General features: G+C 40.2%; 3 protein-coding genes across 8 annotated transcripts; 1 reads left to right on the top strand and 2 right to left on the bottom strand.

The window, feature by feature from the left end:
- Window positions 1-251: 251 nt before the first annotated feature.
- Window positions 252-26,445, top strand: ENTREP1 (endosomal transmembrane epsin interactor 1). 2 transcript variants are annotated; one of them, XM_054186638.1, is made up of 11 exons: window positions 252-941; window positions 3,211-3,267; window positions 10,662-10,772; window positions 11,624-11,749; window positions 12,511-12,618; window positions 12,740-12,858; window positions 17,356-17,488; window positions 18,774-18,846; window positions 22,229-22,378; window positions 24,135-24,421; window positions 25,479-26,445. In XM_054186638.1, exons 1-11 carry the CDS (start codon window positions 612-614, stop codon window positions 25,677-25,679), a joined length of 1,695 nt encoding a protein of 564 aa, XP_054042613.1. In that variant the 5' UTR covers window positions 252-611; the 3' UTR covers window positions 25,680-26,445. The 2 variants fall into 2 exon arrangements, with proteins under 2 accessions (XP_054042613.1, XP_054042614.1); XM_054186639.1 differs by lacking the exon at window positions 10,662-10,772.
- A 5,357-nt stretch (window positions 26,446-31,802) lies between these two features.
- Window positions 31,803-129,702, bottom strand: APBA1 (amyloid beta precursor protein binding family A member 1). 5 transcript variants are annotated; one of them, XM_054185863.1, is made up of 12 exons: window positions 129,566-129,702; window positions 70,775-71,979; window positions 59,969-60,070; window positions 56,462-56,501; window positions 53,258-53,403; window positions 46,810-46,896; window positions 46,031-46,216; window positions 42,372-42,551; window positions 41,340-41,552; window positions 37,392-37,511; window positions 36,599-36,739; window positions 31,803-35,232 (listed from the first exon to the last, which is right to left on the bottom strand). In XM_054185863.1, exons 2-12 carry the CDS (start codon window positions 71,924-71,926, stop codon window positions 35,161-35,163), a joined length of 2,439 nt encoding a protein of 812 aa, XP_054041838.1. In that variant the 5' UTR covers window positions 71,927-71,979; window positions 129,566-129,702; the 3' UTR covers window positions 31,803-35,160. The 5 variants fall into 5 exon arrangements, with proteins under 5 accessions (XP_054041838.1, XP_054041840.1, XP_054041841.1 ...); XM_054185865.1 differs by lacking the exon at window positions 129,566-129,702 and adding an exon at window positions 119,037-125,193; XM_054185866.1 differs by lacking the exon at window positions 129,566-129,702 and adding an exon at window positions 111,561-119,025.
- Window positions 129,703-150,577: 20,875 nt separating this feature from the next.
- Window positions 150,578-185,156, bottom strand: PTAR1 (protein prenyltransferase alpha subunit repeat containing 1). Its single transcript, XM_054184681.1, has 7 exons — window positions 185,000-185,156; window positions 178,073-178,242; window positions 168,755-168,821; window positions 164,070-164,174; window positions 159,992-160,205; window positions 155,123-155,439; window positions 150,578-154,541 (listed from the first exon to the last, which is right to left on the bottom strand). The coding sequence occupies exons 1-7, from the start codon at window positions 185,083-185,085 to the stop codon at window positions 154,193-154,195; spliced, it is 1,308 nt and encodes a 435-aa protein (XP_054040656.1). The 5' UTR covers window positions 185,086-185,156; the 3' UTR covers window positions 150,578-154,192.
- Between the last annotated feature and the right edge of the window lie 58,474 nt (window positions 185,157-243,630).

Here is a 243,630-nt window from a genome sequence, read left to right as displayed (position 1 = left end):
AGACAACATGGCATCGTGCACACCCACCATAGACAGACAGGCATCGTTCTGTCTGCCAAACCTTCTCCTCCGAGTTGGGAAGGGTGCCAACAATGCGAAATGCAATCCAGTGGCTTCCCCCCACCCTCCTCCCGGGAAGAGTTATTTTAAAACTTACAGCTTACTGCTCGGTGACAGCAGTGACCGGAGGAAAAAAGGGCAAGGGAGGAGGGCTGGGAGGGAGGCACTTTAACAAGGGGGGGTGGGGAAAAACCCGCCGAGACTGGTAAAAAATGGTCCATGCAGCAGCAGCAGCAGGGACACCTATGCCGGGACGGGACGAGGAAGGATGGCTCTGCGGCCGGGAGAGTCCGGGGCGCGGGTCGGGGCTGTGGGATTGATGCCGGTGTCGGGGGTGGCTCCGGGTGGGCAGGTGGTGCCGCGGCGGGGTGGGCGGCCGGCCGCTGGCCCTGCTGGCCAGCTAGAGGCTCCGTGCGGGCCCGCGGGGGCTCCTCTCTCCCCGGCGCCGAGGTGAGGGCGATCGCCACAGGAAGTCGGCGCCGGGGTGGGCTGGCACAGGGGCGGCGGAGAGACCCGCCCCGCCCGGCCCGAGGCCGCAGTCGTCGTGCCCCATGTCCTTGCCGGTGGTGGTGCCGGGTTCCTGCTGCCCCGTCCCGGGGCTTCGCCAAGCGTCGGCGGGCGGCACCGCCGGCACGACGGGCTCGCTGCGCGCCCCCCCTCCCTTCCTGTCGCCCCCCAGCCCCGCTATGCCGCCAGCCGGCCACCCGCAACCCGCCGCCCCGGACCCGGGCACCGCGCTGCCGCCGTCCCGCCCGCTGCTGCCGGTGGCGGTGCTGCAGATCGTGCTGGGCTGCTCGCTGGTGGCCCTGAACTTCGGGGCGCTGTCGCTGAGCAGCGCCCCGCAGATGAAGAACGCCTCTCCCTTGTGGGCCGGCTTCTCGGTAAGTCACTTCAGCCCAAACAAACCCACCCGCTTGCTAGACGCGGTCGGAAACGGGGGTTTCTCAAGTCGTGGGGTATGTAGATGTTGTACATTGCTTTTGTGCCTTGTACACCGTTACTCCAGTGAGAGAGAGAAAATAGCGATGTTCCTGGCGAAAAAAAAAAAAAAGGATGGGTTTATGGGTTTATGATAGGTTTGTAAAGAGTACTGAGAGAAGTTATCCCGTCTCCCATTGTGCCCTGCTTTAAACTTCACCTTTATAAGTACAAACGATGTAATAGTTTATATTGCAGAAGCTAGGCAGCAGTAAGCAGAAGTTACTAATGAGTGGGAGACAGGTAGATCGCGCCCAGTTTGTGGGCCCTTGGGCGATGAGCAAGTGATGTTCTGAGGCTGCTGCTGGTGTGAAAAGCATCGGCCAGTCCCTTGGTTTAAACATTTAAATTGTGTTTCCAGTGTTGTTTAGAACCTGTGGAAATGTGTTTAATGATCTGTGGTTTGGGGATCAAGTACTTCCTGTTCGTGTGTATAATGCAATTCTCATCCCCAAAAGTATAGACAGACTTTACAGCAGGGGGAGGGGAGGAAACCCACAGCATCCAAATATGTAAGTTTGGTATCTCGCTTGTGATCTTTCATCTTTTTCTTTTCTTACCTTAAATTAAATCAAGTTTAAATATATGAAAGCTACGGACTGTCTTTGGACCCTGCACACAGAACCATGCTTACACTTTTAAAATATTTTAAAATTGCACATGTGAAATAGAAGTATTTAGTCTCTTTAATAATGAAGAAGGGAGTTTACTTTTTTAATGCTAGCTCTGAAACAAGAATATACGCAGTTGGAAAAGTTACCAAACATGCCTTTCAGATGTAGCAGCATGAGTGAAAATTTTAGTCCAGAAGCAACCTGGAAAGGTTGCAGCAATTAAAAGCTGGAATTGAGGATGTGTCTGGTTTTTTTTTTCATTTTAGATGTAACATGCTGGTTATAATGCACTGGTTAAGGGCACATCAGGAATATTTTGAGACTGACTTTCTTTTCATATATCTTACAGCTTTAACAAATGTAATGAAATAAGTCTTGTCTTTAAGGCAAAAGAGCAATTCACATCAGTACTGATGTGCTTTGTTATAAAATCATGTGACTATTTTGCACTCACAGAATTCAAAAAATAATTGGTTATGAAACTGCAGAGTTACGTATGTGGTTTTGCAACACCAGTGATGATATTGGTAGGTGTTTTTTTGGCCAAGTCATATAATGCACGTTACGCTAAATCAGATTGATCATGTCAAGTGAATGAAGTTACGGAAGAGATTTATTAAAAATGCTAGTGGGCAACTTCCTGCTTGTTCTAGTCTTCTTGTTTCTTTTTAGGGTAGGAGTTTGTGTGAATTGGCTTAGTCACAAAGTCCCACGAATTAAAAGCATACCGGCTTATTTGCGGGACCTGCTGAAAAACTGATTTGCCGTTCTTTATAGGGTTCTCATCCTTGCAGTGAGAGAGTATTTGGGTATGCTGTTTGCTTCAGTTCTACAGCAATGCCTTCCCCTTCCTTAAGTGTTTTGCCCTATAAGTTAGAGTCATAGGGTTCAGTTCTGTGATTCAGAAAGTTTGGTCTAACAACTACTGCTGCAGAAGAGGATGCTTTTACTTATTCTTCTTTGCTCGTGCTGATGCTGGCATTCTTCTGACTAGACAGCAAGTCAGTTCAGGGAGATCGTTTTAGTGCCCTTCTGTGTTTTTGGTGCCATTCATGCTCTGGGAGTTAGTTCATCAAAATGGTCAGAAGAGGGACAGAGTCAGCACAAGGGGAGAGGCAGGAATGGGTACCCACAGGCACTTAATGAAGTGATGGAGTGGTGACCGAGGGTAGAAAAGAGATAGAGAGTTTTTAGATTTGCTCTGCCATTTTGCAGAAAACAAGTACTCAGTTGACCGAAAGTAATTTTTTAGGCAATTGCTGAGGTTGGAGTTGCTGGCATAACTTCTTGTCCCCATGCATGTTTTCTGGGAGGAAAAAATAAGAAAACAGCAGAGTAAAATTTGGTTGTCTTATTTCACAGGATGCTCTTAGGAGTGAAGAACCTTATCAGCACAGGCTCGTATTCTCTGCTTTAAAGTGGATGTTCGTATCCTTCATAACACTTCTGTAGTGTTCCAAAGTACCTTTCACCAGAGCAGTGATAAATACCATGTAAACAGCATTTTGTGAACAGTTGTTCTCTTCTTGGTGATGCTGTGTTTTTTTTGATGTTGTAGGTAATCTTATCTGGAATCTTAGGCTTGATGGCATGGAAGAGACCAATGGTGATTTTGGTAAGTATGGATTAAAGGTTCTTGGAAGGAAATTATTAGATGATCCTGATTTAATACTCATTGGTAATTAAAAAAAAGAAATCACTTCTTTGTCCTTAAAAATATAGACTGTACTGTTAACTTTTTTTTTTTTTAAATTGTAGAGTCATAATTATTGAAAGAGGAGTCAAAGCCCATGAAAGGGCTGCACAGATGGACTCCCCATAAAGGGCGAGAGTGGACCATGTCTGGAGGAAGTGTTAATGTTATAGCAGAGTGCTTTTTATGTTTGTGTAATTATAAGAAAACACTGTTTTAGTATAAATAACTTAGCACTCTGAGCTGCTTAAGCTTAAACAAGGGAGTTGGTTTTAAAGCTTAGCTCAGTTGTACTCTTTTAGCGTCTGATGGCAATACTTAGGTTAGCTCTCAAACCTGCTATCCTAGAGCAAGGATCCAGTGTTACTGTTTCAAATACAGTTGACATTACATTGCTCTGAGAGAAGTAAATCGATGTGCGGGATATGTAAACTGTTTCTGTTTGTAAGTGAAATCTGAATCTGTGTGGCTCTTAATGTCAGGGTTGGTATTTGAAAAAATGGTTTTGAAGTAGGTTTTGGTTTGGTGGCTTTATTTATTTACTTGGTGGCGGTTTTTTTCCTTTTTTTTTTTTTTTCTTCTTTTTTTGCCTTACTGTCACTTCTGAAGACTTTTTTGAGGCCAAAGCAGTTGTTTTATTTTTATGCAGCGCTTGTTTGGGATACGCATGGTCATCAGAAAGGAGTACCAAGGATCAGATGCATGAGCTGTGGATGAATTGCCGTTCTCAGTGGTGCATTGGTTAGCACAGGCAGAGCAAAGCAAGTTTTTTACCGGTTCTGTGGATAGAAGAAGGAGCTTGGTGTCTGGGGCTTCCAATCTGGAAGGACAACATTTTCATAAAAATAAATGTAAATGCAAATGCCATCTGTCTCAAAATGCCTGCAGCTTGCACAGTGCTCCCTGTTTCTAGATTGCCTGTGTTCGTTGCTGTTTCTACAGCATGTTGTTGCTGTAGTTTCCTTTTGGCTCTTGTATCTCTTTCACCCTTTCATATTGCCCTTTGTATAAACTTTATGGGCTCTTCCCAGTTTTACTCAAATATGAAAGCATTAAACCCTTTCTTGTCCTTTCATTTCTATCAGATGATCTTTAGGACAGCCAAGTGCTGGAGCAGATTGCCCAGGGATGTTGTGCTGCAGATGGGGATGTTTCTGCAAGGAGACTGTTTAAAGCCCTGAGCAGCCTACTGTGATCTTGTAGCTGACCCAGCTTTGAGGAGGAGGATACACTAGAGTCTTCCTGAGCTGCCTTGCAGCCACGGTTATTCTATGATTATGCAATTCTATGAACCTGTATTTTTTTTTTTCTTATTTCTATGGGTATTTTATAGAGGTCTGATTTTTGAAAGCCAGATTAGATCAGACTTGACATTGGGAAACCTTTCTTTACCAAGAGGGTAGTCAAACACTGGAACAGGCTTCTTAGGGAGGTGGTTGATGGCCCATGCCCGTCAGTATTTAAGAGGCATTTAGACAATGCTTTTAATAATATGCTTTAACTTTTTGTCAGGCGGTTGGACTAGATGATCATTGTACATCACTTTCAACTGAAATATTCTGTTCTATGTGCAAAAAAGGAAATTATCATTAAACATTTCGTGAGGCTAAGGAAATTATGCACTGAAGTAGCTACAGTGTATCAAGGACATATTGTTAGTTTGTGTAAGCATATTTATTTTGGGCTAAATTTCTATTATATCTACCCTCTAGTAACTTGAACATTTTCTCTTGGGAGTTATGAGGAGTTGTATGAGTTATAAAAGCAAGTTTCCTAAATATCTAAGCAATGAAACTCCTTATAGAGCCATGGCTTAGAGTTATGACATTCATAACTAAATCTAGAAAATGCATTCATAGCTAAAATGCTGTGACTGCCTTCCAGCTGTGACTGCCTTCCCCTTTTTACTCATATGCAAGGTCCTTTGCACTTATTTCTTGTAAATACACTTCCAATGGATTCCTCTCTCCCGACTTTTGGACTGAATCCCTTTTCCCCTTGCCTGCACAGAGCCACCTCTCTGCTGTGAAGGAAGCAGAGATTGCACAGCTGTCGTGTAGAAACGCCTTCATGCGGCAAGTGAGCTTTGTGGAAAGGATTGGTTGCACATGAAGGTGGCTTTATAAGATTGCTGTTGAACCCAGATATTTAGCATGTTGGGTATTAGAGCTGTGCCAGAAATCTGAGGAGTGATACGAATTACCATTTTTTATGTTGCAGCAACTTAATGTCAGTATTTAGTTGTCTTTATACAGAGGTGTTGGACTGTACACAACAGTTAAAGTGTAAAGTTTGGCATTAAGTGGTCATTATTCTTTCTCATGTATAGTTACATCTCAATCTACAGGTACTCTCTTGTTCGTAAGGAAGGGCCTCTTCTCATCTTTCTTCTTATGCAGAACTGTTTTCAGTCACTCAGTTCAGTTTCATAATTTCTTCAAATTGTACAAATACCCACTGGAATTCTTCATAGGCATCCAAACCCCCCAAAATAGCTTTGTTTTCAGCTCAAATTGGATAATTATGTCTAGATTTTAATTTATCATGGTGTGTACTAAAAGCTCTCGGATGTAGCCATTAGGCTGTAATTAAAAGTAGATGGTTGAGCTCCATAATTTAGCCCTCTTTCCTTCCCAGAGCTGGGTCTTGAACAGAATTGTGGTGGCTGGTGAGTACCACAGAATTTGCCCACGAGGAAGTGGTGGTGGTCCTCAGAGCAGTTCGTGGTGGGGTTTATGCTTAAGAACATGGTTATGCTGTTTCTTGTGACTTCCTGTATTACCTTATTTGTGGTTTTGATTGTGAGTTTGCAGTACTTAAGGAATTTTATAATGCAATTCATGTTTATCTTTGCCCCCTTAAAAAATACTGGTTATTTCTAAAAGAAACCTGTTTGCTGCTCTGATTTAGGATTTTCATCTCTGAAACCAGCTGGAGTACACCCATTTGCCTGCAGCTCCTTTGCATGGCAGCATCTAGCTCCTCCAGTAAAAGGGTGGTGTCTTGCCTCACAAGATGTTTCTCTCTGTCTTGCCCCTTTAGGTGATGATTTCTCACTGCCTGGGTTGGTTTCCTTGTGAACAGCCAGGCTGTCCTATGGCTGACACTTCAATCTGAGGCATTGGTTGTGGGGAAAAACAACCCAACTGTTGTGTTTTGCTGTTTTGCCCATGGTAGCAAGGCTCTGGTGCTGCTGGCGCTCGGAGAAAGCACAGGGCTGGGGTGTTGTGAGAAAGGAGCTGGGGGTGGGATGTGGTATCAAAGGCAGAGAGAGCTGCTGTGTTTTGGTTGCTCATGTTTTTCCCCTGGAGAGGAGAGAGGAAGGGAACCACACTAGTTGTAGCAGACCCTTAGTAGCACTGTCTGTGGGAGAAAACTAGCCTTGAAGAAGGCTGGCTGTGACCTGCTGGTAAATAAAATTGAGAGCCACATCAGTTGTTTTTTGCCACCTGGGCTGTATTATAGCATGGGAAGATACTAAGTAAATAATATGTCCCAAGGACAGGGTACTGCAAGACAAAGTCAAATTATAATCGTTATCTTTTGAGGGATGTTCTTGCAGGGGAGGCTGGGCCTCCAGCAATACGGCTGCTGAGAAGCCTTGGCTCTGAAATCTTCCTTTGCTTTTAGTTGTCTGAGGCTTATCTGATCCGGGTATCAGTTGTCATTTGACTTCAGAAGTCAGCTTGTAACACTGGTGCTCTGAAGCTGATTTTTCTTCCAGAGAAGAAGCTGCTTCCCGTGCATGCCTGCCTGAATGTATTTAATAGGGAACGGGAAACTTTTTTCCCCCCCTGCAAAGTTGTTTGGGTATTGACTGTCAACTGTTCTGGTCTCAGTGTTACTCTCTACTTGTATAGAAGCTAGTTCCTTCCTCCCTGCTTCTAAACTCCTTCCTTTCATAGGGCTTTAAATCTTACTTTTAACTGAAGGAACGTAACTTCTTTCAGGAAGTGTATCAGTTCAGCATTGTTTATTTGATTTTGTATGTATTGAGGGCAGTTCACATCTTCGATAGGCCAAGCTTTCTATACATTAGCCTCTGTCCTTAGTTGTATACCATTTTGGACTAGCCAACTTACTGTGAGTTTGTGTTGCATTCCCAGGTGTTGCCTGGAGCCATACGTGCTTTGCTGAATGCAGAAGCATTCTGCTAGTGAAACATCCTTTCCTTCCCAATCACATACAAATTAGTTGCAATCCTGTAAAGTGTGCTTTTTAGGAGTCTTTCTGCTTGTGTTGTTTTGGTTGTTTTGTTGTTTCTTTTTTTCACCAACTGTAACAGAGACTTCAAGTTAAGCTTATCTCTGCTGGCTGCTTGGGTTCTGCTGCTAAAGAGAAGATTTAGCCGTGATGGCATGAAAAGTGGTGGGAGTGCAAGCGTGCAGGCAGATGCCATCCTTTTATGCTGGGTCATGTGTAACTGCGGCATCTGCAGGCACTGGGGAGCGGTTTGGTACCCACAAATGCATATGGGATCCAGAAATTAACAGGGCAGGAGCAGGCTGGGTGAAAGCAGCTCTGGCTTTCAGCTACATCAAGTGCTTTCTGGTTGCACAGTTAGCTAGTGTGCCAGCTTTTGTGTTCATACATGCTGTCAGCTTCCCTGTAAATGTGGGGCCTTGACCTTGTTGTGCTGAGGACTCCAAAGCTGCACGCAATACTCTAGGCGGGGTATCACCAGAGTGGAGTAGAGGGGCAGAATCACCTCCCTCCACCTGCTGGTCACAATTCTTCTGATGCGGTCCAGGATGTGGTTGGCTTTCTGGGCTGCGGGCACACATTGCTAGCTCATGTTGAGTTTCTCATCCACCAGCATCCCCAAGTCGTTCTCCTCAGGGCTGCTCACAATCCATTCTCTGCCCAACCTGTATTTGTGCTTGGGATTGCCCCGACCTACATGCACTTGGCTTGGTTGAACTTCCTGAGGTGACACGGGCCCTTCTCTCAAGCCTGTCAAAGTCTGTCTGGATGGCATCCCTCTCCTCCACCATGTCAATTATGCCATACAGCTTGGTGTTGTCAGCAGACTTGATGAGGATGCACTCAATCCCACTGTCTGTGTCACTGATAGAGCTGTTGAACAGCACTGCTACCTGTGCTGATCCCTGAGGAATGCCTGGTTGCCTCATGGCCTGGTTGCCTCATTGCCTCAGTGCCTCATGACTGGTTGCCACTTGGACATCAAGCCATTGGCCACAACTCCTTGGGTGCGGCCATCCAGACAATACCTTATCAACCGAGTGGTCCATCCATCAAATCCATGTCTCTCCAATTTAAAGACCATGCTTTGCATAAGTCCAGGTAGATGATGTCAGTTGCTCTCCCCTTATCTACCAATGCTGGTAACCCATCATAGAAGACCACCAAATTTGTCAGGCATGACTTCCCCTTGGTGAAGCCATGCTGGCTGTTACTAATCACTTCCTCAGTTCCCACGTGCCTTAGCAGAGTTTCCAGGAAGATCTGCTCCATGATCTTGCCGGGCACAGAGGTAAGGCTGACCAGCTTGTAGTTCCCTGTGTCTTCCTTTTTTCCCTTTTTGAAAATGGGGGTTGTGTTTCCCCTTTTCCAGTGAGTGGGAACTTCACCAGACTGCCATGACTTTTCAAATATAATGAAAAGTGGCTTAGCAATTTCATCTGCCAGTTCCCTCAGGACCCGAAGATGGATTTCATCAGGTGCCATGGACTTGTGTACCTTTAGGTTCCTTAGATGCTCTCATACTTGATCTTCCCCTACAGTGGGTGGTTCCACATTCTCCCTCATTCTCTGGTTCTCTACATTCTGCTTTTGCCTTCTGCAAGTTGGGTGATGTGGTTAGAGCACTTGCCAGTGAAGACTGAGGCAAAAAAGTCATTGAGTACCTCAGCCTTCTCCATATCCCAAATGACCAGGTCTCCTGTTTCCTTACGGAGAGGGCCCACATTTTCCCTAGTCTTCCTTTTATCACTGACATAGAATTTTTTCTTGTTGCCCTTGATGTCCCTGACCATATTTAACTCTATCAGGTCTTTCGACCACTTTAGATCACTAGCTGCTCAGATAGTTTCTCTGTATTCCTCTCAGCTACCTGTCCTTGCGTACATCCTCTGTAGGCCTCCTTTTTGCTTTTGAGTGTGTCCATGAGCTCCTTATTTATCTGTGTCAGCCTTCTGGCTTTTTTTGCCTTACTTCCTCTTTTTTGGGATGTATTGCTCCTGAGCCTGGGGGAGGTGATCCTTGAATACTAACCAGCTTCCATGGGCCCTCTCCCCTCCAGTGCTTTATCCCATGGAACACTACCAAGCAGATCCCTTAAGAGGCCAAAGCCTGCTCTCCTGAAGTCCAGGGTGGTGAGCTTGCTGCGCACCCCCTTCACTGCCCTAAGGATCTTGAACTCTACACGGTCACTGCAGCCAAGGCTGCCCTTGAGCTTGACATTCCCCACTAGTCCCTCCTTGTTGGTAAGGACAAGATCCAGCATAGCTCCTCTCCTCGTTGGCTCCTCTACCACTTGGAGAAGACAGTTGTCATAGACACATTCCAAGAACTTCCTGAATTGTTTGTGCTCTGCTGTGTTGTCCCTCCAACAGATATCAAGAGTTCTTACATGTGTTTAAAATCCGTATTTCAAGTCTCATGTAAGCACAGATGGCAGATTGTAAGGGCATACATGAAAGTAGGACTTCATTTTATCCACTGCTCTGCTTGTTCTTTTTCCAGTACTCTATTACTCCTGCCACTGCTGGTCTTTCAGATGGTTTATAAAACTGAAGATATTGTCCAATTTATGAATGGGGGTGTTCTGGTTTTAGTAGCCAGGAAGAAATAAAATCATATAACCAAAGTCCCTTTAAGTATCTCTGTCCTCGCTGTCCTCAACAAATATTTTCATTTTTTTGTGCTGCAAAATAGTTTTGGAAACTCCACACAGAATGAATGTCATCTTAAGATGTTTCCTCTTCAGGTTCCGTACTGATCTAAATGTGTTGAGAGGTGAACTTGATGGATATGACATACAGTGGAAGTCAGATGGCTTGCGAATCGTACATTGCACTCCAGAAGAACCTTTAGCTGCCTGTACTTTTCAACAGTTGAATGTATTTTATTAGTGCACAACTAATAAGGAAGGAGAAAAGACAAAGGTGTTCTGAGTAACCATCTACCGGGTTAAGATAAGACACCCAGGGCACTGAAGGCATGGGGAGTTTCGAAAAGAGAAGGACTGCCGTTCACAGCTTCAGTTTGGGAATGGGATTTGCAGTGCCGTAGGTTCCTTGAGTTGGGTTCGTGATCCTGTTCCCATTGCTATTAACTTTGTTTTGCTGTTCCAGGCTAACCTGTTTGTTCTGCTGTCTATCATCTGTGTTCTGCTGAACGTGGCTGGACTTATATTAGGATGCCAAGGCATTCAATTTGTGTCCAGTGTACCCAAATGCGATTTGGTGAGCAGACGTACTGATTTACATGTATTTCTTCACGGCATGCTACGTAAGCTTGCCATGCTGGGATCACAAAATGTGCTAAGGGAGAGATGCAAGTAATGCAGCTGGCGTGGGGGCTGGTATGGGGAGAGAGGGGGAAAGAAAGAAAACTCTTTGTTTCAGGCCTTGATTCAGTTCAAATTGTGAACAGCCTCACTGAAATCCACAACAGTATTTTTGTTGTCTGCATTCCCATACACTTCCTATACCTGTAGAGTGATTTATGTAGGTGGAAGACCTTTGACGCTATGACTCTAGAGAGCGTGGCAGCTAAAAAGGCAATTATCTCTATATACAGAAACATTGAATTTCTACTTGAAAACTAAGATGACAACATTAATTTGAGGATTACAAACAATAGTGGCGTACAGATGTAACTATTACTGATTTGACTGGGAGGAAATTATAGCTGTGAGTTTCACTCTATCTGTAGAGATGCAAAATATACTCATGAATCAAAGAAAATGCGTACACTCCGTAGACAGTGGCTTACACGTTAGTCAAAGAAAGAGTTTCCAGGCTGCTGTGCATTTGAAGGAGCATGGATACTAAAATTGCTTAGTAATCAGTGCAGCTTTTATTACAACTAAGTTTATTTAAATGTCTTGAGCATATCAGTAATACTTCCTTTCAAATAAGAAGTATGCATTATATAGCTTTATAATGCATGAATCACTGGCATACCAACTGTATAAATTTCATTTTATGAGCCTGTATTTCCACTTTGCTTTGTGGTCAGAGGTATAGTTTATTTTGCAGGTAAAAATGTTGCATAAAACAGCTAATAAAAGTGGAGTTTTGTGTTTTTAAAGGTGGATGTGGGTGAAAACAAGATTTGTTTCTGCTGTGAAGAGTTGCATCTCACCAAATGCACAGAAGAGACTGCGCTCAAGCTACACCACATGAAGTCCTGCATTGCTGCACACCTTCTTTTCAAGGTACCCTGCGCACACTGCTTAACGTGGCTGCTTTGATAATGTCCACACTTGTGCGACAATGCCATACTGAGGTGACTGCTGTGTTTACTGTGAAAAATTCGGTTATTTTTCTGGTCTTCCACACTGGTCAGAAGCTCTTTATGGCTCTGTAACAGGTGGGGTTTTTTCTCGTATCTGGGTTTTGACCAGTGCATTGCTGATCCAATATGCAGTTCTTGTCTTTTCTGTGTTTTATGCAACCAAATCCATAGCTGAATTCAGACAAGATTACATGGGTAAATATGGTGTAAATTTTTGCTAATAGTTTGATGCCTTCACTGGTCTTTTGATCTTTTCAGCCTTCCTTGGCTTACAAATTGCTACAATACAACTTCCAAACAACATCATCTTCAAACGTAAAAGTGCTTTAACTTTTCTTTAATGGTGATTATCTCACATCTGGATTTCCCATGGGAAAAGTTAAGAGAAAGGCTATAATTCTTGGCTGAATAAATGGACTATAAATTACATCTGAGTGGTATTAAACCCTTCTGTGTCTCTCTGTCAGGATACACAATAGGGCAAAATAAGCTTTTGCAAATTACTGCAGTCTTGCAGATTATCTCTGCTGAAGACTTCATGGCATATGTTTCTAAGTAATTGTCATGGTCATCCATGTGTTTTCTCTGTTTGTTTTTGTTTCAGATTATATTATTATTATTTTGACATTTACAAATACCTTGACTTAATATTTTAATTTCCATAATCTTCATGTTCTTCAGAAAATTCTCTTTGCTCTTTGTGCCCTGAATGCTCTCACCACCACAGTTTGCTTGATAGCGGCTGCCCTGCATTACTTACAGATTTTTGCAACAAGAAGATCCTGCACAGTAAGTGAGGGCAAGGCATTGCCCGCTATAAACACTGGTACCAACAGTATTGCTAGTTTGTACACAGTTCAGCAATTTTTTGTATCTCGGAAGGTTTTTAACAGAAGTTTCATTTGATTAGGATGAATCTCAGATTGAAGACCAAGGTCATGTTTTGGATCCTGATGATTTTGTCCCACCTGCGCCACCTCCCTCCTACTTTGCAACTCTTGATTCTTATAATCCAGAGACAAGTTGCAGGTAAACCTCTACATGCTTTTCCTTTCTTTTAGCGTTTTTGAAACACTGCGTAATGTTTTTTTCTTTTTTTTAAGATAATTTTCCTTGTTATTAACTGGAAAAGGTTCGTGACTTTAGTGGGGGGGAAAGAAAAAACTTGTTGATTTAGGAGGCAGCGTAAACACAGTGTCGGTGAAGGGTATAATTCTGTGGTTTTCACTTTAGATTCTGTAGGAACTGTTTCTGGGTAAGAGAAATACTGCAATTTGACACGGCTGAAACCTTTTACGGTGGTGTCAGAAGCAGGTTGGGACAGCGATGGAAATCCAGGTGCAACCTCTTGCCAAGGCTTGTGCGAGAGACCCCTGAATGGCAGCCTGGGGCCCTGCGGATCTTCCTGCCAGGGTGACTCCCCTTCTCCCTCTTCGGCAATTAGTGCTGACTGAAGGGCATGTTTTGATTATACTGCTAGGCTGCATACCGTTGTCTCAGTACTTGCACCTGGTATTATTGCTGGGCTTCCCTGCAGTGTCAGCTGAGGGATGGAGGATAAGGGGACCATGGGAGGATGGGTTCGCATATCAGAAAGAGAAGGATGATAGTCAGAAGCCGCTGCAATCTCTTCCCCCTCCACCCCTCCTTTTCTTTTTTTTATTAATTACTACAAAGATGAAGGGAAGAAGGATTTGGAGGAGGATAAAATAATAGCTGTATGAATTTTTTTGTAAGAGAAAACGTGCAGAAAATGTTTATGTTGCAGAAGGCTGCCTTTGGTGTAATTAGTCTTATGAAACACTAAAATGTAAATTTGGTGGGGTTTTTTTTGTGTTGAGGAAGAATAGGGCTAAACATCACGTAGCTTGTCCGTTAAATACAAACTTTGTTATTTTGTGTACTGCTATTTCGTAGTGTCTATATTTCTTGCAATTCAGTGGTGACTTCTGGGCTTTGCTATCCTTCATTCTACAAGTGGTTATAAACTCTTCACAGTAACTTGCAGGTTAGGTTTTTTATTAGTTTATAACTCAGGTGGGGCTGCATTATTCTGCTATGACCACACCATGTTTATACTTAAAATACCATGATGCTCAAGCAGGCTGTATTACTTTGCTCTTGTTCAAAACTCCTGCTTTTGCAGCGTACAGAACTGGTTAGTTTATTTCACTGTTTCATCAGGAATAGCAGGCATGATGGTCAAGATTCTGTGGTCCTTGCAGAAGTAATTACAGATCCTGGGATTACCTGAAAAATGGTAACATGGCACAGGAATAGATTTTAGAATGAAAAAGTTGTCTAAAACACCAAAGACTGGGGTAGAATTCCAAACATTACTAAAAACCTCCAATGTGAGTCTTGGCTCAAGCTAGTTATGAGAACAGAATGGCGTGCGTAATGATCTCTTTGGAAAATTATTTATTGAAATATGCTTGTCACAGTTCCCCTGCTTTAAAACGGGGCTGTCGTTCTTTGTCTGGCATGTCATTCTAGATGGTTATCACTTTCCCAGCAGCAGTATTTCTCTTTGTCTATTTTCAGCACAGTAGGAGCCACTGAACTACATTTAAGGCTTCTGTGGTCTAACATTGGGTAGTTACCTTGCCTGTGACTGCGTTAAAACTGGTTGATAATAACATTTGAGCAATGATGTCGTCTTTCTGAAGTTATGCTACTTGTTTCAAGGTGCTCGGGGTAGTTATGCAGCAGTGCAGAAGTTAAAGCAACAGACAGACTTAATTTCCGTTCTTGGCAGCTGAGGAAATATGACTCACCCCAGGCTGGATACAGGGTGTCCAGCAGAGTGGCTGAGGTGGGACCTGGCCTTTTCTCAGTTAGACTCTTCACACTTCTCCCTCCCTCCCCTCTTTTCCCCTCCCTGCCTGGTCTGTACCCTGAGCGCCGTGCTACCTCTGTGACCTGGCTCTCTGTGCCGAGGTCTCACGCACCCCGCATCCCAAACCTTTGTGTGAAAGGGGGGTGGCAGCGACTGCGTCCAGGGTGGTGAGCCACCATCTGCAAGCTGCACCGGGGGCACCTCCAGAACGGATACATACCCTTGAGAAAGGAAGCACTGCGGTGATCAAAACATGTGCCAAGGACATAGTTGGAGTGGGTTGCCGTTCTCCTCAGCCCTGTAAATTGCAAAGCCAGAGGCACTGCCAGCAAAGCCAATTAATTGGTTGGTTTGTTTGTTCATGGGAAGACACATTTGTCTTACTCAGTGGTAGACAAAACAAACTACCAGTACAAATGTCTGTTCAACTCCTACCTCTTATCATATATAAGGAAACGGCAATTAAGTTGTTTTTCAGGATTGGCACAACAACATTAACCATTACAGCCGAGTTCCCATGTGAAGAATAAAATACAAAATGTTATAAGGCATGTGAATTCAAGGGAAGAGGCGATACATGTGGGGCAGCAAACTAGTCACACGTGGTCTAGAAATCTACCCCAGTCCAGTTTAAAGTACCATTTGGGGACCAGAGGCATTTGCCAAAATGCCAATCTGCTTATGCAGGTCGTGTATGCTCAAATTCAGTATGTGTCTCAAATTAGACCCATGTGCTGCTGACAGTTGTTTCTTAACCACCGAACACGTTCCTGCTATTGAAACACTGAAGTTTCCGGGAGGCCAAAGCCCTGATGCTGCTGTTGATCTGAGGTATGAGTGCAGAAGGTAGGCGAGAGGTGGCCGAGGATGCACCTTCCTTCTTCAGTATCCCGCTTACCAGCAGCGGCACAGAGCCTCCCCGTGGTCTGGAGCAGTTTCTTGGCGGTGGGGTTCCCTGAATGAAAAAGCTTTGACTCCTATTCCCTACCTTCCTGTATCATCACTTCAAAAAGAGCTGCTGGCTTTCTGTCTGGCACAAGAATTCACCTTGCTTACATAAAAAGAGAGAATGGCAATAAAGAAGTAAAGAACAGATTGACAAGTGTGCACATCCTGGAAACAACTTTTCGATTAAGGGACTTAAGGGAAATGCTTTTCTAGTTGCGTGTTCTGTATTAAGTTTTGACATGATATAATTCTTGGATGCCACATTAATTTTCAAGGCATGACTGAGCTGTGTAGGACAGGTGTGTTTAAAAACAAAACTAAGATTCAAGAAATTTATAATTTTGCGGACTACACTGAATGTAAGCTCAGCAAAAACATAATGGAAAAATGTGAAGAAGTAATGTCAATGGAGCATCAGTCTCCATCGTACTCCAAAATTATTCTGAAGCTTTTAGGGACAGATGAAATAGGCTAAAATTAAAAACCATTTTAAGGTGTTATACGTCTTCCATTTTTAAGATTAAAACAGCAATGACCAGTTATCAAAATCTGTTCTTTCTTTTCCTCAAATTTCTCCATGCAGTGCCTCCATTACTTTGGCAGGAGCATTTCACAAAAGTGCTCCGCTGTTCTCTTTTTGGAAGTTTTATTCTTTTCCTCTGTAAGCAGCCTTCCACAGGTATTTCCATTCACTCTGCCCGTTCCTCTTGGCTTGCAAGAAAATAATTTTCATGGTCATCTTTGCTCTTTACAGCCAGCGTCCAGAGAAGCCATAAATTCTGGGAGGAAGGACTTGCTCTTGTGTAACATTTCTTTGTAGAGAGATCACATCCACTGGTGATAGCTGTAAGCCTAACATGGGTCCTGAGACCAAAATACGTGGAATTCTGTGGGTTGCTTGAGGTTCCAGCTCAGTACCAAGCCCACAATTTAAAATGTAATAAAAAGCAGAGAAAAATTGAGATGCTTTGGGTCACAAACTTCTCTGAAGGTCCCCTTGGCAGCTCTGCTGTTGACCACCACACTTTCTTCCGGTGTTAATGGGGTAACAAACTTATGTTATCAAAATCAGCATTTGCCAAGAGGAATTTGTCCAGGCGATGTTCTGATTTCTTCCCTACCTCACAAGAGGAAGATGATACAGTAAAAGGCCTTTGGGACTTCTGCTGTAGTTAAGGTTTCATAGAGCTCTTTGAAAAATGAGAAGGAAGATTAACCATGAGATATATTTGCCTTATACAAGCCTTCATGAATTGATCAACTATAATATTATACAAGCATCACCACAAAAATAGCCTTTAGTTTGAGTTTGCCTTTTTCTGTGCAGCTGCATCTGAACATAAAGCATGAGATCAGAAGTATCTTGAATTTAAGTTATAATTAAGTAATAATTAAGAATTTAGTACACAAAAATTGGAGGTAGGCTATCACATTTTGAATGACCACCTGTATTTGCATCTCTTGAAAAAAACTGGATCTCTGTGAAGTGAAACTGAAATGGGTTCCTAGGCGCAGTACTGCCCAAAGGCGTGTGAAGCTCTGGTGAACTAATTGCTAAGGAGCGATTGCCTGCCATCTTCTGGGAAAATCTCTTGCAGCTCTTGGCAAGTTCATTGTCTGTGGCTGAGATCCCAAAATCTGAGCAGGCCCAGCAAAGCCCTTGGAGCTTGGTAGCTGACAATGTTTTTCTGCAGCTGGAAAGCTGTACTGGCAGAGTTGCTCGGTGTTGTTTGTTTCAGGATGCTTGGCTCTGGTGTGATCCGGTTACCCCATGCTTATGGAGCGCAAATCGAAGATGTTGGAGTGTTCTGCCCCCTGGACCCACCTCCTCCTTATGAAGAAGGTGTGTGCAGCCAGAATGTCTCTGAGCAGGTATGGCTTGCAGGAGTTTATAGCGGAAAAACAAGTTACACTTTAAAGTTGCACTGAGGCACGGTAAATGTATGCCAGGAATCTTTTCATTTCAGAATAGCAGGAGAATATGTTTGGTTACAAACGTGGCTGGCTGTAAATTTCACTGAAGACTTTAATTAGTCGCTCACCTTTAGAATTGAAAAGTTTTCCCTGGTTGGAAAAATGTCTTTAAGCATGGGAGAAAGATCAAAATACACTGTGTTATTCTAGAGGACCCCTGTGCTGTCTCCTTGCTTTACTTCCCTTCTGCACCTGTACTCCTCCCATGTGGGACTAGGTCAGGGTTTTGCCATGGTCCCTTTTCACTGGTGTTTTCAGAAGACAAGGTGCTTTTTTTCCAGAAAATACTGAGCAGGATAAAATTGGCTGACCCGCATGATGAACATTAATTTTAGACGTTCTCTAGCCTTGGTTTTGCAGTGGAATTAAACACATATCACATAGTCACTTGTCCCGGTTTGAGGTAGAACCAAACCAGTTTTCAGTAATTTTACTTTTCAATTAAGCCTCTTCTAACTGAACTGCACTCCCTGAAATTAGCGGCATATTTTTCAGACAGTGTCTGCTACCAGAGTGATAAGGCCTGATGTTTATAGGAATGGTATGCACAGAGGCTCCTGCTTATACCTATTGCTGTAACACCCAAGGCCAGGTAACTTGTTGTGTGCCACATTGGAGGATCAAAGCAGGAGAGCGTAGAGGCGTCACACCTGTGGGGAGGAGCAGACAGGACAGGTGACCCAAAACTGACCCACAGGGTTTTCCATCCCATATGCATCATGATCAGTCTAAAAGCTGAGGGATCAAAAGGATCAGCCTCTTTCTTTCCCAGTCCATGTGTTCCGGAATCCAGTTCCTGAGTTCGTTTCCCATGTGGGACATTCCCAGTGCCTGCAGGTGACGTGATCGTCATCATGGGAGCTCGATATTGGGTTTTTATATATATTTTATATATGTATATATTTATTTTCTTGCTGCTATTATTAGAATTTCTTTTTATTATTAATATTTCATTAAAGTAGTTTAGTTTCTTTTCAACCCGTAAGTCTCTGTTATTCTCTCTCCATTCTCTGGGGAGAGAGGTTAAAGAGACCATCTGTCATTTGTTTTAGTGGCCAGCCCAGCCCAAACCATGACATTACTGTGCAGTTGTTCACTTTCTAAGGTGGATGTTGCAGTTCTCAGAAAGTACCAGCAAAAAGATGGTGGCTTGTGATTGTTCAACTTTTCTATTTTATTCCAGGAAGATGCACCAGAGATAAGTGGTGTGGAAGCTGTTGATTCGAGGGAAGTGAGTGACAGGGAGGCCTCTCAAGGTAAAAAGTACATTTTAAATTTTTCTCTAGAATAATTCTACCCAACCCAGATGACTTAATGTAGTAGCAGTGTTATTATTTCTTTGAAAGACAGACACCATATTTCAAGTCAGAGATACAGAATCGCGATTGTTTTGGGCAGTAGGAACAGGGATTAATGTTTAAAATAAATAAAAAGTTGTTTGCTCTTAAGATACAAAAAAAAAGATTTATTTCCTTCTTAGTAATCAACAAGTTAGTTGTTGACTCTATGTCCATACATTGTAAGAAATGATGTCCAGCTCAAGTGCTTCCATTTGCTTTGTGTACATGATGGTGCCAGCTTACATTTTGTTGCTGATGAAAATAGGAAAAGGATAAAATAATGTGTTGAGCTAAATGTGGGAATTACTCTATTACTCAGCTGGCAGTGGAAGAATCACTAAATAGTGATTTAGTGGCAGGGGGAAGCCCCAAGCCTGTTATTTGACTTCTCAAGCTACAGGAAGACTTCGGTGTGTCAGTTGAAATTGTCCTTACTAAGTGGTGGCAGCAAAAAAAAAAATACATAAACCCATACTTTAATCAAATAACCAGTCTTTCAAAGTTCGCTTATACTCTGCCAGTCTGCCTGAAAACTCTGAAAACAAGCACTTAAATGTTTCTGATATCTCATCAGTTATGATAACCAGAAAGAAATTCAGAAGAGGTGCACCAAAAGTTTAATTCTCAAGGACTTCTTATTCATAGAACTGCTGTTGCTTTCTCCGGGCATCTTGAGCACAAATGAAAATGAGATATCGAACATGAGGCTGCGCCATGGTGACTGGTGAAATTTAAGGGAAGGGAAAACAGGGAAAGAATACTATAGAAAATACAACTGTTGTGAAAAAAAAAAGCCATGATGACTCATTTTGTGAGGTATTGTTTGTATTTAAAAACTTCCTTTGCAAGCAAGCAGACCTGAGCATATCTTTTGAACTGGTTTGTCCATCTTTTTTTTTCTTCTCTCTTTCTTTTTTTCCTTTTTCTCTCTTTTTTTAATAAAAAGGCCTGTAAAGAGACATTTAAATCTCAGCCTGACCAGTCGCTTCGTTTATTTATATCTGGGGAGGTGTACTGGGTCTGCCGGGGATGGAATTAATTTCCTTCATAGCAGCCCATATGGTGCCGTTTTGAATTTGTGACCAAAACACTGTTGGTAACACACCAATGTTTTATCTCTTGCCAAAGCAGTGCTTGTGCAGCACTGAGGCCCGCCCCATTTCTTACCTCTCCCCTTCCCCAGCGAGTAGGCTGGGGCTGGGCAAGAGGCTGGGAAAGGACATGGCTGGGACAGCTGACCCCAACTGACCAAAGGGGTGTCCCGCACCGTATAACGCCCTGCTCCGCAATAAAGGCTTGGGCAGAGTTTTCCAGGGCTGCCATTGCCTGGGGACAGCCTGGGCATCGGTCAGCTGGTAGTGAGTGATTGCTTTTGCGTCACATGTTTTAATTCGGTTTGGTTTTGTTCTGCATCCCCTCCACCCCCCCCAATAAACTGTCTTTATCTCAACCTGTGAATCCTCTCACTTTTGCCTTTCCAATTCTCCTCCTCATCCGCCTGTGGGGGAGTGAGTGAGCAGCTCTGTGGGGCTCAGCCGCCCACTGGGCTTAAACCTCAGCTGGAGGGAAGTATAGAATCATAGAATGTGTTGAGTTGGAAGGGACCTTTAAAGGTCATCTAGTCCAACCCCCCTGCAGTAAGCAGGGACATCTTCAACCATGAGGGCATATGTTGGAATTGTCGTAGAGTAACTCCACGGGCCGTCTCAAGTGATGCAGAATAACAGCCTGTAAATAAAAGCCGAACTTTCAGTTTTGCTGGTAGTCTGTCATGCCAGGGCATTTGTGTGTGGTGCCATGATTCCCTTGGCCTCGTCAGGACTGATGGACCAAGTGTAGCTCCCGATGGGTGTTAAAGCTTTGCACTACTCTCAGGCAGCAGAACGCGGGGAGTCCCGGCTGCAGGAGGGGCCATAAGCTTCTCTGTGCCAGCCAGAATGGTTTCAGTGACTTCAAAAGCACTCCTGTCAAGCAAAATGGGGCTTTCCTTGCCAGCTGTAGCAGGAAGACATGCAACCTTCTGCTGATGGCTGGGGATGCTTGGCAGCTGCTCTATATCATCACATACTAGGTACATGCATTTCTAGTACACAGCAGCTTAAGCCAGTTATCTCTCTGACATTTGAAACACTAATACTATGAAGAATTATTATAAGATCATGAAATTGGTTAATTAACTCGTTGGTATAGTAGTTTAAAAAAACCCAACTTCTCCAGAGTACCAGTAGCACTGTACCTCAAGGACTGACTGCTAGCACAACTCCACTGATTTTAAGAAGTTTATATTGGCGATGGATTCTTTAATCCTGCCCGACTCTTGGTCTGTCACGCTTTGTTGCTGGGTCCTGCCTCCTGACTTGCCACGCTGTTGTCTGCTGTGTCACTGTTTCTTCTCTTTAGAGATTCTAGGCTGCATTTGTGTAGGAGATGATAAGGTGCTAGGCTCAATAGGTATGTATCATCCAAGCCTTAATTTTCTCAAATGCTCCAGTCACTGGCACATTTCTGTCAGAGCAGCAGCACAGACGTTTGCCATGCCCTGAATAAGAGACTGTTACATTAATTTGATTTTTTTGCTCTTGCATAAGCAAGAACATTGTTTCCTGTGATATGCCTGGTGCCATCAGATGGAGGTACAGAATCAGGCTGGGTGAGAAATACATAGCTTCATCTTGCCTTGTTAACTAAAAAAGACAGTTGTGGGAATCACAGCGTATAATTTCACCCCAAGGAAAAGGAGGAATGTTGATTAATTGGAAAGATGAACCATATCACAAGAATTCAGGAAAATCTTTATTTTAATAAAGAATCTGATGAAACAAGCTTTTTAATTCCCTTGTAGGGCCTGGTGACTGATTTATGAGCTACCTAACTGCAAACAGTGGCTGACCTCTGTGAGCATATCTTGGTGCAACTTCTTATATGGAGGAGGATTTCAGGGTCTGTGAGATTTGGTTTTCTCTCCAAGAAAGCTGTAGCTCCCTTCTCTCAGACCATGTAGTTTAAAGTGAGGTTTATACTAGATAAAACTGAACTGTGTATTTTTTTTTTCTACTCCAGTTGAATAAGACTGAACAGGTTTCTGCAAATGTTTAAGCAGGCTTTAGACCAGTGTTACTGACGAGTGTGGGCATATGCACGCATATATGCACCTCCAGGCTTTTGTGTCCAATCATTACAGCTTGAGGGGGAGGGGGCACAAAAAAAACAGAACAGAAATAATCTCTAATAATGGCTTCTACAGATCTGCTTTATTCTCACTACTTTTCCTTCACCTTTACTATTCGTAACTACTCAGGTGAAGAAATTCCTGAGTCTTCCAGCAGAGTGAGCCTTTCACCTTCGAATGCAAGCCTGGTGCCTGAAGAAGGAGCATGCAGGAGAGCCTTCAATCTTTTGCGGAAACGGTCTAAAAGTGACCCTGTGCTGCACAGCCAGTTGCTTCAAGGTGAATTGATTTTTCTGTATCAGTGCTTGTCTAATGGGTCCTTAAAAGAACGTTTGTCAGAGGGTTAGTACTTCAAACCTAGTGCCTGCGGAAATCAGCTACTGTCTCCCAACAGAGTACCTACATTAGAGCAGTTTGTGCTTTGCCAAATCTTCTCCACCCAACACTTTAGTCTTGCAGCTCTTCAGGCTTTCACATCTTGGACGCGGGTCTGTAGCAGACATTGCTGGTTTCGGGCAGAGGGAGAGATGGTGGAAGATGAGGAGGAGGGAGATTTCTTCATGTTTTCAAACACTGGCACGTAAAAGCTTGCACAGGCAGTTGTCAGTGAGAGCAACTTAAAGTAAAATTAGCTTAGGTATTTGGTATTAGCCTATAAATTTACACCCCTACATATCTCAAAAAAACCCAAAAACTCAAAACAAAACCCTCACTGGAGAGCTGATGAAGTCTGTCGAGCTACCTTGATGTCAGTGATCTAATTCAGTTGCTATGGGAAAACTGCTAGTGTGGCCGTAGAGTCCTTAATTCTGCCTTAAAAATCCACTAGTCAAGAGTCTTGCAGGTTTTATTAGAGGATATTGTATACAGTAGCTGCTGATACACACTGGCACTCGCTCAATGTAAGGGGAGAGGGGGCATGTTAGTAACAAGCAGTTATTTTGAATATAGGGAGCCCGCCTGGCTGGGTTACACTTACTGTTTCGTGGAATGGTTTTATGTCTCTGCAACATCGTGTGTTTTGTCTTTTCCTCCCGTCAACTTCCACCGCAGCGCCCCGGAGAATCTGCTGCTGAAGCAGTAGTTCGGTGACACAGAGCCTGTTCATAGCTGTGCGAGTGGAGCAGAGCGTTCCTGCCGTAGAATCCATCGGGCAGCAGCATGTGGGCGCTTTAGGCTGGGTGTGAGGGAGGCTGGGTCTGTTCAGCGCTGCACCCGAGACTTAAATACACGGGTGCTGCATAAAGGGAACAACGGAAGTTGCTTCACGTTCGTTAGTGCTATTCTTGCTGGAAAGTCTTGGATCGCCTCCCGGTGTTGTTGTGTTTGGCATAAGGCCAACATTAAAGTGCTTCTCCAACAACCTGTAGGTGCTCTTACTTTTTTTTATTATTTTAACAGGGCCAAAAATTGGTGATTGTTATTTAGACCAAATGCAAGGGAATTGATTCCCTGCTGCCCCTTGTTTAGTATTTGCAAGGTAGTTTTATATGGTTTGTCATTTTTTTTTCATTAAATTTCCACTTTGTAGTATTACTAGCTTCCAGCTTGACAAAGATTTATTTTCAGATATTTTGTAACTAGCTGAAAGTTACAAAAAATTTAGGAGAGATCATAAAAACCTTCAAGTTTTGCTTAACCAGCCTCGTATAACTGTATGTTAATGTGAACGCTCAACGCTCATTTCAGGTCTATTCAGAACAGAAGCAAAAGAGGAAGGAACTGATGTATGCTAAATGGCAAACAGCTTTCCCAGAAACGTCCCTCCAGACCCTTTGACGTGTGATAAGCACTCAACCATAGCTACAAACTACTCTGTTTTACAGGCAGAGTGATAGAGTACATCTTTCTCTAGAGTACATCCAGTACAGAGTGATCCTTGCGTGCCACCCTGACCATGCCAGACCGTGAGGTTTTGCATAGTTAAACTCTGCACTACATTGTCACTGAGCCAGGGTAGAAATCTCAGGGGGTACTTGTGGAACAGTCCTGTGAACCAAGTGGATTGTTTGCTTTGTTTGACCTTTGTCTTCAGGGGGAGCACCCATCTCTGAAGCTGCAATGCAGACTGACGTAAACCCACAACTCTGCCCTGTCACCTTGCGGAAGAGTTTAAGAGCAAGAACTTTGAGGGGAAGACCCCAGTCTTTGGTAGACTACAAGTCTTACACAGCCACTAAACGGCTGGCGGCCTGGATCCTAGAGCAGTCCTGCAGCATGAGCCCTGACATAAACGAATTGGTGGAAAATATCAAGTCTGTTTTAAAATCAGATGAGAAACATATGGCAGAAGCTATCACCAGTGCCACCTTCCTTGAGGAGGTAGTCTTATGACTTGTATTTATTGGGTGATGTGGAAACCCAAGCTGGCCTTGGTTTGGGACTATAGGTTTATATTTGGCACTCTGCTCTGTGTATCAAACTTTGGTTTTATCTAGAGAATGTGTGAGATAGTGTGCAGCTGTGATGTCTCTTGCTTTATCAAGCATACAGCCAGGAAGGTTTTCAGAAGGCTGAATACTTGTGTATTTAAAAGCTGAAGGACACGGTCTTCTGTGGTAGAATCATGAACTGTAAATAACATGACAGTGTTTTATACTGAGCATGGCAGGGAAGAGATATTATAAAGCATTTACTATTATAAAGTGGAAGGAGTGCAGGCTGACAAGAAAATTTTTATATAAACCCACTCAAATCCACTTTTTGTCATTGGCTCCCAGTATAATAATAAGATCTAGTACTAGAGGAAGAAAAAGCAGAAAGTAGAAAAATGTGCTTGCATTAATGGAATGAATATTCAGAAGTTTCAGATATTACAGACTTCATCAAACAAATGTTTTGGTAGCTTACAGACCAGTTGGATAGATGAGTCGATTCATACATGGTACAAGTGATTTGCTGCAACTACTGGTTTTGGTTTGAGTTCTCATGCAAAACACATCCAAGATTTTAATTAGGCTCTGCAGATAAAGTGAGATTTCCCACTGCAGCCTACAGGCAACAGAAGCCTCAACAAATTTGACAGAAACAGCTGAAAAAAAAAAAATTCCTTATGAGAATTTAATTTATCATACTGCCCTGAAGCTTATTACAGTCTGGTGGCTTCTGCAGGAAGCAACATTTAGGTTCCTATTAAGCAATACCTGAGATGCCATGGTTTGGGGTGAGCCAATTCTTGTGCAGCTTAAAAAAAAACCCACAACACTCACTCCTTTTCCCAATTTGGATTGCTTTTCCCATGCCTCCTTGGCAAATAGCAGTTTTAGTCTCAGAACTACAACTTGCTTCTTCCTAGTTGGGTAAGAAACTATTCTAATGGAGTAACAGCCTGAAAACAAATCTGATTTACATTTATTTTATTTTTTTTCCCCTTTTAAAGGTGATGACATTTGGCCAACAAGCCGTGTCCTCAAGTGCCCACAGGTCACCTTTCAGGCGGCATCCCAGATTGCTGCACCTGGAGAGCTGTGGTGACCTGAGTACTTTCACCACAGATGAAGATCAGCTAGCAGAGTGGAGGGTCCAGAGAGCACGGCGTGAATGGCCCCGCAGTCTTACTGGTGTACTAACTGTACTTTGAGCTGGTTTCTGTCTTTCTTTGAGCTGGTTTCTGTTTATTCCTCAGTAGAGCACTTCTGTCAGACATACATGCTGCACAGGAAAATCATCTCTGAACTGTGGGTAGAAGAGTGTGTTGATAATCTTTTTTTTAATATATATATATATACAGACTCCTGAGGGGAAGCTTGTTCTACAAGCCTATGAAGCAGATTGTAAGCTGCCCTACTCTGTTTGTGATGCAGCACTGCCCTGTTGCATCTCTCTGCTCCATCCCCACATAGGCCAGATTTGCTTTTTTTACTCAGCTTACACGAGAGACAGCAGAATGGCTGTGTGCCTGGCTTTACCAGGGTGAGGGAGGGACAGTTAGCAACGCATGTGTGCACTTTGTATCTCATTGGAGAACAGGGCCAGTGTCAGCCTGTGTTCGTCTGGTGTGTGTTATCGTAGCTCCAGTGATATTAATATTTTGTCCTTTAATTTTTTTGCTGGCATATAGCAATTTACCTCCTAGGAGAGGTACTTGTTACGTACCAGCTGACAGCTCATACACAGTCATCTCAAATCCTCTGTTGACATGCAGGTGACTACCTAACGTTGTCCGTCGCTAGGATGGCTAAGTATTCCTGCTGCCGTTTTAATGATAAAACTTCATGTGAAAATTTATTAGACAGCTCTCCCACTGAAAACCAAAAAGCCTTAAAGTGAGTTTTAATTAAGCTTGTTCAGAAGTTGAAACTGTGCAGTATGGTTTGACTCACTAAAGATAACTTGAATAAAATGAAATACTTATCTTTACACTAGAATTGGTGCTTTATTTTTCCTGTGTAGTAGGAAGAATACATTAGGGATATTGAGTTTTCTGCAGCACTGTCCTATTGCTACATTTTGCTCTCAGAAGTGCGAGCGCAGCAAGTGAAAATTGAGGGATTTTTGTCTCGGAGAAGGAGGAAAACACCACAGGAACACACTGCTTCATTATGCTAGCTTTTACCTCAGCTCTGTTATGTATTTTGCCATTCCACCACATTTAAGACTCCAGCTCAACTTGCTGGAGTTGCATCATCTTAAGTGGGAGTTCTTTCAGATCTTCAGCATTACATTCCTTTTCCCAGTTGTTCATTACCCTTACAAAACTAGATTGTGGAAGAGGAAAATCACGCACATCCCAGCAGTGGAAACTGTACTCACAGTAGCTTTTGACAGCGCTTACATCGCTGTGTATAAACTCCCGGCAGCACTACGGGGAGCAAAGTCTGCAAAGGTCCCCAGGCTACAAGTCTGGATGCAACATAAGCTTGTGCTTGACTTGATCACAATTCAGTTAATTGCTCATTATCCCAGTGCGACGGGACTAACCTGAGCTAAATTTCTAATTGCCAGGTAATTACTCCAGGACAAGTGCCAAAATTGTTTATAAAAACTATCAATCAAGTTATTACACAGGTAAGGTGTTTCCTTCATTACCTGCACAAAACATGACCTGTTTTTTAGCCAGTCGTGCTTTAACAGGCACCAAGAGAAACAATGGGGGAATGGAGGGAAAGATTTAAAAAAAAAAAAAAAAAAAAAAAAGAAAAAAAGAAGAAAAAAAAGAAAGTATTCAGTCATCAACTTTTCTGAGCAATACTCACCGCTCTGTTATCCCTGTTCCCTGTCCCAGAGGTCTGCACCCAGCGTAACCAGCATCACTGCATGTGGAGAGCGCTTATGGAGCAGAGTCAGGGTCGGAGCCGATCTGTTCTCCATGTACCTCATGTAACACACCTGCAAATTTTGTAGCTGAATCAGCGCGTAAAAAAAAATACTGGAATTCCCATATTTCTTGGAGCCAGGCCTGAACACCGAGCAGGCCAGTTTCTGCAGCCAGGCTGTGCTCAGTTCTGCACCAGTGACTTGACAACCTGACTGGGTATGATGGACTGGACTGGAACTGCCAGGATTATACACCACCCAGGACACCCTTTTGCTCGCTAGCCCCTAGCCCATATATCCAAACAACGTAGCAAGTTTTAATTTCATTATCCTCAGGCACCCAGAGACACAGTAGCATAGTCAGTTTCTTTTTCTTTGTCATAATTTGAATCTCAGCCAGACATAAGGTAAGGGACACACTACACTTAATGCTATTTCAACAAGTTTAAAACATGCAAAGATTTCAAGAGCTGCAAGGTGTCTAGCAGCTAAGTTAATCACCACAGTTCCAGTGAGAGTGCAGCCCTTAGCAACAGAAGAATAATTTTCATTTCCTAAAGTGTTTTTTAATCCCTTAAGGAAAAATTTATGCAAATCTCTTTCATCAGACCCAGTCTCCCACCAGTGACTTTTTTTTTTTTAAATAAAAAACAACATACCAGCTTTATAAGCTATCATACATTCAAAAGACAAACTTCTCATGCCCCTTTCATTTGCAAAATGAAGTCTCAATTCTTGTCCAGGCAGCCTTCAGAACTAACGAAAAAGTCCCCCTTCATCAACAGCACTCTCAAATCACGATGCCTTTGCCACTCATCCTGCAACTCTCACCCGATGGAAAAGCCACCAGCTAGAGCAATGGGAGTTTACTAGTGGGCGAGACGCCCGCTCTTACTCCCAGACCACCTCATTCCAAAACACGCGGCCACAAAACTCAGTGCAGTCTGTCATACTGTCTCTCTCCCCACTGCTGCCAGGGTACATCATCTCCTGAACTTCCATGGTGTCGCCTGAAGATGCTTTCTGCGGAAGGCATGGTACACACAACTCCTCACTCAGCGGGGAAATTCACCGAAGCCATGGAAGATGCTCCATGGGATGGAAGAGGGGGGAAGGGCAGAGAAGATACAGACTGCGACAGGGTAAAGACAGTGGGAAGAAGCATCAGTGGGTAAGGGATAAGTGGATGCTTATCAGAAGGCTAAGCACAAAAGATAGACTCACGGTGGAAAATAATTGTACCTGGTTTCAGTTTACTCTCCTGAAAGTCGTTCTTATGTCTTTCCCCCATACACACATGCACACTGTTAGCCTAGCTTAGGCTCGGGGAGACATTTTTCTGTTATCTTAATTTGATCATTGGTAAAATCATCCAGTGGGGAAAAATTCTGCACAAAATTGCTGCTGTGAAAGCATGAGAATTAGCATAAATTACAGATACGTTGCCTGTCTGAGCTGGAATATAAACACTTAAAGTAGACACTAGGTTTCAAGTCTGGCAGAGAAAACGAAGCTATCCAACAACATTTGTACTGGAGAAGGATAAAAACAAGTCCCTTCAGGAGTGTTTTACAGAAACAATAGTTAGGATTGACACTTAGAGCAACAACCAACCTCTTTAAGAATGAACTACAGCTCTCTTCCCATACGTGCTGCAGTTAGTTACTTTGCACTACGTCTGAGAAGCATCTCTCTTAATTAGGATGCTGTTACAATTCTTTGGCTTCCTAAGAATTGCTGCCGCAGTCCTTCAAAAAAAGTCAGCATGCAGATTCATGGATAATGTCCATGAATTATACGCAATTCTGTTTGCTAAATGTATACATACACCTTATTCCTGTACACCAAGCTCATCAACATCTAACAGTTTCTCTAATGATCTATGACTATTACATACACCTTACGACCTACAGCCACTCTTCCTTGCGGAGGCCAATGAAATCCCTGTTCAGTGGTTGTCACCTTGCTGAAAACAGAGAAAGAAAATCTACCAGGATGCACATTCACAGTGTGGGTAATTTTATGCTTTTTATACCTTATTTGAAGGTACAAACCAGACACATTTTCTTGGCTCTGAAGCTTGGTAACCTGTGCAGTTGTAGGGTATGATTATACACCAGTCTTGTGGAGGCAGCAGTCAAAGGCAGTACCGAAGAACCTTGCAAATTATCAGTACTATGGGTTAAATTAAAAGCTCCAGTCATAAAATGCAGACCTTCAGATACAAAGCAGGCTTTCAGTAAAAACTGGTGTCCAGAGTTCTAACACTACCCTTTATAAAAGAAGGTTCTTAATTTGCAAACTCTAATTAAAATACAAACTGTCTGAAAGAAGCTGCTTCTTTGGCTCAGTGACCTTCTCGCTTAATGGCAGGACATTATTCTTGCCTTACTGGCAGAACTAAAACCCAAACTCCAAAGCATACGTGTTTCGCACCAGGGGGTGCTAGTTTGTTATCATCCCAGTAAGAAAGGCACTCAGGCTCTGTAAAGTCTCATTTAAAATGCTATTTATTAGAGGTAATGCTATAAAGAAAGAGGATAGTATAGATAATTTTACATCCCTTCAGATGCTAACCTCAAGTTTGGTAGCATCGAACAGGCCAACCATCAGGGTGCAACAAGTTGTGCAGATCCCACCCGTGCAAGGGTTACCTCGTTTTGGTCGTTTGAACTATTACAAGATTTTCTTAGAATAAAACAACTCCATTCACCACTTCTCCTGTCAAACAAAAGGATGTTCACAGGAGAGCTTATTGCTGCGCTTCTAGGCAAAGGCAAGGACACACAAGCAGTGCCACCACCAGTAGCCAGCGGGGGCTGCCTGCAGGGCCCCTCTTCTCTTGTATTCGACCAGCTAAATTTATGCTGTGGCCAAGGGACGCCCCTGAAGGCCACGCTGTATGAGCGGCACAGAGCAGGAACAGCACGCACCTGGGTCTGCTCATGTTCACCGACCGACATGCGGATCACCGACCCCTCCATGTACGGTGCTCTTCAGGTCAGGTGTCGCACGGACCATTTCTTAAAATCACAATCCCAGCCCCGTTCTCAGGCACCACCCGTCCCCACAGGGTATCAGCAGCACCTCTCCAGCCTCCAAGGCACCCCAGGGTGCCGGAACTGGGGTCCACTCGTCCTCCCCATGTGCATACAAACCACTAACACACTGGAGGTGAGGGCAAAAGAAACGTCCCCTGTGAAGACAGCAAATCTGTGCCATTTATATCTGTACTGCTAAAGGAAAAGCCAGGCTTAGGTTTATCCACTGAAATACGGAAAAGTTTGTAATACAGAAATCAGAACGTAAAGCTTTAACGAGAACAGTAAAAAACAGGAGGATGGAGGGTGGCACGCAGGGAAACAGAAAGCAACCTCAGCCTGTCTGCTGCACCATTTACCAAAGACTTCACTATTTCTCCAATCAATCATTTAAGCCAATAAGGTGAGAAGTTAAGCAATACTTCATTCTCCCATGCTGGCAATATTTGTATTTCATGTTACGAACAGCCACCCTGTGGCTGAAGGCCCACGTTTAGTTTTCTTCTGAATCAGCCATGGTGTATGTTTTTAATTTCCGTAGTTTCAAAGTACTCACGACAACCCAGGAAGCACAGAAAAACCTGTGAAGCCTCACCTGAAGAAATGCTCCTTTGTTGGCTTTTGCTGGCTGACTTTCAAATACCATCATGTTTTTCATAATCAATCTCTCATTATATAAATATTTTCTAACCTTACCACAGGCAATTCCAGGATTTATTCTAAAGACAGACATATTACAATTCTACTTTTTATTTATTCAAATGATAGTAGGTTTTTAAGAATAAACCATGCTGATGACCTTTGAAGAAAAACAGTGGTTTCAGAAATTACAGTAAGTGTAAAGAAGTTTTAGCAAGGCCTCATTTATGAGAAAAGCATATTTAAAATAACTCTGACAATGAAATAATAATTCTGACACTTATCTTGAAATAACGTATTTTTGGAAGATGCAAACATAGTGACATTTCACGTGGTAGAAACTGGCATGCAACCTTAGATGAGGAATCAGCTTAGTTTAGGAGTGCTCGTATCATTTATTACCTGAAAATAATGCTGTTTTAAAAATAAAGTTAATAGCATCCGTTCACATCTGCAGAAATACGTATAGTATTACTCCAGACTAAGTGGCAAAAGAGAAATTCAGACACCTTCCAAGTATTTACACATTCAGTATTGGCAAGCCAACCCTTAGATCAGTATGAGCAAACTCTCAGCCTTGTCTGAGGTATTTTTGTTTCGTATTTTATTGTTGCAAATCTTACAGACATTAGCGCTCTGTTAAATAAAGGAATGTAGCACAGTAAATACATCACAACAAAACAGCTGGCCAGAACCCCCCCAACACCCAAAACAAAAAGCCCACTCCTCTCCCCCTGCCCTCCCCCCCAAATCAAACCACTGCAGCTTCATTACAGAGGTCGGAGACCTGTGGCAAAAAAACATCTGAGGAATTACATTCAATAGATGTGCAGTATCAACATTCCAGGCTCACATATATTTATATATATATTTATATTTATATAGAGAGATCATTAGATGTTTACAAAGAACAATATTGTTACAAATACAATACTATACTTTTCCCAACGCTTTACAATAATTTCTATTCACCCTCTTTACAGAACAATAGTACAACTTCATAGTCTAGGTACTGAGCTAAATATGTACAAGAGATCTCAACCACACTGCTGTCTTCAGAAACACATTTAATTAGAAAACAAGGAAAGCAAGCAAACCTGTATATATCCCCACTGAGTTTCAAATTCAAACAAGATTCAAAACAAATGTGTGAAACTTGCCAATAAAAAAAAAAAAAGGGATGTTTCATCCTTAATGTAAACACTGAAGACTTAATTAGACTGTATGAAGCAGCAAGGATGAAAAAGAATTCAGGTCTGTCACCGAAAAAGGAATGTAAACCAGCAGTTTGTTCCTTTGAATCTGGTAAAAATTCACATATGTAACCTAACGCTGCAACAGTCTAGAGAATGTCCAGCTTTCCCTTTCAAGCTCCTCTTCCTTGAAACTCTTTCCCTTTACAAAGTAAAATGGGATTGTTTACAAGACTGTTACCAGAAGTGTGCGCACACTATGGATCTCCCAGCTTAGAAATCTTACGCGCACTCTGTAATTGGAAAACCCAAGATTTTTTGCTAGACTCTGATCCTGCAAGCATTCACTTGCTTAATGTTAAGCACCTATTTACCATGAACTGTTCAAGCACTCAAGCGTGAGTAAGTTCACAGAATCTTGCAAGACTTTCAAAGAAACAGTTGTTTCATCTCTAAATACATTTGCATGTTCAGGTCTTCACCATCTCCCAGTGAAGAGAGTTAAAGACCCCACCACATGAGCTGGACAGAACCACAGAAACAAGTGAAGCTGAGGGTGTAAACACAGCAGGAACCAGAAGCATGATAGCTGTGTCTTCAAGAGTTCACTAAGTTTCCTCAGGCAACTTACGGAAAGGCTGCACTGTATATAATCTTCTAAATTGTACATGGTTATATATCATATTTACATATATTACTATATATATGGAAAGTTCTGGAAAAAAAGTTAAAATGGTCATAAACCAGATGTCTACAGTTAAACAATATACTCACAATTTATTCACTATCTAGTTGCATCAGTCAGGTAGCAGAGGTAAGTACTGACCTGGAATACTAATACCACTCTCTTGTGCAATCTGCTATTCAGGAGATTGGGATTAAATCATATAACAACAAGAACTGCAGGAAAATCAAGTCATCATACAATAATCTCAACACTAAAAGATATTCACTTACTACCATAGTTTATGCATGACTTCATTACCTCCCTTAAATATTTACTGCCTACTGAAATACAAAGTTTATTCTCTACCTCTGATCAGCCCACGGATATCCATGATTTCTGAAAGCCAAAAATGGACCTCTGGCAAGAGTGCTCAATGCCTCTCAGCAGTGTTCACACCCAGCGTGCGTACGCATGTACACACACACGCATCCACTTCCATGGATCTCCACAGTAAAGTCTAGGTATCATTACTGGACCACAAGCAATGGTTAAATTGCATGGTCCAACGGTTAAACTGCCCCACAATAACTGAGAAACAAGTGATTGTGACCAACAGCATATTTGCAAAGCAGAAGTGGTGTGTGGCTGTGCATGGCCTGCTCTTGTTTTCATCCCACTGAGCCTTTCTATCATAGTAAAACACAGCAGAAACTGGTTTTTGAAAAGAAATCAATATATTAGCGTGGACCAAATGCATTGTTCAATTTCAGCATAAACACCAGTATAAAGTCCTCATAAAAAATAACTACAGAGAATGGAGAATTTTCCTCTCACTAGGAAGAAAAGCCACTGCTTTTTTTTCTCCTCTTAAAAAAAAAAATATAAAAAAAATCAACCCAACCCCTGTATCCCCTTTTGTCTCTAGCATGCAAGTTAGAGGCCAATCAAATCCTAGATTTCATACATCCCTACAGTTTATCATCTTCATACAAGTGCATATAGTACACAAATATCTCCTTTAAGTGCCATACATATGGAAAAAAATCACAAGTTAAATTATATAACAAAATAAATAAGTTTATTCCCACCTCGTCCCTTCTACTGTTATCTATACCATGAACTAAAGAGGAAGTCAATAAAGTTAGACAGGTCTTTGGACAAAAATATATGTTAAAACTGGCTCAGACAACAAAATTACTTAGAATAGTCTGCAGATCTCTTATATTCAAACTTCATAAATAGCAAGCACAATCTTAAAAATGTCTATATACACCGGCACACATGGCTGTGCGCACCAAATTCAGAATTAAGAGCCTAGAAAAAGTGAAGCTATTCAGGAAAGCCCCTCACTATTTCTCTTGTAGATATTTAAAGATCCCCACCCTCCTTTAACCTCTAAAATAGGCAAGGGACTACAAAAGACATGTTGCATTTAAAAACAAAGCAGAAGAAAACAAAGAGTTAGAAAACTGGGGGCAGCGCAGGGGAGGCAGCTGTAAAAAATGCCTCCCAAATTTCTTAGTGTAAGTAATGCAGGTGTAATATGTTTCAGCAACTCACAGAGTACCTTTTGGGGTCCTACTATCATGAAGAACTGATGACAGAGGGGAATTCAAAGGTGTGTATTTGGGCAGTCCATTTTATAACAGCAGCGTTTACTAAGTCTTCATAAGCAGGTAATTCTTCCTAAGGGCACAACTGTCCTTCTCGTATTCTACTTTCCCTACAGACATAAAGCTTTAATAATGAGCTTGGTGTCTGTGGGAAAATAGGGCAAGAAAGGCAAAGTCACATGCAAGGATACCCAAGAGAACACTCTGCACCCTATACTTCTATCTAGTCGGTAAAGACACCTTTCATTCAGCAACATTTAATTTACTCAAATTTACTACAATTTGTCAAATTATAACCACAAAAATAAAACTGATTATGTAGTATGAAGCAGAGTTAGTCTTCTTTGTGAATCCTGCTGTGAACAATGCTGCTGCTGTTTTCCTGTTTTGCATGTGGAACTGCATGAAGTTTTACTTGTAAAAAGATGCAACCAAAATAGTCCCGCAGAAATATTTTGCCCCTTCCCAAAATACAGGAAAATGGTGTGGAGAAGAGGAAAAAGGGAGAGAGAAGAGAGACAGTGTGTTTGTGAAGGAGAGAGAGAGAGGGGGAAAGAAATGTCTCTGCAGACACAGAAATGCAGCACTAGAGAGACAAGCACTAACGAGGAAAAACATCCTCCATGCACATTGTGACAGTGAAGTGTTGGCTTTAGATGTAAACTGGTTGCTCTTGTGCCGTCAACAGTCTGTACATGGCAGCTGGCATAGTCTTCATATGAATCTAGAGGAAATACGACAAGTTAATCAATGTTCCTAACATGCATACTACAACACAGCATTCATGAAGAAACAGAAGGGAAAGGTAAAACCTGAGAGGTTTCATACGCTTAATTAAAAGTATTGTAGGTGGTGCTATTATGAAGCAGTATGTTTAGTATCAATGAAACATCTAAAGTTATGGACGCTTCATATTTTCAGATTAGGGTTCTTCTAAAACATAGAAGAACTATGGGTAAATAATAAAAGAAATGGTGTACTGGCTTGCTCTCACTTACATTTTTTAGATTTGAATACCAACAGGCTAGTAGAGGTAGAATCACAGAATCATGGAACAGTTTGAGTTGGAAGTGACCTTTGAAAATCATGTAGCTCAACCCCTCTCCTGCAGGTAGGATGCCTTTCACTAGATCATGTTGCTCAAAGCCCCATGCAACCTGACTTTGAACACTTCCAGGGATGGGACGTCCTCACCTTCTCTGGGTAACCTGTTCCACTGTCTCACCACCCTCATTGTAAACAATTACTTACTTATGCCCAATCTAAATCTACTTTCTTTCAGTTTAAAATGGCTGACCCTTCTCCTGTCACTACATGCCCTGGTAAAAAGTCCCTCTCCGTCTTTCTTAGAAGCCCCCTTTACATATTGAAAGGCTGCAATAAGGTCTCCCTGGAGACATCTCTTCTCCAGGCTGAACAACCCCCACTCTCTCAGCCTGTCTTTGTAGGAGAGGTGCTCCAGTCCTCTGATCATCTTTGCGGCCCCCCTCTGGACCCAATCCAACAGTTCCATGTCTTTCCTGTGCTGAGGACCCCAGAGCTGGACACCGTACTCCAGTTGGGGTCTTGCTAGTGCAGAGTAGAGGGGCAGAATCACCTCCCTCAACCTGCTGCCACTCTTCTTTTGATGCAGCCCAGGATGCAATTTGCTTTCTGCTTGCTGTGAGTGCACATTGCTGGTTCATGTCCAGCTTTTTATCCACCAGTACCCCCAGGTCCTCTTCCACAGGGCTGCTCTCAACCCACTCATCCCTCAGTCTGTACTAATGTTGGAGATTTCCCAGACCCAGCTGCAGGACCTTGGACTTGGCCCTGTTGAACTTCATGAGGGCCACATGGGCTCTTCCTTCAAGCCTGTCAAGGTCCCTCTAATGGCAGCCCTTTCCTTAAGCTTATCAACAGCACCACTGAGCATCCTCAAACTTGCTGAAGGTGCACTCAGTCTCACTGTCTATGTCATTGATGAAGATATTAAAACATATTGGTCCAAGTATGGTCCCCTGAGGGCCACCACTCGTTACTGTTTTCATTTGTTACTGGTAACAGTGATGAACTATGTCATATTGTCTAGACACATTGCCTGCTCTTACCTCACCAACAGCATTTGAGAGAATGTGAACAATTTTCTCATGGGGTGTTGCTACAACACTCTGTCCATTGATTTCAATGATCCGATGGCCAACACGCACACCTCCTCGCTCTGCTATGCCTCCTCTCATAAGGCTACAGATCTGGAAGGGGAAGGACAAATTTATCAGGGCCTGGATAAGGAACAGAGGCTTTAGATTCCTCATTTTTGCCTACAAACTGTAAATCAGCATTTAAACACAGAGGCTTGCAACAAATTCTAAAATGTAATCCATCACTGATTCGAAGTAAAATCTGTTAGTGACAAATTTCTCTTCCAAGAGCAGAACAAACTGTCAGAAAAGGCTGTTTGCGTTGTACATCACATGTGCTGTGGCTTGAAAATTTAAGGGTCAATGAAGGACCACAGTTTAATAGTGTTCAGGATGCAGATGCCTTACAACAAAACAGGTCGAGGTCAGTCGTTTTCTTTTGAGATCATGCAATGGCTTGGTTAGAGACATGAATGATGCAGATTGAAAACAGCCTCTGCTACACATTTTTTTTTTCTCTAACTTAAAGCATCTTTTCTGTTCCTCTGGCTGACTCTAAGTTGTGAAGTAAGTAGAGTCAAAGAAAAAAAAACAGCTTTGATTAACTCAGATTTTACATCTCAGACTTAACACGTGCAAAGTCCCGCTTGCTGTAAAGGCAGAAAATGTCGGCTTCCCTCTTCCCACAGTGAAACTTATCCAGAAATGGATAAGAAGTTTCACATCTATTAAAGCTTAACCAGTGAGTCTGGAAGCTACTTACAATCCCATTCTGCACACTGAAGCCCAACTGATATCTGAGGTCCGGTCTCCTGATCAAGACTGTGGTTACTGGAGGACACCTAACTATGTTCAGTTTAACTCGGGCCTGGTTTTTCAAACCCTGTGGAAAGAAATCAGCATGACAAATCCCGGCAAAGATAGAGTGAAACATTTAACATAAGCATTGGGGGGGGGGGGGGGGAGTGTTAAAATTTTGACATGGAAACGGCCCTGAATAAACAGCTCTTTGTATGCATTAGTAACAGAATCTCATCAGTGAATGCTACACACAAGTATCACAATATTTAGTGAAATGGCGATAAAATAACAATTTTTTTCTTGCCAAGAAGCTGACACAGTTGTTTTAAGAACACCAGCTTCCTGTCAGCAATTTCTTCATTTGATAATGCAAATCATGTATAAAAAGAATAGTAAACAGGTCTACACAGCTCACCAAAAAAGCCAATGACTGTGGATGGGAAATAAAATTTTAAGTAAGCAGCTAAGATAGTTACAAGTAAGCGGCTTCCCTAATAGGATATATTAAATTCTGTCACGCAAATGGCAGGTCCTGCTCCTATCATGCTTGTATAAGCAGTGCTCCTAATTTCTGTTCCTCCTACCTTCTAAATGAGTTATATCACACTTATCATGAACTCCTTGCTACCAGAAGAAAACTGAAGGAGGACAATTTATTTTTACTGTCAGGGTGGTAAAGCACTGGAACAAATTACCCAGAGAGGTTGTAGAGAATCCAACCTTGGAGTTATTTAAACCGCAGTGGTCACAGCGCTAAGCAATCTACTCTATTTGAACCAAAGTGTTGGTCTACACCAACTTCAGCAGTGACTGCCAGCCTCAGAGACTCTGTGATTTTATGTCTTCACGAAAATTCAAATGTAAAACTACAGATAACTGCAATCTGACCCCTTATACAACTTCAAGTATTCAGAGCTCTTGGAGATTGTTAAGATATTTTTCTGAAATGCATCATTCACACAAAAGATTAGCCATAAATAAACACATAAATGAAATCTACATCAAGAAAGAAATACTTTATAAAGAATACAGCAATTTCCACCTTACCTCATACAATACCTACCAATTCCAGTACCTGCTTCTGAATTCCTTTTCTATGTAAAATTGAAATCTGGATCCCACTACAAATAACAGGTGTCTGACAATGACTTCAAAAAGTTAATTCTGAAAAATAACTCCTACTATAGCTAAGGTAATACACTGAAGTCTCTACATCCAGTTTACTGCTGCTGATTCTGTTGAGCTAAACTCCAGATTCAGCAGTGACTTGAACAACTAGACTGGCATTCTGCCAAGATGAATTGCCTTAGAGTCTGTTTTTTTGTCAGTGCCTTAAAAACTGGATGCAATCATCACATGGGAAACAGCTACCCTCAATTACACACAGTGCTGAGCTCAGCTTGGCTCATTACTAAGAGTGGCTCCAGGAGAATGGGTGTGTGAACACAAAATGACAAAGCACACGGCTGTGGGAACTGCCTCTACCCCACTCTTATCAGAAAGAAGGTCCAACCACCATCTCTTCCATGACTCCACCACTCTAGCGAGGAGTTAGCAGCACACCACACGTGCTCAGGGGCCATTCATCTTCTATATGCAGGTCTTCGCAACACCACACATAGTAGAAGGCAGGGACCAAACAATCGTGGGTACAATGTTTACTCAAAAGTCTGAGGGGTTTCTGCCTCAGCCTGCTAAATCCAGGAGGGTAGGATTCATGCGGAGTACTGGAAATGGTCATTTCTATGAGGAATTCAGGTGTCTAACTTCCGTCATCTGAGTTCACTCAGGTTACATGCTCTCAACAGAGATGATATAATTGCATTGTTACTTCCATGACAAGTGCGCAAGTTATTTATATGTATTCCTTGAAAAAAAAGTACTGTAGTCCCCAACAAATAATTTTCTAATTTTACAGAAAGCACATGTATTTCAAAAGTGGCTGATTTTCAGTATTATGCAGACTGGTAATATATGCTGATCAGAAACAAAACAATTCCATCATTTGATCAACTATTTGCTTATCTAGTCCCTGAGTCTGCTTCTGATAGGAGCCAGCACCAGATGCTTCTGAAAAGGATACAAGTAGCATAATACAATTAGGGAATAACCACCACGTATGGAAACATTCTTCTGAGCTCTGTCAGTTTGCAACTGGTTTATGGTCAATTAGTAGCAGAGATTACATCTATAGTACTGAAATTATGTTATTTTAAGTACTTGCAACATATTCTACATAATATCTACAGAATATTCTCATCTTTTCATAGGAGACCTTACAGCATGCTAAAGAAATCTGAAATTCTGAGATATTTCTGCCTCATTTAAATGTGTGCTTAGATCATTCAGTGGTGTATGTACTTGTTACCAGAAGCGCTGTATGAACAGCTCCAGATGTATGGTTAGGAAGATCTGCAAACATACAGACTATCTTCTCTTTAGAAAGACAAAATAAATGACTAGCAGTTCCTATGGCAACAGCAGTAAGTATCAGTGAGGAAAAGAAAGGTCTGCAGAAGCTCAAAACAGCAAAGCTGGTTGTTTTTCATTTGAGAAAGTACAGATGAGCACAACAAAACTCCACCTGAAAAGGCTCAGAACCAGAGAAGCGTAACTCATTGCAGTTTAGAAATAAAACTGATGTGGGATAGGAAACACGCATGGCTACATGAAAAGCCTAAATTTGCTGGGAGTAATGTTCCACTGAAGCTGGCACAAAGATATTTAATATGATTCTTTTTTCCTTCCTTCACAAATGTAAGATCCTTTTTGCCATGTTTTTAGCATGCTACGCTTCCAGGCTGTCATTTCTAGTCACTGAATCTAAAATGGCTGGTTCAGTGACTTTCACATCTATTACTCATATGAGCTCAGCATTAACATTTTTGAAAACCAGAATAGGAATTCTTTACAGCAAACATCTTAATTCAAGTATTAAGAAACTAATCCATGGACAAAAAAATAAAAATTTACTTTGAGTCAATATTTTTTTGCTTTGTAAATACAAACCTTACTTTGCGATTTAAAAAAGCACAAAACGCAAAAAAACATATTACATAATACAACTTGTTACCAGAAAGTTGCTTAAATAAATAAGTTTAACAGTCATATTTCTAGAAATCAGAGAAGAATTTCTGTATAGTACACTACCAGCATTACATTATGTGTCACCATGTTATGATCAGCAGAAGCTCCGTGGGGCTATTTCAATAAATAACAAAGTCCATATAGCTCCATCTCAAACATTCCCTAACGATGCATCTTTCCAGATCTTGAAACTCTGATATTTAAATACCTACGCCCTTGTATGCTACAGCCACCCCAGGCACTGTTCAGTTTCAGTTGACCTGCATGATTTTTGCAGTCACATACTTTTCTGACAACTAGAAAAAAGCTCTTCTAATTAAAATATCCCATTTAGCCAAAAGAAAAGAAGCATCACACTTTCAAGTAACTCAGGCAAAGTTGCTACAGAGGATAAGTATGTCTTCAATTCAAAGTTTTACAGTTTTAAAAATAGTTATAAACAAAATACCAAAAAAGCATCATATCTGTTTCAGCCAGATACTAGAAGGCATTTAAACAGCTAATATGGCCTAGGACCCTGTGCCTCCTTTTGTCACATAAAACTTCTAAGTGTCTTCAGATGCATAATATCTTCCTTCTTAACGAAATATTGACTTGTGGAGTGAAGTTCTGCGGAGTCCTTATCTATACAAGTAAATGGCATAGCTCACTTTCTGGGAGTCAGAAAATTGGTGTAGCATAATTCCCACTGTAGTTTAAAGATGATGAAATGGAAAGTGCTATACAAACCCTTGGTAAGAATTTACTTTAGAGTTCTATACTTTCTTCTCTCCTATTAAGTAATCATTTTAAAACATGTAACTTCCAGAAACATTCTCCATACCTTTATAATGCTCTGACATGTTGAGAGTGGTAAACCAACCAAACTGGTCCCGTTGATTGACATGATCTGATCCCCTATGTTCAGCTTTCCAGACTTCTCTGCTGGTCCTCCATGCATCATGTTGGCTATGATAACTGTAGGCAAAATGGATCCCCAGCCAGACTCCACAATCACTACACCTAGGATTTCTCCCTTTTGCTTTTCAATGTAAACCTGTATCATAAGAAAAAATGTTTCAAAAAAAAGCTCTTCACACCTATGGAACTGACTAATACCCCAATTCCAAACATTCATATAACCAACAAACACACACCCTTCCTTATTTGCTAGCTGTGTTTCTAATTCAATAGCAAAAGAAAACAGGGTACACATTTTACTACATTTCATTTATATTGAAACATGAAATAATCAACACTACATAATATAGATTCTGCTGAGCGTGAAAACCCCCTCCAACTTATTCCTGCATAAGAGCAGAGGAAACTGGAGTGGAAGAAAGCCTGGTGCCATGGTTTTTGGTGGACAAAGCTAAACAGGAAGAGATTGCACGAGTTTATGACTGTGGATTGGAAAACTACTACCTGTGCGTTGCAGGGGTGCACTGGTTCATCTTTATTAACCAAGCTGCAAACCCTTTCAGCGAACACAATCCTTTAAAATCTGGAATCAGCAACTTTCACAGACACCCATGACTCTATAAATTTTATACTGTTTACTGTAACCTGTTAAATTGTATTACTCTCTTAATCTGTTCTAAATTCATTTCATTAACATACAATGTCAAACATGTCTGAAAATTGTTTGGTAAAAAGAACACAAACAGATGGTAAATCATTTCACTGTTGATAAATTTTGGGTTCACTATTTGCATTTGAAACAGAACTGATGACAGGGTGTCCTACTTGGGAGAATATTCTAGGCTCACTGAGGTCATTTATAGGAAGTATTAATGGTTTTCTCATTTCTGCCAGCATGGGCCTGCAACTGGTACAGAGCAGCTTAATGCTTTTATGGAAAAAAAATGAGACATACATCTTTGCAGTTTTCAGATTTGGAGAAGTGAATCAGGTCATCATTGTACATGTCCTGAGTATTGAGCAAGTCACTATATTCCTTCTGGCTGAGGTCTTCTGGGTTGATTCCATTTGCCCTCAGAAATTCCTGGTAGGCCACACTAAATGCTTGACCTATGGACTGTGCAATCAGCTGTGCCTGTAGCAGTTCACAGAGAAGAGAAAAGAAAAAAGTGAAACATTCTGATGGTCTTGTCCCCTAACACTTTCTCTGTTACAATCACACCGTAAAATGGATCGGATCATCAAGTCAAGTTGATGAACCTACAAGTCATGTTACCACAACCCAGTTTTAAAAAATATTTGTACATTAAAAATTAACGTAAAAGACTCCCAAAATGTCAATACCTGTGCCATGACTCCAGCTTGGTACGCAATTATAAATGAGAAATACAAATAAAGCCATCCTTTCACAGGCAAGAACTGCCAATGTAAATGTAAAGGTATACCTGCTGCAGTGACTGTAGCTTACACCAACAATTCTTCCCACATGTACAACCTCCCAGACAGCCCTCCCTTCTACCAGAGGCAATGCCATTCTCTGACAAACCAGCAGTGAAAATGAAAATGTCTACTAGAAAACACACAACCGCATTTAAGAGGATATTTCCTCTTTTTCTTACCCTCCTTAATGTCCATATTGGCTGCTCCTACCTCAGTCTCAGATGAAACAGGAAAAGGGCAGGAACTAGTGACCAGATCTGGGCCTTGAAATGACTGGAAATGGTCACACGTATCTCCTTCTCCACTCCTTCAACTTCTCCCTCCTACATTCTCTGTTTCCTTCCTTCCAGCTCCCATGACTCTGCCAAGCTCCCTGCCACTTTCCTTCTCAGCCTGTCCTTTGTGTGCACCCTCTTGCACCTGCCACTTCCTGTAGCCTTCTCTGCACCTAAAACCATCAAACGTGCCACTCGTTAAACTGCATTGCTCCCACCATGAGCTGTTCTACAGCTGCAGCAGTGTGAGAGAAAACGGGCACAAGGCAGATAAAGGCAAAGCTCCGTGTGATGCAAAGCGGAGGATACAGATGGAAACAGCAGACCAGAGGGATGCCTCCCTTTGAGGTTGTGATCATGGTTAGTATGAGACAGGTAACGGACTGGAGAGGAAAGCAGCACAGCATGGTGCAGAGTACTGCTGTGTGTTAACTGGAGCGATATGTGCAGTAAGGACTGTGTTGCACACAGGAGTTGGCCACAACGTGCACTGAAACAGTCCCATGGAGCACAATGCTGGCTGCAGTGAAGGGAGGGAAGAGAAGAAAGGGCCTACAGCTGACAACATAGGCCTGGGGGAGTGCTAGTGATGAATGAATACTGTGGAGGTGTATTTTTATACAGCCTATGATCTGTATTTAAAGTCCAGCTTGGTCCCTAATCAACCCTGAAATAAAAAGTTGATTGTATCTTAAAGCAACTGAAACTAGCACTAAACCTACTAATGAGAATAGCATGGTTGCTGTTGCTGAAAAGGCCAATATCTAGACTGGCAGTATTTTACCAATGCTCAGATCAAGCCAGTTTTGACAGCAAGAAGACGACAACAAGAAAATGGGAAAACTACACCTCCATAGCTCAGTAATCTAGGTAAGGAGACACACCCAGACTTTACATTCATACACATGTATCTTGTCTCCAAGAAGAGATCAACACCCATTTAGACACCCATCATTTGGACACATCACTAGGGTTCAGCTCATTTGAAGATCCAGTTCTAAATACAGTTGAAAATCTGGTGCTGTCCTCCTTAGGTAAGGACTCCTGCAAGGAGAAACACATTCTGGCCAACACTTGCTTGAGGGCTTACAGCTTCTGTGTTAGTTACTGGGTAAATTCTAAACACCCAGCTGTCCCACAAGAATAAAAGGTGACAATGAGTTTTATACATGACTTTTATAATATAAACAGGCTGTATTACTCCACTGGATATACAGGATCTTTTAAGCTGACATCTCCTGAAGCTGCTAACAGGTGCTACAGTGATTCCATTCTAACTCTTTCTTAGTCGTTTGGGTATTTGAGAGAAAGTTGGCAAGCTACTTGCGAACTATACAGTGACTAAGGAGAGTTGATAGAGCTGCAGTTTCTTTGCACATTTTCAAATCACCGAGCAATGATTCTATTGGATCTGCAGGCCTGTACTGTCCAAGCCAATATCTAGTGGCATAGGGAGGATCCCATCTGACACAAATGTGGGCTGATTCAAACTAATCACAGAAAGTAATGTCAGTGATCCCCAAAAGGAAGCACAGATTCCAGATAGCCAAAGTATTAATAGCAGCCTGGGAAACAGATTCAGGAAATCTGGACTGTAGTCAAACCACACATGCTGAAGGAAAATAAGCCCCAGCCTCTGGAATCTAACAGTCTGATTTCTGCTTTTTCGACTGGCCAGTAGAGCTAGCGGTGTCCAAACTTGCAACAAGAAACACAGGAACAGCAGCCTCTAAGTGGGCAGTGTATCAAGTAATATTAAGCGAAAATAACATTGGCTACTCTTTTTATTTTCACACCAGTTTCTTGAAAGGCTTTGCAAAACTGGCTTACATGTTATTTTGGGGAGAAAAAAAAAATATCCACAATTTTTTATGCTCTCTGTCAAAATTTTGGTAGAGGATTACTTCTGACAGTGCTCTTGTCCTTACTTTTTAACCTCAGCAGTGAGTCGTATATGCACATTCATCTGCAAACAGATAATTTATCCACACATGGGTTTAGAATAGATTCACCATGACATAAAATCAGCTGCTTATTCAAGAAAACCTTCCCATCTCAAAGTCCTTGCTGACACACTGTAGAGTGGAAGACATATGAGGATTTTATAAGAAATTTATATTTTTACCTTATTTGTCTTAAGTAATACTCTGCTATTTGGAGGGCTTAGAAATGAGATTTTTTTGTTTTCCCAAATTATTAGGGGTAACTTGATTATGATCCTGGCAACTACTTATTTAGCCACTTCAATCTGCTACGTTTGATTTTACTTTTCAGTTTCTGAGCTTTAAAAGCACACAAAATCAGGAAGTTACGCACATTGGTTGTGAAGACAGGTTACCAAGTCCTACATAACCTGTACCATAGACTAAAATTAACTCAGCTGCATCTCTATTCAGCATACTTTGAAACTGCTGAAATTACCGTCTTTCTTTGCTGGTTTTTTGATATGATGTCAGCAACTACTCCCCAACCCATTTCCTCCTCCTCAAGAAAGAGACAAAAATCACCTTTTTAGTATGTATCAGTGATCCTTGATGCAATACTTGGGATTAGAATTTCCCCAGGAAAATAAGCATCTCTGATAGACTTTCACTCTAACATGCAGAGTCTGAGCTGGTATTTGTAAACTGTGGCAACTGGACCCTGTCTCATTGTTACTGAAAGGCACAGAAGGAGCTTAAAAAGGGGAGGCATTTCTATAAATATCAATTTTGTGAGTAAATTGGCAGGTACAGAAAGTAAATTGCCACATACAAACAGAACACAAGTTCCTCTGCTTAGATGAAACACTTGGTTGCAGTTAATGAACAAGCAAGACCACTTGCTATGGACTTCAAGCCTTCCAAAATATGCTTACATTTCCACCCCTAGTAAATTACAAGACCGAGTAATTCCTTACATCCTCAGACTCAAAGACATGGCAAATCATTTTGTACTGCCTCTTTCCGTCTTGGGAAGGGTGAGATGCTTCCACATTATCCTGGGAGTTAGACCGTGGCATTCGCCTACGAGCCATCAAAACAACTATATTTCCTATATCTGCAATGTAAGAAATGGTCCGCAGGGGATGATCCATCATGGTTTCCTGGGGAACACAAAAAACACCATGAGCAGCTGTTTCAACAGAGTTCTTGTTGCACACCTAGTATTATGAAAACAAAAAATTGGCAGTATAAGACCTTTGTTAAGTGGAGTCTGTAATACCTGTCATGCATGAAGGGAGATGCCGATAGAAACAAAGATCTTCACTTTCCAAAAGTAAAGCAAAGACCAAGTTTTACAAATTAAAATTGTGTTTTCTGTGGAAAAGCACATAAAGACCTCAATATCAGAACCTGAATAGGCTGGGGACACATGTGCAAAGGACTATGAACTTCAAATCATCACAACCAAATGTTCTGGGCTACTCTGGGCACAGTCAATACTTGACCCATCACAGCTTGTAAGAAATGTGCTGGCTGCAATTAGCTTATCCACAAATTCTAATCATTTCTGCAGTCAGACACACCAGGGTAATTGCATGTATGACACAGTTCTTGAGCATTGATTTCTTACTAGGAAATTCTGGAGGGAATTAGAAGAGTCATCACTATTTGAAGAACAAATTTTAGCAGGTAGATCAAAATCTATTTCAGCAGCCTGCTACCACAATACTGACAAAGGCATCTTTGTTTATACCTGCGTGTCTGCATTCAGTACTTTTATTCTCTGTGTAGAAATGAAGAGGTCCACTTCAGTCATGGGTTGTGATTCACCTTCTGGAGCCTGCAAATAAATGGATTAGAGTCAAACAAACACATTAGGTAACACACTTACTAATGATGTTAGCTTACGAACAGGGGTGCACTACGACACAGTCACCAGAACAGCAATGCAAGATACAGTATTAGACTGCAGAAGCTAAAGATAAACACAAAGATGTGAAAACTACATCTATATATATATGTGAAAGTGAATTGGGTATTATTTGAAAAATTGTTAACCCCATAAAAGCTTCCCTGATATTTTTCCTGATTCAGTAAAATTATACCTGGCTCCAACATAAAATACGTAAAGATTTCATGAAAATCAAAATGATTCTCCCATTTTCTCCACACTATGAATCCCACTTTAAAGAAGGTTTTTCACACAAGCCATAGAAAAGCCTAACAGTATCTCTTGCCTGAGGAATTTCTATATGGGCAAACAGCAACTGCCGAGACCAATGGAAAAACCTGTACCACGGGTGGGTACAGTTTAAGCAATTCACAATGCAGTTCTGGTAAGAAGACCTTCACAGTCAGACAACATACTATTCAAGCACTAACCCACTTTAGAAGTCATATTTTGTTAACAGAAAGCAAACGCTTGTAATTTTTAAAAAAATTAGATTTGTTAAAAGATACTTAAAAACTCCATAAACACAGCTTATTACTAAGATGAGTCAATCTCAGCATATTACTGTGTGTATATACATATTTTTTTTTCTTTTTTTTTGCATCCAGCAATTTGACACATCTGTGAATCAAACAAAGCAGTCTTAGATAAAGTAAAATAAAAAGACTTCATTTTAATCTATCATTTTACAGAGTTAAAACCTTTGCCACGTCAGTCCTGTTTCTTTAGTAAGCACTTTGGGTACTGCCTAAAACCATTTGATAAATCCAATCTTTACTCTATTTCTAACATGGAATGGCTAATGATAAGCAACAAAAAATGGCCAATCAGGCAACTGATTTCTGAGAAATGTCAACTTGTATGGTGGCTCAGAAATAAATCTTAAAAAAAACTTGCTGGATGCAGAAAATAAAAGCACAAAATAAAAAAGAAAGGCTAAAAAAAAACCTCCCAGAAACAAAAGAACAGGCATAACATCAAGCTGATGGAGTTTGTACTGCACCTTCTTCCTGCTTTTGGCTAATTTCTGGGCCATCTGCTTAGCATGGAACAAACAGAGACAGGAGAATAGTTAGAAAAGAACTTACAAAGACTCCAAGACAAGCAGGAATCTGCATGCTAATGCCAGGGCTCACAGACTATTAGCTGTTCTAAATTAGTCCCTGCTTAGATTAATTTCCTCCTTTTCTTTTTGGCATAAAAAAAGTTTTAAAATTTCATGTTTAGCACAATTACTTTAAAAAATGAAAAGAAACAGCACCAAAAGAGTCAGGAAGAATTACAAAAAGATTCCATTTTTTTTCTTCAATTAAAATATTACTCACAACAAATAAGGGGTTTTTTGTGGTTTTTCCTTGTTTGTTTGTTTTTTTTTTAAGGAAAAAAAACAACGGAGCTTCCCCTCATTTACAGCAGTGTAAACCATGAGGTTACTTCTTTTGAAGCAACACCTACGTAAAAGGTGAGAGAAGAATCTTAACCATTATTATTCCAGCTTTTTTAGATCTAATGAATTTAGATTCAAGCTTTCTAATGCTCTCAAACTTATCAACAGTCTTCAAAAACTAACCTTCCTAAAACTATGCTACTTTTTCCTGGAAAAACAAAATTACAGAAGGCAACTTTCACCTCCACTTTCGCCTCCTTCTGTGCAAATATACTCATACTAACGTTAGCATTGCATATCTGGACAACAGGTTTTCCTGTGACACCTGCACATAGATATGTCCATACTACCACGGTTTTTCAGGAAGGCAGTGGAGTATGTACTTCAGTTCCACAAACACAAGAAAACAGGCCTCTTGTCACTAAGCAGTTTAATAAATTTATGTCCAGAGATATATCAACCCATTGCAACAAATCAATTCCTTACGTGCTACTAGTGTGGCAAGAATAACAATACAAATAAGCATCATTCTCACTGTCTTGTAATAATTAACTCAGACCAAGGTGAAATGAACTTCAGACAGACCTGCTTACTGAAGGAGTGCAATACTCACCAGGATGGCAGATATCCTTTCATTTCCAACAGTAACAGCCTCTTAGCTAATTAAATTAACAGGTGTTCTTGTGGTAGGAAGGAGGCTTACTATCACAGGCTTCATAGAGATTTATGGCTAACTACTTTTATGAAGAACAAATAGGAGGCCTGAATCACAAGACACATCAAATGTTTTATACTGATCCTCACGACTTAAGTCTGTCAGGTTTTGCCTAAATAAATCTGAAAGCAGCCACTGAATCTTTAGACTGTGCCACTTATTTACAAGTATAAACGCTCACACAGCAGCTTTTAGTCACCTTTTTCAAACTAAGAAATATTTGATAGCCTGCTGATTGCAAACTATTGCAACAAGTAATTATAACTGCCTCATGCTGAGGCTCTTCTTCACATTAACTTACACTGGTACTCAGAAATAATATACTTATCAACAGCTGCCTGACATACACTAGGCAAGGGATAGAGCACTCATGAGCTGGAGCATTTAAATTGCTTTTCAAAATCAATCTCCACTTCAGAAAATTTCCTCCCCTTCCCCAAACTTTACAGAGTGATGGACCTCACAAAAGAAGAAAAGCACAGGCCAAAAAGAAGAAAAAGGGGGGGAAAAATCCTTGAGCTAGAGATTTACAATACAGAATCAAAGATTAATCAAAATACACTATCCTTCAATTTATTGAAGATTCTACTCTTGCAATGGAAGCACCTGGTCTTACTGGTATTTTAATTTTTTGAAGAATGACTTTCAAGTATTTCATAAAACTAAGGTAATGATATGGAACAACCAATTTTAATAAGTGACTTAACACTGCACAGAAATGTCATAAAAGAAGTTATGGTCCATGAAAAAAAAAATTTAGAATAATTCTATGCAAGACGCTTTATCATACAAATGCTCTTTATCACATTATTTGCTAATTTAGATCAAAAGATTCTTTCTATATTCTTAGAAAAACCAGAAACTATCTAATCTAAAGAAATTTCTTTTTTTTTTTTTAAATATACAGACTCCAGGCTTTTCACTTAAGGTAAATGAAATGTAACTATGTATCTAGTAGCAATTTCCAATATTATAAATTGTTAAAACCCAGCAATCTTCCACTTTTGCTACCGTGATGTCTACAAAAAAATGTACCACAACTCAGTGCGCACCCAGAGGACACTGAGTAAACAAAACATGCAGAATATTAAACTACTTCCACATTTGGGTTCTATCTTAAATAACATTCAGTCACTAAATCAGTTGTTATCTAAAAATGTTCATATCTGCCACACAAGCTCAAATCTTACGATGAAAAATAAAAACAAAAGTTAATTGTTAAGTTCACATGTAAAATTCACAGATCAGCTGTGAATTATAACCGTGAACATCAACTTTTTTACTGCTACAAGTATTGTGGATCCACTCCAAGTAAAATGTGAAAAGATACTTTTTTCTATGCTATCCAAAGAAGGGGGACTACACTCTGAAAACCGTGAAATACCTTTTCTATGACTAAAAGTACCTCCTAGTGGAAATATGTAATAACTACATTTGACGAATGCAGTGTATCTCTTCAAAGCAGTGCATCTCTTTTAACTTAGTTGGACTTCACAAAGATGAACGCCCAAGCAAGAAGACCCCCAACTTTTGTATTTTTAATTAAGAGGTACTTGTTTAAAGAAGTAGCATGGAGAATTTTTTTCAGAATCTGTTCATATTCAAAACGAATGAATATGTGGTCTGAAGGCTCTGCTAAAAGGAAGCACTATAGGAATTATTAAATTTAAAATGGAACACATTCATATGGAAGCTATGTGCACACAGTGGGCCTTAAACAAAGCTCCTCCTCCCCCCCCCCCACTTTTTGATGCTCTTAACTTCAAGTCTGCAAATTTTTAAAGGCTTTTTCTTCATTCACAACCTTTGTTTAACTACAGAGAAATGTTTCATGATGCAACACCTAACACACTGTGTAAATAAACAAGAGTAGGGCACAAGTGTTGCAGTCATTGTGTGAGCAGTATTTTACACCGTGATGAATCTGGCAGCAGGAACTCCATCTGTCATAACGATCTTCCACTAAAAAAGTTTAGCTGTAATGGCAATCAAACACAAAACCAGCCCGAATAAACCAAAGACCCTAAGGTGCAGGGAGGTATATTTACATTGCCTGAGCAATGCCTGTGAAAGAACTGTACAATGGTATTGTGTGCCACACAGTAAGACAATTTTCTGAAATACGCTTATGGATTTAGAAAATTCTGTGCAAAAGCTAGAATTTTACCAGGTGAAAAATGAAGCTGCTTTGTCCTCCACCTTGAGACAAATTTCCTAGAACCCAGAATATGCATGCCTGCTAATTTATATGGATGTATAAATTACATATTTTATGAGTGAAATGAGTTAAACAGATTTCTTCTGTGTTGAGGCATAGCAGTGCTAAGGCATAACAGGATCCTCAGAAAGAACTTTGTTTTGTTAATGAATTTCTAAGAAATACATTTAGTATTGGTGAAAGATTTTATACTCTTACACCTCATAGACCTGCTCTGAATCAATTCTGTTCCAGCCATCTCTAACACATCCCTTCAATCTTTGTCTATTGTGTACTCCCACACAAGCTTTACCTCCTAGTAACTTCCTGCCCAACTCCATGCTCAAGTTCAACTCCTGAAGTTAAGCATGAAGTTTCCTATGACAGCTGATGCTAATCTTTCCTTTCAGCATCCAGTGATGCATCCCTCATAGGTCCAGCCTCACTGGAGCCCTTATTTCTCTCCCTTCTCTATCTTACCTTTAGTTTCCTGTGCATTCAAATCAGGTAACTTCTCTACCATGCAGCCAAGCGTCAGGAAAGAACACATGGGGACTACTAAACAGACAGGCATAGCCTTACTTGCACCCAGAGCAGGAAAGAAGCAGACTCTGTAAGGGAAAGTTTCCACTGTAGCTCTGGGAAGAACCCACCAAGACCTGCCAGGGTTGAGAAAGCTGAGTGAAAAATCTTTTTAAAAAATGTCACTGAATCCACAGTCTCCATGAACACGGATAAATCATTCTTTTGCAATAGGCTCAGTAGTTTCTTAAGTTAGTGGAAACTTCTACAGAGATGACAGAAGATGACTTATCTGTAACAGGAAGGCAACATCCCTGCCTCCTCTAAAACGCTAGAGTGTTAGTGATTTTCAGAGATAAGTTTACAAGAGTTTATGTATTTGAACATCAGCAAAATTACAATTTCTCGAAGTGTCCTCAATGCTTCTAGTTGGAGCTTCTCTGTGAAAGTTTCATAGATAGACCGAATTGAACACCTGGCATGGAAAACATTGGAAGGAATAATAACAGTAGGAAGCACCAGCCAACCTTAATACACAGTGCTATCGGCCTTGCTGCTAACATGCTGTCTCTCTTCCTCTCCCTTTTATACAACTGCACACAGAGTCTGAGTTGGAATCAAAACCAGACTACACAAAAGAAGAACACACAAATATTAAACTAAGGAAAACTTTCAGATGAGATTGTGTTCATTCGCTGAATTAGTAGAAGAGGAGCTGTGGGCCTACGACCCAGTCATATATAGGTAGCGGCCGTACTGCAGCATCCTTTACAACCCTGCAATACTTCATCCACACACCTGAATTTCAGTTGACAACGTCATCATTGTAACTTACAACACAGCAGCATGCCCGTTGCTTGTCACGGCCTGTACAGAAATCAGTGGGCATTTCTGTTTTCCAAACAAACAAAGCAAACATACTGGATTCCAGGACAATTTTTTTTTCCCATACATCTCTGTACTGTCACAGACGTTTCTTTTTCTTTTTAAATCAGCTCATAGCTGTCATGTGGTGGAGAAAATAGTATGCACAGCAGGGTCAAAAATAACTGCAGAGATTATCACAGCACCAGTTTCATCAAGTGCCAAGCCAGAGGCGGCTGCAGTAATTACTAGTTATACCCTAAACCTGTTTTCCCTTAACACACAGGTAATATATAATTTAGACCACCACTCACTCCTGATTCTGGCTTAGAGCACATGGCACAAATATTACTATAGGGAATGAAAATGATCTTGTAACATTTCCTTATCAGTCTTTTTCTAAAAGCAGCATTAAACGTGATTTATTTTGCAGAAAAAAAGATGAGGTACTTAACCTTCCTGAAACCACAGATAACCCCACATGAAAAAACTACTGCATACATAAGAAGTTCATATCCGCAGCCTTAACACACCCATATGAGAAGCAGCAGGAATTATTCCTCACCTTGATCCTGCTGACAGCTTCCTGTGCCTGCATCATTCTCACATTCTTGGAGGGAGTTTTATCAGAAAGGAGCTGAGTTGAGCCAAGGTAATTTGCAGCAAAAATTATTCCATCGATTAAGTCTTCAGGATCGCAAGGTCCAGGAACTGTAACACAGGAAAGCAATCACTGAAGAAAATCAGGCTGAACCATGGCAAAACAGCTGCACCCTGGCAACTTGAGCCTGCACCTGATGGCTGCAGTTCTGAAATACTGAAATACTGCAGGCTGAAATACTTCAGTTTAGCACGGTGATACGGCAGCCAGTACTTTCAAAGGTACAAAACACCAAGAAAATGTTCTCAACATCCCTCCAGCAAAAGCTGCAATTGCTAATCCAACCTGTCTCTAGCAATAGCTCATTCTTTTGTGAGCAGGGATCACTCTAGCAAAATAGTCTCTGTGGGTTTTCACTGTTAAAAAGGGACAGACAGTTACCCATCTTGCCTCTCACCCACCAAAACCAGCCTTGCAACTCTAAGACCAACAGTCACAAACAGAAAGAGGAAGGGTGCAGTTTAATAACAGCCATCAGCCACTTGCTCACTTGTGTGTAACTGCAGTTACTACAACAGGCAGAGGAACCTCCTCAGGAATGCTTTACAGGTACAGCACGTCTTCCCTTTCCAAGAAGACTGATTGCCCAATTAAGCAAAGTACTCTTATGCCAGAGACCTTTAAAAATCATTCTTACTGTCAACAAGGATATTGAGGTAAAGTATGGAGTTACAGAAAAATGTTGTTAAATACATGGAGCATGGGCTCTCCTGATGCCAAAACAACTCTCTTAGTCCCACAGATTCTTAATGATCTGACTCCCCTCAACTTCTGTGGAAAGTTAGAAGGTTCGGTACCAAACAATGCAAATCCTTATAAAGCAGTATTTATGATCTGCAAGTGTTCTGTTGTTTGGCGATTATACTTATAAGTTGTACATGCAAACACCTTGCTACATGTTAAAATTGTCATGATCCAAAAGGGAGGCTGGTTAACCTAAGAAGCTTCTTGTTTTCTTACAAGTAAGGAAAAACAATTGATGTTCAAGACAAATGAAAATGCAAATTATCTTAAAGAATGCTAATGGTAAAAGTGTCCACATTTTATCACGAAAAAAACCCTGTTTCTAGGTTTACCTTTTTTCCCTCTAAGAACAAAGCAAAAAACCCTACAATATCAGAATGGAGTTTTAATTAGTTCAAAGGGTATCTTGAGATATAAATTGAAGGGGATTAAAGTTTAACGCCAGTTTTGTTCTAATCATAACAGGAGAGATTAACAACCAGTCAGAATGACCACGGGTAACTTTGGCCTCAGAAAAATGCAAGTCATTATTAAGATTAAAATAACAGAAGAAAGAGCTGGAGATAAGTATCACACTGAAACTACACACACAGAGAGAAGCAGATGTATGTTATGAGCAAGCTTGTCTCCTTTATGTTTTCTTTAAATATGAAAATTCATGACTAAGATGTTCATCTCCAGTGTGCAGAATCTGTTCAGATACTATGTATCTGGAAAACACTCAAAATGAAAAAGTGACTTTGAAGTACATGACCCAAGGAAATGGAATTACTTCCTTAGGGAAATTTATGCATCAGGAAGGTCTATGTATTTGCACACTCTTCCCATCCTGAAACCATGCAGCATTTTAAGTGTTGCTATTTATAACTCTACATGTTAAGGCCTTTTCACCAGTTCTACCACTGCACTATAAAGGATACAAACCCCTTTATCGTACAATTTTTGATCAAAACATAAATATAGACTGACAAAGGTGTAGATAAGACTCCCAGAAGGAAGTATGTTAAAACCAAAAAAGGTATGTGCTCTATTTTCATCAGAGGCGAGCACACAGACAGAACTGTTTTTTATAAGACCCCCTCCATTTATTATCTCTGTCAATGAAATTATTAACTGAACAAAAGTGTAGCATAGGTGCTTGGACTGTTGGTGCATAAAAATGGAAAATTTGTTTTTTTAAGGAATTTTGCACTTGACCAAGATCCAAGAAAATTTTAGTTTACGGTTGCTTTTGGGTTTGTTTGGGTTTGGGTTTTTTTTGTGGTTTTTTTTTTTGTTTGTTTGTTTGGTTTTTTTGTTTTTTAAAGGAGGAGAGGATTATTTAAGATAGCCCTTGATAGACAGGGCTACCACTAGCAGATGAATTTCAATTCTAAGACAGATCCTTCACTGCTGCAAAATTCCAAAGCTCAGCTACTTTCAAAACAATATATGAAATTTACTTTAGTTGAGATTCTGGCCACAAACTCCAAAACATTCAGCTCATACACTGAAGACTAAATCAATGATCAATTTGTAGGCTGAATAGAACAATCATGCTACTGTTTAAACACAGCACACTGTAAAGCAATCCAAGGAGTTCCAAGATAGTCCAAATGGTGTATCACATCATCTGTATTTCTGGCATTTCATCAAATATATGGAACAACTGCTCTCAGAGGAGAAAAAAACCGAAATGAAACTTCCAATTTTCTGCTTCTGTCATGGTCTCATAACAAAATAATTGGGGTTTACAGCATGCAGTCTTCCTGTATACACACGATGCAGACACATACAAAAGGTAACAGCAATTCATGAAGCAGGTAACTTGCTTTTTCACATTGTTCTGAACAAACTCAGCACCAGTACAAGTGCAACCTTAACTCTAAGACAGGAAGCACTATATAATTAGAGGACAAGTAGCTGTAAAGCAGTGCAGATTTCCCCTGGCAGGCCTGCCAATTAATCCAATTAATTCAGTTCTGCTAATGAATCCAACTGAGATTGGAATGAGCCTGCCAACTGAAATCAGTGCTGGAGAGAGCACTACACTCTTCTTGTCTAACCTATTTTCCTTGTCCACACTTGTGTAAATACCATAACAAAATTAGTAGTTTTTTAAGTGATACTGATAAAAAAACAACAGAACCGAGACAGAAACTATGAATGAAACACTAAAGAAGTAAAAGCTCCATGTTTCTGAACTTCCAAAAGAGCATAGCAGGATGTAGCTCAGGTTCCTCACTGGACACAATTTAGTCTAAATCAGTATACTCAACCCTTGCAGCTTTTCTATTCAACAAACAGAAATATAATTTTATACATTATAAACATTGGAGTATTTTAGATATGAAAAAACATTCAGAAATTGTAGAACTATCTTACCTTCAACATAGGTTGGAAATGAAGCCAAGCTTTTTCTGGACTGTAATTAAGACAAAAAGGATTTCAAACAGAACACAGCATGCACAAATATGCATTAAAAATTTCTCCATGCCAAAAAAATAAAGAGGTAAATCACTCATAGCTATTAGCAGAAGATCACAATTTATTAAGATTTTTTATTATATTTATTATTTTCAAACCCTAAGCACATACTAGAATTAAATTCAACGTATTCTGTTTGTGTCTTTATCTATCTGGCAACATGGTAGGTCCGGTTTTCAGTTACTTGTTGGTGCTTAATAGTATATTAACTGTCTACCAGTATGTGCTCTACTTTTACTAATCAGTAATGCAGGAAAATGCATTATATCTCAAAGACACTGGATCTTCCAACTACAAATAAATACATGCAGGAATATATAAAATTACACTATACTGTCACTATTCGTGACTGAAACCATCAGCCTAGTTAGTTATTTATTAACAAAATTCTGTTGTTCATTAACCAAATTCTGTTATTCATCACAACTGTTCTTAGATGTATCCCTCAAAATAATACAGCCTACAAAAAGCTTTCTAAATTTTAATAGGATAGGTAGCAACTTGTATTCTGTGCAGTACCTGAGTTCACCAACACCTCACCGTCAACTATGTTTACACTGTATCAAGCACAAAACCACATCCCGTAGCTTCAATTTCGTAAAAGGTGAACAAATAAAAAAAATCCTGACTTGCACATGTAAATACACAGTCTAAAGAAAGGCCTTGCTTCCAAGTTCAATTTTATGTGAAAGACTATGTCTAACACTTCAAACACCTCAAAGGTACAACATCCAGTGGGTAAGACTCACCATTTTGTTATAAACAATAACATAAAACACATCGGAAAAATTATGAAAGAAAACTTTGTGTGGCAATATATAAATGGTAATAGGTATATTGAAATATCTGCTGCTATCATATGTGTTGCAGGTAAGAATTTTGCGTAGTCCAAGGACTACAAAACTTTAATGAATCTGCAATCAATTGTATTAGCCCTAACTCCTCCAACAACTGCTTAATATATTTTTATTAAAAGACAATCTACATATTTATCATCATTTTCCATTGCAACATGTAAAGAAAACGGATGTATCAAGTAATATATTTCAGCCAATGCCTCTCATCTTGCTATAAAATAAAACAACTTGGGAAATAAAACCAAAAGGCGTGTGACACAGACAGCAGAGCCTGTGCAGCCTTAAAATACTCGCTGTTCTTCATGAAAACGACTAAGCTGTACTGCAAAACCAAGAAAGCTCTGCATCAGAGATTGTACTAGCATAAATAAAGACATGGATAAACAACAACCTCCCGCTGCCAAAGCATTTAAGCTCCTGTGAGGACAGCAACATGCCTTTTCAGATCTCTGGCTCTTTCATCTCTTCAGATGAATGACTTTACAGGACCACCTATCCATACAGACCTCAACAATTGTTTGTAATTGCTGCTGGTGTAGTGCTATGAGAGAAGTTTAATCCCTGGACTCTGATAGGCCTAAAGGACAAATCCTTCACACACCATGGACAGCTCATGCATATAAATCCCCTTTCCAGAGTACTTTCATTTTTTTAAATAGAGTGAACAGAGTCTGTAATTACAGATTTGGCAACAATTCAGCAATCTGACTAGCTCATGCAACTTCTTTTCAGGATAGAATGGTGTGAACTGTCATCATATATCTTTTACTGCAAAAACTCACACACAAAATTAAGGTTTTTTGTTCATTACCCAGGTTGAAAGACATTCTACTAAGACCACAGGACTAATAAAGTAACAGGTAAAGTTACCAATAAGAGGAACCTTACCCCTTTTAATTTTACATATCCATGAATAATGAAATATCAACGTCATTAATGTTACATTACTCTTGTAATCTTGCTGGCACCTAGTACTATAAAAGTTATATTTAAAAAAAAAGGTTTTACTAAGACCTAAAAGTCTATTCCTTTGGATAAGTTTATTGATATCTAAAACCTGCTAAAAGTTAGGATACATATAGAATCACAGAATCATTCAGGTTGGAAAAGACCCTTGGGATCATCGAGTCCAACCACCAACTCCATTCTACAAAGTTCTCCCCTACACCATATCCCCCAACACCACATCTAAATGAGTCTTAAATACATCCAGGGATGGTGACTCCACCACCTCCCTGGGCAGCCTGTTCCAGTGTCTGGCCACTCTTTCTGTGAGGAATTTTTTCCTAATGTCCAGCCCAAACCTACCCTGCTGCAGCTTGAAGGCATTCCCTCTTGTTCTATCACTAATTACCTGTGAGAAGAGACCAGCACCAACCTCTCTACAACGTCCTTTCAAGTAGAGAGTGATGAGGTCTCCCCTCAGCCTCCTCTTCCTCAAACTAAACAGTCATATAAAATATGAAGTGACAGAATCTCTACTGAAGAAAGCTAAAGGCTTTAACAAGCTAACAACATAGGAAATGAAAATATAATGGCATAATCTACTCTTGAGGGCTTTAGCATACCAGAAATTATGAGTTTCTTAAGTCTTTTGAAACCTTTCATTATTTTCTAAATGCAAATATAGACTGGCAAATACACACATATTACAAGCTTTTTTAGGCCTTGATCATAGCAAAAGAAAAAAAGAAAGAATGGATTCCTAATTAGTGTTTCAATTTTAATCAATATTTCCAGTTATAGCACCTCAGGTTTTTTCATTGTGGAAGGTAACCCATGCATTGCTATCAGTAACAATATGGTATTGTTAGACTACGGTCTCTACATTTTTTGAAGTTTAAAAAACAAAAAGCAAATAAACCAAATATTTGCAAATTATATTTTTTTTGTTTACAGAGATAGCCATTCTACACTAATCCAAATACTTTTTATGCCAAATGATCTCCTTATCACACTGCGAGAAGTTCTACTCACATTTTTTGTTGGTGGAACTACTGCAGTGTAAAAAGATGCCAGGTGAGAAAAAAAAAAAAAGTATTTAGCTTTATTTTGAGGATCTTGGAGTCAGAAACTGAATTCTGACTGTAAATCACTGGCAGGTCGGTTTCTACAATGACAAAATATTAAGCTGCATAAATTACTAGCTAATTAACTTTATTTAAGCAAGCTTTTTCATCTGGCTGAGAAATAGTCTTTTCTTTGCAGGAAGACTTTCTGCATGGAAAAAAGGAAAGGGCTTCTTCCTTTTGTTTCTAATACAGAGGTGATATTTGCTGTTTGGCAAATCAATACCTCCAAACCTGTTAAATAAATGTGGAGGCAGCTGAACACAGTCAGAAATGCCATGATAAACAGCCGTAAGTATGTTAGGAATTCTGCTAAGCAGACAGGCAATCATAAGGGAAAGGAGCTACAAATCAGCTTTTCAAGTTTGTTGCAATTTTGGAAGAAGAAAAGTGATTGCACAGGTACAAGGGGAAATGGAAAATAAAAAGGTATAAGCAGAACAAACAAGACTGTGGCTTTTAAAAAGATTTCACTCTACCTCTTTATTAGTGGAGGCCTCTGCTGTACTGCAGACATCCTGGTGACGTTGCCTACTTGACGATTCAGCACCTCGAGGTGAAGAGGAATCTGGAGATGGAGACTAACATGGCAAGAAAATTAAATAATAATCTAAGTGACCAATGTAGAAATTGTTCTTTCTTATTTTCTTGTAACATGGCAATGGAAATAAGAGATGAGAGGGAAAAAAAAAGAAAAAACATGGCAAATGCTTTTACAATGTTGTAACCTTGCTTTTTATCATAATGATCACACATATGAGTATCTCAGTGGACTTACTCCGAACAGCTAAATTGTTTAAAAAACACCTGTGCTTATTTGTCAGTAATGTATGAAATGAAGCCATTGGAAAAATAAAAAGCTGTACTCAGTGGCAAGCAACAGTTAGCCGAAAAATGTGTCATAGAACTGTATTTTTGCAAGGTGAAAGGAGGATCGTCTGATATTGGTATTAGACTAACTACTTACACTTACTGTCAGCATTCAACGAAGCTGCAGTTACAGGACTTTCCGTTGCACAAGTACACGTGTACAAGCAAGCTAATGACTATGAGTTTACTGAAGGCTGCAGGGAATGCAAACTGGTGCCCTAACCTCTGACATTTTAGGAAAGAAAAGATAAAGTCCCTAAGAAGTAAACTGTGATGGAAGACAGGTGAATTGGCCATGATCAGAACACAGGGATTCAGGTAAAGATAACTTAGTTGTCAAATTGGGTACAGTGAAGAAAAGACTGCAATTTCCCTGTAAGCACACCTGCTTTCAGGTATAGTTAATCTGAAGTGCTAAACTAATCTAATCTGAGCAGATGTAGGCTGAAGTTGTTGTCCGTAAATGTTATTACATCATCCTAGAAAACAACTTTTATAAATTGTACAGTGTAATAATAATGTATTCAAGGTCTTATGAATATATTCAAGGACTACTCAATACCAGTGTAATCAAGAACTATGATTCCTCATTCTAGATACAGTGCAAACTTGGAAAATATTTCACAGTTTGTGCTATGATTTTAGTATCATACATGCTCTCTAGACCAGATTTCCTCATTTTTCTACCATCACCATAAACAGTTCAGTGGAGAAAATATCTTTCCAATCATGTCCTAGTCGTTCGTCATCATCACGAATGTCACAGCAGGCAAACAAAGGGAACAGCATAGAAAAGCAGTATCACAGAATATCCAGATCTATGTGGTCCATCAGCAAGTATCTTGGTAAAGAGAAAGAACGCTTTGGGAAAGGATATTCTAATCATTGACAATTCCTAATGAACACTGGTGACACTAAAAAGCTGTAGCAAGCTATCTAAAGTCCAGGCTAGGGGGTACTGCTATGGAGGTATGACACAAGAACACAGAATGTGGAAGTAATGAAGGTGACCAAAATGAAAGAGACTACAAAGCTTCAACCCGGCAGGCATTTTTAAAGACAGATCTTAAGGAGATAACTGCAAAACATGTCAGTGCCCATGCCAAAATGTGAATCCTCAAAGGAAGGCTTAGCATTTAGCTACGCAAGCTGGGTGTCCAGCCCAGCAGCCCTGGCATTCTACACTCCCCTTTGACATAGGGAGTTTGGCCCTAGCTTTACCTGGTCAACGGTTCATCAATGACAGCAAAACAGCCAAATACTATTCTTCCGGTTTCATAAACTATTACATGGCATGGCTTTTCTCTAAGTCAATTAGTCACACCAGAAAAGGGCTAGACTTCCACTGCTCTGAGCTGGCAGCAGGTCCAATCTAGGAGTGCCTTCCTGTTATGCCTCCACTCCAGCTGAAACATTGAGTTCTGTGAAATAGTGTGCAAAACCCCCAAAGTTTTGCAAGCTTAGGTTCACAGATATGGAGCAAAACAAGAAAATAGAACTCCCTTCTCCTCCTCTTTCTCTTTACCCTCATTTCTTTAAAAGGTTTATCTTGGCTAATTACTAAATATTAGAATTATGGTTAACTAGTAAAGGCTTTCAAAGAGTTAAAAAGCAATTCCTTTTGCAGATATCTCCTAGGTAAAAGAGCAGTCCCTGCATGTCCCTATATTTTGAATTACAACTGTAGGGCAAAAAGCTGCATTTTTTGCACCATTGTGAAACGGTCCCTGACCAGATGCATCTGTAAAAAGGTCCTAGAATGCTGGCGTGTGCTTGTGCCGTCAGACTGAAGGACTGGCCATTGCACCGCTGGCATTCACGCAGGGGCTCTGGGAGAGATCAGGTTCCCCTGACTTGCTGTGGAGCTACCCAAGTTATAGTGCCACAGTGACTCAACTGCACAAATGGAAACTCCGTTTTTACTTAAGGAAACGTCCTCATAGTGCTCACATTCCCAATAGTTACACAGTACTTCTGTAATAGGATTAAATATAAAAGGTGCACAATACCATCAACCTAGTAATGGCATCAGGATACTCTAGGATTGAGCTTTAAATAGTAAAGAAATACCACAAAGTAAAGCATATCATCCTTTAGCATCAAATGTTTGCACAAACAAAAAAGTTCTTTAAAATGCCTGAAAGCTCTTGTATTCACACACTAAAATGCTAACAATAAATTATTTCATTTAAACCAGTTGGTTGCTGACATTAAGAAATTTTGCACAATTTAAAATGTATTAACAGTTATTCAGTAGCACTACAAATACCTTTACTCAGCTATTTTCACCTACAAAGCATCAGAATTAAGCAACTATCAAAATGATCACAGATATCCACGTGCTCTGTTTGAATGCTCAAATTTTTCTAGGAAAAAAATCCCCAAACCAAAACTACCTACAAAGTTTCCTACATGACATGACATGAGAGCTGTCCCAAAAAAACATTTGTTCAAAAAAGTCCAATCTTTGAAGAATAAACACTCAGTTCTCTTCTGCATCAAAATGCATTTTTAGAGGTAGCCCATACACAGTGCACAAGGAAATAATTCAGTCACATTCTGGAAGTAGCTTTCATTGCAATATTAAGAAATATTTTGATAAATCATAGTGGATAGACAACTTGCATAGCTGCTCAGAACACTACAAACTGAAGTCTAAAATAAATGCTTAGTGACTGCTTCAATGACTGTTAACAAAATAAGTTTTAGAAGCCTACCAAAAATGCTGTCAGAACAAACACAGTAAGTTCATGTGAAGCATGCTGTAATTATTACAGATGTCCATCAATGGAATTACAAACTGTTTGCATAAGTGCAGCTACAAAATAGTACTGGTTACCCCATTTCTCCTCTTGAATATCTACTTACATGTTTCTTACGATACTCAACCTGGTACATCCAAAAATTCTCCATCTCAATTTTGGCGTCGTTTGACTCTAACTGACATGCAACCCACTCTGCCTGAGAAGCCTTCCTTGCTGTTGTGAAGAGGGATTCAGTAACAGAACTTGTAACAGGAGAGGACTGTGTTGCATTGTGTTGCATCTAACCTATCCAGGTCAAACCAGCTGGCTACTGAATAGCTCATGAAGACAAACATAACAGACATTGAAACATCTTCAAATACAACCACCTGCTCTTGCTTTATAAAAGCAGTGTTATTTTACCTGCTTTTAGCAGCAGCTTATCTGAAACAAGTATGACCTAGTGGGTCACATCATCACACACAAAGCTGGGACAGAGGGAATAAAATCAACAAATACTTCAGCAGCAGAAGATTCACTTAAACAAAAGGCCATTACTTGTATGACACTAATACCCACATACAGGCTTCTTGGCAGAGGAATGGCAAGGATAGTCTTCTTGTACATTAGTTCAGAGGAGACAACTGGGTAAAGCAAGGCTTTTAAATTTATTCCATTTCAGTGATAAAAAGTATTCTGAGAGGTACCCATACATATTAGGCAAAGGTCAAAGCACTATGAAATATTCAGGTCCAACATGCAAATATAATCACATGCATAATTTCACAGCTATGGCAGTAAATTGCTTAAGTTTTATCACAACTATGTTGTGGCAGAGTTATCTACTGTGATTTGAACAGTTCAAATTCTATTCACTAAAATGTAGACTGAGACTGCCAATGTATGTTCATACCTTTCAGATGTCATATAGTACACATGAAGAATGGAGCTGAAAGCTAAATTTCCTTACAAAATAATTAATCATCACTACTGGTCATCTTTGTTCAGATTTGCTTTAACTATAGTGCTAAAAATGGAGGGTTTGAAAAAATAAACTCAGAACTACTGTACACATACATGCATACTATGGCACAACCTATGCAATTTAATTTATAATTGTGACATAAGGATGAAACTTAAGTTTGTACTGCAGTTGTGATGTAATTGTAATTGTGGTGTAACTGCTTCTGCACAACCCCAGGGCACTTACCCATCAGTTTGCAGGGTGGTCCATGACCCGCCCCTGTCAGTTTGTGCACAGATGATACAAGGAGTTGATGTGAGATAAGGTAACTGACTGAACGGCTCACTTCAGGACTAAGTTCTTGACTAATTGGTATAGGACCTCTCCTCAATTTCAGGCAGCCTCATAGAATCATCCAGCAGGCTCTTCCTTTACATATGATGAAAAGTGAGGGGCACCATTCATCGCTCCAGGGTACTAACTACCATCCTCGGCAGGGACTGTGGCTGACCCAACAGCTCCCCCATGCAGTTTCTGCTGCAAAAATTACCCAAAAGTACACAGATAATATACTTGCCTGTAGTCCACAGAAACTATTCCTGCAGATGCAGGTAACGTCATGTACAACAGCCTTACGTACACAGATAACATAGGAAGTGTTTTGTATGTAGCTTAAGGTAAACAATAGCAATGGATCACACATGCTAGAGTGGTCATGTAGGATCACAGACCAGCTGTATGTAAGGCCTGAGAACAAACACAGTTTGGGGAGTCTTCATCTAGGGAATCTCGTCTGATCCAGCTGAAGATGCCCTGCAAGGACAAAGCCTCCTGCCACTTGCCACCATCTGGACAATGACTGACAATCCCACTTGAGAGATCTGACTGTCCACACATGGTACACTATGCAAAAACACTGAATAAAATAGCTTTTTTAAAACAAACTCACTGTCCCTGAGTGTCTGCACAACACCACCGAGTTGTAATTCTCCAGTAAAATTCACTGAAGATACAAACACAGAGATTTTGACCTTAGCAACAACTGTGTACCTCTGCCAGTAACCCCCACCTGTTACTGTTATATTACTAAGTCTCAAGTACAGAAATATACCTAATAACACACAGAAGTTTAGATCTGACATAGAAAAGTCCGAGTGAGCAAACAGTAAGTGCAACTGAGCCTGTGTGGGCAAGATGGCCCTTTATCTTTCTGGTTTCAGCAGGGCTCCTGGCAGCTGGTTCAGTGCTGGCTGTTTCTCTCTCTCAAGTATGGACTTCCTTAGCTGTACTTTCACTGGAACTTCTAGTACAACTGCAGATTCATGTGTCAGTCTGAAAAAATTAGTGTGGATCCCTCCTGTATTTTCAAAAGACTTTAAAAGCGTGGCAAGTACTGTTCTAGCTTTCAACAGCACAGGAAAATCACTTGAAATTGCTTTCATCTTTCAATAACTCAGAAAAATAATAAAACAAACAAACTGAAATATTCAAGGGGCTACGTATCCAGTGCACACTGTAATTTAAAAGCCCATAACTCATCTGGAGAGTGTCTTCAAGCAGATTAATTGATACATTTAAGCTTTTTTCTGCGTGACTAATGAATCAGCATAAAGCTTTCTGCCCTGGACATTAAAATGCTTTCTGTTTGGGTTTTTTTTGTTTGTTTTTAAAAGTGGTTTTTAGTTTGGTGGTTTGGGGGTATTTTTTTGCTATATAATTTTAGGACTGTGGTCTCGCATAGATGACAGAATGATGACCTGTATTCTGTGCACTGACCAACAGTTCTAAAAGGTCTGCTCAGAAAAAGAAAACAGTATCCTATCAATATAAACTCATCTTTATTTAATTTCTTTTCTTTGCCTTTTTTCCCCCCTTAGTTCATCTATTACCAAAACCTGCTTAATTATTTAAAACAAACTTCTCTATTGCCTTGTTAATAATACATTACTCCTGCTGTGGAAAAAGTGAAGCAAACTCATCTCCATGAAAATACTTCACTTCTGGCGTTATCAGAATTGAGAAAATCCTGCAACTGAGAACTCAAAGGTTGAAATAAAATATATGTAACCAAAAAGAACAGAGAAGCAAAACAATACAGCTCAGTTCTGCTCTACCTGAAAGGCTTGTCTTCAGCTCTGAATTTCTACGTCACAAATCCAAATCACCCATGTGTTTCGTTTTACTTTGTATTAGGGTTTATTCTAACATTGCACCACCTCAAATGTCTGCACAGGAACAGAGTCTGTAAATGCTGATGAGAGGGATTCACAAAACCAAAGTCTGGCCTGCAGCAATGAATTGTGCCCTGCAGGTCAACAAAACTTGTCTTTCAGATCTATATAACGCCACGGATAATTGAACAGACCTCAGAAAAAGGTCATGGTATTTAGTTCTGAAAAGGAGAATTTCTACCTCCAAAACACTGTTTTCTCCTGATTATGGCAGAAGTGAAGCAGGCAGCCTGCTTCTCTTCTCTGGACGTGAGAGCACAGAAATGCTCTTAAAATCCTGGACAAAAAAAAACCCCACTTGAGCTTTTGTGCCTTTCAGTGCTTTTCTCAGCAGGCCTCTGTACTTTCACAACTAAGCACGTCACTATTCTCAAAGCTCTATGACATTTTAAAGATGCTTTTTTAGACCTTCCTTACAGTTTATACACCAGAATATTTAACTGTATTCTGAGTTACCTACTACAGAAAACTATACCCTTTTCCACTTGAACATGTGTTCATCCTGAGGTCCAGATGCATGCACTGGAGATGACTTCTATTTCGACCTCTAAACACCACTGTTTCTGTGTTTGGCTAGACACTTTCACAGCAGGTTTCTGGTGGAGAACCTGACAAAGAAGAATGATGGGAAAGAGCTACCTAATGGGATATGGGACTTCCCTTCCACTGAGATAACTGTGTGCATCTAGAACAACACCTTTTCTTAAAGGGTACCCCCCCACACCACTCTCAGACACATGCGCACGATAAGCTCTATGGTCGTCTCCAGCTGTGAACATTATTCAGTATGATGTGCACAAATTCTCCCTCATTTCACACTCAGAAAACACAACCTAACTGCAGATCCACAGTCGTTTCCATCGTGGGTCAGTTTCCTGATGTCACATTATTGCGGTTGTGCATCTGTAACTGCTATTGTATTTGAAAAAGATACCCTCATGAGGCCATATGTAAGTGACAGTCTGCTTTGGTTTTAAAAGTTTTCAGATAAAGAGATTTTGGAAATACATGTCAATTTTTCATATCTCATATGTGTGTCAAACTTAAAATCTTACTGCATTTATTCAAAGGACATTGAGATAATTTTTCAGCCTTTATCAAATACACAACACCTTCCCCACAAACTAGACGTCCAGAACGTCTCTTATTCAAGTGAAAGCATGCATCACTAAACCAGGGTGCACAATGCACACAACGGCAAATACTCTCCATTGTTAAATATTAAGCAGGTACTTTCGTACACTATTTATTTATTCACAGTAAGTCTGTTACCTGCCTCCTACATCACAGCACTATCAGAGTCTATTACAGTAGAATTGTCCATGGGTTGTAAGCAATTTTATTTTTTCAGATACCTACTAAACATTTCTTCTGAGGAGGAATACATAGGAAAGACTGAAATTCCTGGTAGGTTAAGCTGTGAATAAACCTGATAACAGAGTGTCTTAAAAACAAATACAGTGATCTGTAGCTTTCTTACAGTCACAGTCATTGTCTGTCTCTCTTAACATTCCTTTCCCAAACTATACCCAGCTGCAGGCCAGCTGAACACTTACGGATTTTTAGCTTCTCAAAATAGTCTCTGGACACTTCCAACTGGTATTCTACCAAACATTCTGCTGTGAAGGTATCACCCAAATGCTCAGCACTGAGGAGTGACAGTCACTTTCTTGTGAAAAAAGGCAAAAGACATTGTCATATTTAATGAGACTCAACTGCAAATCATTCTTCTGACTCCCTGGCTTCATTGTTCTCTCATGGAGAGCTCCTAGCTAAATAAAAAGTGACTGCTATTTGGATCTAAAGAAGCCTTACTAGTTTGAATACCATGATTAACAACACAAAGTGATTAGAAATATTTTCAAGAAATTTTTACCTCTAAAAGCAAAATGGTTTTGTTAAAAAACAACGTGGTGACAATTTTCAAAGTACACCTGCAAAATAACTGAAGGTAATAAAAGCACCCGATTTTCGTCGCTTATCTGCAGCTCCTTGATACTTCGTGGGGAAGAAAAGGGTGTCTGCCTGAAAGTAAAATACTCTCTTTATGTAATTCTTTCTTATTTCAAGGACAGTGTTACAAATCAGACTGAATAGCATCGCTGGCATACACTGGTTACACTGAAAAGCTCCTGTCTGAGATCCTGTTTCTTTCTCAAGGGAGACAGAAGAAAAAATATTGATTTTAGATGAATGGGCTTTAACTATATTTTTATTATAATTGATCACTCATGGTCACTTAGCCAAGACAACAACATTGTGCCTAATTTACTGCTAGGCAATTCTAGTAATGCTTTGTTAAAGAAAGCAGACTGCTCAGACTTCATGAGTTGGCATCTGAATAAAAGAACACAGTAAATACGTGCATCTTCAGTGAAAACTAAAATTCTCACCAAGTACCTTCTACAACATGTATTCCCCTCAATTTGCTACAGATCTTCTAAACTATTTGCTTAATTTATTTCCTCTTTCCAAGAACACAGACTGTCCGTAACCATCATTTATCTTTGCACTGAGCTATACTAACTGTCATACATCACTGTTTTGATTACAGCCAGCACTGAAAACCTCCGTCAGGTTCTTATCTGAAAGGCAATGAAAAATATTGAATGAGAAATTAAATTTTGGTGCAAAATGGAATCACCTATGTATTTCAATACCTAGTGTAGATACAGAGACCAATGGAAACACCTGTTTTGTCTACTATATGAACATACCAGGCTGAGTCCTATCAGCATACCTTAGAAAAGTTAAATTCTGCAAGGTGCAGCAAGATTTTAGAGAGCAGATAGAGCACCTTCAGGAAGGACTCAGTGCTCTCAGGATCCCCAACCTAATGTCACTGAGACTATCATGGTACTGGGTGTTACAATCAAAGAATCAGGAAGCAACTGATCCTCCCAGACAAAGACAACACAGACAACATGGTGAACAAAATGTACAGCAAGAGAGTAATGTGATCTATTTGAAAAAGGGGAGAGAAATAAATCAGCTTTTGGAAGTTTTTAAAGAAGTTAATAATAATTGTTCTCCCGTACAGAATAATCTGGGAAGACTGCTTTAGCGCTCCACGTGACTGCTAATCAACTCTGTAGCAGACATAATTTTAAAAATATTTGTGAAAGTAATTTTTGCAATATAGTTTTAAAAAAAAAGTTTCAATGAAACTATGAAGAAACAAAAAACCAGCCCAAACATACTATTCACTGTGTGTTCCCAACAGTTTTCAAGGAAAAATAAAATCTGGAAGCTACATGTCTCAATCAGCTTGCATGTTTTTTCAGCAACTCAAACACTATGCTCCAAAAATTTCTCCCCATTTATAGAATACTAGCCTTCATCGTTTTGAAGGCAGATTAAAAAAAAAAATCAGAAGCTTGTCATAGATCTACACAGTGATCTTTTTTCTGAATTCCCTTTGCAGAGGCTGCTGTATTTTGTAAAGTTCTGATGCTTTCTTAGAAGGTCACAATAGTTCAGTGTAAAACACCAAACAACAGACAAAATGTTCTACCTTTCAGTGTTCTTCCAAAAAAACAAAGGTCACAAAAAACATTCCACAGCAATAAAGAGGATGGAGCAGATGTTTGCAGTGCAGTTATCCTTGAAGTAATAGCATGGGTCCATATGATAGACTATTTTTGGCCAGTAAATTTAGCTTACCAGCTCTTTTCACATCAGGCATAAATTTAATGTAGTTAAAGGTTGTTTATGAGTTTATTTTATTAGAAATATAGAAACCCCATGAAATTTCAAGTAAAGATTACCACACAGGCAGCTGGAAGCACAGACTGTGAACTGATTCTGATCCAAGTTAAGCCTCACGCCAAAAGTACAGAATTTTAGAAATGCTGATGCTGTAAATCTGAACGATGGCCTTCAACACTTAGTTGTGAGAGAGGAGAGTGACTACACTTTACAGTGATAATCTAATATAATGAGGTTCATAACACATTTCTAGAGCCTGCAAATGCACAAAACCCTTGCAACTTTTCTGGAATATGAATCTGATCTATGATAACACCACAAAGAATATTAACAGACTTGTGATGGAACTGTTAGGATTGTTATGTGACAGAAAATGAAACTTAGAAACCTAGAATTAACTGAAACACACAAGGACAGACAACAGAAGACAAAGTGTTCAGTAGCCATTCTAAAATACCGCATGGCCGTAAAAATCTAACAGCATTTGTTTCAGAAAAAAACGAAGAGCTTCATGTGACAAATTGTTGTATTGTGTAACTGGGATCAGCACTGCTTCATACAGAAAAATTTGGTGCACTGATAATGCACATGCTTACATCTTACATGTCCTCTAGGCTATAAATTTAAAATAGACAAAGCAGTACATACTTTACTGAAGGACAATTCACAGAACATGAAAAAATATGCACCCTCCTTCACTGCCATATATGTCACAATTAAAGGAACGAGACATACATAACATGAGAGCTTAAAGCTTTGTATACTCACATCTCCATCTAGTGGCCTCTGGTCGTCAGAGTCCCTTGTCGGACTGATGTCCTGCCTCATCACCCAGATAGGCTCCTTAGGTTCATCAGGGGTATAAGGAGAACGGATGGTCCTTGTCTTCACTTCCTCAATAGCCTCTTTAATATCCTTGATGGCCAGTGAAATTGCATCTCTCTTTTCCTTGCTGTACCTCTGCACAGGTTCTCCCGAGCTGGATATAACTCGAGAACCAGCTGGGAGCTGGCCATTACTTTCATGCCCACTACTGGCAAGAGCATGACCATGCTCCAAACTCTGCTCTGCCTCTGGCATGTCTTCAGCTGCCTTGTCTAAGCTCTGGGAGCTCATGCTCTGCTTCACCTCTGCTACAATCTGATCAATGTCCTCCTCTTGTTCATAACTATCCATTCTTGGGTAGGGCGCAAACTCTGCCTCCTTCTCAGGGCTGTCAGACTCTCCATCAGACCGTTCATCATAATGGTGAAGGCGGGCACCAAGTGCCTCCTTGCGGTAATTGTCAGCTTCCTCCCTTTCCCGCTCATACTGTTGGATCCCCTCTCTAACATCGAGGTCTGGTGTATCTCCTATCTCCTCATACACATGCTCCTGCAGTCCATAGTCAGCATAAGGCTCAGCATATTGTTCATCCTCTCCTCGGTGGAAAAGGCGATGTGTGTAGACATAACCTGAGTAGGCTGCATTCATGGCTTCCTCGTGTTCAATGGAATGGAAATGCAAGTGATTGGGCAATGTTCGATTACGAATGGCTTCGCCATGCTCAGCCTCAGCATTCTCCGTATACTCCTCAGACTCAGGCCTGTACTGCACCGCATATGCACTCTCGTCCTCATTTTCCTGAACCCTCTCTGTGTCATAATTGTCCTCCACTGTGGCTATCACATCCCCTTCTGCAGTATCCGTGTGATTGTGGAAACCACTCTCAGTGCTGGCTGACCGAGCTAACATCCCTTCCTCCTCCTGCCCAGACAGGCCCCCTTGGCTGCTGTTTGTATGCCTTGGGTAGCGAGTTGCATACCGCTGTTCCTCTTCCACCTCTGAGTGCTCCAGGTCAGCCTCCACTGACTCGTTCACTGCTCCAGCTGCCGGCTCTTCACTTACCTCCCCGTCAGGCGGTCCAACCAAATGGTTCATGGCAAGTTCTGGTGGGTAGGTCACTTATTCTACTGACATTTTGTCTAGCACAGCTGGAAAGAAACGAAAAAAAAAAAAACAACCTCAGACGTTACTCTCAAAAAAAAAAAAAACTGGAGTCAATAAACAGAAGCAACAAAGGGCACCCTTCCTTCCCCAGACAAACATTTGACTTCAATAGCTCTGAAGTCAGATGACAGCCAGCACAACCATATGACCTCCCATGCAAATCATCTCCAACAGCAGCAACCAACAACGACCCCCTTGGGGACTGCACTTCTCACTTCTATGGATAAATTCTTTGTGGAAGAATCATCTCAAAGCAACTCCTTGGAAATGCTTCTACGGACTGCTGTGGCATTTCAATGACGTTGGCAGGCACATATTAGAGGGGCTCAACCATGGTAGAGATATGACAAATACTCCACCTTTGCTCCACTGCTCTCCCTACAGCTCACCCACGCGGTGCAAAGGAAGGTTGCTGTAATGTAAAACGACAGATTTGGTCCCAGCACAGGAGTCTGCAATTGCTCAGATACATGACAGCTATGCATACTACACTTCTTCAATACAGTATCTTCAGCTGAGCCTTTTAAAAAACCATTAGAAATAAAAATGCACTCTCAGGGTATCTGAAGCACCTGCTCCCTCTCCCTAGAGAAGGACATGACAGCCGGATAGAACATAGGTACCTTCATGGAATGTATCTACAATCACTTAAGATGGCTTCTGCATCAAACATCTTTCCTAAAACATGGTGAAGATATTACTAATATTCATAATCATAAGCACATTGAGACTAGTGAGGCATCTCAAAAGATGATATAATTACTTGAGAGGTCTGCCAATAATAATAAATATGCAGGCCACAGAAACAGGAAAACCCCATAAGAATACAGATTAACTTCTACAAGTTTCATAGAGCAAACAGGCCTATCTAGCTCAAAAGGTTTCATTTTTACATAACAGCTTCAGCTATTTTGAATCTTGACCTATTTTTAAAATGTAGCGTCATAAAAAGGACATTTTATGTCCTTTTAGGTCCTTAAGTCAAACCACATACCTGGTAAGAAAAGGTAGCTGTTGGAAGACTTCTAACTTGAAGGATCTACAAAAGCATGTGTCAATTACCAATTAAAAAAAAAAATTAACATGAATGTAAAATAGAACTTGAACCAAATCTACTGAACTGAGGCAGGGAGGCTCAGGTGACACTTTGCTGATTAAATGAGCTCTGTGCAAAAGAGCCATGGGAATAACCTCCTGTGACGAGAAAGCAACAGTCATTTCAGCTGACCTCTATTAGAAAAGTTGACAGGCAGACAAGGCCAGCTGGGAGTCACTTGTGCTATACTTCTATGGGAAATCTAATGGGTCCATCTTCCAGTTCAGTGAACACTCCTCCTTGTTTTAGTCACACCTACTCTTTTAGCCTTTAAAACTTACGAGTCCTTAAAAAAAAAAAAAAGAAAAAGGAAACAAAATACGTCTCGGCCCTTGTTCCAGACAGATCTCTTCATTTCCAGGAACAGCCCATACATATAGCTTTAGCAAATCTAGCATGCTGTGTTTAACCTCTAGGACTTGCCTTTCCCACCATCACCACGAGGGAGAAAAATGTATAGTATATCATATAGTATGTAAAAAATGCAGTTGTAGGATAATAACTGACAAATCACATTAACTGGAAAGATTAAGATGTTCTACACAAACTAATCCTTTTTCAAAATAACTATGAAAAAACTCAGTTGTTTTTTCCAGCTAAAGAAGGTATGTTAGTAAGAAGCCCGCAGTGACATGGTAAGGTCTCTTCCAGCTAAGGCTTCCAAGAAATCAGGAAATAATGGGCAGAATACAGGTGAATATCCAGGTCTGTGCCAAATGAATAAAGCAAATGCTCTCCTCCATGCAGCATACGACATATTATTTAAGTAAACAAGAACAACAATATTGGAGAACTTTCCATTTTAAGCCCAGAAAAAGAAGGGTAAAGATGCCAAGGCATAACAGCCAATTGGATGTCATTGGGATGGATTCCACTGAAGTCAGTTATAAAATTTCCATTGCTTAGCGCATGGACAGACTTAGGCTAAAATAGAGGACTGTTTAAAAATTCTGCCTTAAATCTGTTGCATTCAAAGGAGCCCCTGATTCGCACCTAAGTGTCATTGGTCATCCACAGAAAAAGGCAGTACTAGTTGAAAGAAATGAAGTTACACATAAACACAGGATGATGAACCGTCGTGGTTTAACCCCAGCCAGCAACCAGGACCCCCAACACTCACTCCCCCCAACACTCAGCGGGATAGAGGAGGTGAATCAGAAAAAAAGGAAACCTTGTGGGTTGAGATAAAGACAGTTTAATAGAACATCAATGGAAGAGAAGATAACAACTATGAAAGAATATACAAAATGAGTGATGTAATGCAACTGCTCACCACTGAAAGATCAATTGCCCAGCCCTTCCTGAGCAGTAACTGTGGATTCCCACCCCCCAGCCAACCTACATTTATATGCTGAGCACGACATCTATGGTATGGAATATTGGAATATTCCAAAGGAATATGGAATATTCCTTTGTCTGTCCTGTCTATGCTCCTCTATGCTCGTCCTGTCTATGCTCCCTCTCAGCTTCTACGGGAGGATGAAAAAGTCCTTGACTTCATATAAGCATTAATTAGCAACAACTAAAACAGTATGTGTTACCAACATTATTCTCATACTAAATCCAAAACACAGCAGCTACTAGGAACAAAATTAGCTCTATCCCAGCTGAAACCAGGACACCAACTTTCTGAAATCTTGATCACATATATCCTGCTACACTTTTAACTGAGCTATGTTTAGTTAGAAAAAAGAAGGTAAAACTCAACTGCATGAAGACTACATTTACCTCAAGTCAAATAAGGTATCAAATGCCACAATACTTATGACAACTGAAGTTCTGATAATATCTGAATACATGTGATCCTTTTTTTAGAAGCCTTAATACAGGCTCACAGCATAATAGCACACTATGGACAAACAGCATCGCTGACATGGCCAGCTATGAGAAACAAATTACGGAGACTACAAATCATACAAAATACTGCTAAAAGCCTCAACATTTTCCTTATGCAAACTGAAAGTTTCCAAAGTTCCACTTGTGAAATTGCACTCATTTGAAGAATGATCTCAGGTTAATTTCAAATATTGATAACCTGAAATTTTCAAGGTTGTGTCTCTCAAGGGGATGAGGAAGAAACTTCAAGCTTTACTTAAAGCTTTTTACTGAAAAAGGTCCTCTTCTGTTTGCCCTTCCTTTCAATTTAATTTCACTTTTTAATTTTGCAAACAATAAAACATTATTTTTAAATGTATTTTGAAGTTTTCAAAAGAAGAGAAATTTTAATTGTCAGAAAAGAAGATAAGTTTGCTTATAAAATTGTAGATCTGAATAAATGCCCTTAGGTCACCTAAGCCCCAATAATCTTCAATGAAAAGTAAGTTTCTCAGTCAAGTACGTTTATTTGACTGTTTAACAATCAGTCTTCAGGACAGTATTTAAATAACCACCTATTAAGGTTGGGCATTAGATGCACTAAATCCCTTTTCATACATGGTAGCTGGAAGACTACTAAAACCCACATTTTTGTATTCACAGAATCATAGAATCATTTAGGTTGGAAAAGACCCTTGGGATCATCGAGTCCAACCATCAAACCCTCTCTACAAAGTTCTCCCTTACACCATATCCCATAACACCACATCTAAACGAGTCAAACATATCCAGGGATGGTGACTCCACCACCTCCCTGGGCAGCCTATTCCAGTGTCATTCTTAGTAGTATTTCCCTCAAGTATATACAAGCTCTGCCTGATATTTCTCACCAGGCCTTCAAAAAGCACTTTAATTTCCAGCAAGCAAACAAAAATCAATAACCTACATAACATGCCAGACAGAAGAGAATATAAGCAAGAGAGGTCACAGCACCCATCTGAAAGATATTATACTCTCACATTAATTACTCAGAACAGCAGCTGTGCTCCAGTAATCAAACATATATGGGAAAGTGCTCTGTAAGCACTCTTAGCTTTGCACTTAGGACTTGATGGATGAATCTGTCTCCAAAATAGAGAAATCAAAGGTTGATTACTACTGCAACTAGCTCTTTGCTGAAGGTTAAACTACCTTCTTGCCTGTAAAGAAAAATTAAACATCTCCACATATTTCTCAAATAACATAAAGAAGAACCTTCCAGTTTAAGGATCTCTCTCTGCTATTTTATATCAAAAAAAATATTTAAAACACCACCAAAGGGCATATTATCATCTCGGAGCAAGACCACAACATCCATGCCCAGTGCTATTCAGGAAAAGACATGCCACAAGAAGAGGTGAAAATGGGAGTGTTCAGATTCCAGTTTCGTTTGTTATTTGTCTCCCAAGTCCAGATGTATAATTGTTTGCTTTCTTGCATGCAGGCGGAAATTAAGCTTCTTTTTCTTTATTGTTCCAAATATGTCTTTTAGAGTTTACTTTGTAAGAGCACTATGTATCTTATTTCCACAGACTAATCCTGACTTTTTGGAATAAAAGATCACACTCTCGATAGGTCTGTGTACTATTGTTTCTGTCTCAAAACAAAGATGAGTGCCGTGTGGAACCAAGACTACACCTACACTCACACCTACACACTGTTTTTTGTCACATATGGGATTACAGGATAACCCAGTTAGGAAGGGACCCGAGGAGGTCTCCACTCCAAGCCCTGCCCAAAGCATAGCCAGCTCTGAGCTCAGAACAGGCTGCTCAGCTGGGGCTTGATAACCTCCAAGGCTGGAGATAGCATCATCTGCCTGGGCTCCAGCTCTGCTACTGGTCTGTCCTTCTGGGGAAAACATTTCTACTTTATAGTCAGTTTGAATTTTCCGTTTCAACATGTGCCAACTGCCTCTAACCCACCCTCCCACCACACGCTACTGTGAAGAGCCTGGATGGGTCTCTTCCATCTCCTGGGTTGTTGTTGGGTGCCCCCAAAGCCATTGCTTCTCCCATGTAAACCATGCCGCTCCTTGCAAGGCATGGGCTCCAGCCCCACTACCTCCGTGGCCTTCCCTCACCGCCCACCAGTTCGTCAGTGTTATTCCTGGGTTGGGGACCCAAACTGGAGACAGTACTCAGGGGGGGTCCGACAGGTGCTAAGCAGAGGGGACAGTCCCTGCCTTCTCCTGGCTCTCAGGGCCATGTCCTGCTCACACTGCCCCCAGGCACTTCTGTCCCTTTTTTTGCTGCCTGGGCTGTGCCCCAGAGCTGCTCCTTGGTTCCACCAGCCCCAGCCTGTACCACTGTTCAGGGTATTTACATACATATATTTTCTTAATTAATCTTTTAATATATAAGAAGCATAGCTGTTTCCTCTCATTTTGCAGAACTTTTGCAAGAGAAAAGTTAGTTGAGCACGTAAGCAAGAATAGTTTTGTCTTCCCTAAAAAACTTTTGACATATTTACCCATGTCTTCCATAAAATACGGCTATTCCTTTAATATATTTACCCATAACTCCAAGTCACACTAGAAGCAGAGAGACCTCTGACTGAATTTGCAAACACATCCCATCCCGAGTGCAAGCTGTCTCAGCACATTCTCTGAGGAATTTCACAAAGCACCTATGTTTTTCCAGACTCCAGCCATACACCAACGTTCCACTTGTAGAGATACAGGTATCTTGACAAGACATACGAACAAAAAGCTACCTTTCCAAAAACCAACACAGTCTTCTAGAAAACATATGTCTTCGAGACACATCTTCAAAATCTTTTCTTGTTTTTTTAGAAGAGCCATAAAATGCCTAGGAATTCAACAGTCTATGCAGTGCCCTCTTAGGGAGAATCCCCCACCTCTCCTGTATTACATGACTCTCTTTTCTGAACTGTTACCTGCTTGGGAAGCCTGGTTGCGTCTGCTGCCATGTGCTAAGTAAGCTCACACAAAACAGCTTTAAACAAAAAAAGCTGGGAAATGTATGTTTCTTGCCAGTCAGTGAAAGCAGCACCTGGAAAGCGACATTAACACCCCACCACATATACCCACGTCATTGGTTCATACTGATGAGGCTGAACAACTGTGAACACTCATTAATATTGTAATTGCAAAGCAGAAAAGCTGCATGCACAATATCGCTCTACACACAGAATTTTCTGCATGTGCTTGTGGAATCCTTGTATCACTGTGATATTTTAAACAAGTTAAACACATGAGTTTTAACATTAAAATTTGCCTTTAATATTTTCTGCAAAGTCTTTCACTCCAATTTTGTTCACAATAACCTTGGAAGCTTCCATTTCTGAGTCCCAGGTCTGCTTCTGAACTCAGTAGGAGCAAAGTTTAAAATACACACTAGCCTGTGTTCAACAGAAAAGCCTTTTGTTTTCTAGTAAGGTTCATAAATTTCAAAGGCAGGTAGCTTCTACCTGCATCGGTCTTTTCTGACCACAACTAGCCCAAAGAAACACACAGACTCCTAATAAAAAGTAAGGAAATACTGTTATTAACATAAAAGAGAGATGTACACTGGCCCATGCTTACGACATCAGCTTGGCCATGGCACCTAAAAGATGCCCCGTGTCTAACAAGAGAACTACAACTAGCCAAAGATCAAGCACTGTGGCACTATGTCATGTCATGTCATGGTTTTAATATGGTTTAAAATGATAAGAAGCGTTTTACAAGTCTTCAATTCATTAGAAATTCTTTTAGAAAACTAATAATTAGCTTTAGGCATCCTAATTATTAAACTGGACATCTGAAAAAAACCACCAAACCAGTTTCCAGTTCCATTGAACCTGAGCACACTGAACAACTAATGACCAGTATGCAGTCAACGATGAAGCCAACATAATAGACATAGGATTAAAAAAAAAACCAATCAGCTCCTTCATTTCCTGCCCATGGGGCTCATTCCTCCAGGCCCACACCTGACCCTATGAAAAGAAAAGGGAGCTGAGAGAAATCTGCACCTGACATAAAAGAACCCCAAACTTTTGTTAATAGTAAACAGATCTAGAATTAGCAGAACTAATGAGTTTGCAAAAAAACATTAATTTTTCTCCCCTTCCAATTCCCATCTTATCAAAACTAAAATTTAAACTTGAGCACAAAACAACATTCAATAATCTTCAATGCAGACAGGTCAGACCTCATAAGTGCCTGAAGATGAGCAAGAGAGAGACAGAGGTCTCTTGAGGACAGAGCTGGTAATGCTCTAGGGCACTGGAGAAAGAGAGTGCTCTGATCAGAAAATTAACAGAGCATTCCCATCACCTTTTAACACTGAAGTCCTGCCTACGCAAGAAACAGAGGCAATGGACTCTGTGCATATCTGAAGCCATCCATCCGCTGCCAGAGGAAGATTAACTGATATTATGGTCCAAACAGAAGAGATGAACCAAAAGCAGAAAAGAAAAATACTGACAAGGATCCACAGGCAATTTCTGCTGTAAAGTATAACAATTAGACAAACTAGACCAAAAGACACTTAAAAAAAATAAATAAATCACAAATTCCAGATTGTAATTGGCTGAGAGAATAAATCTGACTGCTCTCACCAACCAGAATGATTAAACAACATAAGTAAAAGTCCTATAACAGCTAAGCTGAGGAAATTTGGGTTCCTCTTTCACTCTGCTGTGAGCCTCTGACAGGTTACTGCTGATTTTATTCCTGGTTGTATTATGGATTGCATCTTCAATTAGCGGGCAGATAATCTAAAATTTTGACCACTGGAATTGTTTCTCTGGTATTTAAATCACAGTTACTAATAAAATTCATTTCCAAAAAAGAAAAAGAAATTGAAAAGAGAAGTGTATAAGCAGGGTCAAAGCACAACAACGTTTAAGATCAATATTACAATGTGAGACTAGTTTCGACCTCTGATACAGGTACAATCATTCAAAATGAATCTTTACTAAATCTGAGCATATGGCTGTTTGTAATTTACCATTTTTTCTCCTCTGTGTAAAAGGGCAGAACTGTCTCAGAGAGCAGAGTGGAAATCGCTAACTCTCCAGTGATGAATTCTGAATGCAAATGATGTTATCTTCACACTAGTGACATTTTTATAGCAATGAAAACTATGTATTTCTCTCTATTTAAACAGAGGGATTAGATCTGTGCTACAAAATAAATAAATAAATAAATAAATAAATAAAAAAACCAAAAAAACAAAACCCCAAACTGACCCAGCAAGCCCAATAATCCTTCCATCTCCTTTCAGATGCCACTAATAGCATAATACAGAACAATTGCAGACAGACCTAAAAAATATGATCCAGTAAGCTGCAGGGCATGGCTATCTTCAAGGTGAGTAAGAACCTCAAGCTTCACTTGTGAAGCCCTTGGATATTCCTCCTCTGCCTACACATCAAGACTTCATCCAGCCTTTCTGGTTAAGGCAATCTCACTCGTCTTTATTCTTGGTCGGTGTTGCACAGTCTTGATGGAATATGTCTTTGATATAAGCGAGACAGAAGACGTACCAGCCAAGAATCAAGATCGAGAACAGTCTGCTTCTATTGGAACTTTCGAGTGACTTAGTCCTCCTGATTTAGTAACTTGAAATTAAGCAAAAATCAAGTTTATCAATTTTGTTATGGAAAGCAAAGTTTTCAAGTGACTTAAATTATTTTTGAATTCTTTAATGCAATCAAGCCACAGGGTTGTGTCAGGTTCAAAGAAACATTTGGATGGTTTTAAGACCACTTCAAGAAAAGAAGAGGAGTCTCCTAGAATGTGAGAAAAGGCTCTTCAGCAAATAAGCAGCTTTCAGAGAAAACAAGTTTAACAACATACAGTAAAGCCCAAGTAGTTAGTCCAATTAGCTTCCTTCAGCTGAGAGAAGCAAGTTGCAGAATACTGTTACCAGGATTGTTTCAAAGGAAGAAAGTGGCTAAAACAACAGAACAGTACACATGTGGAGGAAAAAAAAGCCTCTAGGACACATAAGCAATACTTTTTTTTATTTCTTAAATGCATCTGTAACAAACCTAGTAGTTAGCAAGACAACTAGCAACTCATCTTGATCTAAAAATCTGTTTCCTGTCTCCCCAAAGCCAAATCCAAAAGTACAGGATCAGCTTATTGAAATGGTACAGAAATAATGCTGAAACCCCAGTAACCTCCTAGAATCTGTCATATGATCAGTAAGAGGATTGTAAAAGTAAAAGGCACTCATTATTACCTGAGAGCTTCAAGCTAAGGATACTCACTCATGAAAAGCAATCATGGCTCAGACACCATAAAAGTAAGAGACCTGATCCTCCTTTAATTCATTTTATTTCACAAATTTCAAAGGAGCTATACCCAAATTAAGCTGGAAAAGCAGGATAGATGGGATACAGAACTTGCTTTCATAGCATAAGATGTACATAAAAACATACCACTGCCTGGCAACTGTAACACCTTGCTACTGAAAACACTAGATTTTAAGATCCAGGCCCCCCAATTCCACCTTCACCCTAAAAAAATAAAAACCTCAAAACCAATAGCCCTTATTTCATTTGTTACTTTGATTAGACTTACACTTTACTACATGGGTTTTGACACTGATTTTTTATAGAAAGCCTTGAAAAAGGCAATATGTAAGATGTGGAGATATTATTCAGACTGGGGAAGAATGAGAAAGATGGAGAGATGAGGTAACTAAAATTGCAAAGTACCTGATTACAGTGGGCATATCAGCTCTTTTCTACCTGCTTCTCACCTTCCAAACCAACTGAATTAGCACTTTCTAGCTGCCATACCATAAGCTCCTGTTCAAGGGCCTGATGTATGTCTCGGATTACATTATTGAGCAGAAGGTTTTAAGTGTCAGATAGTTTGTTTCTTCTTTCTGAAAGACAGCAAGACATCACAGCCCGTATCTACTTCCATTCACAGAAATTAGGTAAGCAAGAGCATGTAAGGATTGCAGGCTATCAAAACCCCATGAAGAAACAGTGAAATCCCACTAGAAAAGAGATTTCATTTAAAGGTATAGTCACAACTGAAAACTTACAAAGTTACCAAAAAAACTCAAAACAAATGAACCAAAAAAAAAAAAAAAAAAAAAAGAGAGAAAATTTTAGCAGTTTCACACTGCAATATTCCTGGAATGAAATGTTACTTCAATAGATTTGAGCTTGTATCTATATAACTTTAATTCTCAGGAAAATCAGTAAGAATCACAAGAAACAAAAACTACAGAACAAAACAACGGATGCAAAGGAGGAGGAAGTAGGAATGCACAGATATAGGCTACAGAAGATTAAAATTAACTTCCCCCCCCACATGGACAGCTTTCTCTTCTACTGTATTTTCTGTTACTGTTTTAGCCCACATAGTAAACCCAATCTCATCTCCTACCATCAAGTTCTAATAACACCTGCACATCCTTTTACTTCTTCTATTTCAAGGACAAGCTGCTGATTCAGTCCATATTTAAAAACAAAATAAAACCAAACCAAACCAAAATCCAACAAAGCTGTACAGACCAGCTCATAAGTTTACAAAGACTTGAAGAAAAATTGGTCTGCTACTTTCATTTTCTCACAGAATCACAACTGTGTTACAGTGCTATACTGTAAAGACAGCCCCAGGGTCCTCTCCAAAACCACACGGAAGGATGCCATAAATTTACTTCCCAAGCATAGTCCTGAATGATTAGAGAAAAAAGTCTCATGCACATCTTCCACTGTTACAACCTTTCTGAAATACTGTGGACACTTGTCAGCACTGGAGGAGATGCACCACTAGGCACCACACACCAGATTTTCAGCTGCAAGAGGCCTGCCTGGCTGGACCGGCGCCTACCTCCATTTGACTGGCCTCACCAGACCCATCTGTCTGTTCCAGGCTCCACAAGAGCAAAGTTTTTTCTAGCCTGAAACGTTAACAATTTTTGCACTTTCAGTCACATAGGAAGTAAGAAACACCCTGTGCTCCTCCCCACAGCTAATGAGAGAAGGGTTAGTTATTCAAACAGGGACGACATCAACATCACTCTCTTTTCTCTGAGGAAGATCTTGACTGGGACCTCCTTTTCAGCACAAGCACATTTCTGTTACTGGAACTAGCTGCTCCAAGGCAACTTACACTTGAAATCTGTTCCCCAGACATAATTAAACCCTAATGAAGGCTGGCATTTCTCCATATCTGCAGCTCAGAACAGAACTTGAAGAGTATTAGTAATTGCACTGCACACAGCTCAGGGTCCTCAGATCTGTCTCTCAAATGGTGGTTTGCTCAGAAAATACAATCTGAGCAAGGGAGATGGGAGCACTGCCTGGTTACAGCCACAGGTGTCCCATAAGGTTAAGCAAGAAAATAAAACTCTTGGTGCTAATCAAGTTAACCACATCACACACTACTGCCAGATCACGAAAATCAAAACCAGATGCATTCTGTCAAAACCACAAAGCTTTCTGTACATTTGCCAGTCTCTACCCACTAAGAAAACGAACTTACCAGAACACAGTTACATAGTAGAGTTCAGAGCAAAACAAAGGAAACTGAGTGGAGTCACCCAAACACACTTTTCGTATCTCTATGCAATATTTACAGCTAGAACTTCCACACAAACCAGTCCCAGTCAAGTAATACATACGGACAATGGGAAAAAAAGATTTAGTGTAACAACATTTAAAGATGTAGTCATAAGTGAAACAGAACATAAATAAAAGATTTTCTAAACACACATAGGGAGGCCATTGTCTTATTTTTTAAATTATTTGTTTCCCCCCCCAGTGCTTTTGTCTCCCTTCCAAACAGAACTGACTAAAATAAAAACTTCAGATGGATCATGTTTCTGTAAAAGTGGGTTACTTTGTCTTTTTATATAGCGATACTTAGATTTTAGTAGAAGAATACATTCTATTTAAAATATTTTCGTTAAGCATTCTTAACCTTATAAAATCTTTTTATATTATTAACACATCCAAGTAGTGGAATTACAGCAGAGAAAAGCAGCAACTAAAAATGGCAGTAGTAAGGTAAAATACATTTCACATGTATGAACTTACAGGAAGAACAGTACAATCCTGAAATGTTTCAATACATGAAGTAATTAAACTATTTAGGTATTCCTCTGTTAACCTTTTCTCCTTTTTTTGCTTGCAGACAGTTTGAGAGTCAATGGTTCCTTTCACTTATCCTCAGAAGCTATTATTAAAGTAATGTATTGCAAAGACACTCACGACCCTTTTTCTCCAGGAAATGGAAGCCCTCATTACTTTGCTTGAGTATCTTTTATAAAAAGAAAACAAGATGCCTCTTAAATGTTACATGAAACCTAGATAAGAGGGATTCTATAATGTCAGTAAATGGTATATCTAAAGTTATTCTACTTTTATCTTTTTATTCGTTTTCTAGGAAGGATCATCTCTCCTACAATAGAATGTCTTTCTCTTCTGACATCCAAGCTTAAGTGTGGTATTTAAGGCTCTATTCTTTAATAGTATTCAACTCAAATTAAAAGCCATGCTGCTCTGGTCTCTGCTATCAGGCAGAGGAACCTTATCAGGCAAAGGAACAGTTTGGACCTCTCTTGAAATATCTGACCTTGGCATAAGTGACCTGATGCAAATACTAATTTCCCTTTTCTTTGCCATACTACATCATCATTCGTTTCTTAAATTCAGGACAAAAAGTACTGAGGATGTGATCTCTCTCATGGAAACATGCTTTAAAATGAAGGTACGAAGACACTGAATTAACTTCAAAAATGGAAGTGGATCTAAAAAGCGATGATAAGAACGAAGAATTTTATATTTCTCACAGCTCTGTAAATTGCTACAGGATTATGTTAAGATTGCCACTTTACTACAGAACTCGACATTGTCTTTCAAATCAGTCAGGCAGATGGCTACCGTTGGTATCAAGTCACATGGAATTCTCTGGACAAGGAAAGTTTTTAGCTCTATAGAAGTTGTAAAAACCCGTGGTGATCAGTAAATCTGACCTTCTAAAAAGCACAAACCACTATGAACCCCTAAACTCTTGCTTGCTTGAACTGCAGAATAAACCATTCGGAAAGACCTGCAATTTTCAAAGTTTGTCAGCCCACAACATCCACTCCATTATCCTACACAGGACAAATGTTAAGCCATCACGCTACAATTACCCAGTCATTCACTTTACCTTTTAAAATATTAGCATAACTTAAACTTCTTTACAGTCTTCTGGGACTCTGGCATTGTTATAACAGCTATTGAAAACTAAGAATCCAAAAGGCTCTTTTGCCACACCCTTCTAAAGATGTTAAATCAGTTACCTGAATAGAACAATTTTTACATACAAATGCAGATGGCCAAAGTTTAAGGACTTTCAAACAGGCCAGTTTCTGCAGATAGTTACTCATGCAGATCCTGAGCTCAAATACACAACATCCAAGGTCTGGAACTAAAAGTGAGTCACTACAAGCTGAAGTAATGTTTCAAAAATGCAGTTAAAGTAGGCACACAATTAAGAAAAAATAAAAACCACAGTCAGTCCTGCGAAAACATTGTTTGCTCTTTAAGGCTTATGCAGTACTGGGCTTTTGGCTTTTCCAAAAGTCTATGGACTTCTGAGTCTCATCAATTCTAGTGGAAAAAAGTCTGGAAAAAAGTGGAGAGGAAGGGGAGGAGCACAAAAAATTTCCATAGCTTGCAAGAGTGAATAGATTGTCATCTACACTTGTCAGAGCCAGTTTCTCAGAGCGGGTCTTAGATTCGTGTTTTAGTTTGGATCCAAAGCACACTTTTGAAGGGCAACTTCTGATGGTCCCCACATACTGCACTTCAGCGCACTCTGCAGAGCAGGCTTGGAGATCACATAATGGATTTCTTCCAAAGAACAGCCAACTGGCAGAAGAGAGATCGAAGAGTGCACCTAATTTGTTCAATCTCCTGGTGAGCACTCTCCTGGAGACCAGTCCAGAGCTGATGTGATATGAGACTCCTCAAATGTGTGTAAGGCTGTACATTATGTCCTTGGTACCAAATGTTTTGCCCTACAGATCCACTCATGCTGCAGCTAAGTCAGGGACAGCCCCAGAACAGTTCCACAAAACATTTGCTTGATAATATCAATCATCATTTCTAATTTATGTTCACTCTTTTAATCACACAGTAATATTTTCTTTCAGATGCGTTTTCACTAGTGGGACAGGGAAGACAAAGAAAGAGAAAGAGAAAAACAGTATGGATACAGATTAAATATTTGAGAAACCGGCATATGCTGGTACCCACTTGCATACTCAGATGCTTCTTCCAAACTTAGAGAGTCATAAAAATATTGACTGGAAGTGACCACTGGAGATCACCCAGACCAACCAGCTCCTCAAAGTGCAACTAATGCCAATATCAGACCATGTTGATCATGGCTTTGTCTGGCCAAACCTTGAAACCCTCTGTAGATGGGTTATTCCACCATCTCTCTGAGTAACCTGTTCGGGTTTTGCACTAGCCTTACAGGGAAGAATTTTTTTTTTATTATGACCAATCTAGATATGCATTACTATGATAACTTGATGCAGCTGAAACATCAAAATTGACCTTACCAACAAATTCCTCATTTGTTCATGTAATATGCCTGCTTATAAGAGTAAATATGAGCTTGGGAAAAAACAGAGGACCAGGAGACAGAACATAAGGCAAAAAGGAAGGGTAGAGTGGCACAAAAAAGATGGGGAATACAACGCGCAAGGTATATTAGCATGGCAAGAATTTCTTCATAATAGTGTCCTCTGCAATTATCTCTCATTCAAACAGCTGCACGTAATCTAGCTGAAGATCTGGCATTCAGTTTTAAAACCTTGCCAGTGGTATATTTTTTGATTGTTTTATTTAAATTTTTCTTTACTCTTCACATTACTGTTTGGACTCCTAAGTCTTGCAAAAATAAGTAAGACACGAAAGTCAATGACACTTGTTTATTATTAAATCCATGGCCATGTTTTGCTTTTATTTTCTTTGCATATGTCCTGGCATTTTTCACCTTTAAAAGATATTTTTAAAAATGCATTAAGAATCATAATTAAAACTACATAAACTCTAAAGAAAAATAACAAGTCTTGGGGAAACAAAAAAGATGGAAAATTGGTGTCTAGAGGCTAGACACCAATTTTATTGGTATTTTTAAAGGTTATTTATAAATTCCATCTTTTATTCCTTAATACATTGCGAATTTCATTGTCTGGGATCATTAGACATTGGCTAAGATTTATCCGGGGCACTGAAAAATGTAAAAGAATCACATTAACCTAATTCAGTTAAAATAACAGTCATTCAGAAGTCTGTTTTTAGACTGGAATTGTTAAGCAAAACTACACTCCAGTATCTTCGCACACATGCGATCTTTTCTAACCAAAATACTGTAACTTTCATGTAACCACATTCGAAAAATGCTATTAAGAGATCCTCCTTTCATGTACCAGGGTGTGGAGGTTTGACCCTAGCTGGACGCCAGGCGCCCACCAAAGCTGCTCTATCTATCGTTCCCCTCAGCTGGACAGGGGAGAGAAAATAGAATGAAAGGCTCATGGATCAAGATAAGGACAGGGAGTGATCACTCAGCAATTACCATCACGGGTAAAACAGACTCGACTTGGGGAAATAAATTTAATTTATTGCCATCAAATCAGAGTAGGGTAATGAGAAATAAAAGCAAATCTTAAAACACCTTCCCCTCACCCCTCACTTCTTCCCAGGATCAACTTCACTCCCAATTTCTCCACCTCAGGGAACAGTGAATGGGGTTGTGGTCAGTTCATCACAGATTATCTCTGCTGCTCCTTCCTCCTCAAGGGGAGGACTCCTCACACTCTTCCCCTGCTCCAGCATGGGGTCCTTCTCACGGAAGACAGTCTCCTCAAACTTCTCCAACGTGGGTCCTTCCTACGGGCTGCAGTTCTTCACAAACTTCTCCGGTGTGGGTCCCTTCCATGAGGTGCAGTCCTTCAGGAACAGACTGCTACAGCATGGGTCCCCCACATGGCTGCAGGTCCTGCCAGCAAACCTGCTTCAGTGTGGGCTCCTCCATGGGCCCACAGGTCCTACTAGGAGCCTGCTCCGGGGTGGGCTTCCCATGGGGTCACAGCCTCCTCTGGGCATCCACATGGTCTGGCATGGGTTCCTCCACAGGCTACGGTTGGACATCTGCTCCACTGTGGACCTCCATGGGCTGCAGGGGGACAGCCTGCCTCACAGTGGTCTTCACCGCAGGCTGCAGAAGAATGTCTGCTCCAGCACCTGGAGCACCTCCTTCACTGATGTTGGTGTCTCCAGAGTTGTTTCTCTCACATATTCTCTCACTCCTCTCTTTTGGCTGTTGTTGCACTGCAGTTTTTTCCTCCTTCTTAAATACATTATCACAGAGGTGCTACCACCATCACTGATGGGCTCAGCTTTGGCCAGTGGTGGGTCTGTCTTGGAGCTGGCTGGCATTGGCTCTACTGGACATGGGGGAAGCTGCCAGCAGTTTCTCACAGAAACCACTCCTATAGCCCTCCTGCTACCAAAACCTTGCCAGGCAAACACACAGGCTACAAGAGTACCAGCTGTACCAATGTAACACTTTAGCTATGGTCAAGAAAGCACTTTTCACTACTTGAAGAACAAAACAGCTTTCTGACTTAATTCTCTTACACTGTCATTCCTGCAAGGTAAGCACTAGTCTGCATGCATGCACACAGATTTTTTCTTTGGACCAAGTGGACCAACTTTGCCTGACTTCGTACATATTACAGGCTAAAAAAAAAAAATCATCTTATAATTCTAGAGCAACTCTGTCTACATGTTAGTTTGTTTACCAGCTCCTAAGCATACTCACACTAGTCCCTAAAATTACTAACAGTGCTGGCAAGATGAAGCTCCATCACAGTCTAATGACTCTTCCACTTGTACAAGCACAAAATTATGGCCTTCAGAGCAGCCTTGGGGAAATTCTCAGGAAAACACCTGCAAGCCTTAATGAGGCATTGTAATTTGCCAAAAGGGTCCAATCTAACACCTCTCGACACTTCACTTCTGTAAGTAAATTTACCTCTGAACCACTGGAAGCAAACTGCTTCAAGGCACCATAAAACAAAGGAAATGCAGTAATGTCCAACAGAAAAAATCCATCTCTTAACCAACTGCACCAACTGCTTTATCACTCACACGCACACACATACAGAGCTTTAGGCAGAATGAAGGAGCATGGCCCACTGTACAGAAATTGAAACAATTTATGATGCTTCGCCATGAGTCGAAATTATGCCACTCAGAACTCCTCAAAACACTTTCTTCTTTTACCTGACAGAGTTTTTCTGTCTTAACAATCACTGATGAACATCAATGGATTTTGAAAAACATACCATGTTAAAAATGTTTTTCTGTGAGTTTCAACTTTTGCATCTATTCTTCTTACTGTGGTACATCTTGCATGAAGATAAGAGTCAGAAATTTCTCTTCAGGTCCTACCAAAATAATCCAACAGGCTATCAAAAAACAAGCTGCAGCTTTCCGAAAGAAAAATACACACCACCAGATGAATGCTTAAACCAAAAAACATTGCCACACAAGTTATCCCAAGTAGCTTTGTAAGAAGACCAAATGTTTAAGAAAAAAAACCCGCAACCAAACCAGGTTAGGCCTAATGACAGTCTTTTCTTTCAAGATTACTTAAGATTTGACAAAGATGCATGTCTTCTTTAAAGCAGTGTTTGAATCCTTTTTCTCTTCTGCATGTCGTTTTGAGCTAAGAAACGCATATGGATAGCTGCTTTAAACTAAGCAGATCTCACTTTTTCTCAGCCAAGATTACAGTAGCGTGTCATCTGGCAATATGAACAAGGTAACAATGTCCACAGGTCAAGTCCCCAGGTTATATGATCTTTGTGACAACATGGGGGGTTGGACTAAATGATCTTTAAAGGTCCCTTCCAACCCAATCCATCCTATGATTCTACGAAAAATGAGCTAAAACTAAACTCAGTGCTGAAGATGTAGCTTCTATATCTCTATACTTGACAAAAGCTCTCTTTTCAAGCCTGCAGATTGGCTTTTCTATCCACTCAAAACATATTTTTTATAGCTAGCTGCATCACAAGAGGCATTGTTAAATGTGTATACCCCTTTCAGGAAAAAATGACGCAATGTATGAATCCGTATACAGACTAGGAAAAGCCAACACAAAATACGCCTATAATTTCTGTTAATATGTAGGAATGACCCTTGTAAATACACACATTTCTGATGTAATTTGTTTGTGGAATTATATTTATCAAAAGAAAAACTAAATTTGAAAACTTACGTGACCTATTCCCTTCTGAGTCGTATTTTCACAATCATCTCCAGTAACAAAGAAAGATGTTCCATATAACTCTTTGACTTACTAACATTCAGCTACTGTAAAGCTCAGTATGAAATTTGTCTCAAATATCTACATACCAACCACTTCACACACTTTAAGAGATTATCGGCCCCAAAGTGGAGATAAGCAGCGAGTCCAACGTACATTAATCAAAGCAAACATGCAAACCTCAGATCAGGCTGGAAGCTAAATGTACAATCCAAAAAGCAATAAGTGCATAACAGGCGTTTGGAAGGCACTGGTCAAACCATTTGACATCAGAAGGTTATTTTAATCTGATCAGGCAGGCACTCCAACACATACAGGAAAAGTTGCAGGACTCTATGGATCAGAGAGTGGGAGTGGATCAAATGATGTCATGTCCTGAGACCCTGAAAACAGTTCCTCCGAAGTAGAACAGACCGTTCAGGTTTTCCTGCAAACTTTCCAACTCAGGATTTCATGGAGCAAAGATGTAACATAGGGACAAACTCCAATATCACAAAACCTCTAACACTCACACAGAAAGGAATCTCACGATGACCTGCCATGCTGCTCTCTGGGTACGTCTTTGCAAACCCAGCATATTTAACTGTAAGCTACTCTCAGCCACAAACACAAGAAATACCACAGAAGTAGATACATCCCCACCAAGCTCTAAGAAGGAGGCCAGCATTCAAAACCTTAAAAGCAGGTTACGAGAAACCCAAAGGGTAAAAATAGCTTTTCCTTGCATAGCTCAAACAAGACTGCTTTTTGCACCCCTGGGTATGATGCCAGAGTATATACCAAGTATTTAAATGAGACAGTTGGGAAGTAAGCAGTGAACATCCTGCATCAGTTATATTGGTGTGCTAAGTCATCAAGGAGAATGCAAATTAGCACACACTAGGCTGATTATTTTCTCAAGGGGACACTGTGTAACCATAAATGGAAACACTGATAGCTAGGAAAAGGTCAGCAATAGAAAACCGTGCAGATAAACTATGACCTCAATTCCTTCATCAAGTATAGAAATGGACCTAAATAACAGCAGCAAAGCAACATGCCCAACTCCACATATGATTCCAAGCACCTCAGAACAAACTTAAGCATTGTGTTACATGAGCAAAGCAAGATACCTCTCATGCAAATACCTGCTCTAGCAAAGTTGAGAGAAAATACAAAATAGATAAACCTAATCTGACAAAAACTAACAGGAAAAAAATCACTGTAGTGACAGAAAAACTGCTACATTATAAAAAAGAACACAGAAAATGCCTTTACTCCCTGAAGGCTCAAAGGAAAAACAATTAATTATTTGTACTACGATATTTAGTTTGGGAATAACATGGTTTGGGAAGAACAATAAGAATTCAGGTAATCAAACATGTTCAGGTTTGATAATCAGGTAATCAAACATGTTGAGAAGCCAAAATACAGATTTATTTTTCAGCTTACGGGAGTAACTGACAAACATTTTTGTGCAGACAAACATTTTAAAGGGCTCATCCATGAAATCTGAGTATTACAAAAAACGAAAAAAATAAATAGATCAGCAAACCCACCAGTCTAACTCAAGGCACAACAAAGCAGAGTCAACCGCAGAGTCAACAAGCTCAAGACTGATAATCCATACTGACTGCGAAGAACTAAACCAGCGGAACACATTAAAGAAAAATAAGCAAGAGGGCATTGGTTGGGACCACTCAGGGAACAACAGCATTTGAGTGATGACAACACACAGCAGCCGAAGGCCGCCAAGCAGTGACAATGCGATGGCTCCCTTGGCTCTCAGCCACGGCAAGCACAGCTAAAGCCCATCCCTGCACACAGGTCCCAGAGGGGTCGGCTTTGCTGGTATCAGGCTCTGTAGCATCACCCCCCAGGTTTTCCTCCCCACAGACACACTCCTGCATTTTAGAAAATGCTCCAACCCTTTGCTGCCTGTTCTGCCCAGGGCAATCTGAACTCCTCAAAATAACAGTATCAAACAAATGTGGAAACAAACTATTTCAGTTCTCCCCCCAAAACCCAATTCTTTTGGTCATATGCCAGGCTGTTCTTCCTACGCGTGTACACACATGGGGAAAGATGGCTCCCTTCTGCGAGAGCTTAGCCAGGCAGCGGGGATGGGAGCAGTCCATGTCCAGGACACCTGCAGCTCAAGCTGGCACAGGGGCATCGCCAACCACAAACCTAAGCACTCTGAGGATGGTACTGATGGACCACCTGCGAGCACATCAGCTTCCCCTGAGCTCCTACCAAGGTGGGGATTTTGTTTGTTTGGTTTTTTTCTTCAATACATCCCACTTTCTACCCTTTTTGTCCCAAGGCCTGCATTTCTCTTGTCACCCCACAAAAAGCCCCCAGCAGCTGCACTGCCCTCTCCTGGCAAATCCCAAACCCAGCCACCCCGCATCCCCTGAGCCAAACTCGAGGCTACCCACAGCTCGCCAGCTACATGCTGCCGTAACTGCTCCTAGGCCCTGTTTGGGCTTCCCAGCAAAAACACTTGCCCAATCTGAGCCACGATGTAAGAACAAGGAACCACCTCACTCTCTCCCCCTGGACATGGCCGATTCCAGCCAGCTCCAGCCGACCCACAGCAGAGCAGGGCTGGGCCCTGCAGCCGAGATGGTGGTGCCATGGGGAAAGCCTGTTTAGGAAAGGGTACAAAACACCGCGGAGCAGAGAGCAGTGAGGAAAAACATGTGAGAGGCAGCCCTGCGGACACCAAGGTGGGCAGAAAAGGAGAGGAGGACATGCTCCAGGCACCAGAGAGGACATTCCCTTGCAGCCTGTGGAGAGGGGCCCAGGCTGGAGCAGGTTTTCTGGCAGGAGCTGCAGCCTGTGGGAGACCCAAGCTGGAGCAGCCCGCTCCTGAAGCCCATACGCCACGACAGGGACCCACGCTGGAGCAGTTCATGAAGGACCCAAGGTGGAGCAGCTCATGAAGGACTGCAGCCCATGGGAAGGACCCATGCTGGAGCAGGGGAACAGCCCGAGGAGGAAGGAGCGGCAGAGAAGCTGTTATGGACTGACCACAACACCCATTCCCCATGGCCCTGCCGCCGCTCAGGGCGGGGAGATAGAAGACTCAGAAATGAAGGAGTGAAGTTGAGCCTGGGAAGAAGGCAGAGGGGATAGGGGGAAGGTGGTTTTAGTTTTGTCTTTGTTTCTCACCATGCAAGTCTATTTTAATTGGCAATAAATTAATTTTCTCCAAGTCAAGTCGGTTTTGCCCACGACAGCAACTGGCAATCAATCTCTCTATCTCAACTTACACACTTCTCCATCTTATTTTCTCCCCAGTATCCTGTTGAGGAGGAGGGGTGGGGGGGCAGGGGAGATGTTGGCAGCCAGCCATAGCCAACCCACCACATGCTCACAAGAAGAGAAAAAATATATTCAACTCTCCTTAATTCAATACAGGTATGGGGAGAACCAACTTCACATGAGTAAGTAACCAGGCTTTTCTCTGTAGTGTTCTCAAGACAAAGCCTTCTCAACTCTTTGTTCAATGCAGAAGAAAACATACATCTAGGTTAGAGGCTGCTAACAGGTATATGACTTAAAATTATTGAAAAGGGTGGCAGGGTGGAGAAAATGTGCAGAAGATTTTTTTTTTCCTTCTAAGCTCTTTCAGTACTAGTAAACACAGGTGGTATTTGTAAAAATGGCACAAAAATATCAACAGAATTGAGATTTGAAAGGTGTGTTGTCGGTTTTTTTCAACCCTCCAACTATCTTGGCACTGAAAAACCCATTTTACATATTGCACTGTAGGAATAAATTAAAAAAAAAAAAAAAAAAACCACTGAAATTGCCTCACCTCAGCAACATCAGTGATTTAAATCCACAGAATTCTTATCTACATTCTTGTCTTTTTTTTCTGAGGGCTAAGTCTTGTCTTAAATAAAATCTAAATGGTGTACGGTGTGCTTATAATTTTGTGTACTTTTACGTCTGAAGACAGATTCCGACACAAGACTCTCAAAGTGTGACACCTTCCTACCCAATGTAGGACTATGAAAAAGGTAAAGCCATTGTGCCTTCTCATTATAATATATTAAAAAGCAGCACAGATGAGCAGCAAGAAACTCCAGTGGTTCTTCCAAGTTTCATGACCATGCTCTCCTACAGGCCATTCTGTCATAGATGGAAGTGCTTCCATGCAGAATTGCTTTGCATCCTTTTTTAATAGAAAATTTCTCTAGAGTTTTTGATGCGGCAAAACACAAATAACATGATTTTTAGTACTATCAAAGTCTTCTGGGGCTGCTCTATGGTACTCATGACCTCCACCTGCCTCAGGTGGTGTTACCTTAATAGGACTGCAAAAAGAAGTCAAAAGATCGTAAAGAACTTTCAGAATTCAAAATTAAATACTAATTTTATGCCCAAATTTATCCTTTCCTTCTATGAGAATTGCAATGTTTTATACCAGTGTCATGGTTTAACCCCAAGCAGCAACCAGGACAATGTAGCCATTCACTCACTCCCCTCCACACCCAGTGGGATACAGGAGAAGAATCAGAAAAAAAAGAAATCTTGTGGGTTGAGGTAAAGACAGTTTAATAGAACAGCAATGGATAATAATAATAATAACAACAATAAAAAAATAGACAACATGAGTGATGCAATGCAATTGTTCATCACCCGGAGATCGATTGCCTGACGCTTCCCAAGCAACAACCATGGATTCCTGTCCCCCCGCCAACTCCCATTTATATACTGAGCATGATGTCTATGGTATGGCATATTCCTTTGGCCAGTTTGTCCTGTTTATGCGCCCTCTCAGCTTCTATAAGAAGCCGAAAAAGTCCTTGACTTAAGCATTACTTATCAACAACTAGAACAGCATGTGTTATCAACATTATTCTCATACTAAATCCAAAACACAGCAGCTACTAGGAAGAAAATTAACTCTATCCCAGATGAAACGAGGACAATCAGTTAAGTAAATTGTTACAACTACAGGCATCATACACTGCGCTAAAAAACAGACATCAGCAGCAATATAGACACTTACTGATTTCTTACAGATAGGATTTTTTAAAAATAGACTGCATTACTGAGAATATCAAAGATGTTATTTTTGTCTCGGTAAGTTAATACTGAAAAAAATAAGTTGAGTTTTACACTCAAGCTACAGTTAACATACTGAGTTAACTGAGTTAACATAACATACATGTTAACATAACTGAGTTAACATAACACACAGTTAACATAACTTTACTGAGTAAAAGTTTCTTGATACCCTCTGGAGCTAGGCATAGAATTCCACAGAAGTCCAAAATCCTAACTTCAGTTCAGTTTTTCTTGTAAGGAACATAAGATTATACAAAACACAAAGCTGATGTCCAAATATGATGAACTCTTCAACAATGCCTCAAGTAAACTAAATAATGTATTATATCTCTTTTTTGTTGTAACAATATTTTTTTTCAAACCAGTTTGCAGTTTGTAAAGGTCAATATGTTTATTAAGAATTAGTTTCACATAAGTGGTTATGTTTTTAATGTCTTTTCATTAACAGTGTAAAGAATCACTGGTGCAACTTGCAAATCATTGATAAATTCATGCAGCTGGAGCAAACTAACAATCTCCTTGACTAAAACCCACATACTTGTCCTTATTCCAAGATGTGGTACCTGATGCACTGAAGTTAAGTCAGTATACTAAGTTTTCAGAAATAAATGTTATCCAGTTTGCAAGAGGACATCAGCTTCTGCTTCAAATCCATTCCTAAACAGTTCTATTTTTCTGCATTTCTTTAAACCAACAAGAGGTAATTATTCTGTTACTACACATTAGTTCAGCAAGAGGAAAAACAAACAACAAAACCAACCAAACAAAGCACGCACTTCCAAAACTCTTCAGCTGGTCAAATACAGTTTCTAGGACACCTCAGAGTAACATGTAGTAACTCTTGCACCAAACAGTTGACAGATCCCTGTATATGATTCTGTCTGCACACATCTCATTGTAGAAACATGTCTGAGGTCTCCCCAATTCAAGTAGGTGGACAAAAAAAAAAAAAAGAAATGGCAGCGACCACCCAATCAATCTGCAGAGCACAGACTGAGAACATAAAGTTAATAGAAATTCCTCTGCACTCATGCTCTGAAATACTTCTGAAGACCACAGACGTAGTCAGAAGTACCCACACGAACACTACTGCCTAAGGCTCATTTTCAAAGGTGATTTAGGAGTGCAAGACTTTAAGATAAAGTACAGGCTTCCAAATGAACCTCTAGCACTCTATTCCGTAATATTAAAAGACTCCTTGCTTCAGAGAGTTTAATTACCTTTTTACTCTCCCCTTTGGGGCCCCTTCTGCCCTATGCTTCCTAGTCAGCTGGTACTAATGACATTGCCAGATATGGCAGCAACAGATCAGAAATATTTGGTTTCTAGGAGACTGCTGAAGTAGTCAGAGACACAGGTGGCTCACTCTTCAATCCGGTACTCAGGTGTAAAGACCCAGGCAGGGGCAGATGCATAACTGGACATGAACACATGGCTGCACAAACAGTATCAGCAGAAGAGTTTTAATTTTCTCAGCTGAGAGAGCCTGTTTGGCAAATGAAGGATGCCCCAAAAATGCAGAGACGGAAGAGCTGTTCAGAACACCATCTCAGCAACAGCAAAAAGACACTGAACTAGTTTTTGGGGGAACTAATGGGAAAAGCCCTTACCGATTAAGACAACAGTAACTTTGTCTTAGAACTAGACTCTAGGAAGCAGTTGGAAATTGCAGTAGGATCATGGCAAAAACAAAGACAAAATGTCAAAAGACAGTTCTCTAAACACCAGTGATGTCCGCACAAATGCCAAAAATACCAAGTTCTGCAGCATGTCCGACCCAGCACCATTAAACTCTGTGGGACGACTCAACCCAACTGGAATAATAAGATAGAAGGTGACAGCGTTTTCATGAAGGACAACCATGGCAAGGAGAAAAGAGTAACAAGGTTCTACATTGTACTTCAGTAATAGTGCATTTATTCTGAAATGCAAGAAAAGATAAAAGAGTGGACTAAAGTTAAGGTGAAAGGCAGGGAAGAAAACAACAAAGGCAATATTATAGGTGAAACAGAGTCCCAAATTTTGAAGCAAACACAGACAGTTTTTCTTAACTAGCTATCTCAATTACCCGAAAGATAGCCTGTGATGGTAAAATACAAGAATTCATTAACTCAGGCACTTGGTGAGAAAGTGATGCAACACAGTTACTGTAAGCTTGCAAGGATCTTTGTCGCTTAAGAAAGTTAAGAAAGATTACCAGGAAAGGACATTTTATTCTGACTAAATATGGAGGAATTAGTGTTGAAAACTGAGATGTGATAGACAATTGTGTCACAATCACAAAACAATGAAGTTTAGCATGGTAAGAACAGCAGGATTCTGAGTGTGACAGGATGAGGATAATGGTCTTGGGAGAGGCAGCAGAGAAGAACAAATAATTACAAGATGCTTAGAATACAAGGCCTCTGAGAAAAGAGTGAAGGAAATGAGTTTGTTTAGTTCCTTGGGGAAAAAAAAAAATCTGCCTAAAAAGGCAACTAAAAATACTGAGATCAGATTTTAGGGAACAAAAAAAAACCAAACCAAAAAAAAAAAGCAAACAAACAAAACAAACACACAATTGTAACTTTAAAGGATAATGAAGTTTTAAAACTGATTACTTTTGGAGGCCGGGGAATCTTTTGTCTCCTTATCTGGAGACCTAAAAAGAGATTAGAAAATATCTAATGAAGGATCATTTAAGTGAGTCATCATACCTATAAACAGAGGAACAAATTAGATTCATGTATGTAAAAACCTTCTATATTTTTACATTACTGATACACAGATTTCACAGCAGTAAGCTTTTCTTGCTTATTAAAACTCTTATAGGCTTCTTTAAGGCAAGAAAATCAAGAGATTCAGCTCTACATCTTTCACCAAGGTACTTATTTATTTCCAAGTAAATTAAACAGAAAGACTTCAGTAAGAAACAGATTGTATGTAAAGGAAATTGCGAGTAAGAAGTCAAACTGGAACACAAGGCCTCAGAATAGCTAAGGTCCTAGTGAGGAACCATGACAGCCCACAGCAGAAGTGTGAAAAACAAGTTACCCTGCTGATCTGGCATATGCTCCAGCACGTACGGTGGGAACCGGATCATGAAGCATTGGATCTAGGTAGAGAACTAGGGCTAAAATAAAGTAATTATACCCAGTAACTGAAAAATGTAAACCAAATCCAAACATCCAAACACTCTAAGCTAGTGAATTCTGGACTGCCAAGCCACTCACACTGAGGCAATCCTGTTGATAACGCTACATAAGGCTTACCTTGCCTGTATAGCAGTATGAAATATGAAATCTGGGTATGGATGTAGCAAAACTGGGACCAGTATCAAAAAAGTAATTACGAGAGAGCTGTTTACTTGGGAAGAGTTTTGGCAGAGACAAGGAGCTGGAAGGCTAATGAAAAGCTGTCCCAAACTCAAGAAAAAAAGGGAGACTAAAATAAGGAGAGTGTTCCCATGGTAGGACACCTGCAGATGGTAGTAATGCTGACATGCAGATTCAAGTCCACAAGGAGGCTGGAGGAAATACCCTTGGGTGACATGCTGGACTCTCCATCAGGTTTATGTTCTTAAGATTTGAGGGGGTGGAGGCAGGAAATAAGAGTTACACCTCAGTACTTAAAAAGCTGTAATTTAGTAGTAATCACATATATGATTCACACGTGATAATGATACAAAATCTGCATTCTTTATCATTACAAAACTGTAAATTGGTATATTTGATTGCATAGAGTACAGATTATTTTGCATAGACTATTTCGCTGCTCAGCCTATTTCCACTTAAAATATTCATTAATCAATAAACAATAGTTCTCACCAGCTAAGTCTCAAGTCTCCATTCTAAAGGAGGGAGTAACAAACTTTGGCAGTAACAGAAATGTTTCTACATAGCAATTATTTTTGATGTTCTTATGGGATGTATGAGTGAGGCTGTGATAAAATCTCACCTGTGAAGCAGCACAGAAAGACAACGGCAGGGGTGAAGCCCAAGTAATACATCTGCTATGCGTCCAGCTACTCCCAGGCCCATCCCAGGAGCCATCAGCTCATTAAAGACCCACCTCCACAAACCTATAGGAGAACAGGGGCACACAATTGCAGATGGGAACCCAAACTACAGACCCCCTAAAGAAGGCACACCCCGTCTGGGCCCCTCCCAGAGCTGAACCAGAAGAGCCTCAGTCCCCGTGTCCAGGTGTGGAACCCACCAAGAGGAGTCATGGAGAGCAGCGCTCTAGATCACCTTCGCTGATGTCCAGGGCTGTGGGACACATTATGGGATGCATGGGAAGAGACAAGGCTGTACCTACTCTATAAACCTGACATGCAAGCAACACACTATACTCCTACCAAGCTAAATAAAAATCAGTTTGACTTATATTACTATTATTAAAAATTATTAACTAAAATAGTATTAACAAACATGGAGTATTTCTACCAATCACCACCAGAAAAGTGTTTTTGAAGAAACATTGTAAGAGTCCAATTTCCTCCACTAAGACTAACAAAAATTTCTATGATAAACCTTGTGCCACTGCTTCAAGGGTGCAATATTTTGATTATTTTTGTACTGAGACAGAAAGGGATGCTCCAAGAACATAGCTTGCAGTCAGAAATTCTTGATTACTTCCTGACAGTGGGCAAGTCACATAAAATCTCTTATTTAGTTTCCCTACCTATAACAAGCAAACAGCATGACACAAAAAAATTATCAGGCTACTAGACTGCAGTGAAAATTAATCAGTGCTTATTTGTACTGAATTCTGAAAGTGAAAAGGACAATTTGCATCAGCAAGGAGTCCTAAAATGAAACAGCACTGGCAACATGAAATACAGTCAGGAAGAGGAACAATTTTTTTGAAATACAATTTCTATAAGCATAGGGAACAGTTACACCCTGTTTCCTTCATCTATTTTATTTTCGTAGCAGGGACAAAAATAAAGCTTAAAACAAGGCCAGTCTACTTAAACACTCAGTTTATAAATACAGAAACGATGTCATCCTGAAACAAGTCTCCTGAAGATAATCAACTGGGAGAATTTATGAGAAATGTGTTCTCGGTACATAAGCGCATGCAACAGCAGTAATTAAATCAAACATATCTAAAGCACATTAATTATATGTGATGTGAATTTTTCACTGTAAGTTAAATCAGGCGTACTGCAGCTGACTGAGATTTAAATATCTATAAATATAAATTTAAATGTAAAATGTGTCACCAAATTCTCTGTGCACCCTGACAGAAATGCAGAAGGTTAGGAATAGGATTATTTTATTTTCTTTAAATCAAACTGGACAGCACTTGAAATCAGGCATGCTTACAAGATAGTGAAGAAGTGTCACAAATGTAGTGAGTTGAGTTACTCTTCGTGATGCAAGATCATAAGGTCCTCCAAGTATTAAATAGCAGGCGACAAGCTGAAGTGGTACAGCTTTTTGTTTGAAATTGAGGCTAAATTTTTCAGCAAAAGTACAGAATTACTCATTTTATGTGGTTTAGGACTGCTTGGGCAGTCCTATTTGCTGCAGCTTCGTTGAATCGAATGGGCATCAGGAAGAGGTCAGATTCCTTGTAAAAGTCTCTATATATTACAGGAAACACTTCTAATGGCAGAGAGCAATTTTGCAGTTCCACAGCACAGCAGTACCACTCCCACCGCAGGGCAGACCCAGATTCTCTTCAGAAGGCTCACAGGCCAAGACACAGACTGATCCCTTAATCCACGTATGCTGCCCATCTAATCTTTAAACTACTTTGCAAGGAAAACTGTCACTGGCTTCAATGAGAGCGCTAGGAGTGGCCACAGGCTTTGTCACCTGCTACAAAATATTTAACATCCGTTCTTTTTTCTTTAAAAAATTACTTGAAAAAATGACATGAAAATGGCAAATCCTTCTTCTGGTAGAATTCAATAATGACATTTTATTAAGCCCACTCAACTCAGTAGAGTGAGGTGACAAAGAGAAAAGGCTGAAAAACCTTCCAAACACAAGTTTTGCATTAACAATGCCACCTGACAACCCATTAAAAAAGACTACATAGTTTTATGACATAGGGTTTAAAAAACCAATAATCTCACTGACACTGGCCTCAAAATAATGGCCCAATTCAATTTAGTTGAATTTTATCAGGGATTAATGTCACCTGCTTTAAGCAATTTATTTTCCAATGTCACAGACAGCAGGGAAGGCAAGCTTAAGAGAGCTTGTTCCCAGAAAAAAGGATCAGATCTTTCCTTCCAAACAGCAATTACAGGTATCAGTCCCAGCTTCTCAGCTAACTACATAATCCCAAGGGACTGGACTTTGGTGGAACCATAGCAGGCGCCGTACCGTTTGGCTTCCTGAAATACAGACTGCTATTTCACAAAGCAAACTTGTGCACTGTCCCCAGTGATGGAATACGACTACCCAAGGTACAAACAACAGGTTGTCATCCACACGTTTTCTCCCTTGGCAGACAGCCCCAGAGCTGAATGCGCATGGAGATATTGAAAACAACTTATGTTTTAACTATTTAGGATCAACAGTTGCAGATGCACCAGCAGGCTGAGTGAGTTCAGCATATAGATAACCATGCTGTATGGAAAAACTTACAAGGTCAAAAGCCTACCCATTTCATGTTCCTCAAATGCAGCTGAGCGACAGAACAACCTCAATCTGACAAACTCCAGCCCCAATACCAGTAATACAAGTGGACCCCACAGTCCGTGCTACAAACAAGCAAATCTCTGTGTAGGCACAGAAGGATCTGTTCTTGCAGTCCTCCCTTTGATTCAAGAGTCCAACAAGGTAGGAACCTTACATTGCACAGCATCTAGGAAAATACACAAGGAAAATACAAATTCTATTTTTTTTTCCAGCTAATTTCAAATATGCCTTCACAACATACTTGTCAAAGGTGTCCTGGGAAGACTGAAAAGGTACTTTAACACCTGGGGGTTTAGTCTGAAATACTTTTAATGTGAAGCAGCTTAAATATAGCATTGTGAAAAATGCTATGAAAGTTTCTTGGTTTCTCCTCCTTGGTTCCGATTTCAGAAATACATTCAGGGCTGTTTTTCTGAAAGCAAGTGTTGTTTTGCCATTCTGTTCAGTACTTTATGTACACGTTCAGCGTTGAACAAAAAACCCCAAAGGATCAAATTTTAAATTTCAGATAGTGGTTACTGTGTACAAAAAGGAGCACAGAATTTGCAAAAGAATTAATGAAATGTGAAAACCTGTAAGGACTTATAAAGTCAGGGTAATCAAGGTAAAGATACAATTTAGAGGAATGAAATATGTAATAGCATGGATTTAATCATTTAGACTGCTTGTTTTTTGCATATTTCTAATACCCTCTAATACCCTCTAGACTACTCGAGGGCATTAAAATTTACTGCTTGAGAACTTGGCATCAGTTTTAAATGCTGTAACCACATCTTCACGAGCCAAAAGAGCAGTAAATACACTCCTTCATGTATTAGCCAAAGAGAAATCATTATTCATATTCAATACAGAAGGCTCTCTCGGTCTGCGTAGCCCAGGATTGCATCTGTTTGGAGTTCCCAGGAATCGAGATCAGAATTCAAGCAGCAAACCAAATAAACTCACAAGCAAACTGCAAGACGTCACTCAGACCTCAGCTGGACTCTCACAGTCAAAAATGACAAACAGGCACCCAGGCAATGCACAAGGATATAATTAGGACAAGCTTTCTGGTTCCTTACAAGAAGAAACTAGAAGAGCTGAACTTGATCTTAAGAAAATAAAAACCTCAGATGTTGGAAGTAAAAAACCCCAACATTTTTAAACTGAAGGATGATCGTGGTAAAAGAATGAATAGGTATAAATAAATCTAGACAGGAAATAACAAGTTAGTTCTGCAGCAGCTTTCAAACGGGAGTTCTAGTGGAAGCAAAAAAACCAACAAACCTTCAACCCTAGCTGTTTTTAAAACGCCAAAAATTTACATAAGGGATTATTTGAGACATCAAAAAGTGGTGAAAACACACCAAACTGCTGTAGCACGGTATTTCCACAGAATTTTCCCTCCCTTCTTGTTTTGAAAAGCATGAATGAAGAAGCTCCTGAAATGCCGTGAGGTTGAGAAAGCCTCACAACACTCTCTGGTTTTATATTTTTTTCTAAGGCATTCATGGCTAGAAACAGGACACTTGGATAATGGAGTTTACTAGCAGCATAGAACTGTTCTTGTGTGCTTTTTTTAATCAATGCAGTTTTGTAAGATTTTTGCAAGAATGCCACAGCAAAGCAGTGTAGTTCTATATAGCTTACACTTAACTAACTAGCATTTAGTTGATCAATATTTTCACGGCATGCAACTTAGTTCTCCACTAATAAAAGGACTATCACAAGCTGGCTTTCCAGCAGTTGCATCACTCAACAGCTATGGCACCGTCACAGCAAAACAATCTTGACTGAGGGAATTTTACTTCATTTCACCTATCGCCAATTAACAGAAACTTTGGATTACTGGTTTGGGTATTGACAAAAAACCAACTACTAAACACTTAGAGAAACACTCTTCGTTTCCCTTCTCACTCCAACACCTTTTCCTCTCCATTCCCAGTCTAGCAACTTCTCTTGCTATCACATTATATTTAATCTCTCCCAATCAAGGTCAAGCAACAGGCAATGCAGGAGGTTGGAGCCAGTGTTGTATGGTTTCTTTCTGCTGCTCCTTGCTTCCTACTTATCTTCCTCCACTGCTGCTTGCTTCTAACTCATTTCCCCCACTCCAGCTTGAATTCCTCCATGGGCTGCAGTCTGTCAGAGGTGACTCTGCCCTGGTGTGGGTCCTCCAAGACCTGTGATCTCTTGGGACAACCTGCCCCAGCCTGGGTTGCTCAGAAGCTGCAGTCCCTTGGGAGTGATGTTGGTCCAGTCTGGGTCACCTCCTTCCAACAGTGCAGCTAAAGTCATGTCTCCTCTATTTGTCCTCCCTTCCAGCAGCCAGTCTCTTAAGTAAGTCTGAGCAGCAATGCCATGTACTTCCCTGACTGGATGAGGTTTTGGTGCACAACAGGTTGTTTTCATGAGTTTTAGACCTGGCTGGAAATGGCCGTGACTGGCTGTATTGGGTTTATGTGGCAAGGTTTTGGTAGCAGGGGGCTGGAGGGCTGGCCTCTGTTAGAAGAGACCAGACGCTGCCCCATGCCGCCTAACAGAGCTATTCATGAAGGACTGGATCCCCATGGGAGGTACCCCATGCTGGAGCAGGAGAACAGTGCGAGGGGGAAGGAGCAGCAGAGAGGAGATGTTATGTACTGACTGCAACTGCCCCCCATTCCCTGTACTGCACAGTGTGGGGAGAAGTTAGAGAAGTCATGAACGAAGGAATGAAGTTGAGTGTATGAAGAAGTGGGTAGAGAAAAAGTTGTTTAGTTCTGTCTTTGTTTCACACTATCCTACTCTTATTTTAAACTGATAATAAACTAATCTTCTCCAAGTGAAGTCTGTTTTGACCATGACAATAATTGGTAAGTGGTTTTCCTATTCTTTATCTCAACCCATAAGCTTTCTCATCTTATTTTCTTGCCCTGTCTTGTTGAAGAGGGAGAATGCAAGAGCAGCTGGTGGGCAGCTGGCTGCCAAGGTCAAATCCACCACACTGGCACAGGGTATTTCATGGTCTCTGCAGAGCTGCTCTCCAACTTCTTTCGTCCAGCGACAGACATTCTTTTTGAATCTGCGACCCCTGGAGCAGGGCTCAGCCTTCGTCCTTTTAAAATTTCACCAGGTCCCTGATGTTCAGTTCCTCTGAACACCAGTGCTGCCCTCCAACGCATCAACTGGTCTGCGCAGTATGCAGTCATTTGGTAAAATTTATGAGAGTGCCTTTTGTCCTCTCCTCTGGGTCACTGAGAGAGATGCTGAACACAACAAGTCCCAGAACACACCTCTCTGAAACCTCTCTTGATATTGACCTCTAGACAGACCCGTTAACCATGACCTCTGAGCCCAACCAACCAACCAGTTTTTAACCCATCTGGTTGTCCTCGCTCCCAGAGTGTAATGTTCCAGTTGGATACAAGAATATTTCAGAAGACAAGGTCAAAACCTTGCTAGAGTCAAGGTAAGTAACATCCACTGCTCTCCCATTGTCTGCAAACCTGGTCATAACAGAAAACAACCAGGTGGGTCAGGCATGATCTACCCTTGGTCAATCCATGCTGACTGCTCCTGAAGACTGCATCCTCCCTCATGTGCACAGAAATGTGTTCCAACAGAACTCACTCCAACAATTTTCCAGGGACAGAAGTGAGGCTAATCAGACCGTAGTTTCCATGACTGACGATTTCTTTTGAAGATGGGTGCAGCATTTGCCTTTCTCAAGTTGAGGGGGACCTTTCCCAATCCGCGTGACCTTTCAAAGACAACAGAACAACCGTGCAAATCCTTCCAGGTTAAAACTTGACTCCTGGAACACAGACAGTATAAATGATCTCTGTGTAGTCACTAACCACCCAAAACTAAAAAAAATTGGAAAACAGTTGTACTTGAAACAGAATAATTCCTGATTGTTCTTTTTTAGCACCCGTTTACTTTGTTTTGATTTAACATATTATTGTTTTGCTTTTGTACTGTGAAAGAAACTTAATGCCTATTTGAAACACTTTCATAAAATTAACTATACCTTTCCCTCTGAAAGCTATAGAAACTTCATACCACACCAGACAGCAAGACGTGCCAAGGTACCATTTGGATTGAAATTCAACACACAGAAATGCTGATAGAAACTAATTACGTTACCTATTCATTTATAAAGAGGCCCTGTGTAATACTACAGAGAGAGGCATAGCATAAGAATCTGAGCAGAATGGATTTGTGGATTACATTTACAAAATAATACCCAAGGTATTGCAGGTCACTCTCCCTTCCTGCATAGGCAATTTCCATTTGTGTTGTCTCAGACATACTGTTGTATTTGTGACATGAACCAAATTATATTGCTATTCTCAATTACTTAGAGATATGACAGTATTTTGCACCAAACCAATCTCCTTCAAATTTCTTAATTTCCTCTGGGAATTATCTTGGACATTTTCCCTAATGTACAATCACTCAGTAAGCAAAAAGAGCAGAGCTGGTTTTAGAGACAACACCCAGGAAAATTGAGCAACAGCAACAACAGCCTGCAGAATTCATTACTTCAGGCTTCGGTTGTGGCTTTGAGATTATTAATTTGCAAATACCTATTCTCCGTTTAAATTGCATCACAGTACTTGCATTCAAAGGAAACAAGGAAAGAGGCAGGAAACAAGCCATAATCACAGCTCCCAGAGTAAATGTGGAGCAATCCATGCTCCACCATAAACCAAAGCTTTTTGTCAGACTACCAGCCACGCAGGATCTGTGTCAGGTGAAAATACTTCACATGTATTGACAAGTGTAGAGGCTTCAGATTCTGACAGAGAGAGGCTCAGCCAACCTGAACTTCGTGGGATTTCACATCTACTTGAAAAGCAAGAAAGACAGACTCCTTCCACTCCACCTACAGATTACTCATGTAAAAAGGATGCTCAGATGTGTTACAATTTCTAACCAACATGGGAGACAGCTAGCATTCAATACAGAATACACATTAGCAGGTTTAAAACATTGGTAAACAAGTGGATACTACGTTGGGTTTACAGCCCTCACTTAAAACCATAAACCTTAAACCTTTTCAGATGCCTCCTGGGTATGTGTCACTACATTTCAGCTCAGCATCTAAACTATGTATTGGAAGTCACTGGTTACAATTTTGACAAAGCTGTTGGTATTCTCTCAAACACATACATCATTCTTATCTTGTCTGCTATAGATAACATATGAAATCTAATCAGTGCAAAAGAAAAAATAATGGCCAGAGTCAAGGGACGTAAAGGTAGTAATAAAATTATATATATGAGTATTGTTTGTGATGGACATACTCTTTCCGTGAACACTTGGTATTACTGCCTCATAAATTAAAACAATTCTGTTGCTCAAATCCCTATGCCTTTCTATTCTTTGTCTGCTACACCACCTTCTATTATTATTATAACAAGGTTAATTCTAGCACCTCAAAAAATCCTGATCAGACAAGAAATCTACAATGAGCCCAGAGCTACACAAGCAATGGTTGTCCAATACACACAGCTGCCTAGTCAACTGGCGACTGCCAAATTTATATATAAATGAGTTCAGCTTGTCGTCTTCTCAGAGGAAAAAGGCAATGAATTTTCTCATTATCTGATCATCAGTTTCATTAAAAATTAATGGCTTTATTTCCGAGGTCTCCACACTTCTTCCAAATATGGCTGGAACTAACCAGCAAGAGTACTGTTGGGAGAAAAAAAGGAGAATGGAGGCTTGTGCAAATTTCTCTACTTCTTTATAATACCAAGTTGGGGCGGGGGGGGGGAGGGAGGGGGGAAAGAGGGGCATGTTTAAACCGCCTCCAGTGGATTGATTTTACCCCTGTCTACAAAAACAATCAAACCACGCAGTTATGTGACAGCATACCAAAAACTCTGCAGTCACTGAGTCATACATTGAGACACCATCTGACACAATCATATCCACGTTCCTGTCCCTGAAGTCGGCATCAGAGACACTGATGACATCTCTGATACGTGTATTCATGCATTCTCAAAGGCCTCCAAGCATCTATGGTTACTTGGTCAGATTTGAGTGTTTCAACATTCTTAATGTTGCTAAAGTTTTCCCAAGATCTCATCTGATTCTTCACCGCTTCGGTGGAAGCTGGTTAGTAAAACCCAGTCCTGCCAAAACAAGCACAGACTGCCTGCCACCTTATTACCACAGCTATTTAGGGCACTGATCGTCTCTTCTTTGGCCTAAACATCCCCACTCGGTAGTGGAGATTCACCCTTCATGGTCTTGCCTGTCCACCTATAGACTTCCAGCACTCTCCTTCAAACTCTCTCCAACGCAGCATGCCAAACAGGATACACCATCTGAGCCCTCACACTTCGTGCCTGTCCTAAGGCTATATTCCCCTTCACTCAGTACAGCAACTGCCTTTCAGTAACAACATGCCACTGACAACGCATCTTACGCTGTCATTAGCTGCAGCCTCCCCAGAGGGTTCTGCAGATCTGCCAGCTGCTCCCTCACTGCAGTACCACACACTTTGCTCTAGTCCCTGCTGAAGAACACCTCCCTCTCCCTTCCCTCTCCAAAGACTCATCCCAATTGCCCTTCTGTCCTCTAACACCCTGGTGGGTTGCCCCAGACTGCCGCCTCTCTACCTTAGTTTTCACACCTCTAACAAAAATGTTGAGTACTACTGACAAAATCTGTCAAAATCCACCTGCGTGCAAGTTTCGATTTCAACAACAAGTTGCTAGGTTCCTCTCTGAGGTTAGCATAATATGTCTTACGGCTGAGATTAAAATGAATCTCACCAGACGCATAAAGTGAAATTCACACAGCCTCTTTCCACTGCCACTGAAAAAAATAAATAAATCTAGACCAGAAGCGTATCAGGAAACCCTCTGCAAAGAGGACAGAAATACTACATTCAATTTTTTAAAAAAAAAAAATTACCCAAAAAAAGTTGACTTGTCTGGTAGGACAAGGATAACTTTGTACCTGACACTCACCAGAGAAAAAAAGTTAAAAACATTGCCAACGTAATCAATCATCTGAACAGTCAGTCTTTAAACAATTCTCCCTTGGGAAGCAGAATTAAAAATGCACAAGACAACAGATTAATAAACTCATACACTGGTAAAATAAAAATCAATCTGTAAAATTCTTAAAAAAGGAAAAAAAGAGTAGCTTACTACAATTAGATTCTTTGTTACTTCTTTAACCTGCTTTTCAAAGTAAATCTCTTGATTCAGCGCTGACAAAGAACACATACATCTCCTCAAGCTACTTAACCTTGTTCCACATTTCACAACCTCTGAAAGCACTGTGTTGTACCGGTGTCAGGCCCATGTAATTTTGCACAATGCTAAACGTGACAGAATGCGATGCATCCTGTTTTAAAGCTCCTACAGACTGAATTGCTCTTCCACTGTAACAACACACTGAGCACACATTACTTTAGTACACAGGCACTTCACAGAACAAACACTAATTTATAATAACTAGCAGCAGGCTAAAAATCCCTTCTTCTGCCACTAACCAACAAGTTTTCACCCATGAAAAATGTGAGGAAACAGGGACAAAACACCTCAGTTCAGGTTCAGTCAGTAAACCCCACATAGTGCACATACCCTCTTCTGCACTCTAGCAGTAAAAACCCCGGTACCTAGAGAGTGCCAGTGTGTGATACCACCAAAGGGCATCGCTGAATTCTGAGACGCACTGAAGTACCATCTCCTCCATGAACGACACTGAACAGCATCCTCCGAGGAAGGCACTGAAGAAACCAGCAAGTCGTTCTTCAAATCAAACAGGAATTGCTACACTAACAGAAGGTGGTATGCTTTTGAAGGCGGATTGTTACCTGTTCCTACAAAGATGGACTATTGTTTGGCACTCTTATGTCTCCTGCTTATGTGGAATTAATAGGGATTAACTTCTGAATGAAAACTTATCAACTGGAAAAGAATAATGGGAAATTGAGTAGAAGGCCAAAGCATGGGCTAGAAAAGTAAAGAAATTCAAATCTTCTGAGATCCAAACAAGCTTAGTACTCCATTTAAAGTTTAGCATTAAACTCCTAACCAAAAAACAAACAAAAACCCCCCACCATCACTCCCCGCCCCTCCCTCCACAAAAGAAAAGTAAATAGCCTCCATAGCAACTGCATACTTTCTGATACAGCAGATTTCTTTCATAGTCTACCTCAGACATACAGAGCTAAACCACCACAATAATGTAGGAAAACTATCACGAAATTGTGCTGGTTTTATTGTTGTAAGGTGGATAAAAATGCTGGTGAGAGACACACCCAGTTATCATCATACTGCTGAGAATAAAACTTGTCCACTGTTTTTTCATCTGTCAATTCAGATAATAATATCAAAAATAGAAAAGAAAATACAAAAGAGAAGTCTAAGCCGTTTCCACTAAGCTATGCTAATACATTAATTTTCATGGCTTAAATTCTGTTTTATGGCAGTGAAAAGGTTACACATGAAATCAGCCTACTGTCTAGCAAACCTATTTCTAACTGGTGATTTTTCCTCTCCATAACCCACCATTTTTCATTGTACAGCAGTAGTGGCACAACCACTGCTGATGGCAGGGATTCAAAATTATTTCAAACGTTTATTGAAAAATGTCAAAAGAAAGTACTTTTTAAAAGCAGAAGTCTGACTATCAGACTGCTTTTCTGTTACTGGTTTGCAGTAACAGAAATAGATCTCTTGAAGAGCTCATTCACTGGTAAAAAAATTGTTTGTGCAAATAAAACTACTACTATTAACTGCATGATCTTTTTATGAAAGATTACTGCAACTGCAAAACAACAAGTGCTGAAACTAAGGAAAGCCATATAAGGTTTCTAAAAATCTCCTTCAGTAATTGTTTATGCAATTAATCATAACTCAAGTGTCTGTGAGTAAGCAAAACAGAAGTAAAAAAGGAAAAAGTAGTAGTCATGGTCTGATATACAGTGCATTCAGAATTAGAAATTTTCTGTTTTAAAATCAAAACATTTAAAAACTATTTTAAGATTAATCCAAATTCTATACTTCATACCGCATCAACACTTTAAAGACCCATACAGAACTCACACAAACTAACACAAGTGTTCACCAAAGCCAAAACCAAGAAAGAACTTCTTTGAAATTAAAAACCAGATGTATGTTATTTTATCTATATGTGAGCAGTTTAGTGGAGAGGCTATGACATATGTGAAGTATACATAATCTCCTTGTACAAGTTGATATTACTCAGACAAAAATGCACAGACATAATTAAAGCTTCATTAAAGATTTAGTATATTATAATTGATGATTTTCAATTACTGTTTATCAAAAAGGAAACAACGACATCAGCTTATAAGATTTACAACCTATGCATAATATTATGCTGAAAAAAAACCCAGCCTATGATTAAACAGCCTGGACGGTAGGCTCTTTTATTAGGTTGATAATCCACAAACAATACTTTAAAGTTATTAAACATTTCTTTGTTTCTCATCCTTAACTTTTTAGCCACTGGCCAATTTTAAACGTATTTTATAAGAGCCTCAAAGATAACAGACTTCCTTTAAGATTCACGGGCAATCCCGGTTCACCCTCCCGGTAGGGGAAAAGCAAGCAGAAGCCCGGCAGCAGCTGGCAGACCGACCTGCAGACATGACCGGGCCAGCAGTTCAGCAGGTCTTCAGCCTGATGTTATCCTCACCCTCTTCTGCTTCTTGACCCATTTCCTGGCTTTCCTGGGAGATGTGTAGTAAGGATATATGGAGGGGGATAAGAAAGCAATAGAGCAGTAAAAGAAAGGCAGACTTATTAAATCCTTATGAACCTTATGAAAATCAGGTTCCATGTGTCCACGTGCTTGTGTCATGCCTTACGGGTTTTCTTCTCTGGTGATTCTGGGGGCATCGCAGTCCTGTGTCTGCCTTTAGAGCATCACACAGAGCCCCAGTGCCAGATTATCTTCATTTAACAAGTCCTGGCTTCAGACCAGACCCAGCTCCTCTCATGGAAGCTCTTCCCTATATAAGCCCTTGCACGTCCATGCTTAAAACCTTGGACCCACCTGTCACTTATAGGGTGTCCCTGATGCCAGCCAGAAGAACCTGCCTGTCCCCTCCCCAGCTTCTTCATGATTCTACACAATAAACTTCCTGCAGATTACAAAACACACCTTAAAATCCCATGGGAAAAGCCCCAAGGAAGCCATATTCAAAAGCCACACGTGTTCTGCTTGGGACATGCAAAAGACACAGAAAGGACATTTGGTCTCTGGTTGGGGAAGGCAGAAGACGTTGTGCCCATTCCCTGAGAAAATCTGTGCTAGCCACTCTCGTGCCAGGTTTCATAAACTTTCAATCATCTCCAAACATAAACTAACTGTATTGTGAAAGCCAGAGGCCCAGACAGGCTGCTGCTTTGAATTATACAAGAAACTGAAAAGGCTTTAAATTTTGAAACACTCGGAGCTGACACAGTTTTACACCAGTGTAGCAGGGACCAGAAGGTGTCCCACTTTGGCCTGCCAGGTGCTGATGCCGGGACAGTGGAGGAGGTATGCAATGTAGGTACAAGCCATACAAGTAAAGATATTCCATTTGTCTGTCGTAACCTTAGATACTGCAGGTTTAATATAAGAGAGTCTATAAAAACATCCAAACATCATACTACCCAAAAGTTCAGCTCCTTCCCAGTGTACAGAACCCGCGTACTTAGCAATCATTCCTTTGATAAATGATGCTCCTGCTTGGCTTTACTCCAGGACTGATTTCTTGTAAATTTCGCAACCTGCCTATTGAATTTTGCTGGGTTCTGGTAAGACCATCAAATAAGGACAAACTACGACAGAAAGCAGAAGATTATGCATAGGAGTAACTGCACAAGAGCACTTCTCAAATACAGAAATGCAGCTCTACTAGTGGCAATTTCTTGAAAGAGCATTTTTCCACCCACCTAGTAGTTCCAAGGAGAAGTTAAAAATATAGCTAGAAAACAAGGATAAATGGTGCCTCTTTCATCCCAAAAGCATACACAGGATTTCATTACTGGCTTTTGTATTAATCTATACATTCTGTCACTGTGGACAAACAACTGAAGAATCCCGCACAAGAAACTCTCATAATCCTTATTAATGCCAAAAGCACTGACTAAATTGTGTGGAATCTTAGAAATAAACAAAACCCACCAATAATTAGAAGTTTTTTGGAAGGTTCTGTACATTATCTAAAGAAATGCATCCATATTGTTAAAGGCAGACAATTTAAAACACCTCAGTCTTTTATGTGGAAACTACTATATAACGATTGATTTTGAACGCATTTTTCACCCTATCTACATTCCCATAAATATGATCAGTCTAGGAAACAGTGACTTTTTTTTTTTTTAATTCCCTCAAGCTTCATAAACCTGTGCATTAGAGGAGAAAAGCTTTTAGTCTTTCATAATAAGAAATACCTTACCAACACCAAAATTGCCTCAAAACAGATGTCCAGAGTCCAAATTGACCAGTTTCTGGGTTTGGGGTGTGGGATTTTTTGTTGCTGGTGGGTGTTGTTTGTTTGTTTTTACTATACTGCCCAACAGACCTCCTAACACAAAAAAACCCCAACCACCAAACAACGAAAAAAAGGAAAACCAAAACCAAAGACACAATTCTTCCAGCAAGAACAGAATCAAAGCTACCAAAGTGAGGAAAAGAAACAGAAGAGTAATAAAGTCATTTTGCCTGAAGAAAGATTTGGATAAAAGCACTATTTAGGAAACAGTCTACTTATTCGGCACGTTTGTCCTCTTACAGATTTCTTTGGGTGTATTTTTTCACAGCTACGAGCAAGCACACAAGATTTTAAAAATTATCTTTGCTTTTCAGCTCATCAAAATGTTGAAAAAGCCATTCATCAGCCACTCTGAATTAAAAAGCGTGCAAGCATGATACAAGTATTGTACACAGCCTACAATGAGAAAAAAAGAGTTACTTAAGCAGGACTTTCTGTCCTGTTTAAGAGCGGGACAGACAAACGAAATGTGGAAATTCATGTAGCAAAATTGCTTCCAAACAGAATATGGGCATACCCTCCAGAGATGTCCACAATCCCTCAGTCCCACCTCAGCTCAGTTCCCAAGTTAGCCTTTGACAGTAACAAACACATGGATTAAATACTAAGGATAGACCTCCAATTTATTCTAAATAAATGTAACTCCACAAAACTGTATCCAGCCTTGTGCCACCAACAGGATTATAACAGAGTTACAGAGATTTAAATCAGATGCCTCTAAATTGTTTTTCCTCATTAAAAATACTGTTTCTTCTACATTCCAGGAGCAAATGAAAATCATTGTTTGGTCTTGGCTAGTTATGCTAGAAATGGATCAGTGAGACCTGCTAAGTCAAAGGGTCTTTGAGACTCTCATATTTTCTATTTCCTACTCATGTACTTTTTCAAATTCCCAAGGATTTGCAATCCAGGGACCCCCAGGAAGAAAATCCAACTTAGGGAAGATATAGCTAACTTAGAAAGAACACTGTTGATAATACCTTTCACTTTCATTAATTTCCACCTCAGAGATTTTGGATGTTGTGGCTCAAAAGTGTAGCCTCAGCTGCTATCCAAGGCTTCCACAATGCCCCGCTCTGCTAGCCCACCCAGTGCTCAGAAAATGCCAGCGTGCTCACCTCTGTGGGGCATCTGGGAGCTACTCTGGAGCAAGCAGTGAAACTGTAAACAGAGGCAGCCAACGTAATAACTGCTATCAAAATAAACTAAGTGCTACTTTAAACAAAAAAGGTCCTCTCCCATGCATAGAGAGGATTATTAATTCATTACTACTACTCTCCCACTGCTGAAGCAGCAATGTCCCTTTTTTTTTTTTTTTTTTTTTTAGTTGCTCTACATAGAAAGAAAGTAGTCGAAGAGCACTTGGGTATTTTTTATTTCCAGGTATTTGCACCACTTTTCACACAATACACATACAAGTTAAACCTTTGCACAAGCTTCAATGAATTTAGACAAATAGTCATGAAAGACTGTGAACCGTCTTAATAACAAGCCCCAGGCATCAGGCAGCAGTCAGTTAATTACATGTTTTGTATTTATTGAAAAGATAAAGTTAATGTTATTCTAAACCTTAGTAGGTTCCTGGAAGTCACAAACTCTGCACCAGAGCCGCCCTACCATTCCACCACTCTCTCAATGACTTCTGAACTGGGTTACATATGCAGAAACATCTTCATATCAATTCATTATCAAACCTAGAAACAAAAACAAATGTTGACAGTTCCCTGGCAGGTTTCCTGGTGTGCCTTCAAGCTCCTCAAAGCTATGGTGTATCTTCAAACTCCTAGCACAACACAGGAAAAGTACATGAGAAGCACAACTGGCAGGCAGACCACCAGCACAGCAGGTAACGTCTCTGTTTCACTGAACAGGCTTCCACATCAGAAGCCATCGACTGCAGCAGCAGCAGTCATTTGGGTCACCTCAACAGAGTGAGCAACCCATGCATAGCACGTGGCTATGGGGACCACACTACCTTCTCCACCCTACTTCACCGTTGTTCCAATTCTAAAAACCTGAAAAGGTCTGGCAAATTAATGCATTTCACACAGCTTCCAAAAGCAGGAGAAAGATCTTAAAGAAATAAAATATATCAGTATGTGCTGTATACCTTTTATAGAAGCTGCCTTATTGGAGATTGTACAGTTTTTCAGCTCTGACTCAAAACTTAGATTCTTCTTTGGCAAAAAAAATTAGGGAGGAAAGGAAGGAGAAACAGTACATACAACCTGCTAGACCATTAAATACTTGCAAGCAAAACACATCCGAGGAATCAGCTAATTCAATGACATGCTGACATCTTCTCCATTCTGAGTAGCACTGAAGCCACACCACCAGCTCTACACAACTGGAATCACAACATTTGCAATCTAAACCTCACCACTCAATGGAGCCAGGCTTGATGCCTAGTTATTGACTTTTGGTCCTGCGCAAGCATGGGTTGTGATTGCTCAACAGGCAGCCCTGCCTGCTTTGCATGATGAAGGTACCACAGCGATGAGTAAAATGTGTAAAAGTGGGTATATGATAAAGAACTTCCTGAAATCCAGGATGACTACAGAGACAGCAATAGTGTACAGAAATAACGTTAATCGGTCTTTAATTACTAACAAGCATTTGCCACAATGCCAGATTTTAAAAGCATGGAAAACAAGGTTTGGAGAGAAGTGACAGTAAGAATCCTCAGGGCTACGGTGGTACTGCTTGAATCACCTGTGGGGAAGTGAGATGTTCTGAAATAGCTCAGGGCATCTTGCAATCATAGTATCTACTTCATCTTTCCAGCAAAAAAAGTTTGTATACAAACACACAGCACCTTCTTTTGATAGCCAGCTGTGGCAGCCAAAGACACCTTTCCTAGAAATGATACTCTTCCTCAAAGTAAAATCTAACAATCAGGACCTGAAAACCTTTTTGTTGATCTATATTAACTCCCAAATCCTACAAATCATTTCCAAACATATTCCCTAGCAGTGTTTCAGCTAATCCAGCATTATCATCACAGTTTCTCCAAACATTTAGAATTATTTTGTCCAACACCTTTAACTCCCAAACATCCTTCATTTTACCACTTTAAAAAAAATTAACTCCCTTCCCACATTACACTTTATGTCATTGAGTGTTCTTGTACACTGTTACCTTTTTTCTCTTAATCTCTTTTTACCCAGCACCTGTATTGTGCTGCCTCTGCCACTCCACGTGCATCTATCTGATCCTTACAATTTAAGTTGATTTTTCTACAGATTTTCCTTTCCCTATATTTTTAAGGAGGAAAGGCAAGTAGCACAAATTGTGGTAATGTCTGGAATTACATCAAGGATAGACGCATTGGTACAGGGCACACTTGTTAGAAGCATTACAGTCACTTGCAAAGGAATAAAAAAATCGCTGCAAAGCATGACCATATGCAACTACACTATGATCACCTGTGAGACAGGTGATACTGACTCACCAATAACTTCTGATCTTCTTTTGCAAGGATGAAACATACCAATGTTCATTCCTAACCTTTGCTATATTTTAATCAAACTTTAAATATCAACCTAGAGCAGTTGACCGCCAAAAGATTCGTGGAATACTGCTTCAAGGGCAAAACTAAAATGGAAAATCATTTACGACACCACCAAATGGTTGTTCTCATGGAAAAAAACAGCATCAGGAGACTACATCTGGTGACAAACAAACAAAAGAAGAAAGAAAAATCTGCTTATATCTCTTTCAAGGATGAAGTCACCCGGGATTGTGAAAAGCAAAGCCACACCAAAATCCCTCAGAAAGAGATAATTCAAGTTGAGGATTGCTCCCTACGGCATTGTTGAAGCTCTTGCAGCACTGAGTATTAACTTCTCCGAAAATATATCTTCCCTCAGTCCCTGGGAGACTATTTCACAGTCTAGTAGATCTCAGTGTTGAGATGCTTTTTCCAATGCTTAGTTCTCCTTTCTGTATCGCAACCCATCATTCACAGTCAAGTCCTCCTTAACATACATAGCTTTGTTTCCTGATGCTTCTGCCAGGGCTTTTCAGTTAGGGGGTAAAATTATTCCCCTTCATTAACAAAAGGGAGATAACATTTCAGTCCTCTCCAATTATTAAGAATCATTCCTACCCTTTGAACGTCCTTGTGCTATTTACTTCACAACAAACAACTCATATTGTAAGAGACACACAACTAAGGCAGAGCTCAAAAGTTTGTAAGTTCTTTTAAAGCAGAAAGCCTTAATGGCAAGTTAAGCTCCAACACTGGAAACTGGCTATTCAGATTCTTGCATTTCCCTTAACTCAGTCCCTGTACTTCTTGCTGTCTCTCTTCAATAGGTCAAAAATTGTCAGATATTAAAAACCCCTAACCTTGGACTTCTGTCATGTCCCAATTCAAAGAGTTGAACAACAACAAAAAAAAAAACCAAAAAGGTTTTATTGATGTAGAAACAAAATGTAATTTTCACAGGGTAGACCAATAACTCAGTTTCTGCTCAAAATTACTGTAACTCTTTTCTTTACAGCATAAGATTTACCAAGTAAAACGGAGAAAGTTTGCTTCTGCAATCCAGGAATGCATTTGTCCCTAATGAATCGATAAAACCACGCAAAACCTTGCATAAAGCAGTGCACACAGTAGCAACAACGGAGTAACTTCCCTTGCTAACCAAACACTATGGAAGAGCCACGTACTTGATATGCAGAGGGTAACAAGTGAAATTATGTCCAAGCCTGTCTTCTATTTATGTAATTCACTAAGCATCTTTATTAGAGTGGTACTAGAAAACCACTCACCATCTTACTCGGGTACGTACAGATACCATCCCAACAGTACATTCAGCATTAATAAAGAACCAAACATAAAATTGAGAAAAATTTGTATTTCTTTGACTCCAAATTCACTAAGCCACAGAAAATAGAAGGACCGTCCCTGAGCCTGGAGTATCAGAGCTACTCAGAACAGTAATGACCCACTGCCAACCCTTTGGCATGAAGAGACAAAGATTTATTTAGACACTCTGGGCCACTGGCTCCAAAACGTGGAATGTGAAGCTCTTTCTATCACAATGGTGAAGCATCTGCCGATTTTTAAGCTCTAAGGTTTTTCTATTAACCCAGTCCATATTTCCCATATAATTTCCAAGATATAAAGTTAATTTTTTCTGAAACATATATTTCTAGATTCAGTGCACACTCAGACACAAACTCACTCAATTTTCTCCTCATGTATCCTCCACAGGTTGATCAGATCCTCTGCAAAGGCGTTTTTACTAACCTTGATCCCTTGCAGATAAAAATCCACTATTACGTCATCGCTTTTTCTTGGGGAATATGTCACACATACTGGGAATTCATGAATGGGGCTACATTTAGAAGCAGAAGAATTAGCTGCCTCAGGACAAAGAGGAACAAGTGGAAAACATGATGACGTAACTTACAAAGCAGATACAGATGGAAGGGAAGAGAAGAAAGAAGAGGATTAAATCCTCACCACATACAATCCAAAGGCATTTAAAGTACAAAGTACCCACAGCAAAACTAGAACAGACACACAGCAGATGCAAAATAAAACGTGTATATAAGATTACCTTCCAGACCTTGTCACAAGCACCGTGCACATGCAGATGGAGCTGAAGGATGACAGTGCTATTATGCCTTGCAAGAAGGAATCCAATTTTCACATGCTACACTTAGGGACAGGAAAAATAAAGTTATAACCAGCACACATAAAGGTTTCCTCTGAGGTACCTGGGGCTGAGACTGAAAAATCTGCGATCGTAAGGATAATCCTGAAAATACAAAGAAAAGCTCTGCTACTATCCTGAGTCCCCAGACAAAAACTGGCACAATCCCACCGCCATCTCATAAAATGCAACTTGAAATCGGTATATTTTCACTCCATGTTTGCTTCTGACACTCAAATGCCTCCTCACATCTGAAAGCGTCAAAAATCTCATCAGTTCTCTGTGTCAGTGCTTGGTAAGCTACAAACATCAGCAAAAACAGAGCTGGGAGCCACTAAAAGCGAATTCAGAAACCACTGCCTGTGGGGAAAGTATCACAATTGATAAGCAACAGAACAAAGGACTAAACTTCTAAGGCTTTAGTCGCTCCTCAGCAGAAAATGGCTTCCAGATTTGCACCCTTGAAGCTTAACATGCTGATCCACACATTTTCTCTTTAGACAGGACTGTAGCCAAAAGATTTGCTCTTTGGATAATAAAAGCATGGTGGAGATCCTTAGGAGCATTCCTTCTCTTGGTAAAAAAAAGTTTGTATTTCATAAACTTTGTTCTTAAACACATGGTCATGGGATCTTGGGGTGTCTTCAAAAGAATCAGTTAATAAACAAGCATACTAGAATAAACAGACTTCAGAAATTACAGCAGTCTGAATATATAATAGTCAGGTACAACAGCAGGTGCTTTTTATACTGCATGCCAAGTCCTCGTTATGTACTTGGCATTGGCTTGGTTACAGCAAGTATGAGATAATCCCCTAACATGCTGTGTCATCAAAATGCACCAGATGGATGCTCCAACTACACAAAACCTCTTCCCTTCCCCACTCCTCTCCTCCAAACAGGATGTAACTTTTAAAGAGCAGTGCCAGGTGCCAACATGGAAAATCCTATCTTGATAATTACTTACCCACCAAAGCGTAATCACCACTTCAATTACTAACGGTAAAATTTGGTCTTACCTTGAAACCATTTATAAAGCTGTACTGCTGGAGTGCTTGCCAGGCTTTTGGAAGGGCTAGTTTGACCAGGGTGAACACAGAACTACACACAACTGAAAGTCTCAGGCAAGGTCGATTTTATCCTAAATAATCCATGCCTGGATTATTCCAATATCTATAATATATCCAATCCAACCTCTTGTAAACTCCCCTGACACTGCCTTAACTGATACTTTTCTGCATTTTCAACATTCCAATTTTTTGTCTTAGGGGAAAAATAAAATAAAATTAACTAGACGCCTCTCTTTCCTGTATTCTCTGCCTTATGCACACACATCACCTGGAGACCACTGCTGCTGGAGAGACTGACCACAAGAGCGGTGCAAGGACTCTTCCTCGCCAGGTGGCACCAGTGGAAAACAGGTGGGTTTCCAGTGAAGCTGCAGTGACAGACCGCTGCCTCGCATTGAGCGACTCTTCTCTGCAAGCAGAGTCTTCCTTCCTAAAACCCACCAACATGTCAGCCGGGTCTCCCATGCTGTTCAAACCAAATACAAATAATTATAGGTGACTTCACAGCACACCGCTTCATACTCAGAAGATCTGATGACTTTGTATTTGCAAACATGTCTTCTCTCTGTACCACAAACCCCCACAGATGCCAGGTGAAGACCAATGGAATCCACCCAAAGACTTCACTGGATTCTTCTCAGAGGCAGTAAAGCGGTGGGGTTTATCCGCATCATCAGTTATGCCCACTATTCAGCACCTCGCTCCATCTGAAAAGCCAACACAAGAAGGATGCCACCAAGGTTTGTATGCTACTAGGCTGTAATAACTGTGTGACGTACTGTGAAAGGCCATGAAGCCGCAGGACTCCTGTCATACGCTGGAGAGGGAAAGTCTTCAACAGGCAGAGTAAATAAAGTGTCGGTAGATGTGCACCTAGTTGGAGGAGGTTAGTCTTTAAGTCGGGTGTGTCTGATTTTTTTGCCACACTAGGCATTAATGACTGAGACACTATCATAAAAAGAGAAGCATAACAGCTTTTTTGTGTACTGCCATTAGCTCCTTGCAGTTCGTACGATTACTAAGCCTTCAGACTGACTTTTAAAATATCTTCCTCTTCCTCGCATCATAAGAAGCCATGATTATTCACCCCCACTCTGTGAATTCCTTTCCCAGTAACTTCACCCTCAGGTTTCAGGTGTAAGACGCCTACAAAAGTACAGTATGTATCCCTCAGTGTTTCCAATGTCCAATGGCCCCAAAGTCACTGTTCCACACACTCTGCCGTTCGAAAACACAAGGCTCTTGGACAGGCAGCTGGAAAAGTCCTCCTTTTCCACATAAATGAAGTGCTGTTTCTTAATAAGAAAGGAACGCTTACCTTACTGCTGTTTGTGATATTCTGTTATCCAGAGCAGATCTAACGTATGCATATAAACCCGCACCACAGTGCCTGTGGACGCCACTGCTTACACGGCCATAACACAGACTTTAACACTACAGATCAAAATTGAGTTTCAAACTGCTCAGGTTTCAGCACAGTTATATACTGAAAGGAAAAAAATAATCCAAAATATCTTTGGACCTCTACTGAAAAAGTCATTACCTTCATGGATAAAGGTGCTGAAGAAAAAGTATCTTCAATAAAATATGAATTTGCATATCAGAAACATGACACATAAAAATTGCCTTTGGTCCATGCACAAAACCACTGTTCATTGCAGCTTTAATTCCTAGAGAATCACCAAAAGGCAAACATTTTTGGAGTAGAGAACTTATTACTTTTTTGAAAATTGACTATACGAATATTACCTGTATAAAAGCTAGGACTGTGCTTTTAATATTTACGTTTCATGCAACTTTATTTCCACACTGCCATTCTGTTCAAAATGCTTCTATTAGCTATCAGGGGGTAATTTATCCTAAGGAGGGCATCTGACAGAGGACCAGATCTCCTCTAGGAAATGTTTTCTTATTCCTGGTCGATGACAGCTAACAACTGGACCCCAGTGTCACCGGCACTCCCATAACCAGCGCAGCAGAAGACATCAGGTGATGCTCCATGTCACCTGCGATAACCAACATAACCCAAACAATTACCTGATACATTACTGAGACTACTTTTTTATCTAAAATAAGCAGTGATATATGCAGCTTATAGACATCCTAATCAATTTATTCTTCTCTTCTCCTCCTAGATTACTCATTTGGCTTTCCTTGGGACAAAAATTCTTTTCAAGAGGCCGGGATATCTTGGCTCCAAAACCAGAAATAATCAAGTCAGTAGCTAACTAGAAATAGTAGTTCTTGTTAATGAAGTAGGTAGATTTGAATCCAGAACATGTTTCAATGTATTGTATATCAAAGCATTAAACGTGTGTAACTCCTAAAATACAGAGGTGTTTTCTGTAGCCTTAATTACCTTCAAATTTGCATTCAAAAGCAGCTTGACCTAAGCTGAAATAAAGACGTTAAGTCTTTGCAGTTTTCTTAGGTAAAGAAATAAAAAGATATGTGAGGGTGTATTAAGTCCCTGGTGCAACTTCAACTACAACTAAAATTGCTGATTCCAAAATCAGTGTGTCCCAAATCGTACTACACTCAAAATACAACCCATTAAAACTGCCTGACTTGGACAAGACTTTGAAGTAGGGCTAAGCAATCAGACTAACTACCATAAGGCTGTACCCTGAATGTTGAAGCTAACACAGAGCCAACATTACAAAGTATGGCGCTGTCCCCTCGGACCGATGCCCAGCTCCTTGCCAAGAAGGCACCATGGCGCCCAAATGTCTCTCCCACGCTCCTCGCAGCCCTGGCACGGTCCTGCACGAAGCAGCTTTCAAGGACTTTGGGATTTTCTCATTGTTATGAAATAAAATTAAGCATGCCAAAATCTGAATGATGTCATGGCAATCTCATAAGTGGATTACATTAATCATTTACCAGCAAGGGAGGATAATTCTTGAGCGAGAGCAGAACCCTGAGTTCATCCTTATTTATCACTCTGAGACAAAAGGTACAATAGCTGTGGATATCAGAAATACACACGAAGTTCGTGGAAAGGGTAGGTAAAATGTCCACTGAAAATGCAACGGAATTGCAAAGCTACAGACTGGTTTTATACTGACTCTTTAATGACAAGTTTCTGTCAGCTTACCACAAAGCTACTGGGGGAGATTTTCTCCGTTAGGTAAAAGTTAACTGCACAGTAGATAATTAGCAGGAATGCTGCTTAATAAATCTTTCATTTTTAAAAAATAGTGGTCTCATTTTTAAACTGTTGCAACACAATTTAACACACAAAAAATGTTTTCTAGACTTCTAGATGTTCCTTTTCTCCATTTTGATAATCTTAAAAATCCAATAAAAAAAAAAAAAAGAAAGAAATCATCAGGTCACTGGATAAGCTAATACAGCAAATAGAAATTTCAGCCCTTTCCTGGGTAGAATGACTGTGATAAGACGGACTTAAAAAAATGTCACATTCATGTATCTTTTAAATCTTCCATTATGTTCTGATTTTTTTTTTTCCTCCTCCTATTTAAAAATATCTTCTTTTACCCACGCTCCAAGCTCTTTCCCATCGTAATACCCATCAGGAGGTAATCGCTGTTTGCCCCACAGGGTGCATGCTCTCCACCCCAACACTCCCGTTGCCCAACCGGCAGAGCGAGCAGCTCCCTGCATGGTGGCAGCCATGCCCCGTGCCACCAGGGTGATCAGCAAAACCTTCTGCACACTCTGGTGTTTGAAACCCACAAGAGGCGTGGCTCTCGGGCTTCAGAGCTCCACGCTTCAGCAAAGCCAAGAGCTACAAACGCGGCATGTGCAGCCCTCGCCTTAGTCACCCGATTTGAGCAGAGCTTAGATCAGATGGCATTCAGGGATCCTTTCCAACTCAAGTTACTCTGTGATCATAAAAAAAGATGGTGTGAGAAAGCTGTTAAGGAAAGAAAAGAGAAACACCCTCAGCTCCCCACACACATCACACAAAACGTACCAATTCCTTCTTCCAACACTGGATGCAGTACCCACCCTCCCAAAATTCACCTGAGAGAGACAACATATAGAGAAAACCAATGGGTTTGCACGTTCTTTGGATTTGAAGAGTGTTAGTTAAAGTATTCTGCTTACATTAGCCTGGGGAAGACCCAGAGCAAGAGCATTTACGCTCTGCTTCCTCCCCCTGCTCTGGCAGGAGCTTTTTTAGGTATTACTCTCAGCTGTTCTTTTAAAAATGTTTTCTTAATTTGAATTTATTTAGTCTAAAGAAAAATTGTATTTAAGATTTCCAAAGTACTAAGATTTCAAACATGACTAAAGTCCCATCAGAACAGAAGAGTACTTATGTATAAATACACGGTAACAGTAACACTGTCAGCAAGAATTGGAACTCACATATCAGAATAAGTTTTAAAAAAATAAAAATCCGCCAATAAAACCTAAGCATATATTAGCAAAAAAAAAGTCACATTCATGTATGTTTTAAATCTTCCATTATGTTCTGATTTTTTTCCTCCTCCTTCTATTTAAAAATACCTTCTTTTACCCAGCCCCCAAGCTCTTCCGCACCCGAATACCCACCAATTTTTGAGAAAAATATGTTCCTTGTAAAAAAAAATTACTAGGACCCCACCAGGAAAGGAACAATCAGTAACCTTTTCTCTTATGTACAAAAATTAAAATAATTGCAGAGAAACAAAATTATTTACCCAGATCAATATAGGGCACAAAACCTGTATCTCCTAGATACCAAACCAGTACCTGAACCGCACAGATAGAGAAAGGCTGTTCTTGCCCTGATATACATCCCCAGCACGGAAAAAATAAAGCAACAGTGACTTGATGTAGGGTAGTTGCTCAATCAATCTTGGTAGCAGATGGTCAAGTTTTATAGACTCCATGGTGCTGCTGTCCTGGTGTCTTCCTGACCTGTGCTCATCTTCTGGAGTTGAAATTTTGTATACCAAATTCATCTGGGATGCTCTTGATGCACAAAAGGGGTGCCACAGAGGTTCAGAAGAGTTTAATTACTTGCAAAAAGAAATTACCACTAAATTCCAAGGATATGCTGCTCATCTGTCATGTTCACCCACAGACTTTCAATGACATCTCTCACTCCCTACTCTCACATTTTCCTCAGATGGGTGACAAGGTGGTCGTTGTCTTATGGAGAGTAATTTTTATTGAAGTGCTCATCAAAAAGAAAGACACAAGTAATGTTTAATTGCTAGCTTTAGAGCAAGATTTGAAAGACTAAATAGATAAACCAAGAACATATTGGACAGCAATGGGGAGAAAAAACATATCTTAAAAGAAAAATAATAATTTTAAACACCCTAAATTTTTTAAACATTCTGAAATAATTAATTAAACGTTCCAGAACGTCTTCTCCTCCTTTTGGTAGGCAATGGGAAAATCAGAGGCTCCCAGTGTTGTCTACCTCACCTAGACTATTTATTGTTTTAAATACTTTCAATCCATTTCTTTCACTGATTTCCCTGATGATGTACAAACCCCCACTGTTTATCTACAAACAGTTGCTTATACAGGCCTATTGGATGACGGAAACTTCTCCCAGTAAGTACACGCAATCAGAGAGAACAGAGCACAGGAAACACCTTGTAGGACATAATCCTGTGAGGACAACAAGACAGACCAGGTGAGATGCCCTTTCGCAGAGGGATCTTCCCACTGGCTCCTTGGAAACAGATTTGTACTCCCATTCCCACTCCTCCTCCCATGCCAAGATGGGCCCTCTCCAGCAGAAAGGGTCTAGTGGAAAAATGCCAACCTATGGTCCTGGAGTATCTTCAGCTAAGTCCTCTGCCATCCACAGCTGCCACGTACCCATTACGCTGCTCCTGTATTTATTTATTCAGAATTAGGACCAGTATTACCATCATTATTTGCCTGCATATGTGAAAGTGGCAAATAAAGATGTTTCCCTAGGCCCCTTCAGTAAAGCAAACTACAGCTTTATTGGAAGAACACAGTCTCATGAAGTGGAAACAGAAAAATACTACCACACTGCTCTGAGCAGCTGGCTTAGCAAATCAATCAATACAATGAAGCAAAACCAATCAATCTGCTTTTCAGAAACCTTTAACCCCTATACAATATGTATTACATGCAATCTATTAGAAATAAATGAGCAGAGGGTTGTTTGCTAGACCTCTCATTAAGCAGGAATCTCCACCTTCTGTGAAACCAGAAAAACACATTTAAAAATGCATTACTGGAACATCAAGGCTTGACTTAAACCTACAGTAATAGGATCTTGTTCAAATCAAGCTTTAATGAATCAAGCTGCACTGCCTATGAACAACATGTATTAAACTATGCAAAACACATCTAGTTCTTTTTAAAATTATTTAATTTTTTGAGCGTAGGAGAAAAGGTCTCATTCTTGTAATTCATAATCTCATGTAAACCCAGAATAGCAGACAATTCACGTGCCAGGGGTAAAAACGCTGAATGTGGTCTGAGGTACCTAGACCATGAGATACAAGTTAAAAGTTTTAGCTCTCTGTTTGATTTTTCCTTCGTTTTGTCTATTTGATGGCTCTGAAGTTCACTTCATAATTTAGTTTTTTTAACATGATCGTTAGTTTTGGATACTAAATCTGAATTCACATACATGCAGCAACACCACTGAACCAAAATAGTGTGCATCTTCCCAGACACCTTTTCTGGATTTACTATTCATTTTTCCTGATTTTGTTTGCCATAAACACTACCGCACACTGAGACAACCTAAAGCCAAACAACAAAACCACTGCAAGTGACTACCCACATTGGCCTGTTAAAAAATGTGAAACAAGCATCTGAACAGGGGATTCCATTTCTTTGCACCCATATGTCTCCCATGTTAGCTCTAGCACTGGTAGGCACAGCTTATAAAAAGAAAAGGTTAACTACAATTCAGAAGTGCACATAATCCTCATATTACAGGCTTTTTAAGTTTAGGAACATAAGCATTGTAGATGACTGTGGCTTAAAATGGTACCAAAGAAGTCAGAAGCCAATTCCTGGTCCAATTAAAATCCATCCAAATCTCATATGGTTAGTGTTGTTTATTAGATAGATGATACAAACTTTAGCCTCACAATTAGTAGTCCCTGACTTCAAGGCATTATGCAGTCTTTACTACATATATAGAGCAAACAAGATATTCAGGCTTATCTCCAAAAATCCACACCCACTTCCCCTGTCCTACAAGAATGATGGACTACAAGATTTTCCCTCTGGCATCCACCACGCCGCTACATCCAGCCAGCATCACAAAATTTCTTCCAAAGTGTTACTTCCTACGGTTTAAACACACAAAGACAGTTTTAACAAATAAAAAATTGGGAGCGCATTTACACTGTTCCCAATGCATAAGGAACCACAAGCTTATCATAAAAAAATGAATGAGAATTAAATTACTAACTCAAAAAATTGTGAAAAGGGTTTTCTATTAAGTAACCAAAACCAGTTATACTGAAAAGCTTAGGTGTCCCTCACTCCTCTCCAACACACCAAAACTGTATTTTCTGTCTACCTAGATGTACCAAATCGCCTTCCCAGCATTCTTACATTTTATAACCAAAGGGCCAATCTGTGAATACTTTTATTTTAATAGCCTTCCAAAAGGCTGGCCTTGCATCTGTTAGAAGACAGCACAGCAGTCAGAAAATTGGCTGTTTTAAGTGAGGACAATGGACTAATGTAAGATAAAAGTATCGCTTCAAGCTACAACCAGAAACGTCCAAGAAAACTTGGACCAATGAATTATACAATTCATACTACACAGCCAACCTTGAACTGCCTTTACTTTGTAGAAATCAGTTTGGCCTAAAAGCTCACAGAGCTCTCAATCTCAGATCACATTTTCCAATAAAGGCAAGCCGCCTTCCACTCCAGTTTACATTTAGACACCAACAACATTCATCCCAAGGTGCATTAGAACGCTAAATTTTCTGCTTTTGCAGAGTTTCCTGTGGTCTTCCATTATCATTTACTGGACACTTCATTTTGCAGTACAAGTGCACAGAATTGTACGGTAATCATTCTCCTGTACTCCCCAACAGCGTTTCTGGGCAGCCTACCCTTCCCCTTCCCACCATTAGAGCAAAAGGTAAACACGCACCCCACTGTTGGTTACCTGCACACCACTAACACGTACCACCTGGAGAATAAACACCTTCTACGCCACCGCCGGCCTTTGGGAAAAATCAGGCATCACGTGCTTGCTCCAGCCACGGGCTGCGAAGGCAGGTGCAGCCGGTCCAGATTTTAACAGCAATGCAGCAGAACCCGGAGCACTGTGACCAGAATATCTTCCAGGGCAAGCTGGTTGGGACCCCGTGGGCCACCCGTCTCAAGGGAGATGCTGCAAAACTGCGTCTGCCTGGGCGTACTCCTGTCAGCCGGCGAAAACGCGCTGCGTGTCGGAGACAAGGGAAATGCTACATGCCCGGTCTGCCCTACACCCACATTAGCTCACTCGTAATATATGCAGAGTCAGGCAAACATCCCTGCCTCCCGGTCGCTCGGCAGCTATGAAAACAGCCGGATCCGCAACCCGCTCTCTGAAGCCAATTGCGAATCCACAGCCCCCCCCGCTCCCCTCCCCCCAAAAAAAAGCTACAACAGGGGAAAGCCAAAAAAAAAAAAAGAAAAGATATTGTAGTTTTCCAGCCTAGGCCCAAGTTCCCGTCTGTCTCAAAAGGCAGATTTACAGACAATGGCAATAAAACAACTCTTGGTAAATTGCTCCTGTTAACACTGATCTTTCCAGAAAGCAGATGCAGCGCATCGGGCTGGCACTGACCGCCACCGCGATTTAGGAGATCGTCACATCCAACTGCTTTTCCGGGAGGAAAAGATCAAGGCGCCTTCCCTTTCCTGAAGCCGGTACGTGATGGTGGCAGATGTCACCTCCGCCCCGACCCCACCACCCCGAGCCCGGCCCAGGGATGGAGAGCAGAACTCGCTGCCCCCCACCTGGGTCTCTCTCCATCGGCGACTGCGGAACCTCCACATCCCCTCCCCTTTCTCCCCTCCCCCCCGTGTTTCCCCTTTCCCTTCTCACCACAGAAAAGATGCGGGGTGAGGAGAAAAAAATATATTAAAAATATATATATATATATATATAAAAGAGCAAACCAGGGCATTAGGGTATGCACAGCTCCACGCAGTATTATTCCACGCGTATCCCACCAATGTTAAATGGGATAATTAATTAGTCAAATGGATTCCAGCGCCGCTCCCCTCCCTGCCGATGCCCCCCCCCACCTCCAGCCCGGGGATGCTCCGCAGCCCCCCGCCCGCCGCCCCCCCACGGGCCCGCCGGCCTCCCCGCCACCCAGTGCCGGGGTGGGGGTGATGGTGGGGTGGGGAACACGGACCCCAACTCCCGCTCCCGCCCCCTCCGCACCTGGTGCGGGTCCGCGCCGCCTCCTCAGCAGGCAGGGCGGCTCCGGCGGGGGTGGCAGCGCAGCGCGGGGCGGAAAGCCCGGCAGCCAACCGCTCCTCCCGCCACCGCCACCATCTTCCTCCTCCTCCTGCGCCTGCCGCCGCCAGCACCACCCGGCCCGGCCCGGCCCCTCCTGCCGCGCCGCACCGCACCGCCCTCCTCGCGTCAGCGCAGGGGCGGTGCGGGGCTGAGGGGGTGGCGGGGCCGCGGGGGCGGGTGACGGCCTGGAGCTGCCCCGGCGGGCCCGGGCGGTGCGGCCGCGGGCGGGAGCACCCAACCCGGTGCAGAAACGGCCGCCGGCAAAACGCTCAGCGGCTCCCCGACACGGCAGCTCCTACGTGGGTGGGGGCCCAGCGGGCCATAACCCAGCCTTATCAGCTTGCCTTTGGGCTTCCCGGGGCCCACAGCCCCGGCTCGCCCCAAGGGAGAGCAGCCGGCGGGGTGGGGGTGCCGGGGCAGCGCGTCCTCCCCGGCTGCGAAGGGGCTGCCCAGGCCGCGGCCCTCACCGAAGCGCACAGAAACCGAAGGCCGGTGTCCCCGATATAAAGTTGTCGCTTCATGGCCCCTTTCCTTGAAAGGGGGGCTGCTGACTCCTGCGGTCGCATTGACAGACGGAGCATTTGTCCTCACGTGGCGTCTGTCTCATGAATTAACCTCATGAAGTTCAACAAGGCCAAGTGCAAGGTCCTGCACTTGGGTCTGGATAATCCTCATTATCAATACAGGCTGGGGGACGATGTGATAGAGAGCAGCCTTGCAGAAAATGACTTGGGGGTACTCATGGATGAAAAGCTGGACATGAGCCAACAATGTGCACTCAGCCCAGAAGGCCAACTGCATCCTGGGCTGCATCAGAAGTGTGGCCAGCAGATCCAGAGAGGTGATTCTCCCCCTCTCCTCTGTTCTCGTGAGACCCCACCTGGAGTACTGTGTCCAGCTCTGGAGCCCTCAGCACAAGAGGGACATGGACCTGTTGGAACAGGTCCAGAGGAGGGCCACGAAGATGATGAGAGGGCTGGAGCACCTGTCCTGTGAAGACAGGCTGAGAGAGTTGGGGTTGTTCAGCCTGGAGAAGAGAAGGCTCCCAGGAGACCTTATAGTGGCCTTCCAGTACCTGAAGGGGGCATACAGGAAGGATGGGCAGGGGCTGTTTGCAAGGGCACGTAGCGATAGGACAAGGGACAATGGCTTTAAACTAGAGCAGGGTAGGTTTAGATTAGACATTAGGAAGAAGTTCTTTACTGTGAGAGTGGTGAGACACTGGAACAGGTTGCCCAGAGAGATGGTGGAGGCCCCATCCCTGGAAACATTCAAGGCCAGACTTGATGAGGCTCTGAGCAACCTGATCTAGTTGAAGATGTCCCTGCTTACTGCAGGGGGCTGGACTAGATGACCTTTAAAGGTCCCTTCCAACCCAACACATTCTATGATTCTATGATCTACAGCCCAGGCTGTAATGGCAACGGTGTCTTGTAGCTGCTCCTCAGGGCTGCCGCTCCCTGTGCTCTGCTGCCTCGGTGATTCCATATGAACGAACAACATCCTGAACTCCTCCAGGCAGTGTCTCACATTTTATGGTATTTAAATCAATATGGCTGGACAGCCATAACCAAAATGTAACTATCAAAAGAAACACACTTCTTTTTCTCTATGGCCAGTTTGATATCCAATCAGTATTCCATTTAAAAATGGGTAGCAGACTTCAAGGTGCCTAACAACTAATGCAAAATTGTAGTATTTGCAGCCTAAATTGGTATATTTTGACAGCATTGTGAATTTGCCTCTTTGGAAAATGTGATAAACATCTGTAAAATGTTTAGGCATACCCTACTGCAAACCATCATAAGTAATCGGTACGTATAAAGGCTTGTAATTAATTTCTATGATAACATGGTGTTAGTGTGGAATATAATTCTGCTTTTCCCATTCCAAAAAACGTATCCGAAAGAAACTTTCTGGTTCTTGTTGCCTATTCCCCTATTATGATATGCTTCAGCCACTCTGTAAGCACAGCTGTACCTTTATATCCTAAGCAAAATGCTGCAATACTCTGCAGATGAAGACTTTGAAAATGAGAGAATGAAAAAAATGTTGTTGAAAAAGAAGGAAGAAGTTACGAAAATATGAGTGACTTTTGTTGCTTAAACAACTGCCACCAGAATCCTTTCCTCTGTTTTTAAGGCATTGCAATGCTTCATTATTTTTTCCTCCTTTGCTAATAGTTTTTATTTATTTATGTTCTTCTTTCCTATCCCGGAGACATCTTTTGTAGCAAAAATAACAAAACATGGAGGAGATCTCTGTTCCCTTCGTCTTTTCAATGGCGTGGATATTATGGCCCTGGTACGGTCCCAGGTTACCACAATTTAGGGAGTATAGAGCGTGTGTGAGCGACTTCCAAAGCTATTGATTCTCAGGCAGTTACATTAAGTAAAACACTTCACTTGTGATTAAATTCCTTCTTTCTGCCCTCCCTCTCAAAATAGTGAAGCAGCTAGGTCTGAACACGATCTAAATTTGCCCTGCTTTACGAGGGAGATTTGACCACATGACCTCTAGAGGTCCCTCCCGACCTGCCTTACTCTGTTATATTCTTACAGTTTCAAAAGACTAATAATAGCAGTCTTCATGACTGCTAAATTATACGTGAGAAAAGTTCTGTAGCCTAAATGCGTTGTTCTTCCAGAGCTCCACTTTACCCAGTTTGTTTCACAGCGCATCATGACAGGTCTCCTAGCACGCAGGTTGTCCATGAACCTGAAGACATGCTACTGCACCACTGTTATAATGCAGTATCCTGCTTTAGCATTGACCTTCAGGCTCTTACGTGTTTTCAATCTGATCATCATTATTTATTCTTTGGCATTTCTTTCAATTTTTGCAATTGAAATGCTGGAAATTGCAGTCTGTTTGTTCTTCGAGGTAAAGCTCCCATTTATGCAACATGTTTTTTTGTTCTAGCTCTTTCTGAAAATGTAGAAACGATTTTGAGTTTTGTAAAACCACACTTCTGTGAAATTAACCTCCTGGACAAATGTAAACTGCCCTTTTAAAGCTGACTAGTTCACATTTAAATGTAATAAATAAAACCTGACAGAAAAACTAGTGTCAAAAGCACCAAGATTAGTCTGTAACATTTATAAAATGAAGTAGCGCTGTGGATGAATCTATACAACCTGCATTAAATGATAACCTTGTGAGGGTGAGTTTTCTAAGTCATTGTCGTAATCTATAATAAATAATCTGCAAATCAGGCAGCTTCTGGCACATGCAGACACTCCTGCTATGTAAATAGTGCTATTTACACTGCACCGATGATTTTTCATTGTATATAGGTCGTCCGTGTCCCTCCAGTATTTCAATGTAAATACAAGCATTTGCATTGTCCCATGTGTCAGTCTGTCAATTAGGGTCAATTTGGCACAAGCTGCTGTGTGAGTATTGGCAAAGCATCTAACAGCAAAGAACCTGGACAAGGTTTCATGCAGACATCTCGTTAACTGGGCCTGGATGTTTCAAAGGGCAAGAAGTTATGCGGAAGGTTTCTCTTTTCACGAAAAAACCTACACTCTATAAAGCACATTAATTGGATTCAGCATGTCTACATTCCACCTGTATTTATATACCCATTAGCCTACATAAAAGCCTTGGCCATGGCAGCTCAGACACTTTTTACTACTAATTTAGTCAGCTCGTATGCATTTTAAAGAATTGGACATTGCCATGGTCTTAGGTCTCTGACTTTGCTACTTTCAGCCTTGGGCCAAAGGCAAAACGGCTCTTGCAGGCTGAAAAGATGAGTGCAAGCTTGACATAGTTTTAAGGTCAGATAGCTCAAGATCCACGTGGGACAGAAATGAATGCTTTTTACTGTCTGAAAGCTTGGGATTACAGCTTTCATATGTCAGAAAGGATTAATCTCTGACTCAAATGGTGTGCGAATTATCTGTTGCTAGAAGAGTGTGGACTGCTTCAGAGGTGCTTGCTGGTACTGAATTAGGTGGCTTTCAGGAATGGAAATGTTTTCAAATTCTGACAGTAGACCAATGAACTGAAGGAAGGCATTTTTAGGAATAAAAATCTCCCAGACTCAAGTACCTTATATTCTTGATTATCTTGGTCTGAAATAGCTAAATCAGGGGTATGGAGTGAAATCTATGGTTTTCAAGAATGGAAATCACCAGTATTGCAATTATTGTGGCCTGTCCACCCATAGCCTGTGAAAGCAGGTTGTCCCTTTTCTAATGTAACGATCTGAGGGGATGGTATATCACTAGTTATGCTTTGAAGCATTTACTTTGCGTGAGGAGCCATATACTAAATGTTTAATTTAAATTATAAAGAATGCAGCCTCATCTATGAAGAGGCCTTAAATAGACAGTTGGCAAGGAGAAGGCTCTTCAGGGTATAATAAAGTAAAACTGCTGTGCCCTCCAGAATACTAGGCAATAGACTTAATCGCAAAATAAATAAAATCCCAGAGATATAAAAACATTCTGAAAGCTTGAGGTATAATAAAAAGGAACAAATAAACAGTCAGGAATCAGCCATATGGATAATACCATGGTACATGGCAGTATTTGAGGAATTCAGAAACAACACATTGAAGCAGGCAATTCTGAAAGTTTGAAAATATGCTGAAGGAGTATAATCGACTTGAGGGTCACTATCAATTTACTATCCCCTTTTTTATACACTGTAGAGAATTTTGGTCCACTCTTCCCCTTCACTAGTGCATCAGTCACTTTTTTATACTGTTTTTACAGTTTTTTGAGACATAAGTGTAGATAAGCAATAGAGCCGATAGTGCTTCTTTATATAGAACTGTTGAATAAGCCAAAAATGTATCTTTTTCTAAAAAGCTGTAACAGTGTAAAGACAATTTGATAAAACCTCCTTTGTAGTATAGATTATAATATACATTCAAACTATGACATGAAAAGCCAGTGATGGACAATAAATGCGTTTTCCAGGTATGAGTCAGAAGTATTTGCGGAGTGAGTGTAAAGCACCTTACTTTATAATCAGATTGAAGAATCTATCTATGTAAAATACCTGTCTTCATACTGCTTTGGCTGTTTTTTCTCAGAGCAGAAACATGATATTTACTGAAGCCAATGAATTCAGACGGAGTATCTTGCACTTAGTACACCCAACTGGTATTTTTCATATTTTTCATACAGGTGCACAAGGGAATCTCTAGCAAAATTTACATATCAGGAACCTCTTAGAAGGAATAGAAAGGTTAAATTAAATATGCCAGCTGCCCTTGTAGTTTTATCCTGATAGATCTGTTGGAGGTTACGGGAGCCAGCGTGTGCCGACAGGGGGAAAGAGAGCACAGGGAACCTGGAGACGTCTTCTGGAGAAGACCGACTTGATTTACCTTACCTTACCGTACACTCCTCCTCAGCTGCCTTCAAACCCGGGGTTTTGAGCAGCGGAACCTGTTGGGAGCATCCCGATTGTTTGCCGCTGCTGGAATCAAGAGCGGAGGTTTGGGACTCCTCGTGGCAACCACAGGCATTGCCTGTGGCTGTGTGGTACGGGGGCATTTTTCAGGCATGAGATAAGAAATAAGGTCTTGCTGAAAATGACTTCTCACTGCCCTCACCAAAAACTCCTGTGACATGAGCATTTCCTTCTGAATATCTTTTCTGTTAATTTTGTCCCATGCTATCTGGGTTTATCTGGTCTTTGTCATAAGGGGCAGGGGAACGAGCTGACCCTTTTTTTTTTTTGCTCCCTTGTCACCAGGTTGTCTTGTGCTGGTACTGATGGGGCTGGAATAGCAGCGGTTCTTGTTGTCAGAGCAGCTGGATTAGCGGCGGTGCTTGTTATTGAGGCCAGAGTAGCTCATGCCAGTACGGGTGGTGGAGTAGCTCATGGGATTTTAGCACCAGCAGTCCATGTCTTACAACATCTACTCCCGCACTGATAATTGATATAAAACCACTCCTGAAACACATTCAGGAGAATTGATAATAAAATCATGATATTAAGAAAGTAACAATCATTGCCGAAATCCAAAAAGCATCCATGCCCTAGCTCTGGTGATTTCAATTGGGCAATAAAGGGTGAGTTAAACTCTCCCAAGGTAAAATTGAAAGTGTAATTAGAACAGAATCTATTACGTGATGCCCAAGACATGCAGAAAAAGCCCTTCTCCAATTTATCATATTATACTTCTGCATCAAACACCACAGCAAAGTAGCACATTTAAACTACCACAAACAAACACAAAGAGTAAATAAATTATACAACATGTTCAGCAGGCTAAGCAGCATTGCATCAACTAACTTTCAACAAAGCCCTATAACAGCACGATATAACATTTTGCTCAAGAAATACATGATGTGAGCTGTTTGTTTTAATTTCCAACCCCTTGAGACTCTCATAGAAAAAATCTGATACTCTCCCAATTGAGCAAGCTGGAATTCGAACTATTCAGGCAATCTGTCAGAGTCTTGGTCAAGCCCCACATTGGGCGCCAATATATATGTTGTGGTTTGGGCTGGACTGGCCACTGAATGAATGACAGATGCTCTCTTTAACCTTCAAAGAAGGAAGAGAAGAATGAGAGAGACTTATGGACTGAAACTACTTTAATGAAATTTTAATAATAAAATAATAATAAAATTTAATAATAAAATAATAAAAAGAAAAGGTAATAATATTAATAAGAAAATAATGAAATACATACAACATACACAAAACCATATTGAGCTCTCACGATGACGGTCATGTCCCCAGCAGGCACTGCCCCTCAGCGGCAGACGGGAACTGGATTCTTGATCTGGACTCAGGAACGCCCGGATCGGGATCAAAGGCAGATGAACAGACAGAGTCCTCCTTGGATGCCAGCCATCGAAGAAAGAGGCCAATCCCTTTGATCCCTCAGCTTTTATATTGAGCATGGTGCAGATGGGATGGAACACTCTGTCGGTCAGTTTTGGGTCACCTGTCCTGTCCGCTCCTCCCCGCAGGTGCGACCCCTCTACGCTCTCCCACTTCCAACTGTCCAACGGGGCAAATAACAAAGTTATCTGACCTTGGCTGTTATAACAATTAGTATAAGCAGTAGCCTCTCTGCATACCATTCCTTGGTATTTACTACAAACATCAAACTTTATCTGCTAGAGGCGGACACTGTCTGAAAAACATGCCATTAATTTCAGAGAGTTAGAAGAGGCTTAAACTGAAAAGTAAAATGTCTGAAAAGAAAATTCATTCTGTTTTGCCTCAAACCAGGACAGCTTATTAGCAAGGACATTTCAATGTCACTTGTATTTCTTTGACTTCCCATTTTCCAGGCCATTCTGTTCAGACCTGAATTATTTCCCTCAGCAATCTCTGCCAGCACACTGCCAAAGTGCAACAAATAGCTCCACTGCTGGTTTTATACGTTAATTTACCTGTTTATGAGATCTACACAGTGGATGGGAGAACCTCGCTCTTCCCCCTCTAAGACCTAGGAGAAGATGGAGACAGGGCATTGTCAGTCCACTCAAATGACCTTCTCTAACAGCAACTCTGCACAGTCCCAACCTCTGGTTCAGATTCTTCTATGCAGGGAAAAAAAAAAAAAAAATCAAAAGGGACATTCTGGACTGTGTCTCTTCTAGCAGTGTGATTTTGGCAATAGCTTCACCTCCATTTCACCGTTCCATTACAGCACAGTTTCTGAGGTGTCTCAGGAATTCAAAGCCCAATTCGGAGAAGGCAGCAGTGGCGTGTGGTTTGCAAGGTTGAAAGAAGAGTTGGACTTGGCAGTCCTGTTCCAGCTGCTGGTGAGGCAGGCGAAACCCCTCGCCAAAGATGCTGGCAGGGAGCACACACAGTAGGAGTGCTTTGCTCTACAGAACATGAAAATACATGATAATGTATTTATTGAATGAATTATTTAATGAATTTTGAATTCATTAAATTAATTAATGAATTTAGAATTCATGAATTAATTATTTAATGAATACAGGACTGTATTCATTAAACAGGTGACTGGATTTTTTTCTTGATGTGGATTTTTTGTCACTGCAGGAGCAGGGCAAATGGTACCCTCAGTGGTGGGCTGGTTTCTGGAGTCAGGTACTTCTAGCACTGCATGCTATCCATAGAAACCAGTCATGGCATCTGCCTAACTGCTTGGCAAAAACAGGCTAGAATTAGGCTCAGCTCCAGTTTTTCAATCCATAGCCTCCTGGCTGCAATTTCAGGTTTTAAATTGATGACTTAGCACTTGTGTCCTTCATGATAGCTTTCTTTTTGCATTTCAGCAAGTACATTTCAGCTTTGCACTTTCAGCAAGTGAGACACTGAGGCACTTCCACTGGTAGCCCCAAGGAGTCCAAGAGAGAAGGAAAGGAGGTGCTCGCAGTGAAGGATCCCCAGAGGCACCAACTCCCGCCTGCTCACGATCTACTGGATCCAGCTCATCACTTGCAGGTGGGGGCTTTCAGAATGTGCCACAAGTCTTATTTTTTCCAAGGTGAAGCTTGTAACAGATACCAGGTGTGATCTTTTACTGTTTCTTTGAAGCACATAAATATCACAGTGGTAGCCATCTTATGCAAAAGAATACATCACATTATTTCACACCTGCTGCTTGAGCACTTTGCAACTGTTTGCATCTTAGGCCTTACTGCACTGCTTGAAAGAGAAGTGCCAGTGAAACCGATTTTTTTTTCCATTTTAAAGTGACCGCTAATTGTATGTGATCGCTTTTCACGTGTCAGTCTGATGATAACTTGTGATACCTGGGCCTTGCTTATCAGAGAAATGTAATGTAAGTCTGAGGGAGTTGGTCAGTATCTTGTCTGAAACTCAGTCAATACATAAAAACAAAACAAAAACCTAACCCAGCTTAACTTACTCCAAATCAACGAGGAAACCCTCCAGGTGGGGGCCTGCATTCAGATTCAAATATAAAAATATAAAAGACAACAGTTTTCACTGGAATATGAAGCAATTGAAATACACAAATTGTCTATCTACTCAAAGCAGACCCAACAGAAGAGAAGCTGACATAGAAGAAGTCAGGAGTATTTTTGAGGTTCAACGATGAGTAGAGTTGGACAATAAAGCCTTGTGGAAAATTGAAATAGTCTCTGTGTTCTCTGAGAACACAGAAGAAACAGATTAAATGAAAAACAATGCTTTGCACAGACTTCTGCTTATGCTAATATTTGCATTCATTCAAGTTACAAGAGCTACATTACAATGTATCTGAAGTCTGTTATAACACAATCTTTAAGGTGATCACAAATCAACTTCTAAATGTTAAGTGTGTTACTCTGTATGCTGAAAATGGAACATCCTCCTTGTCAAAGTAAATTAGCCCAGGAGGAAGCCTGCTTGTTTAGACCAAGTTCAGATACATCTGTTAAGTTCATTGTAGAAAGATCCTTTTATACCCTCCATTTGTAAAAGCTTCACTTAGCAGGGGACCAAATGGTAGACGGCAGCGACAAACGAGATGTAAAGTCCAGCAGATTTGAAGGATGACATACTTCATGCACAGTTCCTCTCCACTGACAGTTTTTCCTCTTACAAAGTAAGATTGTGGGGGTCAGGTTGAAGGATGACTCTGATTTGGGGAGGTGAAAAGAGTGGGTGGCACAAGTAAGTGAGAGGGATCAGTGGATGGCTAGTTGAGAAATGTTCCAGCATTAGCATATGAACCCAGTTAAGGTGAAAGGCAGCCCTATGGCTGTTGCTACAGAAATGGGATCTCTGATTACTTTGGTGAGGAAATGTCATCCCTGCTCAAAATATGTACATAGGTACATAAATGTATGTTCATATTAGCTTTTTTTTTTTCCTACAAAGAAGGAAGACAGGAGGAAGAGAAGCTCCTAGATCTACATTTTTGTCCCTCTTCGGAGAGTTAGAGGAGACAGACGTGCTTCAAAACCAGTACAGACAAATTTAAAGTATTGACAGCACAGTTCCTTTAAAAAAATAGTCTTGCTGTAAAGATGTAACCGTTATGGTTACGTGTACTCTCTTTGTTTTACTTTAGCTTAATTTTAGCTGAAGGTAGTCTGATATTTCTGACCTCTCTCGTGATTTTTTTTGTTGTCATGGTTTTACAATATACCACTATAAGAATAAACTGAAGTATGTTAAAAACATGAAGAAGGAAGCACTTTTTTTAGATTAACTTTTATTAAAATAAAGCCCATTTTTACTGATTTGTAGTATTATTGCTTTCTATTGATCTACGAAGAAAATATTTTCAGAGATAATTAATGCATAGCAACGCTCCACTATTTGCAAGCTGATTTTAACTGTTACAATGTAACTAATGACATGAAAAGGGAAATGGTGCTTGAAATCAGCACTTCTGGTGTTAGAGACCTTCCTCAGTAATGGCTGGTGAGAAAACAGCATGTGCAGAAATTAATTTCACAAGCAGTTTTTGAAGCAAGCTGTGGTAGGTAGGAGTTTAAACAGTTAACCTATTAAAATTTCTTTCTATATGCAATATGTTCATACAAGAAGTATTAATACTATGACTGAATACTGTGGTTCGTATGTGGTATATCACAAAAATGCCACAGATTCTTTGCTGCAGTCACAATATTGCAGTCTTAGTAAAAATTATGCCCACTACTTATTAATCTAAGCACTTCCCATCTACTGTTTTTGTGGAATTTAGAAACTGAAATCACAAAACATATATATATATACACACACGTCTATTCTTGTATTATTGAAAAACATAGGAATACAAAGATCACTCAAATCGGAATAAAAATTTTCCACACAGACTGAATTTATCTCCTTTGAGGGCATGATGGAGAGGACCTATGGAGGCTAAGAGCCAAAGCAAAGAGCATTAAACAATTTGTATTTTGTTAAATACATGCACACAGAATATTCCTTGTTTTTTGGGTCCCTAGTAGGAGCTGTGGTGTGCTGAGCAATGCAGAGCGCTGCCACTGAAGAGGAATTTTGTGCTGAATGTCAGAAGGGCTATGTAAAATGTGATGTATATCATTAAGTGCTCTGTATAAAATGGCCTCAGGTTTTTCAAAGCAGGATCAAAATTAATGGTTATTTTTCTCAGCGTTAGCCTTTAGCTTTACTGTGTTAACAATCTATATATAAAGGACAGGCAGTACTGCTTTATTTCACAGGAAAACTGAGAAAACTACAAAATAAGGAATTAAAGCACTAACAGCTCCATTGTCAAAATATCAAATCCTATCTATCAAGTATCAATATCAAAATCCCACTCATTGCAATATGAAGTAAACAGACTGTAGACTCCCTGAGGATAGAGGTGCCAGCCATGGCAATGTTGACTACCAAAACACTATTAAGAGCTGTCACTCCGAGTATCAACACCTATAAGACCCAAGAGCTTTGTTTCCTTTCTCTCTTTCCATTACCTTTCGTCATTAATAATCTGCTTTAGTGTAACTAAACAAGCCCTTTCACAACATGCGACATAACTTAAAACTCTTCAGAACGCAAGTCACAGCGGCCAGGTGCTAAACACAAAAGCAAAGATTAAATCCTGTCCTTCTCCCACCAATTTATCAAAACGCAAGCAACAAGTACAACAAATCCCTCCTGTTTTGTGCCACGGCATACTGCTTAGAACATTTAACTACAACATAATTTTCAAACACAGTTACCTTCTTTGCCTGAGCGGGGACATACTCCCCATTCCTCCTATTGAATATTTGGCACTACAGGAAAAAAAAAAAGGCAAAAAACCTATTCACTGGTCCAGAAAATAACAAAGTGAGGGGAAAAGAAGACAGATGATATCTTGCAAACTAGTTACCATAGAGGGAGATGTGAGGAAGGCTCAAACTTCACTGACATAGTCAGACTCCCGGAAATGTAGCTTTTATTCTTCACAAAAGGGACAGATCAGGCTTGAGATCTTCTGACAAGCAGGTCCATTGGCCCACTCCCTCCAGTTGTAAAGTGGGTTTCTCATGCTGTGTGATTACTCTCCTTCAGGGTAGTGAGTCCATCTCAGACTCAGTGCGACAAAAAGACGTAAATAATTCAGTAGGCTTCTCCTCATCCCCTCCTTTGCCCTCCAGGTTTAAGGGAAAATACGCTTTCTGCTTCATTTATGGAAACATCTAATTAGAGAGGGATGGAAATACGTACCTATGTACCTTCCCTTTCTCTCTCCTCAATGTCCAGAGTCATCAACAGCTGCTGCAGCGCTACTTCCTACTGGCTCCCATGGGTGATGTGACAGTTTCACCCATGTGCTGCTAGGTATGCAGTGGCTAGTACTGTTAGCAGTTATAGAAAAGAACTGACATTTTCCCAGCTCATTTTCCAGTTCCTAAATATGACTCAGTGCAGCCAGCTTTGCCCTGCTGTGTACCAATGAGCACTGGAAGTCTGCATACCTATTTTTAACCAGGTGGCATCCACTTCATTAATGCAAATATGTTCTCTTTCTCACACAAGATTTGGGCTGTTATAATTGAAGACCTACTGCTGACTGAGAAAAGCCGAAGTCTTGTAAGACAGAAAGGGAATTGATCTATTTATATTTTATGTTGTTCCCTTTTCATCTCCATTCTAGCCCCTAAGAAACTACTTCTCATGTCTGCTACCCACTCTCCTCCCAATTCCTCCATTAGAGCAGTAGTTGCAGTTTTCCCTGTAATATGGTGCAATCACATATGGAGAAGCTGGAAGCATATTTTAGTTTCTCTATTAATTCAAGTCAAGAACTGCTAAACTGTATTTGCTGGGGCTGTAGGAACCCATATCTCTATTCCTTTTTAAGACGCTTTGATTTACATTTCCAGTCAAACTGAAAAGCCTTCAGAAAGTAAAGAATAAAGCTGTCATGGGATACAATAAACTACACCAAAGCAAGGTTTTCAACTTCCCTGAAAACAGGAAAAAAAACCCCAAAACAAAATAGTGGGAAAGGGGAGGAACAAGGCAGTGGTCGACAGCAAGAAGTACAAAAGGGGCCAGTCACCTGCAGAATGCAGCCAGACAGTACATCGTAAGACAGCAGTTATGCACGGAGAGGAAGGTTCTTATTTCCCTTTTCCTCAGAAAAAGCCATATTGCCCTTCAATAGTGAAGCCACCCCAACGATGAAAAGAAATTAAGGTCAACAGATTATCAGTGGCTACTTAATTTTCATGGCTCCACTGATTTGTTTGTAGCTCTGGTAAATCTCCCTGGCTAAAACCAAAGTTATCTCCCATACAGCTAAACATGCATACACGGACATACTAACCTGAAGTGACACTATAGCGTTGAAACATGCTTTCCCTCAAAAGGCTGTCTTCTGCCCTTAGACACTGCTTTCCTAGTTTGCCAACACATCTGCATGTCAGATACACCTCATGTAGGTAACGGTAAGGCTTAGCCAAATCACAAAACTGCTTCCGTCATGCCTTTTTTTCCCATGCTGCGCCTCACCAACTCCTCTCTACTGAGATATTTATTAACATTTCCACTTCCTTTCTTTTTTCACTTCTCTATCAGATACTGCAGAAAACTAGTTCTCAAAAGGTGCTTCAAGTGTCCGTTTACAAAGGAAGCGGTGAATCCATGCCTTCCTTTTTTCAAAGATGTAGCAACCCCAAACGGACTGCAGGGGAACAGCGAGGTGCTCCTTACCTCTGAGAAAACAGACAATGCCACCACTGCCTTCTCGCATCCAGCAAAGGAGTTCTAGAGGTCTTCGTATGCTTATTAGTAGCCGGGGAACACTTAGATTTATTAGAACTGGAAACCAGTGGAAGATCTGAAGCCCTATATCAGAGAACAAATAAATATTACAAAGTGGAACTAGAAAAGAATGACCATGCAGACACATCACATTTTTCATTTCTTTTCATACGTGTTGTTAGCTCATTACTTTGCATGTGTATCTGATGGACAAGATACCAGGAAAACAGACAATCCAAGAAACATCCAAGTAAACTTGAGAATTATTTGACCTACAATTCTAGCCATACACTGTAAAATACACAACAGCCTAACTTTATCTGAAGAATAAGTTCAGATTCTTCATGCGCAGTTACACCAAAATATTCCAATGTAGCCATTGCTGAGATAAAACAAGCACAACCACATGTTCTGTTAATAATTCAATATTCTTTTATAGTAATACTTAATAACTTAATAAATTATTAAATATTTATTTAAATTGTATGAACCTCAGAATTATTTGGGTAACAGCCTGGAATGAAAGCTCTTTAGAGAGCTATTGATTGCCCCAATATACAAGGACTGGAAAGAAATTTACTGCAGCAGTAACTCAAGTCTATGAAAGATATCTTAACATGTAAGTCAGTTTTGATAAACAATTAACAAATTTTGATAAATTAAAACAAAACTATACATAAAGCAGAATGCTATTTGAGAAGCATAACTGCAGGTCTAAAATGGTGGATCCAGGTGTTAATGCATACCTATTTGCACAATTAGAAAGTTAACAAAAACAATGACCATACCTCAAGCATATTTTCATCCAGTTCAGATTAGGGGTCATCTGAGGATTCTTCTTCAGGTAGTTCCCATAAAATTTATACAGCAAAATTTATTTTCTAAAGGCAATGAACTGGGATCGAAGTACCATGCTTCTATATAATACCTATCTTCAACATGAATCAAACAAAAGTGTATTTTTTTGAACAGTTACCTGCTTTTAAGGTCCGTGAAATGTTTTCCCTTCAATTATGACAGCACAGAAATTGTATGGACCCTGGAAAGACTGGCATAAGCTATTCCAGTTGATTCCAGATTTTAAAAAAGGCAAGCACGTCACTGAACATCATGCTGAAATTACAGGAACACAAGCATCATTCAGCTGTCCAAATTCTGCAACTCCAGGCAGCACAGACAGCTATTGCCAGAAAGAAATTTCTTCCACGGAATTGCTGCTGTTCATCTCCACCCTTTCATAAACTAAGCTTGAAGAAAAGATGTACGAATGCGTTTGAAAAATTCTTAACTGTATATGTTTATGTTTAAAAAGACCACAAAATAAGTCTGCAGCCATCACCTAAATTCACAAGGGAAGATGCAGTTACTGTTGAAAGAAGCTTATCACTGAGAAGAGATCAGCAATAATTAGAAAGGGTATCTGTTGGTAAACAATGAAACTGGAGTCCAGGGTAAATATGTTGTCACAAAAGACAGAGGTTTTTAGGAGATGAAAAGTTTATTTAAAAACTGCCAACACTTAACAAAAATGATTTTACACTATTTTCCATTTTCTACAGAAATACAATAACTTACAGCTGTGCTTAGTCCATTCTGTCACTAATACATATAAAACAAAGTCTGCTGATAAATAAGTGAAAAAAATCTATTTACCAACCACCACCACTAAAATTGTACCTGTAAATTTTGGAAGACATCTGCATAGAATAGTTAGAACTGTAGAGGTGCTCTTTTTTTTTTTTTTAATATATTTTGTACTACTAGGATATGTAAAAATTTAATTAACATGCAATACAAAATATTTGAGATAAACAAGGTAAAACCCAGTGTGCACAACTGGAAAGCAGTGCTAGGATGCCCTCCTATGTTTCTAACTAGATATCAAAAACTGAACTTTTTATGTGGCGGAATTTCAACTTCCCTTCACAGCAAAACTAGATTTACAACCATGAACATCTATACCTGGCTAGGTTCCACTGAAGATGGATTAAAGGTGTGGAGAAAATTATCTAGTGCTAAATAACAACAAATAATTGTAGAACATCTCAAATCAATACTAAAGAGATGCATTTTAAAAAGGAAATTAGCTGTTAGTTAGTTATAAGCATTTGTGAGATGACAGGGTGACGAACGTGCAGTTTATTGTTGCACCATAAATCTATATAGCATGCTTGGAGAACAGTAAAAATTAAGCCACTCACTACTTATTAAGACTTTCTCCCTTCAATATTGCATCAGTATTATCACATGGCACGTAAAAGTTTACCATTCATCCCTAAGTATCAGGCATTGACCTTTATGCTATTGATATGCAATGCTTCCCAAACTAATGTGTTACCTTGTTTGCACACAGGTATATTGTATGAAACTTTTTTCACTACAAAAGAAAAAGAGAAGGGAAAAAAAAGAAAAAGAGAAGGGAAAAAAAAGAAAAAGAGAAGGGAAAAAAAAGAAAAAGAGAAGGGAAAAAAAAGAAAAAGAGAAGGGAAAAAAAAGAAAAAGAGAAGGGAAAAAAAAGAAAAAGAGAAGGGAAAAAAAAGAAAAAGAGAAGGGAAAAAAAAGAAAAAGAGAAGGGAAAAAAAAGAAAAAGAGAAGGGAAAAAAAAGAAAAAGAGAAGGGAAAAAAAAGAAAAAGAGAAGGGAAAAAAAAGAAAAAGAGAAGGGAAAAAAAAGAAAAAGAGAAGGGAAAAAAAAAGAAAAAGAGAAGGGAAAAAAAAAGAAAAAGAGAAGGGAAAAAAAAAGAAAAAGAGAAGGGAAAAAAAAGAAAAAAATCAGCTTTCTTAGCTATTGATACCCTATAGTACCCATATTTCTTTCTAGCTGCCCTTTTAAGCCTGTAATATTCCACAACCTTAACAGTTTCTCCTCAACCACAGTGCTAATGAATACACACTACCCACTACCCTAACTGTTTTTCTCCTTGAAGCCATAAATATGACCACTTGCAAAAGACAAAGAAATCACTTACAATCCATCACATTAAAAACATCAAAGCTACCATGTAGCAGCTGATATCCCCTCTGCAGCAGGGCCTGATCCTATGTCAGTGAAGCACAGAATGGTGGAGGTTGGAAGGGACCTCTGGAGATGATCTACTCCAACCCCCTGCCAGAGCAGGGTCACCCAGAGCAGGCTGCACAGGAACGCGTCCAGCCAGGTTTTGAGTATCTCCAGAGATGGAGATTCCACCACCTCCCTGGGTCAACCTGTTCTAGGGAGTCAGTGGGAATTTTGTCATTCATTTTAACAGACATCAAAATCAAGCACTTGGATCAGAAACAAACTAATGACCAGGTCCCGCAAATTATTTCTGTACAAGGGCACCAGAGAGTTTATTATTTGCTTCTACTATCCTTTCTGATTTAATGAACCCCCAAATGAAGTAAATCAAGATTGTACTTATCAACTCAGGGCTTCCCTATGAATTCTTTCTACCTTCTGTCCTAGCAGCTAGTGAGACAGAATGAAGAAAACCCCAAAACTGTATGAGCAGAACAAGTCCTTGCTCTTTTAAGTTTTGCATTTAAGATTATGAGTAATATTTTCAGTAGTACCCTGTGATTTTAGGTGCTCATTTTAGAACATTTGGAATGAATCACATTGTCTAGGAGGAGAGAGGAAAAGTGCTATCATTTTCCAATAAAACTGAGGCCTTTAAGGAGAGCTCTCAGATCCAGTAATTCAAAATCAGATGACATTCAAAATAATGAGTAACTCTGAAAATCTTTTTTTAAATGTGATTCATTTTTATAAAAAGAACATGAGAAAAATACTGTACCAAAAAGACTACTTATTGTTTGTATTCAAATACCAATTTCAGTTCCTAGTTTGCGTCTGACATACTTTTCCCAGTTTCCTGTCATGCTAAAGCACGTCATCCAAATATATGCCTGTCTGTTCCTTCCTGGAGAACTCCTGAAAGGTAACGCCCAGGTAAGACACCGGCTGAGCACTTCCCAGTTCCCCCAGCCTGCAAGACCTTACAAAACTCTTTCACCGTCTCAAACACTCCCTACAAGCACTTGGAATAAACACCACCACTAATAATTTGGTTTGTGTATGCACACATTTGCCCAAGTATCATGAAAGTAAGGCAGACTAAGCCAGAGAGGGGAAGCAAGAGATCTTGCTGCATTCCGCAAAAACCCTGACGCTGGCAATGATCCTGCTAGATTCAGACTTAGGACAGGTCCTCCGTGGAAGAGCTCCTCTTCGCAGATCACCAGTGTTAGATAAAAACAGCCACACATGGGAGATTTTGTGTTTTTCACAGGACACTACTAAGTACAGTTCCGTCATCCATACATCCATCCACCCATGCATACCTCCACATTTACTGTGGGAGAATAAATATAGATGATTTATTCACAGATAAGTTCTCTACTGATGAAAAAAAAAGAAAGAAAAAATTAAAAAAAACAATCCCCCTCTGAAAGGAATAATTCATCCTATGACAAAGACCAGTGAAATACAAACTTAATGCCTTACATTCACTACCCTGTAGAACACTGGTCATTTATCAGATTACTTTCCAGTGTCTTACTGTCCTGTCATCATTTTATTCTTTCTGCTACAAAACTTACAATTTATCTAATCTATCTGCATTGGAAATCTACGTAAAATTTACAATGGTCACAACTGTGTATCTGAGAACTTTTCATAGAAAAAATGTCGCAAAATATTATGTTTTAAAACTAACTGTATTTCCTCCTAATATGAAAGCTATGAGACATAACATGAAAAAAATGGTTTTTCATGTATCTTGATAAAATAAACATTTTGCTCTAGATAGAATAGTACTTTGGTGGACATGACAGTGTTACAAAATTAGTGTTTAATGGCTCATTTAAATATTGTAGTGCTGTCAGTACCTTGGATCTTAATGCTACTTAAAACCATTTAAGACATCTACTATTTCTATCACATGAAATTAAAGACGACGTTTCCAAGCTCACTTTCCAAGATGACTACGCAGCTTTAAACATAGCCACTCCAAAAAAGAAAGACTGGAACAAAAGGGAATGAACACAGTAGGTATAAATATAATTTGTCTTCTAAAAACAAGTTCTTGAACCTTGTATCATTCATGTGATTTTTTTAAAATAAACAGGGAACACTCCGTTAAAAAAAAATTATGTACTCATTCTACGCAGCCATTCAGGAAATCTTACTGTATTAATGACATACCAATTTCATAACTTTATTCACAATGAACATACAGGAATACCTCATCCAAGAAAAGCTCTTTGTTTCACCATAATTAAGTTCTTTCAGAAAGCATCCCGTGAAGAAAATATGCACCTTGCTGTGGGTTCTCCCCACCTCCATCTATACAGTAGGATTAACAGCAGGTTACAGATGGTGCAGAAAAGATGCTTAACAAACTAGACTTCAGTTAACAGTTCTGCTCATCAGAATCATTGTATTGTACATAAGCATCTGCGAGCTATCAACAACTAAAAGCTTTTGCAGTTCTAGTATTCAGACTCCTAACAGAAGTTTTTTAAAAAAATAAATCTAAGATACATAGTGCATCAACACAGATACTGTAAAAAGCTTCCCCATCATTACAATACAAGTCTTCGTGAGATACTGAATATCCTACTGAATAGTGCTAGGGAACTCTAAGAAGAAACCCAGCAACTGTCAGGAGCTTCCTGCAAGACTGCAACATCAATTTAAGATATAGAACAACAATATAATGCAGACGAGATGGTAAGGTCTAGTGTGAATCATTAGGTACAGCATTAGCCTGTGGGTAGATATAAAACACTATGCTAGACAAAAAAAATTAAAAGCCAGTTATTACATGTTTAGCATTTATGGTGTTTCTTTTAAATCAATAATTATAAATTGTAAAAATGTACCCTAATTCACTACAATAGGCTATGCCCTGAGAAGTAACATTACACACTAAGAAAAAGCCACTAGAAAGTGTCAGGTCTATAATTCAAAAGCATAAACTGTCTACAAAGAATTTCTTGGAAGCACATATTTCCTCCATTTTTCAGCAATACATTGCTTCTTCAGAGGAAAAGACTAATGAAAGTTTATGCTAATTCTAGTTTTCCCCAACTTTAACCACAAGATTTTTATTTTTCCTTTTCTCCTTGTAAACTCTCCTGGGGAAACTAGATGGCTTCATAGATAAAGCTCTTGCTTTTCACCTCTGAAAGAGGATGTAGGCCTAGCATGAGGTTCTGAAAAAACTGAGCCTGATGAGCTCCACTTAAGGATATCAATCAGAGCACTTTTGGGAGGTAGTCAGGGTTATCTAAACACAAAATGAGGCCACCTCACCAATGCTTTGCTACATTCTTCTTTGCTGGTTGGAAGAACAGAGAAGAGGCTGGGAAGGAAACACACCTCTAAGGACATGGTAAAAAAAGAAGGAAAATTATCTTAGACAGAGACACTGAACTTTCTTTGAAAATAACTTGAATGGCAAGTGTACTTGAGAATAGGTGAGTTACCCTCTTTCCTTTATATGTGACATTAATAAAACAGTAAGATCTAATTGTAAAGACCTCTCATCACCAAATGAGCACAGGACAAACATGCATTTAAGAGTCACATCTACATTTCACTTCACTGCTTCTTTTTCCAAAATTGCTCCAAAAGATACAACTCAGGAGTTGTGGGGTTCCCACCCCCACCCCCCTCCCCCGGCAAGTGCAACATTTCGCTTCCTACTAAATTAAAAAAAACCCTAAGGAACATTCTTCCCCCACAGAAGGCAAAACAAAACTAAACAACCAACCTTGTCCAAAAATTCAATCTTCAAGTCTCTGAAGACTCAGCACTCAAATTATTCTCTGGTAGTCACGATTTGTTAATTGTATCACATGTCATTCTGACAAAGTATGCTTATTGAGCCTGGCTATGCAGACAAGCCTTTCCAAAACCCCTCCTTTCTGCTCATCAATATTATACAGTACTGTTTTAAAAATTAACTAATTATCCACTTAGGAAAAAACTCACTCCTGTCCATAAAGACTAGCTACACATTCTAATTAAGCAGCACTAACACAAAACTGGAAATGCCAAAAATTTTGATTATAAGACAGAATCTAAGCTTTCTCACTATATTACCACTTTGCTTATTTGTCTTAAAATAAGTTCTATATAAGGTAATTAATCAAACAGACAACTTACTTTATCCCCTATTCAAACGACACAAGGATTTGTTGCATAAAAATATGCAAGAAGTCAACAAAACACTAATATGTAGGCATGAGTAGATTAACAAATATTAATCACAGCAGCAGAGCAATATGTTCCAATAATAACTTTATACAAGTTTGTTATTGTAGCTATCTTTAATGCTGCATGTGTTGCTCCAGTAACTGTAACACAATATAAATCAAATGCCAATGAAATAACAGTTAATGTATTTAGCAGCAGAGAATTCAACCCCTTAAAAATGTGATTCCTTCCAATTTCTGTAGTTTCAAATTACATTTGTTCCTCAAAACCCTTTGTTTCTAGTACAAAGAAATTTCTACAAAGACTAATCCAGTGAACAAAAAGAATTTGCATCAATTTAAATAACACATACTACAGCAGAAGATAAAATCAGTAAAGATGCTTAACCTTATATGAAGACGTTTAGGGATGTACAAGGTTTGATTTTATATTTGAAGGACCTTCAGAGAACAAGAGCCTTGTATTCTGCAGCTTCTGCTGGACATTTTATCTGCAAGAATGTTCACCGACTACATTATAATTCTCTGACTCTCGAACAGTAAACAACTAAAACACATTACTTAAAGTAGCTGTACTCTGTAACCTTTAGGTATATGAAGTACCCATGGCCTGAAGCCACTTTTCTTTTCCAAGCAGTAATACTGAATGGTTAGACAGGTACATTCCAAAGATCATAGTTCCAGAACATCACACAGTTGTGAGCTTAATGCAGTTTGTTGGAGGTATCTCTTCAATCATTTCATGTAAGAGGCTTCAGGACATTGACAGCTTCAAGTAATTTAGTTATACTTTTTCTTCTTTCATGTAATTTATATTGTTACCATGAAAGAGTTAAAGCTTGATTTTGACAGCTTATTGTTTGCATTTCTTTCAAAGGAGAAGATACGACTTGTTTCAATTTCACTTTTATTGTTTAGCTTTCGGTGTGGCAGAGCCTGGCCAGCAAACATTTCTAAATATAACTATTCTCACTGGATTAAAAAAAAATAAAAAGGAGAATATTTCCACCAGGTATAGGCTTTAAAACCCCACACTTAAAAGTCGTACTATAGCCATCAGTGTTTTGTAAAACTAACAAAAGTATCAGCACCATCTCTGATTAGAGCTCTCGGAACATTTTCCAAGTATGAAAATAAAATGCAACTCTGTTCAGTTACATAGGACCAAATCTTGCGTTCCTACAAGCATGCATAACTCATGCTGACATGAATAGGAACTGCACACGTTATGAGGGCAGCTGTTTGATCTTAAGTGTTTGTGATGGAAAGATTGTCAAATTCAATAGCACAGTACTTCCACAATATAGCTCTAAGAAAGCCAACTAAGACTCCAGGTTATAGTGGGGAAGAAATACATAATGGGTTTCCAGTCAGATTTCAATATAAATCTTTTCCTCTAAAAACGTCAATCATTCCAGTGCAAGAAGAGATCATCTCTTCGCTTCCACAGTTCAAGAAATATTTCTTATCAAGCTCCCCCTTCCCAGTCTGCTCCTGCCACTAATATTTTTCTCATGAACAGGTAATTTTTGCCAAGGTAAACAGAACACACAACTGTGTTACTAACTGTCTAAATAATCTAGATCCTTAATACGTTGCCAGCTGACTTCACACTTTCCGGGTTCATACTAGTCATTAATAGGATACTGTTAATCAAGCTGACCCAGGCTACTACACATGCTTTAATGTATCTTTCATACTCAAAAAACATCAGGTCCTTGGGGATGGGTAAAAGTTCTTGCTCAATTCAAGTTCTTAAGTTCAGACTCTGGTTTGTCAGAGGTCAAAGAGAACATCTTATGACGAAATTATGCTCTCTAGCCATTCCCACACTTCCTTCACACATCGATTACATTCTTCTGCAAGTGAAACCATCAACCAAGACAGCATCCTAGAGCACCTCAAAACAAATGGCCATGTATTATGTCCCTATCTATATTGAGGCAGGTGTGCATGCCCATTGAGACAAAGCTTTGCCATGGAGATGCTCAAGCCTAGGTCAGTCTTATCTAGGTACTGTGAACAGAAGAGTGTACATTTAGAAATATCTCTCTTAGCTACTCTGTGCCTGAAATGAGTTATGAACACACCCTCTGAGACCAGAGGTGGTCTACTTTCATTTTGAAATGCAAAAGTAATCCCCATCCATCAAATTATTTAGAACTCCTGGAATTCCACATATTTTGTGTGCTTTTTTTCTTTCCAATTGATACCTTTTGAGCAGGCTACCTGTTTTTTTTCTCCCTCATTGTTGCTCTCTGCCCAACAGAAACAGCAGCTTGCAACTTATCACAGTCAGGAGGCACTTTGGGCAGGAGAAATATACAGCAATTTTGGCGAAGACTCTAGCTTGAAAATCTAATCCCCTCAGTGAATAGTCCATTTGGAACAGAGGCAATGTTGCAATTGTACGAACTTCTAGAGTTGTACAATGTTTCTCCTCTGGGTCTTTGGACCAGCACAACTCCATTAGTGTAAAAAAATCCCTTATATAGACAAGTTCTAAGGAAATGACAAAATAAACTATTTATGTTTAATTTCACTGGAACAGAAATGTGTTTCAAATTCCCTTAAAATTTACAGTTATGTAAACAGAAATATATGGTTAGAGAAGTGCTCTTACAAAAGAGTCAAAAGAAAAAAACCCAGACTGAAGCTCTGCAAAAGCACAAAAGTGAAGAGACAGCTCCCTCCTGCTGTTTGTTGGTTTGGGTTTTTTGTTGTTGTTGGGGTTTTTTAATTGTAAAGTCTCAATAATCAATCAGAATTACTTTTTACTCCATCCTCTATTGGACTTACATGGTCTTGGTTAAGTACAAGTTACCAACACGTGATCTAGCAGGCTGAGATTCTGTAGTGTACATAATACCTTCAGAAACGCGTATGAAGTGTCATTAATTCTGGATTGTTGAGATAAAATAAATAAATAAATACCAAGTAGGAAACAAAGGTAAAGTAGGCTGTTCTAAGAAAAGTCTTTCCAAACATAGCTCTGACTGTGAATGTGAACGTGTGTGTTTGAACTACTTTCTGTCACATTTTCCTGTATCTGCTTTTCAGGATCTTAACTTCATAGACTTTCCTGTCAAACTCATGTGACAACTAATAAGCAAACAAAAGCCAGTCACAATAGTAAAAGGCATAGCTCCAATAATGTTACTGGAGCCTTGAGAAAGAGACGCTGCAGTCTGGTGTTCTACCAAAGGCTGCTAATACAAAAGTAATAGTACTCACCGAATGTAGTCTGAATCCAATACAGTATTAGCAAGATGCCACTATAGTAAAGAGGAACAACCTGGAAACAGGTTTAGCTGATACTGACAGATCCTCCTATTCTTTTTCCAGACACTCTGTTTCAAAAGCTTTTCAGACTTCTTTTTTCTTTTTTTTTTTTTTTTTTAAAAGCCAAATGTTTCAGAGTCCACCTTAATGCAGAAGTTAAAAAGTAAGAAAATGACATGGTAGGAAGCTGACAAAGGGTGATTTCTTAAAAAGATTAAAGAACAAACTGGATTTGCTTAATAAAAAGGTATGCCAGTTCTTGAATAAATAAAGTGACAGACTTCTACTCTGAATATGAACTTTAGGACTGACCATTGAAAGAGTGAGAAACACATGGTTAGTTAACACTTGCAACCAAGACATGCATTTGTGTCTGAAAACAGAATATTGCACTAAAAGAAGAACCCTGAAGGCTTTAAACTCTTCCATCACTGACCTAAAAAAGTAACTAACCATTTCCTATAAGCAGTAGCAAACCTGGCTTGGTCTGCATCCCTGCAAGTTGATAATACTTTATCAATGAACTGGTATTCCATTTCTGGACCAAGAGAGTCCTGCATAGGGGCACGCTTCAGGCGTTTTGTTTCTTGAGTATAACCTTGTTTGCTGCTGGATTCATTCAAACCATCAACATCCATAGCTTGTGCCATGTGACTTGTTGCAGAACTGTGGTGGGAATTATTCAGAGTTTCGTCACTGCTGTCCACAGATGATACCACTGCGCTCAGAAGAGGAATTTTGTTGCTCAGGTGGTGCTGAAGGTAGAACACACGCCTTCTTCAGAGGAAAAGGAAGGAAGAAAAAAAAGAAAAGGGGAAAACAAAAAAAGTCATGCACTGAAAATAGTCTGCTGTTGCTACTAAACTGCTTCAGTTCATTTGCTGTCCTACCAGATTCCCCCACAGACAGACACAAAATCTGACGTTACTGCTCTCACACTACAAATAAGGGCTCAGTGTCACTTTGGCAAATCTGCTGTTCCCTAGTCAGGCACATACATCCAGCTAACAAAGCAGAGGTTTTCTGCAGCTGATCCATCTTTTGCCTATCTTTTGCTCAACTTTTGCCCTTTAAACATTTAACGTGTGAGGAGGCTGACCAACAGTATCTTGTGTCTCTTGCATAAACTGTAAGGACAAGTGAAGCCTACATCAACAAGATACTTAAACCCAATCAAATTTTCCATTCAATAGCTCTGATTATGCTCTGGAACAATTTCCAAAGGCTTAAGACATGGTAGCTTAGAAATCTTTTATTGAGTGATACCTTTGAAAAGCAGAACAACAATCTGTCTGGAAACACCAGGCAAATAACAATACACACATCAGAAGGACACTCTTTTGACCAAGTCCTCTTACCTATGACACCACAAGGTTTCATGCCCTGGGTAAGTATCAATCAGTTCAGTGCAGAGCTCCAACTCTTCCTCTAAATGGCGGGGGAGATCCACACTCTGCTCCTCTGCACAGGCAGCTTCTGCCCCTGCACTCTCCTCCTCCTTTTGAAGGCTAGGGTTTTGCTCATTTCCCAATTGATTTTGTACCAGTACATTGTTGTCAGTCACTGTTCTGCCTATCAAGGACTTGAGTAAGAACTGGCGGTAGTGAAATCCACTGTGGTCTGAGACATGCATGGATACCCAATATTTAGTGGATGAAAGTTCATCGAGGAGAACCTGAAACAAAGAGCAGCAACAGTTATCAATCAATATAAAGAAGGAATTTACCACCACTGTATCTGTATTAAAGTAATATCTCCTCTAGGGATTTCAGACACTGTGGTAACAGTTTAAGAACACACACACAGAAAAATGAAATAATCACTGAACCTTTTCCACTGTATGCTGACAAGTATCTTGACATTCCTGCACAAGAGACATTATACTTGTTCCAAACTCTGAAAAGGTAGGTAGCTCAGAAACCTTCTCTTAATTCTGAATGGTTTTAAATCTTCAAAATTTATTTCTAGGAAGACAGGTGAGTGTGGCTACTGGGCAAAGCTTCTTTTACTTTACTTTCTCTGTTAGAGCTAATGGTTCTATTTCTTTAAAGGCTTTAATCTCTTTCCTCACATTGCTCCTCCTCTGGAATTTAAACTCTCCAAAGAGATCAAAACTACCTTTTTCATTTACTTCTAAAGACTTTGGATATAATCTTAGTGGTATATTCTTCGTTTTAATCTCTTTTTCTAGGCTACCTATGTCACTTAACAGGACTAGCTGATGCAAAGCAATTTTCATAGGCACAAGTCTTTCCTTTTTCTCCTGCAGCACAAGCAGCACAGCCACCCACAAAGAAGAACATGGAAATGCGCAAGGCTAGTTATACAACTTTTTGTGGTGCATCTGTTCTAAAAGACGTTAGAGCAAATACAAACGATGTAAATAGCGTCTTTTACCTGAGATACTCACCATGCTTTTTAAGGCCTTGGCAAGAGACACCAGCATTGTCTTCCTTTTACAGATCAGCAAACTGAAGGGCACTACTGAAGAACAGCCCACACATGGGATTCTTAAGGAGGCTGAAACTCACTATCTCCAGTTCTGCACTTTAAACCACAAGATCACTTCTCTCTTAGCAGAACTGAGCTTACTCTTTTAAATTTTTGAATATTAAAATTTAACAGCATAATGAGTGACATCAGAAGAATCAGACCAGTCTTCATTTGGCCAGAACTGATACTATGCACATTATGTCCAACTTAGATCTTGAAATAATCTGATTCATTTACCTGACGTGTTTATAAGCTACAAAGTTACAGGGGAACATTGTAGTTATGGATTTTTAACTGCCTGCACAAAGCAAACACAATGATTCTCACCATCACTCCTTACCTGGACTAGAAAACCTCTTTTAGAAAAGCAAGACAAAAGATTGTCATTAAACCTCTTGAGATCTACAAAAAGCAAAGCCTCTCTCTAGGAACCTCAGAATAACAGTGGAAGACACTTCAAACAACAGGAGGTAAAACAAAAAGCCAGCTACCGTCTGAATTCCAACAGAGGTTCTTTCTTATCAAGTCAGTTTTATTTCCACACCAAAAACACAAGCCCTTTGCCATTCTTCTGTGAAGTAACAAAGAAATGATATGAAAACGCCTCCCTCCTCACTCTTGATCACCAAAGGCAGAAGGCGGCCCTTTGTGAGAGGTTGTGAGCTGAGTACCATGGAACTGGCATCCTGCTCCAGAATAGGACATATGCACTCAGTGACCTTTGCCTCAACCTCTGGGTCTGCACTCCCTCTTACAACCTCGCTGACCCTGTGCTTGCTTTTTTAAAGTGCTTAATCACCATAAACTGCAGCCCAAAACTTCTCCCTGCTCTCAGACACTGGGGAAATGAAAAGGAACTGTATCTGAGGAAAAAACTTTAAAGGCTGACCAGATAAATATGTCAATGTCCACTCACACAAAAGACGGGTACCTTTGGAGGTCCAGTCAAGCCAAGGCCTTACTGGGGATGTCTACAGGAAAAATTACTTTGCGTCTTATGAACATACTTCTGTCTTCTGGGCATCACACAAGATAAGTGCTCAGGACAACCACACCATCACTTGTTTCTTTGCTTGTTTTTTAATGTAGGGCCTCATCAGCCACTCTCCATCCTGTAATTATGATCTTGAGTATTCCTATCTAAAGAAAACAAGAAAGTTCGTCCATCCTTGCTGAACTACATCCTGTTTTTGTACCTGCGCTATTTCTCTGAAACATCATGATGTATATGAATTGTAACAGACCATGCTGATATTACTGTCTTACTCTGGTTTTCCAATTAAGTACACACCAACCTATTAGTAGGTGTCTGGAGCCCATGTTTTCCCCCCATTAGCTAACTGTACTGTCAGGTGAGAAAGCTGAAGTAAGCTTTCTCATCCTTTTCTGAAGCAAGTACTCCAATTCCAGAAAGATTAGACTGGTTTGGAGCAATCTATTCTTGACAAATCCTTAATTGATATTAATGAACACTATTCAAACACTACATAAACTTGGTAATGTGGTTCAAATTCCACAGGAAAAACAAACTGAGGCTTCTATATTCAAACAAGATGATGTTTCTTTACTGTCTAATGTAAGAAAGAAGAAATATACATATTCTGTGAGAAAATCTCCGTAGAGGGCCAAAACCTTCTCCTCTAGTATTTTATATCTTTTTCACAGACTTCGAACTAAGATTCAGTCTGCAGAAGCGTTAGGATTGATTATGATTACCAAATCAAAGGAAAAAACCCCAAACCCTACCAAACTATTCTACCCTCACAAATCCTCCAAAACAGGCCAACAGTTTCATAAATGATAAACCTGTTTTGAGACATCTTATTTCAATAAGATATATATATGATAATACAACATATACATTATTTTTCTGGGCATCTGTTTCCTTGTACACCATAATAAAAACTACCTATAACTACAGGCAAAGTTTGTATTACAGCAGAAATGTGTTACTTAGTTACCTAGACAGAAATTTTATATCAAGATTCTCAGTATCTTTTATGTTCCACACTTTTCCCTAATTTTACTGCATCCCAAACACCTTCTGCTAGGCCATATGAAGAGGTGCATTGGTGGTGTCACGAAAAAAAAAAAAGAGAGTCAGCACGGAGATTTCCCAATGCCTTAAACACACTGCTCAAGGAACAGCAGCACCAGTGAAATTTTACCAGAGTTAACAAAAGCCTGTTGGACAAAACCAGAAAAAACTATTACTTCCTTACTAATCAGCCTAAAAAGAAGACCAGCAGGGGAACTGGGATGGCAGGCAAAGCAAACAGACTTGGCAGTGATCAAACAAAATTCAAACACTTCCTTCACAGGCATGCTTTGTGACACAAAGCATTGACAACTGCCAATGAATAAACCCACTAGAATAACAGTTCTGAGAAGTTATTTCTACCACAATGCAGTTCTTTCTGTTTATTTAATTTAGTAAGGAACAGGAAGTGCAAAAAGCACTCAGGGTCTTATCTTGATCTTCAAACTACTGTTAACTAAAGCATAAAGTTACTAGAGTTTTAATTAATATTGCTAATTTTTCCCCCCTTCTTTTTAATAAAGCTTTTAAAGACCTAAATAACAGACTTAGTTTTCTACTAATACAGACCTCTAACCCTAACGTCTAACCTCCAGTCCACCCCAATCCTGTAATTCTTCTGAATTTTCCATAACTACTTTTCCATACAAACTTGCTAGGCAGATGAGTCCAAATTCTGGGCTATCTCCCTCATGAAGTCTGGAACATACTTGCTATTTACTACCAATCTGATACAGCTATTTTTAAAGCTTCTCAAGTGAGAGTTAACGGGAAACCTCAGCAAAACAACATCCATTGGTAGCAGTAGCTGGCCCGTAAGACATAAAAATAACAACTATACTGCCTCAACAGCCTCCACTAAATTCCTCCCTCGCTCTTCTAAGTATTTACAGGACGGCAAAAGGCAGCTGCACACATCCACGAGTGATGTGGACCCGTATCAGCCTAACATGCACAAGAAATTCACCTAACAGCTTAGAAAATACAGTATTACAAAACTGCCTATATGATTTTAGACCATGTCATATTAACTAATTCAGTTTGCTGCAGGTCTTGATTTTTAGATACTACCATCTGATCTGAAATACTGGCCACTGCCTTAAATGTCCCTGCTGGAGCTGAAATAGCTTGATCAACCCCCAGTTTAAATGCCATTAAAAGATACTGTTGGAGCTGAAGAAACTCATTGCAAGCACTACCACGTTTTCTCTGAAATTCCTGCAGTTTTTACTTAATCCTTCAATATTCTGAAGCCACAGATAAGCTGAATAAGGATATCAAAACAAGACATTGCATTACATTATAAAAAATAATATCTAGCATGTATTACATTTTTCTCTATTATGAATTTCAAAATTAGTACTAGAAGAATTATGTTCAGCTTCCTCTTCATTTCAGCTCACACAGTCCCATCCATTCTCCTGCCACAAGTTCATTAACACTAAGTACACAAACAGAACTTCGTTCCTGGGCAAGAAAAATCTGTTCTTTCTGCAGAGCAGGACCTGCCTACACTGGCAAGAAAAATGCAAAACATACTCATTGCAGTATTTTACCTGTTTTTTAAAAACATTCTTAGCTACCTGTGCTAACTACACGATACTCTCCATCTGTGTCATAGGATCTGCTTGGCAAACCAGTATTTTCTTTTTTCCAGGCAAGGGAATATAAGACTTTATTCACTATTGTATTATACCTTGACAGTCAGCTTTCCCAAATGCTGTAAAACCCAGATGCGATGGGACCAGGCATTGTAGTTGCTTGGATATCTCCCAGCAGCTTCAGAGCAGACATTCATTTCCTCCTGCACTAGTCGGTGAATTCTCTCCACAGGTGCTGCTCCCAAGTTTCCTTTAGTCACGTGACTGGGCAAGGAGTTTTCCTGAATTAATTGTTGCAGCACCCATCGTCTGATTAAACGACGTACAGTGTTAATGGTGAGAGCGCAATTTAAGAGAAAAAATGCAAAAATGCTTTTTCATTTATATAAACCAACCAACCCTTTCCAATATGTCAATTATCCAAACTACGCTGTAAATAGATGATAAGTAAGAAATAGTAGTAAACATAACCATCTGAACTCTTCCCATACTGAAAGCCATGACTTTATGGTCACACTCCAAAATAATTTAGCTCTAGCTGTATTTGTTTGTTTACTCACTGTAAGTGGTCATGGCTACTTAAAGCTACTAAATTTAGGAAACAGCAGACATGAAAAAAATGCAAGAACTGTCTGCATTAGATTTCTAACCAGCTCTCCTTTCAGAAACTCGTATAGCATTAAAATAAAGTACCCAAAATGAGAGCGAAAAAAGCTAGTCGGTAAAAAAAATTAACTGTGCTTTGTATTTTTTACATTAGTCAGTAGTGCACACAGCAAGTCCAATTAGTTTCTGTACATCACCAGCAGGAAGTGCAAAAGATTTACAGTTTCAAGGGCTATAAACATAACCAAAACAAATGTTTTTACTGCTGAATTATACATATTTGAAAGTACTGAGATAAGCACAGATTCATACATGGCTTCTTAATTTTATCATGGACTGAATTCTAGTAGTAATTTAGTAGTATTTTTAGATGAGTATTTTGAGAGGTGTCCTCAATGCTGCAGAAAACGTGCATCTGCAGACCCTACATAAAAGGGCCCTACAAAAGGGAATCACAGATGTGTAGACCTCCATGCAGCAGTCAAGAGAATTGCAATGGATGCATGTGGAATGCTCTGGAAAGCTTGACATCCTCCGGTCCGTGACACAGAGGTCTTTCTGTTTCATACGGGCTCACATCGGTTCCAAAACCAATCAATCGCTACTTTTAGAAAGGTGTCACTCCTAGTTAGAAGAAATCAATCAATAAAATAAAAATAATAAATTCATTTTCTTTAAAATGAGAATTCTATTTTGTAATTCATATGTAAAATTGTGTATGTGTATATACATAAAAAAAGAACCAAACAGATAAGCCAATCACCGTTAAAAACAAATTTGGTAATCCATCCGCTTTCTCTCTCATTTCAAAACATTTATACCATTCTTGTTCACTGGTATTTTTTATTCATACTGTGTCTTTTTCTTAGTTATTAAAAAAAACTATCAGAAGACAATATTATAGATAATTTATAAGAGTGCAATTTCTAAACTGACTGCGTTTCTCAACAGAAATCACATGCAGTAGATTGAAACCAGCGTTCATACACTGTCTTCCAATATAACGTTTGTTTTAACTAAATATGTACAGCCAAATAAATCCTGCTCGTTGCTGTATAACTTAATTTTATGAAATATTGTATTTTTTAAGATTTAATTTTCGCTTTTTAAAAATCTCTTTGATCCAAACATCACTATCTAGTATTTTTTCACTTCAATCAGCAGACTTGCAAGAAATGGTAAATTCTAAAAATGTTTAGGTATGAAAGTTAAATATGTAGAGAGTCATTCCTTTAACAAAAGATAAATATTAATCCATTAACATTCACTTCTAATTAAAACCATAAAAAGACAAATTATTTTGATCTTGAAATTATTTCGTATGAGGATTTTTTATAAAATAAGGAATTCAGATAAATTATATATACAGGACTGTAGGAAAAAAAATACAGAATTTATAATTTTTGTGGCTACAAAAGAAAAAATATAAAATGAAACCTGAGCTATTTTCTAGACTTTTTGCATGGGAGGAAAGAAAGGCAAGCACAACCTCAAAAGATTTAACATGTATTGCTGGTACCTGTTGAATATTATAATAATATTTCAGAGATTTTTAAGAGAACATTTTCTACAATAGATTTGGAGAAAAGAATCCAATTTCTTCTGTGGCTGTATGCATGTTCCTATTACTATTGCAGTTCCTGGAATTACCGTAAATGAACGCAGGATTATTCAGTGACAATTGTGCAATCAATAGATATACTGACTCTATATGCGCAAGATCTATCTGAAACTCCCCAAAACATATAGCAAAAGGCCATATGGCAAAATGTATGACAGGTATTCTGACATCTTTAGTAAGTGTAAGAAAAAAAATTTTTTGATATGTCTTCATTGACTTTTATAATCGCCTCGTTCCTTCATTTTGCACTTCTGCCTGAAATTTGGTATTACGGGGGTAACAGAAAACACTAAATTGATCACTATGCTGATGCAAAACGAAAATTTTTGCACATCTTATTTTCTAACATGTATCAATCATGGTCAGCACATTCAAATACAAGTCAAACATTTGTAGAATCATCCTCAAATATATGTTTCTGTTTTAGGCAAGTATGAGAAAGAACAACAAATTATAACCCTGTTAAAATACTCCTAATTTAAGATTGCATATAAATTATAGACAGAATTGTTTATTATTTCTAAGATGTAAATAAGTATTTAGAACCTACTGTTCTGACTAATTTCATAAAAATGTATTGATCATCATTATATGGATGGCACCAGGTTCAGCACTAGGTACATGCAGAAAATCAGTTTTCCAGTAACAGCTACCATGTAGGTAAGGCTAAACCATGACAAACGGCAAGATTTTTTTCCCATTATTTCTACATACTCCTTTTGCTTCAAAGCAATCAAGCAACATGACTCAGTAGCATGGATATGATGAAAAGCAGTTGAAGAGCAACAAAATTAAAAGCAAACATTGCAGAAATTAATCAGTGTTGTTGCTATGTCAATGCTACTAACAAAGCAATTAACAGAAATTAAGTAAATGCTTACAAGTTAAGAAATGCCTAGGAATATTACATGTATTGCATTCTAGATTAACTTTCAGAATTTTAAGCTCATGCACTCACAAAGAAGAGTTTACCAACAACTCCCTCTCCCAAAAATTCACATGTTATTAGTACAACTGAAGCTTTATGTTTTTGATACAGTATGAATCCCCTAACGGGGTATCAGCTTTACGGTCGTCCTAATGCTGGACATGTAAAACACAAACATTATGAACTGTTTTAGAATGTGTTACATTGAAATCTCTCTTAAGGCTGTCTATAAAAGGATGAGTTGTCCTATGAAAAATACATCATGGGGGGGGAAAAAAAAAAAAAAAAAAAAAATCACACACACCAAGATTTATTTTTTTTTTTTTAAACAAAGTTCAGCAATGGATCTATACTTCACTTGGCTGTGCTACAGGCATTTTATGAGTCATGACTGAGACAGTTAGCTTTGTGCATCCGCAAAATTCTGGAGTTATTTTTTCCAAAAGTGTGCTCTGTTATTTTAATATTTAGTAGTGGTGACTTAATGACATTGCTTAAGTCAGGAATGATAAAAATAAATTTGCCAAGGCAAAAAGACCAGTATTGGACTGGAAAAGAATCCAACTTTGGTTGCAAAGTTTAGCTTTTACAGATTCTTGTCTTTCTGAAGTGCCTGTAGACAAGCAATATAGCAGTAAGTTGGAGGAAGGGGGAAATAAGGTGAAACCCACAATGCTCAAACACTTACTATTGATGGAATCAGAATTCTCGGACTGAGAATTTTAGGTGCTACAAGACATGATAAATCTTTAGGGAAATTTATTAAAATAATTTAGGGAATTTTATTAAAAAAATATGCAGCAAAAAAGGTGCATATGATTTTAGTTCTAAGCGTAAAATATAGGCAGGTATCTTCAAAAGCCAAAGCACAGTATTTTACACTGCCTGGTCCAAAGAATCTGCTATATTTCTAGATGTCCTCCTTCATCTACGGCTCTCCTTAACTCCAGCACAGGAAAAATAACCCTAGGAAAAACATTTAGCTGTGGGGAGGCAATAGAAGGCAAGGGAAACAAACCTATGAATCCATGTTTCTGGACTCTTTGGAAACTTGGTTAACGCCAGTTTTCCAAGATGCAGATCTTTAAGTGGATTTAAAGTGCCAGACAGTATTAATTCTTTCCTACAAAAGATAAAATAAATTTGTATGAATAAAAGTAGTAACCTGAAAACAGAACACAAATCCCAGCAAGAGATAGCATGGCATTTCTTTTGTATCATAATAGAATCTCACTGTCAAACTACAAGAGTTTTAAAAGGTTTTGGTGGATTAACTCATTCCACTCTGCTACATATATGCACACCCTATTGTTCCTTCTAGCTTTCTAACTCCTACTGCCTGTCCCGAGCATGTTTGTAGACATCATCACATCACCAGTTACTCCCAGGACATTTGTCTCCATATCCTATTTGCCAATACAGTATATGGTGGCTTTGAAGTAAAGATACAATAAGTTCCAAAGTTACCATTTGCAGACAGGAAACATGTATTTCCGGGAACCTCCAGAAGTCACAACTGAAAACCAAGAGTGAAAGAAGTAGGAACAACTTTGGCATGGTGGGGCTTTTTTGTTTGTTTTGGGTTACAAGTTGGTTTGGATTTTGTTTGCTGTTTTGTTTTTTTTTTTTAATAATTTATGGTTCACCATAATGATACACATGGCACCAGGTTCAGCAAGAGAAGCAAATGATCAATTTTCTGACAAAAAAAAAAAGGGGTGGAGGGAGGAGCAGGGAGGAAATACCCACTAAAAAAGCTGCTGTCCAGTAAGAAGGTAAAACTCCTTTGCAATCTGCCACAGAACACATAATGTGGTTTTAAGTCCTGAGTCTCACAAACAAATTGACTCATTCCTTTAGTGTGAGCACTTACTGTCATTTTCTGACTGTTTTGGAAGTTTTCAGTAGGAAACTGACTCCACCGGGTACATTGGCTTTGTGTGGCTTTAATTGAACTGCAAACCCACAGCCCAAAGCCACTGGTGAGATGTATACAACCAGACACTAGCCTAGACCCTTCTTTTGCTACTGAACCTACAGTTGAATATATCCTTATGGAAGTCTTGCTCCTGATACCTAGTAAAGTCAGTAGAGAACTGCCTACGGAGATCAGAAACATAGCTACTGGGACCTTTGCTTTTATCTGGATCAAGTTCCATCATGCTTCAGATTGGATGCTTTTAGCAGGTGCTCAACATGAAATCCACATCATACTAGCCGGGAGCGGCAGACTGACCAGACTGTTTGGTGCCAGTGCGTTTACTTTTGCAAAGCAGACCAGAGACAGATTCAGGGAATGTCAACACTGGAGCAGGTAGAATAATTGCCCCATTACTGGAATGCAAATGGTGACATTTTGGTAAAAATCACTTACCATAAGGACAATGAAAAAGCACCCTAGATCAGTCTAACACTGAAAACAAACGCATGTACATATTTAAGAAAAATTTAGATTACCAGGCTACTTACCTCCCAAAAACCTAAACTCTTGGTGAAGAAATTGCTCTTTCTATATTAAAGCGTTAACTGTTAGTAAGCAGGCTCACACAAATTTACTCTTTCACAAAGTTGAGGAACATTACAGACAAGATTCACTTTTATTGCTGTGCTAGAAAAGCTGTGTTTAGCTTCACAGATTTTCAAATGAGAAATCCTCCCATCCACAAGTAAGGGACTTCAATCATGACTATGACTAAAGTATCATATACTGTCAAATAAACCTCTTTCAGGATCTTTCAGCAAACATGCAACTTGGGATATATAATTTCTAGCTCCCTTTTTTGCCATGCAGACCACAGGTAATTTTTTAGCCTTCAAAATTCTAGCTCCCATAAAAGATAACCCGAAATTATTTTAATGCACCTTATGGTTTTGGTGACAGCTTTGAAGTTATTGATATCTGACAGGAAAAAGTTTGACTTTTCAGTGTGTCTTGTTATCTAATGTCTTTTGACTTTTGATCAATTGTATGCACCAGCAAGTATATCAGCAAGAACAAAAACACCTATGACAATTCCTTTACAATCAGTTACGTTTTGGTCATTTTAACTTGGAAGATTTTTCAACCTCTAAAAACACAGGATAACTGAAATTATGATTAACAACTGGAGAGTTCTTGTTGTCCATTCAGTATAAAAGGGACTTCCTAACAAGTTCTAGGAAGCGACATACGTCTCCCATTCTTTAGCATGCCTTCCTCCACCATACAATTAGCCCTTGCTCAGCGCTCATGGTTTATGTTATAGTCCCTGCCCTTCCGTAGCTTCCCAGTCACTTCTAAATAAAATTAATAAATAAGAGACAAACCTACGCAGGCATATTACAATTCTTTAAAATAGCTCAAAAGTCAAGACAGATTATCTATCTGTTCCTAGCAGGTAACACATTTGGAGTTTTATGTTGTCCTGTGCTTCATTAACCAGATACAGCCCTCTATGATGGTTAGCTGAGCTGAAATGCTCATTAGTCTTCCACGCCACCACTCCAGTCTTCTTGCTCTGCAAGTCCTGTCTCCTTTTCAAGGAAGAGATTTCCTTTTCCCACTCTCAAACCACCCTCTTTCTGTACCTTCAAATTCAGTGCTTCTGAGTCAACGACTATCTCTGAAGCTCTCAGCAGAGAATTCAACATAGGAAAAAGGGATTGTCCCAGCAAGAGAGTCATTAAATTCTTCAGGGAACACTATGTGCAGGGCTGCTATTCAGTAAATAACCATTACACTTTTATTTTTTAGTCTACTTATTGTCTATGATGCTTTTGTCCCTTAAAATAAAGCAGTGAATTTCTATGTGGAGAATACAAGATGAATCTGGTGCAACAAACAACCTCCAAGCAAGACGAAAATGATCACCCCATGGCAGACCCACCATGTTCTGAAAGCAGAGTGCAAGTCCCGCACAATTAGTTCCCAGCTTATACTAGCTCAGGATAAGGATTTACTTCCAGCATCTGTCCAGAACACAATCTGTCCTCTACTCTGGGACTGTATATGCCACACATCTGGCTAGCTTGACCTGTAATTTACTGAAGTGAGAATTTCACAGAACAGAAGCTGAAACGTGCCAATTAAGTGCCTACCCTTCAAAAGGGCCAACTCCCAGCAGCAGCCTAAAACAATGTAGAGTCCAATTCAGCAAAATAGTCCCTTGGCTAGAGCAGGCTTGGTGGTAGACTCCACAGCTATTGACTGGCTGGTATAACAACAGCTTCTCTCTGAATGTTAAGCGGAGCTTCAAAGACAGACCACCAGCCAGGCCACTGACCAAGAATTTGGGGAGCAAGGCTGCCTTCTGTAGTAATTTGCATACTTTGGTAAACCATAAGAGTCATAAAAGAGAAAAAACAATCCTCAACCATATTCCTTAACATTTTTAATTCCATTTACAACTTGGAACTACTCCTCTCATGTACATAAGAGCAAACTCTTTCAGCTGTTAGGCAGAAAAAAAGCCAGACTGATAAGCATGGATGCATTTGCATTAAAAAAAGAAATTCCACAAAACCTAACAAAAACCTGAATTCAGTTTTAAGTACCACAAGATTACATTACTGTAGTAGCTCTAGTACTTATACATACTCCTAATTCCATTTTATCACTTGAAAGCTATTCAACCTATACATTTTCATGACAGTAAGCCCTTCACTATCACTTTCATCCCCCCTTCTTAGACCTGAGATGCTAGAAAGATACAGATCACAGAACTACACCAGCAGTGAAAGCAGAAAGAAAAAAAAAAAAGGCTGAATTTGCTGTATCTAGGGCTGACAGCTACCTGCAGCTGTCATCTTTCTAGGGCATTTTGTTAATTTTTCCTACTGCAACAGTGCATCTTAACTACAAAAGTCGTATTTTTAATGAGACCTCTCCTAGACACTACCATATAGTTTTCTGACAGTCCTCCAGCCCTTCTAGAACTATTCCTTTAAGACTATCTCCAGTCTTACCTAAGCAGCAGAAAGAAAATATTCCCCCACCTCTGAGATTTACACAAAAATTTTCAGATTACAGGGTTGTAATGAACTGTTGCCTCTGGGCAAGGAGGTAAATTCCTGCTCCTCCTCCATAATGACTCCTGGACAGGTGCTGCAGTATGACCAATGGTGAAGCTAGGCTAATCCCAACAGGTACAAGAAAGGAGCAGGGAGGGGAAGAATGCGTCTGGAATAAGAGATATCCGCCTTCCTCCCCTCTTCTTGCAGTTTATCTATTAAGGGCTATTCTAGATTTGATGAGCTGCGCTGGTAATGGCAGCAAGTTGAACTGTTATCTCAAAAGGACTCAGGTTTAATATTCAAAGAGGGGTAAAATGAAAACTGTGAAGACAGACAGCAAACATCAGTTGGGCACTATGTTATTCAGCAAAAAGGATATGCCCATTTAAAGGTTACAATTGGCCTTCCTTAACTGACAGAAAAGGAGTGACAGTTCAATAGGACTTGCATCCCCCAAAAATGTGGGTCAAACACGTGCCTTCACATGCAGCAGTGTAATCTTTAGCCTGCACGACAAAAAAAAAAAAAAAAAAAGGTAGTCTGAAACTATCTGCAGGGCATGCAGGATAGAAGAGATTTTTAACATTCCTTCAGCACTCCTTAGATGAAAAGCTCTTGCAGTGTCACTAATTATCACTTAAAACAAAGCTTATAGCTGACTCACACATAAGGCCCAGGTCTTTCTGATGTCATTCGCTGAGTGCAACATACCTCACATTCCAAGCAGTGGTGAAGTCGGGGTTCAGCAGCAGCAGGGTACATGTGATATCTATCAGCTCTAGAAAGATGAATCAAGAGACACAAAGATTAGTAATGATTTGCACACAGCAGCTTGCTCTCTTCACTCCCTCACTTCATCTCCTTCCTCAAAGCCTCTCCTCCAGACGCTGCTGTACCTATGGACACCCACCTCTGCAAATCGCTGCTCCATCTCATTCCAGAAGAAATGCTAACTTAATTTAAAAGGGAGCAAAATAATGGACTTCTGTCGCACTAACAACTTAGATGTAAGAAGTTTGCAGCTGACCTCTACCTGTACTGCTATAATCAAACGCACAGTATGCCCTCAGCAAGGGACAGCCATTACATAGAATCCTTGAGTATTTAGTGATTTAAATTGCAGACACACTGTATATATCATACACAAAAAATTCTTCAAAGAAAATCCAACAGTTTTAAAATAAGATAGTACCATTAAAAATATATCCTACTATTTCAGTTCAAGTCTGAGCTGCAGATGGCTGCCATACACTACACTGTTACAAAAAATACACATACTATAAAAAAACTGTAGCTAGGAAAATGAAACACCATAACCATGAATTAGGACCACAAAATAATTCAGCAATCTAGCTGCACAGAAAACACTTTAAATACATTCTGAAGTGATAGCCTTGCTTCAGACTGAGGTTTTAAGACTGATTCACTAAAAAAAGAACAAATGGAACATTTGTTTGCATCCCTGCATTTAAGCACTGCACAGACTGTAGATTTATGTATGACACTTATTTTTAACAATGTCGTAAAAACAACACTGAGATATATGGTTGCTGAGAACAGAAGAGTAATTTCATTGTAACCTAGTCTTTCCCTTTCCACTGCACTGCACCAGTCCAGCAGTTTGAGTCCCACCACGGTATCAGTGGGGATCCATGAAGCATCTCCAGTTAAGCTTGAGATACTAAGGACTGTGTCCTGGTTCCGGCGGGGATAGGGTTAATTTTTCCTGGTATTCCATGCCATGTGAGCCATGCCCACCCTGAGCTGCCGGGGCAGGGAGTTGCCACTTGGAGCGGGCTGGGGCATCCCAGGTCCAGTTGGTGAGCCGCAGGGAGAGCGGCAGTTCCGTAATTGTGTTTGTATATTCCTCTGTCCGTGTTATTGTTGTTGTTTGCTTGTTCCCTTTGCTGTTCTGTTAAACTGCCTTTGTCTCAACCCAAGAGTTTTGCTTTTTTCTTCTGATTCTTCCCGTATTGGGCAGGCCCGAGCGAGGTTCTTTGTTGCCATCTGAGGCCAAACCATGACAACTGTCCCTGTGTTGGCTCTCTCAACCTCTGCTCTCATGAGACGTGGCATCAGATCAGTTAAACAGTCTTGCAATAACAATTCTTAAATTTACGTGGTAATTTTACAATTGAGTAAAAAGAAGAAACTTGCTTCAAAACTGAAGGTGACTATTCAGGCTTTTACTGCCAAGAAAGTTTGGCTAAAGGGTGGTGAGGCACTGGCCCAGGTTGCCCAGGGAAGTTGTGGATGCCCCATCCCTGGAGGTGTTCAAGGCCAGGCTGGATGGGGCTTTGAGCAGCCTGGTCTAGTGGGAGGTGTCCCTGCCCATGGCAGGGGGGTTGGAACTAGGTGATCCTTAAGGTCCCTTCCAACCCGAACCATTCTGTGATTCTGTAAATTCGCACCTAATCACCCCACGCTTAACATACTAAATAGATTGTATTCCAGGTGATTTCCATCAAATAAGAGACACTTCATTACTTTCTAAGGAAAAAAGGGAAAAGGAAAAAGGTTTCTCATGGAACTAGGTCTCTGGTTAGTGCAGCTAATATGACTGTAAAATTAAATTTTAAAAAGACACTGATGAAATGCAACAATAATGGAGCATAGTAATTCAAAATGAAAAGGAACGTGGCTTCATGTATCTTTGAACCAAGCCTTTGAGAGAAGTTAATATTTAAGTGGATCAAAAAGTGGAATACCTTTACGTATCACTGTATGACTGCTCGTTCATTTATGTCCCACAAAGTAATTTTGTGTTTCCCATGATGTTCCCACTTATGAGGAACATGTTAAGCCATTGTATAAGGCTGGGGAGGGGGGAAATGCTTCAGTGTACTCTGTCAATTTTGCACTAAGTTTTATGGTGATATTTTAAAAGTAATCTCAAGGAACTGACTTAAGTTTCTATTTTCATGGGGTTTAGTTGAGATGCTTTTTTCCTTTAATGAAAGATTTCCTTTTAAGCTCCTCTTTGTTGCCAGGGAATGAATATTTCTCATATGTGCAAAGCTTCTTCCTAATTTGCTGCCTAAATGTATAAAGCTTTTCCTTTGACTTCCCCAGCCCCTGAACCAGCAACATACTTTAACCTATTTAATTTTAGACAGATAAATTGCCCAATTGAAATATCCAGGATTACACAGATGGATAAAATTAAACACCTACTAAGTGTTTTGCTGGCTACTGTTTCAATTTTACACTCAAAAACTTCAGTGGCAACATTTAACAAAACATCAGTAATAAGGAGCTATAGTTAAAATTGTGAGCTGTCATTGTTTCACGTAGGTTTTCCATTTTATCTTCTCAAAATATTAGTAGTTTTTCTATAGTTTTAAAACTCTCAATTTTACATATCATGAATATACATAATAAAATGCTCTGATTATTCTGCTATTATTACCTCGTGTCATAAACAATACACACCAATTGCCTTTCAAAATGTAATAGGCCAAGAACTAATAATAACTCTTCCAAGGTAACATAAATCTTTACATCAAATTCACAGTACTCGCTACATGGCAACTGAGAGTTTCTTCAGAGGAAAAAAAAAAAATATCAGGAAGTATTAGCTCTGTTGCTAACACAAACTAAGGCTAAATACCTTTATTCAGTTAATTGCATTTTTACCCCACCCGGCCAACTTTCTCTCCAACTGGTGATTATTTACAAAATCAAACAAACAACAACCCCTCCCCCTCAAATGCAAAAAAACCCAAACGCAAAAACCTCTAATACTAGCTTCTCACCCAGACCAAAGTCACATATATTTTCAAACTTGCTTTAAGTTATATTTCATCTAGACTGCCAGCAAATAGCTAGCTAAGTATAATTTTTGAAACTTATTACAAAGAGTTCAGAGGACCAAATCTAGTTTGATTGACACTTCCCATGGCAAACTTCATTTTCAGCTGCTTATCACTTTGCCAGGAAGTCAGTGGGCTGCATCTAAAGGCTCCAATGCTCAGCCGCGGTAAGTATCAATCCACCGCGGTAAGTATCAATCCAACAGAACTGTGCAATAAAGGAGATCTGTCTGCAGGACTTTTTCATCTGTTACAGGAGAGAAAGGTGTTTGCTATAAGACAGAAAGGTAAATGAAACTGCAGTACAGGATAAGAAGAAAAGCAGAGACACGGGAAAATGCTGCAACAAAGAACAGGATTAGAGGCAGTTCTGAAGTAAGTCACAAAAGATCCTGAATTTTTCAGTGTTGGATTTTGTAAATACAATAAGGTTTTTAGTAATTACTAGGTACTACCACTGTATATGCTATAGTAAAGCAAAATCTTGTTACGGCCTAGTTCAGTCTTTTGAATATTTTTTTAGAAATGGTTTTCATAGTCTACATAACTCCTCTTAAAAGAGTACAGTTTGTTTATCCTCTTAAGTCATGATTTCCAGTTAACATGATTATTCTGGTAATATCAGAGGTCTGGAACAGCACCAAACCAAGCCTAACTTAAACAGAATCTTGTCTGCCATTTTGTCCATTTTCCCATTACAGAGGCATTCTAAACATCATCAAAAGAAAGAAGAAGACAAAAGGAAAACCTCAAAGGAATACCCGTTCTTTCATGTCGATGTTGTTTGATGCTTTGTGCAACAACAGAATAGAACAGAATCATTTAGGTTGGAAAAGACCCTTGAGATTGTCAAGTCCAACCGTAAACCTGTAATGCAGAAGTCTGGCACTGGGCACAAACGCTGCTCATATAAATGCTCTCAGCTCAATGAGATCAACGTTATAAGCAAACCCTAAGTCTGAGCATGTTTCCTCCATTCAGGTCTGCAATAACAGGTACACCAGCACTGGCGAAACACTCTGCTTCAGGTCTGTAGCTGCAGCATAAGCATGTGCTCCGTCATTTTCTCAAAGAAGGGCTGTGATTAATATTTACATATTGACCAGTAACAGATGAGGATTTCATTAAGTGTGGATTCTGAGGCAGAGATGTCAAATGACACAATTTTAGTAACCTCTGAGCCACTTATCAATAGAAAGCCTTATGACAGATCTGGCACACAGTGACAGTAGTTGCCAGTTACCTCCCTCTGTGTCAGTAACAAAACCCAATGTATTTCATTTACAATTTAAAAGTACTTTCTGCTAGATACATTTTAAGCAAACTATAGCATCAGATGAGCTCACAACATACATTTCTTTTTATACATGAAAGTCTCCCCTGCTGCAAAAGGACAAATATAACAATGCATTTTTAGCTCATTTTCTTTTTAAATATGGCTGTATCCAGGTTTTTATTTTCATAAGTGTACCACACTAAGATGCGCTTTTCAGAAGAATGTTGTAAAAGTAGAAACACAGATTTATGGAGAGTAAGGATATTCTGGGAGTATGCACAGCAGTACTTTGCATACAAAGAGAAGAAGTTTGTAGCAATTTCAGAAAACCATCTTGTGATAACAGAAACAATATGCACGCATAAATTAAAAAGATGTTTTGGAGAAAGGATAAAAACATATTGTAAAATTAGGATTTCTAAACTGGAACAATAGCAAGAAGAGAAGCAGTCATGATTATGGATTTCAAGACACCATCTTATTCAAGTAACCAAAAGAAAACATAACTAAATTAAACATCTGTCACAGTAAGCTTTACTTGACTATACAGCACTTCCGTCTTCCAGGATCATGCCAGAAAAACATCAAACACATCTGAAAGCAGACACTTGAATCACCACCCTGTTTCTCTCCTCTGTTCTATTTAAAATGGCTCACAGTAACTTGAACAAGACAAAAGAGATAACAAGACTACATTTGCAATCACTGTTCATTGCAAGCACCAACAGAATATGCAATTGAGTTTTGTAGCAGCAATAAACAAATGTATCCCTTCACTACATTCAGAAGAAAACAACTACCTTGCCAAATTCCAGCATGCACTTCTGTCTACAACAAGGGATTTGGAGGAAAATCCTTGAGGATATTTCAAACATACAGAAAACCTAACACCTCTGGATAGAGTATGCCTACTTACACCGCACTAGAGAGATTTCCACCTTCATTTCCTCCACCACTGCAGTTCAGTTTCTGCTACAAACGTGAAACTCAATTATGGTAAAACATACCAAAGCTGTACCTTGCTTTACAAACAGGTTATTAACATAGTGAGGTCCTGATAAGTTTCACAGCAGTGACACAAAACCTCAATAGATGTGAAAACGTTGTAGATCACCTCTTTTCACATGTTTTACAGTGATTTTTGTAATTGAAGAAACAAAGGATAATGGAGTTTCATTTTCAAAAGAAGAAACCCAAACAAGTTTCAACAAAGGCAGTCACCTAAACTTCATGCCACTCCAGTATGATCTTCGTTTTGAGAGGAAGGTTTCTGTGAGGCTTCGTCTGGGAGGGAAGCAGAGACACCCTCCAAGCAGTCGGCGCACTGTGCCATCCTGCAGGTATGGGCATGTGCCACAGTGTCACCACAAAGCGCTTGGACCTGTGTGCGTAGAGCAGGATGCCACCACATTAGCACCCTGCTGCCCTTTAGCTAACAGCTATCAGTGGTCTCCAGCCTCCCAGTGCAAGACTGACACAGATCTCAGTGGTTTGTATTTTGGCTTGAAACAGCAAGTTTTTGTCCGCGTGTCAATTTCTAGGGGAGGACTTCTCTGTAACATTTGAGACTGAAATGAAAAGTCTCCCTGCAGAAGATCTGCAGCATAATCAAAATACACCTCACAAACTCCCACGTCAGACCTGCAAAAAACACTGCAATGAGAACCACTGGTCTTGCTAAGGCTCCCTGTGCTAACAAGTTCAGCTCTTTAAATCGTAAAATTTGTTTCCAGCTACATGTCAGAGTCAACATTATTTATATTCCTTACACTAAAGCTCTTTTTATTGAATTGTATAATTGTCTGCATTATAAATTCTGAACTAGAAACCAGTGATTGTGATCTGATCACAATCAGAACTGAATGCATCAGCAGCGACTTGGTGGCAACTATGAAAAACATGCAGGGCTTACCAGGTCCATCCATAAACAATGGAAACCAAGTAAGAAATGTAAGCTACTTATGTTAGAAATATACATCCCCTGGGAATAGAAGTCTTTTAAAGATGTCTGTAATGAGAAAGAATATTTAAGAAAATAAATGATGTGAAAATAAAAAATAAAGGACAATATAAAATTTATGAGGTGCACAAAACACTTTTCTTAGGTAATCACATAATGACATGACATCAATCCTCTGTTGTGGGGTGGGGGAAAACAAAAAAATGTTAGACAAGTAAAATGCAGACAATCACCAGGTCATTCATACACAACAATACATGAAAACAACACTTCAACTTTCTTAAGCTACTCATTTGAATGAAGAATTAACTCCAAGTATCAAGCCAGTACTTGATACACCACCCAAGGTACACAAACAACAGTGGAGACTATATGTTACCAGTAGAATGGGTTCCTTGATGTCATGATCTGGTTTGCAAAGAGGTAAAAAGTTCCTGTGTATGGCCACCCCACATCCACTAGAAGGCAAGCACTTTCATGCTTACCTTATGAACCTTCTCTGCCATTTAATGCTACTCTTTTGAAAATGCTTGTGTTCTCTATCCGTTTGTTTGTAATAAGGAATTAAAGTCTGCTTAATAACTCTAGAACTTGCCCTCAGGGAAAAAAAATCTAGGCAACATTTAATTGCCTTAAGAATGCTCCCTTGCCAAGATTCACTGAAGACCTTGGTCTTCTTTCTCCATATCATCCCTGAATGCAAAAGAAGCTCAAATGCACATTTATAATAGACTCATCTAACACCATCTGACCGTCCTTTGCCCTCTGCTTTAATGAGGGGAAGTGCACAGCTGGCTTCATCCACTTAAGGTGAAACAGCCTACAGTAATAAAACATTAAAGAGGAGAAAAGCAAATGGCAGTTATATCAAGAAAAAGATGTTACTAGCTCTTTTCCAGATCTTTACTGAACTACTCTCAAAACCTATCTGTTCAAGACAGTACAGCATGTTAGTTATGTGATGATTAGATGCTAGGGTCTGCATCAGATGTCTGCCAGCATCCCACTATTTATATTTAAAACATAATTATTTAACTCAATAGTTCATCAAGCAACCAGAAAGAATACCTTTGATATACCAGGAGGGGAAGATAATCCAAGACACTAATTTTAAAGCACAATGGACACAGACATTATGCATTAGGTTAGTTTCACACACACAGAAAAAAATTACAATATGGTAAGGGCCCCAAACTGAAACCCAGGTGTATGTGAGATACTAAAGACCTGAATTCTGTGAGTGGTGACTGGGTGTTCTTCAAAAGAAAACATATCCCTCCTTCTCGGACACACAAATGTTAAAAATGCCGTAGCAGATAGAAAAGAAAGAAACTCACAAAAAGAACAAACACACACCAGAAATAAGACACTGAAATAAGCCTAGAGTAAAACATTTTTTTGTGCTGACTGCTATTCAGATGTGAGCTGGAACCATGAACAAAAATCCAAATAGTTTCTTAGACTACAGTTACCCTCTTTCATTCTTACTCTGAACAGAAAAGGACACTTTGTAAGCAGTCAAATATCTCCCATGCCACACCCTTTTATAAGTTTTTTTAAAAAATTCAAAATAGACAACATATACCAAACTATTTTTCATGCAAGTAAAACAAACTGAAAACAAAACTAAAATGATGAAAAAGGAAATAAATGATTTCGCTTACCCCTACATCTGAAAAACACTGCACTTGTTTCTTCCTTTATATCCATAATCACTACAGTTTTCCTTCTGACTCAGGAAAGCAGGACAAAATCCCTTTTGTAAAGATTAACACCACTTCCCTAAACCACTCATGGGAATAAGTCATCTCCCTCTAATCCTTTCAGCTTGGGCAAGAGAGAAAGGATTTACATTTTCTATCTACAAACTTGTCTGGGTTGCCAAGATGCACAACCAAAAGCCTGCCCTCCCCTTCAGTAACACTCAGTTCTTTCAGAACAGGTTAAACTGGCCTTTAAGAAGGGCCAGTGTAGTGTCAAAAAATGTAAGTGATCTGAACAAGGAGATTGAGGGCACCCTCAGTAAGTTTGCAGATGACACCCAATTGGGTGGGAGTGTTGATGTGCTTGCGGGTAGGAAAGCTCTATAGAGGGATCTGGACAGGCTGGGTCAATGGGCTGAGGCCAACTGTATGAGGTTCAACAAGGCCAAGTGCCGGGTCCTGCACCTGGGTCACAACAACCCCATGGAATGCCACAGGCTTGGGGAGGAGTGGCTGGAGAGCTGCCTGGAGGGAAAGGACCTGGGGATACTGGTCGATAGCTGGCTGAATATGAGCCAGCAGTGTGCCCAGGTGGCCAAGACGACCAATAGCATCCTACCTTATATCAGAAACAATGTGGCCAGCAGGACTAGGGAAGTGACTGTCCCCCTGTACTCATCACTGGTGAGTTCACCCCTCAAGTACTGTGTTCAGTTTTGGGCCCCTCACTACAAGAAAGACATTGAGGTACCGGACCACGTCCAAAGAGGAGCAACAAAGCTGGTGAAGGGTATAGAAAGCAAGTCTTATGAGGAGCAGCTGAGGGAACTGGGGCTGTTTAGTCTAGAGAAAAGGAGGCTGAGGGTAGACCTTATCACTCTCTACAACTACCTGAAAGGAGGCTGTAGTGAGGTGGGGATCAGTCTCTTCTCCCAAGTAACAAGTGATAGGATGAGAGGAAATGGCCTCAAGTTACAACAGGGGAGGTTTTGGTTGGATATTACAAAAAATTTCTTCCTCAAAAGGGTTATCAACCATTGGAACAGGCTGCCCAGGGAAGCGGTTGAGTGACCATCCCCAAAGGTGTTCAAAAGACATGTAGACATGGTGCTTAGGGACATGGTTTGGTAGTGGACTCCATAGTGTTAGGTTTATGGTTGGACTCAATGATCTTAAGCGTCTTGATTCTATGATTAATAAACCTAAATGATTCTATGATTAATAAAAAATGTGCATTAAGAATCACATAAGATACTATTATCCAACTGGGTAACTTACCATCTTTGTTCAGCCATTGTTTTCTTTGTCTGTAGAGGAGAAGTTTATTGTGGACATATGGCAAAAGAAACTTTACACACCAGCTCTCCACACCAAGCTTATTTTCCACCAGGACAATAGGGCTTCGGTTATATCTGGCTTCAGGGCAGGGTATTAATCCAATTTCGTCTCTTAAAAAAGAGAAAGAAATATAATTAAACTTACTTCCAGTAGATGCCAGTTATTTTTCTTAGAGCAGACTGGCAATGCTTCCCACCCAGTCAGTCCATGATCTTTTTCCCTGTCTTTACCGATATCCGTACTCATTATCCTCAATTCATCTTCTTGATTCTTGATGAACTGCAGGTATGATAAAAAGTATTTTCAGAAAGCCATCCTCTGCGAAACCAATGCAGTGTATTAACTTGGCAAATAAATGATTCAAACATATTTTAAGACATGAATAAAGATTTAAGTTGAGCAAAAAAAGTAAATGCATTTTACCCTTGTACAATTTATTCAGACACAATATAAAAGCCAGTTGTGGTTTTTGACTTATGAGTCGCTACAAAAATTTTGTATTAGTTCTTCAATGCTGTATTTGTAGAAAACCAGAAATATTTTAAGACTTGCTGAAGACTCTGGAAGTAATAGCCGTGATTAGGTGAGCCAGCATGAATTCGCAATCCTTTAAATGTTCTCTAGGAAGATTAATTTTGGTGATTCTGTCTCTTCTCACCTTAAGATAAATGGAAAAGTCTTATTAGATTTTTCCCAAAGATCCTAAATAAGGAAGGTCGCTTTTTTGTATTTTTAGTTTTATCACCTAAGTAGTTTAACCCAGCTGAATTAACACAAGTACCCCTTGCTTTGTGATGGAGATGTGATGGAGCTAACTGCTACTGCAAGGGAAACAAAACACATTAACCAGTACAGGCACCTAATTGACCCAAAGCTTCCCAGGTATGCCCTGCAGCAGTGTGACCAGCTGCTCGGAAACCAAAGATTGCGCAAAAGAAAATCACATAGACAGCAACGTGTGTGTTTCCACATGTCCCATTTTTCCTTCTCCTATGCAAGGCAGCCTGCTAAACAGGGGGAATATTTGAGACAGAGAGGACAAACTGATTAAACAGCAACTTTGTACAAGAGGCTTTAATCAAGTCTTTCAAATAGTGATGACCACAAAAATTCATACCAGCAAACAAAGCAGAAGACACTCAGCTGATTAGTTTCAAAGGCCATAACGTATTTTCTTTTTTCTTCATCTTTCTTTAGCATCTAAGGATTTTGGAAGAGCAGCTTTAATAGCTTCTTAAAACCAAACAGGTTGTCAAGCATTCGCGCTTGTTTGGAGAGAAAGCAACATTATTTTATACTTTCCATTATGCATGATTTTGCCACCAACTCATGTTTAGTGGAAAATTTTGTTGCTGAGGAGGGAGATCCTCAGATCTCAAGCAGCAAAAAAAAGATCTGTTATGACGCCAGATAGAAAGCAAATTCTCCACCCTAAATTTTCTCAATACAAGGTCTACAAACACACTCCAAGTGTCAAGCCTACAACCCCAACCCAATTATTGTAAACTATTTTTGTTTACTACATGGCCTGAGCGTACCAATTTAGTTCTGTGTCCTCATTGGATTGTTACTAGACTAATCAAAAATGACACGATGTGCTTGCTTAAGAATATATTTGCTTATCTAGAAAAAGTATTTAAACTTCCATACATCGCAACATACATCAAAAGCCAAAAAGAGCATAAGTAACTTGAGGTAAGATATTTGCAGATCACTTGTCTCTGTCTACAAACACACACCCAGGTCCCCTACCCATCCCTGGTCATCTGAGAACAGAGAGAAGAAAACCAGCATTTTCCTACCCCATCAATTGCAAGCCATGGGTTATCAAAGCAAGATCCTCATACTTGCTGCTCCACTCAAGAAAAGTGGAAGCCTGTCAGCTCTTCAGAAAGCTTGTCAGATTAGACCTAAAATGACATTCCAGTCTGCTTCTTTCCACATGGTACCTTACAGACTGAAGTTTGTACTTACTGCTTAAACCCAGTCCTTGCCAAACTTTGCCTGGCCCTGCATATAAAGACATACAGGTCCACACTTGCAATGAAGATGCAGTCACCCACAGTTTTGCTAATTAACTTTGTGAATTGCCACAAGAATTTACCAGTGGTTGCTTACAAACAGTCCACCAAAGGTAAACAGCAAAGAGAGAAAAAAACCCAACACATACGTCCACACCTTCACTTCTTACCAAGTACAGAAAGTCTGACTCAGGTGAGCTAAGTTTCACAACACAGCTTTAAACATGACAAAATGACAGACAGGTAGGGTCTGCACGGAGCTGACAAGTCAGCCTGAAACACCCCAATTCCAGAACGCACTCATCTAGCCAAAATCAGTAGAGGACTAGACCACTGCATAATGGAATTCACCAAGATACAGTGCAAACCAAAAAAAGTTTATCTGGCGACTACTCAGTTTTTGCTAAGATGCAAACGAGGGCTTGTCAGAAACCTTGGCAGAAAATTTGGCAGAAACGTTGTCTCCAGCACTTCAGTATTGTTTTTGATGATCCATGTGGTTCAGAAATCATATGTCGCATTCAGTTCCTGAGAAGGAATAGAATTCACGATGAAAAATACCAGGAGGGCAGATTTATCTAAGGCAGAGTGACTATCATAGAATCATAGGGTTGGAAGGGACCTCTGGAGATCATCTAGTCCAACCCCCCTGCCAGAACAGGGTCACCCAGAGCAGGTTGCACAGGAACATGTCCAGGCGGGTTTTGAATGTCTCCAGAGTTGGAGACTCCACCACCTCTCTGGGCAGCCTGTTCCAGTGCTCTGCCACCCTCAAAGTAAAGAAGTTCCTCCTCATGTTTAGGTGGAACTTCCTATGCTCAAGTTTGTGCCCATTACCTCTTGTCCTGTCCCCAGGCACCACTGAAAAGAGCCTGGCACCATCCTCCTGATACATACCTTTTAAGTATTTATAACTGTTGATAAGATCCCCCCTCAGTCATCTTTTTCCCAGACTGAAGAGACCCACATCCTTCAGCCTTTCTTCATAAGAGACGTGTTCCAGTCCCCTAATCATCTTGGTAGCTCTCTGCTGCTCACTATCTCACAACCAAAAAAATTAATTCAAACCACCATCTATTTCTGCTCCTGAAGGTCCCTCCGATCTGCAGAAGGAGTAAGTAATGGGGCAGGTCTGTCACCTCAGGAGACACTGCTTGAGAATGCCTGCAGCCTCTGATCCATCCTGCACCTGAAGAAAGCTTCTGCAGCAGGACTCACATGCAGGCACCACTGAATTAGTGCTTCTAAAAATGAAGCGACTGAAGTAGCCCTAATTTTGTGCAAACTGCCCTGGCCACATGACAGAAGATGTGCCTGTTCATATGACAGGATTGCCCAAGCTCACTACAGGATGGAGGATGCCTACATTTAGGTCAAGTGACAGGTGCAAGCTGCTCACAATACTGAAGGAGACACCAATTGAGGGCTGCTGTTTGTTGGTATTTTGTAGTATCAGAAGCACCATCCACTATGAAAGTAAGATTTAATTTATCTCCCAGTTCTCTAATATTGTCTCTTGAATTTTAGCTATTTGGTGCTTTTACATTTATTTTCCTCAAAGCAAGCACCACAGTCACGTTCCAAAACCTATGAATTACCTCTGTATTTACAGGATCCCACACTAACTCACATTCCTAAAATACACCATGGAAGCAGCTAGAACTTGTCAGAAGATTTTAGCAGGGTTGTCATGAAGTCTGCAGCCATTACAGAGCTTTTTTGACCTGTGCTGAGAATAGAGATGTGCGAGTCGAGACCTGGGAGACCGTGGAGCCACACAATCCACACCTGGTTCATAGTACAAACCTCAGCTATGGCAGAACAGTACTGACAAGCTATTGTAGGACCTGCTTCAAGAGCCCCACTCTGTTGACTCAGCCATTCATTGGCCCTCCCCAAAACAAACCCTAGCCAGCATACTTTAAACTTTTAAAATGACAGTGATACTCTTTCACAAAACTGCAATACCACAGTACTCTTAGGGAAGGAGGCATTTCTTGCGATCTACCATGACGTCTCTTCAGCTTTGGGTACCCACCTTCTCCTTTTAATACTGGAAGACAATCCAGAGCATGGACACTTGAAAGGTGTGTGTTTTTACATTAAACTAAGTCTCATGAAATTACTATATGGCTAATGAACTTACAATATTTTAAAGGCAGGAAAGAGGGGGCCTAAATCAAAGAGCTGAAAGAGGTTTATTTTTTTCGTTATCATGCAGTGCATCATATACATGATTCTCTTTTTAGAATTTCAAAAAATTCTCAGATTTTGTACACAAATGCTGGGCTACCATCTAAGAGTTCACCTTTCCAATTACAGCCACCAAATTAATGTACTTTTTTGACAAGTAAGTCTATTACTGTTTGACTTCACATGCAAAAGAACAGCAAAGTTCAAAAAGAAAGTATGCATCGATCTGCTCACTGTTGGTGATCCATTCAGTTCCAGCAGGATAGCTTGTGTATATGACCTATGCTTGAAATACTGGGTAAAAATATCTGCCAGTAAATTTCATAGCCTTACAAAACCGAAAACTAGCATGCTGACACAGTTATCTGACCGAAGAAAATGGAGGTACTGGCAAAACCAGGCAAAAAAAGAATGTTGTGTTGTATATTTAGTTAGAAGTAAGCTCAGCTTAAGAAGACGCACAGCCTTACTGCAAATTTAATTTAAAGCAAAAAAAGGGAACCAACAATCCAATGTTCTACTTAGTCTAAAACTGTATTTTTACATGCTTTTAGTGTTGATCAGAGACAACACCCCCTTCAAAACCTACAGAACTGTGAACTTGCCAGAACAAAACACCCATTCTGACAGATGCAAAGGGTGTAATCGAACAAACAGTCAAAGACAAGGGATAACAAGTGCCGGAAGAGAGATGAGTAGGGGACACAACTATGAGATGTGAATAGGAACACCATGCACATGGCAGATCCCTTATTTTCAGTGGAGTCAGGCAGACGCCACACGGAAGAATTCAAACCTGAATCTGCGACACAAACAGGCCACTCAATTCAAGAGGATAACATCTGTCAGAGACTGCAGCTTGTTATGGCTGTCTTGGCCACCAGCAGGAAGACAAGATGTCTCCGAGATACATGAAAACATCTCACCAGCATGGCTACAACCTGGTGCTCTAGAGGCAGAGAGGCATCATAGAAAAGAGCCTGCAGTCTACAGTGGCCGTGCATAGTCCCGTCTCAAGTACTGCAGTTCAGAAATCTAGCAGATAGAATTGCCGCTTTTTCTACTTCAGGGTGTAAAGTAGCTCATGCTTCCTCACTTGAAGCATGACACGGTCCATTAGTCTCAGAGCACACAACTCTTGTAGCCTACTTTCATCTCTGAGGTAGCATCTATGAAAGAAACCAGAAACAGCAGCATATTCTTCAAAAACACAAGTTCCAACATTGCTACCAATAAAGAATTCTGGCAAAGGAGTAGGAACTAAGAAGAATCAGAAACATTCATTCACAAATACTGGCTGTTTAGAGCACATTATGCCTCACAACCTAAAAATGAATCTTCGTGGCAAAACACAGTTCTTTTTTAGACAGCATCCATATGCTGTATTTTAAAACCTGGCCACCCACCCAAGTTGCTTACTACATTTATAGAAACATGAGGATATTCATTCTAATCTCTCCTTTAAGCAAAGGGATAAATTAAGGGCTCGTAAAATTTTCCTACGTAGTTGCTCAGCACACCATTTTCTGGAACAGATTAATAGGCCACCACCTCAGAGACTGCAGCGTTTCCAACCGACACAAACACACTGTACTTACGATATTAAGTTGTTATCCATCATGTGCTACCTCATTTGCTATAACCAATATGGGCTTTACGTAAATACTGCCTTCTGAAACAGTTTGTGTCTTAAAACAACAAAGGATGGGGAAGGAAAGAGAAATATAGGAAGCACCTAAGTGTGGGTCTCAGGGCTGGTCAGCAGTGGAAGTGAAAACACAGACTATCTGACCTCTAGGTTGTTAGATAAACCCGACTCTCACGAGATTGCAATAACTGCAGTTTGTATTTACACGGTCATTCGGTTTGTCTCCTTCAAAACACCACACGACGGAAAGCACTGGCACCTCTACTAACAGGTGACAGGTCTGAAGGTGTCATTCATCAAACCACGCTGTTGGTACAAGGCTTCAGCCCCGCGATCTGCTCCCACCGGCGAGAAGGCTCTGCCTCGGCCGCGGGCGGACCCCGGCTCCATCCGGGCCGGGCAGGCAGAGCTCGGTCCCGTCCCGACTATGCCACGAGTTTAACGCTGCCAAACCTCAAATTCCACCAGAGTTCATTTAAGGACTCATCTGTTACCAAAAAAAACCCCCCAAAAGATACTCATCGCTTCCAGATTTTAGGGCCCTTGCCGGTTTCCGTAATGGAGTGTTTTTTACGGAGGAGGCAATTTTTGCCGGCAGGCTGACGGAGCCGGCGCCCAGCCGGGCCTCCAGCAGCGACTCCAGCTCCCGGAGCCGATACGAGCCATCATCCAGAGGGGAGGAGGCGGCAGGAGGGCACAGGATCCATGCGGCACCCGCCACCTGCCCCGACGAAGCAGAGGGACGCCGCCCGCCGCCGGCCCCCGGCGGTGCCGCCCCGAAGCCCCCGGCTGGGGAAAACCCGGCCGGCCCCCGCGGTCCCCCACGGCGTGACCTTGGGCCCGGCAGCCGTCCCTGAGAGGCACTGCGGGCGGCCCGCTCCGGCCGGGGACCCCACACTCCCGCCCGCACGCCCGAAGGCGAAGAAGTGGGGCCGCCGCCGGCCGAGGAGCAACGTACGGGGCTGCGGGTGGGCGGGCAGCGCTCCCGGCCCCGTCCCCACTCACATGTGCGGGTTCCGCTGGAAGGCGTTGCGAATGTCCTTCACCACCCGCTGCACCAGCACCGCCACCTCCTCCGGCGACTCGGCCATCTTCCGCCTACCGCAAGCCGGCCGGGCCGGACCGGGCCAGGCCGGGCTGAGCGCTTCCGGGTCAGCGTCCCGCGGGGAGCCCCGGGTAAGGAAGGCGGTGGGGCGGGGCGGGGCGGGGCGCGAGCGGCCCGGCCTCCCGCCGCCTCAGCTCCTCCCGGCGGCAGCGGGGCGGCGTGGGGAGCCGCTCGGTCCCTCGCGAAGGGCGGGCCGCGGCGGTGCGGCGTGCCTGCCGCACTCATGGCGCTCGTTTTCCGGCCGCCGTTCCCTTGTTCGAGAGGCAAATCAGGCAAAAGCAGCGGCAACAGTTAATTTATATATGAGGCAGGCTAGCGCTTCATACCTTCGTTATTTTAATATCCGTGCTAGATGTTGAGCCACGTAGCTTTAAAAGATAAGTGTGCGTGTCTGGCTTCCCCTGGCTTCAAAAAGAGAAAGGGCCTATGGGAAAGGTGGTGGTGGGGCGAATCTTCGTCAGCGGTAAAGTAAGGGATTTAAATGAAGGAGGGTAGATTTAGATTAGGTATTAAGAAGAAATTCTTTTCTGTGGGGGTGGTGAGGCACTGGAACAGGTTGCCCAGGGAAGCTGTGGATGCCCCATCCCTGGAAGTGTTCAAGGCCAGGCTGGATGGGGCTTTGAGCAGCCTGGTCTAGTGGGAGGTGTCCCTGCCCATGGCAGGGGGGTTGGAACTAGGTGATCTTTTAAGGTCCCTTCCAACCCGAACCATTCTGTGATCCTATGAGTGCTCTAATCTGCAGGCAGAATGTGAAGAGCAGATTATAATTCTAAATCATAATCGGTTCATTAATATTACAAAACAGTTTGTTTTACAAAGCATTAACTTAGTTTATACATATTCTATTAACAATATAGTATAATATGTATATATAATATGTAATATTTTTGTATATTAATAATTTAGTTGTCTCATTTGAAAGCTTGCAGTATCGTCATCATCAGCTTCATCATTACCTTCACCACCACCCAGAAGGTCTGGTAGACCCACTGCATATTCTTCAGAAAAAAAAGAGGAGGAGAAAGAGTCTAGAAAAGAAGGGGTCAGTCAAGGATATCTGTAAAAGAACAAATAGAAAGGTGGATGTCCCTTAGAGAAACACTGAACATGTTCTCACATGCTGAAGTTGCCAGGTTTTATGCTGGATTTCTAGGTAAACTAACCTTAAAGCAGATGTGTTTCACGTTGGCTTCTGTCTTTTTGGTAGTTAAATTTTGTCGTATTTGTTTAGATATGATGAATATAAACACGGAGATGATGTCTGCAAGGAACCCCAAGTGAAACAAGACACTGATGGAAGCTCGGTGTTAAAAGCTGAAGAGGATGCGTTGGAAGCCTCGTCAACAGCAACTGCTGAAAGGTAGCCTTCCTTTTTTATGTTGTTTTCCATATATTCCCTGAAATAATATTTTTAGGTGCTTATGACTGGGTCTTTAACCTTGCTGCTATATTTTTCTCCATGCGTGCTTTATTTTTGTTTTCACTTACTATGAACGCAAGTTTAGACTCACCTTCCTCAGATTGGAGATTATGTAGAGGGTGTGCCCTGGAACTAGAATCCAGGATTTCTTGCATTCTCAATACCCGTGACATATTTTTTTTTCACCATTACAACATTACCTTCTGGACTGTAGACTGGCTACTTTATCATAAGACTAATTTAGGTGGATAGCCTAAGTAGGGATCTTGGTGATGTCAGATGGCAAGCCACCATAACTGCAGAATTCTGAACTGAGTGCTTTTGAAAGCAAAAGATGCACAGCACGCCTTTTATTAGCAGCTCCAGTTGGCTCCAGTGCAGCATACTTGCCAAAACTTTTTTAGGATTCCGAGAAAATGATTTATTACAATAACTACGTAAATGTTGAATTCACATAGGGTTTTTATTTTCCTTTCAGTAGTTCTTTTTTACTCCAGTGTGTGCCCAGAAAAAAGAGGCAGTAATAGCATGCAGTAGGTCTAAAATACCATCTTCAAAGTACTGAAGAATTGGTTTGTTCTGTTGCATGTGTTGAGAAAATTAATGATGCTTTAATTCTGGTTTGGGCTTCAACTCAATAAATGTTTTTGTATAAATAAGGAGAAGACAATAGCCTGTAAAGTCATATGGCACTTGAAATGTGATTGTTATGTTAAAAGATTGTAGTCTGTCACAAATCTGGGCCGCCACAGATTTATTGAAGGTTCACTGTATTAAACTCTGAATTAAAAAACTAATTAGATACGTGAGATTTTATGGGGCCTTCTTAAAAGCACATATATTAATTATATATGTTTATATTTTTAATATATATTTTTTATGTACATAATTTATACTAAATAATGCTGGTTTCAGGTAACTGGGTTATATGGCTGTGCTGTCCCAGGTTTTCATTCACGTTTTAGACTGTACAGATGCTGTTTTATGATGTATGGTGTCTGAAATTATTGAAGCAAGCTGATGCATTCTGAATGTCAAATAAGCCAAAATACAAGTATGAGGGAAGGTGGGCACTGGGAGATATTTTTAGCTGAAAAATCCAGATTGTTTTTTCAAAATAGCTTTGATTTTTATGTTCAGCATAGCCCATAATTTTTAATTTATGTCCATTTACCTTGCTCAAAAGGAATTAGGCAGCTTTATGTATCTAACAGCACATCTTTTCAGGCTTACTGCCTTCTTGCTTTGTCCTGTGCAATTTGTTCAGTGTACAGGTTTGTTTCAAATTTGTTAAAAGCAGCAAATTTACCTTCGGTTAGGTAACATGGTGAATGAAATATTTCCAGCTAAATAAGAAGTTTGAATTCTGTAAAGAGGTTTTGGTGAATTAGACCCAAAAGGAAGACCTTTAAAATGTCATTAATGCTGCCAAAATTACTCAATGGATTAAAGGTCAAAATTTTGGGTTGTTTTTGATTTGTTTGTTGTTTTTCTTTTTTTTTCAGTTTTAGTATTGGGTACAAGTGAAAATAAGTCACAACAATGCAAAGTTCGGTTCTGAAAGTACTGACCATTGTTGCAAAACTACTAATGTACTTAAAAGTTGCAAATGTAGTTATTTAGAATAGCACAATTAACTGACAATATGCTGTGTATGACTTCATGCCTGCCTTTTGAAGAGGACTGAATATTAAACTGATATTCCTATTTAAATAGCATAATAAGATGTATTTAAATTGTGTACATTAGATACTTATACACATTGCCAAAGCTTATAAGGCAGACATTGGTATTAATATTGCACACGATAGTGTACAGTAGCTTTTGGAAGTGATTAATGATTTGTCAGCCAAGCATACTTACTTGCTGTAATTTTGGGGTAATTATAATAAATTATTTCATAAAATATTCCTTTATTACATTTCATGTAGGGCATAAGAATAAGCTATAGAAAATACACAGTAACTAAATAATCTAAGAATTATATATCTGTTATCCACAGAAAAGAAATGTCCCTAGGTAATCCATTCCTATGACATCTGGAGAGCTGTCAAAAATCTTGGAAACAATTTGTTTGAGATAGTTCTTCTGTGATGAGTACGGATCCTTGTAGCTATCTAAAGTGATATAACAAACTTCTATTACATTAAGCTTGCTTTAATGCATAACTAAAAGGTTAGAATCTTTCAATTTAGATCTAATTCACCAGGTGTGAAATGTAAATGTTACTGTTTTCATGGCCACCTTTGCAAAATATGCATGACGATCTTGTTTTGTTCTGTGCCCCTCAGCTGTTGTAATTTGTTACAGCTTCATGGACAAGTCCAATTGACTTTAATGCTGTTGATTTAAGTATCATATTTTGCATGAAAACCCCTCACAGTTGGCACTAACTGTCCTCCACTTTGGGAGGGTGGAAACAAGAGCACAGAAAAATGGGCACGTCGGTCTTAGTGATTTCCCAGGGCCTAAGATTTTTCTAAATAAACCACAATGCACAGCCAAGAGGAGGGGAATTGCATCACCACTGTCATTACTTAGCTATTTATTACAAAGATTGATCGGGCATTTGACAGCTGTGGTACAAATGCAGGAAGGCACAGCACATTTTTTCATAAAACAGAAATGATCGGTCTTCAGATTTTTCAGTGATGTTTCTTTAACATCAAAAACATGGTGGGGATGTGTGTGTATATGGTTTTAAAAGTAGCAGTTCTGTATACCTTTGCTTTTCAGGCTAGCAAACGGAAAGATTGTCACCGCTTGTGTGCAACGGTGCACCGACTCTGACTGAGTTAACAGCACTTTGGTTCAGACATCACTGACAAATAGGCCCGACTGAAATCAACTCTGTTGTGCAGATCTTGTGAACTTGTGCTAAGTCACATTTTATTAGGAAGTAACGCTCTGAGCCAAAACCATGATACCCGTCTGAGCTGGAACTAGGCGGAACTAAAAATTGCTACAGTTGCACACCTGTGCATACACCAGAGGGTGGTTTGACTACAAGCCCATCACTTTATGCTGCAAATAGCCACCAGAGCCCACCAAGCTCTCCTGGATGGCAGGGGGCTGCACAGCGAACTCTCCATGAGCAGGGATGCCTCTCAAGGTTACCCGCCTGGAGGCTGACAGATCCCTTACCCAGCATCTGATGTCCACAATGAGAGATGCTCTAAAAGATCTGAAAGTATATTGTATATAAGCTAATTATTTGATGCGTAGTAAGTAGTAGATGGTTTGACCACCGTTTAATCATTGTTTAATAAAACCTTTGGTTAACCCCACAACGATGACTCCTTTTAGTAATTCCCCCATGACACTGTTACAGTGCTGCTTAGACATTGTCAGGTACTTCCGATTTTGTGGCAAGGAAGTTAGTTCATATGAAAAAATCATTTTAACTTATTATTTCTTCAAAATTTTATATTCCACTGTAAAGTTTTTACTGCAATAAATTATGTTTTATTATAATGGTTTCTTAATAGTGTGGCTCAGTTCATCATCTGGTCAATGAACATCAGTGGGCATCACTGAAGGACAGTGCAAACATGGTCTTCAAATGGATGCAAGAGAAAAGAAATGGAAACAGATCTCACACTGAAATGTGCTGAAAACTTTTGGATAAAAAGTTTCTGAGAAAATTCCCATACTTTCTACAGTTTAGGTATAAAGGACTTAATTTGTGGGTATTAGTTGCCTGTGTTTCTCCAAATTAATTCTCCCTGCTTCTTATTAGAAGCAAATGCAATTGACGTGCCGAGAAAAAAATTATCTCACATATATGGAATTATTCCTTCTCTTTTGTTGCATAGTATGAAGTTACATAACAATTGAAGCTGCTTTGAATTTAATTGTAGAGTAACCTTAACGAAAAAATGTTTTATTAATACATTTTTCATGTATTACATTAAATTTACAATGGTGTTATTAATAATGTGTTAATAAAAGTGATGTATTAATATCAAAGTGTTCCTGATACATTGAGTCATATCAACATTTTTCTAAAATCAGACTGCATATTTATTTTCCCTAAGATCATCATTTGATCTGAAGCAGTTCCGGCAGCACTTGTGTATGTATGCTACCAAGTGGTTTGAGTACACCTACCCTGTCTACAGAGCAAGATGGTTTTTATCAGCAATTGCTTGCAGTGTGTGCAGTATGCACTTGAATTGGCAAATCATGCACAATCAACAGAATCAATTATTGTAAGTCTGTCACCTTTTTTCCTCTTTTAAAATGTGATTTATTTATTGTAATTTCTCTGAAGGGAAAATAACTGGTTTTAATGCTAGGTGCATACTGTCAGTGCAATGTTAGCTAAGACAAAGTTGACATTTCTTTACAACTTCCGTGTCAGCAAATCCATGTTAGAACTCTTTCCCTATGTAAATAGCTGTATAACCTACCTCTAGTTTCAGTATGATTTTACTTAAAATAATTAAGGACTGATGCAGAGAAATAATGAATGTGACTATTTTGTTTTCCTTCCTATTGTAGTATGAGTGTGGGATGATTGTTTTTGTATATGAGCATATGTTGTGGTGACATCTTGGACTGCTTTTGAGAATGCTTTCTCATTTTCTAGAGGACAGAGGTCAGTCTCAAGAGTATTTCCTTATGTGTAAGGGCATTGATTTTATCCATAAAAGCATTAATTTTCATTTACAGTAAGAATGGTAGAGAATGGAATTCTGTGACCACTTGGTTTCCTTTTCGTGTATATTTTCATATTTTACCTAATGCTTCTTCACAGCAGTCTTGCGATACAAACAAGTAAGTGAATCTGTGACAGTGGGCCTGATTCTTGACTGTTTTAAATTAAAAAGCCTTGTATCCTTCGTCTGGAAACTGAAGGGATAAGGAATACATTCCTTACTGATGCCAATGTGTGTGTAATGGACTGCTAGATAAGGACTGCAAAAGCAAAGTAAAAAAAAAACAAAACTGTTTACAATGATCTAGTATGTAATTGAATGGATTTTCTTATTCATAAAATATATTTCTCCCACTTCAACTTTATAATAGATATTGTAGAATATACCATAGGGAATCTGGAAGATGGACTTTGGTATCTAAGAAAGGAGAAATGCTCTATGTCTATATTGATAACGTAACGGAGGAAATATTTCGATGCAGTTTGGAGGCATAGAATGAGGTCATGGTGGAGTAAAATGCTTCAGGAATGCAAAATATTTTGTGGTACTTCATCCATGTTGCCATCTAACACCTCCAGATTTCTGCTTACTGTAATTACAAACAATCATGCTTGTTTCTGTAGGAGGATATAGTTGTTTAACACTACTCGGTGTTTAACGCTACCCTTGGTGCAGGGAGAGCAGTAGGTGATAATCTGTATTAATGGGAACACTACACATTGAAAAAACAGACGTTTTAATAAGATTGCTAATCTATTCTTAATTTCGTGGTTGTGTATAATGTTTGTATGTACACAGGCTGTGTTGCCATTCAATTTTGAAGACTATGTTTTTGAAAGTTTGAAAGTATTTTGTGATTAAAGTGATATCCACGTTCTTTGTGTGATGTTATTTCTCCTATGTGTTATAAATCAAAGGTATAATCTTGTGTTTGTATTAAAAAAAAATGCAACTAACTAAAAGATTTTTGCTGAGTTCCATTTATCTTTAAAATCATGTTTTCAGTTTCAAGTGTCTTCATTTTCTGTTTTCTTCTATGTTTCTGCAATGTATTTCATTAGTGTAACTCTACTGTTATTGTAAACTTTGGTAGAAACAATATTATATGTGAAAGGTTTCTTATTTGTACAAACAGTAGATACTAATAGATCAGTAAATCCTCATACCTTACAGGTCTGATGTTGTGATAACAGCGTTGATCAGCTTGGAAGTGTTTACATGTGTTACTGAATTAAGTGCCGTCCACAGTAGCTCTGAAAGTATGAGTTTTCAGACTGTTTGAGAGAATCTGCAGAAATTTACATGCATTTACAAATCATAAAAATAAATTTAAAACCTTGTTAGGTAGTAGAAAAACTAAGTAAATTTTTGTTTAGTAAAGGCTTAACCTTCTCTCTTAGTGTAGTGTAAAAAATTGCCTACGATACTATTTCTGTCTTTTCCATTAAACAAAGTGAATACGAAGGATGGGTTAACCCTTCATTTATTAGCATCTATTATGCTAATATAGTATATTAGCATACTAGTGCGGTATTTAATTATAAAGCTAGAAAAATAAAATACAAGGAATTCTGTAATTGCTTGTACAGGAACTGCATGGCTGCATCTTTTTTGCTGTATTGAGAATGGCGAAAGTATCATCACTAAGATTGCAGATTCTTCAATTAGTTATATTTGGTTTAAGTTTCATTTTAACAGAAGCAAAACATAAACAATTTGGGAAAAAAGAGGTTAACAAATGTTTGAAATTATATTAGGATGTAATACATTATTTTCTCTGTAAATGTGAACTTTATTTTTACCAAAAGCTCAAAGAGTTAAAGAATATCAGCATCCATTTGGGACTTGACTGTAATTGTAAAGAAGCATAATTGGGCGGCTGAATTCAGCCATCCGTAAAGGCTGATGGATGTGCTGAAACCACACAACAGCTTAAAACTGTCCTCTTGGCAGCTGTAAGTGGGGCAAACTGTATACTAACGTAGTTAAAACACGTCCGTGTGTTTTTAGAGCAGCATTGAATTCTGAAAACCGAGCATTCAATAATACACGGTAGCATTCTGCTCTAGAGATCTTATAATGGAGTGTGTTTATAGCTTTAGCCCAGCAGTTTTAAGGGGAAAGTAAGCTTTTGCTACTTTTAATGCCAATTACCGCTGCAGTGGGTGGCATGTGGTGTGCTGAGAGGTGTGGTCCAGGCAGGAGCCTCCTCGGGTCCCGCAGGGAAGGTCTGTTGTGCTTTATAACAGGGACTTGGTGGATCCGGGGACTTAAGTTGTATTTGTTGAATGTCACTGGTCTTGCACAAGAACTTGCTATCTGTATAGGATAAGGTGAAGTCCAGGTGTTTGCAGCTTTAAACCAGTGGTTTTTCTTTGTTTGTTTTTTTTTCCGATGCCTCCCTGTTAGACAGTCTCCCTGTTACTCTGCCAGATTTTCTTGACCCTCTTTTTCTTTAGCTCTTTGCTTTGAACTGACTCCCAGACCTAAATCCATATATGGACCTTCTTAGCTCTAATTTTGCAACAACCTGCCACACCACATTTAAGTTTAGCATACTTGGTACGTGGCAAGGCCTTCTGAATTCCTTTGCTGTTATCCCTTGTTTATGTTACAGCTGGAGCTCAAAAAAGCTAATTCACAGGCTTCTTGTAGCGCAGCCCATAATTCAGATTAGAACTGACCTTTCTCTGGGCCAATGTGTAAAACCCATCATATAAACCCAAAGAGTAGTTACAGTCTTAAGCTTTAATTGCTGCTACTGATCTCAAGATGTGAGGCAAACTGACAGCAGTGTTTGTAACATCCAGGTGATTCATGCTAGTTGCAACTGTCAGTTCATCTCATCAGCTTTCTGCCATTCCTTGTCTTCTTGTGATGATTGCATCTTACATCTCTTGGTTAAAGCATAAATTGTCATAGCCCAATGAATGATGGTAACAGCAACCATTAGTTTAACTGGTCTTCTCCTGAATTTGTATGTTAACTATTTTTAATCTGAATCCTTGCCTTACCCACAAGACCTAATGCTAGCCTATCCCACTGCTACTGAGTGTGTTTTCTTAGTCCAAACTGGTACTGGCAGTCCACCTACCTACATTCTCATTTTCTCCCTCACCCTAGGGTGTTTTTTCCAGTTTCAGTCCTGCTTCATGGTAAGCATGTGGGAGAAAGAAAGCGTTCTGAGAAATGGATAAATAAGGAGTGTCACTCTTACATTTCAAAGGAGATACCTTTTTCTTCCATCTCCCAAAGTCACATATTTTGCCATCCTTAATCTAACCCTTAAATGATATTTCTTAGATCTTTTCTTGGCTAATACTAGTACTTGTGATTTCTTACAGTTCTTGTATTGATAGAATTCTGTATGCAAAACTTTTTAGATAATAGGAATCATATTTAGCGTCTACTGAAATTACATGTCCACGGAGATAAACAATACTTTTTAGTTAAGAGTATAAGCAATCTTATCTCAAGTATTCGTTTGAAACACAGTTCAAAATGAAAATCCCAGGTTATGAGTGTGCTACATTAATGTTAGGTGTCGTTCTCTCTTCACTAAGAAACTAGCAGTGCTTGTAATGGTAGGACCCAATAAAATGAAAAAATCTGAAATTTTTTGGCAAAGCTTCTGTAAATGTGTGCAAGAATGAACTGCCACTTCCAATAGAAATCTTGTGTTTTGTTTTGCATGCATATAAAATAAGGTAAGTCTATGAGGGGAGCTACATATGTAAAATGTACATTCTCTTGGTAGCTCTGCATATTTTGAAACTGTTCTACCTGTAGTTCCTCAGGCAATGAGTAAAATATTAAGAAGACAGACTTGTTTCCAGATCATTTGCATCACAGATAATTTTCAAGTTCTTGTTAAGCTATTAGAATGGAGAATTACTAGCACATAATTTTTTTGTGTGTAAAGTATAACAACCTTATTAGCTCATCGCTCACTAAACAGATGAGAAATCAATCATGGTTGTCAAGCTAAATAAAGAGCTGTAATTCTAAAGATAACATTACTTGTTTTGTTTTGTTTTTTTTTCAGGTAGAAAGCATCTTTCTTCAAAATATGTTTGTTTGTACTTTTTTTACATAGTGTTTAAAATAGTGCAGTACTCCTGAGTCCAAACTTTCAAGAAGTGACAGATAAGTGTAGTTAGTTTCTTTAATACACAGTTGAAATGCTGCCCGAAGCAGATATAAGTAAAAAACCATGGCTAACTAAGGACACTTCTGTCAGTTTTCATGTATACAAAAATTATACATTCACTGGACAGTGGCCTTTTGTATTATACTTAAACATCATGGAGAAGAAGCATTAAGTATATCGTATAGCTTTCTTCTTTTGGTTTCTTGGCATTGTCTGACATTGCATTCTAGCCTTGTATCCTTGTTTGAACAACAGTATTTCATGTCATAGGCAGTTATCCTGGCAAGGATAAGTATCTGTATATATGTATCTGACTATACGTAAAATTCAGTTGTTATTGCTTTTTAATGACAATTTGGCCAAGTAGTATGTAGACAACTTCTTTTATTAGCATACAATGTCGTTGTTTCACTGCATGACCAGGAACCTTGCTTGTTCAAACATTTCTGAAATACTAGATATTACAAGTGAGAACAACTTTGCCTTTCTGAACATAATGCCCTGCTTTATTTTCTTCCACTGGTTTCCTATTCCTATCCTCATTGTAATGTCTGAATGCTCTTAGAGTTACCTAGGGAGCCCTGCTGCGGCTAACAAGAAGGCAACGTCTGTGTTTCTTGATTGAAATAACTCGTGTAGATGAGTTCTGCTCAACAAATGTTGACAGAGACCAGAACAGTTTTCCAGAAGCCCTTGCTCATGGCCAAGGCTGCAGATGTTGAAAGTGATTGTAAGCCTATGTTTTCTGGCTTTAGTAAAATGAAAATTCGCAAGAATATTAACGTAAACTCATGCTGTAGACATCCAGATTGTGGTTAAAGACTAGAGTTGTTATAAATTATGACACTTGGAATATACCTGCCAGTTTCTCTTCATTTTTTTTTCCTGTTGTGCTTAAGAAACAAAAAACACATGCTACAGCTCTGTCCCTGAAACATGACAAGGTAGTTGCACTGCTGTGTTGACCAAGGTCACGCTGCTGATTAATCTGGGATTCTGCAGGTGATTAATGTCTCTGGAGCATGTGCTAGGAAGCTGTGGTGCTATTTTTATCTTAGAAACACTGTTTGTGAACCGGTACCCTTCTCCAGCAGTTAAAACCGTGATGAGATCGGCTCTTCTCTGAAATTGTATACCAGGTCTACCTCTTCCACAGAGCTGGAGTTGTTGCTATGGATAGTAACCACAAAGCTGACTGACTTAAGTCTCCCCAAAGATGAGATTTACCTGCATAGCTAAAAATCAAGACGTAGGAGTTAACTGCCGGTTCAGACCAAGCGAGTGTCTGGCTCCAAGAGTCTCTCACTGACCAGAGACCACAGATGGATACCCAGGGAGAAATAAAAGGAGCTTCTGCATGTGATACCCTCCTCTGTCATCTTCCCCCATTAGAGTACTCTCTTACCTTCTGACTGTTCCGCAGCCCCAGGGAAGTCAAAAGACTGTAGTTTGGTTTTTTAGTAACCCTTATAAGACATTGTTAAAAACCCCTTGAGTGTTCCCTTGAACCCGCCCAAATTCTTTGTCATGTCTACCTGGAGGAGGTGTAGTCTCTCAGTTCTCTTTTCCAGGAGGTTTAGTAGTTCAGTATTGAATGGGGGGAGCACCTAAGGCGATACCATTGAGCTTATGCTATGTCAGTTACTGGTTTCTGGCAGTCTTCAGCAACACAGATTTTCAGAAGTGTGCAATTTTGCATCATCCTCTGTTCCTGTCTTTTTATCCCCTTTTGCTAAATCAATGTGTGTACCCATGTTTATGAATTTTGATGGGCAAAAAAATAGTCCTTTTTTGCCCAAGGGATTAGGAAAGTTGTCTCCCAGCCTTCCAGCTGTGAAAAACTCTTGCAATGTTTTGGGGCTTTTTTGTCAAAGCTAGATAACGTAAAAACACCTATAAGTAGAAGGCTACTGAGAATAACAGCTGTCACCTCCGAAGCCTTCAGATCCTGCAATACTCAGTCCTGGTGCTTGCAGCTTTAAATGCCATAGTGCATAATGCAGATATTAACACGGATTGCTAGAAATAGGGAGATGCTATCAAGGGTGGTTTTTACTTTGAACTGGGGACTTGTTTATTCCTCTATACTGTAAGTGGTGAAATGACATTTCTAATGATGGTGGTGGTAAAATACACGTGGACCCATAGTATGATGAACGGATGAAGTCTCGCCTTTCTTTTAAAGGCGGGGAAGCAAATAGAGGGATTCTTGGAATATGTCTGTGGTTTTGGTATCTGCTGTGGCTGTTTCAGTTTGCATCTTTTTCAGTTAAGCTTTTGTAGTGTTGTTAATGACTCACATTCTGAATACCTCCTATTAAGATAAAGTAGCTTTGAGGTGGTGAATAGGAAAGGATAGTTGTTAATCTGGAGAATGTTTAAAGGATATTGGTAGGGAGGAACTCTGCTAGGTGCACGTTAATATAGGTAAAGAGGAGTTACGGTATTTCTAGAAATATGTAATAGCTGTGTACATCTCAGCTAGTTTTGTTGCTGTTTAACGTTAGTGATCAGGAAATAGATTTCACCTTTTTTATTCTTTAATGCACAAAATCCTGTTTGTCAGTAGGTATTTTGTTTACTGTGAAGTGGAGGCATAAATCTTATTTGTCACCTCGCAAGTGCAATGAGATACCACTGCAAGTGTCATCTGAACCAAAGGTGGTAGCAGAGAGAGAGTAGGGCAATAGTATTAAAAATAACATTAGTTTTTAACCTTGGTCCTGAAACTGGAGAATGGCTCATTCTGGCTTTCCAAAAATGTGGGTTGTACTTTTTTTTCCCTTTCTTCTTTGCCTCGTTGGAGGCTGATCCCAAAGACTAGGATAAAAATTACATTCCCTTAGTTTCAAAAAACTTATGCTGGTCTTAACATGATACAAGGAAATACAGAGAGGGTAAGTAATTGTGCCTTCTCCTTTGTTATACCTCAGAAATTTAAGTGTACACATCTGTGAGGCCTGCTTGTAGCTTTGATTAATGCAACATGCGTCTTCATGGCCTTTATGTTTGGCTTATTCATCAAACATAACATTTAAATGTGCACTTTCCATTGAGAAGGTTAAATGCAAATTCACTTCCATTGAACTAAGTAGCTTTTCCTCTTTATATAAAAGACTAAACATGTATTCACTCTGTGAATAATCATGTGATGTGTACAGAAAAAAGTAATTAAGGTTTTTCAAATACAGGAGACAAGTCTACGTTTTCTGGGTCAGATATGCTGGCACGTAGGAATGCCGTTAAGGCAAAATGAGGAACTGGTCTACGTTGCTCTGTGCTGGCTAAGCAGACCTCTCTCCTTATAGGGTATAGTATGGAGAGAAATAAAATGCAATTATGCTAAACAATTAATTCCTATTTGTATAGGAATCTTTCTCCAAGAAACCGTAGCTGGCCATGCTGTGGTTTGCAAGACAGCAGCCCCCTGAGATTTACCTCCTGGTTGGTTTTTTTTTTGTTCTGAGTTACTCTGTGGATCTGCTATACTGAGATCATTAAGAGTCAAAAGCTGGTACAGTTCTATTAGACACCTTTTTTAATAATGAAGCCCAACTACTTCAGCAGACTAAAGTAAAACATGTTTGGATTCTGTATCAACTGTGCATTTTACATTTCTTGCTAGGCATCTTTAAATAAACTAGCCATCATTTTTATTCACTTGTCTACAAAGGTATATTATGTGATGATGTTTTTATTTTTAGAAACATTCTTCATCTGAAATATTTTGACACAATAAAAGTCAGGCTTGCACAATTTCTGAATCATTTTCTACAAAACCCCAAAACTGAAAAGCACTCTTTAGAATAGAACTGAGGAGAACAGATTACAGTTTTACATCAGCTGCGTGGGAGATTTTATAATCCTTCCTCCATCTTGTCTTCAGAAACCCAGTTCCATTTACACTCACATGGATGCAAACTTAAATTCAGCTATGTGTGAGAACACGGCCTGACCTGTCTCTTATTTTGTAGCACTATGACTTAATACGTTTTCTTTTGCTTATGTTTATCTAAATGTTATAGCTGTCACATAGAGCAGTAATATAGTAAATACGAAGAATAGCAGTAAATCTGCAGTTGGTGTGAGAGTTTTCCAAAGTGTCAGATTCCATGTTGCACCGAAACTGTGTAACATGAACATAAAAACAAAGCCGCTGCTAATTGATGTGAAAAGGTTTCACACTTTAAAAAAATGCTGTAAATGGCTGCTTAAAATAGTCGACAACATAAGCTTAAAATCACTCTCCACTGATCTAGCGGGACTGTCATTCTTTACTGAAGATGAGTGTTTAAAGCACAAGATCGTGGTAGTGTGTTATTATTCAAGTTTATTAATCTGAAATATTTATTATCACATGATTGAATTAATAGAGTGGTGTTCTTCAGGGCAAAACTTCTTATCAATCACCTTGCTGCTCCTGGGCAATACGAAAATATGCTTTTGAATCTGTGAGTGGTGGTAAAATGTAATGGAGGAGCTCCTTTGGTTTTTTTCATCGTTAGCTGAGGTGGTGGCACAGTTGGTTTGAGTTTACTTCTCAGGTAGAGCTGACCAAGCCCCATTTCATATTGAATCATCTGACCTGTAGCAAGAGTGTTGAATACTCATTGCAGAAGAGAGAAATTAAAAGTTTCTCAAGTCCAAGGCAAACAGAGGTAGCACATAAATTTCTGATGTGTAGCATTTCCTGCATTCCTTCTTTGTTAAAACCCAGTAATATGCTGCTATATGTAAACGTGAAAAAGAAGAAACCATGTGGCTATGTTCCACTGGAACAGCAGTTCTCAACTGCAGGTGTAGAAAACTGATTTATATTAGACCCTCAGCAAATTTTTCAAACCTTTTTGGACTTGGGCTTAACAGTATTATGAGGTTGTGGTTTTTGGAGTAACTTCTCAATGCTTATTTTCAGAAGCAGTCACTCAAGGTTTTGATCCTACAGTGAAAAGTGCTAAATGCTATTTTAATACAGTCTGAAGGAAAAAGTGAAAAACGAAAAGGCTTTTATGGTAAAAAGCACTTGCGCCTCACATATTTTATCATAATATCCTGAGTTTGGCTGTGGCTGCTGGAAAATTATTTAATATAAAGACAGATTACAAGATAATCACTCTTAAACATACAGAAGCCTGTCCTCAGACACTAGGGGGTGCAATAAAACCTTATTGCTGATGCCTTAAGAGATGTGACCTACCTTGACTTGAAGCTCTGGTTGTAGATAGATGGATTTCCTCTATGTGGTTGTGCTAAGAAAATGCCATGGCTGAAATACTCTCCTCTTAATGACAGTGTTCTCTAGAATACTACCTGTTGGTTTAGAACACGGGACGATGTTTGAATCCTAGTCTTAAAAGCAGAGAGACAAAAAAACATACACAATATGTTGCGTATTTTGCGAGGCCCTCTCATGTACTGAAATAATTTATTCCATATTTTTCTGCACCAGATAGCTTTGATTTGTAGGCTTATTTACTAACAGATGAAAGGGTGATGAAGATGGTATTTGAACTACTACTTTCCCCATGTGTTTAGGAGCTGTGCCTGAAATGCAGGTGAGTTTTCAGTTAACGGTGATGAATGCCATACTGAGTAGGCCTGAGTCTGCCACTGTTCCCCAGTGGTCTTTGCTTGAAATAGCAACTGAACGTGGTGCGTAATATTGAGCTGGATCTTTGGGAAGGAGAAGCACCATGGTAAAAAGCCACTCACAGTTGTGGAAGGGTGGCCAGAAACAGCGAGCTCACAGCAGCCACACAGCTCACACAGTGAGAAGGGTGCAATGAATGGCAAAGGGGTGGGCTATAGCAGGCATTTTAGGGGCTGATGTAGTACCACTGCATGTTCTAGAACCTTCGGCTGGAGGTTTTGTGGCAGATACATATTAGTAAGTCTTCAGCAGCAACCTTCCCTGAATGTGGGAAGTAACGTGCACCTCTAACAAATTTCTGTAAATGTTTGATTCAGATCAATTTTCTGTCATTAATTGTTTACTATTTAAGCATTTCTTCATGCCAGATGGAATGCAGTAAGTCTGGAAACTCAAACTAATAGTGACTGATTTTCAGGAAACTGATAGAAGGTCTTTCGGGATCTGGAGCTGTTTTCTCAGGATGTCATCCAGATCCCTTTAAAGCATTCATGATTTTAATTTTTATTCTTCCAGGTAAAGAGCATTACAGTTCTGTATGGTGGCAGATACCCAGCACAGAAGAAAAAGTTTGGAAAGCTCATAACAAAGTTTGACACAGCGTAATTCAGAACTGCATTTTAATCTGCTCTTGGTTGTTGGTATGTATTTCCTTTCCAAGACTGGAAAAACGCAGTAAAAGGATGTTGACTTCCAAACTTACACCCTCTGATACTTATGCTAGAAAGGCATAGGTGAAATATAGAAAGGCAGTTTAAATGAAAACTTAGATGGCAGAGCACAAGTTGTAGCTTGCAGAGAGAGGGCCTGCATATATATTTTACTCCTTTGTTTTGTCCTCCTCTGATCTTTTGGTGCAGATATAGTTTGAGGATACCCAAACTTCATAACTGGGTGTCAGCAGTCAGATGTTCTGGTGCAGCTCTTGCCTGAAGGTGACTTAGTACCTTATATTACATTTTACAAATAAAGGAGGGTTTTATTTTTCTTCTTTGCCTTGAAACAATTGTCATTTAGGTAAACAGCTGTCAGCGTGCTATTTGCAAACCTATTGGTTGCACAGTATAGTACCGAAGTATGACTATATACCCATACTGGCAAAAACTTCTGCTAGTCTAAATGTAAAAGACCTACTACTATATACTACTGTGACAATATAAAAATATAGCTATAATAAAAATAAAATATAGCCATAATAAAAATAAATGTTACTGTCTGTAAGTCTGAAAGCACTGTGATGACTTTGAGATAGAGAACACTAATGGTGATGACTGTTCAACTCTTGGTAGGAAATATAGGATTTCTAACTTATTTTGGGGCTTTTTGTATGCTGTGTCTTTTAAACTTGTTGGAAGATATGCATGCATCTAATCTACTGAGAAGTAATTAGTTATACTTTAGGGTTATTTTTTAACATTTTGTTCTGTTCCCCAAATCCAGAAATGTCATTCTAAACATTTTACCATGGTGAGGTATAACCTCCTCTGGAGAGCAAGGGCCCTGCGTATGTGATTGCTGTTTATCCACATGAGACCATTTCTATGCAGGGCTGTAGCTTTGTGGTATCATTGATGTAGCTAACGTAAGCCGCTTGAAGGTACTACTTACCTGTTATTTAAAATATATACATATCTCACCAACATGAGTCATTTAGAGGGATCTCAACCTAAAACACATAGGTCAACTTACACAATTTTGAAAGGATTTTGTGTTTAACCCCCTTTTTTCATAGATCAGGTGCCTACACTGAACAATTATTAATTTTCCTCTCTACAGTGGCTGATACCATGTTGCTGGCTTACCTCTGGCACTTTACTTTCTTCTTACTCTTTCTTTCCTTTCCCACCTCTGTGTCACCTCCAAATAAGACATGCTTAAAGAAATCCAGACAAAACCCCTGTAGTTAGTAGCATTGCTTAAATTCATCTTGACATTGCATCTGAATATGATTTCTTTTCCAAAGAACACTGCAGTTGGTTGATAAAAATACACACTGCCTTCTGAGAGATCATCCTGTTAAATTGCCTCTGATAAATGAGGATGTACAGACAGCTCTCTCAAAAAGAAATTAATAGTTTATCATCGCCCCAGTATAAATGATGATAGAGTGAGTTAGAAAGAATGGAGATTTTGGCAAAAGCCACTTTCTTATGGTATTTTGTAGTAACAAATGAGCATACGTCCCAGAAGTCTGTAGATAATGAAATAGACTCATCACCACCTGCTTTCCCACAAGTGTAGGAAGCTTAGTCAGCTTAATTTTATTGAATCAATTTTGTGTAGTGATTGGTTTCCAGATAAGTAGCAGTGGATAATAAATCCGACACCCAGCTGTAGAAATGGAGCAGTGTAGGACCTGCAGTCCCTTAGGACTTTACCTGGGTGTTTGTGGTAAAGCTTGCATGGGCAACCTCTTTCCACACAGCTCATCAACTACATCATCTCTCTGGCTGGGAGACAGAAATTAAAATCAGACTTAGTAAATACAATTATTGTTCAGAGCTTTCTTTAATAATGAAACAGATGCTGTAATGAGTGTGATTAAATTGTTTCCTGCATGCATAAAGACATGAATGACCAGTAATTCCCTATGTAATTGAAACCTTGAGTGAAATTAGTTTCCCACTTGTCCTCCTTTTTTGTGATTTTTCAGTAGATGAATATTGGAGGACAGTTTTCAGGCATCTCTGGAAATAAAATATGGAACTTAAAAAGGACTGATAGGACTGAAAACACACAGGCTGTTGCATACTCTTGAATAAAGCAGTTCCCTCTGATGTTGGTAAATATATGCTAGCAGCACCAGAAGCAGAGTTTGACACTAATTAAGAAGGTCAGATATTGACCTTGTCCTCAGCAATATCCCAGAGGAACTTTCCATCTAACCACACTTTTTTCTCTGACCCATATCAGAATTATAATCATTCACATTTCCTCATCTTGTGGTAAGCTACCTGTCAAACTGAATATGGAAAAAGCAAGGCTAAATCTATGTGCAATTAAACTGGGACAAAATCAAAGTTTCTACAACTCATGAGAGAAGGTACAAGGGGAAATGAATCCAACTTTGAGAACTTTGTCTGATTTTTGTGGGGGGAGGAAGAAGGGTTTCCCCTGCACTCCATTCTTATTTAATATAAACATATACTACCCATACAATATCTTTTGTGTCCAAATGACTGTACAGCAGGTACTGACCTGAGGCTACTAAATAGCTTTTTGGTATCCATTTGAATGTCTAAATGGCAGACATTTTGGACTATCTTGGCCTAGCTGTTCAAATCATTACCTTAGGTGTCAAAGAACAAGTAAAAGTTGTATTTTATCTCCATGCGCTGCCTTATTGAGAAAATAATGTATATATATTTTCAAAAAGCAGTTACAGGAAGCAGAGTTTCTTTCTGATTTAATTAATACATGTACCCTTTTAGGGATTCATAGGTGCAAAATCAATTTTAGTCACAGATTACAATGAGCCATACTACCTGTATTGGCCTACTGAAGAGCATGAATTACTAACTTTGACAGCTATAGATAATCCTGCAGCTTTCTGTCTTGATTGTCAATGACTATTAAAATGGCAGAAAGTCCCAGGATCCCTGAGGGGCATTTGATCAACTGAATTTAAGGTATATTGTCCTCTAGAGTCTGTGAGACGACTGCATTCAGTTTTGAGGCCCCAGCATAACAAAGACGTTGATGAACATAAATACAGCAAGTGCCACTAAGACAGTTGGCCTCTGCTGGAGCAGAGACTCTGGGAGGAGGTGACGAGGGAGATGGGTTTGTTCAGCTTGGAGACAGGGTGGCTTTTGGGGGCTGAGTGGCCCCCTTCCAATGCTGAGGAGGAGGTTAGTGAGAAGTCAGAGCCACACTCTTTACTGAGATGCACAGCAGGAGATAGTGATAGTAAGCTAAAACAGAGAAGGTTCTAACTGGATGTAAGGAAAGTTACCGTGGGGCATAATGAAGTAGTAGAAAAGGTTTCCCAGAGAGATTGTAGTATGTCCATCTCAAGAGGTTTTAAAAACCCAACTAAACAAAGCCCAGAGCATTCTGATCTGAATTCAGTATTGACCCTGATTTGACCAGGAAGCTGGACTTCTGACATCCCTTCCAGCCTAAGTGATGGCATGTTCTCTGTGGTGAGAGAAGAAAGGTTTATACAGACAGAAATATTTTACCTTCTCGTACTCTTCTCCACATGGGCAAAATTGGAGTGGTGAAAGAAAGTGTTACGAAAGTTTAAAAAGGCTTTAAAAGTTTGAATGTATAAGTCTGTGTACTAGATTCCGCTGCAACTAATAAACTTCAAATTTGACATTAAAGCTGTTTGTGATTTATAAAGGAGCTGTCAGAAGGTTTAGGCTTTGTCAGAAATTGTCTTGAATGCCTGCTGTAACTGGCATAGCCTTACTTTTTTACTGTTGTTAGTACTCTGTGTTTGCTTCCACTACAATTGTAGTAGAATTGAATTTCCAGCCTTCCTTGTAAATCTCCTTTCAGAATTTTGGGGGCAGGAGCTGAACTGAGGAGTTGAATCAGTTCATATCACAGTTGAACACCAAATCAGTTTAAGATTTCTTTGACAATTATATTCAGACCACCAAGTTAAATTTGAGGGATGTATATCTGATGAGAGCATTGACGGCTATGTCTTACAACTATTATGACATATTGATAGAGTGTTTTTAAATGCCATAGAAAGAATTTCGCTGAAGTCAACAGATATACAAAGATTTCTCTTAGCTGAGAATCTGCAGACATAAATAAAATTTGTTCTCATTTGACTGCTGTCAGAATTTCATGTTCTTGGTAATTAGAAGGTAGTCAATCTTGAATGTCCCAATCATTAGAAAACTTCAGAAAAATATAGAAAATGTTACAAAACCTATGAATGGTTGCTATGTTTATCTAAATGGATACCCTTTGGTTTGGACTATGCATGGCCCCAGCCATCTGTAAAATCATCTGTAAAAGCCAGCAAGAACATGTCTTGTTAGGTTTCACCAGCTGCAGGCAGCCACAAATCTTGGCTTATTAGGAAACAATTTTCAAAATGCATTTTTTGGAAACTATGTAGTCTTCCTGCTTTTCCTCCTTTTAATCTCTCAGGGTTTGGGGTTTTGTGTTTAGTTTTTGGGTTGTGTTTTTTTGTTTTTTTTTTAGTGCTGTAATCACTATAACATCGTGGAACCAGATTTGTAACCAAAGCCAGATAGGTTTGCCTTTTTTTTTCCCCTCCGCTGTCTCATCTCAGAACCAAATGGAGATATCGAAGTTTTGAGTCAAAGTGGTAAACAGTAAAATCTTTCTTGTCTTGCATCCAGCAGATGGAATCTTTTCAGGACTTTTTAGGAAGGTATTATCTCAGTGTTTTTAGGTTTTTTTAATATGCAATGGCTTAAGCTCAGTTCTATAGAATTAAAATAACTGTAGCTCCCATCCGAAACAGTGACCACTTGGAGTTTCAAATTGTAGGTTTTATTTGGGGATTTTCATATAAACATTTTATTGTGCTGTTCATTAGTTGATTTCTTTCCCTGTAATTGAAACCTGCGAGATGATAAATGATTCTGCCATTAATAACTGGAATAAGGTAGAACCTGAATTTTTCATGTATCTGGAGATGCAAAAGCAGTTTCAATGCTCTCTTGGGTCTTTTTCGATTGCAGTGATTTTTGTCTGAAGCCACCATTCAGCAATGCACTCATGTGGAATCTAGAGAGCTCTAAATATGATAGTGCCGAATTACTGGAGCTCTTCCAAACACAAAAATTTTAATTGGCTTAAGTTTCCACAAACACAGCATAACATTTTAAGTGGAAGATTTTTAATCATTCCTGCTGCTGCATATTGTCTGTCCAGTTACCGTCAAAAATACCCCATGTATGAAATATTTCCTTCCATTTCTTATGAACCTAGCAAAAAACAGAGTAACATTTCATTTTAAATGTCTTTTTAGTATTAATTTGTTTAATATTTCTTATAGTTAAATTAATCACAGTGGTAGTCGTATTTGATAAATTTATCTGTGGCATATGTTCTTCACATGGCATTTAATGTGTTTTAGAACTAGCCCGGTTATTATAACAATTTGTTACTGGAAGAAAAAATAAAACAATAAGAGATGAAACACATTTTGCTTTATCCTTACTGCAGTTTCTGTGAATGAACAAAACTGATAGTATTTGAACTATCCATTATTTTTCATAAATCAATGAGAGGTTATGATAAGATGTGTAAACAGCTTCTGTTGACAACTTCTTGGAGACTAAACAAAGCATTTGCAAAGAACTTGCAACTATTGCTTGACAATAGCTAGATGTAGAAGAAAACAAGTCTTGGTAAGTTAACATGGAGAGATACTGAACCGTTGTATACCTCCAGGTGCTTCTCAAGAAGAAATGACCATTTCAGGAAACCAAAAGATGTTAACTGTCATGTATTTGCTATGGGCATACCTGGAAAATAATCTCTTACCTACAGGAAACTGGTGTGTTCCTTTTTTCTTTTTATTTGGAGATGGATCCAGAAAGGGGAGGAAACAGGAGGAACTTTGCAAACAGTATAGAAAAAGAGAAATTGTGTAAAGGTGAGTCTGCATAGTGCCTATCGTGTATGTCGAGTACAAGGAGTGGGAAAATCCTGTGCCTGTCTCATTTTCCTATCACTCCTTTTTTTAATTTACAAACTCAGATGCGATGTCCTAAATCCTCTTGGAGCACCCTAGTAAGAGAACTACCATTTGTAATTCATAGTGACGAATCAAACACACCAAGAGAGACAGATGATGTTTCTGTTCTTGTAAAATATTCTCTCTCAAAAGGATGAACACCCACTTGGGAGCCAGATCTTACATACTCTTTGCTCAGGAGTGGCATAGAACAGCAGGAGGGAAGATCATAAATGATCAGCTACACCTGAAAGACACTCCCTGCCTAACTCTTGCCCAGGCATTTGATTTCAATGGGAGATTGGTACAAAAGGCCAAGGTATGTGAGGGGTTTTCGTAGTGGCCTTATTTTTCTTCCTTTAAAATCAATGGATCTCCAATAAAGGCTTCAACAGGATCAGTTGTAGGTCATGATGACTACCTTTGAAAATCTTGACTGTTAATTTCAGCAACTGGTAGTTGAAGAGTGTCGTAGCTGCAGAAAATAGTGTATTTAAGAGAATAATTGCTCTTTTAATGATAGTGTTGTTTTAGCTGTGGTGATCTAAGGACAGACAGGAGGCAAAGTATATATAGAAATCATGTGTCTAATTAGACCAGGTAATGTAGCAGAAAAAAATACATAAATTTTTAAGCATGTGAGCAATTTCTTGAGATAATTTTAATAATAGAAGGTTTAGAAGAGTAGGTGTTAGCTGTTAGAGGATTACTCATATATTTAGGGGGCAAAAGAAAGTTTTCAGACACGTGAAGTCTAAAAAAGAAGTAGCAAATTCCTTGGTAAAATAACTTAGAACAGCACCTGGGATGTGTTTTCATCATCTATTTAAGCCTATTGATGAGTGTGCTACTTCTGGGGCAGGTATTCCTTGATTATGTGACTGTAGGCTTAGATAGTCTTTGTTTTGTCATGAAGATGGTGAAATTAAGTTAATCAGCTAGACAGATTTCAGTGAAAAAGGTTAAATGAAAAAAATTTCTGGAACATGAAGTGCCATGAGGGAGAGAACTGAAGGCTGTTATCCCTCATGGAGCAAAAGAAGTTTATAATTAGCACCTGTGAAATGGGGAAGTCAGCAGAGGTTTGTGAAAGACTGTAAAAGATCATAAAATAAACGTGTCTTGACTGAATTGGTGTGTTTGGTTTCAGCAGAAGTGTGAATTTTGTTTAACAGGCTTATATTTTTTGTATGTCTTCCTTGAAAATCAGGTTGAGAGGTAAAAATAGAGTGCAACTTTTGAGAGAATATTGCATAGGATTAGGATATAATTATGGAAGTCTTCCTCTAGATTTACAGTGAAGACTCAGTTGCTAAAGGCACCGTAGTGGCAGATTTCCTACCACTGTTACTTCATAGGTTTTATTTCTCTTTCATGTATTTAAAGTTTAATCATATCAGAATATTCTTGCAAGAATGTCAATTTATTGATCTTCCTGTTACTGTTTTATTAATGACAGACAATGAAATCGTTGATGTTAAAAGCTAGTATGATAAATGAGCATGTAATAGATACAAAAATTAAGCAATGTTAAGGCTGATGAATTATAGTAACTATTATTTAAAGAGATTCATCATCATTGAATTTCCTGAAATATTTTGTATTTTAATCTAGGGCAAACAGTAAATTATTTAGTTTCTTAATTCTCTTCTAGTCAACTATGCTGCTATAAGGGTCACTTACCATTGCCATGAGAATGAATTTATTGATTGTAATCACAAACACAATGTGTTACTTGTGATCACACTAGATTCAATGAATTGGCTGTTTTCATTATATCAAAGAAGCTAAATAACCCATGTCTCCATTTCTTTAGTGTTTGGTGACTACCTGCAGCAGTCTCACCTAAAACGGGCAGAACTGAAGGGGGGCAGAAGAGCAGAGCTCCAGGGGTTGTAGTGAATGGGGCTACATTTGCCTGGCGACTGGTCACCAGCAGTGTTCCTTGGGGGTCAGTTCTAGGGCCAGAATAGGGTTCAATACATTTATCAATGATCTGGATGCAGGAGTAGGATGCACCATTAGCAAGTTTGCTGATGGGGGGTGCTGTTTACTCTCTTGAGGGGCAAGAGGCCTTGCAGAGGGATCTAGATAGATTGGAGCATTGGGCTATGATTAATGGGATAAAATTTAACAAGTCCTAATGCTGGATTCTGCTCCTAGGATGGAGTAACCCCAGGCACAAGTCTAAATTGGGAGAGGAGTGGATGGAGAGCCGCCCTGCAGAAAGGGGTCTGTGAGAGCCGGTTGACATCAAGCTCAGTGAGAGTCAGCAGTGTGCCCTGGCAGCCAAGAGGGCAAACCCCATCAAACACAGCACAACCAGCTGGTCAAAAGAGGGGATTATCCCACTGGATTCGGTGTTGGTGCAGCCTCACCTTGAGTATTGTGTGCAGTTCTGGGCCCCACAATTTAAGAAGGATGTTCAGGTCCTCGAATGTGTCCAGAGGAGGGCAACAAAGCTGTGAAAGGGCTGGAAGGAATTGCTTATGAGGAACAACTGAAGACTCTGGGTTAGTCTAGTTTGGAGAAAAGGAGACTGAGGGGCAACGTCATCGCTCTCTGCAGCTTCCTGAGGAGAAGTGGAGAGAGAGGTGCTGATCTCTTCTCCCTGGGATCCAGTGATAGGACGTGGGAATGGTTCAGAGCTGCACCAGAGGAGGTTTAGACTGGACATTAGGAAGCATTTCTTTACTGAGAGGGTAGTCACACTTGGGACCTGGCTTCCTAGAGAGGTGGTCAATGCCCCATGCCTGCCAGTGTTTAAGAGGCATTTGTACAATGCCCTTAATAACATGGTTAGCTTTTGGTCAGCCCTGAAGTGGTCAGGCAGTTGGACTAGATGATCGTTGTAGGTCCCTTCCAACTAAAATATTCTATTCTATTCTATTCTATTCTATTCTATTCTATTCTATTCTATTCTATTCTATTCTATTCTATTCTATTCTATTCTATTCTATTCTATTCTATTCTACCATTCACCTGTCACTCAGTTTAGTAGCCACAAAATTATAAAAATTCTTAAGGCAATCAAGGCAAGTAATTTAGTGAATGCATTGTATTTCATGGTGCAATTCAGAACCTTGCTATCTCTCCAGAAAATCTGGAGGATTAGATTAATAGAGCCTTTAGCCCTGCAGCTACCTGAAATAAGGTTTATAGTATTTAAGGGTCTAATGAACTTAAGCAGACAAAGGGAAGATGTTACCCTGCCCACACGGGGTAATCTTGAAAGACTCCTTTTGCTGGTTATTGCAAAATTTAGCCACTGGGGTCTGTTGCGTTTTGGGTCCTACCTGCTAGCTGGAATTTTTGCTCCTATCTCACCTACTCAGGACATTGTACATCCTAGCTTGTAGCCTGGGACCTCTCACTTCACCCTTTTGATGTTGTATTTCCTTCCATAATGCATTTGTGATGTCAGGCTTTTGTCACTGCCCTTGCTTGACTCAGAGTACAGGGAGCTCCAATTGTCTGTGTCTCAGTGTCAGATCTGACATTTGAGGACAGAACTGTGATATTTTTCATGGAGACAGTCAGTTCTCGCTTCAACAAATGTTTGAAACCACTGTGCTTAAGCTCACAGCAATTAAAGACAATCCCAAATTGAAAAAAAAAAAAAAATTGTACTGGCAAATTCTAAGGAATAGACCTTTGCCAGGGCTGCAGGAAAATAGTATCAGAATAATTTAAACTGTCTGTTCTAATCAGTATTCAGGTTACATTGATCTTATATTTGCTGGAGAAAGGCTCCTATTTGCATAGCAGTTTCAGTGCTTTGGCTGTATTCATTGGCTGACTGGTGGAATAGAGTTGGCCCATAATGGTAGTGTACTAACTTTCCACAACAAATACTAACACAGTTTTAAGAAGAGTAGGTAACTCTCAGTTCACCTGCCTCTAAAACTACAGCTTGGTATATCTTTTTTCCAATAAACAGCCTTGGGAGAACATGAATTTCCCTGACTTTAGATTAAAATTGAACTTAATCCCATTGCTACTTGACAACCACATTAAAGCAGTAATCCAGCCTTCTGTTAGTTAGCTTTTACAACTCTTCCTTTTGTGAGTAACCAAACAGGAGCCTCCACCCTGCAGCTGCAGTGAGGTGATTAAATAGACAGATCAGGCTCTTCACAGCTCTGCGTGGTGGGAGGATGAGAGGCAGTGGGCACAAGTTGAAACAAAAAAGGCTCAGGCTGGATATAAGGAGAAATTTTTTCCCTGTGAGGACAACACAGCAGCGGAGCCAGGGCACAGAGAGGTTGTGCCATCTCCACCACTGAAGGCTTTCAAGCCTCAACTGGAAAAGCCCTGAGCAACCTGATCTGAGCTAAGAAGTGGCCTTGCTGTGGGCAGGAGGTTGGACTAGACACCTCCTGTGGTTCCTTCCAAACTGAGTTTCCTATGACCTTGTGACTGCTGTGAAAGCCCTGTGGTAGCAGAGCATCTTTCCTGAGACACCTTGGGCTTCATTCGGTAACAAAATCTTGGAGTGTCTGCATGAGACTCGATCTGAACCTGTAGCTTCCTTTGTCCCTACTCCTAGGCAAGAAAGTCTTACTTCTTAGTTGGGAAGAGGGACAGAACAGGGTGCAAAGAAGACTGAAGACTTTCTAGGCTTACCATCACTTCTTTTCCATTTTGTTGTCATTAGGGGCAGTTTAACTGCAACATTTTGTCTTAAAACTTTGGGGTAGTTGATTCATTTGTGACTACATTGCCAGAAAGCCTTAAGCCAGTCTTTCTGTCTTTCTTCTCCTTCTTTCCTACAAAGAAATACCTGGCAAGTAGGTCTACTCAGTCCTATGAATTCAGGTCTGGCTGAAGAGGAGTCTTCTGTTCTACAGCATTTTGTCTTGGGTCTTTTTGTGTCTTTTTTTTCCTGTCCTGGAACAGGGATGAAGGCCCAACTTGATCTTTTAACTTTTCTGAAGCCAAAATGGGGGGTTTGAGGATTTCTGTGAGCTGTTCCCCCACTAACTGGGTAGAAGGAAATAATGTAAATGTGGACTGGTGCTGAGGAACAGAGAATCAGAAGCCTTTTTGTCCCTTTCTCTTTTCCTAGGAAAATTTGTGGTCTTTTTGCTCTTGCTGTCTGAGCATTACCAAGTCTGTTGTTATTTGCAATATCCACTACATTTTACAGTTAATGCTTTGCTGCAGTTCCAGTCACAGAGAGCAATATGTGGCATTATAATTTATACTAAAGCTATGAGAATGCTAAGTGAAACGCTGAAAAAGGACAAGTAGCTTGACTCCGTTGTCCAAACTGGAGTATTACAGTCACATAATCATATTGGAAACATAATGCTGCATTTGAAATCCATTTAGGAGTGAAATGAGAGGCAGGGACACAGGATAACCTACTGTTTGGCAGTGACACCCAATTCCTGCATCGTGGTTACTTAAAGATAAGTCCTGATGGATATTCTCATCTGCAAGAAAACTCCCAGTTCTTTCTTATTTGAGGAGTTGTCTCCTAAAAAGGGGAAATCACACTTAAATATTTTGCTTCTGTAGATTAAGTATTACAGAAACATCTTTATGTAAACTTTTTTTATCCAGCTGATTTTAGAGTGGCTTTTTTCTCAGGCCAAAGATTTTATTTTTTTTTTGGCAGTAGTAGCAATTCATTTCTCAAAGCCTAAACAAAGGGCATTAGAAAGTAGCCACATATTCTTAGCTCTACATCCCTTGGGATCTGATGGTTTTCTGAATTATTTCAATTCTCCAAGAGCATATCTTTCTTGGGATTAGTCGGGTCCTGTCCTCCTGTCCGGCCCATCCTGTCCTCTGTAATTGACCAACAAGGCACAAAATTATGATGATGACTCAATGATCTTAAAGGTCTTTTCCAACTTAAATGATTCTATGATTCTAAAATGGAGAGGCAAGAGACAGATGAAGTCTCTTCCTGGAGTTATAGCTGTTGGGATATGCTTATACTTAGCACTATAGTGGTGGTGAATGGAGAATGGAGAAGTTGGTAATAGGATACTTACGAATGTGAGAGAGACCCACATATGGATTTTTGAGATCCATGTCTTCTGCTCTACTCTACTTGTCCAGGAATCAAGGTCTGACACCAGCATTGAAAATATGTGTGAAATTAGTAGAATTAGAATTAGCAGAATTCGGTGTCAGTCAGCAGATACTGTAAGAATTTGATGAATAAAAAACAGGGGTACAGTAGGCTGTTCTTAGATTATGCCTCTTGCTTCACTGGAGGAGCATAACAATATTACCTGCTGAAATAGAGGTAGAGATATATATGTTCATAAGAAACAGACAGTACAACTTTTTGCAGTCCTTCGTAGCAGCACAGCTCAAATTTAGGGTTTCTTTAGTGTGTTGTGGTATATCCTGTTGTGTTCTATCTTGTGTGTGTATGAGCCCAAGCACCTGGTGATCGCCATGTTAAGCCTCACAGATGCTGAAAAAGAAAAAGCTATTTTTCAGATTGTGATATGTATCCAAGTGGTTTGCTGTACCAAATAAATGAGCGTTTGCAGGGGTTCTTTCTTACATGCATTGGCACTGGCGTGGTCCTCACAGACCTTGAGGCATTTCATAATAGGTACACAATGCTCTAATTATGCTTGCTTCTTTCTCCAATACATTGCTTACTGGTACACCTCCGAAGTGTGGTGGTGTTGACTTTGGCTTTTTCCATGAGAATAATGCTTGTGACTTGATTTTTCATTTTGGTGGTGGAGAAATTTCAAAAGAATAATTAATTTCAGATATCACTTGGGCACTTAATCTCTCTTTTTTTTTTTTTAAATTTCAGTTTACCATTCTCACTATTTTAAATTTTTAGGACTTCCGCTGACCCCACTCATTCTTTTTACTTTTCCCCTTTTTCCCCACCAGAAAAAACTTGTAAAGGTTTAAAAGGAAAAACATGGGAGAAAGCTTACAGTTGTCTGTAAATTCTCAGTAGCTTCAGAACAAAATCAAACTACTTTTGTGTTTCATCTCAAAAAAAGTCCAAAGAGCGTATTTATTTGAACTGGGGGAGCTTGAAAGGAGAATTTTTTAACAGGATCAAAAAAGTGCAATAAAGAAGTGCATTGCTAAAATTATAAGCTTTCTTTAACTAAAATTTAACTCTGTGTCTTTCTATACACGTGATGACAACACTTTTAAGAAATTACTGTTTTATCCAAGCTGTTCTCATATGGAGATAAATTCTACATTTGGATGAAGAAGCAGGGCCAATTTCTCATTTTAGGTCTATATGTTACGTATTTTTCTTTGAATTTTTTTAAAGTTAGAAGAGTGGAAAAAATATTACAGGTAAATACTCATCCTAGCTATATTTTTCGGTAAAAATAAAGAGTGAAAATGAGACAGGTTATTTATTTAAACTGTAGAAACAAGTATGCATAATCTGGTTTAATATTTATTTTGCTCTTTTATGCTAATGAACATGAGCATGCACTCGTGGTATGGAAATAACATTAAACTGGGAAATAATAATGGCAGCTTAACCACTTAAAACATAGCTAAGAATACACTAAACATGTTTCAAACTAAAACTGTTATTATGTCTCCTACTCTATTCCTTACTCTTTGCAGCTAACAAAGAAGGACTTCTGTCGCTGGACATCCCTGTGTCCTGGTCACGCTGACAGCCCATGCAGGAAGAGCTCTTCCAGAAGAGACGTAGGCAGAGAGAAGGTCTCAAAGCCACCTTTGTGTCCATTCTCCCCACTCTGTTCTGTTCCACTGGACTCCTCCTGTTTCTCACTTCATCAACAATTTAAATTAAAATATTTGTGGCAATGGCACACAAAACAGAGAACCCGCACAGGTGTGTTAGGTGGGTAGGTAGCAAAACACCGTTTTTATCTGTAAACTGTAAAACTGTAAAGCCTGTAAAGCCTGTCCAATCTGTGCATCTTGGGGATAGCAAGTCCCAGTTGTACTGTTAGTTACTTTTTACTTCACTCTAGAAAGAATTGTGCTTTAAAAAAGAAAGCTTTTCTCTCAAAGTGATATGCTAGAGTTATTAAGCCATATTTGTATTACACAGTGCAAAAGGTGCAGACCAAAACAAATCAGTAGTGATTTACCCCCTTCTTTGTATTTCCTCATTGCTTTTCCCCCTAATTAAAGAGGAGTTGAAGGAAAGAGGTTGTTACTTCAGTAACCTACTTTTAAAGCAACTGAAGATTAGTTTTTCATTTGCTGGAAAAACTGTAACAAAGCATCAAGCCTTAAAAATGTTTCTTTGGCTTTAAGTGTGGTATGTGTGTAAAGGCCTTTTCATTGTTCTGATGGTTTACTGGGTCATACCTGACCTTTCCAAGGTCTTGCAGATTTGTTAGCTGGAGCTCCAAGTGCAACTAGAAACACTACTAAATGTAGTACTTAATGTACGAATTATCTGCTAATGGGACTCATGCAAAGTCCCAGACCACAGGAATGCGAACTGAGACTTTTTATATGGGTCACCATAACCTCACTGCAGGCATCTGAGATACCACTAGCATCTATGTTAATAATTACTTTGACATCTGGCAATAGTGACAAATAAAGTTTTCAAAATACTGGTATCTGATATTCTTAACAGCTGCATCAATTAGTATGATGGGCTGGAATATCTCTCCTGGTGATTACCATGACTGCTGACTGCGCGGGGCCCTGATGTTTCTCTTGAGACGCTGGCTGAGGAGACACCCCTTCTCCTGCTGCTCCATGCACAAAGACTCTCTCATGGGAGCAGGCTTGTCTGCAGCACAACAGGCATACTGCAGTTACTCTGGGATTGTACCCTTCATGGCACATAAAATAGAGCAGAACTATTGAGATCTGCACCTGAGTAGGAAAAAAGAAGTGTTATAGCCTGGCTACCTTTGTTTTGCTGGACCAATTGTTTATGTGGGTGAGGTGTTCTTACAGCGAAGGACCATTCAGCATGGACCTGTTCTTTCAGTGCACGTTGATAATTGAGGTTTTGTCGAGGAAACTCAGCAGGAGGAACTCCACCGTTTGGTGGGCCATGGGCCTACAGCACATACCCCTGGCCAGCTGAGGCTGGAGCACTGGCAGCTCCACATGCCCAGGCACTCGATGGCCACATGGGACTGTTTCATAGAGAAGACTGTGTGACTCCAGCAAAGTGTTATTTTATGAAGCTGCGTCTTCTGGGATGCTTCACTGGTTTGGACAGTGGGAGAATGAATCTCCATTTGCTGCATAGATGAAACTTTATGTATGAAAAAGTGACAGATTGCTCCCTCTTTCTTCTTTGGTTCATCTATGTACTTCTTTTGTCTAATGTTTAAATGTTATCTTCAGATGCTTCAAAAGATTTTCACATAGATTGCCCTAAGATTTTCAGAAGGTTTCGCATAACCTAGTAATAACTTCCTAATGACACATTTTGCCCACATTGTGGCCTGCTATATGTAGGAAGAATTATTTCCAAGAAATCCTGTCTGCTAAACCTTCTCCCATTTCTTTTGCAAGAATTTTTTTTCTGTCTGGGACATAGGAATCTGAAGTGTCTCATGCAGTGGCCCAAGAGGCAGATTAAACTGTGAGAAGTGGCTGTTCTTTGTAGGAAATAAATCCATAATTGATCCTGATTATAGTGTCCAACTCTGGAAGCCACCCAAGAAGAAAGACACATGGCTCCCAGCCCTGGAGATAACAGCCTACTGGCCACGAATTCTAGGTTTTGAGTGGAGACTTGAGTATCAAGAAGAAAAAAACCTCTTGGGGATCTAGTTACAGAGTGGACAGTATGGGAGAAACAAAAGCACATAGATGAACTTCTTCGATGTCATTTCCTCTACTGTTGGAGAGTGTATGGGAGCAAATATTCTGACAGTTTATCATAATGCCTGCTTTGCTGCAAGGACCCCATCCTATGGTTCATGATTCAGGATGTACATGTGCTAGTCTGCTCTGAGATGGGGCGAGGGAAACTTGGGCAGAACTGGCAGGGTCTTTCAATCTCAAGATCTTTACAAACAGGCAGCGCAAATGCACGTTGCACCACGTGTGGCTTCTCTCACCGTATGCCCTGTGCTAGAACAGGAAAAACACATCATTGGTGTGATGTCTGCATTATGCCTTTTGGTTTTGTGCATAATTTGCCACCAAAAAATGGTAACTATGATCTGGACCAGAAGGATGGCGTGGAACAGGCTCAGGCTGACGGCCATGGGGGGTGAGCAGAGCTGTGCCATTCCCTCAGTTGCTGGCCCTGCGCGGGCTGGATAAAAGCCAGTCCTCACCAGGCTGACCTCCAGGCAGTGGCTCTCTCCCTGAAGCAGGTGCCAGGGACTGCAGACACATCACTGCTGTGGCAGAAGTCTTACTAAGCTTCGACGTAGGTCCTGTGACGTAGCTCTGCCTTTGTCTGACCCCGAGTAGGTGGATGGGGTAACATCCCTGATCAGTCTCTAGCCTGCTGGAGAGAACAATGTCCTATTTTTATACCATAATTATAGGAGACAGTCAGGTTTGTAGCTGAATCTTCCTTCTCTTTGCTCTCTTCACTTTTTAATTGGAGTAGAAAAATAGGCCTTTTGCTGTTGTCTCCCAAGATACACTCTGTGACAAAAGACTCCACCAGTTTCTTTTGATACTGCAACAGCTGTTTTAGTTACTGCCTGGACCCCTTTGCTTCTTTTCTTGTGCAGCTGTATTTTAAGTTACAGAGGAACAGATAATCCATATCCTCTCATACAAGGTTAGTGCCTAAAAATATTCCACATCCAAAAAATGATGAGAAGACATGGGTTACCTGTGTTCTTAGTGGACAAAAAAAGGTTACTTATTTAAAAAGCAGAAGTCTCTGGAACAGTGTGAGATCTCCACCTATTCCCACTTGCCCTGTCGGTGTGGGAGACAAAACTGATGGTGCTGACAGGTCACCTGTGGAATACAATGAGACTAAGTGTTTGAACAGTTAATTGAAGAAATATAATGAGCTTTCTTAAATTGTTTGTTGATATTGCTGTTAAGGAAAAAGAAAATCACAGATCTGGATGCCCTTTCAGTTAATATTAACCGTCTGTCTGATTTGGTCTGCTTCTCTTCTGGCAGGACTTTCACTTTTGTGGTTCTTTTTCTTTTCTTTCTGATTATGAAGCAATTCCCAGTGGCATGTTAGAAATCACCACTATAAATGCTGACAATTGTTCTGGGGTTAGCTTCAAAGGCTTGCAAAACCCACAATGTTAAATCTATGTCTGAAGCTGGCATAGTCACTGGCTCCAAATATCTAGTTTGTGTGCAAGTTGCCCTTAGTTGTGAACACCCTGCAAATTCTTTTAACGAAGGAATGCTTGTCAAATGCAAATCAAAAAACTCAGTCTTTGGAACACCGTTTGTAAGGGGGAGGGAAGTTTGCCAAGGACCTAGTTGAATAACGTGGGGTGTCTGGAGATCCGTGATCATGAGGGGTGAAAGTGGAGGAAGGCGGAGGTTCTTTGTACCAATAAATGGTTGCCCTGAAGATAAGCAGTGGCAGATATTGTAAATGGTTGTCAGAGCTGTACACAAACTGATTGGAAAGCAAAGCAAAAATGTGCAAGGCTGTTTTGTGAATGGGTTTGTGCTCCTGTCTAAAAGACCTGGCTGCTTCTGCATGTTATTCTGCCTGCTTTGATTTCATGGGGGTTTGCTTGGAAGAGACTAGAATTCAACCCATGGTCTCTTGCGTGCACATTTTAGTCACAAAGAAAACCTATACAGTGCGTATAGGAACAAGACCTGGGTTTAAGGTTGCATCCTAGTGAACTAGCAGCTGTTCTGGCTACAGCTGAAGTGATACTCTGAATGTGAATCTATATACTGTTGAAAGAGAAAGCAGGAGACTTTTTAATCTAGCGCTACAGGGTTTTTTAAGGTGTATTAGAAAATTTGAATCTGAAACCTGTTTTGGAAGAAATGCCCACTGAGGTAAAGAAAATAACCTATTCACACAATAATTCATTTAAAAATACTGGGTTTTTTTTCTGTTCTGAAACTAGAAATCTTTATCCTCTGCTGTGATAAGGTCAAGCTGAGGACAAGCTGAGGTAAAATGCCTTTCATAACCGTTATAGATTTATTACCTGCTTGTCCTTTGGATCTTTCTTGGACACAAATCCCAACCATGCTGCTCAGACCATGATTTTTAAGCACAGCTGTCTATGTTAGGACCTCTGTTGGTTTTTGCTGCCTTTTCAGTGTCACCTCCACTGTATGCCAGAGAAAAAAATTAATACGCATCTTTATTTCTGTGCTTGGATGTTCTAGTGGCTGACTGAAGCTTTTTGCTGCTATTGAGACTATCTTTCTATTTCCAGTGCCAAATATCAGTGAGCAAAGTAGAAGAAAAGCTAACATTCTCTTTGTTTCTCACGTAGTCTTCAAGGATACACATCTTTTCAGTTTGCAGCATCTCTAGGTGGCTGGAGTCCTTCACCTGTTTCCATTAATATCAAGAGAAAGTCTGTTTCTTCCTTCAGTGGGAGCATAGCTCAGTCATTAAGTGCAGTTTTTTGAAACTAGTGTCTAATCCTGTTTTGTTTTGTCTTTTTTATTTTTCCTCCTTTTGTCTATTATAGAAATTAATTAGGTATTAATATTGTATCACTCTCTGGTCTTTTACTACATTCATTTTCTATTTGCAACATTCGATGTGTGGTTTTGGCACACTGGAACCATCAGTGGAAAGACTTAGTTAATAATCTTCAGAGAGTATTACAAACAAAACCAGGGAAATACATCACTATGAGACAGACTGAAGTAGGCTGACTACTTAATTCTGCCTGTGCCAACATTTTCAGAAGTATGTTTATTGCAACACTGGTGTTTTTCTCATCTATTTTCATCAAAAGGTTTTGAATCTTCATTGAACTGCGCATAGAGAAACATGAATGGCTAATTCCTTTTTTAAAAGCAGGAGACTGTGTAAAATGTTAGTATTGGACACAATTTGTGACCATAGCAAATCAAACGTGACTGACTCTCTAGTGCTTGACATGGTGTAATGGGGTTTCTGTTATTTATGCATGTCAAACTTTAGTTTCCAAATCTAACAAACTCATGTCATTCTAGTTCTGCTTTACATTAGCAAAAGTCAGAGCTTTCCATTCTACTCTCATTTGGTACTAACACTGGCAATTAAGGAATAAAACACCAGCCACAAACAAAGAAGCAGTTCCTGCCTTAATGAGTTTGTGGTCTGAATTCAACAGGCCTGATGGTCACCAGCTGTTTTACAGCATTTTACTTGTATTTTCTTCTTAAATTGAACTTCCTCATGAAATGTAGTTCCACTGTCTTAGGGAGGCTTTCTCCTAGTTTTCATGAGTATACTGGAGATCAGAATTAGGATCTGTATGTGATTTATATTTACACAAATTTGTGAAGACTCATTTACTATGCGGCTGTCTTTAAAACCAGAGGCTTTCACTTATTCTGCCCACATAAGACTCCACTGCTGGTGGTTGTTTGGGAATTCCTCTAGTTGAAGAAAACCAGCACAGGTAGTTCCTCAGCACAATTGATTTCAATGAAGGATTTTGTTGTGTTTTCTGCATAATGTCTTTCATACAAAAGTGATGTTTTCTAATGGGGACCACGTTTCCCCACGTGTCTGCAGAAAGGAACAGCTGCTGCTTTCACACTCATGTTTTGTGTGAAGCTGTCTGCAGCAATAATGAGAAGCTGCTGGCAGGACTGAATCCGAGGACGCCAAGCAGGAAGACTTTGTTGATCGTGGCATACCTTTTTGGCGTAGATTTGCACATGTATTTTCCATTGATTTTCTGGCTTCGTCAAAATGAGACAGCTTGTCTCAGTAGAAATACACTCACTTTGCATATGCACTGTAGCTTTTAATAACCATTTGACTTTATTGCTGCCACACGCATGCCAAGTACTAAACTGGCCGTGATCAGCTCAGCTCAGCTCAGCTCATCTCAGACTTGTCAGCATACTTGCATGGCATTATACCCTTAAAAATGGTTCACTTTTATTTTGACTCACTCCTTACTCTGGAATACTGGATGTTTCATCTCTGATTCTACAGATTCTGCACTTATTATGACCAAACCCTGCAAGTGTTTAAACTGCCCACTACTATGGTGAATAACTACCATGGTGTCTCCTTTGATATACTTACACATAACATAATAGGAAATTACAGTTCATAGTCAGTCCAGGACTAGAAAATGTCTCATTTCAGAGAGGAAAATCCAGTGTCTTCAGAGCCTGATACCAACACAGGCCCTACGTCACGTTTTCTGTCCTTATATTCACAGCAGGAGTGCACTGTATGGTTCTGTCATGTTGAGCAAATACCTTTTAGCAGGGAGATAACAGTATATGGAAGTACTCTGACATATAGAAGCATAAGGAGTTAATCTAAGCCTTTTATTTTTAAAGGAAATTTGTTCCTTTGGGTTTTGGTTTACACTGAAACCACTCTCTCTGTTTTTTTTTGTGTTCTCACTTGCACTCCTGCCCTGTGCTTTCTGGAGACTTGGTATTGAATAGGAACCTGTGAGGAGTGCTCTTCAACACCAGCATCTCGTTACCCCTGCCACCCTCTGCCATCAGGGCCCCACAACTGGTGTAAGAAAATACAGTGATTGCTTATTTCTTATGAGTCAGCTTCTGCAGTCCTTGATCAGATCCCGATTCTTGTCTTTCTCTTTCACTTGGGTAGCTGTTTGTCTGTCTGGTGTAAGGAAGAATAAAGGAAGTCCCATTGTGTTTATTAAAGCAAAATGGCTGGTGGTTTACCCCAATTCCATAGTGTTGTTTGCATGTAAGTTAGTACCCATGAGGAATTATTTGTAATTTTGTACAAATTGTAAATTTGTAATGATCTTTGTTTTCATCAGTGCGATGATGTTGCCTGTAAAAGTAAACTCAATTTTAAAAGTATTTATTTGAACCTAGTAAAGAACTAATTTAATTTTTGGAGAAGTAACTGTGAAATACAAAGATATTGTTATTGATAAAATCATTTCAATGGGTACACCTAACATAAAGAAGAAATAAGAATATCACAAGTGTGACATCACTTTCTCTAGCAATAGGTAACTTTACTGTCCTAGAGATGAGAGCACAGGGGTAACTGGATACAAAAGCACCAAACACCCTGAACAGTTTGAAAATAAATTATATTTAGTTGCATACCAAAGAAATGGAGTGTTAAGTGTTTTCAGTTTCACAGCTATGCCTGCAATAATAATAAGAATGCTATGCCTGCCTCTCAAACTACTTTGAGATAAGTGATATCTTTTCCAGATCACAAGAATTTAGTATTAAAGGTCCTTTATGTGTAAGGAACCTCCTATGAAAAACAGCCACAGTCTGTTTCTCTGATAGTGAGTTCAGTTCACTACTGAACAGATGAAAATACAATTTGTTGTGTGTGTTTTTATTAAAACTTTGTAGTGTTAACAAGGTTCAAGGGATTTTCTTTTGTAACTATCACATTTGTGATCTGGAGGCTGTTCAAGTCTTAAATTCCAGATGAAACTTGTCAATCCATGATAGTCAAAGCCAAAGACAATATCAGTAGGAATCCCCGAAATGTGAAAGTGCCAAGTTTAGTCTTTGCACTAATGCTCATTCTAATGTTGCAGCCAAAAGACGATCTAAAGAAAAAGAAATGGTGCTGTAACTGTGGTCATCTATGGACACAGGCAGGATAATTAAAATTTAATTTTTTCAACTGTACCAATTGGCTTAGTGAGAAAGAAAAATCTCTACTTGCACATCTTGTCCCCACAGAACTGCATGCTATATAGTATTAAAAATGTAAGAGATATGTATACCTAATGATTCTTTTGATTTTAACTTCAATCACAGAAACATTAGTTGCACCTAAAATAGACAGCTTTAGCTTAGAATTTCCTAGTTATTGCCATTATTACATATATAGAAAACTGCAAATTAAAATATACTTGTTGCAAATTATAAATGGGATTATCTAAGCATGGGATTTGCCCTCAGCTGTACATGTAAAAAATAAAGCAAACACATTAATTCTTAAGAAGCTAGCTTCCTTCCTAGCTTCTGTATTGGGAACTTTACTGAGCAGGCGTTAATAAAATATATTTTGTCTCGTGGTGTATTTTGTGGTGTTTAGCTTCATGAACTTCAAAAAGGAGACATACAAAGTCCTGCAGCGGGGGAGGACCCTCCATGCACCAGTCCCTGCTAGGGGGTGCCCAGCTAGAAAGCAGCTTGGCAGAAAAGGAACTGGGTGTCCTGGTGGATACTGAGTGAACCGTGAGCCAGCAACGTGTCATAGAATCAAAGAATCATGGAATAGCAGGTTGGAAGGGACCTCAAGGATCATCTGGTGCCCTTGTAGGGGGAGGGAAAAAAAGTGCCAACAACATCCTGGGCTGCACTAGGAGGAGTGTTGCCAGCAGGTGGAGGGAGGTGATCCTTCCCCTCTGCTCAGCGCTGCTGAGGGCACGCCTGGAGTGCTTGGTCCAGGTCTGGGCTCCCCCGTACAAGAGGGATGTGCACATAGTGGAGTGAGTGCAGCAATGGGCCACAGAGATGATGAAGGGACTGGAGCATCCCTCCCATGAGGAGAGGCTGAGAGAGCTGGGACTGTTCAGCCTGGAGCAGAGAAGGCTCAGAGGGATCTTGTTAACTCGTACAAATGCCCGAGGGGAGGGTGCAAAGAGGACGGAGCCGGGCTCTTTTCAGTGGTGCCCAGCGACAGGGTGAGAGGCAGGGGGAACAAACTGAAACGTGGGAGATTCCCTCTGAACATCAGGAAACACTTTTTCACTGTGAGAGCGACTGAGTGCTGGCACAGGTTGCCCAGGGAGGTTGTGGAGTCTCCGTCCCTGGAGATATTTAAAAGCCACCTGGACCTGGTCCTGGCAACTGTCTGTAGGTATCCCTGGTTGAGAAGGGGATTGGACCAGATGATGTCCACAGGACAACCAGTCTGTCATTCTGTGGTTCTGTGTATACCTCCTTCTTAGGGTCTTCAGTGAAACAGAGCTCAAATCACTCACATTTTGTTTTATAGACTGATTTTTACAGTACAGAGATGTCTGTAACTGCCATTTAGAAATTTGACATGGTATCATAATATATTATGAAATATATAAGACAAGTTTTCAAATGAAAAGCATAGAGATATGAAACTTAAAATTAAGAGTAGCAGAAATGTGAATAATGCAGCACAATAGCAAATATACTGAATTGGCAGGTGAGGTTGATTGCAAAGTGGCTGTAAACTGTGGATTAAGTGGCTGTAAACATGAAGCTTTTGAATTACAGAAATAAACAAGGTCTGTTGATTTTTAAAAATTGGCATTGTTAAATGGCCCCTGTGGTTGTCTAAGATAGTTTAACTTCTGTTGGTTTTATGTAGGAAACATGCTGATCAGGATTATTCTCCATCTGCTTTTGTTCACAGTTGCTACTGTTGTGGCGCAAGTTTCTCTTGCAAGCTGCATCTTTTCTGTCAGGGGAGAAATATCTTAATTTTCATATTTGTTAGAAAGCCAGTCTGTTTCTTTGCAAACATCACAATGTTCCAATCAATATACAAGGGAAAATGGGGCTGATACATGTGATTCTACCTCATGAAAAACAGCTGCAGTACATGCTTGTATTTCTTTGCTCTTGCAGCCAGTGTCACCTTCCTCTGCTGTCCCCCCTGATGTCCTGTACTGGTTAGACCTCCCTGCCCATCCTATTGCTTCATATTCCTTTCTTTTTCTAACAGCTTTTCTCCAGTCTGGCCGTTCCTTGCAATCTTATGACATCATTGACCCATACATGTTAAAACAACACAGGTGTTCCAAATGCCTGATGAATACCCCTGGTGAACACCAATGTGTGCTGTTTCCTTCACCTCCCAAGAGCAACGCAGCGTATTCCTTTACCCAAAGTGACAAGGTCTCTGCTCCCCCATGTGAGGGGGTCTGGGAAGACCCATGCCTGCACTCCCTCTCTCTGTCATGATCCTGTGTCATGGCTCTATGTCACCATCCCTTTGGGGCACCTCGTCTTGCAGTATTGGGACAGGTTCTTGAGGTGCTGCAATTCTGCCTGGGCTTATGGCTCTCTCACAAGCAAGGACGGAGTTTCCTTTCTCTCTGCCTTTTTTCCAACTGTCACCAAAACAAAAGTCAGGCACGATGTATTCTTTTAAGGTAACTTAAAACTGAAATGTAGTGATTTCCCCAAAAGGGGTTATTAAACAAAATTAAGCAAATCATTGGCTGTAGTGCTCAATTATTCCTTGCATTTTTTGCTGTTTCTATCTAATGCCTAGTGCTTCCATGGGTTTTTGGATTAAGCTGGAGGAAAATTCACAGCTGTTTGTTTATTGGTTATGGTATTTTTATTCCTAATGGACTGTAAATAAGAAGGATGAAATAGAGATTAAAATGAGATTTGTTTTTCACCCTTGCCCTTTCTTTTGGAATTCATCATTTAAGCGGCAAGCACCCTTTACCATTTAATTATCCATTGCAGCATGGGGAGGGCTATGGTCTCACTGCAATCACAGTGATGTACTGGGATAGCTTATATGACTGGAGTGCTGCAGTGGATGGATACAGGCTCATCAGGAAGGACAGGCTGGGAAAGTGAGGAGATGGAGTTGCCTTGTACAAAAGAGCAGCAGGAGCGCATGGAGATCTACCTTGGGATGGCACACAACACGGGTGATGTTGTGGCAGGTGTCTGCCACGGAGCACACGCTCAGGAAAATGAAGTAGATAAAGTCTTCAGACAACTGAAGCTTCACTTTCACATGCTCTGGCCCTCACGGGGGACTTCAGCCACCCTGATCTCTGCTGGAGTGTTAATGCAGCAGAGCACAAGAAATTCAGGAATTTTCTTGATTGCGCAGACGACAATTTCCTGACACAGCCAAAGAGGGGAGGAGCTCTGTTGCTCCTGATACTTCCACAGAAAAACTGGTTGGCAATGTGAATGCTGGGAGCAGCCACAGCAGCTGCAGTGACCATAAGGTGGTGGAGTTCAATGTGTACAAATACCTAATGGACGGAATAAAGAAGATGGAGCTAGACTCTTCTAGCGGTGCCCAGTGACAGGACAAGAGGCAGCAGGCACAAACTGAAACATGGGAAATTCCACTTAAACAGAAGAAAAAACCTTTTTATTGTTCAAGTGATTAAACACTGAAGCAAGTTTCTTAGGCAGGTGGTGGAGTCTCCGTTCTTAGAGATACTCAAAGCCCAACTGGACAACAATCCTGGTAAACTTGCTGTAGCTGACCCTGCTTGAGCAGGAGTTTGGGCTAGATGGTCTCAAGTGGAGCCTGCCGACCTCTGCGATTCTATGATGTGAATCTGTGATCAATATATTCCAAATCAGACTTCACGGTAAGCTTTAGTAAAGCTTACTCATAGAGAAATTACAAGGAGGAATCCCAGCTGATGAACCAATTCTGAAAGGTGCTTTATTTAAGATTATACCAGCATCAGCTGCAAGACACCCTGGCCTAACACAGTTATTTGAAGAGTGGGTCTTTGTAATAATTTGATTAAAAGAAATTCCAGGAAATTCATGAGTTGCTACATGATACTTCCTGACTAATTTGGCAGGAACTTTAGCACAGCATGATCCAATTAGTCCACTGTTTAATGAAAAGCACTAAGTTACACAGTCTAAGTATTCATTTTGAGCATTAAGCAGGTGTACAGCAGGGTATGGGAGAAAAGTGGAAGCTGCTTTCCAAGTATAGAGCTAGGTGTAGTGCAAGCCCTCTCACAGATTGCTACCAAAGATGGAGAGGATGGAAGGAGGAGCGGAGCTTGAAGGGTGATGACAGTTAGTTCCACTACTGTTTTCCTGGGCACCAGGAATGAATTTTAGGGGTCTTGTGGCATCTCACAGTTGCTGGCTGCTACTTAGCAAGGTCTCCAGTCACCAAACCTTTTCCACAGAGCTGGCAAACACAGATTCCCATGGGATGATTTTTTTAATGATTCCATCCCTTCATAAAGCACAGGAAGACTTGTTTTCAGTTTGATATAGAATCCTTTTTTGGAGAAAATTGAATGAAATCACAGATTTGATCAAATCTGTGTCTTTGTTTTGGGGTGTTTTGGTATGAGCACAGGAAAAGCAGAAGCCTGGACTACAAGAACAGAGTAGGAGGAAGTGTCCACACCCCTTCTGTGTGCAGTAACCCAGTGCTGACAGGCTGAAGTTCAAATCCTTGCTTTTTGAACCCAACTCGTGGTCCTGAACAGAGATGTTTCCTCAGATCCTCCCAGGGTCACCTCCCCCACCTCTTTACTCAGCGCTTGTTCAACCATGTCCAGAGCAATGTGTCTAGTTGTGGTCCCCTTCCAGTAGAGGACAGGCATTAATAAACTCTACAGCAGAGGTGAACCAAGAAGACTAGGGGCTGGAGTTCTTGACCTGTGAGGAGAAACTATGGGACTGGAGCAGGTTTAGCCAGGGGAAGGCTTTGGGGGCACCCAACAGCAGCCCTTGCACCACAAGGAGGTTACCAAGTGAGATAAAAATCATCATAAATTGAAACAGGTAACATTCAAATGGACATAACAAATAAAACCTAACCATCCAAGAGTACAGCCAAGCAATGCAGCTGGGGTGCAGGGAGGTCACATCAACACCATTCTTAGAGGTTTATATGCCCTGACTATATGAAGCTCTGAGTAACCCAGTCTGACCTCAGAGCTGTCCTTGCTTTGTCAGGGGTTTGGTCCTGAGACCTCCTGTGGTCCCTGCCAGCCTGAGTGATTCTGCGATCCTATGATTTCCATTTATCTCCCCCATTCAAAACGTCGTGTTTTCTCTACATAAAGTGAAAACCCTCCAGGACAGACTGCGAGATGCTCAAACCCAAAATGCCCTATGTCCCAGTGGCAGAGGCACTCTTCTGGGAGGTGGAAAATCCCAGTTCAAATCAGACAAAAAGAGTGATGAGCTGAAATACTGCATTTCCCAGGACAACACTGTAAACGTAGTTTGACAATCACAGGACTAGGAAGATTAGTGGTGTCCACACCACCTAGTTGGTTTTGCAATGACAGCGAGTGCTTAGCCTGCAAATTTGCATTTATTGAAAGAATGATTTTATCAAAAAAAAGATTCGCCTTGTCCTCATAACAACTATTTTCTGTGTAATGACTAACATACCGGGCTATGTCAATTTTCTCTGGTGAGCTTTCCCAGAATGAGCTCGTCCCATTATGCGTGGCAAAGCTTCTTAACCTCTGCTGGGACAGTCCGAGAAGCCTGATCTGAAGTGCTGCAGGATGCACCACTTCTACCAGTAGCAGATCAGTGACAAAAGACAGAGAAGATTCATGAAGAAGAAAAGAGAAAGGATTTTATGGGGTGAGAGAAGGTCCTATATGTGAGGGGTAAATAGCAGCAGTACATGCTCCTGTTTACTCTCCCATCCACTGTGTCAAATCTAACTCACAGGGGACATTTCTATGGCCCTTTCAGCCCGTGGCTTTGCTGCTCCATAGAGGGTGACTTGAGTGACACAGTAAGCTGTCATATAACTTGGACTGATGGGCAACATCAATTCATATTATTATTAACAACAGTTACTTGTCAGTTGGGGTGATGTTTTCCAGGTGCTCAGCCAAGGTCACATCAGTATAAAAGAGATAAATAGAAAGTTAATTAGGAGATGAAGGTTGTTGTGCTGATAGAGCCCAGCTCTCCCTTTTCACAGTGTTAGATCTGGACAAACAAGTTAGCGCCCCAGTGCTTGGAAAAGATGGAGCACTGATGAGCACTAGGTGGCTCAGAGTCAGTCTGGAGAAGCTGATGAAGTTGTTGCTATGTCATGATGACAGCTGTCAAATATGGGTGGGAATCCTGCTCTGGAGCTCTGCAGAAGACCAACTCTTGTTGACCCACTGATAAGTACCTCATCACTTGCTCTGGTTTGTTCCGTAGCTGGCTAAAGAAATTGGCACATCATAACCATAAATCTGCCTGTGAGCTTTGGCCCTGGGGGTGATACTGGCAAAACAACAGGAAGAGGCTGTTAAGGTACTACTGTGCCAGATGAGGCACAAAGTTTAGTGAGACTCACAGGATGTCTCAGAAGAAGATCAAGTAAAAATCAATGTCTAGAAACTGATGGAAATACGGGATCTGGCAGCTTGCTAGTTATTGAACCCATCTTGTCATGATGCTAGAACTAAAAATGGAATGCTCCTAACCAGATGAGAACAAACCTCAAAGAGAAATACCCATATTTTGTAAGCCAGTCATAGGACTCAGTCCACGACAGCACACTGTTTTGGTAACCTCGTACCCAGTGTCATTAGTTATTAGTCATTTTCCCCCTCGGACCTTGCCATCTGCTGTAATCCCCACTCATTGCTTTTGTCTCTACATGGTTGCAAGGAAGCCAGAGATCTGCCATTTTGTTGGCAACCAAAATTTGTTTGTTTACCACAAAGTACAACGTTTGGTGCAAAGACCACTGCTTGCACATCTGATCATTTTGGCCTGGTGTGAGATGCCCAGTGTGCATACACAGATTGTTTGCAGACATTGATCAAACCAGCTGACAGTGCAAACCACAGCCACAAGAAGGGATGTAATTTTGGCTTTTCTTTTTTTGTCTAAGTGAAAAACTTTAGAAGAAATAGTCTCATCTGTTTGCTAGCTTTAAAAACAGGAAGAAGAGACTCTAACGTTTCTAGATTTACTTTATTTTTGGCTGTCTCTTTTTGTGATGATCGATGTGACTCAGTCATTCCTTCTGCCAAGGAAGGAGAATTCATAATGTCCAACAGTTGCCCCTAATAATTCCTGGGGAACAAATATATTAACCTGAAGGAATACATTTTTTGTCGTCACAGGTTTTCAAATTGGCAAAGGTTTTTTGTTGGAAAGTGAATTGGGAATGACAAAGTGGTACTGTCTTTTTCATGTAACTTGGCTTTTAAAGACCAGAACATACAGGGATTTTTCTGTACCCCTGAGGTTTAAGACCTTTATGCCCATTATTTGGATCCTGTACTTCCTTAACATGGGCTACATAGCGTCTCCGGTTGGGAAGCCTCACTCTCCTCACACCAACTGCAGGGTAAATCAGGAAGAACTAGACCGAAGTACAAAATCAAGATATGAAACCCAATCAGGCCTTAAACGTTTAAACAGGGTTGAAAATGCAAACATCTGTGTACATTAGCATGCTTTCTTCTTGCTGAGGAATGAAATGGATGATACCACACAACAAACCACCACCTCTTCCATCGCTCTCCTTTCTTCTTCCAACAATTCCCTTTTTCATACAATTTCATTGCAATAACTGCCGCCTTAAAGATTTTCAACCCTGCTTGAGTGCTGCAAAATTCACAGATCAAAACAAATCAGTGTAACAGGAAAACAAAAGTTTACCCCGTGAAACAAGGTGAACGTCAGGATCAATTAGATATGCAGGAACGCTGTGGAGTTGCCATTCAGGTTTTTCATCAGGTAAGTAACAAGTTATGACCTGTAATCAAAGTAAGAGATACATTACAGAGATCTGTCTTTGTTGTATGCAATCAGTTGAAATGCTGGCGTTTAACACGAACAGGCTGGGGGGGAACCCTGTGGCAATACCTGCCTGTACAGCTTTACATGTACATTTACCTTGTGGCCTGTACATTTATGGTATGTGTCAAACTGAAAAATGAGGAGCAGCTGGAGATGCCTCATTTGGAGGGTTGTAAAAGTGAAGCTGTACTGTTTGTGCTAATCTTCAATCTCCAGCATGAGCGAGTGTCCTGATTTCCTTTGTAGTTGCAGTCAGATAGAGTATTCTTCGCTTTGATATGAATTTGTAAAACTTCAGCCATAGCTCTTTTGGGCAAAAGTGACATATGTATGTCAGCTCTCTTGTTTTTGTGGTGGTGTTTGTGGTTTTCTTTTTTAAATTTTATCTTATACACTTACTATTTGATGTTGCAACTGGAACTGCTCTTGCTGTGAACACGTCTTTCCTTTTTATACATATACCCTTGCTCTATTCAGCATGTTTGAAAAGAAGAGATGGTGCCAGTGCTGGCGAAGAGAAAGATGAGACGGCTCACTACATGACTTCAAGCCACACAAAGTCCTTGCCCAGCAGCCAGGTGGCTGCAGTAACTTCCAGCTGTAAGACTCCAAAGCAGATGGATACGATACTAACAAGGTATCTGCCAATTCTTTGCTGACTCGGGGGATAAAAAGCCTGACACAACTGAACTCGTCCTGGAGGCCTCTCTTAAACAGGGCAACCCTCCTCTGCAGAATGTCTGCGCTGTTTTGGGCAGTTATTTTGCCCCTGCCAGGGATATTCGTTACCCTAGTGCCCCTCTTATTAAGAAGTTCCTAGAAAACTACAGCAACATATGGAACATGCAGATCCACTTCACACAGTCCTAAAAAATAGGAGCTAATGGTTTTAAACAGAACTGAACAAATCTTCCTTTTCTTCTGTCTCACTTCCTTTTTTTTTTTCTTTATTTTCCATCTCCGCACATCTCCTCATATTTGGCTTTGTCCTCTGTTTTCTTCCGAGTTCTGCAAAAGTACTGTCATCTGAGGGAGAAACTGACCGCAGGGCATTTACTTGTACACAAATAATATTTTACCATGGCAACCCCAATTTTTTTCATTATGCAGTCCTCTGGACGATGAAGTTGCTTTTGAACAGCTGGGCATTCTCCTGCTTCTTCTGCAGCTGGTATCTCAAAGAAATCTTAAAAATAGATTGATATAGGCACAGAACCAATTAGGAAAAGGGACATCATCTACACAAAAGGTTTTCTGCAATTGTCAATGGCTTTTTTTGTTTATTAATACCTACAAGTAAGAGTTATTTATAAGTGATCAGTGATGTTATTTTGTTGTTAATAAGCCTATTATGTTTACTTTTACACCTACAGTGTAGCATCTGGTACAAATTAGCAGAGAATACTATCCACAGTGTTTAGTTCTTTCTGGATTGCTACAAACTTTTTTACAAAATTTTCTCTTACCTGATTCACTCTGTAATGTCCAGAGACGATAATGGTGTTTTAATATAGTTTAAACAAAGGAATACTTTTCTATTTTCAGACCTAAAATGTATAGCAGAATACAGGTAGCCTATGTCGTAAAGAACAGTCTACTTTTGTCAATTACATATTGTTCCAAGGATCATACAGTGGCACTCAGCTAACTAACCTAGCCCCTGCCTTTACAAGTCAGCTTGTCTTGCAGGGGATAAGAGCAGTTCCTGATTCCAGCCCTGTCCTGCGGTCCCAGCTGCCATCCCATGTCTCTGGGCTGAGCAGGATGTTGCTGACATTTCAGCTCCGAGGTCTTTGATTTCCCTAGCCCTAAACCGAACCCTAACCCTGTCCTTCTGCAGAGCAGATGATAAACCTCCCCCAGTTCAAAATATATGGTGACCTACCACGCCGTCCTGAGCCCACCTTCATCTAGCTCTCTGGGTAGAGCAGGATTTCAATGTTTCTCCAGCCCTGAGGATCCCTGCTTCCCAAGCTCTAACCCTAATGCTATGCTTCACTATTGAGGATATCAAACCTGCCTGGTTGGAAATGGGTGATGAAGCCACCGCTATACCCCTCCCCCATCCTCAGCCAAATCCTCATCCCAGCTTTGGGCTGAGCAGGACTTTGGTGGAATTTTGTCTTTGTGGGAGAAATCTGCCATTTACTAGTTACAGTTACACTGCCAATCGTTATATAAATGCTTGTTCCAGCACACCTTGTTTCACTGTACCTTAAGTCCCACTTCAAATTACAAAGGTACTTGTGTTGAAATTTAGACTATGTTTTTGCAAGCAGCACCTATTCTAAATGTGTATACATTTAAACTTATATCTTCATGTGCAGCAGCAAGGCTTGTTTATTTAGTCTAGATATAACTAACCTTCAGTAATTGGACAATTGTAGTACAGCTTTAATAGAAGCATTTATTATTGTTTTCACCTGACTATTCAGTAAAATATTCAGTAAAATATCTGAACCTTAAAGTAATCTTGTGGTTTTGTCCAGGAACCAAATCCTCTTTGAATAATGAGTCCAGAAGACAGAAATATGGAATATTAGTATTTCCTTCTTCTCTCAAAGTTCATTCCATAACCACTCATCTTTAGCAGAGCATCTGGGGAGTTCCGCCACAGAAGGCCTCCCCTTTGTCCTGTGAAGCCAGATCTTGTCTTATGATGGTTTCTGTCTCTTGCTGGTGAAACACAGGTGATGTAGCTTGGACTTACGTGAGGAAGCTCCTTTACAAGCATGCGTGTGGGAAGGCTGCATTTTGGCAGGATTATCTGCAGTCGCCATGACCGTGAGGTTGCCTGTCTCACTTTGGTCTCCAGCTCTCCTGCTCTGCAAGGGACGATGCTACTGTGGCTGATACCTACTGGCTTCTTTTTCTCCACAAGTGGGTGACCAGCCCATGGTGTGAGGACAGAGGAGGGGCTCTTGTAGAGCTGCAGTCTCTGGCATGGATCAAGCATGTGTGTCCTCTTCAGACCCCTACTGACCCGATCATTTATAGCAACAGTGAATAGCAGTGGCTGGCACTCTGGTGACTGAAAAGGACTGGGGGTGCTGGTGGTCGAGCAGCTCAACATGAGCTGGCAATGCGCAACTGCAACCCAGAAAGCCAACCGCATCCTGGGCTGCATCAAAAGAAGTGTGGCCAGCAGGTCGACGGAGGTGATTCTGCCCCTCTACTCTGCTCTCCTGGGACCCCACCTGGAGTACTGCATCCAGCTCTGGAGCCCTCGGCACAAGAATGAAACAGACCTGTTGGATCGGGTCCAGCAGAGGGCCATGAAGATGATCCGAGGGCTGGAGCACCAGCGCTATGACAGGCTGAGGGAGTTGGGGTGGTTCAGCCTGCAGAAGAGAAGGCTCCGAGGAGACCTTATAGTGGCCTTCCAGTACCTGAAGGGGGCAGGAAAGAAGGACAAGGAGGGACTCTTCATCACAGAGTGTAATGATAGGACACGGGTTAATGGTTTTAAACTGAAAGAGGGTAGATTTAGTTTGGATATCAGGAAGAAATTCTTTACCGTGAGGGTGGTGGGGCACTGGCCCAGGTTGCCCAGAGAAGCTGTGGATGCCCCATCCCTGGAAGTGTTCAAGGCCAGGCCAGATGGGGCTTTGAGCAACCTGTTCTAATGGGAGGTGTCCCTGCCCATGGCAGGGGGGTTGGAACCAGATGATCCCTTCCAAGCTGAACCATTCCGTGATTCTGTGAATCGGCAGCTGAAAGCGATATCCAAAGGCCTTCAGAGGCCACCACCTGGCTAGCAGACCATTAACCAGACTAGCAGCCAATATTTAAATACCTTACAGTCCACTCACCTGCTAACCGGTTTAAAAAAAAAAACCAACATGGAAGTCAGACCTGATAGCTGTTATAAAACATTAATTATCTGTAATTATGCTAGTTATTTCCTCAGCACCTGAGTGCTTTTTTTTCAAGAGGAAGCGGCAGTTTGCTGGTGCCAGCAGAGTTTTTACAAACAAAGAAACAAATCACTGGGATTTAACTTGTTTAGTAACATCACATGCAGGTATCTTTCTTGACTGTTTCTTTTATTCCTCTTCATGAAATCATAATGATGTGCAGCAAGAGCCTGCTTCTTTCAAGCAGCTGGCTTTCCTTTACAGGGAAATAAATCAGGTCCGAAAAACTTACTATATAATAATAATAATAAAAAAAAAGTAGGCTGATATTTCTAATGTAAGAGAGGGATCCTAGAGCCTTTTTGTAGTCACTTACAAAGACAAAGTCAGCTTTACTGAGGTGTGACTTCATGCCCAGCTTTACCTTTTTGGAGATTGGCCTCCTGGTCTTTCCCCTACTATCAGCATCCTGCATGTTGCAGAATTGTTGAAAAAAAAGTTAAAATTAAAGATTCCTCAGTTCAGCCGCTAACTAAATTTTTATCCGGAAGTACAGCAGTACTGATTTTACATATATACAGCAGATGCTGACTCCACATATAGAACAGATAGACTGACTCCTGTCTGCTGTCGTGCCTTTGTATGACCACCCTCAGTACCAGCCAATCTCACCAAACTCAGCCAGAAATGGCCAGCACAGTCACTGGCTGTTAGTACCTTCTACCCACCCTCTCTCTGGTTTTCTCTTAGGAATCAAATCCTTCAGAAAATTTTGAAAAAGAAGAAATTAGTATGTGTACTCCTTTTACTTGGTCTCACCATTGCATGTCCTGTCTTGGTTAGCAACACTAAAGCAGAGTCCTCATTTACTTCACTGCATTTTGTAGTGTAGTACCCTCATGGAGAAACAAAACTTTTAATCATTTTCTGCTTGATTTGTAACAGAGTTCAGCCCATATGGTCTAACAAGGACTAAGTTCTGGGAAAAACAGATACATTCTATGCAAAGGCTGCAATAAAGCCAGATATCAAAACTGAACTGAATATGACTACATTGTTTTGTTAAAGTCACTCTGCAATGTAACATAGTCATGTCCTCAGAAAGACAGACCTAGACTCTTATGTGGACTTGTGTCTTACTCCATAAGAAGCCCAGTGAAAGCCAATGAAAATAGTCCTACAGCATGACATACTTCCAGAGAAAGCAGAAGACAGCAGCTGCAGAAACTGGCTTATAAGCAAGATCAGAGTCAGTTGGTACTGTGAAGAGCTGGAGACAACAGGCAAAAGGCATAGGAACTATGGATACACCAACACAAAGTTAATCTGATTCGATGACCTGTGCTCAAATTATTGGTATTTTTCATATTTAAGATAAATACAAAATAAAACAGACACCAGGATCTCTTAATTAAGCTTGCAAATTGCCACACACAATTATAGTACCATTAAAGCACATAAGGCATAAAATAATAACATTAACACATGTATATGAGGAGACTGAAATACAAACACTGAAATGTGCTACAAGACCTCACTTCCTTGTCCAGCCCTGATGTCCTTTTCCAACTGAGAACAGTACCGGTGTCCAATGTCTGAGAACAAGTGGAAAGTTTGGATGTGCCTAGGCATGCAATGAGATCTTTTTACAAAGTGTATTTTCCAGGATTTCAAAACAAACACTGGAGAAGAGAGTATCTGTAGCTAGGAGTGCAGAGAATTTGGAAAAGCTCAGACTTTAATCACTGCTCTTCTGCTTCCTTTGTGTTGCAGTTAATCTGGAAATACAAAACGAGTCAAATAAACATAAGGCAAATTGTGTCCTGAAGATCAACTTTGTCCTAAAAGCGAGCTCACTTAATAATAGGATTTAACAAGAGATGTAATTGGCCTTCTGCCTTACCCTGGATCTCTGCATTCCCTGTCTTAAAAGGCAACTAGCAGAAATGTGGCTTACCCATTTCCTGACTCACTAGGAAAGAACTGTGCAAGTGCCTATGGAATTAAACTCTGCCATTTGTAGAAGGCTTTTGTACTCCTCGAAAACTCCTATATAATGATTAATGACACCTCTGACATTTGTTTTCACTTGTAAGGTAGCCTAGTTAACATATGCATGATTATGTTACTCCCTGACATGAAGAGGACAACCTAATTAATTTAGCAGCAGAGAAGGACAGGGTTTTGGGGATATGTGAGCTAATAAGGTGCAAACTGCTTTTACAAATTCATTATTAAGGAAAACGTTCTGCCCCTTCTACACATTTCTTGGAAAAGAGTCTAGTGGGCCACTCTGAGGTTTTACATCAGTTTCAGGAAATTTTTATGTTGTTTTACTATTTACTGTCTCAAGACCCTTGCCTGGATTTTGACTCACTCTGTTTTGTCTGCCACAATTTGGCTCACCTAGGCTTTCAGAAATTCTGTATCATTCTCCTCCAACTCATCTAAATTTATCTGTAAATGTAAATTACATTTCAAAAAGCATCTGCTCTAACCGTTGGTTTCATTATTTTAAATATTTTCTCAAATCTCTCCACAAACTCTGCATCTATTGCACTTCCCTTTACCTTCCAAATGTTAACCCCTGTTTGCATTTCTGCTCACCTCTTGCACTTTCCTTTACTTCCAAATATTAACGCCTATTTAAATTTCTGCTCACCTTTCCCCTTTGCCCTTCAGAACATCCCATTCGCACTCATCTCTGCCGTTACACACTTCTCCTGTTACTTCCCTGGCTCCTGAGAGGGCACAGCAACCCGGAATTGCCAGTTTAACAACCTGTTTAGCACACACATGGAGCTGTAAACTTCAGTGTGTGCAGCTCAGCCACCCCTCCTAAGAGCTGCAACATCTTGAAGACCAGTAAGGAACACAAGCGAGGGCAGTAGCCGCTCCAGCTGTTCTTCATGAGTGCTTATGTTGGTGAGTTGCCAGTACCAGTCGGCTATTTGGGCCATCTGCTCTTCAAAGGTGTTATATACTGTACAATGCACTACTCGCAATTATGTATGTATGTATTGTGCAAAAATGGTAATTTTTCAAAGCTGCTGGAGACATTTAGCTAATCAACTGCCTTGATGTTGAAATTAATTCATGTCAGGTGCACATATCTGGCTTCAGAAAGTTTGGCTAAAAGACCTGCCAAGAGTTTGTTGCTCTTTGAAACAGGAATAAATCCATTTATTCTAAAAGATTAAGTAGAGATGTTAGCCAGACAGCTGTCAAAAATTCTTCACAGCTGATATGTCCTGAAATTGGATCATTCAAGCCTCTGAGGATTTTGGCTATGAGAGTTTGGAGTGGGAGAGGAACCTAAATCATAAGTGTGTATGGCTTTGACTAGATAAATCCTAGGTAAAATCTTCTTACTGAGGAGGCAACAGAATGCTATTAAAATTAAAGTCTGTATTTTAAAGGTTTTTGTATACCACAAGTCAGATCTGGCAAGTATGCTGTGTCTACAGCCTGGATAAACAAATTATGCAGAATTTCAGTATTTGCAATGTAACAAATGAAGTGATCCTGATTTCTTTGTTATTTCTTATTGTTTGTGTTACCATAGCAAGCAGGAACCAAAGTACCTCTATTAAACCGGGCAGTGTACAAAAACAGAACTAAAAGTAATCCTTGCCTCTCCCAAAAGTTTTCTGCCTAAGAAAAAGGACAGTGGATTAAAAGAGTCAACCAGACAGTAAATACAATGAAACTATCCTTCATGAATTTTGTTGGACATAGCACACCAGTTTCCATGTTGCCAAACTTTCACAGGTCTCACAGGGGAAAAAAAACAAACCCACAAAAGAAACTACCTTCCAAGTAAAACAAAGAAGAAACTACGTGGATGATTATGGAGACCTTCTTATATGTGAGAGGATCAAAGAGGGTAAAAACTGATGTCAATGCTGAGGAAAAGCCAGTCTGGGAGTTGGAGGTCATGAAAAGTCTTTGAAAGTGAAAGGAAACAGCTTATGTTTAACAGGACAGGAGAGGAGAGCAAACGGAGGGATCGGAAGAGAGGTGTGTGATGGTCAAAGCTGGGAAATTATCTTCTCCATAGCACTTGGAGGGGTATAACTGAGAGAAGAAGATACATTTTGCCTCAACTGACCAATTTGTATTAAAGGAAGCTTGCAGCAACAGCAACAAAGGAAGAACAAAGCAATCAAAATAGTTTTAGAAGAAAGCCAGGTATTTCCTTTTGATTCTCTTACTTCAAGTCTGGAGTTTCTGTGTACATCACTCAAAGAGTTATTTTGAATCTTTCACTACATTATAACGAAACGTAACGGCATGCAGTGTGTCAGGTTTTGTTTGTTTCTTCTTCAGGAATAGGAGTCTGCTTTGGTCATCTCAAGTGAAACACGATCATTATGCGACTGGCAGCCAGACCAGAGAGCAAAAATCTCAAAAGACTAAAGCAACATGATGCTTCTGGCATAAAGAGGAAAAGCCTTTAGCTGATGTTTGGATTTGCCATACGTCTGAGCAAGGAATGATGAGAACCCACCTAGTTTTGCTAGCCATCTGGAAAAAGTTGTAATGTGCTTTATTTCATGTATTTTTTCATTTTTTTTTTAAATCTGTCACCTCCTTGACTTTAAGTTTGTGTATTTGTGTGGGATTTACTCACCCCGCAACAGAGATGGGGAGGCAGGGCAGACAAAGGGACAGCTGCAAAAGTTGAGTGAAGATTCTAGGCAGAGACCATTTCAAATTTTGAGGAGGTAACTCACTGCAAAAGCTGGCCCCTTCAGGACTGTCTCCACCTGGACTCCTTTTGCAGACGGCTGCAGAAGGCTGAAGGCATGGGACCATATGGAATTTTTGCAAATTACCATGTTCTTTTGCCTAGAATATAACCTAGAATATAAAGCAGTAGAGATGGGACCAGGTAGAAGATACAGGAAAGAGGGTACTCCCTGAAAACACAGGCAGGTGTGTTTAACAGCACATGCATGAGAAACAGAGCCCTGCAAAGAAAAAAAAGGGAAAGCTGGCCTTATTTCTGAAGAAGCTGGTTCTGAAGCACTTAATATCGCTAACAAGTTGTGATATTCTGCGCACTGTAAAAAATGGATTAAGAGAATGCTGTGTTTTTAAACAGAGAATGCAAAAGAAGATAAAACACCCATAGAGTTTATGATCAGCCTGTGGCTGAAGAGCCAGTTTTGCGTTTTGGGTTTAGTCAAATCCCTGAGAAGAAGCCTGCTCACGACTGGCATCTGATGCAGACCACTCTGCAAGAAACTACCCAAGGAGTCTGTGAGGTATAAAAACAAAGCTGAAAATATAAAAGTGGTAGTAAAAGCATAAATTGAGGGCATACACTGAGCTAAAAATGACCCAAGTTCTGGATCTCCTCAGGACAGCACTTTCCTTGAAGGAGGAGATGAAATAGGGCACCCTGGCAGTAGAGGAAGATTTTGAGAACTTTTTCAAGGAGATAACACAGCTTTTGACAGAGTTTAGAGCAGAGGTGAGGGAACCCTCTCTTCAGGGATGCTTACACTCTTCCACTTTCCCACTTTCCCAGGAGCAGAAATTGGAGGAAGCGCTGGCAGGCTCCTTGTCCTGGAAATTGCAGGTCAAGATGAAAAAAAAAACCCAAAAATGAGGTTACCTGTGCTGGTCAAGACCGCTAGTTTTATTAAAAACCCATATGAATTGACGAAGTTTCTTAAAAGGGGGAAGTTTTTCCACTACCCAAGAAGAAACATTCTGGAAAGAGCCTGTGCCAGATAACTTTGCCACTCATTTTCTTTGCCTGATGTATCCAGAGAGGCCTGGCAGGTGTCCTTAGGAAAAGCAGAGGATATGTTTGTGGACATTCAGAAACTGTTTCTGGGCACACCAGTTCCACAGGCTCCATGTGGGGAAGTGATTCACTGGAAAATATAACTCCCTGATTTTATTGTGGATGCTAATGTTTGCGTATATGCTCTTTTGATCTGGAATGCTGGTAAAAGAGTATGATCGAAGGTTTAGAAGTTTAGATTGATTTTTGGCTGCGAGGTAAAAGCTAAACAAACAGCTGTAAATTCTGTATTATGGAAGTATTGTGAATACAGCAAAGAGTGCAGGTGAGTGACAGAGCAGAGTTCAGGGCACTGACAGTGCACTAGCCCCTCTGGGAAAGGAAAGGGGACAAGGAATTTTTGAAGGTGAACTATGCAGCAAATTTTGTGTAATCTAGCTATCTGAGCGAGAAACCTGAGAACGACACTGTGCAAACCCATGAATGAAGGATGCAAATATTATTATGTTTTTGGGGAAACTGAAGGAATCGCACTAATACCTGGCAAACTCCAAATTAAATTGTTAGTGGGCATCTCCAAGCTAGGTGCTTCTCTAGTTCTCCTACAATGGAGTGGCCGAAATTTAGGACCTGTTGTTTATACACAAGGAATACCAGGACAAAATTGGGTAACTTTATGCAGGTTAAAGACTTTCCATAAACCATTCACTGTTGTTCCCCAAACCTAACAAGCATGTTCCCCCCATGAGAATACAGAGTCTGTTCTAGGTACAAAACTAATGCCTTTCAAATCCAACACATTTTGGAGTGATTATTAAAGAGGTAGATCACGTACATGGCCAGTCTGAAATTATACCTGCCCATCCCCCGTAAAACACAGTGAAGTCAGTCATCCAAAAATCTTCATGGACAAAATGTGAACTGGGTGAGGGCTGGAGCAATTATCTGGGGCTGTTAGCACAGTTGCAGTGTGTATGTCAATTAAAGGGGAAAGTTCTAGATGGTACATGGGATTCAGGAATGGTAATATGTTAAGTCTATTACAAAGTTACATGACAGGAATGTAAAAACTCAGTGAGTATAAGAGGTCTTTTACTGGCTTCAAGTGACTTTGCTAGAAACCTAGACTTTTGATGCCTGCCAAAATTTGCCAACATTATGAAAAATAAAGGCCAAATACCTGAAACTGCCTGTGTAGGCTGTCAAGAAAACCATGGATTTGCTTACAATGGCTGAAGAAAAACCTTATATAGCTGTTCTGCTCTATTCCTGGTACTTTCCTGACATAGCCTTAACAAATGACATGACATTGAAGCCAGTGATTGTACTTAGAAAACCAACTTCTATGAGTAGCAAATTTTAATACAGACTGTGAGAAAACTAAGAAATATGACCATGTGTCCTGGTTTGAAGTAAAACTGAACACATTTTCTGTTTTGTAATTTTACTTTTTAGCTGGGCCTCTTCTAACTGACTAAACTCTGAAATTAACGGCATATTGTTCAGAAACTGTTCACTCTCAGAGTGACAAGACCTGATTATACCAAGGAATGGTATGCACAGAGGCTCTTGCTTACACTTATTGCTATAACAACCAAGGTCAGCTAACTTTGTTATTTGCCTCGTTAGAGGGTTGGAAGCGGAGAGGCGTAGAGGGGTCCCACCTGCAGGGAGGAGCGGACGGGACAGGTGACCCAAAACTGACCAACAGGGTATTCCATCCCATCTGCATCATGCTCAGTCTAAAAGATGAGGGATCAAAAGGTCAAGTCTCTTTCTTCAATGGCCGACATCTGAGGAGGACCCTGTCTGTTCGTCTGCCTTTGATCCCGATCCGAGCGTTCCTGACTCCAGATCTGGAATTCAGCTCCCGTTCATCGCTGACTGCAGTCTGGAACTTTCCCTGTGTCTGCTGGTGCCACGATCGTCATCCTGGGAGCTGGATACGGTTTTGTATATATTGTATACTCTTTTTAAAATTATTATTATTTTATTTTATTATTATTTATTATTTCATTATTTATTAATATTTTCATTAAAGTAGTTTACTTCTTTTTCTAAACTCTCCTTATCTCTTCCTCTTCTCTCTTTGGGGGGGTGGGGGTGGGAGGGGCATCTGTCATTCTGATTGGCCAATCTGGCCAAAACCACAACAACATGTTATAACTAAGAAGAGTAACTGGCATGAGTTAAAGTAGTTTTTATTGAAATGTAGGTCTCTGTGGATTGATGTTCATTCCTGTTTCCCTGGACCCCATGGATTAGTAGAAAGTGACGTCGGAGCAGTCCAACAAAAAGGTTCTGACATCCTGCATCCCCTTGGTGACTTTTGTAATTTTGAATGGTGTTCTCAGGAACTCAACAGATTGCGCTGTCTCCAGCCTCGGAGGTTATCCACCTGGGGGGCTCAATAAGGCCCTGAGCAGCCTGGTCTGAGCTCAGAGCTGGCTGTGCTTTGGGCAGGGCTTGGAGTGGAGACCTCCTGTGGTCCCCTCCTGAGTTATCCTGTAATCCTACGAACTACAGCTCTTGGAGCACCCCAGCAGTTCCTGCACCTTTCTTACCTGAAAGAGCGAACGTACTCTGCTATGGCACCCTGGTATGGCAGATTTTGTGGCCCAGCAGGACAGCAGGGCAGGCTGTGGTGGCACAGGAGCCCTGGTGGGGTGAGAGCCGCTTTGTTCCCTGCAGATGGGTGTAAGTGGGCACCTTACCAATGTGTACAATTACCCGACGGGGGAGTAGGTCTGATGGAGTCAGGCTCTTCTAGCGGTACCCAGTGACAGGAGCAAGGCAGCGGGCGCACGCTGAAACACGGGAAAATCCGCTTAAACGT

The sequence above is a fragment of the Rissa tridactyla genome, chromosome Z, assembly GCF_028500815.1.
Source record: "Rissa tridactyla isolate bRisTri1 chromosome Z, bRisTri1.patW.cur.20221130, whole genome shotgun sequence".
NCBI classification, from domain to species: Eukaryota; Metazoa; Chordata; class Aves; order Charadriiformes; family Laridae; genus Rissa; species Rissa tridactyla.
This window is presented reverse-complemented; position numbering and strand designations above follow the sequence as displayed.

Excerpts from the sequence above, each read along its gene's own strand:
- ENTREP1 (XM_054186638.1), top strand. The coding sequence starts at position 612 with ATGTCCTTGCCGGTGGTGGTGCCGGGTTCCTGCTGCCCCGTCCCGGGG. Across the intron at positions 17,489-18,773 it reads GCCAGAATGTCTCTGAGCAG|GAAGATGCACCAGAGATAAG; the intron begins GTATGGCTTGCA and ends ATTTTATTCCAG. Across the intron at positions 22,379-24,134 it reads GCACAGCCAGTTGCTTCAAG|GGGGAGCACCCATCTCTGAA; the intron begins GTGAATTGATTT and ends CTTTGTCTTCAG.
- APBA1 (XM_054185863.1), bottom strand. The coding sequence starts at position 71,926 with ATGAACCATTTGGTTGGACCGCCTGACGGGGAGGTAAGTGAAGAGCCG. Across the intron at positions 60,071-70,774 it reads AGAGGCCACTAGATGGAGAT|TCTCCATCTCCAGATTCCTC; the intron begins GTGAGTATACAA and ends TTGCCATGTTAG. Across the intron at positions 37,512-41,339 it reads CATGTCAGAGCATTATAAAG|GGTTTGAAAAACCAGGCCCG; the intron begins GTATGGAGAATG and ends TTCTTTCCACAG.
- PTAR1 (XM_054184681.1), bottom strand. The coding sequence starts at position 185,085 with ATGGCCGAGTCGCCGGAGGAGGTGGCGGTGCTGGTGCAGCGGGTGGTG. Across the intron at positions 164,175-168,754 it reads ACCACTGCTTGGAATGTGAG|GAAAGAATTAATACTGTCTG; the intron begins GTATGTTGCACT and ends TATCTTTTGTAG. Across the intron at positions 155,440-159,991 it reads TGGGAAAGCTGACTGTCAAG|GTTCTCCTCGATGAACTTTC; the intron begins GTATAATACAAT and ends TCTTTGTTTCAG.